Source organism: Zootoca vivipara, chromosome 7, assembly GCF_963506605.1.
Source record: "Zootoca vivipara chromosome 7, rZooViv1.1, whole genome shotgun sequence".
Classification (NCBI taxonomy): Eukaryota; Metazoa; Chordata; class Lepidosauria; order Squamata; family Lacertidae; genus Zootoca; species Zootoca vivipara.
Genome location: NC_083282.1, coordinates 34,817,787 through 35,042,720, shown reverse-complemented (window position 1 = coordinate 35,042,720; position 224,934 = coordinate 34,817,787). Strand labels below are relative to the sequence as shown.

General features: G+C 40.8%; 2 protein-coding genes and 1 pseudogene across 4 annotated transcripts; all 3 read left to right on the top strand.

Moving 5' to 3' along the window:
- The first annotated feature begins 12,911 nt into the window (after window positions 1-12,911).
- ROR1 (receptor tyrosine kinase like orphan receptor 1) lies at window positions 12,912-170,453 on the top strand. The gene is made up of 9 exons (XM_035121572.2): window positions 12,912-13,249; window positions 120,288-120,359; window positions 134,896-135,183; window positions 136,750-136,780; window positions 157,965-158,092; window positions 159,687-160,004; window positions 160,874-161,119; window positions 166,092-166,303; window positions 167,709-170,453. Exons 1-9 carry the CDS (start codon window positions 13,144-13,146, stop codon window positions 169,131-169,133), a joined length of 2,826 nt encoding a protein of 941 aa, XP_034977463.2. The 5' UTR covers window positions 12,912-13,143; the 3' UTR covers window positions 169,134-170,453.
- A 5,961-nt stretch (window positions 170,454-176,414) lies between these two features.
- On the top strand, window positions 176,415-217,100 carry UBE2U (ubiquitin conjugating enzyme E2 U). 3 transcript variants are annotated; one of them, XM_060276845.1, is made up of 11 exons: window positions 176,415-176,609; window positions 176,709-176,812; window positions 180,698-180,779; window positions 182,325-182,417; window positions 184,069-184,166; window positions 185,392-185,518; window positions 186,946-187,015; window positions 190,262-190,350; window positions 191,767-191,848; window positions 199,396-199,493; window positions 217,016-217,100. In XM_060276845.1, exons 2-11 carry the CDS (start codon window positions 176,729-176,731, stop codon window positions 217,084-217,086), a joined length of 894 nt encoding a protein of 297 aa, XP_060132828.1. In that variant the 5' UTR covers window positions 176,415-176,609; window positions 176,709-176,728; the 3' UTR covers window positions 217,087-217,100. The 3 variants fall into 3 exon arrangements, with proteins under 3 accessions (XP_060132828.1, XP_060132827.1, XP_060132826.1); XM_060276844.1 differs by lacking the exon at window positions 217,016-217,100 and adding an exon at window positions 200,710-203,855 and having other exon boundaries at window positions 176,714-176,812; XM_060276843.1 differs by lacking the exon at window positions 217,016-217,100 and adding an exon at window positions 200,710-203,855.
- A 1,542-nt stretch (window positions 217,101-218,642) lies between these two features.
- Window positions 218,643-218,872, top strand: LOC118088139 (general transcription factor IIH subunit 5-like; annotated as a pseudogene).
- Window positions 218,873-224,934: the final 6,062 nt, after the last annotated feature.

Genomic DNA, 224,934 nt, shown 5'->3' with positions numbered 1-224,934 from the left:
AAAGCCATTATCAGCACTGCTGCAATACTGGTTATGGTGCTAGATTTCAGCTTTTTCAAAGTACTTATTTAAAGTGCTGCAAAAGCTTCCAGAACCAGTTCTTCCTGTGACCATGGCAGGACATGCAATGTGAATGTAAGTACAGTTGTACTTTGGAAGTCGAACTGAGTCCATTCCGGAAGTCCGTTCAACTTCCAAAACGTTCGGAAACCAAAAAGCAGCTTCTGATTGGCTTGCAAGGCATTTGGGATCCAAGGTATAACTGTACAATGATCACTGACCTCTCTGAAATACAGCCATCAATCCTCTAAACCAGGGGCGGCCCACCCATGAGGCCAGGTGAGGCAACCACCTCAGGATGCACAAGGGCAGCAGATCTGTATGTAGATCTTTCTTACCCTTCTTGTTCCCAGTGTAGATCTTCTCTGACCCCTTCTTCCCTGGCAGGGGAGAGGGGGAACCATTTTGCAGTTTGTCTCAAGTGCCAAAATGTATTGGACCAACCCTGCTCTAAACTAATGTGAACAGACAGACTTTAAGAAGCTCAGTGCTGGGAGTAAAGAGGCCAAACTCTCCCTGTATGTGGTAAGCAACTTCTAAGTTCAAGAATCTCCTTACAGGTCTGATCAAGATGAGAGATGCATTGGGGAGAACAGGGAACTTAACCCTCCCCCACCCATTTCCTGTTTCAGATCATAACAAGCTTCCCCCTGCAGAATTCCAAATTGGGCACTAAAGCGGTTCTCCTGATCTTTATAGATTTCCAAATAACTACACATACTCGGTATTCTACAGAGAAATCCATGGGGGGGGGGGGAGTTGCAGATGGGGAAAGGTTATGTAACTCCTCTCCTACTTCTGTGATCTCTGTGGTTCCCTCTGGAAGACACATTTCAATATTTGAAATTGTTGTCCTGATAATGTTACACGCCTCTGCCTGTAGTATCTAGCGTAGACCTCAGTTTTCATGTGTTGAGATATTTAATTGAAAATGTCACTATGTTAAAAGCATGGCTGCTATCAAAACACGCCTCTAGAGAGGGCTAAAATAACCTTCCATCCAGTGGGATCTAAAGCAACCAGATACTTGTCAACTGAACCTACCTTAGGTACATCTGTCTGTCTAATTTTAGACAAAGGACAAAACCAAACCTGCCTGTGAATGTATGAGCTGCTAGTCCCAGCCAGCAAGATGGTAAGCTAACACGTATGAGACCCAGGTGCTCATGAGTTTCCTTGTGGTTACAGCTGTTCCCCAGTTGTTGTGGATATGCAGTTGGCATTGTTTTGCCATTATCCTCTGAGCAGCTGAACAGTAGAAGATTGTACGGAAGAACAGAAGGACAGCATGTACTCATTTCGCTGTTGAATTTGGTGCTTTGTTCTCTGTACTTATCCCCCGTCCCAAAGGGCTCATCTTGATATGAAGCAACGTGCAAACCGATTATAAATTATAATACTCTATAACTAAAAGTAAAATCCAGGTACCCTCCTTTTTTTTATGCATCAAAATCAATAGGACTTAAGTGGTGGCCAACTTTTCATGGTGATTTCACTTAGATCTTACTGCAACTAACCGACCCAAATAATCACACAATACACTTTCGGGTTTTTTGTGGGAAAATGTCCTAATATGGGCTGTTTAATTTGTTTTCTTCATTGTCAGTCTGCAAAAATATGCATTGCAATTAGTGCTGCTGGTTACTTTGTTGCTAATGGCACACACACACACACACACACACACACACACACACACCACTTTCCAGTTCCCCTTGTGGCATTGCAAGGCAAAAGTTAACATAGCCCACATGTTCACTTCTTTCCTGGCACAACAAAGGGGGAGGGAGAGCAGAGAAAAACAATTTGTCATTTGTGCTTCCACTGACTATTGCAATTCGGGTCAATCGGTCTGGATGCCTGAATGGGGCAAGAAAGATTGCTATAGGCAGAAATGGGTCAGTAATAGCTGAAGGCTTTTCAAGCTGCACATCGCCTTTGCATTGGACACACGTTGCATGCTTATTTTAAATTATTTCACAAAACATAGCAATTCCCATCATGCTGACGCAGTTCATAGGCAAACTTGTTGACTGTTTGCAAACACCCTTAGTTGACTGAGGAAGTTTCTTCTGTCTCTGTTGCAGTCACTATTACAATACCTTTGACATGCCTTGACAAAAGCAGCAGCTTAGTGCATGTTTGTTTCATAAAACTGCTATACAGATAAATTGTAAGGGGGGGGGAGAAACCTCAAAGTGGTTTACAAAGAAGATAAAATAATAAAATGATCACTAAAGATTTTTTACAACCATAATCTAAAACATACAGAAAGTTAAAACTGCAATAGAATAGACTAAAGCAGATCAAAACACATATAAACTTTCTAAACATCTTAGTAGGCTTGTTTAAATATGAATTTCTTCAGCAGGCAACAAAAAGAATACAGTGAATACTGTCTGATTTCAATAGGGAGTTCCAAAGTGTCAGTGGTGCTACACTAAATGATCAAGTTCTTGCAGAGGCAGTGTTTTGCTCAAGTGCCATTTAAATCAAATACATTTACATTTATGGCCCACCTTTTTTCCATCATGAAACGCAATGAGCTATGCATGTGGTTCCTAGGTCTCATCTCTAGTTATCCCATCCCAGACTTGCCTGAGTATGCCTTGGGTCTCACAGGGTATGCCTTGAGCCATATCCCGGGGACAGTGCTGCATCACCACTGCCCCCTAGCAGCGCATTGTGCTAGAACGGTCACATATGCAGCGTGTGACTATGTCACCAGTGGCCTCAGCCTACCCGATCTAGTGTACTGGCAGCACACAGCGTTAATACGTAAATCAAATGGAGTCGGGTGCCTACTCGGGACTGGGAAACATGCACCAGAGAGCCCTGCAGTACCAATTTCTGCTACAGAAATGGAAGCACATGGTAGGGGGGGGGAAGTATCTTGGCCATTTAAAATAATAGGGACAGAATGCATAGCTTCTCTATTGACTGTTTCCTGAATGGAAACAGTTGTGCAGCTACCAATCTGATTTTAGAAAGCTTGGACAGTCAGTCAGGAGAATGTTGTGGCAGAATCATATGGTGCAAGTGAGGGTGTGGAGGGAAAGGGCAGCTGCTGTGGGAAAGCTAATTCCAATGGCTGGTTGCATCTGCCCCAGCCTCTAGATCAGGCATCCCCAAACTTTGGCCCTCCAGATGTTTTGGACTACAATTCCCATCATCCCTGACCACTGGTACTGTTAGCTAGGGATCATGGGAGTTGTAGGCCAAAACATCTGGAGGGCCGCAGTTCGGGGATGCCTGCTCTAGATACATTGTGCTATAAATTAGTGTTTTTTTGTGATGGGTGAATGGCATAGAGTTCTGCATCTTTAGTTTTAGTCCCAGTTTGGATTTGAGATAGCATTAAATATTTTCACAAAGGCCTAATTTCCTTATGCAAAAGAGCAGTTGAGCAATCCCTCCCACACTTTCCTTTCCTTACAGGCACATCCTACTAGAATCCAATTAGATCCAGATGTTTAGGAGTTTGTGTTTGTCTTCCTCCCCACCCCCCTTTTGCAACTTCACCTAATATATCTGACTGGTGCGGCAAAAAAGCTGAACGACCACAAGGCTTAATTTGTGGAAATCCATTTGTGTAGACAACATATTTGCTCTCATCCTTAACAAAGCAGTTAATCAATATATGGTCCCAAAATAAATTTAAAAATTCTGCGATGTTAGTAGATTCCACCATCTGACGAGGCGATGCTTAACTAAACACTTTATTAATCTGATTTTTAGAGAGTGTTCAGATATAGCAGTCGTCTGATGGAGCAACATGCCTTGATGTTCCATTAGTGGTAGTTTAGAACATCTGTTAATCTTGCGGTGATAACTGAAGTCATTTTCCCCTGCCCATAAATCTAAATATAGGATCCCAGGATGCAATTTGTATGTTTTCTGGAACCCCACAAAAGAGATCAGAAGCACCTACAGAATTTTGACTTATCTGTCCTACCCTTCATCAATTTTGGGAGGAGAAGACTAGATAAACTAGACTACGGTTGAAACCCATGTGGCATGAATTTGAGCTAAAGCCATTTGTATCTGCAAGAGGATTCTGGCTCTACCCTGTTAACTGGATTAAGGCTGGTTTGCAAACTCTGACAATAGTTGAGTATTGGGCTTAGTCTGAATTCAATTGTTCAGATAACTGCATATTAGACAAAACAGGCTTCTTTGATTTTTTAAATTTTATTTTAGCAATTTAAATAATTTGTGCTGAAGTGCAAAAACTCACCATTGACATTAGCACTCCATACTGAGTAAGCCCAAATGATGAGCAGGTCTCTGGGAAATTAGAAGATTGTGTGTATGGCTGTTTATTAGAGGTAATTAATCAGCCCGGGAAGAAGCTGAGCTTCCCTTTTGCTCCGTGTATACTTGGGTACCTGGTAGCAGATGAAACAAGGAGATAGGCTTTGAAATAGGAAAGGCATCTTGGACAAACAACAACACTGTATGCTTACTAAGGCTTACTAGGGAGTAGTAAGCCACTTACTAGGGAGTAGGTCCTATTGAACTTAATGGGAGTTACTTCTGAGTAAATATGCAAAGGATCACACTGTTGAATAATGATGTCTGGAGGTTTTAATTATTTGGCTTTTCTGAAAACTGGCCTGTGTATTAGGTGGTGGGGAGAATGGCCACATTGGCTATCTAGTGTGTGAAGGTCCAACAAAGGAAGGTGAACTCCCCACCCCACCCCGCAACACCATAATGAAAAGTTTGTTGAAAATTCTTCATATCTAAAGTTTGCATATATTTAATACATACACTTTCTGCTCTGAAAGCAAACCAGAGACAGTGACTACAAATTTACGCCCCCCCCCACATGCTGTGAAGCTACAAGCATTAAGTTGCTCTGTAATTATAATGCCTCAAAGAAGAAAGTTTTATAATAGCAGTTTTCTGACTCTCAGCTATTAAAATCTATGGCACAAAATGAAAGAACATGATTCTAAACAACCCTGAGCTTTTAATTCTGCTCTGTAGTAGAAGGTAAAAGCATTTTTTCTGAATTGTGCTGATGTAGTTGAAATAGTTAAACATTTGGAAAAACTGTAAACATTTTTTGCTGCTCCCAAATGGTAAGAAACCTTTAAGATTTGTCCTTAAATTTTACTGACACATTTCAAAAGCGCCTAACAGCTGTTATTCTAAAGGCTGGAATCTTATAAAATAGTAACCTCACTTGTTTAATCTAACTGATTTCTGGAACTTAAATGCTGCTTTCCAATTCTGCAAGGAAGATTTCTTTGGACACATTTTAATTATCCCAATTGACTTTCTTTGCTCTGTTCTATTTTGAAATCTCCTGGATAAACAATCTAACCAAGTTGACTGTCACTGTTTGCCTAAACCAGCTAGTAGCTCGGGTGTAATTGTTATGCTGAATAACATTTGAAGTTAACATTAGGGTGGTGGTCTTCATGCATTTCCTTCCAAAATAAATATGTAAACAAAAAAGGGATTAAAATGCACTCTTTTCTATATGCTAGTTTTATTTCAAAATATATATTTATTGGAATGTTGTTACCACTTCCCCACCCTAATGAAGGTTGCAGTTTAGTAAATGTTAATCAAAATTCAGAAGATGATTTAGAGGAGAGTCTTTTCCAGCACAGGGGCCCATTCCCCCATAGATAATATACTGTATAGGGTGGATGCATGATAATGTCTGCAGGGCCAGAGGCAAAAGTAGACAGAGTAATGCATGAGACTCTGATCTTTGTACAGTAGGCTATGTTCCAGCCACACAAAAGTCAGAGGTTGCTACATTTGCACACAAAGCTCCCAATCCAGGCAAACAAGAGTATTATAATTCAGGGGCCCATTCCAGCAAAACAAAAGGTGCTTAAAATGAGCGCTGCAACCCCAGAGTCGTCCGCAACTGGACCTAATGGTTAGGGGTACCTTTACCTTTTAAAACTGAGCTAGTGAGGGGTGTGGTTTGGTGAGCCCCAAGAGATGGTGGAGGAAGAGCATGCAATGTCAGGGGTTGGGTTACGCCTTGTGCCCCTACTGTTCAATACTGGAGCAAAGAATGAACGTTTAAACCCCAAGAGTGCAGGCATGTGGTGTTTCGTTCATTCAGTCTCTCTCTCTCTCTCTCTCTCTCTCTCTCTCTCTCTCTCTCTCTCACACACACACACACACACACACACACACACCATAGCTGCCAAGTCTCCAGTTTTTTGCGGGAAACCACCCCCGGATTTTAATCCATTTCCCGCTGTTATCCCGAATAGAAAAAAATCCCGTAAATCCCCCGATTTCCTACCTGCCAGGGAGGCTCCTTCTGCACATGTCTGGACATGCACAGAACCGATTTCGGGTGCCACTCTGCCCATGTCTGGGCACTGGAAATCGGGCAGAGTGGCACCGGAAGTCGCTTCTATGCATGTAGAAGCGACTTCTGGTGCTGCGCCGCTGCTAATCCCGGATTTTTCAACGGGAGACTTGGCAGCTATGACACACACAAACACACACACAAACACACACACACACCATTCATTTTAACTCAGGTGTAAATTGACCCCAGTGCCCTTTTAATGCAACCATCAACTTGAAAACAACAAAATATGGGAGAGGACTGAATATCGCAGAACCATCAAGCCCAGAATAATGCATAAGAGTATACAGTAAAACAGATTAAGGGGGAAAGTTTTCCATTTTTTAGAATCCCCCTTTGAAGCAAACTGTGACCTCAAAAACAAAGGAAAGGTGTGTGTTTTTGGACAAAAACTGCAAATAAACAACAGATAAGTTGTATTTAAAGAACAGTCAAAAGTTTTGGAAAGCCACTTTGTCACATATAAAGTGAAGGGAACATGAAAAGAAACATAAAATCATGCAACTGTTTCTCAAATGGAAAGGTAAGCGATGCATGTGCTGGAGGTTGGGAGGGAACTTCTCAGTCTGTTCAAAGCAGCTTTATAAAATGCTCCCTCCCCCCATTTAATGACCCCCATTGCACCATTTAACCTTTACATGTTTCTAGCCTCACATTTGGCTTATTATCACCTGAGAAGAAACTACTAACGCTGAGTGGTTTGAGGGTCTCCAAATGAGAAGGGTGTCAGTGTACATCTGAACAGTTTTTTTTTAATGTTCCTCCTTTTATACTCTGGAGAACAATAACAGGAAAGGGATTAATATGAGAGGATGGAGGAGGATTAAAAAGAGCCTGCTTCCCCCCTCCACCCCTTATTTCTGTTCCTTGTTTATAAATCTTGAGTGCTGCTCACCAGATGACTGACTGTATCTCACCACAGCAAAGCCAACATTATTTCAAATGGTCACATCAGTTTCTAAGATCCCAAGCCCTCAAGATTATACACTTCTTCCATTGTTTCCGCTTGATGCAAGCCCACTCCCCCTCCACTCTTTAGAAGAGGCTTTTCCTTTTCATTCTTATAAACTTCAATTAAGAAGTTGATGGCTCTCACATTTCAGAGTGTATGACCCAGCGGACGTTGCACTTTTTGCCTTTATTCATTCGGAGAGCAAAATGAAATTCAGTCTACAGCGGCTGACTGAATATATTCTCTCTGACGTTTCTGCTGCAAAACAGAGCAGTACCTGAGGGCTTCAAACACAGCGGGGAGCAAAACTTCCAAGTCTTGTAGAAATCAAATAGCAAGACTTTGTGATAACTTAAACCCTTTTATTAAAAGAAAGTAAAAAGTTATCAGCTCAGATATCTCTGGATTGCAACTGTAACTGAAAACCTCATGTTTCCACATTGCTAATAAACAGAAATAACATTTCTCATTCAAGGGGCAATAATGAATATAGAAATAATTTCACCCCCAATCCACTTTTGAAAGAATGGTATCCCATGTCTCACCTAGCAATAGAACAATGATGTAATTATTATCCTAACTTAAATAATAAATATTTTGGACTGGACTCAAGGACCAGAATATATGTGTGTGAATGTTGTAGCTAGCCTTGCTTTTTAAGAAGGGGTAGCTCATTCAATGGCCTTGAGCCAGTCACTGTTTTGCAGGAATTATGGTGATCTGTTTTACAGTATTACTTTCAGAGTGCTTAACTTTCCAGAAATGGTAATGGAGTACTGTATGTGTGGAAAGGGTGCAATGCTCCCTTGTATCTCACTGGTGCTCGTACGATAGCCATGCTTGGCGAAATGGATCCTTCAAGCATTACAACATTGTTTTTATTTGTAGGAGTTAGGAGCAGCAGTACACCACTTGATAGTGTTTTATTCGGGTTTCATAGCACAGAGAGTAGTGAAAAGTTTTTCATTCTATTTTTTTGTTTTGCACATGGTGTGTGCACAGCCTTAAACATTTGGCAGCTGCATGGTTTCTTGCTGCACATTGCTTCCATGGTTATTCTCCCTTTCCTTCCAGTTCCAGAAGCATGTTTGACAAAGAATGAGGAATCTCTCTACTAAATCAGGCATGTCCAAAGCTCAACAACTTTGGGGTAAAATCCTAAAAAAGGTCAACAACTCCAATCCTAAAAAAAGGCCAACAACTTCTGCTGGCCCTTTAGTTGGCCCTCATGGCTCTTCACTTCATCAAATCTGGCCCTCTTTGAAAAATGTTTGGACACCACTGTACTAAATGTTTTGGGGGAAATGTCTATAAATTACACTATTTATTAGTATAGTTGGAAAGCATGAAGCGGGAGGCATATTTTGGAAGGAATATACAGACATTCTTGCAATGTGGTTGTAAGCCCATGTGACCAACAAATGTGCAATGTTGTCATCTATGGGAAGCCAGTTTCTCACATTGCAACATTTGCTTCCACATAGTTACATTCACTTTACAAATTATTACCAGATAGTATTCTTATTATTATCATCGTTTTTAAAAAAATCAAAAAGTAGTCTGTCATGCATATTTTTTCTTACTGGAATTAATTAAGGAGATCAACTACAAAACCGTTTGTTGTTTCAGAAAAGAATGTTGGAATACACAATTCTAAGGCTTTTCCTACATAGTTTTTCCTCTGATAGTTTTATAAGGTCTCAGTGAATTCCAGTAAATTACCAGTATGTATGAGAAATCTAACTGCTATGGTCTGCCTTTGTCTGAGATGCCATCTTTCCGATACATTTAAAGCAATATCATATGATTTTTTAAAAAAACATTCATGGGGTCCACCAAAGAGCCCCAGGAAGGAGGAACTGTAGTTTGTGAAGTGTGCAAAGAATTGTTAGGAGACTGCCTGACAGAGCTACAATTCTCAGAGTAGTTTAATCACCAATTCCTCTTTCTAGGGGACTCTGAGATCTGTAGCTCTATAAGATGAACAGGGGTCTCCTACAAACACTCAGCACCCTTAACTAACTACAGTTTTCAGGATCCCTTAGGGAAGTCATGACTAGCAGAGCCTTCCAAACGTTTCATGTTGGTGACACACTTTTTAGACACGAATCCTTTTGCGACACAGTATTTCAGTTTTACTAGCAAACTGGATGTTAAACAAACCCCTTTCCAGTACCAGGAGGAGCCCGGGGAGAATTCACACGACACACCTACACACCACACTGCAGCTAACACACACTAACGTGTCATGACACAAGCTCTGATCTAAAGTGTTAGGATACTGCTTTAAACATATAGTGCAGAGTTATATGGATATCTGATACTTTAATTATCATTATTTTTTAAACTGGCTCTCATTTTGTTACTTTCTCCTACTTCTCAGGTTTACACTGCTTCTCTGGGCTTGTCTTCCCATAAGACACACTGAATTCAATGGACCTTCCTCCAAGGTAAGTGTATATCGAATTGCAGTCTCATTCGGTTTTCAGCTCTTCCGCTGTAGCATGCCACAGGCTTTCTGATTGTTGAGAGTTAAGGGGAAAATAGCAAAAATATTTGTGTTGACTTCAGAATGCTGCAGATTAAGAGCAGATGTATTCCCCAAGCATGTGTTTCAGCTTTCATTGATGTGCTCTGAAGAACATTCTGTAGGCCAGGAAGTATATTGCATTTGCTAATTGTGGGCAGCTTGGCAGATGGGGAGCTAAAAATAATGTTTTTATGTTTTATTACTGTAAATTATTTTGTTCCGCCTCTCAAACGGAATATATCTGGTGCATTTAATCTATCGGTCAGTTTTGTATTACACTTTTGCAGTACTTTCCAACAGAGTTGTCATCAAGGCATCAGTCAACTCTCTGTGCTAAACCAATTAATAGCATATATTTCCACACACCCCAATCTTTCATGACTAAGAGACAGGGCCGGCCCACCCATGAGGCAAGGTGAGGCAACCACCTCAGGCAGCAGGATGCACAGGGGCAGCAGATCCCAATGCAGATCTTTATTCCCTTCTTGTACCTGATGTAGATATTCACTCACCTGTTCTTCCCTGGTGGAGAGGGGGGGCACCATTTTGTGGTTTGCCTCAGGGGCCAAAAGGTCTTGGGCAGGCCCTGCTAAGAGAGAAGAGAATTAAAAAGAAGCACTAAGAGCACAATCCTTAATAAGGAGGAGGAGTATCCCACTCTACCAAAGGACCCGTAGGTGGCAATCATAGCTGCCAAGTTTTCCCTTTTCTCGCGAGGAAGCCTATTCAGCATAAGGGGAAATCCCTGTAAAAAAGGGATAACTTGGCAGCTATGGTGGCAATTAGCAAAGAGTTAAAACAGTACCTTCAAAAAAAGGATGTATACTAGGGTTGCCATATTTCATAAAGTGAGAATCCGGAAACAAAAGTTGTTGTGATTTGTCTTGGGCAAAATCTCAAAAAGAAGAAGTTTTTGAACTATTATAAAGGAAATTTAACAAAATCTACACTTTTAGCATGGGTTGCCATACATCCAGATTTTCCCGTACATTTAAGCAATTTTGCCCAAACACTGTTACTGATGGCCAAATCCCGACTTTATCTAGGAAATTCCAGACATATATCCTTCATAAATCTGGTTCTTTTTCTTCCCCATGATGCAGCAGTGGAAAATTGTCTCTAAAGGTGACAGACTTGGCTCAGGGGTTCAGTCCCCTGCTTCTTCTTCTTAGGTAAGCGACTCATCCAGTACCGGAAATGTTTTCGGTCAGCTCAATTTTCAAACATGTTTTCCTGTACTAATAAGTTCCTCTACTCCAATTTGCATCCTGATATGGGTGAGTAAACCTGATCCTCTTGTATCTATTTAAAATGATGTGTCAATAAATAGACTGTATTCTAGCTCAGATTTAGCTACAACATCTTGAGAATGTGGAATATACTAGATACGGAGCCATAATGAAATGGAATGGGTTTTCTCCTGTGTTGCCACCCATGAGGTTCCTGTTAAAGGTTCTTTTTCCCCTGTGGAGCATAGGTTGCCTCCATTTGTAGCAAGACATGAGGCCTAAACCAGGGTTGGAGAACTTTTTCAGCTTGGCAGCGGCATTCCAATTTAGACAACCTTCTAGGGGCCATATTCTGGTTGTAGGCAGGGCCAAAGGGAAGTAGGCAGAGTAATTAATGTGAACTTTACTTTTGTAGACTAGTTTCTACACACACACACACACACACACACACCAGTGAGAGGTATGGCCTGAATGCTAGAAAGAGAGGCCTTTAGGTCTGCATTTGCTCCCCAGGCCTAAGGTTCCTCACCTTTCAGACTTCCAATAGGAAATGGCTTGTAGTTCTATTTCTTTTCCATCCATGTGTTTCATCCTGAGGCAGAATGTGAATGAGACTAAAAATGAATAGGGCCCCTGGGTCACATTGTAATTCGAGGAGGCCCCAAAATATGTCATACAGTACTCCTAAAATGAGAGGAGCGGAGCTGCAAGTCTTCGTGAAAACTATGCGCTCTGGCCTGGAAGCTCTTCCCAGATCTTTTTTTTCAAAAAAGCTGCATGTTAAACCAGTGCATTTCTAACAGAACAATGTTGGGAAAACCAGTCTGTCCCGGAAGCTGCTGCCATGGTCTGATCACTCTCCCTCCTTATACTAATTCAAAGCGTGCTCTCTCTCTAGCTTGGCAAGTATGACAGGTTTGCAGCTTAAATCAATTAACACAGTGGGGCACAGCCTAAAATGTTTGGTGGGCATATTGGCATGCTCAAAGTAGCTTACTGACAGGGAACACTTAGAAGATATATCAGCCAAGAACCTAAACAAGAACTTTATTGCTCCTCTCCAACAAGAGCAAAACGGAAACCTGAAAGTCCTGACTCCACCCAGAGCCAAATAAAGCCCAGTGCCATCAAGCGACCATGACGCTATCCATACACGTATTACACTGTACCTCATTCTGCCTTCCTAACAAAACTTAACACCATGCCCCTCAGCAGAAACGGACTACTTTTCTCTTGCTTTGGCCAGTAAAACCACAAACCCACTTTAGGTAAGTGCAGTCTTCTGTTAGCTTACTTTCTTTTCCTTGTTGGCTCAAGCCATTTTGCTGCCTGAGGGAAAAGGGCGATATGGCACAACACCCCCCCCCCAATTACTCATACAGAAGCCAAGCAGACTTCCCCCACAGCTCCCCAGAGCAGCTGGCTGGCTTAGGGGGTGCAGGGCAGGCTGTGAGCACCCAGCTCTGTTCTTATCCCCACACCTACTCCATCCATTGCCTCCCTCTGCCTAATAGCAGGACCTTCCCTTAGTTGCCTCAGCCTTTCCCATAGTTGTCCTTTTTATTATTTTTATTTCCTTCTGTGCGACCTTAAAACTAATTTTGAATTTAAACTCCCAAGTATTTCAGAGCCTGGCTGGGCCTTCTCTCACAGACAGGGGAGCGAGGGACTTGGCATTTCCCGCGCCGCTTTCCCGCGCTAACCCAGCAGGGGCCGCTGGTGAGCCGAGCACAAGGGCTGCCTCTCCGGCCGCCTCCAGCCAACGGGGCTGCCTTGGCCTGGGATGGGTCGGCCTGGAGCGCCGCTTTAGGGAAGTGACAAGCGGAGGAGGCTGAGAGGAGCGAGAGAGCGCGCTCGGAGCGGCAGAACTCCACAGCGCAGAACCCCGCGAAGGGGAAGGGAAGGGAAGCGGGGACGGGGCAGCCCAAGCGCCGTCCCAAAAGCAGCACAGCAGCAGCACCTCGGCTCAGGATCCCTTGGATGGTGGAGGGCGCGAGGGCAGGCGAGGAGAGCCGGCTCAGGGATGCAGCGGCACCTCCGGCCGCGCGGCTGGGAGAGGAGCCCTTTCCTGCTCCAGCTGCTCTTGTGGCTGCTGCACACGCGGAGCCTGGCGGAGCCCGCAGCACAAGGTAAGAAGAAACGGGGCCCCCGACCGCCCAGGCGTCGCCTCTTTCTCGGCGGGGAATTTGCGCTTGAGGATGCGCCGGTTGGGAATTTCCAATCCTCCCTCCCTTCCCTCCTTCTCCTTTCTGATCGCCTGCCTCCTTTCTCTCCGTCCCTCGAAGTTGTTGCTGAGTTAGGTGGCGGTTTGTCCAAGCTGCGGGTTGCAGGAGAAATTCCGGAGTCTGTAAGGCGCTGGATCCGCCAATCCCGCTGGGATCCAGTGCAGATGACCCCCTGGTACACGAAATTCACAGCGGCATTAGGGTGCGAACCCACCACGCGCACTCGCACGGGGAAGGGAGCGCACCTCCAAATAAGTCTGCTGTGTGAGGAGGGTGATGGATGGTCGGATTCTGAGAACTTGGGGTTTATGGGAGCAAGGATTCAGCCTCTCCCGGACGGAGTGTTAGAGCATAAGAGCCTGGCCTGGAGTGTTGCCTCTGGACATGTGCAGAAAACAGTTTCTCCTAATGTGGGGATAAGCGAAAACGTGACGTTTAGGGTTTGAGTCCTGGTATGTGTCACTGCAAAAAATGAACCTATAAGTCGTTTTATACGCACATACTCCCCTTTCCTACGATGCTCCTTCGTTCAAAGATCCTCCACGGTTGCTGACGTTGTGCTGCCTGCTAACTCCGAATGCCTGCAGTTGTTTTCCTCGGGAGCCGAACTGGGTGGGCGTTGCCCCATGCTTAACTTGCAAAACAAGAGGTTCCGTGGCCCCCAGTTCGCTGAGAGTCTCCTCTGCCCAATACCAGATACAGTATGTTTGGGATGGTTGTGTTTACTCAGTGACCGGGGGTGGGTGGGAGATACTCTGTACGTGCTCAGAGCAACTCACATTTTCCAGCAGCAGGCGTTTAAAACAAAATCTGAGGCTGAAGCGAGTCTGCCTGGAGGGGTCTCTCCACTTCGGAGTCGCTGCTGTTCAGAGTTCCTTCGACTTTTCCCTCCTCGTCCTATTCCGTTTGTTTGGCTCGCTCGCCCTCTCTAAGAGCTTTGCCAGGAACCATCCGAGTGTCTCCCCTCAGCCCCATCCTCTCTCTCTCTTTTGCAAGAGTTTGCATTTTGTTGAATGAAACTGGAGGTCGATGCGTGAATCTGAATAAACAAAAGCCTGGAACTCGGCAGTTGTTTACTTTATTGCTCACCCGTTTTCGCACTTTTGTAGCAGAGCTCAGTGAGATCTGTGCATGCAACTGTAAAGGCCAGCACAGCATCTGCAGAGTCTAATGGTAACTGTTTGGTTAGTCAGGCTGATCTGTGGATTCCTAAGCATTATCTGAATTGGCACTGTAAAGAGGAGAAAGCACAATGGCAACATTTAAAGCTAAATTAATAAGGCAAGCCCAGGCCTTACTAATGGCTCCGTGGGAAGCATTTCAGGGCTTCCTTTTATTTCTTTTTTTTGGTACATAATTGAAAGGGAGGATGGTTTACTCCTGTGGATTCAAATGAACTGTTCCTGAAGGATGGGAGGAGGAGAGGTGAAAAGCTGAGAGAGGTGACTGATGCTGCAGTCCTGACCCCATTTACCTGGGAGTAAGCCCCATTGGCTGAGCTGGGGAATTGGACCATGAGGAAATATATAGCTAGGTCCCCTGATAGGGAATGCCATGGTTCTTAAGGATTGTTTCTGAAAAGTCTTTAAATGCAACTGGAAAGGCAACAATTTGTCATTAAAATAGCTGCATCAGAGTGTCTGTAATTCTACACATTTTTTAAAAGAAAAAAAACTATACCTTTGGTTGAATACTGCATAAAAAGGTGCAGATGTAAGGTCACTTATAGTGCAATCCTATGCATGTCTACTTGGAGCCAGCGAGCATGGCAGCCTTAATGTGGATTATCTTAATCTATGTCTGCTCAAGAGAACCTGATGTTGTTGAAGCTAACTTGGTATAGATCTCACCAGTGCCGTGTATGGGAGACACTGCTGAGAGCAATTCTGAGCTTAGGCCGTGTCCCTAAATATGGAAACATTAGAAATAAGCCACCCATAAATATAAGCATGTGCCCTTGGTCACTATCCTTTGTTTTTTCTGTCTGATAATTGCAGGCAGGGACCTATTTTCTTCTCTCCCTCTGTCCCTGTTAGAAGACAATGTACTTGATAACACTGCATAAATAACAGAAATCAGTTAGTACTACCTAACTACTCAGCTATAGCCAACTATAGTACTCTTCTAATCACAGTCAATCCTTTCTGTGAATGCTTGATGGGTGAAGTAAGGCTTTCTACTATATGTCACTGAATGTGATTGACAACCTTGGGATTGTTATCTTTTCTGGGTTAATGATGAGCACAAGAGGGTGATTTTATGTATATGCTTCATATGAGACATTCTTACGGTAGACCCTATAGTTGTAATATGTGTTTCACACGTGAATTGATTGCTATATGCTTTATATAATTAATTAATTAATTGCTATATGCTTTTTTGAACCTAGCAGTTCGAAAGCATGTCAAAATGCAAGTAGATAAATAGGAACCGCTACAGCGGGAAGGTAAACGGTGTTTCCATGTGCTGCTCTGGTTTGCCAGAAGCGGCTTTGTCATGCTGGCCACATGACCTGGAAGCTATACGCCGGCTCCCTCGGCCAATAATGCGAGATGAGCGCGCAACCCCAGAGTCGGTCACGACTGGACCTAATGGTCAGGGGTCCCTTTACCTTTACCTATACTGTATGCTTTATGATTGCCAGCTGAATGTGTGAACTAGAAAACATTGCACATGAGTTTGTCTTCTTAAGTCATGTGAAAATCTTATATGTGCTGTTAAATTTGTAGTGTCAAACAAAAACGATGATCGCTGGAACTTTTCCCAGGCTTTGTTCTTTCTGCAAAACATGGAAAATCAGGATTCTGAAACTTGCAGGGAGTCGAGTACAGTAGGCTCCCCTCTGAAAAAGTTTGACCTCTAGCTGACATATCTTCAGAGGTAGGGTTTTCCATAAAGAGGACTCCACCACTGAGAAGGCTCTAATTTAGACCATCTTTACTTGGGTATTGTCTAGAGATCGTCTCAAGAGATGGCATGGCCTACCTCCAAGGATCACTGGCTGGACTGTGACACATCGGTTAAGGCACTCTGGAAAGTATTTGGGTCCCAAGCTATTTAGGACCCTAAATATAAACATCCAAACTAGAATCAGAAGCAAAAAGGCAGCCAGTGCTGATAATAGGTGTAATAGGTCTCAGGAACTGAGCATTCTGCAGCCTCTAAACTGCCCTCAAGGACAACCCCAAGTAGAGTGTGTTACAGTAATATAGATGTGAGGTTATCACGGCCCGGAAATAGTCCAGGATTAGCCATATATAAGCAAAGTAGACATAGCCAGAAATATTCTTAAGGGACTAGTTGCTTGCAACATGTTCTCTGATTCAGCTGAAGTGTGTCCTGGCAACTAACTTTAGTTGCTACAGATTTTTTACTTTAGGGAGTAAGAAAGAATTTCCTATTTGGGAGGCCATGTACAATACTGATCTAATATGATTATATATGCATCTTTTAATGTGGAAGGGTGAGTAAAATATCACTTTATTTTGGAAAATACTATGCAGAGAAAAATGTAAAAGCTAATAAGTGGGTGTTATCTTTTCCTTAGGAATATCTTCTGTGGAATTTTAAGTCTATAATTTATCTTTCTAAAGGCTTAAACATTTAATCCAGTATTTAGATAATGTTCTGCTGGGTTTTTACATTTCACATCACTATCACTCTTCTTGTAAAATACTATAACCAAGCTGTCTCTTAAGAGACAAATTTGGAGAGTTTCCCTGCGATTCCAAGCATTCCTTCATATTTCTTCTGTAAAACATCATTCCAAGTTAGACAGTGCATTGTTATTCTTTTGGAACCAGAGCAGGACTCAGAGTTAATAATGTCAATAATTATTTTTCTCTGATACAGCTTTGCTCTTATGTTACACATGTGACATTTCTAGCCAGGAAGAAATTGCAACAGGTACCGTAGTATCATAAAGTTTACCCAGTTTGATTTTAATATGTTTTTTTAAAAAGTTTTAAAAAACATTTTATTGTAGTTCTTTAAATTAAGTCTTTTAAATAATTATAGACCCACAGCGCTGAAAATACAGCACAATATATTACAAAATATTTTACTTCTCAATTAGTAGATGTAAAGGAAATAAACAACTACCTGACTTTTAGAAGACATCTGTGATATCTTAGCAGTTTGAAGTTGTTGCTCCTGAAGTTACTCCCATATCACTAAGCTTGTGAATCTTATCTCCACATAGTTCACGTGTCTTCCACACCTGCCAAGTTATGAACAAGCCTTTTCCTTGCACACAGGCAAACTATAACCAAACTAGGAGGCCTTTAATTAAAGTGTGAAGCTCTTGTTACCAGTTTTGGAACAAACCAGGATAGTAAACCATGGTTTGAATTTGGTTTAATACTCTGGTTTGCTCTGAAGGAGGTAACCAGGGTGAAACCAGCAAACTATGGTTAATTAAATATTTCTGGTTTGCTTGTGCTGTGAAGGGATAAACAAAGGGGTTCCATGTACAGGCAAAAAGCTCATTTATATGTAATGGTTTAATAAACTGAAGTAGGAACACAGGAGGAGCTTAGCTGAACATTAGGTCCAGTCATGGATGACTCTGGGGCTGTGCGCTCAACTCGCTCTATAGGCCGAGGGAGCCGGCGTTTGTCCACAGACAGCTTCCGGGTCACTTGACGTTTGAACTGCTAGGTGGGCAGGAGCTGAGACCTAAAACGGGAGCTCACCCCGTCACAGGGATTCAAACTGCCAACCTTCTGATCAGCAAGCCCTAGGCTCTGATTTAGACCACCTTATATAAGTATATATAATTGTTATACATAGTTGTACATATACGACTGCTTACTATTATATATGCAGAAAGGAAGTAGCCATAATATACTCCTTTTGTGATGAACATTTATTGGTTTCATGAGTTGACCCAGACCCATTTTCCCTCTGTGACTTTAGAGTTTCATCTGTTCCATAGATGCATACCTGTCAGTGTTTCAAAATCCCAAACAGGTGGATTTACATGCTTTCTGTTGACCTAAAAATCCATCTGTCAAACTCTTCTGTCCCTGACCCCTGAGCTCCTCAACCTTTGACCCAAGGTGAAGGGTAAAGCCAATAAACTGATATGGTATTTTAATAGTTCTGCTAATTCAGATCACATTTGTGTCTTGTTAGAGGTGAAAAAAGAAGACAACTTAAAGCACCAACAGTGAATGCTAGTTTAAGATTGTGCTTAGATACCGGTAGTTTACTGGGGGGGGGAATCATTTTGCAAACCTTGAGGTCCCATAATTGCTGGTGACATTGACAGGAATGTTTTTGGTGTCAAAGGTGGTGTGCCTATATAAGAAAATGAAATTAAAAAGGTGTTACAGGGCCTCCTTGACAGTCTCTTAGGCAGTACAGTTCTCATCTGAATCTACATTATTTTTTTTCAAATCAATTTATTCAGTTTTCCAATTAACAACAAATTAAAAACAAACAAAACAAAAACAATCTTTTATAGAAAACATCTTATATTTTCCTCTTGCACCTTGCTCTGCCGAGCTGTGACTCCCCCCCTCCCTTCATGCGGGTTTCTTGTTAACTCCATTTTTTGCAGTTCCTTATTGTCTTTTTTCAGTCAGTTCGTAGGATTTATTTCAATCCTGCAAGTGTTTTTAAACTTCTACAGTTTTTCTCCATGTAGTCCACATATTTACTCCAGCCCTTTTGAAACCTTGTCTCTCCTTGGTCTCGGATCTTGCAAGTCAATCTAGCTAGTTCAGCATAGTCCATCATTTTCATCTGCCACTCATCAATTGTTGGTAATTCCTGTAATTTCCACTTTTGGGCTAACAATGTCCTAGCCGCGGTTGTCGCATACATAAACAATACTTGATGTTCTTTTCTAATCTCTCCTCCCATTATCCCTAACAAAAATGCCTCCGGTTTTTTTGGAAAGGTATATTTAAACATCTTTTTCAATTCATTATATAACATCTCCCAAAATCTTTTAACTTTATCGCATGTCCACCACATTTGATAAAATTCACCATCTTTCTCTTTACACTTCCAGCATGCTTTACCACTCATTCTATACATTTTAGCCAGTTTTGCTGGTGTTAAATACCATCTATACATCATCTTGTATACATTTTCCTTCAAGGCAGTACATGCTGAGAATCTTAAAGTTTGATTCCATAATTTCAACCACGCGTCATATTCAATATTATGCCCAAAATCCTTTGCCCATTTTATCATCACCTCTTTTGTCAACTCATCTTTTATATACCATTCTAACAACAAATCATACGTTTTTGACAGAAGCTTAGTTTTACCATCTAACACTTCTATTTGAAATTTGGACCTTTTATCCTCAAATCCTATTTTCCTATCTTCTCTGAGTACATCATTTATTTGGTGATATTGTATCCATCCTGTTAACACCCCTTTAATTTCTTCATAAGGTTTCAACCTCCAACCTTTATCAGTTTTTATCAAAATTTCCTCGTATGTGGCCCGCCTCCCCTCCATATTTACTTTCTTAACCGTCAATACCTCTGCTGGAGATACCCACCATGGTGTTTTTGTCTCTAACAGCATTTTGTTTCTTTCCCACACCTCATACAAATATCTTCTTATCACATGATTTGTGAATCCTTTATGAGATTTTTTTTATCATACCATAAATATGCATGCCATCCAAATCTGTTGTTAAAACCTTCCAAGTCTAACAAGTCCGTATTCTTTAATGTTATCCATTCTTTTATCCAGCACATACAAGACGCTTCATAATATAACCTCAGATCTGGCAGGGAGAATCCGCCTCTTTCTTTTCTGTCCACCAAAATTTTATATTTTATTCTTGGCTTTTTCCCCTGCCAGACAAATCTCATCAAAATCTTCTGCCACTCTTTGAATTGTCTTGTTCCCTTTACAATAGGTATAGTTTGGAATAAGAATAACATCTTAGGTAGCACATTCATCTTAATTGCTGCTATTCTTCCCAAGAATGACATTTTCATGTTAGTCCATCTTTCTAAGTCTTTCTTTATTTCTCTCCATGCTGGCTCGTAATTATCATTATATAAATTGATATTCTTTGCTGTCATCCATATTCCTAGGTATTGTACTTTTTTGCCACATCAAATCCATATTTTTGCTGTAACTCTTGCTTTTCTTCCTTTGTCATATTCATCACCATAACCTTTGTTTTCTGTCTATTTAATTTGAAACCTGCAAGTTGGCCAAATTTCTCAATTTCTTCTATAGCTTCTGCAACACTATCATTGGGGTTTTCCAATATCAAAACTAGATCATCTGCGAAGGCTTTCACTTTGAATTGTTTTGCACCGACTTTAATTCCTCTGATTGTAGAAAGATCTCTTAATCTATTCAATAGTACTTCCAGGACCATGATGAATAATAATGGGGATAAAGGACATCCTTGTCTGGTTCCCTCATCTGAATCTACATTAATAGTTGCCAACCAAAGGGAAATATGTGAACAGACTCAGAGGTTATCTGAACATAAGGCGTGGTGGTGAAGTCCCTTTACACAACAAATTTTGGGCACTGTTAATGGTGGCAAAGTGGAAGACAGACAGGTCTGGCCACAGTCATAGCTGTAAAGTTCTTAACAGGAAGGCAGCTCCAGGAGATGGTGAAAAATTGCATTTGGATTTTCCATCCAGCATGTTTTTGTTCAAACCCTGATCCTGCATGACCTAGCTTTTATGTTTACCATCATGAAATCATAGAGTTGGAAGGGACCATGAGGGCCATGTTGTCCAAGCCCTATCAATGCAGGAAACTTGCCCAATGTGGGGCTCGATCTTGTGACCCTGAGATTAAGAGCCTCATGCTATGCCAACTGAGCTAACTTGTTTGTTCCATTTTTACCCTACCTATCTGGGTGGATTAGTAACTGTTCCTAAGGATGTATTATTTTCACATGTTACTTTAACAAATGTCTTCTGGGAGGTATGTGCTGATTTATATACTCACAAAAAAGTCTGGGTAACTTAAATTAAACTTTCCCAAGCAAAAGTTAGACATCTGAAGATCACTTGTGAGTACATAAACCTGGAGAAAAATGCCTTCCCCGAGGTGTGACACTGGATACTGTTCTTTAGAGACAGGCAGAGAAATGCAATGGCCATTTGAGACCCTAAAAATCTCACAGTTGAAAATGATTCAAAAACCCCTAACTAAAAGCAGGTGCTCGTTGCACAGATGTTATCTTGCATTCCAGGAATATCTATAAAGCTGCCTAATGCAAAATAAAAACAAATAACTGTGAAATCGTCGAATAAAAGCGTATCTCTTGTCAGAGTTAGCAAAGTCTTATGTTCTCATTGCTTAAGAAAACTAGTAAACAATGCATTTTTATCACTTTAAAATATTTGAATATGCTTATTCAGCTATTTTAAATATTCTGGTATTGTAAAGCAGTTAAAATAGAAAGTGTTTATGGTGTGGGTGTTTTTGAAAGTAGAGAGAAAGAGAACAATTATCAGGAAAGTTTTAGGCAGAGCTAGGACTCTCCAGAACCTTTGAAATACATTGGTACCTCAGGTTACAGATGCTTCAGGTTACAGACTCAGCTAACCCAGAAATAGTACCTCAGGTTAAGAAATTTGCTTCAGGATGAGAGCAGAAATGGTGCACCCTTGGCAAGGAGATGTGTGCCCCTCCCCAATATATCATCCACTCCATAGTGTGATAGGTGATTTTTGTGGGGGGCAGTTTTGCCAACCCATAGGTATGCCTCTCTTTGACTTAAAAAGTCTTGCATGGCTTGGGACCCCAAGTCCTTATGGACTGCCCCCGCTGCATGCAAGCTTGCTTAGACCAGGCATGGCCAAACTTGGCCCTCCAGCTGTTTGGGGACTACTGTTCCCATCATCCCTGACCACTGGCCCTGTTAGCTAGGGATGATGTGAGTTGGAGTCCCAAAACAGCCAGAGGGCCAAGTTTGGCCATGCCTGGCCTGGACCCTGAGACTGCCACCAGGTTGTTCTGTTCAGTCTCAGCCCTTCAGTCATAAGGTTCTCATTGTGGATTGGGCAATGATTTAGGGCAGACACCCCCAAACATAGGCCCTCCAGATGTTTTAGACTACAATTCCCATCTTCCCCGACTACTGGTCCTGTTAGCTAGGGATCATGGGAGTTGTGGGCCAAAACATCTGGAGGGCCGCAGTTTGGGGGTGCCTGATTTAGGTCAGAAGCAGTGGTACATATGCAACATGCCTATTTTTACGTGCTACCATATTGATGGCCAGTCCTGTGGGCATGTATTAATTATATCAGAATTAACAATGAGGGTTACTTAAATCGATGTTATGATACTCCCCATTTCCTACAAACTGTAATAAATATTAATTGAATTTTGGGAGCCTTAAACAGAATTCAGTTTATTGTAGGGCAGTTAGTAAGTAAAATGAGGATTTCCGTTTTATCAGTCTGGTAGTTTTAATGCACTCGCCTGGGACATGTTCCCCCTTTCAACACCCCCCCTTTGATTCAGTGCTGAATATGTGGTTAAAAAAAAACTCTTCCCACCAGCACACCCAAATAATATACTTACCCATCATGGAGCCTGCCCATACATTAGTAATTTGCATAGAATTATAGCACTCCAATGTTATGATGTTATATATATCTAGGCTTATCTAGGCTTATCATGTGATATACTATCCTTTCAAAAAACCCCAACCCTTTATAAACTTGAAATCAGACATCAAAGTAATTTGGAGAGCATTTAGAGCTGAGAAGTGATGATGTGAAAAGAGTATTTAACCCTTTATCTGCCATCCTTTCCCTCCCCCCTTTGGTATCTTCCCCCAGGTGCTTATAGTTTATGAGGATAAATATACATTTTATTTATCCATCCATACATTTTTTTTCTTATGGAGATTTATATCCTGCTCCTTATTCTCCATTCAGGACAACTAATAACAATGGAAACAAACTGTGAAATACAACAATGTTCTGAAAATATAATGTAACGAAAACAATATAGTAATAACAAAGTCACGTGCAGTAGGTAAAGCAAAGGCATCAGATAAAAAACAAAAATTGGAAAAGCCTGTCTTAACAAAAAATGTTTTTTTAAAAAAAATGGTGAAACATCATAAGAGAGTGGATTAGCTGAACCTCATGGGGCAAGAGTTCTGTTTAGGAGCAGCTGTGAAGGAGAAGGGCCTTACTCTCATGTCATTCACAATAATGAAAGTGGCTGACCATATCAGGCACCTGCTGCTTGCAAGCTATCTCCAACATCTCCTCTTCTGCTGTTGCCAAACTCTGGGTTTGTATTCCAGTCATGTGCCTCACGCCTTCATATGTCAGTGATGCCAGTTAAGTCAGACCCCTGACTGTTTGGCAAGGCCGTTGATTTGTCCTTTTTTTCATTTCTCATGTCTGCAGTTCAAATTCATTGCAGTGAACTTTCCCTCTGCCAATATTCCCTCAGAGCAGAATTAATGTTGGATAGCCCAGGGCTTTTGAATGACCTTGAAGACTGCAATCTAGACTTGTAAGCCTAGAAGTGCTAATTGTGTTTCTGTGTTCATATCTGATGTTAATATCCGTCTGCAATAAAACTGGTATCCCATTGAGAGAAGGACCTACTAAGGTATATTGCATTGGTGTTTTTTCTCTAAGTGATACATCAGGATGATCCTTACAGAAGAGGTGCTTAGTTTTTCTTGCTTAGGATTACCAGTACATGCTGGAACCCTTTGGCTGTATTGCATTAGAGCCACTATATGGTTAGGGATCAACCCTCATAATTCACTGCCTCTTTTCTTAGCCACTCCCCCCACCCTTTGGCTATTAAAACTTTGTGTGGGTATAGGGAGAAAGCAGCAATTTACCAGCAATGTCCTTTAGAATGGTATTTGTGTAGTGAAGCTTGGATTCCTTTGACTGGTGAAAAGAGCTGAGAAATGAAGCTCAGTTCTGTGGCCTAAGGGGTTGCAGCAGGAAGCAATTCTTGTGGTGTTAAAGCAGATTGTTTTTGTTCCCTCTTACTTTCATTCCTGAAGCTTTTGTTGTGAAATCTTATACATTGGATGATAATTGGCTAATAGAAGCCAGTCTGCATACTGCATTTTTATGCAAATATAAGCATGTTATAGAATTGCTAATCACTGGAATCTCTGATATTGCAGACATCTGGATAAACCCTGGATGAATTAAACTCTCACTGAGCAAATCCCCATGAGGTTAAGTATGTTGCATTCCAATCTTTCCTCCTGCTGGCTGCAACAACTTGGAGGTTTTTTTGTTTCTTTTTAGGTTAGGGGTTGCTTGTCTGTATAGAATTTAACAGTGCATTAAAATATTGTGCCTTTTGATAAAGAGATACAAATTTACAGCAGATTCTAAGGAGACTAAACTGGCAGTAGCTTGAACCTGCAGGCCCACTAAGATATATTACCACCTTATGGAGCTGCTACATGAGATCAGTGTGGCTCATACACTATCTATAATGACTGTGTGCTATAGCTTTGACTCCTGCTATCATTGGAAGCTATTGTTCATTGCTAGCTTTGCAAGTTGTCTTGTTTTTTCCAAGACTTTGATCCATTTTTCTAGATGCATTTCACTGAGAACTACATACCGGGTATGTGTTTTCTTCATCAGCTGTCCGAACAATGGATAGGCTCCCTCCCTGAAACTGCAGCCTTAATCCTTATTAATATTGACCCTTGGTGTCCTGCCTTCCCCTTCAGTCACTTTAGATTCTGCGGAGGACAGTGGTGATGCTTCTGGGATTTCTCTGGGCCTATCAACTGCTCATGCAATGGTCTCCTTGCTTGCATAGAATTACTTTTGTGCCTATAGTTAATACTTAGGTGAGCTATTTGTGTTCATTTTTGTTCTGATTATAATTTGTCAGAATGTGTAGCATACTATTTCCTGACAGTTTAATGTGGATAATAATGTAATGTACTTTGAGAATCCAGAAGAAAACAATTCCATAATTAAGGAGTACCCATGGAATATGTCCACCCTCTTTCTTCCTCCTCCTCCTGTGCTATCTTACCTTAGGCTTAGGCCTCTGTAGGCTAGTAATGAGGTACTACAATTTTTGCACAGGGGACCTTACCACCTCAGGTTTCACGTAGGGCTGTGCATTAAAATATATACAGTAAGTTAAGAACTGGCCACTTCAAAGTGAATACTTAAACTGTCTTTGCTGAACTGAAGAGATGAGCTTTGTTACATCCTTTGATCAACTGAATTTGTTCAGCTGTTTCTAAGCAACTATTATACCAAGCCAGTTGCAAGGTAAAGTGATTGAGATTGGTTCACGTGGTGCCAAAAGACCATTTCAACCATTTTTAGAGCCAAATCTAATAAAATGCTCAGAATAAGAACAGCAGTTTTCCAGTGACGGAGATTGCAAGCAGTGTGCCTACATGGCATCCAATCCCCACCCCACCCCCGCTTATTGCCAAGTCTGTGAAGAGCCTATTTTTCAAACCATGGCTTATTGTCAGTTCTGCTGCTCTTGGAATTACTTCAGATAATCCCATAAGATGATGAAAAGACCTAAGGTAACAATCCTGTCTTTCTAAGTAAGGGGATTACGAGTGTATCTATTAAATGTAATTATTTAAGAGGTTAAACTTACACATGTTACCTGTCAAAGCAAGTGTTAGAACTATTTGGATCTTTAAGAGAATGCATATGTTACACCTACAAAGCTCTTATTTTTGTTCTGCTTTTATATAAATGTAACTTTCTCTTTAAATCACTTAAATTTAAATCAATTAAATAAATTTGGTACCTGAAGAAGTGTGCATGCACACGAAAGCTGATACCAATGACAAACTTAGTTGGTCTCTAAGGTGCTACTGGAAGGATTTTTTTTTATTTTGTTTCTTTAAAGACATGGTTGAAGTGAAAAACTGCTCAGGATCTTAAGTATGTGATGCTAACTTATCTTGAATTCTTTCCTTTCAGTTGGCAATGGAAATATGTGATATTATCCCCTTGTCAAGTGAAATTTGTGAAATTTAAATTCCCTCTCCCCATTTTTTCATACTTTGAAAGGACTGCAGTGGAAACTCTTAATGAGCTGACCAGAACTAATTTCTTGTGTTTGTAATGTTTAGAGTGCTAGTTTAGTCGTGGGAAACCCAAAAATCTTTCTCATCTACAAAGCTCACAAGGTGATAGGCATGATTTAACAGCCACTTGACCCAAAAAGGGAATATTCAGCACTGGATGGTAGGTGTTCAGCTCCTGACAGTTCAGGGAGACCTTTAGCATACCAACATCCCTTTCAAGGTCATCATTACCACCTTCTGTAAGCCGAGCAGAGGTGGGGTGACCTCCTTCAAGTGCTTTGTCAACATAATCTGGCCACAAGAACTGAAACTGGTCCCATGTACAGTACTAAGACCTTGGACACTTTGCATATTGCAACTCCAGCACCATCAAGTTAATAGTAAATATGAGCAACTTTTGTCCTCAAAGTTCCTTGCAGCTTTTGTCACAATTGACCTCAGAAGGTTCTGTTGTCCCAGAAGATAGATTGGGACCAATCAGCTGCTTCACCATTCTGAAAAGTTCAGCTGGATGTCAACTTGAGGGTGCAGTGGTGGCAGGAAAGTAAGTGCTCTTTGCTGCTGCCGTGCAGTAGGCTTGATTATACACACTCATGACTATGCTCAAGTCAGGGGTGGACTTTGGTAATATGTCGCCCTGAGTGAGGACAAAATTTGGTGCACCCCTAATAACTATTATTTTCATGCTCTGGTCCCTCTTGCCTTCTGTTCTGTGTCCCCCTCAGGTTGGCGCCCTTTGCAGGGGAAGCCCCACACCACCCTAAATCCAGTGTTGGCTCAGTCATAATCACCATGAAAGCCATTCTGCCTGTGCTGCAGCCATGAATCCAGCCTTCAGCTCCTCAGAATACCAAGGAGCAATTCTAGAAGGCCAATGCCAGGCAAGCCGCTCTGGAGCAGGCATGCAACAATTGGGGTGGCCCCACCCAAAGGGCCCTCTTACAGCTCTCACCTCCTGAACCTAAATTCACCCACTGCACCTTTTTTCTGTTTGTTTGCTTTTATTCCATGATCAGAAAAAAGACATGTTGCATGCACAGTTATCACCTGACTTCAGACAATAATAATACTTGGAGTGAGCAACGTGGAAATGGTGGCTGGATATAGTCTAGTTACCCCAAAGTCACCTTAGCTCCTGTGTCATTCAACCTGTTTAATTCCCCCACCCCAATTGTTCTGCCCTTGCTAGAGGAGAGTTCACATTCTGTGGAAATATTGCCTTTTAAAAAATCACTTTGAGATTTCTTCTTTTCTGTTCTAAGAACAGCAGAGTCAACCAGGTGTCCATAATCAGTCTAGACATGCAGTCTAGTTTTAAATCTGGGTTTTCAACATTTTAAAGTACTGGTTGGTCCAGTAAGGGAGATACATTCTGTACAGTATATCCAAATAATATCTACTAAAACAACATACAGTTAATGCAAACTTGAAATAAGTATTTTTTAAAATGACCTGTATCTCTAAAAAAATATTTCATAAGTTACATATTTATGGTGGAACAAGTGGATAGTATTCTAAATGTCGCCGTGCTTTATTCTTTAAAGGAGGGGGGAAATGATAGGAAAACCAAACCCCAAGTTATTTTAATTCAGGGAATTTGCTCTCCTGAATGGGAAATGGTTGCTTTCTTCGCTTGTCTGTGTGGCCTTTTTGTTTATACTGGCTTGCTCACAATTCGTTCAGTGAAAAGATTCATTTTAGTCCACAAATGTGTTTGTTGACTATAGCCTTGAGGTTATTTCTGCATCCTTTTGAGTTTACATGGTTTTGTTCAAAGTAAAATGGTTTTATTGTGTTTCAAAGTGATGGTTATTCATACAGTATTGCACAATTTATGGGTAGTCCCTGTCTGAGAACCAAACTGTCCTGTGAAATTCAATGTTTAGGATCCTGCATTAAGCAGTACTTAGCTTATTAATGTTATTCAGTTTGCCAGGACTTTGAAGGAATACTGTAGTTATTAAAAATATGTGAAACCCAGTGGAAGGGGAAAAATTAGGACACCTGTGATGAGATATTCTGACAACTTTGTTAGGTCAGTGTCAGCCTACTGTATCCCTTACTAGCAACACCGAACAAATCACAAGATTCAGACATTACCTTACCACTAAGTTACCAATGCTTTGTTAATAGAATTCTCCATTGTGGCGCCTCTGTTGACCCACTGCAGAAGTTGCATGTTTGAGCCTATCTCATGTGATATCTTGAATGTTTGAATCCTTGGTCTGATTTAATTTACAGTATTTTGGAAGGAGTATACTGAAAACTAGGTAAATCCATTATCGTCTTTGTAGTCTAAGGCTTCCTAGTGCTGCTGAAATAACATTTACAAACACACTTACCTGGGACATGGGTGGCGCTGTGGTCTAAACCACTGAGCTTAGGGCTTGCCGATCAGAAGGTTGGCTGTTCGAATCCCCACGACGGGGTGAGCTCCTGTTGTTTGGTCCCTGCTCCTGCCAACCTAGCAGTTTCTCGGTAGTGGTGCCCGCCCTGTGGAACGCCCTCCCACCAGATATCAAAGAGAAAAACAACTACCAGACTTTTAGAGGACATCTGAAGGCAGCCCTGTTTAGGGAAGCTTTTAATGTTTAATAAATTATTGTATTTTAATATTTCTGTTGGAAGCTGCCCAGAGTGGCTGGGGAAACCCAGCCAGATGGGCGGGGTATAAATTTATTATTATTATTATTATTATTATTATTATTATTATTATTATTAATTTATTTATTTTTAGAAAGCATGTCCAAGTGCAAATAGATAAATAGGTACCACTCAGATGGGAAGGTAAACGGTGTTTCTGTGCGCTGCTCTGGTTCACCAGAAGTGGCTTAGTCATGCTGCCACATGACCCGGAAGCTGTCTGCGGAAAAACGCCGGCCCCCTCGGCCTATAGAGCGAGATGAGCGCCGCAACCCCAGAGTCATCCGCAACTGGACCTAACGGTCAGGGGTACCTTTACCTTTACCTTTTAACACACTTACCTGGAAATAAGCTTCTGTAACACATTGGGACCAACTTCCGAGTAAACACGGATTGGATCACATTGTAATGTCTCCTATTATGTTTCTGTCATAGGCAGATATGGCAATGCAAATGCTGAAGGCTGAGGTGTAATAAAGTAATAAGTTAACTTTGAGGCCTGTTAAATTTCTAGGTTGTTTTGTAACCAAATATCTCCCCCTTTGTGTCACTGCCCATCTTTTATGACACCGTCAACCATTTTGCAAAATCTATGCCCCAGGGAGAACCCTTCCATAGTGTGCATTTTGGGTTGGATTGCTATACAAATCACTGTGACTTTCTTTGCTGAGCATAAGTGACAACTTTCATGCCAATATTTTATGCTGTGGCGGATGAAGAACAGCAGCCGTTTTCTAAGCTTTCATCTTCTTGTGTAATGCATCTGAGCCAGAAACATGCGGTCACCAGATGAACATTGATCCTTGGCCAGGATTTTGTTTTGTTTTGTTTTTGCTTTTGAAGCTTTGTTTCCTCTGTGAGGGGTGAATAGTTACAAGGGGGTTAGTAAACAGAGTATATCTTTCTTTACACATACTACACTTACAGGTTTACAATTGGGATTTTACTTCCTTCTGAGTAGACATTAAGATTCGGCTGTAAACGTCTACTCTACCCCACCTTTCCTCCAAGGATCTCAAGGCAACATTTTATTCTCGCAACTACTGTGCAAAGATAGTTTGGTTAGGCCAAGAGATAATGACTGGCCACCAGTGAGCTCTGTGTCTGAGTGGGGATATGAAACCAGGCTGTAAGTGTGATGTGCTAACCAGTGTATCACACGGACTTTGGATATCTTGTATTTCTAAAAATGTCTGCATCTGAAATTAACTGCATCTGATATTTTGTGTTTCATTTTATTTGGCAGCTCAAGCTCTTTGAAATCGAAGCACGCACACCCTTGCAATTCCTAAACAAGGTTTCCCTGGTTTTTCTTTTTGAGTCCTGAAGAAAACTGAGGTCTAACAATACCAAGTTAGAGTGGATGCCTTATCGTCTTGCCTAGTCACCAAGTTGTCCATCCAGGGCACTGCTATGCATTTAGCAGTGGGCAGCCCACTCTTATAGGTAATCTTTAGCTGTGTGTGTACAGTTCATTACATGTGCAAAGATATAGGGGCTTTTGTTTTTAGTAGACTACAAGCTAAAACAAGGTCTGCTGTGTGACAAAGAGGATAAAAAGGCAAATGTGACAGGACTTATTTGGGCTGCTGTACTCATTTATTGTAACAATGCTGTAAATACCTGTATCTAGATAAATAAATAAAGGCAAATGCGATTATGGCTTGCATCAACAGAAGTATAGTATCCAGATCATGAAATGTAATGGTATCATACCATATTCTGCTTTGATCACATCTCACGTGGTGTACTGTGTACAGTACACTGCTGCTCAAGAAGGATATCAACAAACTGAAATGTGTCCAGAATAGGGTAACAAAGACGATGAGTTGCCAAAAGAACAAGAGGAAAGGTTGAAGGGCTTGAGTACAGTTAGCCCCAACAGGTGATTAAGAAGTAAGATGATAGACATCTTCAAATATTCAAAGGACTGCCAAATATGTGATGTAGATACTTTGTTTGCTGTTGCTTCAGAAGGTAGTTGATCACAAACGCAATTGTGAAGAAATTGAGAGTAAGGTTTATTGCTGAGCAATAAAGGTCCAGTGAGTAACCTCAGAAAGTCTGGACCCCGATCAATGGGTGTCCAGGGTTTTTATAGGTTTATCAGATATTTCATATTCATATATTGCATTAAGCATCAAGCCAATGAGCACCGGACAGCACCTCAGAATCCCTCCTTCTATCTGTGTCCTCGTGAGGTGATTCACTTCTGCTTTCTTGTACCGGCCTTTGGTGCATTCTTAACTTTCCCCCAGTTACCCCGGTAGGCCTTTGATTTAGCTTAGCCAGCGAATAAATCTCCTGGTGTCAGGGTACCTTCGTCCCAGATATATTTCAGGCACCCAGTCTCAACAGCAGACATCCTGTGCAAAGCTGTTGGTGGTGCTTTCTTAGTGCAATCCCAGTTTGGTTGTAACATAAAGCTAAGTTTCATGGCTTGTTGCTTCCACTTGTGCCAGGACAGGACCAAAGCATGTTGCTCGTTTGTGGTAAACCATTAACTCTGGTTTATTGTGAATGGGGTCTGCCTGAAGTGGTACGGGCCACACAGATTTAGCACCTCTTTAAAAACTAGACATAGTTCTTGCACTACAAAGCTGTGCAATGGCAGGGGCTGAGTGTCAGTGATTGCTAGGCATGATGGCAGTATACTGTGTCCAGTACAGGAAGTTGAATGCCTCAGCATACCAGTTGCTGGAGAGCACAAGTGGGGAGATTTTTGTTGTACTCATATCGTGCTTGTAGACTTCCTGATGTGAGGGCACTTGGTGCATTAACTCATAGCATCCAACACACAACCCTCTGATAAAACATTTATGCATCCATTTAATTCCTCATTATCTACAGTAGAGGACTGGAAATCCGGCAAACTGCGTTCTCCTTCCAGGCCTGTCATTGGCTTGCTATGTGACCACGGCTAAGTTTCTTGCTTCCTCATTTGTAAAATGGGCACTAATAATATTTATCCACCTGTGCAACACACTTTCACATCCTTGAATCTATGAAAGGTGCTTCTGTATAAGAAACACAAGGCAGCATTATTAATAATTTCACATGGAGAAAAAACTTAATGACTATTTGGGGCAGGTTAACGGTTTCTTTCGCAAATAGGCAAGATGTTGTAGCTTAGAACAACATGATCTTGCTTTTGTAAAGGAAGAGAAAAGGTTTAAACTGGGCAAAAATGAACGAAATAGATGGAAATCCTGTTTCTTGTTGTTTCAAGTTACTACTTTTGAATTTTTATTTTGCATGATTTAGTGGCCATGAAAAATTATGGACCAGCAATCAGTAGAAGTCTTTTACATTTTTCTCTAGAGGAGGAGGAGGAGGATCTGTAGCCTATTGCAGACTTATTAAAAGTTCAGCTGACTGAGCGGGGCAGGAGAGTGTTTTGAGAGAGAAAAGATGAATGCTTGGATCCTAAATTGCTTCTCCTTTTACATAAAGTACATGTGTGATTTCTACAAATTCCTCACACCATATCCTACACCTTTCTTGAGGATCCTCCAATTCCTAGGAGCAGATTTGTGTGGGGGCACAGGAAGGGGAAAGCTGTGTTTCATTAATGTGAATTTTGTTCTTTTCATAGGAAGTTAGGATCCAAGCCACTGTATTTTTGCATGTGCATATATTTCACTAGCCTCACATCTTTATTATTTAATCATCATTTATTATTACTATTAGTTCAATTTATATTCTCCCCTTCTTCCCAAAGGAGCTGATACATATATGTGCTCATGTATACATATAAATATCCTAAACATGTGACTAAAATTGTGTGGCATGTTGGCCTTTGCTAGGACCTTGAGGTTGTATTTTCACTCCTTATTGCTATAAAGTTTCGATTCTAGCAGAGGCATTATATCAGTGTTGGAAGAATTGACCGTCTTTCAAGCACCCAAATGAGAATGCACTTACTTGCATGCAGTTGGTAAGATTAACTACTCTTAAAATTATAATTTTATTTTGATGGAGGGATTGTGCATGTGGAAAGAGGACATTAAAATGAATTTTCTGACTGGTCCTACACCTGCTTACTTGGAAGTGGTTCTGTTGTATTAAGCAGAGGTCCACTTAAGCGAGATTAGGATGGAAGCCCAAGTTTGTAAAGATGGAAAAAAGAATTTGAGAAATAAAGTCTACTTATAATGGTTTGTAATGGTTCATGCAGGTATATGAAATTGGACTTTATAAGTGTCACAGATTGCATCATGGTGAATTTGAAACATTAATCTAAATGTTGGCAGAGAGAATGGCCAGTGCCTGGCTTGTTAATTCGTCAGCAAAGATCATGACTTTATATGTCTACCCTATGCATTTGTTCATAAAGATTCATGATGCATTAATTGCGTTAATCTAGGGGGTGGTGCAAAATGTGTATGAACGATTTAGGTTGATCATTAATTTAGTTTCCTTGTGATTTTCTTAGAGCTTTATGTTCCTTAAATGCTGTCAGTGTTTTGGAAAGCTCACATTTGACCACTGTAAATTGGTTTATATTTCCAGCACGGCAGTTATTTAATTTCCTGTTGGAAGTCTACATATGTTGAGGCTGTTTACAATTTGGCAAGATCCCAGAAGAGTCTCTGGTATCATTACCATGCTGTGTAGTTTGTTGGAGGCTTCGCTTATTAAGGGTCCTATCAGTACTGAGGACTGAATTTTATAAAGCTCCCCTACAATGTAAGGGAGTCAAAGTGAGGACAATGTGTGTATTTTTTTAAAACATACTTTTTCCAAGTTATGACATCATTTTTAATCTTTATTGGCTTTTCCTTCCATTTAAATGTGATATGAATACTACACGGCCAAGATTCTAGGTTTCATTTTGACACAGCATGACAGAGCTCACAGACCAAATGTCTGTGGCAACTTTCAAAACATGGTGCGTGTCGGTTCTCAATTCCAGCATTCTGTAATTCGCCACACTGTAGGTCTAAGACTCAGAGGGTCTCACATGCTTATCTTATCAAGTAAGTTCACCTCTTTAAGAACCACTAATGTGACACTGCTGTGGGTGTGACTCTGTACAAGACTTGGGAGCTATTTTTGAAGCTCGGGTTCTCCTCTGCATATTTCTTGAATGCATCTAGAGGATGGCATTGTATTTCCTTTCCCGCCCTCCACATCTCTAATGTGCCTATTTGTATATTTGTCTCCAGACAATTGGGGAACCTGAGTTTCTGCTCCTTGGAGAGATGTGTACATTCATGAACTCGTAGCAGACATACTTAAGAGTGCACATATAGTGAGGTACAGTGCCTGCCACTTGCCCTCAATTTCTTCCTGGGTGGGTGGAGATCCAAAATCTTGACTTGCATGATCTGACCAAGTGAGCATCAGAATGTTCTATCCTTGTGGTACAGATGAGAACTTGGATTTGCCAGTAGCTAAGACACAACTGAAAGACAGCTTTACACAAGGGAGTGTTGATATTAATGTCAACATTTCACTCCTCCATTGCTGTATGTGTGATTGTTACATCACATGTGTTTACTTTCTAGGCTTGGAAAGTGTGAGAATGGAAACCAGTCTTTATCTCTCTTCTGATGTACTGTACTTTTGTACTTTTCTTTCTCTCTCTCTCTCTCTCTCTTGGAGAAGAAGTGAGAGGATGCCATGATTGCTTTGTCCTGTATGTATTGCTTAATAAATACTTAGAATGCACACACTCATGCTCCATGATCGTTTCTACTATACTCTGCTGAGTGAGCGTGCACATGTCTTTTGATATGTGTCGCTGGTGTGCACCGGGACTGATTTGTGAACGCCCCAGGCTGCGCTTCATCAGGAAGACGCCCGGAGAGGTCCCTCCAGGGGTGTTCCGACAATTAATACTTAGAATTGCATGCAGTCACCAAAACCTTTTTTAAAGTTACATCTTGTTCTTATCATATTGATATATCGCCCAGCTCTAGCTATTAACTATAACAAGAATATTAATCTACCCTGCCTTTTTGCTTTGCTGTTGACATCACAGGTTGAAGTTGAGATCATTGTGGAACACTTGGGAAAATACATTTAAATGTATTTGGGCTGAGTAAATTGATAGTATGTCAGTAGCAAGATATTAACTTTGTTTTAACAAGATTGAACTGTAACACTGAACCTAAAATAAGGAGGCAACAATTCATAGTTTACTTTGTAATCATGAATATATTTTATTTATTATTAAATTTATATTCTGCCCTTTGTCCTATAAGAGCCCAATTGCAGACATTAAGTTATAAATAAGTAAAAACATATTTAAAACCTCTTAAAAACAATTACAGCACAGACTGTAGAATAAACTGGGAATTGGCACTATCTCCTCTGGAAGAAATTCTGAAAACAGCTTCCAAACAAAAATGTGCAAGACAAAAAGATGTTCTCAGCAACACTTCAAAACACAGCCTCAGGCTTGCTACATCATTTGTAGAATTTTATATGGTGATCATATGCATACTAAAACAAAATCAGTTACATTTAAAAATAAGTTGCACCTGCTTCAAAAAAATAAGATTTAGGATCCAAGTTGGAGGCTACACAACTGAAAGAATTTTTTTTAAAAAAAGAACTTTTGTTTCCTACATGTTTTGGTTCTTAGATACCGTAATAGCATCAGCTCTGTTTCTCAGCTTCGACTTCTTCCCCACAGGAGATGCAGACTTTAAGGTGTGAAGAAGAGTGTAATTAAAAAACAGGATTCTGCTTTTCTTTGTAATTTTTTTTAGCACAGAAACACCTCTACCTGTAATGCTTTATACTTATCTGAATGTACTTATCTGGCTGCTATCATCCAGTGTCCTTTTTAAGCTTGAGAAAGTATCTTTTTAATTTCTATTTTGGGTCAGAATAATTTTAAGACAACTGAATGTTTCTCTTAACAAGTGAAAAGCCAATGAGACAAACCTGCATTTCTTTTTCAACCCTTTCTGAGATTGTTAGAATATTTTGATATTTCACCATTTTCAATTGGCTAATTTGATTAATTGTTAGCAAACAAACAAAAAACCTTTCTGGAATAGAAAGATTTTAAAAAGAAGAAAAGGTTTGGTTGTTAGCAGAACATCATCAGCCTGGCAAAAAAGCAAACCTCTTAAGTCCTTAGGCAATTAAAAAAAAATACCCACAAGTACAGAAAGAAATGTTAATACTGACAGTCTATCAATTGCAACTCCAACAACTGTGCTTAGGGAACTGGGTTTTGTCCAACAGCCCACTCTTAACTATTATTTTTCAAAAGTAGAACTTGCTTCCAAACATGCACACAAAGGTTATAATTGCACACATGAGTACTCTTCATAACTGACATGCTATAATTGATTGCTGTGATACAGGATTTATTTTAAGTACAAAAATAGATGTAAAGCATCTCTGACAATTTATAAACAGGAACACATTACATGATAGTTTTACCCTTGGATTTCTCCCACAATGAAGTTTCCTCATTAATTCACAAATGTGTGGAATCACTGAGGTTGTGCTTGTAGTAAGTACACCATTTGCAATAACCAATAAAGATTCTTTAAAAAAAAAGTAAGTACACCATTAAATTATACATCCTGACTTGATCCTTTTCAATCTTCCTTGGAGATGGCATGGAGGCTGGCAGATTACCTTGATTTGGATATAGGCATGTATAGTGGACCACTGGATTTTAGCGGAGAACATGTTGCACTTTGCAAGATTCCAAGAACAGATTCAGAATTGATATGTTGTGGGGTTAATTAAATTTTTTAATGGTGTCAATGCTGATGTGTATGTATGTATCCTTCACTTAGGTGTTGTGTTATGTCCCACAGAGATTAGCAGTGTTGCATTGTTTAACACACCTGTTTGGAGACTAGTGCCATCAGTATACTGCCAGCGTACACACACACACTCTATCTCTCTTTCCCCCCCTTTCTTAACACTCAATCAGTAACAGTTTTTGTCGTGAAATAGTGTTTGTGACCTGTGGGTTTATGACCTGAATTGTACATCCAGTTACAAAGGGAAGAGATAGGAAGCCTGTTTTATTTTAGTGGATGGCAAATGAATCTAGAGCTTTTTGGTCCAAGGCTACGTTCTACATTCTGGACCACACCAGAGATTAATATACACTATGTTCATTATCAAAAATATCAAACGCATATATAATTGAGTTGTAACCAGAAGGTACAGCTGATTAGGTGGCTGCCTTGCTGTGATTGTTCAGTCTTTAATTACCAGAAAGTAGTAAAGCAGAACTACAGCTACAGATAAAAAAAAATCCTTCAGTAGCACCTTAAAGACCAACTAAGTTTATATTTTGGTATGAGCTTTCGTGTGCATGCACACTTCTTCAGATACATGGTCTTTAAGGTGCAACTGAAGGATTTTTTTTATTTTGCTTCGACTCAGACCAACACGGCTACCTACCTGTAACTACAGCTACAGATGTTTTTCTCATTTCTTTATCTTCTTTTGCATAAATATGAGTGCAGGTCATTCATAAGGTGAAATTTTCCAATGGGAACCACTTATAATATACAACAGATAATGGATAACTCAGGCTGCTAGCTATCAACAAAATATGCTCTCAGCAGTTCTTTTATTACCTTGGGGATGAAAATATAAATTATTGAGGTAGGACACTTCCAATTTCCCTTTTCTTAATTCCCCCCCCCCCATGTTTATTGTTTATGTGTTTTAAATACTTTTCAATTGCTATCTTTGCTTTAGCATGCTTTAAAGTAATTTGAACCATGTTGGTGGTCTTGGAAGAGATCCAGAAACAGGTTTGGCTGATATTGTGTAATGTGAATACAATTAGTAGGGTGTTTTTCTTTCTACTTTCAGCAGAGAAAGTTATAAAAAAATAATACTTGTAAAAGTTGTCAAAACAATCATTTATTATTATTATTAAAATTTCTATACCACCATTCATCCAAGGATCACAGGGTGATTTACAATATAAAAACAAACAAAAAAATACCAGAATAACAAACAAATAACAATAACAAGGTTGTAAAATTGTTGACCATCAAATTGTGGAGAAATGTTTATTCAGTTATTACTCAATTTTAGGTAAAATGGTATTAATAATTATGCTGCTTAACATATTTAAATTTCATATTTTTTTTAAAAAAATAACTTCTGTGACTATTTGCATATTGGGACATCTGCTAAGATCTGCCAGGGAGCCTCTCTTAGCTGTGCCATTTTTAGCAGGGGGAGAGCCTTTCTAGTTCTGCAACTGCATTCCCTCTGGGATACAGTTGGCATCTACTGTACTGTATATGGCAGGGTGGAACAGGCTCTTTGCAAGCTTTCTTAACAGTGTTTCAAATATACACGATTTTACTTAAATGCATGGTGCCTTGGAATGTAATCCCTGCATAAATTGGGAGTTGTCTGTACCTGCTTATGTTGAGATTTAGTTCCGGAATTTATTTGTTTGTAGTTTACCTGCCTTGTTTTCTAGTAATTGCACTATGTATGTTATATTTGTTTTAATTGCAACATGCCATTGAATTACATTTGCAATAAGCAACAGGTAAGAGGTGTGTCAAATATAGGGCAGTATTTTAATAACTAGTCCAATGAGTGTACAATGGGACTTCCCCTGCTCCCCCCCCCCAATATGCCTGCTCTAAATCTGCCCCAGAGGGTTGGAGAAACCCCTAGAACAGATTTGTGGTGGGTGGGTAGGGGAGAAGGGGAGAATGTGCTGTTGCACAAGGAGGAATTTTCAGGCTCAAAATACATGTCACACAGATGTGTGGCGAGCAGCTACATACCTCCTTTTTCTTAAATACAGACATAGCCTCCCCCCACCCATTGTTATCAAACTCTCAGTTCATGTTGAGGGGAAGATTCATTCCCCACTGAGAAACACTCCTCTACACAATACCCAGGGATGCCTCAGTAGGTCTAAAAGAGAGCTACTTGGCCGACAACTCCCTAGAGAGGGAAATTTGAAAAAAGGTTCTACAGTAGTCTTCCCCAACCTGTTGCCCTTCATATGTTTTAGACCAGTGGTTCCCAACTGGTGGTCCGCGGACCCCCAGGGGTCCGCGAGCTATGCCAGAGGGGTCCTCAAGATGCTACCGGTATTAGATGCCAAGCCTCTGGCCCGCCGGAACTGCCGCCGCCGGTGCGCGGGCGCCAAGCGAGCCCGGTGGATCAACCGGGGAGCTGCTGAAGGCCCCCCGGTGACCCCACCGGACCGAGGCTGAGTGCGCCCGGCCGGAGACTCGGCGGAACCCCTGGGCCTAGAGGCCCGAAACCGCCTTCCAGGCCGCGGACCCCGCGGCGACCGCGTGGGCGTCGGAAACGTCCGGTGGAGCAAGCGAGGAGCCGCTGAGGCCGCCTGCAGGCTTGCCGAGCCGAAGCCGAGGGTGCCCGGCCGACGGCCGAGCGGAGCTCCGTGGCCTGAGACCTCCCATCGCGCAACGATCCTGGGGGGCCTGCCTTGCGACTGTAGTCGCCATCACCCCTAGCTGCCCAAGAGGGGGAAGGGCCCCAATCCCGCAGCGAAGGGCCCCGATCCCGCAGCTCCTGCGTGCCACACGGGGAGCCTCGTGGGGACCCGAAGAACAAAGGCCGCACCGAACCTGCTGGCGCTGCTACCATCGCAAATACAGCCACTCCCAGAGGAGGAGAAAAGAAGAGGGAACGACAGGGAAGAGAGGGCCCCACCACCACCCTCAACCCAGGTGAAAGGGTAGAACCCCCCCCTCCAGAGAAAAACCCCCCGACCCCCGGATGGCCATCACACTGCCACCACCACACCAACGTCCCCCCCCCAAGAAGGATAAAGAAAAGAGGAAAACAACTGAAAAATAAATAAAACCACTTTTTAATTTTAGGATTAGGAATTAATGGGGGTCCTTGTCACAATAGCAGCTCGATGAGGGGTCCTCGAGAAAATTTTGTTGGGAACCCCTGTTTTAGACTACAGCTCCCAACAGGGATGAGGAGGGCACGAGGTTGGAGGAGGCTGTTCTGGAGTGCTGTGGAGTCTGAATTTTTGGATTTTGCAGTAAAAGAAGCCTTGCACTGGAACTTCGTGGTGGTGGTGATGGAGCTAAACAGATGATGGAATTACAGCCAAAAGACAGCTCTGTCATGCTGCCAGAGAGGAAAATTTCCCAAACCTGTGAAGAGGTGGTTACTGCCAACTGAAGAAGGAAAGATTAGTTTCTACCCATGAAATATAAACTGAAATCCTTGTTAAAATTAAACTGTTTACATTATGTAGGTTGACACTTACTGATTCAGGGTTCACCCTCCCACTGTTTCTGCAGAACGGGGTTGATTTAAAAATTGGTATACAAACACTGAGTGAAATAAGAACAGACAGCAGTTTAAAATTTTTCGCCAATCACCGCCCGGTGAATACTGGAATATGTATTTTTAAAAATGAGATTCGAATGATATAATGTTATCAGCCAAACAGTGTAAGCATTCTCATCTGTGGCCTGGTCAGCAGTTAACACAAAGGCATGATCTGTTCAACAAAGCACAATTTATCTGTGGGTTCTCCCACAGAAGATCATACAAGCCATAGCTTGTCTCTCCAGAGTTTGTTTTCCAGGTGGTTTTGCCCAATGCCTTTATAATTCAATAAGCATTTGGGATGGAGTAGCCAAAATAATAATAATAATCACAGTTTTGAAAAGGGTGCTGGGTTTGTACACAATACACCAAGGTTCATGAGCAGACCACAGACCATGGCTTCAGTTTGTGTTTTGTTGGCAGTAAACGTAGCACAGTTAAGCCACTTAGGAGGCTTCACTCATATTACCAAACTATGGTTTTTAAAAGAATCCTAGAATTGTAGAGCTGACATCTGGCCTAACCTCCTGCAATGCAGGAGTTTCAAATAAAGCATACATGACAGAGGGCCATCAAATTATGAATTAGTGTTATATGTGAAACAGGCCAATGACTTTACAAAAATTCAGCAATGTATCCTGTGACTGTGAATATATTCAGATCTTAAACAACACTTTAACCCACCCTTGTCATGCATTTTCCCACTTATACACATAGCTGTCAACTTTTCCCTTTTTTAAAGGGAAATTCCCTTATTCCGAATAGGATTCCTCACGAGAAAAAGGAAAAGTTGACAGCTATGCTCATACACCATGTTAATAAGGCCCTCACTTTCGTGTCTATGGTCACCTGCTAATGTCAGCACTGGTTAAGTTCTATATTTTTGCCTCATCACGTAAGTAAATGTTCATCCACATGCAAGCCCTGATCTGTTGATGAATGTTTCTGCCACGCTGTATGCACAAAGGGCACAAAGGGCTAGGCAGTGTACCTCTGACAGCCAGACCTCCATCTTCATCTCTATAGACAAGCACTAGGTGGGTCAAATAATAGATAATCTCTTGTACAGCATTGATTAATAGAGGATAACTTCTAACTTTTTTTCCTGGACACAGGACACTACATCTTGGTCTTCAGGGAATCGAAGCAGTACATGCCCTTAAGCAGTACATGATCAGAACAATGTAATTGCATAGATGTTTTCTCAAAAGTAAGCCCCACTGAATTCAGTAGTGAGTGTAGCAGAAATGTGCCAAAATTGTACATACCAATGCTCAAAATGGCTTATATAGTACAAGAACTACACAGCTTTTATGGGCATTTAAAATATAATTATGTTGTTATTAGCACAGTCATGTTTATTTGTCTTGAAATAAATGGTTAATTTCAAAGTGATTAAAACTCTGCACTTAGAGCACCCTTTCAGCTTGCAGCAAACTGAATGTTATGCATTACAAAGAGAGTTAACAATGATAAGTCTTCCCACAGGGCGATTGGCCTGGTTTGGCAGAAACAGCAGGGTGCTAATGGAGCTTTTCTGCTTCACTCTAAACAGGCTAGTCAAGCATCTTAACTTCCCACCAGGCTCTGTTACCTTTTGTACTTTTAATTCCAGCCTTCTATAATGCTGTCTTCTGTCAGAATAAGGGGGAAAGGGACTTGGAAAACATTCAGTTTTTATGCAACAGCATTTACACTGCTTCCCTTTGCTGTTTTTTCTTTCTTTCAAACTTGGTCTGGTGCATTTCAGAAGGCATTAACTAATGTATATAGTACAATGAAAATGAATTTTCAAACATTCATAGGCAGCTGAGATTTAAAATATTCTCGTTGCATGCTAAGAAAATATATCCAAGTCAAATTCTGGCACCTACAGTGGCAGAACAGCCATGAAGCTGTGTAATATATTGCCTTAACATTAGTGCTTGTGCCTCTGCCTGTGATGGCAGTGTAATGCCATTGTACTGATACAGTTAATTATTTATGTTTTCCTTCACTGGTCCCAATGTGCTGAGGCAGCTAATCTCCAGGGACTGTACACAGACTCTTAGATAAATGCAGTGGGTGGTTTGAAGATCACATGAAAATGTGTGCTGCTAAATAATGTGTGTGTTTGGTAGTGCAGATTACTTGTTTTTCAAATGAAAGCATTGTGCTGCATGTGTGTGTTTTTTTAAAAAAGAAAATGAATGCTGGACACAATAGGAAGTAAATACTTGAAACCATAAATATTTGAAGATTTGCTTCTTTCAAAGTTTTCTTCTTTGAAGGAGAGCTCAATTGGTGGCTTTGGTTTCTACTGTTTGGCTCTGCTATATCTTGGTAATCTTGGATGGGTGTTTTTTTATTAGTTGCTGACTTTTATTATTTTATCTATGACTATTTTGAAATGACTTTTTGTGTTTCATTGGAATACTTTAAAATATATTACTGTTATATGTTTGTTTAACTTTATATTATTGTTCACAATCTTGTGAAAAATTCTCTAAAATGCACACACATTCATGACTGAAACATCAGGTTTCCTTGAAGGCCCATGATAAAAGTGAGCCATAACATCAAACAGAGTGTTGTGCTTCGAACATTTGTGTAACTCTTGACCCATCACAGATACCCTTTTGTAGATTTAAAAAGGGTATCTGAACTGACAGAAACAAATCTGGCTTGTTCCAACTCTGCTGTGAACCCTCATTTGGAGTCTTTTGGAAAAAGCCTTCCAGATGGAAGCCCTGTACAGTATTAGAATTGAAAGTTGTTAGCTAAGACATTATTTAGTGGGGGAAGGGAAGAGAGAGTATTTGTTTCTGAAGAACTTAGAGTACCTGTTGATCTACAAACCCTGTTTGAAAGGACCAGCTGAAGCAGAAAGCCCCAGAGGGTTAAGTGGAGGCAGGTATTATGTAGACATGATAAGCTATCTGCTGATCAGGGAGTCTCCTCTTTCTGCTTTGGAATGAAATAGTGCAGAGGGAGGAGGGGGAGTTCTATTCCCCCCCCCAATCATTGTGTCCAAAATCTTCAAAAAATCTTATTGGGTTTCTCAGAGACCTCTGGTAGCACTTTGAGCAGCAGGAAAAGAATTAACACAAAACACAAAAATTGTGCATGTGGGTAAATACCTTAGGAGTTAAAAGTAAGTCGTGGGGAAGAGAAGCAGGGAGGGTGGTTGGAGTTGCTAAGGCCTCTTATGTAGTGGAAATAGATATAGATAGAGATAGAGATAGAGATAGATTAGATATAGATATAGATATAGATATAGATATAGATATAGATATAGATATAGATATAGAGATAGCGCAAATAATCCAAAAGGAGATACATAATGTCTCACAGAGGGCACTTGGGGCCATTCATTGTTGTTGTTTGCTCTGCTTTCATTCAGTTTGACTCACTACTTCTCAGTTGTATTAAGTATGACCCAAACTAAAGGGACAAAATGAAATTAAACTTTTATTACTTGAAGGAGAATCTTCTTTCTTTTTTCGTTTAGATGCCATTAAGCCAGCTTGCAATAGATGTTAAAACATTGTAAAGAAGAAAAGTATTTCCTCTGTCCTGGGGCAGCAGATTGATTCTGGCAACAAAGCACCAAGGCTTTTCTTATGCTTCTCTTACTGGTTGTGTATCAAATGCTACATGCCTCCTGCTGGCTCCATGTGTCACTTTTGTTCATGCATCTAAAAAGACCACAGCTACTATTGGGTTCTACATCTGTTGTAGTTCTGACTCCTTGAGGCAGCTCTGGTGTATGTGTCCCCCCTTCTTTTTAAACACTTTATGATAAAGAAAATTATTTTCCTTTAGGAATCACCAGTTAACTTGGCTGCCTGCTGCTAACTGTTAGTTCCCAAGACTTGGTGCAGGAAGATGTCAAGAGTTGGATGACACTAAAATGTCACAAATGTGGCATTGTGCAGTGTCAATTAAAATTGAAGTGTTGGAAGGTATGAAGTATTCTGTGTCATTTGATGATTAGCTGTTCATCCCCAGTGGGACAAACAGGGATTAAAATGCCAAGTTTTCAGGAGTGAGATTGATGGCTGAAACACACAAGGCTGCCTTGGTGACTGACTGCCCCCTTATTGTAGCATGTGCTTCCTAAGTGGATCTGATATGGGTTTTTTCTGCTGGCTTATATTTCCTGCTTGATCTGAGCTCCTTGAATGTTGCTGTGGGTTGATGTTAAGTTACTTGTGTGTTTTTTTTTTTGGTCATAGCTTGCCTTTCTATCCTAGTTTTCATTCCATAGGCCAGGAGTGGGCAGCCTATGACCTTCCAGGAGTTTCTGAACTACAACTCCTATCAGCCCCAGCAAGCATGGCTAATGGATAGGGATGATGGGAGTTGTAGTTCAGCAACATCTGGCAGGTCAAAGGTTCCCCACTGTGTCATAGGTAATTTATGTAGCCTACCTTGAGAACTCTCTGAAGTATATAAGGCAGGGCTGGGAAATCTAAAACAAATAAAGTTGATTAATGTTATAGAACTGTAGTGGTGCTACACAGTTCATCAGTCAGTTCACATAATCTTTACATTGTTATCTACATCTTGTTTAGCCTGGGAAAAAGTTTTGTTGCTGAAATGTTTTATCTACTCTTTTGCCGCCATAAACCAAAGTAACTCATCTCTCATGCTTTGGGATCCAGCTGGCAAACTAGTTCACCTGAAAGGAAGTTTGTGTTTGTGTTAGATACTGTTGTACATTTTTACTATACATAGTTGCCCTGGGGAATTGTGTAAGCCTTCACTGGTCACCCTTTGCAATCCTATTACAGTACTTGTACAGTACTTGCCTTCCAGATGGCTCTACCTGTCTAGATCACATAACTATGCTTGAATCTGCTGAATTTTGAAAACATTTCTATATTACAAATGAATCATTGTAGATGCTTTCTAGAATATGTAAATGAATGTTTGCGTATGGATATTTTAAACTTGATATTTCCAAAATTCTTTGACAGGATAGATCATGCCATTCGACTGTGGAAATCATTTGACCACTTCTTTGCTGTTGTTGTTGTTGTTGTTTAGTCGTTTAGTCGTGTCCGACTCTTCGTGACCCCATGGACCATAGCACGCCAGGCACTCCTGTCTTGCACTGCCTCCCGTAGTTTGGTCAAACTCATGTTCGTAGCTTCGAGAACACTGTCCAACCATCTTGTCCTCTGTCGTCCCCTTCTCCTAGTGCCCTCAATCTTTCCCAACATCAGGGTCTTTTCCAAGGATTCTTCTCTTCTCATGAGGTGGCCAAAGTATTGGAGCCTCAGCTTCACGATCTGTCCTTCCAGGGAGCACTCAGGGCTGATTTCCTTAAGAATGGATAGGTTTGATCTTCTAGCAGTCCATGGGACTCTCAAGAGTCTCCTCCAGCACCATAATTCAAAAGCATCAATTCTTCGGCGATCAGCCTTCTTTATGGTCCAGCTCTCACTTCCATACATCACTACTGGGAAAACCATAGCTTTAACTATACGGACCTTTGTCGGCAAGGTGATGTCTCTGCTTTTTAAGATGCTGTCTAGGTTTGTCATTGCTTTTCTCCCAAGAAGCAGGCGTCTTTTAATTTCGTGACTGCTGTCACCATCTGCAGTGATCAAGGAGCCCAAGAAAGTAAAATCTCTCACTGCCTCCATTTCTTCCCCTTCTATTTGCCAGGAGGTGATGGGACCAGTGGCCATGATCTTGGTTTTTTTGATGTTGAGCTTCAGACCATATTTTGCGCTCTCCTCTTTCACCCTCATTAAAAGGTTCTTTAATTCCTCCTCACTTTCTGCCATCAAGGTTGTGTCATCTGCATATCTGAGGTTGTTGATATTTCTTCCGGCAATCTTAATTCCTGCTTGGGATTCATCTAGTCCAGCCTTTCGCATGATGAATTCTGCATATAAGTTAAATAAGCAGGGAGACAATATACAACCTTGTCGTACTCCTTTCCCAATTTTGAACCAATCAGTTGTTCCATATCCAGTTCTAACTGTAGCTTCTTGTCCCACATAGAGATTTCTCAGGAGACAGATGAGGTGATCAGGCACTCCCATTTCTTTAAGAACTTGCCATAGTTTGCTGTGGTCGACACAGTCAAAGGCTTTTGCATAGTCAATGAAGCAGAAGTAGACGTTTTTCTGGAACTCTCTAGCTCTCTAGCTTTCTCCATAATCCAGCACTTCTTTGCTATGCAGTCCTTATTTATATGACACATACAAGTATGCCCATTCCTATGCAGAATGTAGGAGAGCTTAGTAAGCTAGTAATACCCATGCCTGCTGAAGTAAATATGTTTTTTTAAAAAAAAAAATAAGCAAACTGGTTTCATCTATTGCAGTGTTCCTTTAATAATCAGCAGAGTCTTGGACATTCAGCAGCCTTTGCGTCAATAGGTTAAAGAATGGTTTTGGAAGTACAAATAACATTTATGATAAGGGCAGGGCTTTAACCTAGATACCTGATCAATATGGATGCAGTAACTTTAGGCACACATTTTGAGGAAAGTAATATTTTCTATTTCTTTTTTCTCTCTCTTACTGGGTTTGGAGGGGGGAGGCGGCAGAGAGGAACTGGGTACTGTCTTAATGGCTTTATGACTGTGTCCCCAGACACAGTAGCTAAATTGATAGCTGGCTGAGCTGGCAAACTTCGTTAGTGTCATTAGCACTTCTTTAAACAGAGAAGTTAATTGTGCTGGGGATGAATCTGCTTCTGTTCTGTGTAGTAATAGTGAGGTTTCTACACAGGAGTGAACTGAAAAGGAATGAAAGAAATCTGTGAACGCTTCACTTATCCAGATAAATGTTGAAGGTTTTTTACCCCATGCTTTTGATAGCTTTCAGACATTGCATTTTTTTCTGATGGCAGACTGCCTCAGTGACATTCTCTTTTATCTGGAGACATCTTTTAATTATCACAGCAGTATTGGGTTGGATCCAAGGCATTCTTCGGCATGCAGAAAGTGTCTTCCACTCACCTCATGCCAACTTGTTGTGGGAGGAAAAATGAAACAAAATCCAAATATGACCTTCCACTGGGTCAAGAGCTTGTGCAACCTCTTGTAAAAGCATCATTATGAGAACTGCTATAGAGCCTATGCATTATGATGCTTGTCAAATGGTTATTTGCATCCATTTCCTTTCTGCACTTAGTTACATGGCTCCAGCACATTGTATTTTCATACATTCCAGATTAACAACAGAGTACTCTTGAGCATAGTATCCATATTCCAAATGACTTTTCCAACGCAAGCCTAACCAAGATCTCTGCCAAAAAATAGCCTTCTTAATTTCAGGTACAGGGACAAAATTTAAAAAACGGAATAGTGCTCCTGCACTTCTTGCTAGGTAGATCAAGGTATTTGGCAGATACAGCTTTTCTTATTCCAGCACCACAAACTGAACAGTAGACGTGAAATTTATGTGGAGTTATGTTCCAGGGGTTCATGTGCAAAGGCAAAAATCGCACAAAGCTAGGAAGACCCCAGAACTGCTCCCTCCCGACCTTAGCGGGCTCTGGGAAGCTTGCATGAGGCCTCTGGAAGCCGGTGGCTCCTGAGAGATCCACCCACAGCCTTCCCGAGGTCTACCTTGCTTACTAGGCTCTGGGAAGGTCACATGAGATCTCATGGGGTGTTCATGAGCTCTCGCAAGATCTCAGAAGGCCCCTTCTGGCTGTTTCTTGCTGTTCTCCATTTCTTTATTTTCCTGCCACCTGTGCAAAGCTGCAATCGCATAAGTAAATCATATGTTGTGGGTGTACTGTTCTTAACACATATGATACAAGAGCCCTGTCGTCTGAAACACCCCCTCCCCCAGATTTCAGAGGGCATCTCTATGTAAGCACTTTTAGTAGTAACTAGGGGACCATCATGGACGGATTGATGGATATTGTTCTGCTTCTGAACAATTCTGATATACCGGAGTGGGCAGAGTTGTAATTATTGTCTTCCCCCATATCTCACTTGACCACTTCAGTATGCAAAACCAGAACTTTTACAAGCAGCACATAATGTTTGTTCTGCACTTCTAAGGAGAAGTGGAATTCTCTGCCCATTGACATTAGGCCAGTGCCAGACAAACGCTGGCTCCCTCGGCCAGTAAAGCGAGATGAGCGCCGCAACCCCAGAGTTGTTTGCGACTGGACTTAACTGTCAGGGGTCCTTTACCTTTACCCAGATATGTAAATATGCTGTGAATGTAACTTTATTTTATAATGTATATTTTTAATTGCTGATTTTAATTCTATTTATTTATGTTTTAATGTTTAGGTCAATCATTTTTTACAATATCAATAATTTTAATGTATATTTTATGTAAACTGCTTAGGGGTTTTTATGATTAATACAAATTCTGTTAAATAAATATTTTGGCTTCGAATGGAAATAATTTCCTGCTATTGTACATTGTGAGATGAGATGGTATCTTGAGTTAGATACTTTTAAGCATTAGGTTTATGGGAAAATATTCTATAGAAGCACTTTTTTGCTTTGGTAATCTGTTTTTATTTGCATGTGTTTAGAATGAAAATCTTTTCATTAAAAAGCAATTTGTATATTCTGGAAAAGTTTTTTTGTTTTGTTTTAAATCATCATCATCACCATCATCATTATTAAAAATTGAAGATGCCGTCTATAGGACCCGAAGTTACATTCTCAGCAAATTCCATGGTGTTTGGCTGGCTGTGCCCTGAAATTATGAGAACTTGAATTCCTTTACATTCACAACCATGTTAAGTTCTCCTCTGGGAATTAATTATTCAGTATAACTGTCATACAAATTAAGAATATATTTCTTCCCACATCATAAATATGTTTTTGCAGTTTCAACTTTTCCCAGATGGGAAAATGCCATCTTGGTGTGTATGTGTATCCAACACATCAATGTTGTAACAAACACTGATGGTGCATGCCCATAACAAACACTGATTGCACATGCAAGTACTTTCAGCTTTGAAAGGAAACCTCTCTATTGTAAAAAAAAGTTGATTGTAGTAATGGATATACATGGTGAGATGGTAAGTAGTTATGTTTTGATTTTAAACGCTTTTTCAAAGAAGTCGCAATCTGTGTATATGTTGGCACATTCACTAGTGTGTTTCAGCCTAGTAAATTTGCCACACATGGATTGAACCAAGCACAAAATAGTTGTGAGAGACATTGCTTTTTTAAAATAAAAAAGTGCAATACCATCCTTTTCTTTCAGTCTTTTCTACTGCCTTGCATGAGAGCCATTTCTAAGTATTTCCATATGTCCGCGTTGGTCTTCAGAGCTACATAATAATTTCAGTGCTTTGATCCCTAACTCATGGTAGAAGAAGGCATGCCTGAGCAGTTCACTGAATGTTATGTATTGAGGTGGCTAACCTGTAACCTTCCAGCCACAGCCAACATGGACTTCTTAAGGGCTGCATTATACATACATTATACATGTGTCATACACATGTGCCCTCAGACTATTGCTGTGATGTTTCCCTTGTTATAAACCAGGGGTGGGGAAACCTAAGGCCCAGTGGCCAAATGCAACCCTCTAACTGGCCCAGCCTGCTTTGCAGCCTCCTGGGAAAAGGTAGTTGTCCTCATGTCCTTCTTGTGACTTCCCATAGGCTGTCTACTGTGGATAACATGATGCTTGATGTGTTAGGCCTCTGGCCTGGTCCAGCAGGGCTCTTCTTAAGACTATGCTACCTTAGTGTCATTTAGTGATAGTGCAGAATACCCCAGTGTTGCTCCTGGTGGATATCTGGGAGGGAGTACACTATGTACAGTGCTCCAGTGAGTGCATTGGCCTTCCTGTTATGTTCTAGGTACAATTCAAGATGCTTGTTTTGATTTGACAGACTTCTAAATGGCACATATCATTTACCTGGCTCCACAGTATTGGTTCTCAGTCACTGCTTGTCCCATGTATAATATCCATATGATAAGCTAGACAACAACAAGTGGTTGCTTCCTTGCTTTATGATAATGATGAAGCACAGGGCTATCAAATGGATATGCTCTGCCTCTACTATTGTAGGTTGTATGCTTCTGAATACCGGTTGCCGGGAAATGCAAGACTTCTCTTGAGCACAGTAGATGGGCCTTTGGTCTTATGTTTTTACTCTTTCTCTGAATGTTTTCCAATGTTTTCCAATTTTTGGAGACTTTGCTAGACTTTAATTGCCAGAGATAAGTAAGGATTATTATTTCAATAACCTGTAATTGTTTTATATTGGGATTCGGTTCATATATGGTTACTACCTACTTTGATGAATAGGTTGAGATGGAACAATTTATGAAATAAGAAATATGCACAACTTCAGTCGGTGACTCCCGAGGATTCTTTCCATGAAGAATGATGGTGTAACTGTCACATAATAAATTGAGGGATGAGTAACTTGTATGACCAGCTGTGATAACATGGTGGTATTATTTTGTATTTATTTTGACTGTGTCCACAGAGAAGAAGTGATCTTCATTAAGAACCTGATATCAGGTCTTTGCACACTACACATTACATTGAAGCCGTGTGTAATGAAGGCCTCGTGGCCCTTTCTCACTTGCAAAGTGCTTTCAGGTCCCAGAATGCTGTGTGTTGGGAAAGAGACAGTAAGGGAATAAATCACATGCTGCCTTGTCTGTTGCTTTTCCCATTAATTAAAAAAAAGATGAACAACTTATCATTTTTTAAACGTGTATTAATAGAGATGAGAGCAAGAGTTCCTTTCAGTAACACTTTCAAAATATGCGACCTTCCCTCCCTCCCAGTGCAAGATCATATAGAAGAAAAAGTAATTGGCTCAGTCTATGATCAAGTTTCAAGAAAAAAAGAAAAGAAAATATTGTTTCAAGCTGCTTTGAATGCTCTCATATTCAAATGTGAAATGGGTTGGAGGTACTGTACATGATATGACATGGCAATTTAAGGTCTTGCTTTAAAGGACATGTGCTTTTTATTCTCTAAGCGACCTCTTTCTTACTTTACTGTAGAAAAAAAGGAATGGGAAATTAACAACCTTGTCACAAGTCCCTAGTGGGCTATAGGGTTCTACTGATGGTCTCCTCAGTGCCAACACAGGAATGGGGAAGTTAGCAACCCTGTGTGCTGCAGGACTATACTGATGTCTGCTCAGTGCCCACATGTTACAAATAAAAACTGGGAAGTTACCAACCTAGTCTGCTTCAGAGCTCCACAGATGTTTTCTCAGTGCCCTCAAATGTTAAATTGCTGGCATTTACAAGATCTGACTTTGGCCACCTCATGAGAAGAGAAGAATCCTTGGAAAAGACCCTGATGTTGGGAAAGATTGAGGGCACTAGGAGAAGGGGACGACAGAGGACAAGATGGTTGGACAGTGTTCTCGAAGCTACGAACATGAGTTTGACCAAACTACGGGAGGCAGTGCAAGACAGGAGTGCCTGGCGTGCTATGGTCCATGGGGTCACGAAGAGTCGGACACGACTAAACGACTAAACAACAACAACAACAAGATCTGACAGAGAAATTCTTCACTTCTGGACTAAATTTCTAACTAAACTTGAGTGGGCGGGCAGAATGCTGAAATTCTTACTATATGAAACAAAAAGCACTATTCAGAGTCTCTTAGATTTCCTGCTTGGAGTGACTGAAGAACTAAAAATACGTAAAAATAATGGATTGCGAGATGAGACTGTGGCTTCCAAAAACCCAAACTTTTCAAAGTACCTAAAACATCTACACAATTTAGCTCAAATCGTTACTGCTTTCCTTTCAGATGAGTTTGTAAGGTGTCATGAAGGAAACTCCTGTCTATTTAATTAAATAAATACGGAACCTTTTATTAAAAGGAAGTGTAGCCTCAAGCTGGTAGACATTTTCTCTTGTCACTCTATCTTTGCACAGTAAAACATTTTTCTTTCTCATCAAATAGCTGTATGTGTTTTACCTGACCTGTTTTAACATGGCTGGTTTTACTTAGGGCTGAAAAGGAACAAATGCTTTTCATCAGCAGATGCCATTTGCAGACATGAAAATTGGGTTGCTGAGGCTGAACCAAGAAGTAAAAGGGTTTCTAAAACAGAGTTCGGGAATGATGTTTAAAACTTTGGAACAATGCTTTAATGAGTTATTTGAAGGAGTTTTGCATTGTTTCCTTTCTGAAAGTTAACTGATTTTCCTTCTTTTTAAAGTAAGCATATGAAACACTTGAAATAATTGCACAGAGATACTGTTTTAGTTTTATGTTCTCGCTAAACATTTAAACTGTCCTCATTACTTCAAGCACCGAAAAAAGAAGAAGCTATAAAAAATGTTCTCAGGTCCTAGCTGGTTATACTTCCATCTTAAATAGAAGGAAGCCAGGAGAAATGCTGGATACTGGATTTGGACCATATGCTATACAGTATGTTCCTTCTGCAAGTGTCACAAAATTGTGTCAAGTATTGATTTGCAGCTCTTGCTTATGGAATCTGTCAGAAATATTATGTCTTTATTTGTGGGTCTCTTTCAATCACTGACTTTTTTGAAGTGATTTTCTCTTAATGAGCCACGAAGCATTGTTTTAATACCTACTGTTAGTTTCCTGGTAATCCATGGTATGTCTGAAGCCCCCTCATTCTTCAAGATGGGAGCAGTATGGAGAATTGTGTCCCAGATCTCAGGGGTCATGCTCCTGCCAAAGGTACGTACTGAATATTTGGATTGACGTGCTTTTGGCAGCTATTTGCATGAGGAGGAAGGCTCCCTCTATCAAGAATGGGATTACTTTGGTAGGTGGGTCAGTGTTCCCCTATCCACCTACCAACAATCACAATCCATTCAAATACAGTACACAGCAACCCAAATTGCTTGGATTGTGTCATGTCTAGTTTGGCCTCAGACAACTTGTGTTGGTTTTGAAAGTCAATGAAGGCTTTATTTTCATGCTTCTTGCTGACCTTGGGAGCCCAGGGTCGCAATGTTGTGTAAGAGGAAGGTTTTCAGTGAAGGTATTTTTGTTAGGGCATGCCATAGAGTTTTCTCTTCAGGTGTCCTTATTCAGTGTGTGTATGCCAGACGTGGAGTAGCTCAGGTTTGACACAGTAGGAGTAGGGCCATCAGTCCAACCCTCACACCTTTAATTGTGTATCTTCTCATCAGACTAGGTGGTTCACAACTTAGTTTCCTTTATAGGAGTGTTTCATTTTGTTTTTAAGGTGGGGGTGTGATCTACTGTTAGGGCTGTGAACAAGCTGAAATTATTTATTAGTCACATGCCATGTAGAGTCTATTATACACTGTTACTGGCTGAAAGGTTTACTTTCGTGCTCTTCTTATAACCAAGCACATGCAAGTTCTAATTTCCTTTTGTATAATCATAGAGTACACTGTTCCAGGGCTATCTTTCCTAAAAATTCCTGCTGTCAAAATGTTTATGATGGAAATATTCTAAGTCAACTGTTTGCATACTTCAGACTTCAAGGGTCACAGCTTTCTATGTATAGTGCACACATAACAATACCTTGCTGCTCTTAAAAACTTTTCTTCCTTTTAGACAGTGTCCTGAAAAAACAAAAGGATGCTCGGATTATGTTGCAGTAAAAATAAACATAGTGCAGTTTTAATTGTTTAATTTATGCTGATGAATTTGTCTACAACAAAAAGAAAATGCAAAGGCAAAGCAGACTTGGCTGTTTATGGCATAGTCTCACAAGAAGCTGGACTGGCCCAGTAAAAGGCTTGTTATCCTTACCAGAATTTATGATAATAGCAGGAAGGCTGTTAGGATCAGTGCTAATTTAACACTGGGATGTCGTAAGAGATTAAGAGTAGACTATGGTATCATGTATTTATTCAATCTGCCTCCCTCTTCTGCCCAGCTTCATTTTTCTAGCTGTTCTTAAATCCTGTTATGCATTACACCAGTATCTATATTAACTGAACTGGAGTTTGCAGTCTGTTAGAAAATCCTGCTGGAGTTGTTGCTGTTGTTTTAAATCAGGGGTCCCCAAACTTATCCGGCTTTGGGCCGGATGCCTGCTGCGCCGATTGTGTGGTGGGGCGGAGGATGGGGGAGCGCGCGCGGGAGCACGTGGCTGTGCGCACCCATGCACATGCGCAAATGCTATTTCTGGCACACGCCCGACCTGGAAAACACTTGTGCGCATGTGCAGAAGCCTCCTTCGACCCAGAAGTACACCAGAAATGACGCTTGCGCGTGTGCACGAGCTATTTCCGTCGCTTTTCCGGGTCGGAAGTCGGCCGCCGCAGCACGTATGAGCCTTCTGCTTACACACGTAGCACTTCCCTCCCTCCTTTTTAATCATGCCTTAATTAAACCCAACATTTACCATACCGTAGTTTCCTGTTCCATCCAACCAACCAACCAGGAAACTGGCTTGTTCCAAACCTGGTTACCATAATCACTAGGTCAAAATGGCAAACTATGGTTGATTGACTGCTTCCTGGCTTATTGCAGCATGCTGAAATGGATGGAAAGAAGGGGCAGCATGAAAATGGGGTGTGTTCACATTGCTCAAACTAAGCCAATGTTTCTCGCAGGACAACAAAGCAATCACTTAGATTGGTTTGCTGTCTTTGTTTTAATTTCTTCCCGCCTCTCTCTGTTTTATTCAATAGGCATTTTAAAGTTGGAGCCAAATCAAATCAGTTAATTAACTTCTGTTGTGGCAAAATTATTTACATCAAATTTTACGTCTTACATCAAATGAACTATCAAAAAATTTAATGGTTAGGCTACTTAGGTTGCTACTTGGTTCATGCTGGTATTCCATATTAATTGTCATGGCCCATCCCTGATAAGGAAGAAGCACACATCTGATAGTTTACTCTTTATCAGCAAGAAAAACACTTCAGCAGGTTCCATGGTGCTCCAGATACACATGCACATTTTTAGCCTCTAGGCAGCAGTCCACAGGTCTTAGCTATAGGGAGCTGTTGCAGCAACAGAGGGCCCCTGCCCTCTTTTGGCTTATATACCCTCCTCTGCCGAGTTGCCTGCTTACAACCTGAGACTTCTCCTGTATGGAAGTTGTCACTGCTCTTCCCTTTTAAGCCGCTCCTGGTTCTAGGAGACAGTGGGGCAGGGGAAAGTGGGGAATCTACTGGCCTATTCAAGGCCATCTTAAGTGTATTTGGCGCCATGGCACGATGATCCCTCCGGCGCCCCTCACGCTCCGCCGGGCAGGGCCAGGCGCAGCGGGCAGCCGGAAGGTGCAGCGCAACAGGCAGGGACACTGCCAGCTGTGCTCCGCCTCAGCCTGCTTGGCCGATATTGTTATCATGTGAAAGTTTGTAAAACCATGAATCACTGTGTTGGCAATTCTGCAGTGACCAATGTAACCTTTATAAGCTTCTTTACATGATATTTTGTGCCTTGGCTAGTATTATTTGAATTCCAATTAACATTAAACCTGTTTGTTAACTGGCTTGACCTTCCCTAATCAAGAAGTATGCCCAGGTAGTTTAAATGCTTTCTTTTTATTGTGTTTTAAAAGATGTGACCAATGTAACTGTTTTGCAATCTCAGTAATTTATTTATAACCCAGCCCAACCAAGGGCATTGTCCAACCATGTTTCTTCATGGATGGAATGTGGGTCATGACCAGAAGGGCATTTCCCATGTCAGTTAAGAGGTGCATAAGAGCCAGCAGTCTGACTAGTCATAAATATTCCATGTTCACTGTTTGGTTCAGCCTAGACTGATCCCTTAAATATTTATTGCACAACAATACCTTTGTAATAACAAATCTCATTGAAGATGCTTTCTGAAACAGGGCATGCAGCAGTATTGTTGAACTTGCTTCATTACAACAATACTTTTGTTTTTAGTAACCTGGGCCATGAAAGTGCTTAGACCTCGGCACGTGATTTCTAATCAGACATTTATTCCATATTGTGGGTTTTGTTTGTTTTTGTTATGCAGTGCTCATTGAAACCAGTGCCTCAGATGCAGGAGAATTTGAATGAGACTTGGGGTTCTGCAAGCTATTGGTTTCCACCATTGTTCTTTAACATGGAACAACGGGGGAATTTTCTTCAATGACAAGAATAAATCAGAAGGATGAATGGAAGGTAGAAGAATGTCATCATTGTGTGTTTGATTCTGCTCTCAGCAGCTCAGGTGTAGGGTTCTTTTCTTTCTTTCTCTTGTAAGAGCAGATCCGCAATGTCTTGTCCTTGTAATTGATTTTACAAGATGCTCAATGATTTATGGCACATATGTACCTTGAGAGTAAGGTCAGCCTAGTGCGGAACACCTGTGTGTCTAAGCACAACCTGTCAGACCCAAATGATTTAAAACTGTCAAGTTCTTTTTTTTAATCATTTGCCAGCATTAAAGGCAAACTTTAACTTTTTTTTTGTTCAGTTGTTGCTTGCAAGGCCATAATATTTTATTAAAGGATTGCCATGCATGGCCAAGGCCCATGTTTCCCATCTGTCAAATAGCAAATCTAAAATTTGTTTCATATGATGCATTTTTAGCAAAAACACACGGAGAACACATGGAAACAACCCCCACCCCCCTGGATAAAAATACACACAAACTCTACACATACCCCAATAATACAAATAGCATGGGAAGTTTCTTGGGATTCTAATTAAGTTCCAAAGAACCTCCAGGTAACCCAGAAGCTGTAGATTGCTTGCCTAGTTGTAATGTACCCATTGTGCCTTATAGGCACAAAATATTGCATAAGAGAGAGAGAAGTTTACTAGAATAACAAGTTTTCCAGAACGTGGATTCTGACTGTGTTTGGGATGCATGAAATGATTTATCTTTCTTCAAGCCTCTTAATAAAAGAGCACCTGGAATATTTTCCCTTTATTCCGTATCAGGATTGAATTGATAGCTGTAGCCTTTGTAGGTGTAGTTTGCACATTGCTTTAATCAAGCAATGTGAAAACCCCCTTTCATATTGTATGGTGTGGGTGCACATTCAACTTTACACCTGTCTTTCAGTGCAATGGGAATGTGAAGCTTGTACCCATTGCTGAATGTTGATGGGTGAAGTGCTGAGAGGGGTCTAGTGAGAAGAAAGCCGGAAATTACAAAACATGGTAACAATCACACATAGCTATTTCAAGCACATGGCATATTTGTTAACCAACTCATTTTTTATAATTGGATGCAGGGAATGTCCAAATTGGATAGATATTTACAAAAATATGACCATAAAAATCAGAGATGCAACAATACACCTTAAAGTAGATATTAGTTTTATTTTTGTATTTATTAATTTCATAAAATTTATATACTGCTTGTTGGTAAAAAACCCCAACAACCCTCAAAGCAGTTTACAAAATATAAAACACTACATTCAAGAAGAAGTTACAACCCCCTACTTTAAAAGTACAAAAGTTAAAATACTAAAACAGATTAAAATGACCTTGGATGAAAAGATAGAAAGCACATTCCATAAACATAATGTAGATAAAAGTAGCCAAATAAGTGTTGTGCAAAATTATGTTAAATTATGTAAAGGTGCAAGCTTTGAATAATAAGCCAGTATCTTGTTATCACTTGTATAAGGAAATAGTTAAACAATAGGAAGGGAAAAGTTGACAACACTGCAGTCACAAGGTGTACATTTCAAATCCTTTTTTTGTATTTTGTTTTGCATCCACATGTCACTTAGGTCTAGACAGAATGTGTAACTTAGGCCAATTTGCTAATAAGAGGTCAGATTCCTCCTTGCAGGCAGAGGTAACAGGAGTAACAATTTGTATTAGCATTTGATCCCCTTGTAGTCAGATATTTGCATGAATATTCAGAAGTTTCAGCTTCTACACAGTTTCCTTGAAGATTGGGTCAGTCTTTCTCCTTGTTGATTGTCCTTCATTGACTTTGGTGAACTCAACACCACCAACCACCAGTTGCAGTAGTGCTGTTGCAAAACTACTAACCTCTTTGCCACAAGAATATTAGAGAAAAAGCAGACCAGATAGCTTTGTTTTCATTTAAGTCTCTTTAGCCACTCTGGTCCCTTCTACACTAGAAATTTCTTATTCCTCATTCCTCCTATTTCTGGAGTTTTATAACCCATCCCTCTGGAACACTCACTTCTGTGTTTGCAGCGTTTGGGAGCCAAAATGTCCCGAGTATCAAGGCGTTCGGGATCCAAGGTACAACTGTATAAATCTAGTGCAGATGGGGCCTCTGTGTTAACCTGGCATGGCTTTCAACATGCTGGCACTTATAATGGGCAACATGTATAAAAACCTATTCAGCAATATACATGCCTTTTGCAGGAATATGGGGAACTAAACTAAGATAAGTGGTAATTGTGCTCACACATAACCAGTGGCTCATCATAGTAGTAGTGAAGCCGAAATCTGTGGTCACCAGACCTCTGTCCTCTTGTTCCAGCACAATCCTATGTTTATTTACTTGGAGTGAAGTATTTTTACGGACACTCTCTTATACAGCAGCTGGAGCTACTGTTGCTACTCAATATCAGAAAAACATTATCTAGCCTCTAACCCAGCAAAAGCAACATGAAGTGTCTACCAGGGCAGAAACTTGCATATTCCAACAAGCCACCCCAAATTTTGCCTAGTGATAGCAAGATTACATGGTCTTGGCACTTAACCAAGGTTTGTGTTCCCTTGGAATGAGGCATGGTGGTGACATGCTTTGCGAAGGCTTACCATTATCAAACAAACCAGTCCATTATTGGACAGTGTTCTCAAAGCTATGAACATGAGTTTGACCAAACTGCGGGAGGCAGTGCAAGACAGGAGTGCCTGGTGTGCTCTGGTCCATGGGGTCACGAAGAGTCGGACACGACTAAACGACTAAACAACAACACCATCAACCTTCTGTTTCTTCAATGACCCACCCCCAGTAAGCTGTTGCCAAGCTGGCCTCATGAAAAAGCTAGCTGGTAATATTTTCAGGCCTTGCTAAATTCTTGAATTTATGAGTCTGCTCACATTCTAACCCTTCACTGAATGTAGAGGTTGGGGGGGGGGTCTGCCCCCCACAATTCATAAGAATATTTTAACATAGGGGGGATGAATGTGAAATGTTGGAGCAATGGTAATGATGAGGTATATTGTGAGAAATCATCCCATAAAAAACACATGGTACCGTATATAAAGTGCTTGTTAACATGAAGTGCTGACTTTCATGCCATAAAACCTGCAAGTGGAGCATTAATTGGGACAGGGCACAAATATTGCACACAGATCTGCACAGATCACTCACAGCTAAACCCTAAGCAGAGTGAAGTGCCTTAGCATGTTTTGCTCACCTGGAATGAGCCAGTGCACAGTGGCGTTATCATAAACACAAACTTCCAAGAGAATTTTATTGATCAGCATACTAGTGCCTTGTAATCTTTTATCATGTTTATTTATGCAACCACACCTTGATCATTTATTATTCTTGTTTTAGACTCAGAGCTTGTGATTTAATGCCTTAGCAAAGGCCACCCAGTGAGTTCAAGGCTGAGTTGGGACTTCAGCCCAGATTTCCCAGGTCCACAGTGTGTGAATGCTTCATGCCTAGAGAAAAACTGAGGTGGCTGCCTAAGGTGCTTTGCTGTTCCCTGTTTGGTACAAACAATTATGTTCACATGTCCATTATTTTTTTTTTCAGGAGCTCCATACTGTAAATCTGGGGTGCCCTTGTGGGGTTTACAGTTTCTGAAGAGGTTGAAACCAGTGATCTCCTGAGGGAGTTGTGGTGCAACTTTCACTGTGAACGCAAATATAGTGATTGCAAGTAGAGATTAGCTGTTGGTGCCTTTTAATTAGAAGGTCGGATGGGGAACTGAACACTCATCTTGCCGCCTTCCAGAGCTGTGCAGCTGAGAAATGAAAGCAAGATGTGCTGGCAGAGAATAGCAGGTGTCTGCCTACACAAACGCTGGCAGGTATATTTTCTACATCATAAAGCTTTAATTGCAAGTGTCTTACAATGATGTGGCATTTTGTCTGTCTTTAGATGTCATGGATTTATTTTTTGCCTGGTGGAACGGGGGTGGGGGGAAGCATTGTTTTTGTTTTGTCACTGCCCATACAAAATGACCTGTCAAGAAGCAGAATTTAACATATTCATAGGCTCAGTAACCTTTCTTGACCCTGTGTTTAGCATTGTTATGTATTTGCGGATTGAGATTCTAATAAACTCTTAGGGCCATGAAAGTGGGCTGACCTAAACTGCCCAGGTAAAATGCTGACAACTGGAAAGTCTAGGCAAGGGTGTTTGAACAATTCCTTTTTCAGATAGCTTTAAAGAATTGCAGGGGACTTTTTTGAAGTGAGATGCAGCACTTGCTTCAATATGTTTATGCAAGTAACAAATTGGTTTAAGGCTGGATAGGCTTCATGTAGTAGTTCTAAATTAAAGCCAGTAAAAGAAAGGCATTTGAATCCCATCAACAGTTGCAGGACACTTAAAATTACATAAATGCTTGGCTCCCAAAATGCTTTCTTATTTCAAATGGTTTTAATAAGATAGTGATTTATACTTCTTGAGAGATGGAACTGTTATCAAAGAATGTTAACTTGGCTCTCACATAAAGGAAACATTGATAGGCCTAGTGCACAGCTTGGTCTCTGACTTTTTTTGGGATGCAGTTTTCACTGAAGAATACTGTATTTGACATTGCTGTCTGTGTACCAGTGGGCAGGCATGTGGAAACGCTCTCTTTCATAGAGGACAAAGTATGGAAATATGCACTTGCACAAACTCTGGCTTGGTGAACTGCATTTGTTAACTTGCTTTACCCTTCATGTGGTTTATCAAAGGACAAAGAAACAGGTAATGGCATGTACTGTATTCCTTCAGTCCTGTTTTAAGATAGGCCTTTGACTTGCTCCTTTATAATTGCTACCGTATGGAAGTATCCAAGGTTGCTCACTGTTATAACGTAATTATTTTCACTATTTCTAAACATGGGTGGCATGCCAAACAGAAAAATAAAATCTGAGTTCTCCAATAGGAAGGGCAGGAAGTGACTGGAACACTGGAAAGATCAGTTCTGTTCTTGTATGGAGTACTTGTATGGAGTATCATGCAGATGGGCTTTGTAATTTCTGACTGTGAATAGATGGGGCTCATGAAAGACCAAGGTGGCATGTGTAGGTATTGAGGTTGGATGCGCATCTGACCCTTTTCAAAACCACCATACAGATGTGAGTGGATATTTACACTGTAAGCCCATTTACACTGCAAGCCCCACCTTGAGGGACAGAATGACAGTGCTCAATAAAATGAAGTTTAGGCTTTACGGTATTTGGGAAGGGTCCTGGGGCGAAAACCTTGATTCCAAACAAGAGTTTTTGACAGTACTTTAAAACAGCTGATGGAGGATAGTGTTGCTTAAACGTGGTTACTTGGGCATTTATTTTAAAATAAAAGAGAACTCAGGTGTTTAGGATGCTAAAAAGCAGTTGGGTTCTTTGGCAGTGTGGGCTAGTCAATTCAGATGTTTACAAGATGCAAGGATTCCAGTCTGATAAATAACATGATTCTGCTAAGTTTGTGTATTTGAGTGATAGCCATAAGCCTATTCATAATTCCCTCAATACATACACTGAATATGGGGGCTGGGGATCAAGGCGACATCTGCTAACTGTGTTGCCAGACTCTGAGCCAATAATCCACAATATGAAAGAGACTTCTATGCATATGTCACTGAGCATACATTGGCTGCTTACGCAGCGCCTTGCACAACCACTTCCTAATTCTTGGAGAGCCCATGCATGGGGGCCAAGTGTGAAGCCAACAGGTGCATCCCGCTGAAACAAGATTAGGGGTCCTCACTTGGTATGTTGTACTGTACTGGAAGCATGAGAAGCCACTTACACGTGTCCAGACTGGATCTTGTAGATCTTGCTCATGGATTCATTTTCTGAAGATGACATCTGGTGGACACATTTCACCACTATGAAATTTCAACATCCTCTTAAGATCTGTGAGAGCCACAGGGATTTAGTACGAATGACTTTGCACCTCTTCTGATTGATTGATCCTGACAAGGGATATCTGAAGTTCTGAAGGCACGAGCTCTGCAGCAATGATTCTCAAGTCAACAAACTTATTGAGAGCCTGATGATGAGCCATTGGCTGTAGGTAGCATTCACTGGGGACTCAAAGTGAGGCTCAGAGTACTAAGTCACAGTGATTTCTAGATCCAGGAGAGGAATTAATGAAGGCAAAATTCCATTAGTAGATCCTGGTAGTAAACGGCACAGATGATTCATAGTTAAAGGAGTTGGGGAGGAGAGTTGGAAAGTGTTTTTACGAGCCATGGGTGTGTTCACTGTTACATGCTCAAGGGTGTGTTTCAGCCTAGATGGAAAGAAATGAGGCAATGCCGAATACACATAAGTGTATGTGTGCAAAAAAACTGCTGCTCATCAAAATAGAAAAAAGCAACTGCATAAAAACTAGGGCTAAAATTCTGATTCCAGAGAAGCCAGTGGCAAAACTCTTAGGCTCTTACACCTTGTGTTCCTGGCTCTGCTTTTCATTTCATTTTAAATGGTATTAAGCAATAGAGTCCTGTGGAATAGAACAGATTTCCTCCTTGGCCTCTTTGGTATAATCTTTCTGGCTTCCACCTGGGGTTATCCAATTATGTGTTTGAACTCTGAGAATAAGCCTACATGTCACATATCTACTCATTTATTTAGATGATGAGAAAGTGGGGGAAGAAGCTCAAGTCTCCCTTGGTTAGTGTGTCCCAAATTTTAATCAGTATGGTATTTCCTCTTCCTTGAAGACCAGAGGGAACACCTGTGTTTTTTCTGAGAGTGCCACAAGAGACAGTTGGCAAAAGCTATTGTTTCTGAGAAAACGGATGACTCTCTAGTTCAGAGGGGAAACGAATTAGAAAGTTCATCTGCATACATTGTCTTCAAAGGCTGCACAGAACTCCTTCACAAACAGTTTCAACAAATTAAAGAGTGAGACCCCCTGACACAGCTAATAAGATGTCTGGTAAATTGCTTTGACAAAGCACCCAGCTCTTATTGGAGACCTGAGGGTTTATAGTAAAGGTCAGGGGAGATTGGCATGACGCAATTTTTAAAGCATTTCTTAATCATCCTGCCTAATTTAATGTGTCAGAGACATGCCTTTCACTTCAAAGGATATTCTAAACTTAAAATTTCACCATCATTCTGCATCCTTGAAATATACATCACATGCTTTACTTTCCTTTTCCTATCACAACTTGAGTTTAAAGATTTCACTTAGTTTCTTATTTGCCTTGATTTTAAGTATTTAGTTAATAAACCAATCTATAAATCAATGTGCAGGAAATATATATTGGAAGATTTAATGATGGCAAGTGTCTTTTGAATGGATAAGCTAAATGAATGAATGAATAATTTACTTGAAGAATTATCCTAAATGCATTATAAGAGGCAGTGAATTAAACTATTTAGTGTAATGTCATCAGCTCACAAGTCACGAATTTGTGATTAGTGAATTGAAAGGTTCATTTCACCAATTATTTTGCTAATGGTCCGATCCTATTTTGTATTCTTTAAGATGACAGATGCTGCTTCCTTTTCCTTTCATCCAATAACAAGCAAGTCTCCTGTTTGGATCTGAGCTTCTAACACAGCTCTTCTCTTTGATTGCTGTTTGGAGAATGTACATATACAATGTGGGCTACCTCCACCTTTGAGTGTATCTATATTAGGACAACTTCATTAATGACTGCAGTGGTACTTGGTGAGCTTAGAAAAGAATACCGAAAAGCATATGGTTTGCAAATTGGAAAATATAAGCTTTCTACCCAAGAGCATAAGAAAAACCCTGCTGGATCAAGCCAAACTCCCATTAAGTCTGTTGTTGTTTAGTCGTTTAGTCGTGTCCGACTCTTCGTGACCCCATGGACCAGAGCACACCAGGCACTCCTGTCTTGCACTGCCTCCCGCAGTTTGGTCAAACTCATGTTCGTAGCTTCGAGAACACTGTCCAACCATCTCATCCTCTGTCGTCCCCTTCTCCTAGTGCCCTCAATCTTTCCCAACATCAGGGTCTTTTCCAAGGATTCTTCTCTTCTCATGAGGTGGCCAAAGTATTGGAGCCTCAGCTTCACGATCTGTCCTTCCAGGGAGCACTCAGGGCTGATTTCCTTAAGAATGGATAGGTTTGATCTTCTAGCAGTCCATGGGACTCTCAAGAGTCTCCTCCAGCACCCATTAAGTCTATCATTCTCTTTTCATGGTGGCCAGCCAGATGCTATGAGAAACACAAGCAGGAGCTGAGTACAATAGTGCTCTCTTCACAAATAATCACTGGCTACAGTTTTTGGTTGAGGAGGAGAGAACTTAACCAAATACTTGGCTTCAGATAACATACACTAAGCCAAATCTTGGGTTAGCTCACATACGGTAGGAGAGTAAGATAGACTTCGGGGGGAGCAAACCAACTGTGAACTGTTCTCTAGGATCACTCACATCCCAGTAAACCATGGCTTGACCTACCATAGCAAAACATACAGCTGTATCATAGACTATACTTATAATATTGCAGGGGTTTGCCTAGTAGTCACTTTTCCTTTGGGCCTTTGACACTAAGCACTAATTGTCAGAGACAAAATACCAAGGCAGCTTACAAAAGGTGTGTTGAAAACAACTGTGTGATAAACTTAATCTTCAGTGCTTAAAACTAGGATGTGATTAGCCTCAGTACTGACAATGCATATAAAATTGTCTGCTGTCCAAAATAATGAGATCAGCTTTAAAGTCACGTGGCTTTTAAAAAGCTCTTTGTAATTTGCCATTTACTTCTCAGCCTTCAGGGCAGGCTTGTGTTGTATGTTCCAGCTTTGCTTTGTAAGTGTGCGGGTTTGAAATTAGCCTCTGTTTTAATTAAATCAGCACTTTTCATATAATCACGTGGCTCCAGAAAGTTGCATTTTTATTTGAGTTGAGCAGCATAAACATTAATTATGTTTAAAAATGAGACAGCTAAAATGGTAACATCATCATTTATTTTTTGTGTCTAAAACATTCTGGTGACAAAATATGTATATGAGAGTAGAGCTCTTTGATGGCAGGTTCGCAGTTCAAATAAATACATTAACATCCTTCAGTTTTTCTCCCAATTGGCCTGAATCAATCTTTGCTGTTTGGATATAACTTCAGTGTGAATTCACAAAATGAAGATAATAATGTATATTTTTGTTGCATGTTGCATTTATTGCAGAGTTTTGAATATTTAGACAAGCAACTGTGGAAGGCAGGTAAATTCTTCTCTCTTGGGTCGCAGAAGCACCACCTATGAAAAGATGCTGCTAAGTTTAGGCTCCTATTCTCCTAATCTTGCAGAAGAACACAGAGAAATACCAGGTCAGGTATATCATGACCCAGAGTGTTTGAGACCACATTCAACCAGCCCCCCCCCCTTGAAGGCTTGCAGACTAGAGATGGTTAAGATGTTTAACTTAGCTGGGTAGGTGAACTTTGAATTTCAGAAGAAAAAAAGACTGTGGAGTTTGTGTTTTGTCTTGCCTTCTCCCACAGTGGGATCTGCCTGTCACTTGCCACACCTCATCTCATGCTCATTTCCTTCTGACTTCAAACACTGATTGCTGGAACAAATAATAGGTACAGCAAGTTGAGAATAATCAGCAGTAGCCAAAATGGGAAAAGCTGCAGGGAAGAACAAGGCCCTAAACTAGCAGAGCATGTGAAGAACTCAGTGAGAGGTGTGGGGAGAAATCTGAGAAGGGCCTGTTCCTGTTATTATGAGACTAGCTGGAGATGTAGTCTAGTGGGGTATAAGGAAATGAGGATCATACACCGTTATGAAAAATAATCCTCTTTTCCAGGCATCTGAAGCAGACATAATCATAGACTCGTTGAGTTGGAAGGGGCTCCAAGAGTCATCTAGTCTAAAACCTTGTTGTGAACTTGTGAAGGTTCTACAAATAACCTTGAAGCTCTCTCTGTTAACAAATATGGGATTGTCATTTTTGAATTATTCACACGCCAACCTACTTTTGAAGCAAAAGGAAGTTTCAAAAGCAGTTATGTTAAAAGGGATCAGTTCTTAAGGGGGGGGGCTTTAAAATTCCACTAGGTTGGCACAAACAATATGCATGAGCCTAAGCAGCTTTTTTTGGATTTGGACTGGATTTCTCTCAGATGATGATGATGATAATGATGCTGCCCTTACTTTCAAAGGACCCCAGGGTGGTAAGCACACATAGGAAGGATGTCAGATGCAGGATACTATCTTAATTCAAGCATGGTGAGAAGCTGACAATACCCTAAATGGAATTTCAGGCCAGATTCTGTGTTCAGGTCCAAAAACAACGCCTTTATTCAGTTTTCTGGAGAATGCATTTATTTTCCCCCTCTGAAATCCTTGGGAGGAAGCTATAATACAAATCCTGACAATGTTAAATATATTGCTGCACTGGCAGTTTCCAGACTCTGGAACGCAGATTGCAAGCATGACTGAGAATCCCAACTGCAAACTCATGTCTAGGAGTTCTTTTCCTTATTTGCAGTTCTTGCTGTTAACAAATTATATATAAACACATATTTGGAATTTTACTATGCACAGATCAGATACTGAAATTCATATTCTAAGGTGATTGTATCCCATTTTCTCATTCGGCTTTTACTTTTTCATATCAGAGTGGCAGGCACAGAGGCATCCTCTTTTCAGTGGTAATAACTGTGTTATATATTATAAAGTTTATGTACTGCAAATGTAATAACTTGAGTACCAAAAATGCTATTCCTTTTTCAAATAACGGATTTGCCACATTTCATTTCCTCATAATTTTTTGCTTATTGGAGCAAAAATATGTCTAAGATCCATATTTGAATGATAAATGAATATGTGTCATTGCATGATCACCCATAAGAAGCTTCCATATAAGCATTATTAGTAATACCCATAACATGCAGATTTGCTGATTCCATATTTTTAAAAATTGCAAAAGATGCAATTTCCAGATGTATTTATGTTAAAGTGATAGTTTCATGTCATAATTTATCATCATCATTATCCCCTCATTTTCTTTTCTTCTGTAGTAATGGCTGCTCACAGGCTCTTGCAGAGAAGGTTGTTATAAAAACTCAATGGCTAAGTGAAGCCAAATCAATTCAAATTTGAAGGAAAAAAACAGATTGTGAAATTAACTAGTGTATCCAAATTTGCTAGGCACTCTCTTCTATATCTAGGATTCTTGCACTGTGGGACCCTCCTCAGTAAGAAGTTGGGGATGGAAGCTTACTGTACAATAAAACTTGAAAACCCTCACTTGACCTAACGATGAAGGGGAGGTGGTCTTCCAAATGTTTCCTAAAGTTTTCCAATACTAATTTTACTCTTACATATATGAATACAAGATAAGTTATAGCCCAAAAGGAATGTGATAACCTGTCTTCCACCTCCATGCCCACCCCAAGAGGCCTATTTTTAAACCACTGGAGCAGAATCAGTTCAATTTCTCAATCCCAGAGGAGACACATACCACATGTTCATCACCATGCAGGTGTGAAGGGAAAGGGAGTAGAGTTTTGGGCAGCCTTGAAATGTTACACTTTTTGACATTGCTTGACATTTCTAATGCTTTCAAAAGGAATGATGGAAGTGCAGTGAGTATTTTTCACTACGAGTCCCTTGTTAACGGTGCTGTACTGGTGAGATCAAGGAAACTTGCCTTGCCCTGTTCTCTCTGGATAACTTTTTTTGTGTAAGTGCCCCTTTAGCTGAAAGACTTTGCCAGACATGTGAAGGAGTAATGAATTCCCCACACAAATATCAGGACTCAGAGGCAGCCTGAATTAGCTTACAGATAAGTAATATAAAACTGGACAATTCCCAGATGATAGGTTGGGTTCCACTAAGAGTGTCTCCTAACTGGTTGAGCCAAGTGACATCTGTAGGTTTGGAGAGAAGAGTACTGTAGTTCAGTTCCTGGTAATGTGGTTGAAACCAGCAAGGCCCAATCTAGAAAAAAAGGGTCCCTTAGTAAAGTAAAATAAAATAGGGATCTGGTGCCATACATCATGGAAACTGATACCAGTTCCTCTGATGGAGAGATATAGAAAGTGGAATTACCCAAGGATCACTATGAAGATCTGTATTTTTATCATGTCCATTGATTATCTAAAGTTAGTGTTGAGCCATGAGCTAGCCAAGAAATCCTTCAAGATGGTTAAAACAAAAATTAGTTCCAGAGGGATCTCTCCAAACAGGGTGAATGGGCAGTAAAATGTCAAATGTGTTCGATTTAAACAAGTATAAAGTGATGCACATAAGGATTTTAAATCCTTATTTCACAGGTGGAAGGTGTTCATGGGGACTTGCAGAATTAGCCCTATGCTACAGCCAGCAGTAGAAGGACATGGGTGGCGCTGTGGTCATGCTGGCCATATGACCCAGAAAAAACTGTCTGCGGACAAACGCCGGCTCCCTTGGCCAGTAAAGCGAGATGAGCACCGCAACCCCAGAGTCGTTCGTGACTGGACTTAACTATCAGGGGTCCTTTACCTTTTTTATAGCCAGCAGTGCTACATCAAATGGTTAATATTTTTGTACGGAACTAAAATGGAAAGAAAGGAATGCAATGCTAAACCAGAATTGGCTTTTCTTTTCTTTTTAGCACTGCAACATGAGACCAGCTGCAATGGAAACTGCTGCTTGGACAAGCCCTGTGATAAATTCCTTAATCATTTCATAGGAGTTCAGCTTTTGTATAGGAGAGGCAATGGGAAAGTGACTAAGAGTCATTTGAGTTTGTAATGCTGCATCAGCTATTTGCTTGGCTTATACATTTTGACATCAGGACAAGATGCACCTTTTGCACAGACCTTGGCAGGTGGAGGATAACATCAGAACATGTGTCTTGTCATCGTTTTGTTGCTCCTTCTAACTCGTGTTGATTTGATATGTTTACATCTTGCGTGGTTTACTTGTTGCACTGAGCTGTATTTAAACTGTCCATAGTGAACCGTGGACTATAAATGCATTTAAATAAATAATGTGACCAACTTCTCAACAATGATAACTACCTAGAGTATTCCCAGTATAAAGTCCAAAATGGTCAAAAGGTCTGTTCAGTATAGCGAATATCAGATCTGAGTATTACATGCCTTTGTGTGTGTACTGTATTATAAAATAGTGAACGGCTAACATGTTGGCTACAGTGTAGGGTCCTGCTATATCATTGCTATGGCTTAGTGGTTAAAAGGATTAATGATGGATTTGGTAGTCCCAGTTGAGATTTCAATCTGATAAAGGACCGACTTCCTTCTTGTAGGCAAGTTGCTACCTTACAATCTTCCCATGTTGAATATGGAAAACTCTTAATTGCTGGCCTATTTCACAGGAGTGTTGCAACTGTACTGTGATGATTTATATGAAGTGATTTGAGCACTCAAGAAAAATATATTATGAACATGTTTTGCATGGCTCTTGGCACAGGGCATAGTGTGATTAACAGGCAAAGGTGTGGGACTCTGAGTGTAGATTAACAAAGAAATCCCACAATGGCTTAATCTAGCCCTGGGCAGGAAAGGCTTCTTAAGCATTCATCTTCTTTTTTTAAGGAAGAGTACAGAGCCAATTCAGAAAATTTTTGATCTAATTATTCACCCATTATAAATTTGAAAAGAATTAAAAGTGCTTACAGTAGCCACAAGCAATCTATGATTCTGTCATCACCCTCCATACTTGGTATACCTTCTCAGTGTTTGCAGAAGTCTTGCAACTTTAGCTGTCAGGTCTGTTTGGATAAGAATTATGAAAGGAGCAAGAACAAGCTAAATATACAAGACCATTTAAGATGTCTAACCCTTAATGCAAACCATTTATTTTAATGGACTTTCTCAAACAATGACCTAATTTATTGTCTGCACTGCAAATACATATCTTCAAGGGTCTTTGAAACTACCATGCTGACAGAATGTTCACCTTTTTGTTGAGAAAAGAGGTGACTGCTCAACTAAGAGTGGTTTTGGGTGTTAGACACACTAGAGAAAGAGGATGCACAAATCAGCCTGCACTTCTTGTTTTTACACTTCTGTGCTTTTTTTTAATTTAAAGCATTTTGCAGGAAGTTTTTTTTCGTACTTGTGTATTTTGACGTATTACACTGAAGGAAGGGGGGGGAAGCAAAATCACTTGTGCTTCCTATGACCCCAAATACATTCAAGGAGAGAGCAAGTGACTCAGTCAAGAGAAGACGCGGGGAAATGGAAGCTTTCCATTGCAGCTATGTTCTTGAGGGCATTTCTGCTTTTGCAGCATGAAACCTACATTAGCCTTAATGCTGAATCTCGAGACTGTAGCCGTATTTGGACATTGATTCTCTTTGTGTGTAAACAAACACATGAAGAGAAATGTGGGGTGGGGCTACCAATCGCTGCCCCCGTCTAGCATCTATGCATAGTTTAGAGCCCTCCATACATTTGAAGGCAAAGTTCTGCAGTGGGAATCCTTAGCTACTCATGGAGTCTACCCATCTGACTTAGAACCCTGCACAACCTTTCCCTCAAACTCATGGAGGACTTTAAACCATGTGCCGGTGATACACTGGTGGGAATTGGTACTATGTACCTGCTTCTCCCTGCATGTTTGGAGATTCATTGTCTGGTAGGGATCTAACCTTAGGAATTGATGAGGCAAGAGTTTCCTACTCTTTCGGTCAAATGCTTTCCTTATAAATAAAGACCATGAGTTCCTAAACTTAGCTGTTGAAGAATACTGGATTATTCCAAACTAAGGAAATTTTTACTTCCAAATGTATGTACAAGAAAATAATCTAACGGGGGAGGAGAGAGATATTTGAAAGAGAACTGTGTGTGTGTGTGTGTGTGTGTGTGTGTGTGTGTGTGTGTGTAAAAAGTCTGGCTTTTCTCATTTTCCTGCACAGACTGACTTGAAAGAGATCCCAAATAAACACTAGCTTTTTTAAAACAATACAAAATAAGTTTCCTATTTTATTGGAAGCAGGCCTCCCTCTTGTGACAAATCACCTGTAAACTTGCTGGCCATTGACACACAGATACTTTCAAGAGCTCTGAGCTGAGGAGGACAAGGGGGTGAAGGAAATGCCCAAAGCAGCTTTTTTATTTTCTTTTTTTATGAACAGTTTGGGTCTCACTTTTCCAAAAGGTCCTCAGAATTCATTTTAATGAATTGTGCTCTAATGCCTCAGTCCATGTTGTTGGAAAATGCTTCAATAGTTTTCAGTATCTGGAATTTGGATTTTCCATGAATGGTTATGGATAATTGCAAGCTTGGGCTCTTGCGCTTGTTCTGTGGTTTGTATTTTTTCATAGTATTATGGTAGCTTTTAGCTCTGTGTTTTCAGGTCTGCATTGCTTGCATTAGACTGAGTTACATACAAGTGTGTGTAGCAAAACCACAGTGTTACTTCTGCAAGGCAAAAGCAACTTCAGGAGGGAATCTCTCAGAGCAAAGATCTGTGCTTAACCACAGCTTTGTCGTCCTGTCCCGTCCCCCGTCCCCCGCTGTTGCCACTCCCCCCTAATTGCTATTCCCTCTCTAGGGTTTCAGGCAAAGGGGATTAGATTTGCCTTCTATACATTTTTCTTACTAGACTTCTGTTTCGATATATTTGCTGATTCTTTTCCTCAGTAGTAGTAGGCTGCATAAAACACACTTTATTCAAAAATAAAGTGTGCATAAAACTCACAGACACATATTGTCTTTCTTGTGTCCTATGCAGCTCTCTGTCTTACTGCTGTGTGGTTAGTCACATGTGGGCTGGTTCTTCCATCAGAACCCGGAGTAGTATATCCTGTTGGCTTTGCTCCATATCTCCTTGTACTAATAAATCAGCAAATTGTGGTCGAAATAGGTCTAGCGGCCAAAATATTACCCCCACAGCTTAAAACACAGTCGTATATTTTTATTTAGAGCAATGTTAAAATCCAGATATGAAACTCAGGCTGCCTTAAACCCAGACTTTTACTTCCAGGACAAAGCACATGCCTTCAGTTATTGAAAATTCACCCTTTACAGGGTTATAGCATATTTTACAGCTGGCTGTGTGGCAAAGAGGTGTTTGAATAAAGTGTGTTAAAACATAAGAGCCAACTTCTAGGGGCTGGAAAGGCTATGACCCCCACAATAAAATACTTGAGGGGCCCAGGGGCCCACATAGGTGATGGGCATTCAAATGATGTGTGTGCACTGTGTCATGTGATCGATTATACAGGGCAGGGCTTACCTGGGGCCCCACAATATTTTATTCAGGTTGGCACCCTTGGGAAAAGTTGCTTATTTCACAATGGGTTCAAACTCTGAAAAAATAGATGATTATTATGTTGCGTAGCCCATGAATAATGCACATTGACTTAGATTAGATGTAGGAGACTTTCGCTACCTCCCTTATCACGTCCTATCATTCTTTCCTTCTTTTGCCACACTTCCTTCCTTCCAAGTGGACTACCTAGACAAATGGCTTGTGCCAAACATTTGAACTGATGCTGTGAAAAGAGCTTTCCCCTTACCTTTCAGTTGGGCTTCCATCCTTGCTAGAAATTTGAATTGGTTTCTTGCAAAGTTTCCTATCCCTTTTCTATTGCTCTGTCAGTTTTGGCTACCCCTTCCCAATTTCCCCCCTCCTGCCCTCCCTCAAGGCTCCCTACACCTGCATGAAATTAAGCCAAGACCCACAAGTTCCCCACCTGTGGCTTAGAAATGAAAGAAATGTGCTACTCGTTCTTCCCATCCAAGGAATTACTCATAGTTTCATAGAGTTGTAGAGTTGGAAGGGGCCATGAGGGTTGTCTATTCCAATCCTCTGCAGTGCAGGAATCTTTTGCCCAATGTAGGGCTCAAACCCACAACCCTGAGATTAATTGTCCCATGCTGTACTGACTGAACTTTCAAAACGAAGATAGGTTCCAAAGCAATTTGCAGTATTACATGAGGATCTGTCATTTGCGGGTTTAAAAAAAAGAGAATCTATTGATGGCGCCTTTGAACCTAGGCATTGAATTTGTGTGACCATGACAGATTTGTAGGTTCTGTGGAAAGTCTCCAATTTTTGTAAAGGACCAGTAAAGAGTGCAGAAGATGACATATTGGTCTATTTCAATCCTGAATACCTTTTAAACTACTGTTATGCAGGAAATTAACAAATAATGCAATTACACTGCAGTATTGAGTGGAAGTTCAGAGCTAAATGCAGGGGCTTATATGTGGTTCTAATTAGATTACAGATTATTAGCACAGTGGTACCTTGGGTTACAGATGCTTCAGGTTACAGACTCCGCTAACCCAGAAATAATACCTCGGGTTAAGAACTTTGCTTCAGGATGAGAACAGAAATCGCGTGGCGGCGGCGTGGCAGCAGCAGGAGGCCCCATTAGCTAAAGTGGTACCTCAGGTTAAGAACAGTTTCAGGTTAAGAACGGACCTCCAGAATTAAGTTCTTAACCCAAGGTATCCTCATCATTATTTTTTCTCTTTTACCTTCAGTTTCAAAACAGATTTTAATATGGTGTAAGCACCTGCTATTTAAAGTGATAAACTAAATATTCCCACAGATAGTGGCTCATAAGAGGGTTTTCTTGATCAAAATGTCTTCACATACCAGATACTAAGGAAATAATGCAAGTTTTAAATACTCCTTGCATTATTCTATTGATGCTGTCGACTTTTTAAAAATAGCAGTTAGTCTTTTCAAAGTAGGTAGTGCATATGTTTATAAAGTGTGGAAGAATAATTGCCCCTGGTACTCACCTCTCTTAGTTTTTGGCTTCATAGATGGGGCCCTTTCTGGTTGTGCTGCAGTAAAAGATTCCTGAACCTTCTCTGACCCTTCACAGTGATACTTGAAACTGGCTACCTTTCCATCTCATACACGGATAAAAATGTCTTTCCTTCCCGTTCTCCCTTTTGGCCTGAAAGTTGTCAGAGGTCCAAGTACAATGTTACTTGATCATGATTTGGAGGATACTGTGAGTTGTTTGCCAAAAGCACAATTAGTGTTAATAATAGATTAGCATGAATTTCTGGTGTTACATGCAAAAGAATTTGGTGTTTCTATTAGCTATGCGGCTTTATGCATGTGATATCTTGTGTTCGTAACTTGCATGTGGAGAAGAGAGTGGTACAAGCCTCAGTGGAGCTCAGTTTCAAATACTGATGGATATTCTTATCCTGATCCAGTACAGCTAGACAGATAAAAATAAATCTTAAGCCTCTGTTACTAATTAAACTTGCTGTGTTAAATTGAGTAGTTGGTTAAATTAATCAAAAAAAGTGAACCCTAGTAAACCAAGCAAACATATTCTTAAATATATAAATTATTTTCTGTACAGGAACTTACACAAACTGTGGATATTAGGCATTTCTTCCTTCTCTGTCTCACAGCGGAGGATGCCTTTTCCAAGCACCTTAAACTCAAAGAAACCAACTCAGAAGTGCCATGTCATTTTGTAACAAGCAACATGATCAACTTGGCTCTAGCTGTCATCTCTAATCCCATTACTTGGGAGCCTGGCACCATATGATTGAAGTAACCTGGGAGGACTGATGTAACAGATTTGTCTGACACCAAGGGAAGGTTTCAGCTTGCATGTTCAGTGACCAATGTTTTTGTGTGTGTCAGTGTGTTTACTAGAGGGATAGCATCAGTAAAACACTTCACTTGTGAGGTTAGCAAGTGACTGTTGCTTGAATCAGCAACATATTTTTCAAAACTGCCTTCATAGCGGTCAATATTCCGGTAAATTGAGACTATATATTTACTGGCAAAATACACTCAACTTTTATGGCAGTTGGTGATAAATGACAACAAGATGAATAATTACTCTCTTGGTAAAAGAAAACACATTGAGGTGGTGGTGGTGGGAGAAACATACGGAAAACTACTAAATCTATCTAAGTAATATTATTTAGAACCAGAGAGCTGAAAGGAACTCTGTGGATCAATGATGGGCACGTAAAGACAGTCCATTGGATCCAATTCAGACTGCCAAGGCCTATCACAAAGTTCTGTGGAGGGTCGTTGGGGAGAAAAGCTTTCTTTCTGTGTGGTTTTTTAAAGACTGGTTGGCTGGTTATGATCCATTGGGCCAACCATAATCATTAATTGATTGATTGCAAGTCAGACCAAAAATAACCATGAGTGTACATAGTCTGGGCATTCTGTTGAACAGAGTAGTCAAGGGGCTACAGACAGAGATCTCCTCAGCTCATGCTACACTGCCTTAATGAATGGAGTTTTAACTCTACTGTGTGGAGAGGGATGGGGATGTAGCAGAGGTGCTGGGCCAGCAAACATGACCTCACTTTCTCCATGTGCTTGGCATTGGATACCTAAATAGGGCTATTATAAACCCTACTGAACACATAACAGCGTAGGAACTACGTTGGGTGAAAATGAACTCCCCAACTTCCACGGTACACTATTTTTCAAATGTTACCCTTAACGTTCTAACTTCCTTCTCATATTACGTTGTGGGTTGTTACAGCAGTGAATTCCTATTTCTGTGTGAAACTTTTCCTTATTGTTTGATGATAAATCTTCCCTGGCCTTTTTCAAGTTCTCTGAGGAAAATGGTTTATAAGCTAGTGTGCAGTGGAAGGTCACCTTGAGGACAGACGTATTACCTCAGCCTCCTACTAATACAATGGTATGTGACTTTGGTTTAATTTTATATGGTGAGCTGTTAATTGGATATTGGAGACTGCTAACTTTATAGTGCTGTAAAATTGCCACAGTCAAGGTGTGCATATGTTTTTCCACTGTGGCAAAAATATATATATATGCGTGCACACACACACAAAGAGCAGGTGTTTGTGTCATTTCTTTCACAGAAAAAAAATACTTTGAAATAATTAAGTGACAGTTGCATCCTCCCCAGTTCCTTTCTCTTTTTGAAGTAGATGGATAAACATGTTATCATGTTCTGCCAGGCCTTGGTCGGGATGCAGTCTGACTCTACCTCCCCTTTCATAGGAACTTGCATGAAAGCGGCCTCCCAATTTTTCTCACAGGCTCATATAAGTTCAGCACAAACAGTTGGGCCTGGTGAGCATTTAAGGTCCCCAACCCTAATCTGCAGGTTGCCATCTGATTGGATTTTATTCTGATCCTGATCTGATTTTAGGATGTATTTTAATTGATTGCCTGGTTTTATGTTAATGTGCTATACATTTGATGTTAGCCGCCAATAATAATAATAATAATAATAATAATAATAATAATAATAATAATAAGTTGTTTGTTTGTTTGTTTGTTTGTTTAGTCTAGTCCGACTCTTTGTGACCCCATGGATCAGAGCACGCCAGGCACTCCTGTCTTCCACTGCCTCCCGCAGTTTGGTCAAACTCATGTTTGTAGCTTCGAGAATACTGTCCAACCATCTCGTCTTCTGTCGTCCCCTTCTCCTTGTGCCCTCAATCTTTCCCAACATCAGGGTCTTTTCCAGGGAGTCTTCTCTTCTCATTAAGTGGCCAAAGTATTGTAGCCTCAGCTTCAGGATCCGTCCTTCCAGTGAGCACTCAGGGCTGATTTCCTTCAGAATGGATAGGTTTGATCTTCTTGCAGTCCATGGGACTCTCAAGAGCCTCCTCCAGAACCATAATTCACAAGCATCAATTCTTCGGCGATCAGCCTTCTTTATGGTCCAGCTCTCGCTTCCATACATCACTACTGGGGAAACCATAGCTTTAACTATACGTACCTTTGTCAGCAAGGTGATGTCTCTGCTTTTGAAGATGCTGTCTAAGTTTGTCGTTGCTTTTCTCCCAAGAAGCAGGCATCTTTTAATTTCGTGACTGCTGTCACCATCTGCAGTGATCATGGAACCCAAGAAAGTAAAATCTCCCATTGCCTCAATTTCTTCTTCTTCTATTTGCCAGGAGGTGATGGAACCAGTGGCCATGATCTTAGTTTTTTTGATATTGAGCTTCAGACCCTATTTTGCACTCTCCTCTTTCACCCTCATTAAAAGGTTCTTTTAATTCCTCCTCACTTTCTGCCATCAAGGTTGTGTCATCAGCATATCTGAGGTTGTTTATATTTCTTCCAGCAATCTTAATTCCGTCTTGGGATTCACCCAGTCCAGCCTTTGCATGATGAATTCTGCATATAAGTTAAATAAGCATGGAGACAATATACAGCCTTGTTGTACTCCTTTCCCAATTTTGAACCAATCAGTTGTTCCATATCCAGTTCTAACTGTAGCTTCTTGTCCCACATAGAGATTTATCAGGAGACTGATGAGGTGATCAGGCACTCCCATTTCTTTAATAACTTGCCATAGTTTGCTGTGGTTGACACAGCAAAATGCTTTTGCATAGTCAATGAAGCAGAAGTAGATGTTTTTCTGGAACTCTCTAGCTTTCTCCATAATCCAGTGCATGTTTGCAATTTGGTCTCTGGTTCCTCTGCCCCTTCGAAATCCAGCTTGCACTTCTGGGAGTTCTCGGTCCACATACTGCTTAAGCCTGCCTTGAAGAATTTCTTAAGCATAATAATTATTATTATTGCCCACTGCTTATTGTCTGAGCCTCCTTGTATGAGTTACAAACTCCAGTAATCAACTTCCTTTTTTCCATCATCAGCCCTATTGCTCATGAGGTATACCATACGAAATTTAGAGTAGTACCAAGTCTTTGTAATTTTAGTACTTAAAAATGGAGAATTTGTATCCTTATTTCATATTAATTAAAATTAATTATTAATTAAAATAAGATCATGGTCTACTTGCACTGTATGTGCAATAATTGTGTGTGGAGGATACAGATAGGGCTCAACTGAGTCCCAGTTCTCCTACCCCCACCCTCCCATATGACATGTGTAGGCAGTATAATGAATCAAGAGGAATGCACAGACTTTCCATTCTTCCTGGTTTCCTGTTGCACCTCCTGCATATTATTTACTTATACACCGATAGATTGAAAAAACAAAACAAAAGTGATTTACAAAAAGATAAAACAATAAAATCAAGAAACATTTGCAACAGTACTTTGTGCCATGCATGCACTAAGAAGAGGAAAAACGACTGCTGAGCACCCAAGAATTTGCCACTTAGAGTTGTCCTCCACATATCAATCTTTTATTTGTTTTGTGTGCCCACAAGTTAAATTACACACCCATTTTTAAGTTCCAGAAGGCCGATTAGTATTTATCGTCCAAAGGAAGAGGTGACGCTTACCATCCAAAGGAAGTACACTTGGAATTCTTGTACCCACTGTAGTATTTTATGTGAAAGTGCAGTTTATGAATATTTAAATAAACTAATTAAATAAATAATTTAAAAAAATGCACCTGTGGAGCCAATTCCCCCGCCCAATTGGTCTAAGAAATCAAACTGGTGCCATATAAATAAACAAACTTTTTTTATAATGTGGTCTTTTGATTGTTGTTGAATAAACAGACTTTTTGAATGCGGTCTTTGGTTGTTGTCGCTCCTATTAAATTGGTGGATGCCTCAGAGACAAAATACATCATTTCAAAAATGTTTAAGTAGTGTTAAGAGTATATAAATCAGGTGCAAGGCCTTGAGGGACTGCTGCTCTGAGCTCACACAGGTGCATACATTAGTTAAAGCAATAAACCACACCAAGAGATTGGTGGACTTTGTTTCATCTTAGGTTTTGTGTGTGGAAACCTCCATATTAAGAATGATCTACTACTTGAAGTGCAGAGGAAGAAACATTCCACATTCTGCTTCAAAAGCCTGTATAAGTGCACTACTGGTAGGAATCTGTGTTTTCTCACTGTCAGAGTAAGGACGGATGTCTAACTTGGATATTTATTATACAGATTTTAGGTGTTAATGGATTCAAACAGGAGGCATCTATTTGAAAGCCTGAAGTGATAGATAATTTGTAATATATAAACACAAACGAAGAAGAAAAAATGGCTTGCTACATTGTTGGCTGCTGAAATGTAATTTTTAAAATAACTTTGAAATAAGGTGGCGTCTCCTAAAATTTGTTTTCATGCTTACTGCCATGATATTTACATAAAATAATGTGCACTATTTTAAATTGTCAAACATCAAAAAAATGAAAAGCTTTACTTTATATTGCTGAATTCAAGACTGCATCTTCCACCTCTGTATGGCTAATGGAAGCTGCAGGGAGTGGAGGTGGTAATTTAGATCAGGAAAATGGCACACAAGGAAAAGATTCAACACTCCCTTGCACCAGTCTACTTCCATGATCAAATTGTCTGCTACAGACAGCTATTCTGAAGTGTATTATTATTATTATTAGTGTGAGGTCCCAATCATGGGTGCTGATTATAAGTATTTAAGCCCTCCAAGCAGGCTACCTTAGAAAATACTATTGTATGTGCTTTTTAATACCAATATGTCTTAGATTCTCTATGGAATTCAGAATTTGGTTACAAGATCAAACTAAAACAGAAAAAAAGAAATGTTTAGGCAGGACAACAAAAATCCTGTCTTTATATCAGTTAGCCTAAATAGTATTTTTATAAATGAAATTTAGCATTTGGGACATTCCTAATCCTTGTGCCCAATCACTCATTCTATCCCCGAGGTTCTTCTAAGTAATTGATATTATCTGCACTGCTTTGAGTTTTATGTTGTAAGTGTATTACACGTTTCAGAAAGTTTAAAAAGAAAAGTTGGCATAAATCCTACGACTAGCAATTAATCTGCATGTAGTGCCAGACTGTACATATCCAAACCTCAAAATTCCCATGTTGACAAGTTAGGGAAGAAGGAATTCTTCATCTATAAGCCAATCTGCTTTCTTTCTTGACAGAATGTTACCTTTCAAAAGGCTTAAAAGCATTATTCTGCTTATCATATTTATAGGCCTTCTCAATGGTCTCTGGAGCATACAGGAATAATCTGGGGCGCTGAAAGAAGAGAAGTATGCAGTTTACCAGCAAGATGTAGGCAAATACCACCATTTTGGATATCTCTCTGCATTTGCCAACCCTCTCCCCCAATACTTCCATTATTTTGTTTGAGGGATTATTTAGATCAGTCATAACAAGTTTGCCTTCAGCAGTTCAAACTTAAATGAGAAGGAAAATGGGTCTTGACTAGACTGAAATGTAAGAAATAAAGATTCAGTTTCTTGGTTTCCTAGAGCTTCCTTATGTGGTCTTAGTTTATCTTTGTATACTGCTTCTTCTGAATACAAAGATGCCCCTGCTTCATAAGGATTATATTCAGTAATGTGTTGTCACTTCCATTGTGGCTGAGGGGCTAGTGTGTTCCACCTGGACTGGGAATTCGGGTCTCACCTCTGTTACGAGTTTGTTACTTAGCCTTGCTCGGACCATTCACATTTTCTTAGACTTAGTTCTTCTGTAAAAAGGTAGTAATAGTCACGTCACCATATGGTTGTGAATGCAAACCAGATAAAGTCACAATTAATAATGCTCTATCAATTATTTCTAATAACAAACCTAACTGATTTGCTGCCTAGCAGTTTGGAAGTGAAGCAGTAAGGTAAGTAATTTAAACATACTTCAGTTAATCTGTAAGTATGCAGAACCGCATATCTGCCCTGACAAGGACCACTGAATTTCCAGAACTTATAGAATGTTACTTTACCCAGCATGACAGCTTGGCCCTATTGCTAGTCAAATGCATCACTACACCTATATCAGTCTTGATGCAGATGATAGGAGGTCTATAGTGATGGATCCTGCCAAAAGATATTTGTTCCACATTTGTCATAGTTTTTGCCCAGTAACAATAAACTAGGTCTACTTAGGGCAACACTACTGCTGGGCTCCAAAACTTCAAAGGCTGTGAAGGAGTTCATATTTTTAAAAAACCCCGAAACCAAGTCTAACATAAGCAGAAAGTATCAGAACTTTTATGAATTCCTCCTCCATGCACCAACAGAGAACTAGTGAGTTTTGGAAACGTTGAAATTAGCAGTTGCATAAATAGTGTGTGAACTGGTGAATATACAACAGATCCCCTTGGCCGCCTCAGAACCCTCTAAATAAACACCAGAACCATCCATGGGGAGGAGGTGACATGAAGAAATATTAGAACTGAGGCAAAGATTAAGGAAACTTAATGTTACCCTTTGAAAATGTGCAATATTGGAATTGAAAAGATTATTACTATTATTTTTAAGGTAGTAAAGAGAAGCAGAGGTGGGAGATCATGGGAATATCATAAAAGAAGAGTACAGTACTGGATAGGTGAATGGATGCTTACATGAATCCCCAGAATGAGAATTTGACACAAAATAAATAAATAAATCTGTACCCCTGCGTGAGAAGGATTTGAGCCTTTCTCTGCCAGCTCAGCAGCAATTGGGGGTATTCAGCTCTCTGCTGCAGAATGTGACCTTGTTAGATGTATTGCAGATGGCTTTTTTTGAAGGCGTAGGGAATAAAAGATCTTAAAACGCCATAAAATGTGCAGAATAATGTTTCTAATATGTGAAAGAAATGAGTAAGTGAAGTTCATGAGGTAACATATTGTCAGTGGTACACAGTTTAAATACTACAGATGATCACATAGGGAGAACCATTTCTTATATGCTATGATAACAGGAAGAAATCAAAACTATACTCGAACCTTGGTTGCAAATTGCTTTGGGACTTTTTTTCCAGTGGGGAACGATGTATAACATTTAATAAGCCTAATAATAATTCTAAACCTAATGTCCCAGCAGGGTCAGCAGCTTGTGGTATTAAAGCAGATCAGCAAAATGCTTCGATTGGTGTATCACTTTTCATGAAGTGGACTTTTCAGCATTTTGCAAAATGTAGTCTCTGTGCAATTATGTGCATCTTTAATCAGATGCAGGTACAGTAGGGCTTATTGCAAAATAAGTGTTCATGGGATAACAGCCTGGCTTCAAAGCCAGTTTTGGCTTTTAGAAAATATCCAGGGGAAACCCTCAACTAAGGATTTTCAACCCCAGTATTTCAGCAGTGTATTTCAGCAGTGATCAAGTTCAGGGAGGTCATTTGGGTGGGCATATCAGTGGCTTACACTGTTTTCTCAACATTCTCTGTAATGCATTTGACTACCGTGTTTCTCCGAAAATAAGACACCGTCTTATATTTATTTTTTCTCAAAAAAATCCCACTATGGCTTATTTTCAGGGGCTGTCTTTTTTATTTTATTAAGTATGGTTCAGTTTAACCTACAAGGTTAAACTGCCTATCGCTATGGCTTATTTTCGGGGTATGGCTTATATCCCTTGAATGCTTAAAAATCCTGCTATGGCTTATTTTATGGCTATGGCTTATTTTCGGAGAAACATTCTGCATAGGAAGCGGTTGCCCACTCTGTAGGGCAGTCAGAGGCATTCTGGCAAAGGTAAAAAGTACTATGGTAACATTTATTTCACACACTTCTTTTCACCTTCTTACTTAAGTTGTCTTTCTTTTATAACAAAAGCGGTGTTAAAGCACATTAAGGCCTTGCAAAACTGAAATAATTGCATACAGGATTTGTTCTGGCTGCTACAAGTCTGGTTTTGGAACAGTGATTCAACAGATGCATTACCTCCCAGCTTTATGTTAACATTGGCATTGCATCTATGCCCATTATTAAACTCCAAATGTAGAAAATGTTTTCCCTGTAGCACACACAGTCTTTGTGATGCTGCAGTAGCTTTTTCAGCAGCTCTTACAAGGCATGATGTGGTTCTGTTTATCCTGTTTATTTTCAGTTGTTTATTTTGTCTTTGTATCCTTGTTTGGTTTGTATCTCCCATCTCATCTGCTACTAAAGATGCTCAGCTGCTGGATTTGATTATCTGATAATATCAGCATTAGGGAGTGTTTCTCTTATGGATTTGTTCGTGCACAGAGGAAGTTTATTTGTATGGTTCTGCAGAAAGCTAGATGTGTGTGTTCCATGGATTTAGTCCTTTTGAGCAACAGTTGCACTGTGCTCTTAGTGGCTGACCTTGGTATGCTATGTGCAAATTTCTTTGGGACACAATATAATGAGGAAACCCTCAAAAGAAGATTTAGATAAAGTAGTAATGAATAAACAATAGAGAAAACACAACAGCTATGAAGTTATTTCTATGAACTTAACATTTCTGAGTTGGATCCAGTCTAGGGCTGCAATTTTATCCCTTAGAATACTCAGTGGGAGAACTTTGTGGGAGAACTGAAAGTTGGTTGAGCTTACCGTAGTTCCCATAACAAGGAATGGAACTTAAGTCATGACTTATTTGCCCTATTCATTAAAGATGGAACCTAAGTGCAGCTTAGAATCAACATGCTGTTCTGAGCAGCTCCAAATGTCTCTCTCTCTCTCTGTGTGTGTGTGGATCTTTCTGCACATTATTTGGTTAAAGAAATGCATCACAAAATTGGAAAGGTGGAAATTTCAAAGGATAGCTCTGTTCAGATTTGCATGTTGTTTCAGGACGTGCAAATTACCGGTAAGTGATATTGTATTAAAATGTGAACTGAGTTGTATTTCTCCCCTACCGTAGTCGTATCAAACATTATTTTGTAAATCCAATGACAGTGTAGCGAACTACGTAACTAGATCACTCCCTGCTTTTGTTTCCATTCTGGTTTCTTTCTTTTATCTTTTTTATCTTGGGTAACATAACAGTGTTACCTTTCAAATAAGGAATATGCCTGATGGGGACAGTGGTAGATGCACAATTTTCTCTCTCACGTGCCAGTAGACCATTGGGTGGTGTGTACTCTTAATTGCCTGCATAGGCCTGGTGAAACAAAAAGCTTTTCAGCAGGTGTTTAAAAGTTGGCACGGAAGGTGTCTGCCATTGACACTAACGGATCAATTTCTCAAACAAACCTCACCAACTCTGGGAATGACCAAAGACACTCCTGCAGATTATCTCAATGATCAAGCTGGTATATTCGGGTTCAGATGATCCCTGAGGTATCCTGGGTTGTTCAGGGCTTTGTAAATCAACACAAGAACCTTGAACCTGGCTTGACAACAGGTGGGTAGCTAGTGCAGCTGTTCTTGACCAGAAGCTCCCATCAGCAATCTGGCCACAGCATTCTGCACCAGCTGGAGCTTCTGAACCAGACCCAATAGTAGCCCCACAAGTTATTCTTTCCAGGCTATCCTTGTTCAGGAACAATCTTAATTGGTAAACTAGATGAAGCTGGTAAAAGGCACTCCTAGCCACAGAGGACACCTGGGCCTCTAGTGACAAAGATGTATATAGGTGTTCCCCCCAGTTACTCACTTGCTCCTTCAAAAGGAGTGCAACCCCATCCAGAACAGGTAACCAACAGGTTACCTGCTATATATGGATTTATATTGTTAGATATGGTTACAAATGGAAATGCTGTGGATGGTGGAGCTCTGTAAGTAAATGAGTCAAAATATCTAGAAATCTCATATGGAGCAGACGCCTTCACAGAATTGATGTGAGTGGCATTACCAGACCTCAAGAGTAATTTTGTAGTCAGGATATATTTTCAGTGCCTACAACCCAACCAAAATGTCTGAGCTGGAGGGTGAAATCCGGGGAGCATTCAAGGGGGAAGCTTTTGTAGTAACGAGTGACTGACTTCAGTTTATCCTCGCATAGACTGGGTAAATGCATGTTTCATTCATGACAAAGATGATCTTTTGTCAAAGTATCTACACTGTCGTCAGGCTGTCCTCAAAATTAATTTTCTTTCTGGGCTTGTAAACCTAAGACTGTTTATTTAATTGAAAAATCAAACCTGGTTTTTCTTTAAAAATGGACAATGAATTTATTTGCAAATCAGAACCATTTCTGAGATTCCATTGTTCGTGTCCAAGACAGTATGTTGTAGGTTGCTATCGCATTTCAATGTTATTAAACATTTGTCCGCCCTCCCTCCTTTCAATTCCTCTCAACAGGCTTGTGCCCCTCTATCATCTGCATTTATTAGACCCTGATGAGAAATGTGTGACTGAATGAATGTTCCTTTTGTATTCTGCTCTCCTGAGTGAGGGTGGCACTGGGGAAACTAAATATGTAGGATCTGTTTGCCTGAACAAGTTATTGCTCATTCTATTAATCTGTAGGTTATTACAATCCACATGATCAGCATTTTCTTTTGTGTTGCTTTCCCATAGAACTTTTATGATGACTTCGTTTATATATCCAGGTGAGAGGCTTGCTCTGTATGCTTGTTCTGAATTCTGAACCTATAATTAGTTTTTCTTATGTCTGTTCACAAGTTTATTTACAGAGGCACACTAATAATTTTCTGTACATTTTACTGAGACTTTTTTTTTTGAAGTGGGTTGGAATATTAGAGAGGGAAGTGACTTGAATTCTAGCACAATCTGAAGATTTTGTTTAGAAGGGAAGAGAAACTAATATGAAATTTGATGAAAATATTCCTCACAAAGGTAAAAAAAAATCTGTTAGTGTGTACATACATATGCACACACATGCACTGTGTATATGTCTAATGTTCTCCTAACTTGTCTAAATTATCAGTATTAGATACTTCAATTCTTTTTCTCCTCTTTTATTTATCTCACCATTTTATATGAGAATTAAAGCAATCATATAGACATAGCTGAACTGGGTTTTCTGGTGCAGCCTATTAGAATATTACTTTTTCAGTAGTTGTGTTATTGCCTTCGATACCCAGGGGTGTCATGTTAGATTAACTATCACTTGAGGCATTTTAGGTTCATTTGCACAAGTGTTTGAGCCAAGATCACGTTTTCACACAGAGTCAGCAGCTCTAGAGGCTTTGATGGGTTGAGCCATTTTTAAAGAAGCTGCCCACTACTACCCATTTTGTCTCAGCTAAGCATGGTTTAAATTGGGGTCCCCAAACTAAGGCCCGGGGGGCGGATGTGGCCCAATCGCCTTCTAAATCCAGCCCGCGGACGGTCCAGGAATCAGCATGTTTTTAGATGAGTAGAATGTGTCCTTTTATTTAAAATGCATCTCTGGGTTATTTGTGGGGCATAGGAATTCGTTCATATTTTTCCCCAAAATATAGTCTGGCCCCCCCACAAGGTCTGAGGGACAGTGGACTGGCCCCCTGCTGAAAAAGTTTGCTGACCCCTGGTTTAAATGTTTAGATGGCATTCTTAGAGTGTGGGGAAATAGTATCTGAATTTAGCAGTTCATGTTGTGACAAGCTACAGTGTCCTGGTTAAGATGTTGTGCAGGAAGAAGGATGCGAGATAAATCCACTCCCCAGGCCCATCTGCTATTCATGTCTGTGGAAAGTGCATTCCAAATACCTTTGTGCCAAATAAATAATGGCACCTTGGGAATACGGGTAGGTAGCCTTCTCCTGGTGCCTGGGAAAGCAGGAGCTGGGATCAGTTTCTATACTCACCTCTTGAGAATGGGTACAATTCCCTGCTGCTGCTTTGTTTGGCCACCAGAAGAAGGAAGCTTCTTGCCATTTTTCAGTAGCTTAGACATGCGAATACCGTATCCTGCTAGGGAGCATGATTGCTGGAACAGAACATTCCCCATAAAGACAGCATTACAAGCTGCCTTCTGCTGGTCAGGACAAGTACATGGGAGATCTGACTAGGTGATCTCCTTATCCCTGCCCCCTCACTCATCTTAATGTGGGAAGGAGGTATCTAATCAAGTAATTGGCAGCTGCTATCCTGCTAAAAAAAAAACATCCCACACAACCTGGATATAATTGCACAGTTCACAGTACAAAAGTATCTGCAATAAGAGAAGCAGAGTGGGATCCAGTTAGGCGATTGCCTTCCTTCCTGCTTTCTTTCCTTCCTCCACGGTGGGAGGCAAGTGTAGAGCCTGATCTGTTACTATCACTAACCTGATTTTCATGACAATACAGGATGAGTGGGTGGATTGGTCCTGCTCCTCTTTTTCATGAGAGACCATTGCAGTAACATATTTCATGTTACTGGGATGAAGCAGTTTCTTTTATCCTTTGACAGTACAAGGGCATGCAGAACAAGAGATGCTGTGATGGATGGATAAATAATTGCTGGCCTGGCTCAGGTCCCCTAGTCCTGCTGCTGCTGCTTTTCCTGGCTGGGTTTGGTGCTTTTCGCACGCAGTTCACTTGGAATGATTTGAACTAGTGTGGGACCTCCTTGCAGTAGTCTAAAGCCCATTGCGGGAAATGTAGAAAAGCACCCCAAATTATGGGCACTTCAGCTATAAAAACCCACAGTAAATTCCATAGTAGCTACTGTTTCAAAAAATAGCCTGAAAGGTGGTTTAAACATGACGACTTCCACATGGAGGTCAACCAAAACTACTTACCTTGTGGTGGCAAGGCATTCCACATGAGGGTTGTAGTAATTTAAAATACTTTTAACTGCTTGCACAGGCCCTTAGCATACAGATCCTGCATGGTGGTTTTGTATGGGTCTATTAGCGGCAACACATATAGTATTGTATTTTATTTTTGAATTGTCATAGCTGTCGCATGGATGTTGATGGGAGCCATCATGCTTAAATCGGGCCTTATTTGATAGCCATTTGTGTCTGAGTGTTTGTATATAATGACGTGAACATTGTTAATGGCTATAAATCTAGACTAATTGGAATAAAGGGGGGGGTTAGTACTTTGGGCTGGTCTAATAACTGTGGAATTTTTATCCTGGAAAAAGAATCCATGATTAAACAGGACACTGGCAGACATCTTCCACCCAGCCTTTGAAATGGAGATGTATGGATCTAAAAAGACCTGGGGGCATGGGGGATAGAGTCTGGCTTATTGACATTGCTGTATAGGAGGCACAGCTGCATGCCTCTCAAGCATTTTGACAATTTAAAGGGCAGTTAGCCCAGGCCCTATAGTTAGTTTTTTCATAAAATCAAAATCAAAGGGTAAGGAGGGAGCCAAGCAATAATTTATTGGTGTACACAGAGTACTCATTAATTTTAAAGGTTTCTTTTTAAAGGCAGGAGGAATAATTCATGATGAATTGAATTTTTAAAGGGGAATAACTACTTTTTACCTTCTCTTTTAAAATAAATTTACTCCTTAAGTAGTCTTAATTCTTGAGGGTGTTGTGTGATTGCTATTTTGGAGCGCCAATAAAAAAATGGAAAGGTTTTCATCACTCAGAGCTCGCCTTTGAGCAGCTGAAGGGGCTCATAGTGCAGGGGGAAACCCCTGTAGGTACTGGGGATGGCATGGGCCTCCCAACCTAAAGATCAAAGGGTGGATTGGTTGACAACCCTTTCCCATTTCACCCTGTAAAATGCAACCACCTTTGTGCGACTGATAACAGCATGTTACTGCAGCAGACAAAAAGACTTGGTGGTACAGTTTGTCTGGATCATAGAGAAAACAGTTTGGGGGCAGGGGAGACACAATTGCTAGGTGAGCATAAGGTTCCCTACTAGTGACCCCAGTCAATGCTTCACAGCCGCATATTTGTACTTACAAAGACCAGTGTTTTAATAAGTCTCTGAACATATGACCCATTGGTGAAGGTGGTGATGAAGACATACGAGGTAGGGCATTCTTGGTGATAGCATTCTGCTTAGGGTACTCCATCCCAGGTGGAATCCCAGGTTGTTTCCCACTCTAGGTATGTTCAGGCACATACCTCACGTATTTGTTCTTTTGGAAATATGTGGTGTTGCTATTTGTGTTGATGAGGATCTACTTGATGTGTTAATTTTTTTTATGATTAATGTCCCATTTTTGTTTTTGCTGCTCTGTGCTCCATTTGGGAAGAAGGGTGAGATATAAAGATAAATAATTGCTTGCTTCTGAGCCCATAACTGGATTGATTTCTAAATCCAAACTTCATTGCAACCTTTCATTGCACTACTAGAGAAACTGGCAGTGAATCTGGCAATTTGTTAACCTACAGGAATGGACAAAGGGAAAGTCAGAGTTGCACTGGTTCACTCTCAGCCCTGTGTTGTGTGGGACCTGGGACCTGGGAACAAGGAACTGGTGGGCGAAACAATTGGGATTGAAGGACAGACTGGGAGGCAGGACCCTGCCACTCGATTCAATTGTGAATTGGACAAACTTTTATTTTCTCTAAAATTGGAAAGTGGCTTGATTAATTTTGAGCCACTGGTTACACTAGAAGTCTAACAAGATCTGAACTCCTCCTTCATCCCTTTGTGTGAAGCTCCAAAAGTACATATCTAGCTGCATTGGCATTAGCTGGGTCCATGACAGGAGGAATGAGTTCTCTTTTCCCTTTCTCTGTTTTTCCCCGCTCTGACTTTCCTGGGTGCCTCAAATACTGCTGCTGCTGCAGCAGCTGCATGCAAAGTGCCAGGGAAGGTGACCAAGGAGGAGGAAGTATGAAAGTCTGCCTTCCTGTCTGCTGCCATTGGATGAGGGAGTGAGTGGGTGGGGCAGTTCTTCTCAAGGTTGGATTGCAATTCAAGTAGCACGCTCTTCAGATGTATCTCTTCACAAAATCTCAATAGTTCCTGCAAAAATGCTTGTTGTTGTTGTTGTTTAGTCGTTTAGTCGTGTCCGACTCTTCGTGACCCCATGAACCAGAGCACGCCAGGCACTCCTGTCTTGCACTGCCTCCCGCAGTTTGGTCAAACTCATGTTCGTAGCTTCGAGAACACTGTCCAACCATCTCGTCCATTTTTGCCAGACAACAGGCAAAAATGCTTAGTCTTATTTAAATTGTTCTAAAATTCAAATTATCCTAGCTTGCAACTTCCTTCTCTTCTGCTTCTTACTTCCCATGTAAGACATTCCTTCTCTTAAAGTGATGTACACACTTTCATAGCACATGGTAATCAATAGAAGTATTGGACGTGTATTGTGTGTTCATTACATGAGATCCAGTTGGCAGGATAGCTGATAATGTGTTGAGCTAATTTGTTTTTTTGTTTGCTTTTTTAATAAAAAACGTAGCAAATTACATGGGGGAAATCTCCATGTATAATTTTCTGTTGGACTTTATTTCATATGAAACAGTCTGTTCTTAACCCTCTGCTGTGATTCATTTAAAAAAATCACTAAACTCAGCACTTTAGAGGGAACAGTTGTGAAGTACCATTCATAGACATGGAGAGTTGTCCAAAACTCACTGATATTTATCATCCAGTGTTCATATAACTCTGTTCAAACATTCCTAATGCCAAATATACTGAATCTGTTTTACTCCTTTTCCTCTCATATAATATTGGTGTGTGTTCTTTCACTGGAATATTATATGGCCATATAAATTCTGCATTGGTTCTATCTACTAAGACAGGGGTAGGGTGGGGGAGTATCCATCCATCCATATTAACAAGATTGTGTTGTTATTGCAGATAGTTTTCACTTAACCATCAAAAATTAGACTGTGTTAGTTGTTCCACATACCAAGTGAATTTTAATAGCCCTACTGAATTCTGGGCTAGAATTGCTTCTTGTTCTCTGGTGAGTTTCAGCTGTGCTTAGGAAACGAACAGCAGCTTCCAGTGCAGGGAGCGGAGGTGCTGTAGGATAAGGGCCTAGCTTGAAACATCCCTGGACAATATTAGATGCCCACCCTCCTGTGGACTTCAGCATTTGCAGGCATTCTGTTGCCCCCACTCCTTAGACATAAAACCTGATAAATTTCAAACAGATTGGCCAAAGAGAGCCCATTTTAAACTTCCTATTACTTTTGATGGTGACCCACCCTGTGTTTTATTCCATTGCTCGTAACTCTGATATCTTCTATGTAAATGGTACAGATGTTTTCAGTCATGCTGCTACACCTCCAAAGAATCAAACCTGCCATGTTTCAGACAAACTTTCTGTACGTATCAACAGTGCTATTTTTCCAGATGGGTTGATTGTAAAGAGACTGATTGTGGATAGACTGTGGTTGTTTATTAAAACAGAAAATACTTGGTCTTTGTATGATTGTGGGATGGTTGTGGAGAGAACTTGTCCAAGACCCCATCAGATTGTTGGAGACTTCTTGAAGCTTTGAACTAATACTTCCTTCTTTTATGAGTGAAAAGCTGGCATGTCTTGTCAGTTTCACAGTTTGTTAGTTCTTTCCCTTCTTAGAACTTTGAATAGAGTATTCCGGGAAGGGATTCAATTGTAGTTCTGGGCCTCCTATCTGAAAAGAATGTTGAAAACTGAAATAAAAACAGTTTTTCACCAGTTTCAGTTTTTATGTTACATGTGTGAACGGGACACTGTGCTTGAGTGCTGGGAAGTGGAACCAGCACCATACCCTCCAACATTTATCCAATGAAAATAGGGACACCCCATTCCATAATGATAATTTCTCTATTTATACACCACACAACTTACTGGGTTGCCTCAGCACTCTGGGCAGCTTCCAGCATACATAAGAAACATAATAAAACATCAAACATTTTAAAAAACCTTCTCTGTACAAGATTGCCTTCAGACGGCTCGGGGGTTAGATAACTCCATACCCTCCAACATTCCCCCAATGAAAATAGGGGACATTCTGGGATTAAATCAGAAACCAGGACAGCTTCTCTAAATCAGGCATGTCCCTGGGAAATAGGGGCACTTGGAGGGTTTGCTTGACCCATCTTTGGTACTGGAAATGCTACCTGGCTCCACCTCTAGAGATCTATGGACCCAGCTAATGTAACCATCTTACCTATAATAATTATTTGCATGTACAAAGCATTCAATTGTGCTTATGTGCCTATCTGATCTGATTTGTGCCTCTTATGAATGTGTATATTCTAAATAATGGATGTTTGCTTAACAATAGGATCAAACATAAACAATGAGGTAACAATTACATGTCAAGGTAAGCCGGATTTTGCTCTCAGTGTTTTGCTTTTGCTTTTACAACGTATCATTAACTTTAAGCTGTAGGTTAGATGTATAAAGTCCTGCCTATGATTACTGATCTAGCTATCAGATAAATATATCTGTCTCGATTCTTTTTCTTTCTTAACATAAAATAAAACCTGTTATATGGGTATTGTGTTTCTTGGTCTTAAAACAAGACTTTTTATTTTTAATTCTCTGAGAACATTTGAGTTATGTGTTTTTGCTTTTTTAAGTTTGATTTTTTTTAAATAAAAAAACCTCCTGCCATACAGAGATATGGGGAATTAGTTTAATCCAGAGATTCTTCAACTTTTGTCTTGGCTGATCAACAGACATCTGATTTCTTCCAAAGGCTGTTATGATGCCAATTGACTTCAGTGGCCAGGAACCATGGTAGCTTTACAACTACCGGTACTTTGCCAGCTGTTTAATTGAATTAAAAGAAGCTGAAATACTTCATTAATTTTGTTGTTTGCATAGGAACAGTAGCTATACTTGCTTTGCACCCACAGTTTTGTGGGTGGCTTACAAGTCTTTTAAAAATCTGTCTTCTCAATATGGAAAGAAGTAGGGAGTCCCTTAGTGAATAATTTAGCAATTTAATAAAGCACTGTGGAGTGAAAAATGTGAAAGTGCTGACATTACTTTTAATCTCCAATAAACTACATGGAAATCTTTACTGTCCACATATTAACTTCCCTAAATGCTCTCTTGTTTATCAGTAAACTTATGAGTGTACCTGATCTTATTTTGATGAATGAAGCAGTGCCACAGTACTACTACTTGTTGTTAACAATTTTTTTTGTTACAGTTGTGTGCAGCAACATTTATTCTACTTTTGCTCATGGGTTTCCCTTTTTTGTGACTGTTGCCGTAATTTATGTCTAAAAGCAGAACAGTAGACAAAAAACTTGGCAAATGGACTTAATTTGTGATATGTAGGATGCCAGTTTGAAAAATCCTTAAAGAAACAAGGTCTTATGATATGATTACCATGGTTTCTTCTATGACAAGCTATGCAGTTGTAGTCTTTTAATCCCATTATATCCTGTTCCTTTGACAGAACAATCTTGCAACAGCTTACATAAACAATTTCTTTATGCATAAGACCTGAAGTGAATCGTACAAAATTGTTCAACATATTTCTCATTGTCTCTTGCAATAAGTTCAGTATGGATGCTGTTCCCCAACATTTCCTCCTGTACTTTTTATATTGGCCATTAGTGTCTGGATGGAATTTCATTTTAAATAGCACCTTGGGGGCTTTGTCTCATCTGAATAAAAGTTAAATGCAAATAAGGTATATGTACCTTGAGTTGTTTTCTGAGCATCAAACTGACATACATACATAATAATCATGTTTGACTTTTCAGAGACAAGGAAAGCATGGTTCTCCAACAGTTTTGTACCCAGATGCAACCTTGCATGAGTCAAGGTTAAGATTACAGAAATATAATGTATCAACCAGACCCTGCACATCTACAAAAACATCCAAACTCCTGAGGCTACTACTAAGTCATTTTTATATTCCCTTGTCAGTTTGCCAATCCTTCGCATCAATTGCCTGATAGGATTCAAGGCCTTATGTTAGCTTCCCCCAACCTAGTGCTCTCCAGATGTTTTAGACTACAGTTTCCACCAGCCCCTACCAGTGTCTACATGTTACATGCTAACAGTCAAAACATTCAGTGCCACAAAATACATTAGGGCACCATACTTTGAGCTCCCCACCCATGATGTCAGCTACTGAGCGGCAGGAAAAGTTGAAATGTGATGACATTGTGTCACCCATTTTGTAGCATTGCATGCCATTGGGTAGAAGATGAGAAGGGATGTGAGGCTGTTCTCACAGAGGAAGGGCTGTAGCTCAGTGGTAGAGCATCTGCCATCCACACAGAATGCCCAATCTCCAGCATCTCTAGGTGGGACCGGAAATGTCCCTTGCCTGAAAGCCTCAAGCATTGCTGCGACTCAGTGTAGATAATACTTAGCGACATGAATCCAAGGGTTTGACTTCCTGTGTTCCTAGTGGTAACCATGTGCTCTAAATAACATATAGATCTTGCCGAATTGTTTTCATTGAGTTTGTTATTCAGTAAGCATGGGCATTTAATTTTCCTGTGGCATTTGGCCAATAACAAATAATCCTGAAACCTTTCTTTCAGATAACAATGCTCATGATTTTCAGCAGAGATTATGCAGCACAACTAACAGATTCATGAGCTACAGTGTGCTCTCTCCCTCAGCTGTCACTTCACAGCAACCATTGACTTGAGCTACCTGGACTTTTTCAAGTTCAAGACCTAGTGCCTGTGCTTGTTTTAACCCTCCTCCTTTCCCATCCTATTCTTCTTGTTCTTCTAAAAAGTAAGTTCAAGGACAGGCACTGTCTTTCTAAGCTGCCCTGGGGGAGCCTTTTTAACTAGAGTAGGGTGAAAATACTTTAAACTAACTAAATAAATAAATTTCTATAGCTTTATGTATTGCTTCATAAAAACCACCTCTAGCTGCATCTTGGAGATTTATAAGACTAGGGGTTACTTCTTTATATTGTCATGTACCTGCTTTAGTTGTTGAGCTACCTGCTGAACCTTTATGATCTCTATTGGTGGTGAAGTATGGTTGTCACTCAGACACAGCCGCTATTGACATGTCAGAGTTTTACAACTGTATTCAGTATTCCATCATTAAGACTTCTGGTTTGTGCACTGTTGTCTAATCCAGAAACTTGTCAGAATCTTTTTCTCTTGCTCAAGAGGACAACTTGCAGTGTTTTTGTGAATTTGCAGGTACTTGAACAAGGCCTGTCACTATGTTACAAAGTGCAGTTATGTACCATAGTTTGAGCACAACTTACAGGACAATTGGGACGAAAGGTATTTGGCTCACTCAACTGAGAGTGAAACAAATGTAAAATAACTGCCCCTTATGGATTATTATAAGACAGGGTCAACTAACCTGTTCTGCAAGTGAAAGCTAGCACAAGGATTGCCCCCGCTAATGTAATGAGGTTTCCCCCCATCCTACCTGCATGCTACCACTAGGCCTCAACCAAATTCATGTTGGAGGGTCAGGAGAATCCTTAGAATAGCACACCGGAAGGTAGGGGGAGAGGAGAGGGCAGATAATTATGTCTTGCAAGAAGAACAATCTCCTTAACACTGTGTTGAATTCCATCTCATATGTTTTAGATTTTTTAAATAATCTCTCCATCCTTGTTTTCTTTCTTTCTTCTCAAATCTCAGTTATGGCCTCCTTTCAGATGTTTTGGAATGCAACTCTCATCAACCCTGGTCAGCACATCCTTGATGGAAGTCATAATCCCAAACAAAAACTGGGATGGTATCAGGTTGGCAAAGGTTGCAGTAGGCCAAAACTGAGATCTGAGTATCGCTCATTGCCATAGAATCATGACTACATGACTAGGTGTCATTTGCTACAGTTGGAAGCCAATACATAATATTCCAGCAATGGATCACACTGAATTGCTCGGAGGCAACAGCCACTAATATCATTTGCAACCCAGCAGTATCATAAAAAGCCAGGTGAGTAGAGCTGTGGGCTGACAAGAGCAGGTCTAGAAATGAAAAAGGCCTTTCCTATGGGCATTATGACATCTGAAAGCTATACCTGATACATTATAGTGGGCTTTTGTAATGAATTAGTGTTATATCACAGACACAGGAACACTTTGGTCTTTAACAACAAAGTAAGCTTTATTCATTGTGAATTCAGCACAGTAGGCTTTTCTGTTCTGTGCTCTACATGAACACATGATCGAGACATACATTAGTAACTGCCCTCTCTCTTCCATTTTCATGGGCCCATTTGTATCTCATGAAAGTAAGGAGGTATTTTCTGAGACTTTGGGGTGGGGTGAAAATTTAATATTTTTCAGGCTGGGTGGCTTACAGTGATAGAAGCAAGGTTGCAAAGGATTGTAGTATTTCATTTATTGTAGTATTTCATTTACTTGGGGGGGGGGGGAATCCACTTCCAGTGGAGTGGTATTGGAATTGCAATAAGCAGCAGTTTAATGCACCTCTTTTTGCGAACAAAATGGCCCCATTGTAGCAAGTACTCTTGAAGACTATGCAAGAGAAACAAACTGAAACTTACAAAAGCATAACTTGCCCCGGTGTCTGCAGTGTTTGCAGTTTCAGGCAGAATGAGTGGGATGAATTAACCTCCTTTGTGATTTTGTTAAGTGATTTATTTACATCTGTAATGTTAACCTTTCTCCAAGCTAATGGTTAGTGATGCAAAGGGGGAAATCCATGAGAAATTAGTTTTGATCGTGCATACTGATTTGAGGTGGGCAAAGGATAAGGGAAAGAGATGAGAGGCAGAAAAAATGTTTTTAAAATAACTACATTTCACACGCTTGATTCTATCTCTTTTTATATAAAAACTATTTCCTCAAATCTGTTTGTCATTTCCCCTCTTTCTCTGCCTTACACATTATTGAGCAGCTTTTTTTTGGTACGGAAATGAGACCCATGCGGAAAATGATGCAGTTAATAAAACATGAGCCTAGTTGGGTCATATTCTTTAAGTGTTGAATCCTTTTCTTTTCTTTGTGCCTGTTTTATCTGTTTAGCCTATAAACTTCCTTACAAGCAAGAGATCTGTTTTATCCTTTATCAGAGGGGTGCTTAGGTGCCCATTGGGTCTTTGATAAACTGTAGTGCTCATATTTTTCACATATACAGTTACTTTGCACAAAGCCAAGAATATCAATTTTCTAGCAAAAAATAGCTGCTATAAGAATTGGCAGAAGACCAGATTAAATCTAATGGTATAACTGAGCCCAAACCTAATGATTAAAATATCTCCTGGTTGCAATGTCATCTTGATCTTGACCTGGCTCTCGGCATTTGAAAAGATTTCTTTGAAAACTCTGACCAGTCCGAATAAAGAGTGTCACAGAGGATAAAAAGGCTACATCAACTGATCTCAAACCAAAGGTATCACAATCCAACTCGCCATGATTCATCTAGCATAGCCTGGGTCATAACATACATAGGTACAGAGACCATTCTGTATTACTCAGAACAAGTGGATCAGTTTCCATCTGCACTATACATTTGAAGCATTATTATACCATTTTAACAGTCATGTCTTGCCCCCTCAAAATCCTGGCAACTGTAGTTTGTTAACAGTGCTGATAGTTATTAAGAGACCCTTATTCCCCTCACAGAACTACAGTTCCTCATAAAGTTCCTCAGGAAGAGGCATTGGCTGATGAATTATGATAATTTCTGTGAGGGGAAAAGAGGTCTAACGAATCTCAAAACCCTTAACAAACAACAGTTGCCAGGATTCTTTGGGGGAAGCCATGACCATTTAAAGTGATATGATACTTCTTTAATTGTATAGTGCAAGACACTACAGATGCTCCTTGGAGTCCCTAAGCAAATGTTACCTAAGAGAAATACCCTAGATCCAAAATACGGTAATCCTGGGGCATAAAATATGGGAAGCGTAACTATGCTAGTCAGCATTTCTATCCTTTGTTTTGCTGGTGTTATTCCTCCAAAGAATATTAGTCCCAAATTCCTCCTGATAAAGCCTAGCTTAGACATTAGAATAGTACTGGAACTTGGAAAATGGGAAAATTTCAAAAGCAGGTTTTAGAGAAGCTTAGTTTTAATTTTGCTATGATTCATTTGTGTTTTATTATGGCGTAATCTTCTCACCTCACAAATTCGTTGTGAACTGATTCCTAATCATGAATGACATTCATTCATTGTTCTTACAGAATCATCTATTTAAGAAAGGGAAGGAGAAGCTTTGGGTTGTTTTTTTTTGTTGGTTTTTGTTTTGCATTTGGGCCCTTTTCTTGCCCAGGGATTCATTTCTTTCATGCAAAGCAGTGATGAATAAAATGTAGAAGAAAATAGATGTACAACAGGGAAAGCAACTGGGAAAAGCTGTTTCCTGTGGGATGCTGAACCACAAAAATGTCCCCCAAAACCCAGTTGGCTTGATGAAAAGGCCATGTGGGGAACATTTCCAGCCTCAGGCTGGTGACTGTTAGAAAGGATTCTTAATCATCACATCATCAGGTTAGTCAGAATGCTACTATTTAACTCAAGAGTTTTTGTGCTGCTGTGGATACTATCTGAGTATTCCTTGAACAGTAATTTCCTTTTTGACCTCTATGGATATTACTTATAGAAAGTGCAGTCATAAAACAATTCTTAAAATGTCAGGGAAAATAGCATCTAATGGGACATATGAGCCAAGGAAAGCATACTTGAGTTTGGGAGCATTCCCACCAAACCTCTGTAATCCTAAATCTACTAATAAGCCGTGCATCATTGCCTGCATAGTTCAGCATGACATTCAAAAAAGTATAACTCGTATTCTGGCTTTACTGAAATCACAATGTTCATCCATGCATTGGGTGGGTGTGCTGACGGGGACGGCAAACAACCAGAACTGAAGTGCAAGATATATTATTAATAATTTAGAATGCTTGCCTTCATGATAAAAGGATGAGAGTTTGATGTTGATACTTCGTGTTGCACCAATGTAAACTTTGCTGCATTTGCACAGGATTTATATGCAGGGCAATGATTAATTCAATATTGTGTTTTGTTCTTATCTCATCAATTCATGAAAGGGCTGGCCCAGAATATTTTGCTGACTGAGGCAGAACAAAAAAAAATGGCACCTCTCCAAAGCGCTGACAATTTGTGACAAGCACTCCTCTGTATCTCTTTCTGGGGGGCGGGTTAAATAACTAAATATTTGCCTGATGTTGTCCAATCCCTGTGCCTAAAGGAAGGGCTAGACAAGGGCTTAAGTTTTCTTAAGCTAATTTGAGTGTGCAGGGTTGTATCACAGAAGTTAAGGAAAGAATGGGCAGGTAGGGAGTGACTATCACTAGGAAACCAATAGGGTGCAGTGTTTACTTGATTTGATTTGTACATTAGAAACCTTTAATTGACTAAAAAAAAGTCCCACTGATTAATTGGGTGGTTTATTAAAAGATAAGAAAAACACCAGGAAACAATTGCTTATAAAGGCAAGAAGTCTCTTAGGAGGAGCATTTCTCTTTTTTATTGCACTGGAAGAAATGCCTCTTGTAAGATGATACCAACTGCAACACATGTGCATTACCTAAAAACAATGGGTTTTTTACCTGTAGGGCAAGCGGGCATGCCTTGGCTGAAGTGGCTTTAAGGGCCAAATGCGGAGGCCTGGTGGGTCTAACTAGGTTCCCCACACCTTCAACTAAGGGCTTTATAACAGCCCTTTATAGGTAAAACCGTGATGTTTAATGAGTTTATCCGAAGAGACAATGTAAAGATGGGGGTGGGTGGAACTAGAAAGGGATTAAAAGGACTTGAGCAGTGGAACACAACAACAAAAAGAGATGCATTGCTTGTTTTTTTCTGCTTGAATGGGGATGGTGTCAATGTTGCTGTTCCATCCTCTCTAACTCATTTAAAATATGGCCCATGCTGAAAAGTAGTTGCCAACCAGCAAAAGGCATCTTGAATGGCTTTTGAGTGTTTATAGATTTGTGAGCATAAACTCTGGCCCGTTACATTTTATCATCCAACATAAACTAAAGGTTTTAAGCTGTTGCTCTGTAAAGTGCTGTGCCCATTTGATGCAATTTCAGCAGTCAAAAGCTCCTGTACAAAGGAACAGCGTGATTCTTGCTCAGATGCTGACTTGCTTATTTACCGCTCCCTGTAGCTTAGACTGTGCCTCTCTCCCCCCCCCCCAAGTTTTGGAAAGGGCACAGTTATATGACAACCACCACCACCACCAAAAAACAAAAACAAAAAAGAGCATCAAAGGCAGTCTTGACAAATCCTTTCATAGAGAGGCGAACTAGTATTTTGTTTCAAGTGACTGAAATTTTTGTTTCCTTTTCTGAGCCAGCAGCTTGTCTTTCTCTTAAATACTGACGTTAATCTCCTTATTTGGAAGCAAACCAAGCTCCTGTATTTCTAATCCTCCCAAATAGTCTATACTTCGGATCGCCTTACATGACCAGACACTTACACACACACACACACTCCAACAATGCACCCTTAATACATGCTCTCATACTTAGTATTCAGGCATTTTCCACATCACCTACAGTAGACAGAGTTCTCTTTAAAGGAGATTAGGTGCTTTAGCTTTCGTGCATTACAAAATGATGACACGCTTGTTCTTTAAAACCATTCTGTTAACAATCAGAATTTTGCAAATACGTCTTCATTCAGTGCACATTCTTCTTTTGACCTTAGTAAAGAGAACCACATGTGGCCAATAACAGAATCCATAGCTATGGTCAAGAGCATTGTGTGTACACAAGATGTGTGTGTATCCAAGGTTTTTTGTTCATTTATTGAGTCACCCACCCTCATGACTGGTCCTTAGACAGCACTATAAAAGCTGTTTACAAACTAGCCTGTAGAGGTAAGGGTGGGAGGGCTGCTGATTCTGTAGAAAAACGAATAGCCCAGGTACATATAGCACATGCACACACTGAGAGACTGTGCTGGATAGTTAGCTGCAAGCATGTTATGATCGATTGATTGATTAGGTCTCAATTATCTAGAGCAGAAATGGGGAGCCGTCTCAAAGGATTGAAGGCATGACTGTACTTGCCACCTAGGAGCAGATTGCTTATGGACATAGACTTCACATGGAGAAGTTTAATGAAATTTAGAAATCATTGATACAAAATGCAGCAGATTACAAAATGTAATTGTTGTCTGTTAACAATTATTACAGTGGTATACTATATTCTTTTCTTTATTTTTCTTTTCTTCACTTTTTTATTAAAAAGATAGCCCCTTATGCGTAAAGATTTTTTAAAAAAATAACCTGAGGACCACACTCCTTTCTGCGCAAGCTTCCAGGAGCCACATGGCAATGGTAAGCAGGGACAGAAGCAAAGTTATGCATAGTCAGAAGCAAAATTTACGTTACCTTTGTACAGTAGGCTAGTTTCAAACTCACATCTTTATATTCCATCCAGGCAAACAAGAGGCACCATCAGAGATCCATTACACATTCTAACAAGGCAAAAATAGTGAAGCAGTGGCAAGTAGCAGTTTGGCAGCAATTCTTATATTTGGGGAAATGGGACAATATTCACAAAAATGACATTTTGTATGGCCCAGTCACATAGGCTGAGATATAGAGGGCCATCATCACTCTTATCTACTTTCCATCTTCCTGTCACTTTGTGGTGGTGGTGATAATAATAATAATTAATAATAATAATAATAGAAGATTATTTATATGCTCCCCATCTGACTGGCTTGCCCCAGCCACTCTGGGCAGCTTCCAACATTAAAAACTGCCTATCTACTCTGAAGGAAGCCCATTGTGTTCAGTTGGACTTCCTCACAGGGTATATGGGGCTGCAAACTAAATAATAAAAAAGAAAAAGTAGCCATTTTTTCCCTGCTGCATTTTGCCAGTCCAGGAACATGTCGCATTCTCTTGCTAGATTGCCAACAATCTTGAAAAATCCTTGGATGCTGAAATTGCTAAGTATACACAAACGGTGCCACTGTGTCCTTAGTCTGTGCCAAAGCAAATTTCTAAAAGTTATGTAATTCTCCTCTGTAGCAGTTGAATTAAGTCAAATGTTCTGCATGTTATGAGTTGCTAAAAGAGAAGCCTTCTCTACAGAGGACTGGAGTATATCAAAAATTTCACTGGCAGATGCCAGGGCATCAGGTTTCACAAACTTCTTAACATGGGTGTACTGGGTACTTTGACTTGTGCTCCCTGTCACATTAGTGTGATGCTCTTGCTTATCGCTGTGCACTAGTTTCTAAAAATATGAGCTAGGCTATCTGAAATGCACTGTGGGGTCACCTGGGTGTCTGTAAAGGAAGGTCCAAAGAAAATTAACCACCTCCCTCCCCGTCTGAACATCTGATTGCTTACAAAGCTTTTTTAGATTGTGTTTAATAGAGAACCTTCTGTATTGTTGCACTTTTAACTATCTACACCTTCTGGTTACTGGAATTCATGGAATATGTTGCTTCCTATGTAGGTCAGTAAAAACTAACAAATTTCCATTCACATGATCAGGAGTTGGTGTTTTGGCTGCAGCCACAATGCTAGAAAGTGTTCCTTCTTGGGTGCTAGTCATGTATTTGAGAGTCATCACCATTGGACACAGTGACCACAATCTAGCACAAAATTAATTATGCTTGAAATTGATTAGCTCTATGTTGGATTTTGACCAATGTTTTAAAGTTAACAAATATTTAATGAAACACACTTTAAAACTGTACATCTATGAATGTTTACTTGGAGCTATTCTGGTGTCCATTGAGGCTTACTCCCAAGTTAGGGTGTTTGTCCTCAAAAGTTTATTTGTTATCAAGCAAGGCTGCAAATTGATACTGGGTTAAATTAGAACAAGTGGCAGGTTGCTCATTCCAGCAATATCCCTGGATTCACTTCTTAATGTTGATCTTCTCTCCCTTTAAGGTTTTTAGTTCCTGTGGAACATAGATGGCAGATGAAACCTGGTTTTGTAGTGCTTGCACCTTTCTCAAAGATGATAGCTTTTTATCTCTATTTCCTCTGTGCATGTGCATGCACACAGACACCTGTTACCTACTGAGTGGCTTGTTTTGTTCTCTTCCCCCGGCCCCGCTTATGTTTAATAATTCCAAACTGAAGTGTCAATCATGTTCGGCAGTAACTCAGGTTTTTGCTATATAGACCAATAGGTTCATGAAGTCCTATTCCAAACATTTTTTGAAGGTTGTGTGCTGCCAACTGTTTGCAGTAAGTAGCCTTATAATAGCCCCAAATTGGTTCTGGGTCTTTGTGAATGTGTTTGGCATTTAAAGTCCTTAACAATGTTTTAGGGTACTACAGCCAGTCACTCTAGCATCCAGTAACGACTAGTTACATTTTGGGGATCACTTGAAATATTGCTCTATTGCAGCAAGATGTTTGTAACAAAGCTCCATAGTTTTTGAAGTCATATGCAAATATATGTACTTAGTATATCCTTTGAAAGCTTTCAGTTGATTTGCATAATTTTTTTCTTATGCAACTTTTTCAGTTGCAGAGATGAGAAAGATGTTAGCTATGTCTGCCTTCCAGAGAGTGTTGTTTACACTGATAGGATGTGTTTTCGAACTTAAAGTTGATCTTATATCTGACCTTAACTAAAAGACCAAGCTGCTAAAAATAGATAAGTAAATCATGAGGTGTGAATTCCAGTCATGAAAAGTTGTTTAAATGTGTATCAAGATTCACTTGCTCTCACAGCACCTCTGTTTGTGCAGCCATGTATGACAACTGTTTTTTCTGTTAAGTTAGACACTAAACATCTTGACTAATCAGTAATCCCTGGACCAAGGTAAATTCTCAGAGCAGATACTACTAGAGTTGTGTTGGCTCTGTTAGGATTCACTGTAATCATTACGTCCTAACTCTGAGACTAATTTTCATCTGGTCTAATAATGTTGCTGACTTTAATAGAGAACCCTATGAGAACTCAGGCGTTCTAAAGATTAAACCAGTGTACCCAGAATCTTCTGGTATCTTGCCATTCTACCCCCAAGTGCTGAGCCTAGATAGTCAGTCTGTGATGTCTCATCATCAACAAGTTCCACACCTCATCCATCACTCTGAGTAGCTTTAGGCATTACTACAACAAAGAGTGGCATGGAGTTACCGCTTAGTGTGTACATGAAAGTGAAAGCCCCAGTGGCAAAGATAAAATGATAGTTTAATCTGATGTGCCGTAAGTAGTGGTGGTTGTAATAGCACTGCTCCGTTTGTCTCTGTTCTGGAAATTAAGATAGGGAGTCTGCTGCTATTCAGATTCACAGGGAAGGAAGCTTATAATGCTAGCTAACGATGTGGGCTCTAAGTGGTGGTTTGATAGATTATACTTGTGTGCCGTAGTACAGTGGTACCTTGTTTTTTGAACATAATCCGTTCCGGAAGACCATTCGAGTTCTGAAATGTTCGAAAATCAAGGCACAAAGGGTGGCCTGCAAATTTAATAGAGAAAATTGAGAACAATAACATATACACTCAGTGGAAGCCATTCGACTTCTGAGGCATGTTTGAAAATGGAAGCATTTACTTCCAGGTTTATGGCAGCTGAGTTCCGAAATGTTCGTCAGTGGAAATGTTTGAAAACTGAGGTACCACTGTACCCTGCAGATAAACTCTATAAGATATGTATAAATTGTAAAATTAAATCCAGAAACCTGAGGGGAAATGGTACAATGGTACAATTGTTGTAAACCACTCTGATATTTAAATATTTTCATGAATAAAAATAAATAAATCATTGTCAGCGCAGTGCTAGACAGCAGGGATAACTGTAGTGGCACCCGCCCCGTAGTGGCACCCTCCCATCAGATGTCAAGGAAATAAACAACTATCTGACTTTTAGAAGACATCTGAAAGCAGACATCTGAATGTTTGATGTTTTATTGTGTTTTTAATATTCTGTTGGGAGCCTCCCAAGGTGGCTGTGGAGGCGTGGCTAGATGGGTGGGGTATAAGTAATATATTATTATTATTATTATTATTATTACTACTACTACTACTAGTACAGTTCCTGATTAATCAAAGGTAACAATATGAATCCATTCCATCATTACAGCGTTTATGGGTAGTGTATAAGCTTATGGATCATTTATTTCAGTGAATTCTTACTGAAAAGATCTATTAAAACCTCTGCTGTTTCAGCAGCCTGGACACTCTAACCTGTTTGAAATTCAAAGCGCAAAATGAGTGCAGTGGAAACCCTTTAGAGTTACAAAAATTAGCACACCCGTTGCAGATTGTTTTCCAAATTTCATTGTATGAGACAACTCACCATTATTCCCATCTCATTTATAGATGGAGGAGGAGAAGGGTTTACAGATGCAGCCACACAGTGAAACATGACAGAGCTGGTTTTGAACTCAGGTCTTGAAAGTCCATGTTCAGATTTCAATCTGAGACCACAGTGATATTCGAGTAGCACATATCATAGCGGATGCATTATGCTCGTTTCTTGGTCAAAGTGCTTCAGGTTGTTCTTCTAGGGCAGGGGTAATCAGCTAGTTTTGAATCTCTGCGACATTCTGCTACAAGCTATTCAGGGCCATGTTTCATGCGAGAGGCGTATCTGCCATGGAAACAGAGTATCTAGCTGGGCTTAGTCATTTGCCATGCCATATGACAAAGGCTGACAGCAGTACAGTACATTGTGAATTCATCTACGTTTGGCTCCGGTTGATGCCAGCTTTTGTAATGGGAGATGATTGGGATTCCCAAAGTGACCTATTCCCAAACTCACATGAGGGAGATTCCATTTGACGAACTTCAGCAGGCAGATGATGGGTTGAGCAGGTGGCTTTGCAGGTTGCACATTATGGACAGTTCAGTGCTTCATTATAGACAGTTCAACAAGTATACGTGTTCACCATTTGTTTCTATTTATAGGGCATAACACCACACTAAAAAGTGCATCCCTTTCTCAGATTCTGCATGCATAGAAAGTTGGCAGTATGATGCCTAATGAACCTGGGGAGATGCTACCCAAGACAATTGATAAACAGTTAATCTGACGGTTCTTCCTTTTATGCAGTTCTAATACCCTTCTAACATTTCTGTGTGTTGAGTGCATGTGATGTTCCCAGTGCATGTTACCAAGCACAGAATACAGAAGAACCTGTTCTCAATTCCATCACACATTAATATTTTTTGGGAGAATTAGATGCTAAAACACAATCCAGAGAACTAAACAACAGTTTTTAGTCACCCATCACACACTGAAAGGGGAGGCGGGTGGCGCTGTGGTGTAAACCACTGAGCCTAGGGCTTGCCGATCGGAAGGTCAGCGGTTCGAATCCCTGCGATGGGGTGAGCTCCCATTGCTCGGTCCCAGCTCCTGCCAACCTAGCAGTTCGAAAGCATGCAGTGCAAGTAGATAAATAGGTACCGCTCCAGCGGGAAGGTAAACAGTCTTTTCCGTGTGCTGCTCTGGTTTTGCCAGAACATGACCCAGAAAAACTGTCTGCGGACAAACATCAGCTCCCTTGACCAGTAAAGCGAGATGGGCGCCACAACCCCAGAGTCGTTTGCGACTGGACTTAACTTTCAGGGGTCCTTTACCTTTACCTTTACACACACTGAAAACACTCCACGCAGTGTTAGAAGCTTCTTTTTTGAAAGTCAGAGAGTTTTAAAAAAGTGGTTTGTGATGTAGCATGATGTGTATTGGAGCTGATGTTCAAAAATGAACATGCTTTTTAAAAGTTCTTGCTTGACCTGTGTGCGTACAGATTTGTTCAGATTGTGACCCATCTCTCTTGTTTTGACCTAGGACAATCAGTAATAAGACAGCCATACTGAAAGTAAATTTATAGGTACCGGGGGGGGGGGGGAGAGAAAAGACCAATACAGTTTTGATCAATAAAAGCAGGCTGCATTAACTTGCAAACAAATAGTTTGATTATGAAAGGCTGCATCAGATTTGATCGCACATGAAACTCCTATTTCACATATGCAATAAATCAATAAAGTTAGATATGAGCCAGCTTCTCTCTAGAAGGGAGGGGGGGACTAAGTTGGCTTACTACCAAGAAGTATTTAATTACAGTTGTGTCTCATTAGTCAAGAGTAATTTTTCACCATATATTTCATTAAATGTGTATAAAGTAGGTATTTTGGCTGATATTCAAAGGACCACGCAACTAGTTCTTTGCTACCAATGGATATTTGGATTTTCTGTTTCTTAAACAACAGTTGCCCGGGCCACAGAGCTGTTTTGCAAAGCTAATGAGTGTGGTGTTGAAAGGAAGAAAATAAAAGAAGTCAAAAAGTACACTGAGTTACTGTAAGCCTTTGTACTCACCTAAATTTGGGGGTCTTTTTTACCATTTATATTTTGCTTTTAATTTTATGTCCAACAAAAGGTATGGAGCAGTTCCTTATATCTTGCCCTTTGCCTGTGAAACTTTCATTTATTTATTTCTCACTGACTTGGAAACTCTGTTCTAAATCCTAGATGTTGAAGAGTTAACCATTCCACAGATTGCATTTCTCAGTTCCTTTTGTTTTCAAACCAGAATTATTAGCTGTCATTGTTTAAGCAATTATTATATATTAATCTCATATTTTCCTTTACAAGTATCTTAAATGCACAACCACCACATTCATGTGGATAGTTTCAGTGCTGTCGCTCAGATTGAAATACATGATATTGGAATAATTGGTTTTTCAGTTAATTGACTTGTTTCAGGCATATCTTCGATGGCATCCTACAAAGGGACTTCATGGCATAGGTATTTAAAAGTATTTCTGAATTCATTACGTGGACTGTGGAAACCAGAATGCAGATTGTTAGCATGCAGGGTTAAATATTGAGTATGGTACTTTTGCTGTTCTCATTTATAACTATGTTTAAATAGCTAGTGTGCCTACAGGCATAGCTACCTAACTGTGAATCAGTCAGGCAATAGAGGTGCTTTGGTCTGATACGAAGAACAGGTTCTCCCTGAAGTACTTTTGATCAAGTTCCCACTGGAAACTGGATTGGCTGGCACACAGGTTTCTGTTTTGACTTCACAATGTAAATTTCAGACGGAGCATCATTTTTCTCACCACAGCTTCCTTGAATTCTATACATTGGCATAGGTCTGTTTCATGGATACTATCACAGCTGTGTTTTTTTCTTTATGTGCCCCAAATTGACCCAATATTTTGAGGAAGATGTCTGTTTAAAAGGGACTCCTGTATTGTTGTTAGTCATTTCCATTTATTGCTCTTGGGTTTTATGCCACTTTTACACACACACACCCTTTCCCACAGGATGAATAACATTTTATTCAATTACAATTAAAAATAACAATTCCAAGCAATTTTTATTTTATTTTAAATTGTAATATAAGAAAACAGTGAGCCCACAGAATCAGGGAGCAACACAGCAACTAAAATACGAAATACAGAAAATGGTGGCCTTTATTAGTGACCATCAAAAAGAAGAGATACAAGGGGTGAAATGTATTTTCCAAGCCAAGGGATGAAATTCTAGAACTGTGGTGTCACTGTGGAGGAGACCCTAGCACAAATACAGTACTTGGCAACAGAAGTTCCCCTCTTTCAGCAGTTGTACCATTTGCTATCTTCTCTTGGCAGGGATCTAACACTCGGAGGGGCAGAAGTTAAAGTTTGCATAGAAGGCTCTGTTTTCTGACCCCATGAAGCTCAGGCTTAAAGACTTTTCTCTAAAATGAGAGATGCCATCTTGGTCAAGTCCTGTCTTCTAACCTCAGCGTTTTGCCTTTTTGTTGTTTATTCGTTTACAACAGAATGGGATACTTTTCTGTGTTATTGATTCCTATGTTCCAGAACTCAGATCTTTCACAGGATGCAGATCTCAGTATGTGAACCAATGTGTTCTCCACCTCCATACTGCTAAGATGCACCTTTTTTTTGTTGGCTCTTTAAAATCTATTAAATGGGTGGGGTATTTTTGAAACTTGCATGATACAACCATCAGTTGTTAATGGTGCTGAGAAACAGGGCAAAAAGCACCACATGCAGAGTCACTGGCAGTAGTGACAGTCTTGTTCCTAATGTATCAAAGGAGTCCCTATCTCCTACTTCGTAACCCAAGGGGATGCCAATGTAGTGCTTGTGGCTGCCTGTGTGCCCACCAATAACTCCTGTAGCAGCTGTGAAATGTCTTGGTTTCAGTAACTGTACCCTCAAAGATCCACAGTGCATGAGACTCCTGTTTGAACCGGCTCATCTTCTTCTACATGTCTCCATAACAGCCATTTTGTGTTACACCACACTCCGATTTTTGACTGGAGCCTTCAACAGTTTCTCAAAATTCCAAATGGCTCTAAAAGGTTGGTGACTCTTGCTTTAACCCACGGGTGTCAAACACAAGGCCCGGGGGCCTAATCCGGCCCGCCAGACCTCGTCATGTGGCCCGTGTAGCCACCGCTGACAGTAGCCGCTGACAGTAGTTCTGGAGCCTGCGATTGGCCGAGGGTCAAAACCGGGGGCGGGGCTGCAGGCAGAGGCCGGAGCGCTGGAGCCGCGCTGACGGCCTTGGCCAGGGAATTTCAATTTCGAATGAGGCTGAGGGAGGCGGTGGCACAGCGGCCAGACGGGGAAGTGAGATGCAGGAGGAGGAGGAGGAAGCCCGCCGAGGAGGTAGGAAAGCCCTACAGGCGTCGCCGGCAAAGTTGGTGCCGGGACGGAGCAGCGCTGGTGTTTTTTTTGGCGGGCTTTGCTGTTGTCTCCGAGAGCGAGTGAGGCGGCATTGGGGAGCTGCCGCCCGCCGCTTCCCTTCCTCTCCTCGGCTGCATCCGGGAGGTGGGCGAGCGAGCGGGCGAAAGGGACGCGGAGTGAGCCTGAGGGGGAAGTAGGCTAAGCGCAACAGCCGCTCTCTTGATGGAGCCAGGTTTCTCTTCCCCCGTTTTCTCCTCATAGACACTCGGGAGGGTGCCTGGCTTTTGCTCTGCCCCCCACCCCCAAGCCGCCCTTTGGCTTCTCAGTTCTGGCGGAGCTGCTCCCCGGGGGGCGGCCGGGAGGGAGGAGGCGGTGACGGCACGGGTTCCTGCTCTTCCCGCTCTGCCGCCTCCTCCTCTCAGCCCCTCGTGATGTAGGGCTCCAGATGGAGTCGTCTTGCGGTTTGAGTAGGTGGGAGGGGAGTTTTTTTTGGGGGGGGAGGTTTTCAAGCCTCCTCTGCCTGCAGTCCCGGTAGGGAGAGGCGGCGGCGAAGATGACAACAGCGTGGGTGGGGGGAAGAGCAGCTCTGAGGCGAAGATGCACGTCCGCTGGGGCTGCCGCCGCCTTCCTCCTCGGGAAATCCGCTGCCCTCCCTCAGCGCGAGGGGAAGGGACTCTGGCGCTGAGGAGGGAGGATGCAAAAGCAAAGCAGGGAGTTGGCGCTGCACACCATGTTCCTGCCCCTCTCCAAAGCATGGGGTGGGTTGCAGCGTGTGGCATCCTGCCTAGCGGGGTTTGGGTGTGCGCAGGGCGGGGGAGGGAAGCCCTCTTTCCATCTGCAGGTTTTTAATCCCAGCAGTGGCTTTCTCCTTCCTGCCGAAGGTTTAGTTGAGCCCCCCCTCCGGAAGCCATCGATCCCCACCTTTTGTTCAAATTTCCCTCGTTTACATCCCCTCCCACACACGCGCCACGACGCAGGAATGTGATCCGCGTGGGGGCGGGAATGAGCTTACATTATTACAAAAAACAGTAATAATTGAATGCAGTGACAATAATTTATGATAATAAAGAGTGGACACATAGTCCTACAGACACAACTGGCCCTTTGAGGGTGACCAAACTGCTGATGCGGCCCCCGATGAATTTGAGTTTGACACCCCTGCTTTAACCCATCCTGCTGGCTAGCAACAAAGAGGCATAGGTGAAATCACAGGACGATTCCCCTAGCAGTACAGTAATATACCGATGCTTCATAATGTAGTACAGGCCCAGGACAACATGAGTTATGTTTATTTTTCCTAAGCACTCCATCCTCCTCATCTGGAATTTGGGCCTGAAAGTAAAAGTATTGATGCCTGGAGAGTAAGTTGTAAGCAAGCACATTTTGTGATATTGTACAGCATCATTGCTGATCACAGTGCACATCTGGTAAGACCTCAGCCTTGGCCTCCAATTTGTGAGGTTTGTGGAGCTTGGTTTGAGGTGTTATCTGAAATTTGTTGTTTGTTACAATGGACTCTAAAACATTATCTGTGAAGGAAGGCATCAAAAGATATTTCTAGATATTTCTCTATTCCGTATTCTGTCTGTAATCCAGTTGGTATTTTGTGTAAAATTGCTGTGCCTGGGTGTCAATTAGAGAGGGAGAGGGGGATTTCCCTCCTTAGCGCTGCACACATGATTATTTCTCAGTGGTTCTGAGTTTATTGTTCTCACTGGTTCTAACTTCACAGAAAGCAACCATGTTAAAACAATTAAATGTGCTATGTACAATTTAAGGAATGCATGCCAAATGCTCAAATTATTGGCTTTTTAAAAAGGTGTGGCAGTCCTGTGTTGGCAATGTTTCTATAGCTACTATAATATTTATAAACATTGTCTTAACACACTGCTGCTTTGCAGTTTCACCTTGAATGTGTCCAAGAGCTCAGATTTGACCTTGCTGGAGCTCACTCCTCCTTGCTAAAAATATATTTCCTTCTCCCACTGAAATCTGAAGGTGCCCCTGGAAGGTAGTTTTTTATTTCACACTGGTGAATGGGCACACTTTAAACATAAAAGTTGTTTTTATGGGCTTTCTATCCTATTTCACAGTTCACTAAAAGCTCTTTAGGTTTTTAATTAGTGATGTTTAGTTAGCATTCATGCTTATTTGAAATTAAGTATCCCTTAAATTCCCCGAGCAAAGTGTGTTTGTTTAGAAGATTTACTTAACATCTCCAGTGGCACAAGACATTTTCATGTTCTTTGTTCTGAGGCAAAAAAGAAACCAAGTCTCAAATCCTCCTGCAAATCACTTTAAAACAACAATTCCAGCTTTGAAAGTCTCTCTCTCTCTCTCTCTCTCTCTCTCTCTCTCTCTCTCAGTTCCATAGAAAAATTGCTTTCCTTGAGCTGCGTAAGAAATAAGTGTTGATGTACTAAGTCAGGCATCCCCAAACTGCGGCCCTCCAGATGTTTTGGCCTACAACTCCCATGATCCCTAGCTAAAGGGACCAGTGGTCAGGGATGATGGGGATTGTAGTCCAAAACATCTGGAGGGCCGCAGTTTGGGGATGCCTGTACTAAGTATACAATCCTAAATGGCAACTTGTTATGAAGTAGCCCAAGCATATTTTTGCTATCCCTTCCACTAAAATTTTCCCTCAAAAGTAACTTTCCGCCCATATATTTTTATTGGGATTTGATGTTGAGTATTTGTTTAGCATTTGACATCCAATATCTAATGGGATTTAATATTTGGTGCCCGTTATTTGATATATTTGACAGCATTATATATTTAACAGCCAATGGCCATTTTATATTTAATGTTCAGCAGTTTATAGTCTATATTTTATAATCCGTAGCTTTTATATTCTGCATAGGCTGCCCAGACTCAGAAATAGGGTTCATCCCTATCGGATGCATTAGAGGTTGTTGTGAACAGGAAAGTCCACTTCTGTTATGGGGGAAGATTTTGCATCTATCATGCACACACCACTAAACAGACAAGTGGCCTGTCAGCAGTAATAGCATCAAACACCAGTCAGTGTGAAAGTAGAGGGACAAATTCCAGGCCCGCCCTCCCTTCTCTAAAAGTGATCAGCATTGTCAAATCTGACAATGTTAACTACCCTTGTTTTTCCTTGAATATTTTGGTTGTGTTGTTTTGAGAACAAAAACATTTACGAACTATCATCAGTATTCAACCCAATGTGATTTAGTAGACGTTCATTTAGTGGTGCATTAACGTCCTATAACAAGAACTTTATAATCTGAAGTGTTTATGTTGAGTGTGAGATGACTGGTTCCAAAACTTACATTAATTTAAAGCAGGGGTTCCCAACAAAATTTTCTCGAGGACCCCTCATCGAGCTGCTATTGTGACAAGGACCCCCATTAATTCCTAATCCTAAAATTAAAAAGTGAGAGCCAAATTAAGAGTCTTTTTATATTTTATATTTATACGTTTTTTACAGTTACAACAGAGTACTCCATCCAGGTTTCAAGCATTGCAGTGGGTTGGACTAGATGACCCTTGGGTACCGTCCAACTCTACAATTCTAAGATTTAATAAAAGGTCCTTACAACATAATGCTATTTAGTCCCATATTATGCAATTATAAATAAATGAGTCCCCCCACCCACCCTGAGAATAATGCACTCAGGTAAACTGGTTTGTGCAGATCTTTTTGGGAAAGATACTTTGGTCATAATAACAGGCTACATCCAACTAAATCCTACTTAGGGCAGATCCTTTTAAATTAATGTTTGGATTTTTAATTCATTTCAGTGAGTCTACTCTGAGTAGGACTAGCATCCAAGGCAACTGTGTTTGTGTGTTGTTGTTTTGTGTGTGAGGGAGGGAGAGATATGTAAAGTTACATAGTAGGAGGAGGGCAAATGAAGGCTGACAGCAAATGTAAAGAGGTGATCTTCAACAGGGTCCCATCCAACTCTACAATACTGGTATAATTATAGGGCAGTGATCTACCCAGTTGGAAGTGATTGCCCAGAGTTGTTGAGCCTTTTGGGGGGAGGATTGGCCAGTTTTTGAACATTTTTTTAAGGGTGGAGTGCCAGCAGCTGACCTATTTATTGCAGGAATCAGCAAGAGTTTTTAAGCTTCTCTTAGGGGGAAAGAGCACAAAGTTGTTGGGTGGTAGGAAATGGGACAAAGCACAGGGGCAGATCGAAATCAGGAGCAAACAGGGGGGTCACTTTTTTTAACCCTGTAGGTTCCAGGGTTTGGGTCCTGAGTTGAGGGAGCTGTTGCTTCTCTACTTCCCTCCCCCCTCCTGGAGGCGTATGTGTTTGTGTATCTGAGGATTCAGGAGGTGAAAGTGCCCGTGCTGCTGGCCGGATTAAAAGCAAGCAGGAATCATCCTGAGAGCGTCTAGGAAGGGACAGGAGGCAAGGGGGAGGGGGGAGAACAGCTCACATGCTTTGTAACATCTCGGATGGAGGAGAGAGAGAGAGGCAGGGAAAGGAAGCTTCACAACTACACCCCGGCGAAGCTTCTCTTGCTTGTGTCCTCTGTCCTCAATCTCGTTGAGATTAATTATAAATAAATGAGTCCCCCCACCCTGAGAGTTGCCATTTTGGGATCAAGAGGGAACAGAAGCATGTAAAAGTAAAAGAAAGTAGCTTTGGGAGGAGAAACCTTTGAAATCTTTTTTTAAAAAAGGTTTGTGTTTGTTTTCTTTAAAGAAAGCCGGACGGGGGGGGGGGCAACAGAAGCAGCTCTATTCAGAGAGAAAAGGCAGGAAAGAAGTTGGAGCTTGTTGCACTTGCACTGAAGGTTACCGAACAAAAGATCCTCTTCCCCGACTCCCTCACCTCTCGCTCGCTTTTGCATAGCTGAGTGCCTGGGAGGCATGTCTCATCCCCCCCCCTTTCCTCGTGGTGCTTTTTTGTCCCTCTTCTCTCCCACCCACTCCCCGCTAGACACTTTTTTCTTCTTGCAAAGTTGAAGAGTTTTTGCAAACACCGATCGGATCGGATAGTCTCCGTGCAAACGGACACACACACACACACCACCCGGTTCTCCACGAGGGGTCTTCAGACGCCCCATACGCTTTTGCAAAAGAAAAAGGAGAACTCCAAAGTTTTGCCGAGCAAAAAGAAAGGGGGGGAGGGCATATGCACCCCGAGCAACTTCCCAGAATTACTGTACTTTTCCTGGTCGGTTTCATTTTCTTCCTTGTTGCGTCTCCCACCCGTCCCTTTCAAGCTCCTGGCTCCGCTCCTGGAGGTGTTTCAATCCACGCCTTGGCGAGAAGGGAGCGTTTAGGCCCAAGCGGCTGAGGACTCCCCGCGCCCCCAGTGGCAGCTTCGGGCACTGCAGGGCTCTTTCCGAGCTCTGTTCAGCTCTCGGCTCTTCCCTGGAGTCCCGGACGGCTGCAGCTCAGCCCGGACTCCCAACCAGGCGCCCTCCCTAGAGCCGGCCCTGCATCTTGCGGACCCCTTTGGCATAGCTCGCGGACCCCTGGGGGTCCGCGGACCACCTGTTGGGAACCACTGATTTAAAGGAATGAGTTCCCCACCCTACTCCCCCGAGTGACGCAGCAGCCATAACCAGCCATAACGGTGGGAAACATGGGACAAGCATAAATAGAGCACAAAATATATTCTACTTGTGTCCTGTGACTTGCTTTCTGGTATCCCATCCAAGCATTTTTAATATCTTCACACCTGGTATGGATTAAGGAAATGGCAGTGAGGTTTAACCAGGACAGTTTTGCCAAGTTCCTTTCTCAATATACGGTATGTCAATAATAAATGACTGACAGAATTTATCCAGTCAGCACATCCCCAAGCTTACTCACATTTTGTGGAGGCTTGTGAGGTTTAAAAGGCCCAGTTCTCTGTGTGTGTTCCCACTCTTGGGTTAAAAATTCCAATCTGAAACAAAAGCCTAAGCAAAATATAACCTTAGCCTGCTTTTCATAATAGTTGGTGAAAACTCAAACCTGATTAGAGTTCTTTTCTTCTTCTAAAATACTGATTCTGATTTCTATTAAGATTCCTGAGAACTGCACTTTGGAAACACTGCAGCCCCAAGAGAACCGACCCTTTGGGTTTTAGAGGTGCAAATAGATCAAATTTGCATGCTATTGCCTATTCTCTGTGATACTACAGGGAAGTGCAAGCCTGGCCCTTAAATGAACAGAAGCCCAGCCCTGAAATGCAGGAGTGGGGACTGGACCTGGGAGGTGGGCCAGATCCTTATCTCCACACAGCCTTTCAGGCTCTGCCTACCTGTCAGTTACCTGCCATCACAAAGATGTTAGGTGAACCCTGTGAGCTGTTAGGTGACCACTGTGGAGCATTACAGAAGTGCTGAGCATAGGACTTCCCAAATGGAGCTGATACCATTTGGGAATTGCTGCACAAGTGGCTTTGCAGGCACTGCCAATCAGCTGATTGACGTTGCCTGCAAAAGCCTCTTTTCTCCAAGCCCATCTTTACCTGCCCCATATATGAACATCAGGTTTGGTACATGTGGGTGTGGCCAAATGGAAAGGCCTGGTGGGTCTAATTAGGCCTACGGGCTGCAGCTTCCCCAACCCTCCTGAATTGCTTCTCACCTTGAAGAAATGACACATTATGAATTGCAAACTGAAGCACTACTGCACCATGTAGAATTATGCTCAAGATGGCCCAATTAATTTGCTATCTTATCAGTGAAGTATGATGTTTACATCCAGCTAACTTATCACCCTGGTAATATTTGAAGGTTAGAATTCTATAGAACAGGCATATAATACTTCTACGGCTTATGACAGAGTTGCCAGTTTAGGTAAGATGGGATATCGGCATGGGTGGTGCTACCATTATGAGCTGTTTGGCCATAACTTTCTGGCCTTCAAACTCTATTAGAGCAACTTGGACCAAGGGGAAGCGGAAATATCCCATGCAGGTAATACATGAATGTGGCTGATGGGCCCAAGATACAGTGAGTGGTAATTTTAGACTAAGAAATTGTATATTTCAGGAAATGGGCATGCATACGAGGGTTTGAAACACCTCAAGACTAGAGTCAAATTCACATTCTGTACAACCATCAGTATCCCAGTGGACATGACATGGGAATGAAATAACATCTGGGCAGGTGCAAACTCGTTGACAGGAATTCCTTCCTGGCCTTGATTTACATCAGCATGAGGACTAGATTTAGAATTTTGACTTGCCATGCACATGCAAATTATTACCAAGAAGCTGTTCCTGTCAACATGCCATTCTGGGTCAGGCTTTTGTTCACCATGCCATTTTTTTACAGTGTTTGAACCTATGTATATGTAATCAGACATGCAGGGGAGTTTGCAAAAACATCAACTAAATATAGTTACAGGTAGGTAGCCGTGTTGGTCTGACATACGGCAGTCGAAACAAAATAAAAAAAATCCTTCCAGTAGCACCTTAGCGACCAACTAAGTTTGTTATTGGCATGAGCTTTCGTGTATCTGAAGAAGTGTGCATGCACATGAAAGCTCAAACCAATGGCAAACTTGGTTGGTCTCTAAGCTGCTACTGGGAGGAATTTTTTATTTTGTATCAACTAAATATGTGGGCTTTCAGTGCTTTCCTCACCTATTGAACACAGAAACCTGGTGATTACTGTGCCTATACTGAGGGGAAAGGTAATAAAGTTATGGTTTGCAGTGCAGGGAGAAAGATATTCGATAAATACTCTATGAAGAGCTAGTGGTGGAAGATCTTGCCTCCAATGTTTCTTCAGATTCTTATCTCATTCTAGGCCATTGATTCTTTCTGAGTAACATCTCTGTCTTGGCTTCTTCATAAAACAGAGATTTCAAGGTCTCACAACAGTGATCAATATAACTCTTTAGTGTGTCTCCACAAAAGTATAATCTTCTTTACAGTCTCAGATAGATGACTCACTTGAATGGCGTATCTAGTGCTCAGTGATGAAAGATGGCCACTTTTGGTTTTATCAATGCCAAGACTCCAATTGAGTTGTCATTGCAGTGATAATTATATCCATACTGAAAACCAGACTTCCACTGAAAGGCATATATAATATAATTATTTGTATAGCAAATACCATTTGAATAAATGCTTGTTACTTTCTATTATTAATGCCGTGAGGAAGCTTTGTATCTGACCAAGTCAACTTTGAATAGACCCATTAAGATCACTGAATTTAAGTGTGTAACTAGATTTGGTCCATTGATCCCAATGGGTTAAGTGTCTAAGTATCACATAGAACTCATCTACATTAGTAAAAAAAACAAACAGTGTTATAAACATGCAACACCAGATGGCACTGGACAGTAAAAATAATAATTCTGTGCAATTTTCTATAGCATTCTTTTTCTTTTGTATCGCAATTTAATTTCTGACTTATTTATAGTGGGTTTTTCCCCTCCCGTGTGTAAATCCACCCTTAGTCAGATACAACCCATAATTCTTAATCAAAAAAGGATCAGTGTGTATTTTACAATCATTTTCTTTAATTTAAAAAGTGATATATAAATATATATACGCAAGTGTTAAACGATACTGAGATATTTATGAAGCTAAAAGCAAATTAAATCAAAATGTTGTTTTAAAAGAATTAACTGGAAACTTTTTGTAAGGAATCTAGCACAGTACTAAAAAAAAAATTGTGGCCCTCTTAAAAATACTAATACTTTTTTTTCCCTTTAGCACCGGCATTGTCATCAAAACCACTATCCTATTATGAGAATTATGGGCCTTAAGCCTGGCTGCTGAGAAGGGCTCCTTTACCTGGTAAATTTTTAGGGGGGAATTAGCAGACGGCACAAGGGCTATGCTATGAAAATCATGTGCCCCAGGCCATGGACCCAATCAACAGAAAAATAAATGAAACAAGTACAGCATCAAGTATAGATATTCTTGGAGGTTCTGCAACCATTCTGCAGACTAGGAAATTCTAATTTGAAAAAGTAAATAAATAACAGAAGCAATGCAATGAGAAACATGGGAGTATGGCTTTGGCCAAAGCTGAAGCAAAAGTAAAAAATAGAATGAGCAATGTGGTTTGGATCAAGCATCCCTTGTAGAGAGATATGCTCAGGAGAGTGTGCGGTGCTGAGATGCCCCCCCCCCCATTTTCCTCTACCTCCTGCAGCTGCTTGTGGCATCTCAGAATCTGTTTAGGAAGTTTAAGGAACCCTCCAGAGCATATTTCTGTGTGTGAGTGCACATGTGCACACACACACATGCATAAGTGCAAGTTGGAAGATGCCCCCACTGGTTAAAATAACTTCATAAGAAGCTCTTTCATTCATGGAACTCAAAGCCTGCATCCAACACATTATTAATTGGCAGACTCTCAAAAGCAATATATAATCTTATTATTACTAGAAAGCAAACAATAGACAAGAAACAAAATATTTAATCATAAATGTGTATTGTTTTATAAGCAGAATCTACATTTATATTTATAAATATCCATACAACATTTTCAGTTATTTCAACAGCCAACTGGCCATCCAAAACACTTTTATATAATTTTAATCCCACAAAATATTCTGAGACAATTTCCCTAGTGCTAAACCCCATGGAAATTTTGGCATTCAGATTACCTGACTATATGGTACCTCTTTTAGACAATATATCATTTATATTGCCTTAAAATTCTTGGCTTCATGGTGCCATGTATGTTAAAAGCTGGTTCCATGAAAACATTTATAGATGAATTATAATGCTTTCAGCCTCTGTGTTTACATTGGGAATACTTGGCTGACTTTTAAATAAACTTTACTACCAGGTGGGCTTGAAAGAGAACTTTTTTCCCGTGTGTGTGTGTGTGTGTGTGTGTGTGTGTGTGTGTGTGTGTTCGTGGGTTTTTTACAATGAGAGTGTAGTGTCCTTACTATGCATGACTTTATTGGCTTTACACAAACACCTGATTCAGTTAAAACCTAACTTTTTAAATACAAGCAGAGTGGAATTCAGTGCCACAGTCAGCAGAAGCATTACTGCTTGGCTGGCAGGACAGTCTCTCCCCCACAACCCTGCCACTGCCAAGCTGTCCTAGGGCTTCTCTCAATCCCCCAAAGCAGATTTGGAAAGGTGGGTTCAGAAGCCCGATCACACTAGCAGGAGTTCCTAGTATTTTCAGAGTCAACTGTGCCAATAATTTGTTTGTGCTCATACACACACAAGTAAGCATGGATGCCTGTGTAGTTTGAACAGCTGCTTTTGTCTTCAGTGTAATTTTGGTCTTAAAACTGGTATTAACATTCAACACCTTTGAAAGCACATCACATTTTTCAAATTTTGGCAAGTCATGAGGATGCGCTGTAGGAAGTGGGAAGGGACTTGGAAGTCCTAGTAGATGATTCTTGCCATATGGCTACCTGAGCCAAACCTCTTATGCTATATTACTTTTATTTTGTTTGTATCCTATTTTACATTTCTGCATACAGTGTTAAGCTACTGAGTGTGATTGTGGCACTGCAATAATCTCCTCCTCAAAAGCTACAAAAACACATACACACACCCTGATTAGGCCCTGAAGATTTAGCTTGTGTGGAATCTTATAGTCAGGGCTGGTCCTATGATGAGGCAGAGTGAGGCAGCTGCCTCAGGTGGTACGTGCTGAGGGGCAGGGAAGGCAGATCTGTGAGTGCCATGTGGCCTGCCTTGTATGCCTTAGGCTAGCCTTCTGCCCTCAAGTGCAGTGGCAGATACAGTTGTACCTCGGAAGTCGAACACCTTGCAAGTCAAACGTTTTGGCTCCCGAACGCTGCAATGACGGAAGTGAGTGTTCCTGTTTGCGAACGTTCTTTGGAACCTGAATGTCCAACACGGGTTCCATGGCTTCCGATTGGTTACAGGAGCTTCCTGCAGCCAATCAGAAGCCGCGCCTTGGTTTCCAAACGTTTTGGAAGCCGAACGGACTTCCGAAACGGATTCCGTGAGACTTCCGAGATATGACTGTATTTCCCTTTCACCAGTATTGGAGTATGATTAAACTGCCGATCCAACAGGCTTCTGTATGTGCCTTGGGGAAGGGTGGCTTCTTGTCCTTCACCTCAGGCAGCAAAGTGTCTTGAGTCAGCCCTGCTCATCATCATCATGACTCCTGCTTTTTCATCTTGTGCTTCAGAACAATGCTTGTCTTTGCATTCAGAACAATGCTGGCACTGCTCAGGATATTTTAATACCAAATGCTTTTCAGAACCATCTATGGTATTACATAGGCTACAGCTTGTATTAACTCTTTCTCTCCCCACCCCCCTTTCTGATTTCTTTCAGCAATGAATGTGTCGGCTGCTGCTGATTTAATGCCTACATCATCTTGGAATGTGTCAAGTGAACTAGACAAAGGTAAGTGCAGAGGGGAAAGAGAAATTAAAAATAATTATAGATTTTAAGAAGCCATTCTTAAAGTTCCTTTGTTTTGTGCTTGATTATATCAAAATCTGCTGTTAAAGTCACAGGAAGGAGGAATTGAGACCTGTTTTGTATGCCAAGCAATCATTTGATATTCAATTACACCCCAGTTTGTGATTTCTGAAGAATGTTGGGATTCACTCCCTCCCCTTTCTTACTTCAAGTAACACATTCCACATGTTAAGAAAATATGTCAAGATGTGAATTATAGCAGTTTATGACCTACCTGACATTTCATCTGTGCCTCTTGGAATCTGGATTCAATATTACCTGCCTGGACTCTATGTTAACAAGCTTTCATCTAAGTAGCCTTGCATGCACATTTTGCTATGAAATTTGGAGGCAATCAGTTAGTTGCTGGACTGGGAGGAGGAATGAAAAAATCTTTTAATATTTGTATACAGCATGCAGAGAATTAGGGTGTTGAATACACACACAGTGGGCATGTGTTGGTCTGCAATTTCATTTGTGCTTGCATGAGAAATGAGTCTCCCATACATACACAATGTGAAGTTGTTGTTGCATACCTGTTTTCCATATCTTCAAGTGGCTGTTAGTTTCTGTGATCTGTGTATAATCTATACCAGTGGTAGTGAACCTATGGCACGCATGCCAGAGTGGCCACACAGAGCTGTCTCTGGTGGCACACGTGCCATCGGCCCATCCGTGCTGTTTCTTTTGGAGTGGAGGCGGTGGCTGAAGAAGAGCTGCTTGCCCCACCCCCTCCACCACTGTTTTCCGCTGGCGCGGCCGCTCCTCCGCCAGCCAAGTGCTCCTCGGGCGGCTCCCCGAACAGGCTGCACACGGCCGGCACCCGCTCACGGCAGCTGAGTCAGGAAGCACCACTGACCGCTGTGCGCCATCTTTATTGTGAGGTGATGAACCAGAGAGCTGGGCTGTGAGCTGTGCCCAGGAACCTGCCTGGCGCACAACCTGCCCTTAGGGGCACTGCAAACACGCGGCTCCCATCCAGGTTCTGGGGCCCTACCAGAGTGCCACCCGGCGCCTCACCTGAGTCATGGGTCGCCACAACAGCCGCAACATAACAGCGGAGCCTCTGCAGGGGCTGGGGCCTCCGTCCGGGAAGCAGGACACCTAAAAAGCTTAGTCGGTCTGCGCAGCATAACTTTGGGCAGCATGCTCAGAGCGGGGTCCCTGGCTGGGGCGGGCCTTCAGCTTCACTGCCAGGGATCACAGCAAATGGTGGCACGGCTGGAGGTGCTGCAAGGCGGCCACCTCAGATCAAGAGCAGGCGCAGGTGTGGCCTCGCTCACTTATCCTGGCGGCAAAACAGGAAGAAAAGGCACTTAGAGAAAAGAGCATGCTGGTGGCACACCCTGCTAGGCCTTTCTTCTTTTTAAGAGTGCAAGGCCAGCTCTGCCCTGCAACTGGAAGCCTCCACTTCGCCCCCTCTAATAAGGCTGCTCTCTTGTCCTCCCTTCTCTTTGCTAGACAATTCCCCACCTGTACTTAACAGGGCTGGTTAAGAATAATAAGGAACCAGCAGGCCATGTATGGTGAGTTATTTACAAGAAGTCTCCCCGAGTTTGGGCACTCGGTATCTAAAAGGTTCGCCACCTCTGATCTATAACAGTAGAATCTTGGAAGCCAAACACCTGTAAACTCGAACGTTTCGGCTCTCGAACGATCGAAAACTGGAAGTGATTGTTTCGGTTTTCTAATTATTTTCGGAAGCCAAACATCTGGCATCGCTTCCCCCCCTAACAAAAATCCTGGCTGCACCCATGTATAGGAGTTCATTCCAGTCCTACACAGAGATATTGCCCACATCCCCAAAGCTGCCATTTTCCTGCACAGGGAAAAATGTATTGACACTTGTTTTTCTTGCTTCTCATCTGGCTTCACCCATGCAAAGCATCTTTCTTTTTTCTTTTTCTGTCTGGTGATAGTGTGCTTCCACTGCTTAGAAATATGATCATGGAAGGTGGAATTTTTGGCCTCTTAAAATGCCCTTCTTTCTTTCACTTTCTGGTCAGGGGAAAGTTGCCTTACAGCCCCTCCAAAAGGGTGGGAAGAACATAGGAAGTTGCCTTATACCGGATTGGAATGTTTGTCCCTCTCCAGTCCACCCTTACTGGAATGCCTAGCCCTTTCTCTAAAATATTTTTAAAAAAACAAAGTTTAGCCAGGTTTAAAGCATGCAGAACATGTGCTTTCCAATCCCACCCTGATTGGATTGAGGGTTTAAAATGGTCAGTTCTGGGGTGGGATTTCCAATCTCTTATCTGGCGTTTAAAGTACTGCAAAGCATGGTTTTATTAAATATAATAGCAAGGTCAGTAGTTCACCCACAGTGAACTTCCAGTGTTTTTAAAGGTGCATTGAGAAATGACAGGTCATGCAAACATACAGCTTAAAGAAATCAACTTCCACCTGTTTTCCACAAGAGCTGGCATGTGGTCTCAGAAGCATCCATATAAACCGGATTTTAAAGCTTGTTAAACGCCTCATGTAAATTGGTTCCCAGCCAGCACTCCCAATTAAGCAGATGTCCCTATTCAGTGACCTTCACAGTTCCTGCCACTCTTCAGAAGCACTCCCTCCCCCAACAACCCCACAAATACATACACTTCAGTGTTTCTTTGGGTATGTTTTTCATGTTCTTATTAAAATATTGTAAAACTGAATGAGTATTTTTTCCAAAACAACAACAAACTTGTTATTCTGTCCCCCCCTGCCCTCAACCTGACTACTTCCCCAGTGACTGTCTACCAACTGAGACTCATTCAACTTTCAGTTTTGATTAAATAAGCTAAATTGGCAGCATTAAACAGTTGCCTGTTTATCCTTTTTATCAGGAAATGAAATTTAAAAGGGACGCAACCACCCATGAAGACCTGTTGAAAGCAGCAATTGATGCGGCAGGGAGGTGGTGGTTTCTCACCAAATCTTTAAAGAGAAATAAATGCTGCATTTTTTTTAAAAAAATCATTTTTAAAAGCATCTCCAGATCATCAAGTGCATTTCTAGTTCCTCCTACCACCCTGGTTTTCTCTTCCTCCTTTTCAGCAGACATTTGTTACAGAGAAGAGATGATGATGATGTTGTTGTTGTTGTTGCTGCTGCTGCTGCTGCTGCTGCTGCTGCTGCTGCTGCTGCTGCTGCTGCTGCTGAATTTAACGATTGTCAAAAAGGCATTGCACATTAGAAATCTGATTCTACAGACCTTTGGGGAAAATAGTCTTGTTATGAAGAAACAATAGAGTGTCTTAGGACTACTGAGAGGACAGACACAAGATCTCTTGATTGCAGAGCACCAGTTCAGATATACCCTACTATAAGTCAATCGTGGCTAGAGCAGGAGTGGACCTCAGGCACACATGCCTAATTAGGCATGGTACAGATCCTAATTTGGCCCACAATGTTGTTTCTTCCAAACCATACCCATACGCTACACAACCGACATAATAAGTGACTGCCAGTGCACAATCAGGAGCCTTACAGTACAAACACTGTTAAATATTGGCAAGGGAGACTTCCTGTCACTGCCAGTCAGCTGATTGGCAATGAAATTGAGCCAACTGGGATGAGCTTCACTATTTATTGAATTCCCCTTGGGGAGCTCTGTAGCCAGCTAATCCTTGAAGGGGCTTTGCAGGAAAGAACTTGTGCTGGCTGCCAATATGCTTCCAGACCAAGTTTATGTTTCTTCTGTCTTGTGCTAATATACAAAGTTCTGGGGAGCTGGAGCTCATCAACCTAAGAAGGTAGCCCAACTAGGAGAAGGAAAATGCTGGTCTTAAAGCTCCACTGCTTTATGGGATATCTTTGGGAGAAGGAAAGGCTAAGGTACAAACCCTACACAAATCTGGAGTGAAGTCCCTAAGATGGTTGGATTGCATCATATACACCTCTTTCTGGCAATTCCTGCAGCCAAGCTGGTGCCAAACATATTGCTCTGCTTTTCTTTGGACCACATCAGTTGTTTGAGCATCTCAGAACCTCCATACACACAGCCCGGGCTTGCCCCCTGGGAAGGTCACTTCAGTGTTGCTAATACAGCAGTCTGACTTCACCCCTAGAGGCACACTCCGTTGTCTCTTGAGACAGATGGATACCAACTGTAGGCAACTTGGTATTAGCATGGCTTGATGACTGGTTGCCTAACTGCTTATGATCCTGTCCAATAACTGCAATTGTTAGGAAGGGTTTGTTAGTAATCCCTCATGGCCCCTGTTTTCTGCTCCGCCATCACCTGGAGTAGGATGATAGTGCCTATTCTCTTAGACAAGCAGCAACATGATATGTTTCAGACCCTTTCTGAAAACCTTGCTATTCAGGCAAGCATTCTTCAAAAGTCTTCCAAAGATGACTGGAGCTGATAGATTGCTCCTTAATATATAAAAATTCTGTATAAGCAGGGATTCTGTAAAATCGTTGTCACTGCTCAAACTCACCCACCCACCCCTGCAATTTTTGCTCCCTTTCCTTTTTGGTTGAATGCTTGACTCCTATGCCCACTTACTTTGGTGTACTGCTGAAGATGGCTCTGTTAATGTTGGTTTTGAGAGGGTGAAAATCCTCAGTGTTCAGATTCTCTAAAATTCTACTGAATCTAAAGCTTTTCGTCACTCATTTCTGTGGTGGTTCATAGATTTTCCATGATTCTCCTCACAAAATCTTTAAATGTGAAATTGATTCATGTGGTGAAAAGAGGTAAAATTACAGCTTTCATATTCATGCACAATTTACCTTTTCATTTTCTCTTGCTATACAGGGATATTCAGTAAATCAAGTACCCCTTATGGGACGTGTGTGTGTATGTGTGTCTATTTGTGGGGTCCCATGAGTAGCTGAGGCAGTAAATTACTATGACTTTGTTTGAGAATTTTTTTAGTTACAGCACATTAGCTCTTTTGTTTGCTTTTCCACTGATAAAGTGTGTGTTTTTGTTTGAGAATTTGTGTTTCTTGAATGTCTCATTTATGGATAATATAGGACATAAAATGTGAAGGTCGTACAACAAAAGCTACCAAAGAAATTGACCTAAGTACCATTCACCAGTCTGCTAAACAGTTTCAGAAAATGTGTAACTTATTTCAGACTTTGGTTGGGTTTCCCCCCTTATAAACCCCAGTGTGTATAATGAATGTCGTGACGTTACACACAAGGTAGCTATATATAACAACCTTGCCCTGGCTCATCCAGCTATCTCGGTTTATTTGAAAGATTAATAGATCAGAGGGCCAAGGGACGTGTTTTATTGTACATTTCTGTTCCAGATTTCCTGACATTTGGGGTTTAAAAAATAGACCTTTAACAGGCAAAGGAAGGGCTAATAAGAAGCAGATTCTGATGTGATTGTATGTCAAAATGTCAAAAATAACTGCTTATCTTTGACTTCATAGCATTACTCTTCAGCTATTTTATTCACGTAGATGGGTAGGCACATATATTTATTTATTTATATATACACACAATCTGCTTCGTTGCATTATTCTCCATCCTGTGTGATATATCTACACATGCAAATATAGAGGAGACCTCTATATATATACCTATTTGTACACACTTTTAGCAAGTTGAGGTTTGGAATAAGACACAGTTTGGTTTCTAAAGCGACAACAAAATTCCTTGATGTTTTTCAGTAGTTTAGGTTACAAGATGATACGGATTTTTGTATGCTAGTTACAAATTACTTATTTGTTATAAACAATAAATTGTAGCACATAGCTTTTCTATGATTTCCTTTTCTTTTTTATACAGTTGAACCTGCTATTTTAATCATACATTTGTAAATGCTACCTCTCTGTGTGTGTGTGTGTGTGTGCGCGCGCACGCGCATGCGCGTGCGTGTACCTCTAAAAACACAATTGTTGTTATAGTTTGTTTATTTGCTTTGGGCCATTTTGGAACTGATACATTTTATAAATTAGTAACAAGTGTGTAGACCTCCTGCTTGTTTTACAAACCAGATTTCAAGAAAAGAAAAAGGTAATTCCTCCACATCAGTTTTCACTTATCAAAATTGTCACCAAAGCTCTTTGGAAATTTTAAAATGCATTCAGAAACAAAGCAGTATGAAAAATCTAAAACACAGAATTGAAAGCTGTCAAAAGGAGCATTTGTCAGATAGAAAATCCCTTTTGTATTGACAGCTAAAAGTTTGCTTCTTCTCCTTACCATATTCGAAAATATTGAAGGCCATTCTAGAATAAATCTGAGTTTAAAAGGTGTAGCATAAATTAATAAATAATATCATTAATGTTTGGTCATGTTCCATTTTTGAAATCTCATTTAACATTTCAGAATGGTAGTCACTCTAAGAGTAAGCGCTTTTGTTTATTTTTGTTTTTGTGAGGAGTGATTATTCATCCAATCATATATGGCATCATATATTGTTAACTTTCTTTATATGAAAATTAGGAATAAATAGAAATATATTTGTTCCAACTTTTAAATAAATTTCAGTGTCTGTTCATCTCATGCCTATTACTCTGCTGCTCTACAATTGACTGTGTGCTAAGGGGATATTATTGAATTGAATTAATACATTTAGGAATGTCCTCTGTTTGGAATGCACTATTAAAATACTTTTGCCCTTGTTTTACTGCTTTTTCCCTTCAGTGGGGGTCAGAGACTGGGATTTCATGGAATTTTATTCTACTTCCTTTTCCGTTTCAAATATTGACATTTATTTATTTAAAACATTTCTTTAAACTTGATTTTCATCATAAATCATCCAGGACAACAAAACTCAATGAAGCAATAGTGGTTGACAGGAAAAGGCAAAATTAATTTATCCATTTAAAGCTTTGAAGAAGGAAACTGTATTCACCTGGTACCTGAAGTTCAGAGAGCAGGTGCCAGATGAGTTCTTAGAAAGAGCACTTTATTATTGGGATGCCAGCACTGAGAAAATTCAGTTCTGAGTTGCCACCTATCTAACCTCTGAAGTTGTGGGCACTTAGAGCAGGGCTTCCAATGGAGATATTATACTTGGGCAATTTCATATGGATGTTTCTCTGCTCCCAAAACATACAGTGAGGTTAGAGTATATGGTTTGAGTGTCAGACCAGGACAAGGGAGACAGATTCAACTGTCCACATGGCCCTGAATCTCACTGGGTAACTGAGTCAGTCCCCATCTCTCTCTCTCTCTCTCTCTCTCTCTCTCTCTCTCTCTCTCTCTCTCTCTCTCTCTCTCTAATGTACATGAAAGGGTTGTGATAAAATGAAGGGAGGGAACCATGTACTGTATGCTACCTTAAGCTACTAAATTGAAGGGTGACAAAAATATAATAAATGAACCCCAGAAGCTAAGCTGATATGCTGGCTGCAAAGGGTCACTGTCTTTTCCTTTTTCATCCTGTGGCTTGAGTATTGGTAATCTAAATAAATCAGAAAGGCTGATAGAGATGTATGACACTGCGAAGCTGTCCAGCTTCTGGGGTATGTGTGTGTGTGTGTGAGAGAGAGAGAGAGAGAGAGGAAGGGAGAAAAACAGGAAGAAAGAAAAAGAAGCTAAGCTTTCAGAAAATATCCACCCTAATGCCTATTGCCTGCTTCTGTATATTATTAACTCGGAAAGGAATATATGCAGTGGAACAATAAAGAGAAAACACAATCCATTCAGCACTATTTGTTTGGATAAAGCTTTCTATGAATGCTTCATTGAGAACTTTGGTAAAATAAAAGCAAGCTGGCTGAGCAAAATGAGTTGCTGGCCTTTGCTTCCTGCTTAAAATGCTGATGACCAAATATTTCCATTTGTGTCTCTTTTAACTTTTTGATATGCTTCATGTGGGTTGCCAAATAATAAAAAAGCATTATTCTGTTGTCTGAAAAGTCAATTTGCATTTTCCTTTTTTTTTATTAATCGATATGATTAAATGATTCATTTAAAAGATGCTCCTGTATCCTCTTTTGCTGCCATCTTCATTACCCCAAGGAAAAGGAAAAGAGGAACTAAGCTTCTTTACTTGCATTCAATTCTTATTTTTGCAGCTGAATAGCTTGGAACAGATTCTAGCATGACATCCTGGTAGTACTAACAACAGCATTAGCAATGATAATGAGCTTTTTGCTTTTGCCTTAGCATGCCAAATGTTCATCAGAATAAGTTGCAACTTAAGTTTAAGTTAGAGTAATTCTACAAAGATTCAAATTCCTTTGCAAGAATTTGGCAGTTTTACTTTAAAACGCACCTGGACGCCACCACTTAAAGTAGTAAATAGTCTGAAAGCTTTCCTGTTTTAACAATGCACGTATTTCTTCTTACAATGCACATTTTGTGGTTTCAGAACTCCTTAAACTTATCTGTGTATTAAAGCACTATTCCATAAAAAAAAATGAGGGGGAAAGTTACAAAATAAAGACACCTAATATTTAGTTTTTGCATTCTTTGTCTCCAGTTTATACTCTTAGACTCATGAAGGTGACTTATGATGTGCAGTGTTTTCTTTGGCAATGCCTCAAAACCAGAAACATATTTAAGGCCAAGCTTTCTAGATATTATCTCAAGTAATTTAGAAGTTCATTATAGGGCACCCACTAGGCCTGCTACAGTAAGGGTCTGTCAGCATTTTTCAGTGGTTTATAACTCAAGCATAAAGAAGAAAAAAGTCTCTGTGGGTTGAAACTTGGCATTTAGGGTTTAAGACTGGGAGCAGATTGTTTTAACAAATTGAAAAGTAAAATTGACTTGTTATCAAATTATATGTGGTCTAAATTTTAGATTTCTGGTTTCATCTCAAAATTTCTGACATTAAAGTATTTTCTGAAAATGTCGTCATACATGCCTGGTATCAAACAAAGGTGAATATATGTTTTTTTTAAAGGAAGAAAATGCTAACTAATTTATGGTACCATCCTTAAATCCTCCTAAGTTCAGACATATAATTGGTGTATTCTGTAGCTATTAGCTTGAGTGCCATAGCCAAAAACAATTAAAGGGTTGTTGATATAATTTGGGTCAGGATTTAAATTATGCAACCTGTTTTCAATGACAGTGTTCATGTCAAGAACAGGTGAAGCAGTAATAAAACAATTGTGCTTCTGAGGATCCATCTTGACACTATGGTTCTCCCTTCCCCTCTGCACACAGTAACCTAGGCAGCAGAACTCAGGTTTGCCCAATGCTGCCCCATCCTTTCCTCCACACACCAATTGGGAAATCCTGTTTTTACTTGAAAATGCATCTCCCTGACACTGTAATCAGGTGGGTAATCCATGGCCTTTTGTGTGCAGCATCTGGTAGCACTCAGGGATCTCTCTTCCTTTCCTTAAACCCTGCAGTGGCATTGGAGCTTGGAGACTCAGCCTAACAGAGCAGCGTAACATCCTTTAGAAATATGTTCTAGCTGCTACACTTCATGCAGAGGAAAGATACTGCCCTCTGTGATGACTTCTCGTGGCCTTCCACACCACACCACAAGTGTGACATAGTGATACAGAAGCTCCTCTTGTGAAGATTTTATTTCCACTGGGAACTATGTGCGTTGCCATACTTTTTGGTGCAGTCCTGAAATGGGGGAAACTCCATAATGGTGTTGGGAAGATGCTTAAGAAATGCCTCCTTGAGACTTAATGTCCAAGTAAACCTATCTATGTCAGACTAAGGAACTATAAGAGGCAGACATAGGGTGGGAGGGAAACTTAAGAATGTGTGTGAGAAAGAGTAAGATAATGAATGAATGATGGATGGGTGGGTGGAGTGTATACTTGGTGTGTGAATGGATGACTTGCGGGTTGGGGGCTTGTGTGAAAGTATGAATGAATGAATGAATGAATGAATGAATGACGAAAGTGTGAGAGAGAGAAGGGGGTGGCAAAAATAGGTATCCCTGCTGATTGTTTGCTTTGTCCTCCTTCTTCTTTGGCGATCACTCGTAGCCGAGTAAGATTGTCTTCCATAAACACGATTTTAACAATGGGTCCGTAAGTGTTTGGAAGACGCTTGTGCGTGATTTTGTTTTATGTGTGTAGATCAATGCATGCTGACCAACGCACAGTCTTCGCAAGCTTTGTCCTTACCCATTGCTGATATACAACAAGCAACCATTTTCTCCCACAACAACAAAGGGCTAGGTAAGCCATTGGTCTGATTCTGTATGACAATTCCTTATACAGTATCTATATCTAGTCATCTGAATGCAGCTACATCTCTGTAAAATTTATATCTATGTTTTTGTGATGATGCAACCATATTGTAACAGTGTATATTAAATTATCCATTATTTGTTGACGTGTCAGAAACAAATCAGCACCCTGTTAATTGTTCCTCACCCGTGCTTCTTTAGAAATACTGTATGTTCTGTGTTAGTTTTCTATACCCTTGTCAGCATGACAATCATAGAAAAATTAATATTTCCCTCTTTGACTCTATTGCACTGTAAAGCAGCTAAATTACTCTCTTTGAAGTGTAATCAAGTTCAGCATCATAAAGAAATCTAATACTTAAAATTTGAATGCGGTTGCTCAGAAGCTGTGCACTATTAGTATGATTTTATTAAACACAGATTTTTGTGGGAATTCAAGAATGTAGGATCTGACTCAGGCTATACTTTAACAATGAGTTTTCTTTTAAGTGTTCAAAGCATGATGCGAGATTATATGGACCCCTAAGTGAGTGGTGAACCCACTTCCCCCTGCTTACTTGTAAAATGGTAGTCAACTGTCTTCATTGCTATAATACCTTCGTCAGTAAAATGGTGATCATATATACTGCTAGCCCCTTGTGGGTTCTTTGCCCACAGTATTCATGATATTGCAAAGTCTCTGATATGAAGTTAAACTTCTGAACCAAAGTAAAGGTAAAGGTAAAGGGGCCCCTGACCATCAGGTCCAGTCGTGTCCGACTCTGGGGTTGTGGCGCTCATCTTGCTCTATAGGCCGAGGGAGCCGGCGTTTGTCCGCAGACAGCTTCCAGGTCATGCGAACCAGAGCAGCGCACGGAAACACCGTTTACCTTCCCGCCGGAGCGGTCCCTATTTATCTACTTGCACTTTGATGTGCTTTCGAACTGCTAGGTGGGCAGGAGCTGGGACCGAGCAACGGGAGCTCACCCCGTTGCAGGGATTCGAACCGCCGACCTTCTGATCAGCAAGTCCTAGGCTCTGTGGTTTAACCCACAGCACCACCTGGGTCCCTTAAACCAAAGTATACATGGGCAAAATTGTGTTTGGGTGTTAAAAGCTTGTAAAATTAGGTCTCTTTAATCACCTCCTTTGCCTTCTAAAGTACAGTTCTGCAGTAGCTCTGTAACTGAAAGAAGCACATATATTTACAAATTTGTCCTTTGAGATTTGACTTTTAGCTGGGTTGGATTTTATGGACAATACTTAGTGGAGGTGTCCAGGAACAACATTTGCTATTGGCTACCGAATCTGAACATCTGGACAAGAAAGGTGGCCTTTTAAAGAGAGAAGCTAGTTAAATTTGGATTTAAAGAGTAAACGTGCCATACTTGAAGGAAATTAATAGAGATAGGCAGCAGTTAAATTGTGTTGTGTTGCATGGAAGAAAACATTGGCACAACTGGAAAATAACTGTTTGTACATAGTAATTTTGTTTGTACATAGTTTTGTTTAGTTGTATGAAGCTTATATATACCGTATTGGCCCAAATATAAGCCGCACCCAAATATAAGACACACCTTTAAAATGGGGGGGGGATACCCAAACATAAGCCGCTCCATCCCTGACTGCTCCTGGCTGCATACTGGGGGCAGTGGAGGGGGAGCTGTGCTGCGTTGCTGGCGGCCTTCCCCCTTCCTTGCTCTCTCCCTTCCCAGCCGTGGGGGAGAAGATTATTATTTATTATTTATACGCCGCCCATCTGGCTGGGTTTCCCCCGCCACTCTGGGCGGCTTCCAACAAATACCAAAATACATTAAAATATCACAGATTAAAAACTTCCCTAAACAGGGCTGCCTTTAGATGTTTTCTAAATGTCAGGTAGTTGTTTATCTCCTTGACCTCTGATGGGACGGCGTTCCACAGGGCAGGCGCCACTACCGAAAAGGCCCTCTGCCTGGTTCCCTGTAGCTTTGCTTCCCGCAGGGAGGGAACCGCCAGAAGGCCCTCGGCGCTGGATCTCAGTGTCTGGGCTGAACAATGGGGGTGGAGACGCTCCTTCAGGTATATAGGACTGAGGCCGTTTAGGGCTTTAAAGGTCAGCACCAACACTTTGAATTGTGCTCGGAAATGTACTCGGAGCCAATGTAGGTTTCTTAGGACCGGTATTATGTGGTCTCGGCGGCCGCTCCCAGTCACCAGTCTAGCTGCCGCATTCTGGATTGATTGCAGTTTCCGGGTCACCTTCAAAGGTAGCCCCACGTAGAGCGCATTGCAGTAGTCCAAGCGGGAGATAACTAGAGCATGGGGAGTATGCATGGGGCGGGTACCGCTTTGCCACGCTCCTGGTGCTGTTTGCCCCACACACCTGGCTGCATACTGTAAGGTCGCAAATATAAGCCATACTTTTCGCAGTCGGAATTTTTTTGGGGGGGAGTGAGGCTTTTATTCAGGCCAATACAGTAAATTATAATTTGTCCCCTTTTCTCCTTATTTAGGGAAATATTTTCATTGGTTGCTACATCTTTCCTTTTATCACTGGTCTGTAGACAGTATAAATATGAATTAATAAATAAGCATCTCTGATGTGGACTGATAGCCAAAAAAAGGAACATAAATCCAATAAGGGAAATTTTAATCCTAATGCAATGCAAAGAAGAAGAAGAAGAAGAAGAAGAAGAAGAAGAAGAAGAAGAAGAAGAAGAAGAAGAAGAAGAAGAAGAAGAAGAAGAAGAAGAAGAAGAAGAAGAAGAAGCAGCTAGAAAAAATGGAGGATGTAGGTCTTTTGGAAAATGAAACCAATACATGCATCAACATCAGAAGTGGGTAGATTTCTAGTTCGAGAGGGGGAAGGATTTTTTTTTCTTTAAGAAAATCATTCTTGAAAGGAACCAACAGATCTGTTTTCTGACCAGATCTCATCCAGAGATACGTGCCTATTCAGCTGAACATTGGGAATATTAAAGTGCTTGCTAAATGTTAAAGTGCCAGTGTTACTTCATGCTACTCATTTATGTGTGAAGCCCTACAGCTACCATAAAATTATATTAATGTATATACAGATGAGTGGTGAAGTTTGTAAGGAAAAAAAGTAAAGGACCCTTGGACGGTTAAGTCCAGTCACAGGTGACCATGGGGTATGGCACTCATCTCGCTTTTCAGGATGAGGGAGCCAGCGTTTGTCCACAGACAGCTTTCTGGGTCACGTGGCCAGCATGACTAAACCGCTACTGGCGCATGGAGGACCGTGACAAGTGCCAGAGCGCACGGAAACACCATTTACCTTCCCGCCACAGCGGCGCCCATTTATCTACTTGCACTTGTATGCTTTTGAACTTCTGGGTTGGGAGTTGCTGGGACAGAGCGTGGGAGCTCACCCCGTCATGCGGGTTTGAACGTCAACCTTCCAATCAGCAAGCCCAAGAGGCTCAGTGGTTAGACCACAGCACTACCCTAGGTCAAGCTTGTATAACTTGCTAGAGAGCTGGGTTTTATCTGGTCTAGAAAACTTAGTTGTGGCTTCCCATAGGCATCTGGTTGGCTGCTGTAAGAACAGGATGCTGGACTAGATGAACTTTGCAGGGCGTTTCTTATGTTGTTCTCTTGGGCAGCTTACCTTTTCAACAACATTGCTTGGATAAATAAAGCTACCATAACAAAGGTAAAACAGGAGACCATTTCCAAAAGTGGAAAAGAGATTTGCTTTAATAAAACATTTCCTGCCCACGTAGGGTGAGTATGTATAAAAAGCTACAAAAAAACAAAGGCAATTAATTTTTCAAATTAGGTATTCGCCTTCACCTGAAACGCATCTGCTGGGCTAAGAAGACAATTCACACTCAGAACACAATATTTTATATCCACCTGTAGCCTCTTAAAAATGCAGATAGATATAAATGCATACTCAATATGTTGGTTGTTAAACTTATTGAAGAAAAGCTTAGCTTTGGTAACAAATGTAAGTTTCAAATGATTTCAAATTGTTTCCACCTTCAGAAATCTGATAATAATCATATAGCAATAAAATGAAATAAGTGTGCTGGGTGAACAGTGACAGAAGTAGCTAAATATTATATAAGGCAAAGCAGAGCCGTTATCTATACTGTCTAAATAACATAACCATGAGCACATTTGGAATATGAAACAGACAGAACAGATCTTCCAACAGCCAGCTTTATGACAGCATCTTCAGTAGATTATTTGTGACACTTTCCCTTATACTACTATACATATTTGTATGTGTTGTATGTAGCAATAGATATACACCCACAAATCTTTCTTGATAGGAAAAGAGATTCATTCATAGTTGATATGCTAGAATACATTATTTATGTTTGAATAGGAATTTCTTGGGTGCAAGAAACTGATTTGTTTAAAACTGTGTCCAAGTGAGCAATTATTTTGTCTAATCCCTCTTCCTTGTGTATTTGACAGATTATTTCTTGAAGCTTGATGAGCCCATGAACAATATCACCACTACCTTAGGCCAGACGGCAGAACTGCACTGTAGGGTTTCTGGAAATCCTCCTCCATCTGTGCGTTGGTTGAAAAATGATGCTCCCGTTGTACAGGAACCCAGAAGGATATCTTTCCGTGCGACAAACTATGGATCTCGATTACGAATAAGAAACCTTGATACCACAGACACTGGCTACTTTCAGTGTGTGGCAACAAATGGCAGGAAAACCGTTTCTACCACTGGGGTACTGTTTGTGAAATTCGGTAAGAAGTCCCTCTTGCTGGAAAAGTTCCTCTTTCAAGAAAAGTTGGGTAAAAATGGAGGCAAATGCCATCTCTTAGTTGATAAATGTTTCCCCATCATGCCCAACCAAGTTAATACAGGACATAACTGAGCAAAACTGCATATTCAGAATGACAAAGCAAGCAGATTTATCACTTTATTCAATTATTTACTTTTCAGATTACATCTGATTGATGTTAATACATGCCATTGCAATCTGATTGATGTTAATACAAGCCATTGTAATTGAGAATCTTGTGATATTGTTACATTATAAACAGCTTGTTAAACAAACAGTGCTGGAGGCAGACACAGCTTAGAGCCAAACTACATGTTATATTAAATGTGTAAGCATTTTTTATTACTTAAATATCAGCCACACAGGCTAGGATAGCATTGAGATATTGGCCTTCTCCTGGGCGCCCGCAGCCCAACAGGGCTCCGCGGGGCGCCCGCTGTCGAAACGAGGTCCCATGGAGGCTGAATTAAGGTCCTTACCTGAGCTCCTACGATCCTGTGCTGCTACGATCCTGACTCCAACGAGGAAGATAGGACAAAGAGGCTTCTTCAACGTGGTCAGCCTCTTTTCTTTGGCCTTGCTCCCTCCCCCCCCCGGTCAGGCGTCCATTGTCCTGCCTAGCCAGGGGCGCGTCATAGGCCAAGTCGCCCAGGTGGGTGGCACCGGCCAGGTAAGCCCGTCCGGTGTCGCAAACCCCGCCCACCCGAGGGGAGGCGTGAGGGCGGATATTGGTGTGCAGAGATTTAATGTTTTCTCTTCTTGCTGTCCTGCTTGGGTGGGGAAGCCATTTCCCACAGGTGATGCTATCAGTGTCAATGGAAGCTTTTCTCCCATGGCTAAATGCAAAATGCAGCAAAAGAAATAAATCCCAGGATACGTCCATCCTGATGCTGCTTTGAGGACCTCAGCCTCTGCAGGCTAGATTTAAATAGTAATTTCAAAATGTGCCCTTTAACATTTTTGCGTGCATTTAACATCACATTTTGTTTTCTCCCTAGCACTGCTGGCCAGTGGGCTACTTCTGCCCTTAGGCACAAGAATATGTAATCTGTTATAGTAGTTGTTATATATCTTGCCTTTCTTCCACCATGGAATCCAAGCTGGCCTTACATATGGTTCTCAGATAATCACCCATTCAGGCATTGAGCAGACCCAAATTTGTTTAGCTTCAGCAAGGTAGTGGCCTCATGTGCCTTCATATCATATGCTGGGGTTACAATACTGAGCAGAGTGAAAGCCAAACTGTACTAAACACACACACACACACACACACACACACACACACACGTCTATCATTGTTTATAGAATGCACTCATTAAAATATTAAGTGATGTAAGAGCAAAATGTATACCTATTGATAGCAGAGAAATACATAGCAATAGCTTTGAATCTTATATTAAAAATTTGGGACAATAAAATAAATTAAAATTGACTTCAGCAAAAACAAAAAAAATCCTGCTGTAAACTTAGTAAAAACTAACGTACTACTCCTCTTCCTCTTTTTTTTTTTTAAATCTCATTTCTCTAGGTCCTCCACCAACAGCAAGTCCAGGAACATCGTGAGTTGTTAAATACTTACTATGTTAATTAATTATGTAGTGTTTTTTAAAAAGTAATTTTATAGTTTGTATGTATTCTGCTGTGAATTCAACATTAAGAATAGATTTGTGGTATCATTTTAAGTTTATTATATGTATATATTCACACAAGCATGCACACACTAGGAGTTGTGCAGTGGGTCATGCCCAAGCTAGAGACTGCTTCTTCCGTCAGTAAAATCAAATTTGTTTGCTTGCTTCCATGGTCCTTAATCCACCCTAACTCTCCTGAATGTTTGGAAAGAGTGCAGATGACAGACCTGAGATGTTACCCACTTTTGACAGACGCTTGCGGAGACTGTGCTTTTTCTTAGTCTTTGCTGTGGGCAAAGGGAAATGTAGGCTACAGCTCAAAGCATTTTAGAATCCAATCCTACAAACACAGGATTATATTCAGTTGAAGTCCCAACAGAACATTCTCTCCCTCTCCTCCCGCTACATACAACCTAAATCTGTTCTGAGGGTTCCCCCAGTCCTCCAGAGCAGATTTGGGAATGTTGCATGGTGCATGAAGGAAAACCCTTTTGCGCTAGTACTGATTGTTGTGTCTGCACAACTATTTAATTTAATAACACCCATAGTGTTTACTATCACACTGGCCTTGGTCAAATGCAAGAGGAGAGGAAGGCTTTGGCTGTGTACAACCTCCTGTTTCCTGCTGAGACTGAATCTAGTGTACTCCCACCACTGGTTTGAGAAGCGGTGTACACAACCCATATTATCTTGTTTCTCCTGTTGCTTCTTGTGAAATACTGTGTTCTGATGTGTTTCCCCCACCCGCCAAACTAACTTCGATCTGAATTGGGGGGGGGGGAATGACATAGCTTTCGTCTTGGAGGAGCCAGAACCAGGTAGCACTGCCACCCTTGTTAACCACACTATGTGTTGTTCAAAGCTTTGATCCTGACCTTTCACTTGTTGCTGTGTCTGAGGAAATCCATCTAGGTTTCCTGACAGGCCCTGAGCCGAAGGACCTAAGAATGAACTCAGCTACAGGGCTTTCTGATGATCAGTGAGGGACAACGGACCTAATATGGTCCAACAACTCCAAACAAGCTACAGGCCAGCTCGTTGAAAACCAGCAAGTTAAATGCAGAGAGTTAAAAGCTCTTTTCATGGTGGGTTTTCCTGGCATGAAAAGAGCTTTTAAGCTCTCTGCCTTGCTTGGGGAGCAAGGCTCGCTCAGTGCACCAGCTCTGGAAGGCTAGGGGTGCTCACACAGAGGTGGTTCCAAGGTGAGGGGTTGAGTATACACATTTTTTGCATATGCACAGACCTGAACCCCTTCATAAGATTCATTTGGACTGTACTGTTTATACTATGGCAGCTACTGTTGACCAGTAAAATTAAGCTACTCAATTAAGCTACTGTTGACCAGTAAAATTAAGGAATCTCAACTTGATTAAAAATCTAAAAAGATATGCAGAAAAAGGGAACTGTCAATGATTGAAAGCTTTTGTTACAATGGTTTTGCCATCATATTCACTTTAACTTTCTAAGAACTCCTGCTGATTTTTAACAGAGCCTAGTTTTGTGTATTTGCGCTTAAGCTTCCAGCTCAATCCTAAACACATTTACTTAGAAGTAAACCTCAATAGGGCTTACTCCAATTTACGTGTACACAGGATTACAGCCTTAATTGCTTGAGGGTTTTGCACATAATAATTCTATCTTAACTTACTCTGTAACACTAATAATGATATTACGATACTGCAATGTGGATAATCATTTTAGCATGGTTTTTTAAAAAAAAAGTATGTGATGCTGTTAAATCATTTAGCAACATGAAAATAAAATTGTTTTGCTTGAAGTAGGTGATGTAGATGGTTAATTAGCCCTGAACAGCATCTCCTGTGGGACAACTCTGATTTTAAATATTCCCATTCTTACTCTGTGATCAAACAATTCATGCTGTCAGGCCTGTTAAATACATTGTGCAGGATAAGGAATATTTTGATTGCAATTCTCAAAGAGACTTACCGTACCTTTGAGTAAAGGTGGTGTTGTGCAAAGTGGACCAAGGATCTATTGCAATACAATGGTGTCAGTCTGGGGAAGGCTGTCAACGAAGAAAGTGACATGTTGCTATCGTTTCTAATGAAAAATCACAAAAATGCATCTTTAGGTGTTAGGCAAGCAAATACAGTAAATAAAAAGTATTCCATTTACTTAAAGCATTTTCTTTTCACTTAGTAGCATACCTTCTTCTAGCTTTATGACCTTGAACAAAAATCCCATGGCCGGTATATGCTTGCTTTCCTTGACCATCCAGAAGAGACATGTAAGAAGAGGCACAACTTCTGTCATGTTATGCTTTGCCTTCATCTACTTTATGTTTTACTGTTAAATCAAGGTGCGGTAGATTGATAGAGGGAAGGAACATGAAAAATGAGTAAAACTAAACTAAAGGTTGGGAGTTGTGTGGGTTTTGTTTTTTTACTTTGCTTGAGTCAGTTTTCTTCTGGAATTTGCAGCATAACAGAGTTGATAAATGTTGGTTTCTCACTTTCTCTCTCTGTAACTGTGGGCCAAAGTACACATAGCACAGGGAGATCTGTCACTGGGAGCAGTGTGAGTGCTAATAACATGTAACCCTTTTGTTGCAAATAGTAGTGCTTGGGGGAAGAGTGCATGATGAAATGGTTAAATGCCCCCACCTCCTGTGCTGCTTCCTTGGTCTTATCTTATTGGGAGCCTCACTTCACCCCACCGCTTTATTTAAGGGAAATGCTGAGAATTCAGCCACATATCTTATTGGGCTAATGTGAAAAGTGTGGAAGAAAGGTGCTAAATATGGAGTTGAGTGTCCAGACTGGAACAAAGTTATACATTGTAATGCCCTCATTCAAAATCCTTGAACTCTCAAGGTCTCAAGCTAGAAAGAGAGAGGTTTGTTGTGTTAAGCCATAATGAATCGTGGATTTCAGTAGCAATGAACATGACGTATTATTTTCCATAAGTACCCATTCAAGTGGCTTTAACAGAAAGAAAGCCAAAGTGCAGTACTGTAGTTAGATATTGTTAAGTGACCCAGATCAGTCAGTACTTTTTCTGATTGCTCCCCATAAGTGTGATGAAGAGTTGAAGCTAGAGAGAACCTTAATACCTCCATCCCTGCCATATGCATGCTCTGCCTCCCACAGTAGCAGCTGTTCACGAGGGCATAATACGGTATATGAATGAGGTCTATCATACCTAGAACCTAGCATAGCCCAGGACATGTGGTTGATTTCCCAGGTAAAACTGATATCCAAGTGAAAGTAATTCAGTTGAACTAGATAGTGCCCATATCCTGATATGCATCTAGTTTGTGCTGGTAGGTTCTGATCCAACAAGTAAAATGTACATTGAATCTTGCTTGGTGTTAAATATTTGCAAGAGTGCTTGCACAAATGTATTAATGCACAGTTATATGGTTTCCCTTTGGTTGAGTGGAGAAATTGTGACGCCATTTACCAGTAATAGAAATATATGACAGAGGAACAGGACTAGAAATGTTAAGACAACATTGAGTTGTTAGCATTTGTATCATTGGGCTGGATTGAACTAACCAATTCCTGCTTATACAACAGGGCTTTCTCCCCTCCCCTACCCTCCCCTCCCCACAGACTCTGTGCCTCCCCCAAATTCACTATACAGTGGTACCTCTGGTTATGAACTTACCGGTAATTCGTTTGTAACCCGAGGTACCACTGTAGATGGTTGGGAGAACCCCCAAAGCAATTGGGTAGGATTGGAGATCCTTCTGTCAGACAAGCAGAAATGCCGACAGAAAGATCTACGGTACTTAGCACCGTTCCTCTCCCATTCTTTAGTGCTAAACAATCTTATAAAAGCAACTAACAAACCCAGTTGGAGAACATTTCAGCCTCCCAGGACACTCTGTTGGTGACCTAAAAGTGAGAATTCTTGAAAGAAGAATGAAATCACAACTTATGGACAAGTTCAATTCTATCAGCTGAAGAGAGATAACAAGTTTTTTTAATCCCACTGCAGGTGTTAATTAGCTAAGCAATGACAGGATGTTTGTGTTACCATCAACACTGCTTTGGGACTGGTCACTGTGCTTATTTTACATACATTTAATCTTTACTTATTGTCACAGTTTAGTTTTTTTGTACTATTTCCTTTTCCTCTGACACACACCTGCTACATTCCACACACACCCTAAAACCATGCATATGTATTATTGCTAATTAAAGATAACACTTCATGAATCTAATGAAGTTTTTGCCGTCTTGTTCTTCAGAGTGCCACAAGATGCTTCTGACTAAAAACAAAAAAAGAATAATATGGCTACCCCTCTCCCAACTGTGCCAAAAATAAGATTTAAATATCATACAATGTTAAAATACAAACATATTAAAATAACAGTAAAAATAACAAAAAATGCTCTTAAATATAATTGCTTGCCTGGATCAAGGCATTGCATCTGGCTGCCTCAATCATGTTGAGAAGGTGGCATCTTAGTGCTTAACATACAGAGGTTGGAGGGCCACGTTGAGAAAGTGAGCATGACTGGTATGAGGCAAGCAGTGTGGCTCATTTGTGCCCTTTGCTCATGTAGAAATCTTTGACTTCCCAAGTAGTATGTTATGTGTAGTTCATCTGCTTGTAAAGTCATATGGGAACATTTTACTTTTCCTATTCTGCTGCTAGCAACGTTTGTCATAGTATACCTTACTTGAAGGGACACAGGTCGCGCTGTGGGTTAAACCACCGAGCCTAGGGCTTGCTGATCAGAAGGTCAGCGGTTCGAATCCCCGCGACGGAGTGAGCTCCCATTGCTCGGTCCCAGCTCCTGCTAACCTAGCAGTTCAAAAGCACGTCAAAGTGCAAGTATATAAATAGGTACCGCTCCAGCGGGAAGGTAAATGGCGTTTCTGGGCGCTGCTCTGGTTCGCCAGAAGCGGCTTAGTCATGCTGGCCACATGACCGGGAAAAACTGTCTGCGGACAAACGCTGGCTCCCTTGGCCAGTAAAGCAAGATGAGCACCGCAACCCCAGAGTCGACCGTGACTGGTCAGGGGTACATTTACCTTTACCTTACTTGATCCTGCTTTCTTTCTCTGATGTACTAATATAGGGATGATACATTTATAACACAATATCCTGAATTCTAGGTTAAGGCTAGAGTCCAATAGCATCACTGAATTCCGTGGGATTGCTTCCTAGTGAACATGTATAGTATTGCACTGTAGAATAACCATTGGTCTTTTTCATTGTAAGGCAGCCCTTTAAAAATAATAAAAATGATGACGATGACAATGCTTCCTTCTAACTACCAAGAAATAGACTTGACCCCCAAAGTGTTAAAATCATATCCCAGTAGTAATCCATTATTTGCCACGCATTGAAATCTCAGATAATTTCCATGACCCAGAGAGCAGCCTACTCTTTTAATGGCCTTAGAACTGTATTACTTCCTTAATCTTCAAGCTGTTTGGCTGCTACCATGATGGATCAGCAGTCAGAAGAGAGATAGAACAGTCTGGTGCTACAACAGCAGCAGCAGCTGCAGACATGGCATAGCAGATTCCAAGAGATAAGAGGATTTCTTAAAAGGGGAGAAAATACTTTTAGCCTGGGAAAATGGGTTGAAACCTTTTCCATCTTCATGTCATTTCCTCTCCTTTTCCACTTCTTATATCATTATCCTAGACTTGATGGTGCACTTACACCAGTATAAATCAGAAGCAAGCTCACTGAAAGCTTTGAAGGATTTTACATTGCCGTAACTAAGAGGAACACACAGAGTTATCTGGCCATAGAATTTAACTAAGAGTTTAACTAAATTAAACCAAGAATGGCTCTCCAATACAAAATCTCAAGGTTAGGTTCCATTAAAAGGCACAAATCTAGTATGTCTCCACCATGTGCATTTTCAAATTTAGAAGCATTTCTAAAAAGTTGTGTGCATTAGAAAACCCACTCTAGTGCTGTGTAGAACTGTGAAGCGTGAGCTAGGATGTTACAGGTTAGTAATTTCTGTATGCTGAGCATCTCAGAACATTGAAGCCAGTTCTGTATGTGCTTGCCTTGAGCACAATTTCTGTGTTACTGAATCGCTGCAAGAGTTGCTTAATAACAACTGGCCAAAAACAATTAAATCTGGATATCCTAGGAACTCAACAGATTGGCAGAATTCATGTAGGGGTTAGCACTTGAGACTGTAGGGATGAATTTCATTAATAATGTGTGGGAGTGGAAGGAAGTAATAAGCTGAGCAATTTGGGGTGTTCCCTTCTGGAAAGTTGATAGGTTCATGATGCATAGTTTTTTAAACTCGGGGGTAGCCAAGAAAGCCACAGGGCTGAAGGGCGGAAACTCTGAATGCATCATTACATCTGAATTTCCATTACAGCAAAATCCTACCTTGCCCACAGTGGGCAGATAGACCTTCTAAGGCCAACTCATGTTGGCAAACTGTGGAATTTTATCGAGAGATAAAAATAGGATCTTTGTATTTTGTTTTCTACTCACAATTTTCAGAATGGGGTGGGCTATAAAACAAGCAAACAAGCTCCTCATAGGGGGGAGGGGAATCACAGCAACAAATACCTAAATCCCCCAAAACAGAACCACTCATTCCACTGTGGGTGTCTTAATGCAGATGGCCGTTTTGGTAAGGACTGCAAAAAATGACAAAAAAGATGTTTTCTATGCCAGAAGTCCAGCGTTAATCCTACTCTGTCATGCATATACCATGGACTTGAAAGATTTGGGAGACTTTATTGAATTTTTAAAATGATTGCTGATTCATCCCAGTTGAGGCAAAGTCTGAGGTTTGCTCCTTTTATCTGTGATTGAATATCAGGAACTGAGAGGCTGATCTGATAAAGCCACATGCTCTACACTCTTCTCACTCCACACCACAAGAATTCCAGTTTTATTTCCATGGGAGAAAGGCTTGCTGACTTCTCCTTCTGAGCCTTCTCCAAAAACTGAAAACAATCATTATACTGCAACCAATGTTTTGGGGGCTCAGGGCAGGGTGACTTCATGGTATTAATGAGAACATTTTATAACAGACAGCCTTGTGAAGAAGATGACATTGAAACTCAATATGAAGCCAGTAATGCCAGATTCATTTATTGCTTTCGATGGAACAGGGCACATTGTAAGCTATGTGGCCCAAACCAGTTCCACTTAAAGTTAACAAAGCTGCCCATTGTTGTGAAGAAGTGTCAATCTTGCAGACTTCAACTTAAACAAGTTTACCCTGTGCTTCACCGATCTTTGGAGTAGCCAGTGGTCTCAATCTTTGGGAATGTGTTTATTCAGTCTAGTAAAAACATTAAAAAGGGGAATAAATCCCTAGTGACCTGAACTGCCTTTCACTGCTGCTATAAACCATAGAACATTTCGAAAGGACTTTTAGAGGTAAAGATAATATAGTTTGCATAGCCAGTGTGTATATTATGGTCTTGAGTGGTAGTTACAGAGGTCACTTGCAACTTATATTACTTCATCACAAAATCATTAAGGGTGCAGAAGAAAGATTATAAGGTGTTACATCATTTATTCCGAAAATTAAAACCATATACAGTGCTACAGTGCTGGCCATTTTTAAGTAAGTAAAGTGACAGAAATGTAATGGTAGGAGTTCCTATCAGAAGTCAATTGCTGTAAAACGGGGTTAAACATTGACTTCACAATGTGGCAAGTTTATTGATCTTGTTAACAGCAAAAAAATGTGCATGGTTATTTCTGTGGGAAAGCAAAACATTTATCCACTCCCTTGTTATCTAGATGGTTTTTCAGTTCTGAGGCAACTAATGCCCATGCCACCAGTTTTCATTTATATCCCATGCAATTGCAGGGGCAAGTTACTTTCACCTTCCTTATTCAGGTTCATGTCCTGTTTTGAAATATTTTTGTTCAGATTGCATAGTGGTGGGAACTATTCTCTTAGTTCCAACAACAGGTCCTTGCACTGCATCAGCAATCGCTTTTCCAATTCCCCCAAGTTTCAAAAGAGGCTCATCCAGCTCCACTGTGTACATTATAGGCTGACAGCCTTGCCTAGTTTTGAACTTGAAATTTATTTTTGATTTTATTTATTGAATTTATATACCACCCTATACCCTGAGGTCAAAGATTAAACTACCCATGTCGTGGCAGAGCAACTATTATCATTTGGAATTGTTCCGCATTTGTATTAATTTAGATAACTCCTTTGTTGTGAGAACAGGCTGATACTACCTATGCCAAAATCAAGTGCAACTGTCCATTAACAGAACCAGTGATGTAGACATGGCATTGTATGTTATGATTCACATACAAAGCATATTGCTCACAAAATTAACATTGCTTCATTGTTTTGGTAGCATATAGGCATCTTTTTAAAGATAATACTTGGCTGAAGCTGGGGTTTTTTAATGCATTTGTAAAATGCATGTTTTGTATTACCAGGCCCATGATAAGAGTTTTGCTTGATATAAAACAGCTTTCTAGCCAGCCTTAGATTCCAGTTTTTGGACTTGATAAAGTAAAACAACACAAGTATGCCATAGCCAGGTTTATTAAAACAGGGTTGTCTTAGACGGCTTCTTTGAAACATCTTTGTAACCTCAGGTAATAATTTTTCAGCGATAAGTCAGATAAATGAAATGATTAATGCACACAGGCTTATCTGTCGCATTACTAAGAATATCATTAAAAATTGACCCTGTCATAAAACGGCTAACAGAAGAGCATTAGCCATACTGTTTACTATATGTTTTTTAGATGATGTCCTTGCTATTTTTTAAAAGAAACCTTTAAATATTGACATAACATGTAAAAAAGGGGGGAACATTACTGTGCCGTCCTCAAACCTTTTGCATCTATTATACTAGGGACAGACTCACATAGAATCATAGAATCACAGAGTTGGAAGAGACCACAGGGGCCATCCAGTCTGAGGGATAGAGGAAGCTAGACAGTGGTGTGGCCGCGGGCACACATGCTGCTCCATACAACTTTTTCATAACCAAAGACAAGGCAGAAACACATGGTTTCCTTAACCCAGAGGATCAGCAACCTAGGCCTAATTGTATGCAGCCTTTGGCCTAATTTCCAAATCTCTTTGCAAATGGAACAGGAACCGTTATTTTGCCCTCCCCTGGAAGCCCATTGGGTGCAGAAGAAACAGGCAGGGGGAGAGGAAAGGACTAGCAGAAATGACTGTTCAGGACTGAACAAAGCTGTACTAGTCACTTGATCACTGCTGTTATTCCTGTGCTGTATAGTACATTTTATCCCCATGTCTAAGATGATAACTGGATGCCAACAAAAACAGATTAATTAAGATTAAAAATCCTGGACACCTGTGAGCACCATGTTGAGTAATGGCTTTCAGAGTTATTTTCACAGTGATTGTATATTTGACTCTATGTAGCCCAAGACTCAAAAGGTTTGCTTAGGCCAATCAAATGATAGGATCTCTAACATTTTGAATAGCAGTGTTGTGTCCTGGGAAGCAGAGAAGAAATTAGGCAAGATTCTGGAAATAAGGGAACTACAGAGATGGGCGGCTAAGAGAAAAGGTTTTTTTCCCTCTTCAAAATGAAGTATTAAATATTCCAAGTTATTGGTACATTTTAAAATTGTTTTTGTGCTCTTGACATCTTTGTAAGTTCAATTTGACTAGCATATATATACTGTATTTCAAAACTCTCACTGCATGCTTATGACAAAAAATGTAATATATGAGGCTTGGGTTTAAGTTTACTTTGGTTAAGAGCCATTGCTCTTTTAAGGGCCCTGCATTGGGACTGCACAGTCATATTATGGGGGAAGGAAAGGTTGCACTTGATAACTTCCACTCCTTCCATTCCCCTGACTCATATCGTCTACCAAGTCATTCAGGCTGGCCCCACCTTTCCACCAGATTTCAATAAGGAATCAGTGTTGACTAGCAATATTGTGACTTCTGCTTATGGTCTTTAAAAATAACATTGTCCTGAAATATAAATATTCAAAAGTTTTAAAATAAAGCAGGGCCTGACATACGTAGGAAGAGTTTAAATGTCCATCTTCAGGCTTTGTGCTTGGAGGGGTGTGTGGCTGTTGGCTTGTTTTGAAGTTTCTGTCTATGGTGCTGACTTTCACCTTGCTTCAAAGTATAAGACTCACTTTTCCTTGCTGATGAAAGCAGCAAGATCCCAAAATCCAAAGTCAGGGGCTAGCATCATTTACAAAAAAAACACCCTCTAATTGAGACATAAAATGAAATACCTTTCAACTTGGGGGCTACCTTTCAACTTGGGGGCTGTTGTGGGTAGCTGCTATAGTGATGGTCTTCCCTGCCCCCAATAATAATGAGTTACTTTCTGCTTTCCCCACACTCACACACCTTCATAGACTCAGTAGAAGTGATAGAAGTATAATTTGGTAATTTTGAAGAAAACACCTACTCTTCGGTATCTGAAGAAGTTTGCATGCACACGAAAGCTCATACCAATGACAAAATTAGTTGGTCTCTAAGGTGCTACTGGAAGGATTTTTTTTATTTTGTTTCGTTTTCAGCATGAGTTAGTGGCAGGTCTTAATTTTCAATGAAGCACATGTCCATATGTTTGTTGCTTTAGGAATCAGTTTCTTATCTCAAGAGAAATCTCTTTTCCAACTTTTTCCGGCACCAGTTTAATATAGCTCCTGAGATTCTTAAAGCTGACCAGTTATTCCCCAATGAATAGCTTCTATTTATACGTGTCTATCAGGAGTGGAATTTATGAAAGGCACACAAGTTATGTGAACTTCACATAACAACTGAAGTTGTTAAACCACTTCATCTATTTTAACTAAGAGTAACTGCATATAAGACATTGGGACTTAACAGCTGCCCCAAATGATGTTAGAAAGCCAAGTCTCTAAACCAAACAAACCCCAGATAATTTAGCAGCAGCAATGTTGACATTTCTCCTTCACATACAGTCATGGGGAAAAGAAAGTGCACCCTATTTGAATTCTGTGATTTTACATATCGGGACATAATAGCAATCACTTGTTCCTTAGCAGGTCTTAAAATTAGATAAATACAACCCTAGATGAACAACAACACATGACATATTATACCGTGTCATGATTTATTTAACAGAAGTAAAGCCAAGATGGAGAAATATGTGTGAAAAACTAAGTACACTCTTCCTGCTTCCATAGGAATTAAGAGTCTAAGTAGCAGATAGGGGCTGCTAATAAAATGCTCTTGCTTAATTGATCATCAGCAAGTGTGCCCACCTCTATAAAACCGAAGTTTTGGCAGTTTGATGGTCTGGATCATTCAGGTGTGCTTTAACACAATGCCAAGGAGGAAAGATGACACAATACTCTTAGATAAGCAAGTGCATTGCTGCCCATGAAACTGGGAAGGGTTCTAAGGCCATCTCCAACCAATTTTAAGTCTATCATTCTACAGTGAGAAAGATTATTCAAAAGTGGAAAACATTCAAGACAGTTGCTAATCTTCTCAGGAGTGGATGTCCCAGCAAATTCACCCCAAGGTCAGACCCTGCAATGCTCAGAGAAACTGTAAAAAACAAAAAACAAAAGTTACATCTCAGGCTCTACAGGCCTCAGTTAGCATGTTAAATGTTAAGGTTCATGACAGTACAGTTAGAAAAAGACAGAACAAGTATGGTTTGTTTGGAAAGGTTTCCAGGAGAAAGCCTCATCTCTCTAAAAAGAACATGGCAGCATGGCTTAGGTTTGCATGTGCGTGTGTGTGCGCACACATACCCCTAATTGAGAAGATGTTTGAGCTGAATACAACCTTCATTCTTATGCATCTTTATCTCAAGATGGCAATCCTGGTGGCAGTTGCTTTGTTTTGAAGAGTGAGTGAAATTTCTGCTCCCTGTTATGGCAACATGCACAAAGAAGAAAAACAATCCTACATCCATAGTACAGTGGTACCTCGGGTTAAGAACTTAATTCATTCTGGAGGTCCATTCTTACCCTGTAACTGTTCTTAACCTGAGGTACCACTTTAGCTAATGAGGCCGCCACGCCGCCGGAGCACGATTTCTGTTCTCATCCTGAAGCAAAGTTCTTAACCCGAGGTACTATTTCTGCATTAGCAGAGTCTGTAACCTGGAGCGCCTGTAACCCGAGGTACCACAGTACATTCTTTATACTAAAGTGTTATTGGACTACTATGCCTCAGCCTTCATGAAAGCATAGTCCTATTTGCTTTCCCTTACCCTAATGCTGTGGTGAGTCTTTTAGACCTGCTTTCTTCTACTGCCCTTCGCATGTTGATGGTTAAACATCTGTACTGAAGAAGAAGTTTCCTCTACTTCAGTGATTTAGAACCCTGGGTAGAGCAGGCAGCCCACTACAGATATTCGGGGGGGGGCTACATCTGAGGGCCTGCAGGGACAGTAAGTTTCACCCCTGCTTTCCCCCTTATGTGATAATATTCATGCTGGGAAAGGAGAGAGGTAGAACAGCTGAATAGGGGCTGTTTGTGTGCCAGGTCTACTAGTCAAATCAGATGGCTGCATTGGGATGAAAAGTTCTGCAAAGTTTGTCACAATAACAGGAGCCTCCTCTATATAAGGCAGTGAACCATTTTGTACTAGGGGACTGCACAGAGACATGAGAGGAGCTGCTTACTGATGACATACAACCACCTGCACTAGAGATCACATTGGTTTTCTAAGCCCTCCTACCAACCAGGAGGGAACTGAGCAAAAAGGCACTGGTGGTGCGGGTAAGCATGCCCAAAAAGAAAGACTCTGCAACTGAGTACATGAAATGGAAGAGGCACACTTTATTCCATCTCAGGTCATTTGTTTCTGGGCACTTCATCAACAGGAATAAGGGAGGGGGAGAAGGTGGTGGGTGGCCAACCTCTAGAGAAGACCAAGTAAAATGAGATTTGCTGGTACACTACATCCATCTTTATGTATAAAAAGAGACTCTTGGCACAGGGAAAACACTTTAAGGGGGCATAGAATAAGAGTTAGTTTAAAGCTGTTTTTCCAGTAGACTTCAATTAGAATTGTTAGTGTATTTTTTTCTGGTTTTTTGCAATTAGTAATATGTATTAAGTTAGAAACCAGCCAACATATACATCTTAAGTTTTGTCAATTAACGTATTTTGCTTTTTACTTAATAGTTAGATCTGGTCAGTCTGTTTTTCGTCATGCTTAAATTTGTAATGTTGTCTCACCAAGAACAATATTTATTTAAACATATAGCCATAGCAATATATTATTATACTATGTGTTTACCCCCTTAAGGCAGGGCACTAGTAATGCTGATGGTGCCTGCTTAATCATGTCTACCGAAAAGTAAGTCCCGCTGAATTCAATGGGGCTTACTCATACGTAAGTAGTGTTAGGATTGCAGCCTGAGCTTTCTTTCTAAGAGATGAAACCACTGGTTTCATTCCATGTTCTGACCTGATATGAAGTCCTCAGGTGGCAATCTGCACACCCCACCCCACCCAAGGACAAGGACCTTGAGGAGCAGGACAGTCCTCTAAGTATAATGGTGAGGATCTCCTTGAGGGGCTCTCTGGATTGGTACCTGATGAGGAAGCCCTGGAACTCCCTAAGCAGAAGGTGCAGCAACCCTGCATTCCTCAAGAGGAATCACCAAGGTATGTGGATCCAGGCCAAAGAACAATGGTGCAGTATGTGTCTGCAGACCCAGAATAGTTATCCTCCTTGTAAGTAAGGAATCTATTTGTGAGTAAGCCACACCTGTTACTCCACAGCTAGCAGTATATAAGGCATCCCTCTTGAGTCGTCTAGTTGTTGGAAACAACATGGGTCTTTAGCTCTTTGTTCCTGATTCTAGGTTCTCTATTTTGCTGCACCTTGCTTGACCTCCCTGTTGTACTGACCTTGAACTATTTCCCCATCTTGTTTCTGGATGATGTTTGAACCTAGACTGATTTTCTGTGCTTGACCTTTGCTTCCCTTCAATGTGCTGAATCTGCAACCCTGTCCTTATTTGGAGTACTTGGGTGTACCAAGCTTATATATTTTGTAATGAGTACCCTAGCCCCTGAGAACATCCCCTGGAGAGTGACATAATCAGATATTCATATCCTTCATAAGTAAAGCAGTCTCTTTTTGGCAGGAACAGAAGAAAACTTAGAACAGAAAGGTATGTTTATTTTTAGAGGTTTGGTTTCCATGGATAAGCTGCCTTTGTTTATAAAACATGGGATAATTTGGCTTTTCTTCTAAAAAAAAATTAAATAAAAATTGGGGACACTACTAAAATAGTATGTCATCATTCTATTGAAATGTTAGTGAAAACCTTTATAAGTATAAATCTTCACCTTTAAGAAATAAGAAGTGAGACTATATATACTTTTCTTTATTTTGAGACTGTACATTTCCAGGTATGGTATCCACAGCCAGCTAAGCATGGAGACAAGCCTAGGACACTCACATTCCAGGAACCACCACTCCATGCATTCCGACCTTCCTGCTGTCCTCAATTGACATTTGCAGTGAACACCTAAAGAAGATGCACTTTCCCATTTTCTTCTGTTGAATTAAAGGTTGACTGTTACCATTTTGGTGCTCAACAGATTTTTGTATTGCTTGTTCATAGGTGAAAAGGGAATTCTACTAGTTAATGATGAAAATGAGGAGTCTCAGGATAGTATTTACAGTAATCCCTCATCTTACAAACATTTGACATGTGGAATTTCAAACATTCATCAATGAAGGTGGGCTGGTTGAAATTGTGCAAGTCAAGTCCCAGACAAAGGAGAGAGCTTAAAAACGCTTTTTGTGCCTGCTATGAAAAGAGCATTTAAGCTCTCCGACTTGCTTGTGGAGCAAGGCCTGATCAGCATACCAACTCTGGAAAGCTCTGGGATCTTCTTGTGAAACAATGTGACTTCCCATGAGATCTCATGTGAGCATCCCTGGCCTTCCAGAGTCTGCAAGAGAGCTTAAAAGCTGTTTTCACAGCAGGTAACCCAAGTGGTAAAAGGTAAAGGGACCCAAGACCGTTAGGTCCAGTCGCGGACGACTCTGGGGTTGCAGCGCTCATCTCGCTTTACTGGCCAAGGAAGCTGGCATACAGCTTCCGGGTCATGTGGCCAGCATGACAAAGCCGCTTCTGGCGAACCAGAGCAGCGCACGGAAATGCTGTTTACCTTCCTACCAGAGCGGTACCTGTTTATCTATTTGCACTTTGACATGCTTTCAAACTGCTAGGTTGGCAGGAGATGAGACCGAGCAACGCAAGCTCACCCCGTCACAGAGATTCGAACCGCTGATCATCTGATCAGCAAGCCCCAGGCTCTGTGGTTTAGACCACAGCGCCACCACCACTTGGTCCAAGTGGACCAAGCACAAAAAGAGTTTTGAAGCTCTCCAACTTGCTTGCTGAGCTTGGCACATCAGCTCTGGGAGTGCTAGGGATGTTTCCTCCCTCTCCCTCCCTCTCCCATTAGCCATGGGGTGGCTCCAAGGGTATGACTATGTGTGATTTTTGTGTATATTTGTGTAACCCTTGGAACTGAACCCCTATGTAAGATAAGGGATTTCTGTAATCAAGATAATGATCAGCACCATAGCGTGATAGCTGAATTACTGATCTTCCAAATGAACATGATGAAATCGTATCCTGATCAACCCTTGATGGTTATATGTGATTGTTACGCTTCTCAGCATACAATCAAAGAGCTATTTGCCTAACAGATCAAAACAAAAACCTGGACCAGTCCTGCATCGTTGTCTTTTAGATCACGTATGGGCCCTTCACTCTTTTTATATCTGGTGATGCAGAAAAGCAGAGATACACCAAATACCTGGGTAGGCTAGGATGTTGTTGCCATTTGGGACAGAAGTGGGGGAAAATCTTCCTCACCCTATATCAAATTGTCTTCAGGTTTTTGTCAAAATACCAGTGTTAAGTAATTTGGAGACTTTAATAGCACAGCAAAGCATATGAGCATTTTATAATGAAGTGTAGACTCCGGCATGTGATACAAAATATTTGACTAGCAAGTGTGCAAGTTACAAAGTATGCACTATCAGAAATGGATGGGAAAGTAATTGTCAGCAAGATTATGTTCTAAATGCAGCTACATGTATTTATTTTAGATAGGAAGTCAGGGCTGGCAGTAGAGATCAGCATGCGCAGTGGAACTTCCCCTCCCTCCCCCCTCTCTGCGTGACACTGTGCCCAACCCTGCCAAATCTGCTCTGGGAAGTTGGGGTGAAATCCAGAACAGATTTGGGTATGTGCCAGAGGGAGGAGAGGCAAGTGAAGTTCCACTGCGGAAGCAGAATTCCTTGTGCAAATGGGACGACTTTGCTGTATATAACTTAATATATTCTAGAAGCATAGTTTTGCATGTGGTTTACTGATATGCTTACAATACACTTATTGATTTACGTTTGATAACATGTATTGCATCAAGTTCTGTAAGAAGAACTTGTTAAAGAGACGTGGGACCTTTTAAGAAATCGAGGATGAGTTCGTTGCTGTCTCAGTTGTTGCTCACTTGACTTGCCTGTGTATAGAAAGGCAGTTCATATATGCCAAGTTTGCCTCATTAATGCCATCATTATCTTCAGTGGCGCTGTGGGTTAAACCACAGAGTCTAGGGCTTGCTGATCAGAAGGTCGGCGGTTCGAATCCCTGCAACGGTGTGAGCTCCCGTTGCTCAGTCCCAGCTCCTGCCCACCTAGCAGTTCGAAAGCACATCAAAGTGCAAGTAGATAAATAGGGACCGCTCCGGCGGGAAGGTAAACGGCGTTTCCGTGCACTGCTCTGGTTCACCAGAAGCAGCTTTGTCATGCTGGCCACATGACCCGGAAGCTGTCTGCAGACCAACGCCAGCTCCCTCGGCCTATAGAGCGAGATGAGCGCCGCAACCCCAGAGTCGGACACGACTGGACCTGATGTTCAGGGGCCCCTTTACTTTTATCTTCAGTATTTAGTGTTGTAACTAGTCCATTATGCACATGGTATTCAGCGAAAAGAATAGTAGACCAAATCTTACGTATAAAGGACTTCTGTCTTAAGGATTGTATAGAATCTAAGTAGGTACTTTGGGATTTGGCACAATGTTTATGGCCATGTATATCATTCCGGAGAAATACTAAGAGGTAAAAAAGTATCCTGTTCTCTACCTCATAAGCTTTAAAAAAAAAGTTAAAGGCTCATACTGTGTTAAAGTGTGCGTATAATAATTCCTACTTATGGCAAAGAATATATGTGTGCAGCATTCCTCTAGAGAATCTCAGCTTCCTGGTCCAATGTGTCAGATAAATAGGTTTTGTATGTGCAAAAACAGTGAAGTGTTTTACTAAGGAGGACCTCAGATACATTAGACCTATATTATTTATGCTAGAAAGCTACAACAAAGCCATGAAAGGGTGGCTGTCTGGGTGGCCAGCACAGATACAACTGCTTGACTGTGAAGTTGTTGCACTTCATCACTGTTAATAAAGCTCATGTTAAAAAGGTATCAAGTATCAGCTAAAAAGGAATTTGGTAGAACAAGAGTTTTAAAAATAACCTAAGGGCTAAAGCTTTGCTGGGTCCACAAGGGAAGTTCTTTCCTCTCACATTTCAATTTAATTGGGATTTAACTTCGACTTCCTGGGCTAACAACTGAGCGTGATTATCCGGTGATAAGTAACACTAAATCCAGCTGCATTTTTACTATCTGTAGCTGTAAAATCAATGAACACTGAGTATAAGACTGGTATTGGTTCTTATTGTAAGCCACAGAGCAAATTATGAGAGTTCAACATACTTAGGTGAAGACAGCAATAGAGCAGTAAAACATTTGTCTGAGCAAGAGTTTTTCTTGCTATAAATACTGTAGCAAGTGGAGCCTAAGTTCTGCACTTGGAATATATTGTGCGAACAAATCAAACTGATTGTTTTTGCATAATGCTGGTTCTGTCAGCCAAGGAGCTCTACAGAGCACTGAAGCTCCACTCTAACCGGAAGTCCAGTTTAGTCTGTTCAGGTTTTCTAAGATGTTGCCAGATATACTGCCCACAGGGTTGGCCCACCCATGAGGCAAGGTGAGGCAATTGCCTCAAGCAGCAGGATCTACAGGGGCAGCAGTTCCTGATGTAGATCTTTATTCCCCCTGCTCTTGTTCCTGATGTAAACCTTCACTCACTCTTTCTTCCCTGGCAGGGTGTGGGTGAGTGTGCCCACACCTCAGGTGCCAAAATTACTTGGGCCGGCCCTGACTGCCCAACCTGTTTTCAAGGTTATCTGGACCATCATAAGAACAAGAAATTTTCAGGTTTTGTATCTAGCTTTTATTGTAGTTTTGGTTTTCTGGATTTTGGTTTGTTTTTAAATCTTAACTGAGATTCTCAGAATATCAATTTCTGCACCAGATGCCAAATGAGATTAAGAGCCTCATGCTGTACCAACTGAGCTATCTCAGCAGCTAATGTTCATGTGCTGATGCAGCAACAGGGCAGTCTTGAGCAGGTCGGCAGCCCTGGCGCTGAGGGGCGGAGATCGCTCCGGCGCCCCCACCCTTGCAGGGCACAGCATGGTTTCCGCGTGGCTTTGCCGCGCGCCGCCCTGGCTCACCGCGCCACCAGGGGTCTACCTAGAGCCAGCCCTGTGCAGCAAGCACATAAAATACAGAGGCTTTCGTACAAAATACAAAATCCAGTAGCATGCACGGTGCTCAGAATTGATAGCCATATCCTATTTGTCTAATCCTCATGTTGAATTGTAGCGAACTAAATTATACTCGTTAGAATTCTGCCCATTAAAATGAACCTGAGTTATGTCCATTAACCTCAATAGATCTATGCTGAGTAGTGATAGCATTGAATACCACCCGTTGTACAGATTTCTTTATCCTAAGTTTGGGAGGCTAGCCACTCTCCAAGGGAAACCCAGCATAGCTCCATCAAACAAAAAACAAATTCTAGGTGTTTCTTTCCATTTTCATAATGTGTGCTTACGAGCTATAGTTCACGTTGAAAAATGATGTAAGAAAGCTGCCAGGAAAGATCCAAGCAGTATTATCAATGCTGTTCCATAACTAGTAACAGCTGCTGTTGATCTGACAGCAGCTACCATAGTTTTGTGCTTCCATGCAGAGCTGGAAAGGAAACCACTTCTGGAAAGGATGTGATTACTGCAAATTTTGTCATAGAATCATAGTTGGAAGGAGCCCCCAAGGGTCTTCTAGTCCAACCCTCTGCAATGCATGGATCTCAAATAAACGTATTTAGGTGTTGGCCATCTGCCATGGATTCTTTAACAGTGAAATTACCTTGCTTTGTTCACTGATGAAATTGGATTTTTCATTAGCTGTTCTTCTAAGGTATCATATGAGCCATTAAATTATGTCAACTTTTTGCTACAGATAACTCACGTGAAACTGTCTGCACCTTAACCTATACCAGAACATATAGAAACTACTTCAGTCAATAACAATGGGATCCTTGTGGAATTGTGTCATTATCTAAAAGATTCCAGTGGACAGTAGATTTGATAGTGACCACACATTAAGAAGGATACATTTTTGCAGTTTACAAAAGTGTAGTCTAATGTACCTGGTACAATATGCATTCAGACAATGTAGTTCCATGCAGGCTTTAGAAATTTCACTTTATAAGTGGACAAAGCAAAAACCTAAGTTTCAGAACTGCATCTTGTATTACTTGTTTGTTTGTTTGTTTGTTTGATTTATATCCCACCATTCCTCTCAAAGAATCCCTGGCCACATATTAGCATACTTCAAAAAATACAAAAACAGCACCTGAGATCATTTTCTCTCTCCCCTTCCAAAGTAAAATATAAGCTCTGAATTTCCAAATTTTTGTCATGAAACAGAGTGAGCATGTATTCAGTTTTAAGTTGGACACAAGTAACTATTTTGTACTCTTTTGGAAAGTATGACAGAATATTATTTATCCATTTGCATTAATGTTTTCTTGCCAAGCAAAAGCTTTTACATTTTGCTCCACATAGAGTTGGAACAACATTACAGAATATGGCAGAGTTCAAGAATATGAAAATAAATCTTATGGTTTTAATACATGTGTGTTGGTATGTTCTGCTATATATAACATTAAAATTATCTATCTAAAAGCCCATAAAATCTTACCCAATTGAACAGACTCTTTGCCACTTATTTCATCTCCAGTTTTGTAAATCAAATGAATGCATTTCTTCTCAAAGTTCCTTCTATTTATTTCTTTTAAATTTAAAGTGCACTCGCTTTCTCTGGCATGGCGCAGCATTTGCGTCCTAGCGCATCTCGCAGCCATTGCCAGGTCACTTCTTCCATCTCCCAAATGTCCAATGGGCCATATCCTCTCCCAGCAACCACAGATTTTTTGAATTTGGGTCCACCCTTAAATTGGACCAATAGCGGGCAACCCTGCAGCAGAAAGTGGGAGTCAGACATGGCTGACTGGAGTCTTCACTCAGGTCCTCTTCCAAGCCATAAATTCCAGCAGCCATGGGACCCAGCTCCTCAGTTAGAGCTGGATCTCCCTCCCTCCCTCCCTTCCTGTACAGCAGGACTGTGACTCCAAGGGGCGAGTCAGGGGTATGACTTTGCTATGGAAGCATCTGGTTGCCATATTTGGGGCCCAGGCGGAATTTTCTCCCCCAGACAAAATTGGGTGAGTCTGGGCTTTTTTATGCCTAATTCATAGCAATCGTCACAACTTTTGGCAGATTAGGCATTGGGTTGGATCCTTAGTCAGGGTCGGGGTGTGTGTGAGCTGGAAGTCTTCACCTGCCCCCCTTCCAGGAAAATTGAAATCCCTCTAAAGGGATCCTAGGGGAGATACTTCTTTCCAAATGCCCAGGGTTTTACTTGCTCCATATCTGATGTCAGGTGTAGGACAGGTGAATGTGGCTTGGCCAAAACTGTCCTGCAAGCCAAATGGGGAGGTCTGGTGGGCCTAATTAGTCACAAAGGCTGGAGCTTCCATAGAGCGGAAATAAACCTTGGTGTGAGATGCTGTTTCCTAGACTTTCCATGGCACTCGTAGCTTGAGGCAACTGTGGATCTATCCAGCTTTGAATATTATTGTTTACTCACACTGTTTATTTCTATACGCTGCTTAGTTTCTCCTGGTCCTTAAGGTTCCATGACACCCTACTTCTTTACTGAGAACAGCCTCCACAATGCTCATCAGAGTGTAATTAAGTTGTGCCTATTTGATTCTAGTGATGAATATGAAGAAGATGGATTTTGTCAGCCATACAGAGGAATAGCATGTGCAAGGTTTATTGGAAACCGAACCATTTATATGGAGTCCTTGCATATGCAGGGTGAAATAGAAAATCAGATTACTGGTATGTAAAGTTTGCTTCCTTCTATTTTCAGCTAGATTGCCATCATTCTTGACCTTACCATAATCTACAGAATAGCAAACTTGCTTGGGATTTAGTATGTTTAAGGCAGCAGAATATATGGTTAGCTCTGTGTAAATATATTCTTAAGGAAAGAAACATTACAACTTTTGGAAACGCTACCATGAAATGAAACTGATGCTTAAAAAGATGTAAAATGAAAATATATTTGTATATAATTTTAGCTTTATCAACTGTGTGTATATTTTTACAACCATTTAACTTTATAATAAATACAAATGCTACAGACAAAGTTAGTGGTGCTTAAGTTCTATTGAAAATAGAATGGTAAATTTATAATGACTTAACTCCAGCTGCATTAATGACATAGCTGTCAAATTCTCCCTTTTTAAAGGGAAATTCCCTTATGCTGCATAGGCTTCACCGCGAGAAAAGGGAAAACTTGACAGCTATGTCAATGTCACTAGGGGTGAAGTCCAGTGGTGCCCCTGCACTTATAAAAGGGGCTTTTGCTCCTGTGAACACCTCTGCTAATGGAAAAGGATGGGAAATTATCATTGCTTACTCCTCCTCCCTGCAGCCCCCAAGTAACTCCCCCCACCCCATCAGCTCCAGAGAGTTGGGGAAACCTTCAGAACAGTGTAGAAAACCTTCTACGCAGCAGCTGTAGGGTTCTTTTGTTAGTGAAGGTGTCCACAACCCCTTCCTTGAGTTGTGAAGGCCATCAGTTGGATTCCACCCAATGTCTACTTTATAGACCAGTGTCCCTTAAAGCAGAGCTTCACAATTTGTCAGTCAGCCCATCAAACTCAGGCCTTGTATTGTAACCTGCTAGTTGCTTAACAACTACCCTGTTTCAGTTCCACACAGGCAGCAAAAAGAGAAGGGAGTCTATAGTAGGCGACCTTCAGCATGTCAGGTCACAATTCATGCAGTGTTGTCAATATTCAATGTGAAATAATTTTTGAAAATTTCAAACGGAACGGACTTTCATCTCCACAGAGATAGACTTCCCATTACGTATGTTATTTTGGAAATGGTTAGGCCATGGGTAGGCAAACTAAGGCCCGCAGGCTGGATCAGGCCCTATTGCCTTCTGGATCCGGCCCGTGGACAGTCTGGGAATCACCGCGTAGATCACCAAGCGCACATTCTTCCCCTCTCACTCACACGGCGGTGGCAGCGCCTCCTCCCTCCCTCTCTCCTCCTGGCTTCTCCCCGCCTTGCCTAGAGAAGTAAGGGGACTGGGCTTTGTTGTTGCCAGCAGCAGCAGCGCTCCAGCGGCTGCCATTTTAAGCAGCCTCTCTCCAGGGCCCTTTTGCACGCTACTCATCGCCCCCCTGCCGCCAGCTCCTGCCGCTCGCAGGACACAGGCAAGCAGCCACCGGGGCTCAGGGGGCTCTTGCATCATTTCCCCCCCTTCAAAATATAGTCTGGCCCCCCACAAGGTAGTGGACCAGTCCCCTGCTGAAAATGTTTTGCTGACCCCTGGTTAGGCTATGAACAAGCACTATGGTGCTGAATATGTTGCTTCACATTGTATTGCCTAAACTTTTTTGGTATGTGTATATTACAGCTGCCTTCACTATGATTGGAACCTCCAGTCATTTATCTGATAAATGTTCCCAGTTTGCCATTCCTTCACTCTGCCATTACGCTTTCCCATACTGCGATGAGACTTCTTCAGCTGCAAAGCCACGGGATCTGTGCCGTGATGAGTGTGAAATTCTGGAAAATGTCCTTTGCCAAACTGAGTACATCTTTGCAAGATCCAACCCGATGATTCTGATGCGTTTAAAGCTGCCTAATTGCGAAGATCTTCCACAGCCTGATAGCCCAGAAGCTGTAAATTGTATCCGCATTGGCATCCCTATGGCAGATCCGATCAACAAGAGTGAGTGATAGCTGTAAACTTGATGTATTGCATACAAAATGTTGTATCCATCTTTGCATAGGACTAAATGTCAAGAAGAATTAGTAATATGCTTTGTGGTCACAGAAGTTCATATTTTCAATTAACAGCCCGGTAGGAAGCCCCATTCATTATTCCATAATCTATCTTCCAATGCACCCACCCATTTATTTGGATTAAGTTTATAAACTGTTTATTTAGAATAGTGCATTTCAAAATATAAATTAACCATTATTATTTATTGAACTGCTTTTTTTACTTACACCAGTTAGTGTCTGGTATCCCAAGCCTTGCTCATTAAAATCCACATTAGCCATTTCATTAAAGTAAATGGCACTACTAATGGTAAGTAAAGACTTCTTAAAGGGCCAAAGGTTGCTATGCAGTGCTTATTTGCTACATTAGTAGGCCTGACTCCAGACACTAAGTAGAGTTCATGTTAGATCACAGACTGATTAGAATTAACATAATATCAAATGGCTGTATTTCTAAGATAGCGCAACAACAATTGGATCTCACAGCTGCTCTTTACTTTCATGCCAAAGTAAGGGATTAATTTCAGGTTTCCAGGGCAGTTTTGATTTCTTATATGTCTTTTATTCTAAAATATTTGGGATAAGTGTTTTTTATTATTATTATTCCCGAAACCTAACCTTTATATGTTCTCAAGTACTGTATATGAATGAATAGCAAGCCTAGCATTATGGCCTCTGCAAATTGAGAACCTGAATTAAATTGAAGGACACGGGTCAGCAGAATGATACCTTCTCTCACTTTCATGTTATTACACCAATCAGTATGTGCACAGTACCCCCAATTCACCACAATTGAACCTCTGTTGTCATTTACAGATCACAAATGTTACAACAGCACAGGAGCAGACTACCGAGGGACAATGAGTGTCACAAAGTCTGGGCGACAGTGCCAGCCATGGAATTCTCAGTACCCCCACACGCACACGTTCACTGCTGTACGATACCCAGAGCTGAATGGGGGACACTCCTATTGTCGAAACCCAGGGAATCAGAAGGAGGCTCCATGGTGCTTCACCTTAGATGAAAATTTTAAATCTGAGCTTTGTGACATCCCTGCCTGTGGTAAGTGTAGTAGAACTCTCCCATTTTGAAAGAGAAGCCCAAGTCTAGGTGTAGCAAAAGGAATTCTCAAAAACCACAGTTGACACAATGATGGCGAGGGTTCAGCCCTACAGCAAAGATGAATAAGGTGCAGAGAGTTGAGGAGGACTCATTCTGCTGGTGAGCAGCCATCAGAAGAGGTGTGGATGAGGAACACAAAGGCCTGAAGGCAAGCGACAATCCAGGCTTCCTTATAATTACAAGAGTCTGATGGATCGTGTCTTATCTTCTCCATTGTTGGACTTCAAAAAGTTTGAGGCAGGGAAGCTTTCTTAATACTAAGCAGCATCCACATATTGGATCTCCATGGAAGCTGCTGGCAGGTTCTGGGAACTGTGAGACCACACCAGCCTGCTTATCAAAAGAGACCCATACACATACAAGGAAACATATTCACTTTCTACAGTTGCCCATGGGCTGCGTTGAAATTGTTTTTTGTGGCTGACATGCCAGTTTTACCACCCATATTGTTGTGAATTCTGCAGCTTGATACCATTTCCCCGTCAGGTCTATAGTGTATGTGTCTGACTTCAATTATTATTTTATCAGCTTGGATATTACTAAAAATAGCTCTGTAAGAAGTAAGATGCAAAGCAGCCTCTCTTTTCCAGAAAAGTATGTTATTAATTTGGACTGGAGAATTTTCACATTAATGGTTCCACTGTTCGGCATTTTGAAATGTGTACAATGTTACTGAAGTGTGGCATATCTTGGGACTGTAATGTCCCTAAACAGAATACTCAGAATTGATGGCAGGTTGAATAAGGAAACTCACTCAATTGAGATCTATTCAAAACTAACAAGGCTTGTGGTATTACCATAATTCTACATAATTGGTGAATAATTTGTGCATGAAGCTTCAGAAGAAAGGACACTAAAATAATCTCAACTTGACTGGAGACTCCTGATGTACAATAGCAGGAGTAAGATATTTTAGATTGCAAAGGTGCAATCATTATGGCTATGATACTATGGTGGTGAAGAAGTATTCCGAAAATTTCTGCTTCCTCCCTAAGGAAACGAGCCACCAAGGGGAGGAGAATACCCCCCCCCCATATTCTAGTTTTTTGATAGTTCCACTCTCCTTAGTAGGCCCAAGAAGATCTGAAATAGTTGTGAAGCTGCCAGCTTAGGTACAGTGTTACGATTGTATCTACCAGTACTAGCTAATTTTAACCATAAGCAGCTCCTGCCTGCCACCTTCTGATGTGAAGTTATATAAAAAGGGAAAGAAGAATATAAGGAGTGATTTTTCTCTAATCAACCCGTACCTAGAAATGTACATTTTACATACATTAGCTAAGCTTAGCAGGCATACATACTTTTGCCCACCATGTCATACTGATATATAGTACTACATCTAAATATATAAATCTAATGTGTATTTTAAAGAACTGGTCTGGTTCATGCATGAAGTTGCCAGACCAAGAAAAAACATTTATTAAAGCAGGAACAAGCGATGAACTTGAGCCCCTCTCCCATACTCACCTCTGACTTCTGGTTTATTAAATTACAGTTTCCCATGACTTCTGAACTGAGAAACTGCCTTATCACTGAAATGGATCTCTACAAACCAAGATCGAACTGTAGTTTGAAATTGTGGTTTGTTGTGAGCACTTAAACCAGTTTCTTGCTCCAGATGTTATTGCAAGCCATGGTTTAACCAACCAGGAAATCATACCAATGTAAGAGCCCTGCTGGATCAGGACAAAGGTTCATCCAGTCCAGCATCCTTTTCTCACAGTGGCCAACTAGATGCGCACAAGCAGGGCATGAGTACCACAGCATTGTCCTCACTTGTATACTTCCCAGCAATGGGTAGTTATGATACTGGAGGTAGTAGTATGCAGCCATCGTGACTAGGAGCCCTCAATAACCTCCCCTGAAGTCTCCTTTGAAGCCAGTGCATGAGATGAGAAGGGAAGATGGGAGCACCCAAGTTCAATTCTGCTCCATCAAAACTTAGATTGCTGAACTGAGAACGTTACATTCAAACAATAGGTTTCCAGAACATTTCTCTACAAGATAAACACCTGAGTGTGTTTAACAAACTTCCGATCCTACAATTATAATTTATCCACAGGATAAAATCACCACAGCCCTTAAAGCAACCCTGAAAGTATTTTAAAAGTTCTACTAGTGAGCACTGATCCATAGCATGAATCTTACTTACATATTCTTGTGAAAAATATTGGCTGATGAAGACTATCATGAAACAATAGTATCATTCCGGAAACACTGTCCTTGAGACTTTCGATATGTCTTCTGTTGAAACCTTCAAATATGACAGGGCAGAATTAAAAGGGAATGTCAAATACAGCTAGAGTTGAACTTAAAATGCTTTCGAAACATGTACTTCCTTGAGCTTCAGCATGTGCATCCTATCATGTACTTCCTTCTGTTATTAAACAAGGAGGGAAAGAGGTGAAATGTTACTACAGGTTTTGCTGCCAAAAATTCTGAGTCTCTGTTCTTTTCTTATCCTTGAAAGATTCATCAAGTGGCTGTGATGGTCTTGGTCTCTCTCATCTTTCATCACTTTGCTACATATGGCTTCTTTGACTTAGTAGTTCACATCTTCTCTTCCGACTTGTCTGACTTTACCTGTCAAGATGTGTCAGCCTAATGTTCAAGCTCCCACTCACCTCTCTGGCCAGGGCTTGAACTAGACCAGCATTTGGTTTTTCTGGATGGAACCCCCAATTCTTTTGGCACCATGCCTTAGTGTCCAGCATTTGTTATGGCTGCTTCAGGAGTGTGTGGGAGGTGGGTGTCAGCAGAGATCAGCTGTTTGCAATCCAGGAGTAATGTGTAGTCCCCATGAGGTTAAAGTTGGGGAAGACCATTATCTTTTAATATTGGAGAAATTAAAAAGATAAGCTCACAGCCTTAGGCATTTTTAAAAATGGAAAAAGATACATTTGTATTACACAAACAAGCATCTTACAAGAGAGGGAAGTTTCCATTAACTTCCTCCCCACCACACTCCAAAGTGTGCATGATCAAGAACAAATAAGAGCAACTCTCCTCCGTACGTATAATATCTACATGTACATCTCTTTCTTTCCCATGATTTGGGGGGGGGGGGCACGTAGTAGCTGAGAATACCAGAAACAAAAAGAAAATATGCCATATAAAAACACAAGGTTAATAATTAAGGAGGACTAAATAACATTCGCACACCACTACCATCCTTTCCAGAGGATCTTTCAGGGCGTTCCCTTCCTTCATCTGGCCCTTATACCTGGTATGCAAGACTTAGGTGTACATAAAATACCTACAACAGATGCAAGTGACTTTCTTTCTCTGTTGCATGGCTTGCTTACTCAATTGCAAAAGACAGAAGACCACCAGATTGACCTATTCTAAGTGGGCTTTATGGCATACTTGGACACTTGGAAAGTCCAAAATGCCACCTACAACAATAGGCTCTCTCAACTCTTTTGTCACCTGTCTCATTTTCTTTCTTTCTTTCTTTCTTTCTTTCTTTCTTTCTTTCTTTCTCTCTCTCTCTCTCTCTCTCTCTCTCTCTCTCTCTCTCTCTCTCTCTCTCTCTCTCCCTCCCTCCCTCCCTCCCTCCCTCCCTCCTGTCCTTTTAAACCAGCTCCATTTTATCACCATGAAGCATTAGGGTCTTCTGAACTGTACACAGAATGTTACTCAACACCTTTGGCATTTTTTCAAATATTTTAAAAAGAACAACACACACCCAAGAGTGGGAGATATAAACCCATCGATGTATACAATGGAAGCCTATATGCTATACTTTCTCAGCATTTGTCATAGGTCATACATTCAAACAGTGCCACTAATTACCCAATGGATGGCACACAAAAAATCATAATGAATCAGAGAGCCAGAGATTAAGAGTTGTGCTTTTGCCCATACCTAGAAAAGCACAATTAGAACTACTTAAAAGAAATTTGAGAACTAGCCTGCACTTGAATTTTAGGAATGAAGTTCATGTCACAGTTAAGATAATGCAGTGCCTCATTCCTTCAGGGTTCTAAACTCTAGTATCTGTTGGCTCTCTGAAATAGTATACATTATCTATGTGGCTTTTTCTGAAAAGATATGGAAAACATTCCACCCCATTTGGTTTGGCCAAGGCATTGTATACCTGTCTGGCTTCCCAAATATGTTGGCAACTTTTCAGTATAATCAAAAAGTCTCAGCCAATTTTTGTGTGTGTGGAAGGCATTGAGAGGCACCTAGCCCATTTATGGGTTATAGCATTGGCACCACAGATGGACATTTTTGTGATGTTACTTACATAAACCCACTCTCTGCAGAGAAAACAATTGGTTTTACTTCCCCTCACCCCATTAAGGCAGTTTTGAGCTGCAAAACTGCTGCTCTGCCAAAAGACAGCATTACTAAAACAATTAACTATGCACTAAGCTCTTGTTTTTCTTAAATGTTTAATCTATCCGATTACAGGGCAACCATAGCCAGTTTGGGTGGGTATCTATCTTTTTGGTCCAGGTTATCTCAATTCTTTGTCATCTGCTGTCAAGTTTTTCCTAAAGAATACCTTTGCCATGTGTCAGGCCTTTCAGAGAAGCATGAAATACAACACTAATATGAATATAATTATTTGTTGGGGATTTAAAAAATGTTCCTCCAAGTTCACTTCATACCCCATGGTTTCTGAATAAATTCTTATGATAATGGTTTGGATTTAGCTGGCTTTTTTCCAAATAGGATATGTGGCTATCCACTGGAAGCTCGAAGTGCCTTCAAATAAACTGCACTCAAACTTAATAGCACACAACTATCTTGTATTATTGCTGCTCAGTCAAGAAATAGAACAGTCATCAGAAACAGTTCATGTGGCACACAAAACTTGTATTTTATTTCATGTACAAAACTGCACTCTTTAGCATGAGATTTTATGCTGTTCTTACCGTTGTTTCCCACCCCTCTTTTTTAGACACAAAAGACTCCAAGGAAAAGAATAAAATGGAAATCCTCTATATACTGGTGCCAAGTGTTACAATTCCCCTGGCTATTGCCTTACTATTTTTCTTCATCTGTATTTGCCGCAACAACCAGAAGTCTTCTTCCCCTCCAGTGCAAAGGCAGCCTAAGCATGTCAGAGGACAGAACGTAGAGATGTCTATGCTGAATGCATACAAACCAAAGGTATTGTTGGTGAAATCTACTTTATATGCCTATGTCATAAAAGAGAAATGTTTCCACTTAGTATTCTAGTTCAAAGAACCTTTGCTATTTTGGTCTCTTCCAGCTCTTTTGGGTGCAATAGTTTTCCTAATGATGTGTCAATACCAGCTGACTGCATTTCACAAATACTAGTAGGACAATATTACAATTGTCTCCACTCCATAGAATTTTCTTTCTTCTGTGAATATAAAATTGTATTGAGTTTGGACATATACTGATTCAATAAAAACAAGAAATAAACCAAATCCCCAGTTTTGTACATGAGACTAAATCCTGTACTCATTTACTTTGAGCTTAGTCCTATTGGACTTGGTGAGGCTTATATGTGAGTGGCTATGTATAAGATTGCACTGTTAGCCAGCTGCCATCCTAAGCACATTTACTACAGAGTAATCCCTAACTCAAGGCACTTGCTACATGCTTAGTATAATATCATAAATTGTGTCCACTCTTGTCATTCATTTAATAGAAGCAACTGATAGAGTTAAAGTGTCCCTGATAAATTACCTTTGTACTTGGTTTACGTTGGCATGGTGCCTCATATGTTTTACACTTCTTTGCATTTTGTACACCACCATATGACAAATACCCGTCAAACAAAAACTAAGCAGATTTATAACTGCTTAACTTAAAATGAACCCTTTTCCTGCCAAAACTTTATGACTTCATTTTCTTTCATACTTTTCCACTAGGTTGGTTAAAACAGACAATCCTGCATGAGGTCAGACAGAGGTCATTTCACTTTCATTACTAAAATATAATTTACAATATGCCAGACCTAAACAAGTTTTAGCCTAAAGGATTTGTATAATATAAACCATCTGTGTCTCAACAATACAGCTAATTTCCTGCCATCACTGCACAGTCAACTGGCTGCTTGTTTAAATGCCTCTGCGATATATTAATTCACACAGTATTTATCTAAAATTTGTAAATGGTTAGAAAAATTAGAATTCAGTCCTGAGTGTCACTTTCAAATAACAATAAAAGTGCATTGGGGCTTTCTGCTCCTCCCCTTTTCTTCTTTGTATTCTTTTGATTGCAATACCGCTTTGGCAAAATTGGAGTGAGAGTAGCAAGGATCTCAAGTACAGGAAACTTAATTTCCTAAAGGTCCTGAACATTGAGTTCCCTGCTCAATTACTGTCACCTACTTCATGAATGGAAACATTGAAGTTCAAATGCTTTATGATAGAATTATTTTTAACCCTGTATCTATAAAGTAAAAAAAAATGGGAAGGGGTGTATTGAAAACCACTGCAACACAACTCTTAGTATAGTATCCTCCTACAGTATCAGACGTATGGCACTGAGATTTTAGCCATCATCCAGATTTATTATTGACATGTTGTCTTCTTTCTAACAGAGCAAAGCCAAAGAGCTGCCTCTATCTGCTGTCCGTTTTATGGAAGAGTTGGGTGAATGTGCCTTTGGCAAAATCTACAAGGGACATCTTTATCTACCAGGCATGGATCATGCTCAGCTGGTTGCCATTAAGACCCTAAAGGACTGCAACAATCCGCAACTGTGGGCAGAGTTCCAACAGGAAGCCTGTCTGATGGCAGAACTGCATCATCCCAACATCGTTTGCCTTCTTGGCGTTGTGACTCAGGAGCAGCCAGTCTGCATGCTTTTTGAGTACATGAATCAAGGGGACCTGCATGAATTTCTTATAATGCGATCACCACATTCAGATGTTGGGTGCAGCAGTGATGAGGATGGTACTGTAAAATCTAGCTTAGATCATGGAGATTTTCTGCACGTAGCAGTCCAGATTGCAGCAGGGATGGAATACTTATCAAGTCATTTTTTTGTTCACAAGGATCTGGCTGCTCGAAATATTTTAATTGGAGAACAGCTGCACGTGAAGATTTCTGATTTGGGACTGTCAAGGGAAATCTACTCTGCAGATTATTTCAGAGTTCAAAACAAGTCCCTCTTACCCATTCGTTGGATGCCCCCAGAGGCAATTCTGTATGGCAAATTCTCTTCCGATTCAGACATCTGGTCCTTTGGTGTTGTCCTGTGGGAGATTTTCAGCTTTGGTCTCCAGCCCTATTATGGATTTAGTAACCAAGAGGTCATAGAAATGGTTAGGAAGCGACAACTTTTGCCATGCTCTGAAGACTGCCCTCCCAGAATGTACAGCTTAATGACTGAATGTTGGCATGAGCTGCCATCTCGGAGACCAAGGTTTAAAGATATCCATGCCAGGCTGCGTTCTTGGGAGGGGCTGTCAAGTCACACTAGTTCTACTACTCCTTCTGGTGGAAATGCTACCACTCAGACAACTTCTCTCAGTGCAAGCCCAGTTAGCAACCTGAGTAACCCTAGGTACCCTAACTACATGTTTCCAGCACAGGGTATACCACAAGGCCAAATTGCTGGATTTATTGGCCCACCAATACCTCAAAGCCAGCGATTTATTCCTATAAATGGATATCCAATTCCTCCTGGATATGCTGCTTTCCCAGCTGCTCACTACCAGCCTGCAGGCCCACCCAGAGTAATTCAGCACTGTCCTCCACCAAAGAGTCGTTCGCCAAGTAGTGCGAGTGGATCAACCAGCACCGGGCATGTGACTAGCTTACCCTCTTCAGGATCTAATCAGGATGCAAATATTCCTTTGCTGTCTCATATGTCTATGCAGAGTCATCCAAGTGGGATTAGTATAACCGTTTTTGGAAACAAAACTCAAAAACCCTACAAAATTGACTCCAAACAGACATCTCTATTAGGAGATTCCAGTATTCATGGACATAATGAGACCGTGATTTCAGCAGAGATGTAAATAAACAAGACTTTTGTAAATAAACCTATTTACAATACGGAATGTCTACAATATAGAACGTTTTTAGAGGAGATTTATATTCAAATATTTTATTGGAGATTTTTCTGGCTGTATAAAGAGATATTTGCAATAAGTATCTTCTGTGAAGTTTATTTGTGCTTAACAGGATAAAGAGGTGCCAACCGTATTTTTTAAAAATAAGTTAACACTCAATATCTTGGATGAACCCTTATTTTACAGCTACCAAGGAGAAAGAAATTTTTGTGTGTGTGAGTGAAAAAGAAACTTAACTGTGATACGTTTTATTTAATCACAATTACTTAAACCAAGTAATTTCTGTCTCAGCAATCTTATTAAAAACCCATTTTAATATTGGTCACTTTTATGAATGAATGAGGTTAAGACAAATGTTGAGGACGATTAAGTATGCTCCTGTAGAATGGAAGTTGTAGTCTTTTTTGGTCTAATGTGGTTTGAGGGTACCACAAGCACCTGATCCAGAGATAGGGTGAAACCAATCACAGTGATAAAGTTGCTTGTATTTCATTCTAATGGCACACATTGGGCATTGACTTTTATTATTTCCCCCCTTTAAACAGCATCCGCAAATCAGAAGTGTAGTGGATCAGCAATATATTATCAAAACGACAATTCCTTTTTAGAATTTTGTTCAGACATATTCAGTTTTGAGTATGTAAACAGTTTCTGTCTAGTGATACGTCTAAACTCATGCACAAACTAGGACAAGCAATAGAACCCTCTTGGAACTGCATACAATAAGTGAGTGAAAATTATACTTCTTGACATTATATCTGTAGTTGCAATAGAATTTTTGTATCCCTTTGTTGCTATGCAACCCTTTAATTAAAGAAAATTCTAAATTCTTATTTTATAACAGACAATCAGTTTTCCCGAAAATATTTATTATTTCAAGTACAATAAATAGCTTTTGTAGTGATAACCCTGAAATGGGAAGCCTACATTCCATCAGTTGTACACAACAATTTTTTAGAAATTTTCTATGATAACTTTTGTATGTCATTTCAAATAATGTGAATTAGAATTAACTTTTTACTAGAAAATTGCTTTTTTATTACTGAATTTTATTCAGGTGTAATCAATCTGGATTATTTTGAAACCACTGTAATGTTTGAAAAAATACTGTGTAAATTACAACCTCTTAGACTTTCTTATTAAAATAATTTTGTATGGATTATATACACAAATCTTTCAGACACTCGACAGTACTTTTTTTTCAAAATCTTTTGCACAAAAATGTTGTCTTTGTATAGCAGAAGTGAAAAATACATCCTGCTTTTTATTTCTTGTCTGTTTCTCATTTTTTAACTATATGGTTATGTCTTTAAAATATACAAGGTAACATTTAGACGCTGTTTTAATACATATTTTGTTTTCATTGCATGCATTTGATTACTGTATTACTTTAGTAATCTACTCATTGAGGATGTTGCACTAAGGTAAGCATGTAAACGTAGTAACACAGACTACTTTATGCAGAAGCTAAGTGCATTTTTGTATTTCAGACACCACCAGAGTGATATTAAACTCTGATTATTATATGCTGCTGGTTATTAAAACATAGTTTTAAAGAAGAACATGCATATTTTCGGAATGATAATCAATGTTCTGAAAAACTCAAGGGGAATTAAGCGCCACATCCTGCTAGCCTTCCTTACACAATAAGTCAATTGAGACTATTGTTGTTAGTTATTTGAGACTATTGTTAAGCGTCATCCATCCCCAAACTGTCCCCAGATCAATCTCACAAAGTGAGCTATTTTATGTTTTTCTGTGTACTGCTTACTTTCATGACTCTACAAACTGTTTTGAAATTTCCCCCTTCATTTTCCAGAGTTATTTGCCATGCAATGAGGTAATGAGTCTCCTGTCTGAGGAAAAACAATTCAATCCCCTCTTGGGCTCTTCAATTATTTATTGATTTATTGATTTATTTCTACTACTGCTACTACTACTATTCTAGTCACTGTTGCTAAACAGATCAAAAGTTCTCATGAGATGTATTTTGAATATCAAGCCAAATTGCTTATATTTTAATTTGTGGATGCTTTAAGCATCTTCAAAATACAAGCCAATTGTGTGTATGTTAAATATAGAATACTGGCAGTGAAAACCATGCTCTGAGGAAAAACTGAGCCCGTTGTCTTGCGCAAAAGAAAAAATGGTTAATGCCAAGTATCAAATTTCTTCTTGCTTGAGGTAAAAGTTGTGTGCTTTTTTAAAAAACAACAACACTTAAATAGGAACAGGCATTCACAAGGGAGCTAATGAAGACAAGAAAGCAGTTCAACACTATCAATTGGATAATATGGGGGGGGGGAGGACTCTGCCAAAGAATCAACATTTTGCAAACTGTGGTGAAAATATGGTTTCTGCAACATGGACATACAGAGGAAGAAATGTCACAAACCATCACACTTTAAATAATCATTTCGTCTTTCTTCAAATAAATGAAATATAAAACAGTATTTTAAACTATACCTTATGAAGCTTGAGAGATGCAAATGTAAGTTCAGAAAAACAGCTAAATTAAAGGACAAAATCCTGTCTAATCCTGCTAACAGAAAAAAGCAGCTAATTTAAAGCTTACCTCATACAGTTTAATAGTTTCCTTACCTTTCACAAAGATTCAATAGAGGGGCACTTTTACAAATCAAGCATCACAGCTGGAACTGGGAATTGCCCTGCAGTGAGTTAAGGACTGGGGGGGAGGGGAATATGACAATGGACGTGGCAGATCTGTGAATACTGCACGAGTCTTGGATCTGACAAACCAGCAAAATAGGATTTTATTTTTGAAATACATGCAAGAAGACTTGGTACACTTACTGACCAAATCTCTTGCCGGACCTGGAGCCTTACTTGTGCCCAGTTCTGCATTTATGCATTCAATGGGGTAAACAAGGATGGGGCATCTGTGGGCCTTCAGATGTAGCTTGACATCAATTCCCATCACTGTTCACCGTGGTCATGCTGGCTTGTGGGAGCTGGACTCCGGCAACATGAGGGCTCCAAGTTAGTTACCCCTTGAATAGACAATTATGAGTTCTCACATATGTTCTTAGTTGCTCAAGAAAAGAATTCATGCAGTGAGTAGAATTAAGTTTGGATGGTCAACCATGAAGCTCTCTGGGTGACCTTTCACAAGTCACTATATTATCAGCCCAGTCACTATACAATGCAGTTGTGTCCCAAGGAACAATGAGGCTGCTAGCAATAAAACTGAGTTTTAACTGACCATTGACCATACTGGCGAAGACTGGCTGAGGTGAATTCGACAATTTCTGGAGTGTACTATGTGGGTTGTACAAATACTAATTATTAGCTGCTTGGCTCAGTGGTATTCCACTTTTATCAACCATTTCAGCTTTGCAAGCTGGTTAAGGAAACTCTTCAAGAAAGTGTCAGAACCAATTAACAAATTGAATACTTAAAGAGCCTATTTAGAACATACGGGTGATGCCCAGAGCAAGAAAAAATAAATAAAACACTGTATGCACATTTACCTACCCACCTTTCCAAATATTTTCCTCCATCAACAGGAAATAAAGCAGCCACATTCTCTTACATTGCACATGCAAAGCACTGCTACAGCATAAAGATTTAATGATATTGGAGACCGGTTATGCAGCTCTTACTCATAAAACCACATCCATCGATTCTCAGAAAAGGTCTGTCTTCTGGCTGGATCTTCAATCGCTAAGGATCATCACTCACCAAAACCCCAGTCTCTCTGTGGGCCTACAAACCCTTTGACTTCACAATGGGGCAGCTGCAACTTTCTGCAATAATTTTTATAACTTCATATTTTTATGAGGGTAGATGATTCATTCAGCCGATATACCCAATCATATTCTTGTTTGAGCTTGAAAAAGTAAGAACATTTATATTGCTGAGGTAGTATAAAATGCTGGGGGGGGACGACAAGACATTATACATTGAGACTATGTATTGAATTGGTGTCTGAGAAGAACAACCTTGAATCATCAAAATAATCTTTATGTCCGCAGTGGGACAACTGATTTCAAACCAATTTCATTTCTGAGTGGAATTGTCCATTTTATCCCAGTAGTGCTAAATATGCATGTGTTTAGTAACAGGATTTCAACTGTTCTGACAGATTACAGTTGAAGTACATCTAGGGGTGTGCATATGTTTTGTGATGAATGGAAAACTAAACAACTAGTGGTCCAGTTCAAATTCATCCCAATGCTCAGAGGATGAAACATGGAAGAATGGAAGCACTGTTAAAGGTTTCCAGTGGGTGGGGATTACATGTTTTTGCTGGCAGCAGAGCAGAAAGCAGTAGCTGCTCTTGGCAGCCACCCATCTCCCCAGAAGCTTCCAACATGGTAATTCTGGGATACCTGGGAAGATAAAATGGCATCAGCTGCAGCAATTATCACATTTTCCATTGGTGGCTACTAATTTTTGCTGAAAATGCAACAGAATGATGTTGCATGATGACATCTGAGGGGTTAGATGGTGGCTTCCAATATCTGCTCTGTTGTAGCAATGGATAAATAAATAAATAAAGGGGGAAAGGGGAAATTTCAATGGAGATTTGAAACTATACTGAATAACAAAATGAGCGCATGAAGGAAACGCAAAATGAATGCAATTTCAATGAAGGAAATGTGAGATGAAGAAAGCTTTTACATAACATACAAAAACAAATTCAATCCCCCCAAACAAACACAAGAGTTGTTGCACACACAGCTCACAGTTGGTGAGACAAAATATAATCTTTACATAAATCTGGATGTGAATTAACAAGGGACTTTTAAAGTAGAGGAATCCAGCAGAACAATTTATGTTCCTGTTTGAATCCTGAGAGATTCCTCTGAACAGCAACTGCAGAATATTTGAAATATTAGGTGTTCAGAAAAAAGTTTGAATTCATTTTCATTTCTCCATCTTTGCTTTTTAAAAAAGCTTCTCTGCCACAGAACAGTATGCAGGATCTTGCCACGGATGTGGGAGTATAACCACCATGAGATATAGAGGATATAGATATATACTAGGTCTATAAAAGCAAGCTCATGCAGGTGGGGGATGTCTGCAAAAGAAGTCTGTTGCAAAGTTAATCCCAGGAGCTCTATATTTGCTTAGGCCCAGTGACAACATCTTGTTTTTTGAATTGTTGAATTGCTGGCCTCTTCCCCACCCCCACCCTGTCCATACCTCTCCCCAAAGTATTTTATATCCAGAATCTAGCTGTTATATGATTTAGCTTCAGAATTTGTATCCTTTTCCATATCTGGAAATTGCATCCAGATTTCATCACAGTCCCATGGAAATAAAGCACCCACGTTCTGGTGCTGCATTTGCAAAAAATGCTTTTAAAGCAGAAAGGCCGTGGTGTTGAGAACATAGTTTTGCAAATGTTACTGGCACACACTGACTTTAATTACTTTAATTAATGGCCAGTAGAATGATTAAAAGAAGCAAGTCTTACAGGAGTAGTTTTATCTTGTTTTATGACTAATACTACATCCCCTTTAGGGTAAAGATGACACACTTGTATCCAAACATTTCATTCAACATTAGCTTACAACAAAAACTACAATAAATTACTAAGCGGGGGAAATCATAGCAAGGATGAAATGTGGAAAGCTTTTGAAAACTGAGGGAAGGCCACAACTTATAAACTTTAAATTTGCCAGTGGCCCATACCAAAAATGCAGTTGTGCGTGCTTTGACACACTGTCACAACACAGGTATAAATATTTTACCTTATACCAATGCATGTGCTTATATTCTCCCAGGTGTGTTTTTAAGCAGCTCAAGGCTCAAACGCACAACACAAAGTACTCTCATGCACACAACATGCACACACTCTTCCATGTTCAATAAGGCGCAACAGAATGGAGATGAAAGTTTCTATTCCTCGACTACAGATGTGCAAAAATACCTCAGAAAGCATGCAGGCATCCCCAAACTGCGGCCCTCCAGATGTTTTGGCCTACAACTCCCATGATCCCTAGCTAACAGGACCAGTGGTCAGGTATGATGGGAATTGTAGTCCAAAACATCTGGAGGGCCGAAGTTTGGGGATGCCTGGATAGAGCATCTTGCCCATCTCTTCCTCGGGTCATATTCTATGGTATGTGTGGGAAAGCCATGGTGTGTCAGTTGCACACCTCTGCCATTTTGCCCTCGTGTGTTGCTTTCCACCATGAAGCTCTGCTTAACATACACTTCCATCAGGGCCGGATTTAGGTTTGATGAGGCCCTAAGCTACTGAAGGTAATGGGGCCCTTTATATGTCCAGCTGTCCTTTGTCAACAACAAATTGTCACTGTTTTTTTGTGTTGAATATATGCTATATGGTAATTTATGGACCTAATAAAGCCATTTGTACATGTTGCCATGCAACCAGTCCATGCAGAATGTAGGCACCCAATATATAGAAATGAGCAAACCAGTGATATTTTATGGAGCAGGCTAGCAGGAGGGGCCCATGACTTACATCATAGGAGCCTATACAACACAAAACACTATTGTTGTTGTATGTAGGTTTTATTTTATTTGTGTTTTTTTTTACATTTTATATTTTGGAAATGTACATCCAGGTTTTTTCTTCCTTTACATTTTTGGAGGGCCCAAGAGAGTGGGACCCTAACTATAGCTTGTTTAGCTTATATAAATCCGGCACTGACTTCCATACAGACCCACACCTGGGATCTGTGCCAGGACTTGCTCTGAGGCACCAAACCTGCTCTTGATGAGCTGGAGCCCTTAACCAATCCCCTTGGCTCCTCCTCCTGGAATCTCTGCTTCTGCCCCACAACAGGCATCTGAGGGATGTGGCCAAGGGGGTTCATAGCTGCCAAGTTTTCCCTTTTCTCGCGAGGAAGCCTATTCAGCATAATGGAATTTCCCTTTAAAAAAGGGAGAACTTGGCAGCTATGAGGGGGTTGGTAAGGGAATGACATGGGCTGCTTAGCCCCTTCGTGTTGCCTCCACGCCCCATAGCATTTAAAAGCACTTGCTTCCCCGCTCCCTCCTTGCTTTGTTGAATGCTTGCTACGTTTGGGGAGCCTTCCCGCTTCTGTACTGTAATCTGATCCCAGCAGAAGTTGAAGAACTGTAGTTTCAAGGTCTGGATGAAAGCCTGCTTATGATTGGAGGTAGGACAAAAGAGCAAACAAAGGCTTGTCCTGATTGGTTGGGCGAGGGGAAACTAATGAAGCAAGCCGAGGGAAGGCACGCTGCTGTTGCTAGGTTACATTCCATACACAGAGTATGTCCTAGTTCTTGCTCTGCTTTTGTAGTTTCCTCTTCCTATGGGTGCTATCTATGCCTGTAGCTGACCTTCTATCTAAGAATAAGAAATGAATCAAGGTTGACTTCTTTGCTCTGCCATCTGCCTTTCTTAAACAAAAAAAAAATTGCCGCTTAAAAGCTCTTCTATCTCAGGATTGCTTTGCCAGGGTAACTTAGTGTTTACCATTATTTGCAGACCGCAGCTGCATTCAATTCAACAGTTTGAAAAGGCAAAATGTTCTAACCTTTTATTTTTGTGGTGTTTAGGACAGATTCTGTGGGAGACCATGAGTAGTACTATTAGTATGCACTCGAGAGCTTACTTGTTGCTGGAAAGAGAGTATATAGAACATGAAGAAGCCAGGATCTTTGTGAGTATAACTGGATTTCCAACCTCCCAACCACTACAACTTTGTTTACAGTGGTCAAGATCAAGACTGAAGTATAACTCTGTATCCATCATCATTATAACCCTCCTCATCGTTAATTAATAAGGAATGTAACGTCTCCTCTCTACTGTTCCATAAATCAAGAGAATTATTATTATTATTTTAATTCCTTCCTGTAGCACCTTAGAGACCAACAAAGTTTGTCATTGGTATGAGCTTTCGTGTGCATGCACACTTCCAGATATCTGAAGAAGTGTGCATGCACACAAAAGCTCATACCAATGACAAACTTTGTTGGTCTCTAAGGTGCTACTGGAAGGAATTTTCTATTTTATTTTTTGTTTCGACCACATCAGACCAACACGGCTACCTACCTGTATCTATTATTTTAATGTTACACATGGGAAGTGATATGCTGCTGTTTAAAAGCCTAACTGGATGAAGCGGGCTAGAAATATTCTAAATAAAAAACACAGAGGGAGGGCAGTTTATTATTATCTTTTTAAAAAAAAAATATGGAAGGCAATATATGAGTTTTGCATTGATTTGAAACCAAATGATGAAAAATGTTTCTGACTTGGATCCTAACTGATCCTCTGCATATAGAGATGATTCTTCCATTTGTAGAGGTGAGAAGGATCTAACAGATGCTCCCACTGGTGACATTTTTTTTGCCAATATGTGTATGTGTGGCTGTAATTGTGTTTTGTTTTTGTTTTATGGGACGGCATTCAATTTCATTGTACTATGTACAATGACAATCAAGTATCTATCTATCTATCTATCCTTCCTATACTGCCACATATGGTGGTTCAGAGAGTCCCCCAATTCTCTGGAACAGTTTTTTGAGGGGCAAAGGGGCTCCAGGGAGAAGAAATGAGGTCAATGAAAGTCACCTCCCCATTTCTGCTGGCTCACAGGATGCTCCAACTGCAGAACTTGAGCTTCTGACCCTTCTCCCTCTTTTCTCTGAAAAAGACCTACTGTAACTTTCTCCCTCATACTTCTTGAAATGCTGGGAATTAGTTTACCAGCGTCTCAAAGCTTCTCTGCTAAAATGCTTAGGATGGTGCATAATAGACCAGCCCTTCTCTCCATTTCCTAAGAATAAGGTTGCCATCTTAAAAAAAACTTCATGACAGGCAGAAACCTTAGCGGTGCAGCCTTTTGCAGCACAGCAATGGGGTGACGAGGAACGTTTTGCCTGTTGATCACTCAGCAGTTAAAAACATAGGAGAGCTAACCTGTGCCAACCCCAAGTGAAAAAGCCATAGAGTGACCCTGCTGCCATGTAGGGGTTTTCCAGCAATGCCAGAGCAGTAGCAGCCACCTAGCCTTCATTTATGTGGGTACAACTTCTAATACAGGGACAACTAACCTTTCTCAGCTCAAGGGCTGCATTTCCAGGGGGTCCATGTCAGTGATGAGAGGAGACAGAGGCAAAAGTGTACAGAATACACCTCTCCCTCCCTCCACCTCTCTCCTCCAGGCAAGCAAGAGGCATTATTACAGTATAGTGTGGTGGTTAGTGTGGTGGGCTTGACTGGGGAGCCCCGTGTTCAAATCCCCACTCAGGCATAAGGTTCCTTGAGCTAGTCTCTCTCATCCTAACCTACTTCACAAGGGTGTTATAAAGAGAAAAAGTGGGGAAGGGGGCAACTGTGTGTGTACCACTTTGAGCTCCTTCTAGGAGGCAAAATGGAATATAAATGCAATAAAATTTTTAAAAATCCAACCAGAGAAAAACACTTAAAGGTCACAGTGTTGGACCATTGTGGGGTGATGTCAAGGAAGGGGGCATGACCAGCTGAAAGTCCCAAGAGCCAAATTGAGAGTCCTCAAGGGCCACATTCAGCCCCCAGGCCTGAGGTTCTGCAATCTTTTCTAGATGACATCTGTCTCAAGAGACAATGGAGTGCACCTCCGGGGGTGAAGTCGAACCATTGCATTAGCAGCTCCGAAGTGACTTCCCCGAGGTGCAAACCTGGACTGCTTGTATAGAGGTCCTCAGCTGCCCAGATGACAAGATAGCCTCACTCACTGATGTGGTCCAAAGGAAAGCAGATCAATACATTTGGCACCAGCTTGGCTGCAGGAGTCTCCAGAAGGAGACATACAAGGTGTCGTCCAACCATTTTAGGGACTCAACTCTGGATTTGTGTAGGGTTTATTATTTAGCCTTTTCTTTTCTCAAAGATATCCCATAAGGCAGCAGAGGCTTAGGATCAGAGTTTTCCTTCTCCTAGATGGGCTACCTTTCCAGGTTGATGAACCCCATCTTCCCCCAGTAGTAGCCAAGCAATTATTATTTCCTTAGTACAAGGTTACATCCTATACTATTTCTCAGTGCAGGGATGGGTTTTTATTATCTATCCCTTTTAGGTTTTTTCTGGGGGGAGGGGGAGTAAGAATGTTGTATTGAGAAGATGATTTACATGCTGTCAGGGTTTGTTGTGACTACTCTTGAGTAACGACCGTCAACATGCTTGTCTTTCAGACGTTTTTATTGGTGCACATTATTTACAGTATAACGGATTGCTCATTTCATGTCTACCTGCTCGAGTCAGATTCCTGCACTAAACTCTTCCGCGTTTTTGACCAGCATAAAAGTCTTGGAACTGAGAAGCGCCTCCCTTTCCTTCTCTTTCTCAGTTCCGGCGTCGGAGGTACTGGTCTTCTGTCTGCCCTACTCCTGTCCACTCTTTCCGCCTCTCTCTCAGAGCCTTGGCACGCCTTCTCCGTTTTCTGACTCACCCCTTCAGACCCCTCGCTCTCATGACTGCTTGGAGACGGGCTGCTTCTGATTAAGGGGGGGGGGTTCTCTGTAATCCCTCCCCCTTACACATACCTATCCTTAAAGTAATATATTTAGAATAAGGAATGGACTGTGGAACAGTCTGGAGTTAAGATGAACACAGAGGAATGAACCAAATACAGTATGTGAGTTGTGTTGATGAGTTGTTTTGCTTGGGTAGGAATGAAGGGAAATGGTGGGAGAATGCATAGTGTGAAATATTATTTTATCTAAAACATCTGTCCATGGAAAGAATAGATCTTGCAAAGAATGTGAATTCCATCCTTTCCCTAGTAGGAGGCAAATAAAGATGCATATGATAGGAGACTTTTAAATATTGTAAACACCCCTTGCCTGCAGGGGAGCATGCCCTATCAACTCAAATGGATCTATATATAATAACTAATTTCACGAGTGATTTAGGCGAATTTATGTGTGCATAAAACAGTATGGTGATATATTTAAACTGCAATAAAACAACTTACAGACATACTTTGAATGAAAATGTACACATTAACTCTCTCTCTCTCTATAAAAATTAATAGCAATACAAAACCATTATTAAAGTGACCATTACATAGGCTATCAGCATTCTGTCTGTGTGAATGGAGCCTGTCCAAATGCTGGATTTACACACCCCCACCCCAATCTTCTCTTCCTCTTTCATGTGATAGGGAAGGAGATGGGAAGCTTCTGCTTCTAATTTTAAACTAACTGCATCTGAACCCAAGGAACTGGGGTTAGTTTAAGTTAAGGTTAGTGAGAATAAGCCAGAATTAAACTGTGGTTTCAGATCCTAGTTTGTTGTCACTAGTCATAATCTGATCAAACCACAATTCACCAGGTTCAAACATCACAGGGAACTCTGGTAAGTTTAAAATCAGAAGCTTACATAGCTGCCAAGTTTTCCCTTTTCTCGCAAGGAAGCCTATTCAGCATAAGGTAATTTCCCTTAAAAAAAGGGAGAACTCGGCAGCTATGGAAGCTTATGATCTCCTCTAGCACATGAAAGGAGAAGTAAAGTGATAGTCCCATCAAGTCTGAACTGGGCTGCTTTCATTTTCTTTTCTCAGGGCATTACTGTTGCTCCTGTGGGAGACAGCTTGATGGAATGGGTAGCTGATATTGAAGGCCTGAAGGATACCTTATGGGAAGGTAGCCATACTGTTTCCTATGAATGTTGTGTTGCACTGCGATATTGCACTGCCAAAATGATTACGAATGCAATGTTTTTAATGTGCCGTTACTACTGCTTGCCAAATATTTAACCCTTTACATATACAGTGAGGCAGGGAGTATTTGATCCCCTGCTAATTTTGCCCGTTTGCCCTCTGACAAAGAAATGACCAGTCCATAATTTTAATGGTAGGTTTATTGTAGCTATGAGAGACAGAATAACAACAGGAAAACCCCCAGAAACCCAGAAGACAAAAGTCAGATATTGATGTGCATTATTATGAGTGAAATAAGTATTTGATCCCCTATCAACCAGCCAGATGTCAGGCTACATGGCATCTTCACTATATGTAATGAGCTGAGATTAGAAGCACCTGCTGCAAGGTAATCCCAGCTCATTACAGTACCTGTTCAAAGGACACTTGTCGAGAGTCCAGCAGATTCCAAAGTATCCACCATGACCAAGACAAGACCAAAGGGCATTAATATGTCTATATCTTTATGTAACGAGTGGAATAGCATATAAACTTTAAACATAATGAATTTTAGCTCATTGCTCTATTACCGGTATTTGCTAATTCAGAGGTGGCCATCCATACAGCTACCATCCCCAACCTGATGCAGTCTAGTTGTTTGGGTCTGCAGCTCCCATTGTCTTTCACCATTGGCCATGCTGGTTGGGGCAGAACAGAGTGGTACATCTGATAGGCACCAGGTTAGAGAAGGGTATCTTAGAGGTATAAATGTGACACTATATGCATCTCTCTAAATCCCCTGATGCACCTTAGGCTCCTCCTGCCCATTCTCTTTCTGTTCCTGTCATCTGCTTTCCTCTCACACATTTGAAGTCCTGATCACCACAGCAGGAGAGGGAAGGAGTGGGCAACAAGACCAGGAAGAGAGTAGGGCGGGAGGAGCTGCAGCTGCCTTATCTCCCACTGCTGCATTAGATTAAAAGGTTTGCATCCGGTGCCTGCATTGCAAAGTAGCAACCTTAGCTATAAATCTTTCAAAACATATGTCAATATAAGACTACAGTCTGCATGCTTACATGCAAGTTACGCATATTGATGACAGCAGGACTTATTTCCAAGTAAGGTAAAGGTAAAGGGACTTCTGACCATTAGGTCTAGTCGTGACCGATTCTGGGGTTGCGGCACTCATCTTGCGTTATTGGCCGAGGGAGCCGGTGTACAGCTTCCGGGTCATGTGGCCAGCATGACAAAGCCGCTTCTGGCGAACCAGAGCAGCACACGGAAACACCGTTTACCTTCCCGCTGTAGCGGTACCTATTTATCTACTTGCACTTTGACGTGCTTTCGAACTGCTAGGTTGGCAGGAGCTGGGACCGAGCAACGGGAGCTCACCCCGTCGCAGGGATTTGAACTGCCGACCTTCTGATCAGCAAGCCCTAGGCTCTGTGGTTTAACCCACAGTGCCACCTGCGTCCCCCTTATTTCCAAGTAAATGCATGCAATTTGGGGCTACGCTTAGATGTTCTGATTTATTTATTTATTGTACTAGGAGCTGAACTCCAACTATCGTTAAGGTACACTGAAGACTACAACAGAATCCCTCCAAGCGTCACTTTCAACACTATTCCGTTCCATCCCAATGGTAAGGATGGCATTGATGGTAGTGTCCTTCCATGGTGATTGCTTAGCAGCAGAGGCTAGGTGTCCTTGACCCAGTTTTGATCCTAGATTTCAGAGTGGTTCTACTTCAAAGTGCTTTTTATCAGCTACATATAATTCAAATGCTAAAGCCTTTTCTTAAGGATAGGAATCTATTGACTTGCTGCATTTCTCTCAGGTACTTAGAGCTGCATTTTAGCGTAAAAACAACCCTATAAAGTGGGCTTGCCAAAACCAGGCAAAGCTAGCTGTAGTCATTACACCAGTTGTAGCTTTCTAATAATTATCTACTTGATAGTTAAACTTCTAGTGTAGAAAAGTGTTGTGAACATGTACACTAACCAGATGAGGCAGAAACATTGTTGGTTTGTGGACAGTCTGATCTGGGTTGATTCAGATGCAGTTACAGTCCTGCTGAAGACACAGTTTCAAACCTTGGGAGTCGCCATTGATCCTGCACAGTTCTTACAGTCCAAACTGGCAGTGATGACTAGGATTGTCCTTTATGAGCTTCAGCTGGTACTACAATTCTGCCCTTTCCTCCAAATCAGACCTGACCACTATAATTCATGACTTGACTTGACTACTGCTACTGTAGTGCTGTGCACTCTTTAAAGGCATCTAGAAATTTCAACTACAGTGGTACCTCGGTTTACAAACAGTCCCGTTTACAAATGCCTCTGTTTACAAACGCTGCGGACCTGGAAGTGTTTACATCCGGGTTCCACAGTGTCGGATACGCATGCGCAGACGCTATCTGCGCAGCTCACACATGCGCAGAAGCGATCTGCGTGCGCAGAAGCGCTCTATCGGCGCTTCGCGCAGCGCGGAAGCGTGCCTTCGGGGAGTGAACGCCTCCGTTTATGAACGCCTCCGTGGAACGGATCACGTTCGGAAACCAAGGTTCCATTGTAGTACAAAAAGACTGCTAGGTCTGTGGTTGTTGCCTGTGGTCAACCTCAACTGGAGGTAATGGGTCACATTTTTAAAGCACTAAATGGCTTTGGTACCTTGATGCATTATGTATAGCTTTCTTCCATATGGACTCTTTCATGTACTTTTTAAGTATCTGAGGTCTTGCTCCATTCCCACCCCAACAAGCTGAAGTTTGCTTACTATATAGGAGAAGTTCCTTTTTTAGTAGTAGAGCAGTTTCCATAGAACTGGATCCCCAGGCCAGTATCACTGCCTCCCTTTAGACCCACAGTTCAGCGTATGTCTTTTTAAAGAGGCCATTGGTGCAGTAAATCTGTTGTCTTTCTGATTTTTGTATAGATTACTTCTGCTGATACATTTGCAAACACTTTCAATTTTTATTTAACGGTATTTTATTTCTGGTGTTGTGTACTTTTTTGCCTTGTTTGTTCATTGCTATGTTGTTTGTTCATTGCTATGACAATTTTGTTAGTCACTTTGAATTATTTAATAGAAAGCTAGATACAAATTTTAAATGAAAAATAACTCAGATCTTTAGATATCTGCCTACCTTTCTTTTGTTGTCTAGCTGTAGGGAATAAAACTTATCATAGCCTGTCTAGCATAATTCTGATACAATACAAAGTTACAGCTGTCTTATTGGCATATAAGTGTATGAATCTCCATTTTGAGCATTAATGATTTGTCTTCCATGCAAGTGGACCCAAAGACTGGAAGACCTTGTGTGGATTTTCTAGATGATCCTACCAAGTGGGACACCAAATTTACAATGACTAGTATCCTACTTAGTATCCAGGTAAAGAAAGAACTGTGCAAAAAATAATCTATCTTACTTTTCTTTTGTTATCAGGATAATTGGGGTCTGATGCCAAGATCCAAATAGCTTACTTAGGTTCATGTACTGTAATAGGTTTGCATGAGTCCAGTGAAGTCCCTGCCACTGCTCACCATTTGAAAATGTGTTCACTCTCCCTCCCATAGCACAAACTGTTTATGAAGCTTCCCTCCGTTTTAAAAGTTTCAGAATCAGTCTGCTGGTTAGTAGGAGAGAGAGCCCATAGGGGGGAAAGTATAGCACACATGCAGCAGCTTCAAAGAATTGTTTTCTCAGTAGTTTTTGGATTCCACTCACAGTATTGATTTCAAACCTAAATTGTATTTGTATGAAGCAGGAACCGTTATTCATATATTTGTTTCATTGAACGCCATAGCAGTTTGCTATTGATTTTCATAGTCAAAACATGGAACCCAAAAAGAAAGGAAATCTGTTTAAATCGAGAAGTAGTTGTTGCTTTGGATGTAATATATCAGCAGTTTTGTACAATCTCATTTCTTTGGCCCCATTTTTCAACTAAGGTATGAAATGTGAAACTCAATTCACATTTTCATTTTGTTCATCTTTTGTTAATTCACCTCATTTTGCTCATTTGTATTTCAATTATGTTTCAGACAGAACTTCAGACAGTTCTAATGGTGAACATGAATAGCCCAATTGCAGCTTTTACTAGTTCTATCTTTCAGATGTTAAGGCTCTTTCTGTCACTCTTTCACAAGCAAACCAGTGTGGGCAAAGTAATCAACATGGCTAACTTTCCATCATGAAGTTTTGAGTGTTCTGGGACAAAATGTGCCTACATTTCTTTGATACCGTGCAAAGACACCCAGCTGAATCTTGTTGGGGACCCCTTACTGCTGTAAGGAAGTTGAGGCTGCAAAGTCGCTTCCCTATTAACTGGTTTAGCCATAGAGAGATCTGGCTCACTCCACTGCCCCCCACCCCCAATTACTCCTCAGCCATGGCAGTCAGAACAGGAGTGGCATAGTTGAGGCAAACAGAGCAGAAAGGTGGGAGGTGTAGGCTGACCTTACTGTTTTCCTTCTGCATACACACATAGAGCAGGATTTGCCAAAGAAGCAAATGTTCGAATCCTTCTTTACAGTCATGAAATGCTTTTACTTTCTCTGAATTCTGGTGATTCATAAAGCTTTATAAACTGCTATACACATGTATCTTCCTGCAGGTTTTGCTGTCTAATCCAGTTTTGGAAAATCCAGTGAACTTGGAGGCAGCTGATTTGCTGAAGAACAATTTTCCCCAGTATAGGAAAAAAGTTATACGGTGTGTCAGAACTAGCCAGCACCTAGACGGTAATAAACCTCCATGCTTTATGCTTTTAGTCATAAATATATTCTTTGAGCACCATAGGGAGTTTTAGAAGAACCCGTTTAAATGGCTTTCTTAAAAAACCACTATTTTACACAAGGCAGTAAATTTTAATTAGTGTGATTGGCAATGTAACTTGAGTATGGGTTCTCTAGGCAGATCTGTGATCTCACAAAGCATATTTGCCAGGCAGTGTTCAGAGGTGATGCAGAGGTCATGAGCTGGGAAATTAAACAAGGGCGACACTGGAATAGGAGAAAGTTAGAGTTGTTAGCCAGTGATTTCTTTAGATGCCACATTTACCCCATGGCATCACCCACAATGAAAAGTAACCACATAGCAATGCCACTATTTTGCTACTACTTTACATTAAGGTTTGAGCCCAAGTAAATATTGACATTGGAACTGAGATGTATCCTGCACTTTCCGTGTATTCTGATTTCACCTGAGCAGATCAAAGATGTAATATAATTCAGACTCGTTAAAATATGTGCAACTATAGGCCACATGCACTGGACCTTCAAGAGCAGCCTTTCTCAATTTTGGGTTGTTGGACTACAACCAGGACTTTTTTTCAGCGGGAACTTACTAGAACTCAGTTCTGGCAACTCTCTCGTGGGTTCCAGCACCTCCAGTCATTCTAAGAGAACGAGGGAGGCCTTCACGGTGAGTTCTGGCACCTCTTTTTCTAGAAAAATAACACTGACTACAACTCCCATCATTTCCTGCCAGCATGGCCAGTGGTCAAGGATGATGGGAATTGCAGGTAAAGAACATAGGGGGACCCAAGATTGAAAAAGGCTGAGCACAAGGGTGCTTTGGTCTTCATATGGCAAGACCCTATATGAGCATTCTTTCCTTGAGGTTGTGTTTGACTGGAGGATGCAGTTCTCAGCTGGGGTAGTTGTAGCATTATCACTACCGGTATGCAACAAGCCTCCTGGGTCAAGACATCATTTTTATTCCGCACCTGTGATGTGAATGGGTTTGTTCAGACAAGTTAGAACCTGTTCAGATCTTCATTGACCCCATACAATTTCCTATGGGTTGGTACTAAGTGTGGGGCAGCCTCAAAAGCCAAACAGGATCAAATGAGGCACTTGTTGCACATGGTATGTAGACAATTTGCCACTGCACTTTGAATGGTCATGGCAGTACTTCTTCAAGCTGTGGTGATTGTGCAAACTGCAGCAGTTGCATGTCCACCTCACACTTGCAAACACCAATTCACAGAACCATTGCATCCATGTAGTTTTGGCCAGATTTTGAGACCACTGCATTCCTGTGCACTGGGTTCAACTGCATCTGAACTATGTATTAGTGTGCCCTTTGGGGAGCATGATAGGATTGTAAGTGTGCAGAACATTAAGGATAAGCAAATCACATATTTTTAAAATTGCTCTTTTTATAGCCATCAGTTTGGCAAGTTCTCTCAGCATATTCAGGCGTCCCCAGGAAGATGAAGAATATGGCCAAGAAAGGTAATCAATTATGATTAAGAAGCTGTAAATGGGCCACAAAAAGCTTCCAATTTTATAACCATCCAAATTAGGGTAACTGTATAAATTAACTCCTTTTGTATATTTCTGGTTGATTGGTTGGTTGGTTAATTGGTTAATTAGAAAACTAGTAAGCCACCCTTCAGAAAAAAATATATATCAGGATAACAATAAAATGATAGAAACAATAAAGATATAAAACCTCTGTAAGTTGAAACAGTGGAAAAAGCATTAGAACAAAACCATAAATTTTTAGCAGGATGGATAAAACCATAACAACAACAACAACTGTTTATTATGGCTGAGTTTGTGTGTAACAGCTAAACCATGATTTAGTGTTACATGGACAAGCCTCTGCAAGCCCAAGTGAAGTCATAGGCTGAAATGTTCCCCACTCCCTTCCATGTGAATGGGAGAAGGATTGAACCGTGATTCAGGATCACATTCCACAATTAATTGCTTGTCACTACATATTGTTACAAAAGTAACTGAAAACACAAGAGGGTCTGTAGAAAAGGTGAGCTTTCAGATATTTTGGACCTGTTATTTAGAGCTTTAAACACTAGTGTGAGCACCTTAAATTAAGCTTAGAAATGAACCGGCAGCCAATGCAGCTGTTTTAGAGGAAGGTTTATACGAAATCTAATGGCAACCCTATCCAGTAACCTGGTCACTGCATTTTGAACCAGTTGATGTTTCTGATTTGTCTTCAAGGGCAGCCCTACATAGAACACATTGCAATAATCCAGTCTGATAGTTACCAGAGCATGGAATACTGTGTCCAAATCATCTCTGTCCCAGGGGGGCCATTGCCAATAAACCAATGTAGCTAGAAACAGCTGAGCCACCGAGGCCAGCTGGGCCTTAGGTGACAATATTGGTTCCAGGAGTACCCCCAAGCTACAAACATGCCCCTTCCAGAACTCCATCCATTCCCACCAGAATTTCTGTGGTAGAAAAATATTGGGACAGTTTTATGGGGCAGGAGAGCAAAAAGCTTTAGAGTTGAGGGTAGTAGGAAAGTAAAGAGGTGTCAGCTTTGTTATTAGTGGCTGAAGAAGGTTTAGAGTTGAACAGTTTCTCACAACTTTAAACAAAGAAGGAAGTATAAAGTCTTTGAAGAGCAGCTGCTAACATCTTAGAGGACAGCAGAAGCAAAAGCGGAGGAAAGAGCAGGGCAGGAACATCAAATATACCAAGAATAATGATGTTCTTTGTGCTCAAGATTCTTGTCATTTTATAAGATAGTACGTTGCTGATCTCCTTCCTCTTGAATTCTTTGAAGCCTGCTGAAATATGGTAGTAACACGCCCAGAGGGTTTTTTGGAGCTCCTATACATGGCTCCCTCTGTTTGGCTTATTTATAAAATTATGCTGCTGCTTTTATTTTTAATTATTCAATTATTTGATTTGGTGATAGGCCTATTTTATTGAAGTATGTCCAACATGAACAAAACAGTGAATAAGACACTGAACGCCCTAGGCACTAAGCTATACAAAGGCTGCATACAACTCTGCCTGCTTTCTCATAGTGTCCCTCTGCCAGAGAGAGAGAGAGACCATCCTTTTTTCTTCATTTGCACCAGACAGAAAGTCAGGAAAGAGCCCGCTGCCTAGCTCTCACCTGTTTGATTGAAGGACACGATTATACTTTTCTTTAAACACAGCACAGCATAGCTTGCTTCTGAATTTCTGAGAAGCCATTACCTGCCCTGTGTTATAGCCAAGTGTGTTGGTGTGTTTCTGACGACTTTATCAGAGGAAGAGGGAAAAGCTTTCAGTTTGAATTTCAGTGCAGCTCTGGGGGGTCTTTAAATGCAACTGTTAGGGGTGAAAATGTAAAGTTTCAGTATCTTTATAAAGTCCCCCTCCCCACTAATTTTTGGCAGCATCATCACTACAACAACAACTCACAGAGCCAGCACAGGCAGTCTCACAGCCATTGCACCCAGAATGTTTCTTTCTGTGGAAGAACCTTCTTGGTCCTTAATTCAGCAAAGCAGGTGGGGCGGAGTCTAGGTAGGCCTGTGGGATGCTAACTTGCCTCTCCCATGCTCATTGTCTGAGGTGAGGATAGTGCCCTGATCTTGTGGCACTATCTACTTCATGTGGGCTGTCCCATCACTTTACAGAAACTGGACTGCCATCTCTCAGGGAAGCTTCAGTTGTATGCTGCATTACAGATTCTCCATTACGGATCCTGCATTGAGCAAGTGGCTGGACTAAATTGCCTCCAAGGTCCTTTCCAACACTGGTTCTATTCTATGACTCAAAATACATCCTTTCCGTTATTTCTGATATAAGATGAATTCAGTTCAGTTTTTTAAAAAAGAAGACCAGATCACAGTTGGGAGTTAATTGCTTTTCTTTTTTTATGTGATCACTTTCTACAAACAGGATCGTTTTGAGAAGCAAGAATATGAATCCCATTTCCCATAGATATTGGCATCCTGCAAAAATTTAAAAATGCTACCACATTTAAAAAAAGAAGAAGTCTGGATTGCTAGCAGCCTGATTCACACTGACTTTGTGAGTCGTGTACAGAGGAAAAAACAAATTGAGAAAAAAGTGGTTGGTTCACGTGAACTTACTTTGATAAACACATCCCTAATATGAATTTTTAAGGCTTATTTCTCTTGATGTTGTCCTAAGCAAGTTATAAGGTCATTTATCTTAGTTTTTGGGCAGGAGATTCATACAAAGGGATTTGAGAAAAAACCAACCCAGCTCACTCAAACGGGGTGCAAATATGTAGGCTTGTGTTTCCTAGCACAAGGCAGAGGGCCTTCTCGGTGGTGGCGCCCGCCCTGTGGAACGCCCTCCCATCAGATGTCAAAGAGAAAAACAGCTACCAGATTTTTAGAAGACATCTGAAGGCAGCCCTGTTTAGGGAGGCTTTTAATGTTTAATAGATTATTTTGTTTCATTTTTCTGTTGGAAGCCGCCCAGAGTGGCTGGGGAAACCCAGCCGGATGGGCAGGGTATAAATAATATATTATTATTATTATTATTATTATTATTATTATTATTATTATTATTAAACTCATACTGTTTGTCTTTGTGTGGAAAGTGAGTAGTAAGTAATGTACTTTCAAGCCTCGTTTTTCTTTTTCTTTTTCTTGCTGATTCTGTTGCTTTGTAGAACATTCTGCCAGAAAACCTGTGTCAGATAGCTAATTGCATAATCCTCTCTGAAAACTCATCTTTCTCCCAAATTTATATTTTCAGATATGTTGCATCCATATCATATGAAGAATATTACTGGACATGGTATAAATTGGCCACATCAAAAGCTGCAGACGAGTTTAAAAGCCCAGGTAAGCTGATGCTTTTGGTCTAGCAAAAACTAAAGATAGCAAGCCTGATTCTGATCTTGTGCTAGATTTGAGTAAGTGCAAGGGCTCATTCTCATGACCTCCCAGTACGGCAGCTGCAGTTTTAAGTCAGGCCACACAAACTTTCAGGAGCAATGCCATTCACTTAGGAAATTTTTGAATGAAAGCTGGCTCATGACTTTGTGAGATTTTGGGTAGTCCTATTAAAGGTACTGTATTATAATATTGTAGCTTCTGGAGCAGTTGCTTTTTTTTGTTATGGACAAACGTAGTTACCTTCTTTTTAAAGTTGTATGTATGTGCCAGTACCACATGAACAATTCATCATGGTTTGATATTTTTCACCCACCGTGCGCTCTTCAAATGCTCAAGTGATACGTAGCAGGAAGACTGGTGCAGTACATTGTGTCACATGAGGCAGACAATGGCCACCACCCTACCATTTCCCCTACCTCTGCTGTCAGTTCCCCCCCTCCTTTCCCTTCTGCTGCTACCACTGTTACCCCTTCCTTGCCTCAACTAGTTATATTAAACTTAACTTCAGGAGTGCCAGCTTAGCCCCCCAACCATGGGTGCCCAGGGCTGTGGGTGCCACGCAGTGTGCATGGCCCTGGCACTGGAATTTGTGGGTGCCCAGCCGCTTCATAGGGAATTTTGTTGGTGCTTGGGCACCCAAGGCCCCAGGGAGCTGGCACCTATGCTTAAGTTTAAACAGAATTTCTAGCTATTACTGCCAATCAATGGCAGCACAGATATTCTCCCAGTCACCTTTTTCAAAAGACTTCACTCTATGGAAGGACCATCGCCCTTTGTTCTTCCTCAGAGCATGGTAGGGGGAAGAGGGGGGCGCACTGAAGCTTCTTGCTGCTCTGATGCAGCAGCAGGGCTGGTGGATAGGAGACCAGTTTGCCATTTCCCCAAATAGAATTTTTGAAAACTAAAAACAGGTACACAGAACAATTCTAATAATAAGTTAGAATTTAAAATAGCAGCAGTAATACAGCGAGGCATAGAAGTCACCAAAAAGAGTCTGTGAAAATTGGTTGTACCCTGTCTCCTGAATAATAAAAGATTGGTGGCTCAGTTACTCGCCAAGGAAAGGCATTCTACAAGTGGGACACAAACACTGAGAAGGTTGTTTTCCTGGTTGCTACCTTCCTAATGTTGTCTGGCAGAAACACCCAGAGAAGAGATCATGAAACATGTCTTAAATTCACTTTTGAATATAGGATTCATGTTGCTCACTGAAGATTTCCTTTAGCATTCCTTCAGCTTTCATACTACCGGTGTGCTGAAAGGCATAGTATGTTTAAGGATCAGGCTTGTTGTTCAGACCCTTATTGTTTCCACTGAACATAACTGTTCTCCTGTTGAAACTGTTGGCAATTATCTTTCTAGTGTTTGAAGACCCAAACTTCATAGGAAACCGCTATGGATGGAGGGCAGCAAATGTGGACAAAGGACAATGGGATGCTCTTACGTAGGTATCTTAGGAAAATTCAAATTGTGCACACCTAGAAGCAGCAAAATATGGTGCCAAATTTGGGGTCTTGGTGTTGTAGTGATTATATATGCAAAATGTCTTTGTGAGGGTATCCGCAGTAAATCAAAATGTATGCTTTGCATTATGAAGCCACAGGGTCAAGTAATACAGAATCATGTAGCAATAATAATAATAATACGGTGTAAGCAATGAGTTCATCTTTCTCTTTTGTGAAAGTTTAACAGCTGAAAGAAAGAAAGAAAGGGTGTTTGAAGCAGGGGTTCCCAAAAGTTCATAATGCTGTTGTTCAGAATGCAAATTTGTCTCGCTTATAATGCTCAGATGTATTATGAATTCAGCATTGTTTTCCTGAGAGGCCTTCTCTGGGTCAAAATATAAAAGGAGATTATTATTATTATTATTTATTCCCCGCCCATCTGGCTGGGTTTCCCCAGCCACTCTGGGCAGCTTCCAACAGAAAAATAAAATAATCTATTAAGCATTAAAAGCCTCTCTAAACAGGGCTGCCTTCAGATGCTTTCTTAAAATCTGGTAGCTGTTTTTCTCTTTGACATCTGATGGGACGGCGTTCCACAGGGCGGGTGCCACTACTGAGAAGGCCCTCTGCCTGGTTCCCTGCAACTTGGCTTCTCGCAACAAGGGAACCGCCAGAAGGCCCTCAGTGCTGGACCTCAGTGTCCGGGCAGAACGATGGGGGTGAAGACGCTCCTTCAGGTATACTGGACCGATTATGGATATGCATGAGCTGTAAGTTTTTAACTGCTCTTCAAAATTTCATTTCTATTTTCATCCCAGTCCTAGGTGCTGATTAGAGCTCAGAAAGGGTTATATGAAAGCTGGTTTTTACTGTTCCAGGGAACTATGCAGTTCTTAAGTTACAGCACATCTCAAGGCAGCTCCTGAGCCTTGGGAGCAAGGGAGCTCAGCAATCATTGCCTGTCCAAATGAGCAAAACCTTGAGAGGGTCTCCTTATAATTTCTTTCTGTAAACACTTTCATTAGTCCATGTCACCCTAGTTAGACTCTTGGGGTAGGGTTCCTTCATGTCAAGTGGCTGCTGAAAACTCATTGAAAATATAGGCACCTTTTGACAATAGTAAAAGCAAAAAGAAAACTGAAATGACATGTTTGACTCAGAATTAGTTTTGGGGACAATTCTCTTTATTATTTTGTCCAGTGTGTGTGGTTGCTGCCTCCTAAGTAGATTTAAAATCTTTGTGTCTGTTTGGGATTGGGAGAAGAGGCTTGAATTTCAAGTATGCCTCTGATACCAGGTACTGGGGATCGTGAGTGAGAGAGTGCTATAATGCTCATGTTCTGTTTGTGGTCTTCATACATCTGGTTGGCCACCGTGAGAACAGAATGCTGAATTACATAGGGCTTTGGTCTGGTCGGGCCCTTCTTATGTTCTTAATTATTTGTGGAAGACTATCAAGTTGCATCTGGGACCCAGGTGGCTCTGTGGGTTAAACCACTGAGCCTAGGGCTTGCTGATCAGAAGGTCAGCGGTTCGAATCCCTGTGGCGGGGTGAGCTCCCGTTGCTCGGTCCCAGCTCCTGCCAACCTAGCAGTTCGAAAGCACATCAAAATGCAAGTAGATAAATAGGAACCGCTATAGCGGGAAGGTAAACGGCGTTTCCGTGTGCTGCTCTGGTTCGCCAGAAGTGGCTTTGTCATGCTGGCCACATGATCTGGAAACTATACGCCGGCTCCCTCGGCCAATAATGCGAGATGAGCGCGCAACCCCAGAGTCGGTCACGACTGGACCTAATGGTCAGGGGTCCCTTTACCTTTACTTTATCAAGTTGCAGGAGGCCCATACCTCTCCCTATGGATCTCCAAATAATCTTACCTTTATTTGTTTTTGTGACTCAGTTCAGTGTTCCTTTAGTTCACTGGCTCTATAGATAATGGCTTTTGGTGGCATAGAGGACTAAATGGGCAGTATTGTTTTGCTGCCTTCAAACAACTGAGTATCTGAGAAATAAATTGTCAATAAGTCTACCTGTCACCCAGCCTGGCCCTCCTTTGTTACACATAATAGTTACTGCTTCTTTTCTGTCTCTAATCACTGATCTTAGTGCCTCTGTATCACCACAAGGAGCATCATCAGGGTCAGGATGCAGCACTCAACCAAGTAAATTTGCATTATTTCACATTTTGTCTCACTAAGGAGAGGAGGAGTGGACAAGGAAGTTGACTGCTAGTGGATTCCTGTGATTTCCCCAATATTGCAACCAGCCCTCCTTTAGATGCTACTTATTTTTCCTTGTCATTTTCAATACTTGCATATGACAGGATATGTAGAATGGGCTGGTCCTGGGGCTGTGTGGGGAGTGCATCCTCATCCTTATAAAGGCCAATCGTCCAATATTTTTTTTGAACTTGGCTCTGGGGACAGAGAAGTGTGTGTATGTGCATCCCTGTCCCTCTGACCCCAGAGCAAATAATCAGTCAGTCTGATTATAATATCTAAAGGTTATAGGATAGGTTATACCCATATGGAAGAATCTATTTTACCTGACTTGCGCTATGTATTTAATGTACCGTATGTTTTGAAACATGCTGAAGAAGATTGCAACTAATTATTTCTTATATATGTTTATATATACAGGGCAGGGAAATGCACTTTACCATATAGTTTTGCCCACAAACTCACAGAAACTCTATGAAGATCTAATTTGAAGTTCAAATTGAAGGAAAGCAAACTATGCGACTAAATGAGTTTATTTTTCTTTCTGAAGAAACTCGAGGAATATAGGGTTAATTTTTCTTTGACACAACTTCCTTGTTTTATTTCCCTTAACAGAAGTTCTTTGTGTTATGCATTTGATAATTGCTTCATTATGTAGCACTACAGCATCCTACGTGATCCAAGAAAACATTCCAAAAAACTGAGAATGTCCTTTTTGACCCATCTGTCCATTTTTTTACTTTAAAAAAAATGCAGCATGAACAGGCTGGAGCTGTTTGAGAAAGCAGCATTTGCTGTGAATCAGAGCAGCTTTCTCATGTTAACTTCATAGGAACATGAAAGAAACTTTCTATGATCCCCACCACCCATTTGAATTTGCCTGAGTGAAATGGCCACCTCCCACTGCCATCTGGCGGTAGGAGGAGACAGACACTTTCTAATCCGGTCTCCTTTTTATCTGTTGCTTCATTTGGTTGGCAAAAAGCTGATTCCCCTACCTATTGTGTGTCAGGATGAGGACGGCAGCAATCCAGTTTTGCTTGTAGTGAAAAAGTTGTCTGCATGGCTGACCCGGTTATGCCGCAGCATAAAGCAATACTTGAAGGCAGAGATTGGCATCTGAATGGTGTAGCAAAGGCATCTTAGAATGTTGTCTTTTGCAGGGAGGTGCCAATTGGGTTCTGCTTCAGGCAGGAAATGCCTTAAGGTGGCATTGGCTGCAAGGGGAGCACTTCATCATGAGCAGAGATATGTCATAGGCATCTTGAGCTAAGTGCTTAAAAGCAGTAATCCAGTACAGGCTTCTAAGTAAGCTCTGCTCAAGGATGAAGCACTCAAGCATGTATTTTGAGTGTTTTGCTAGTATATTGACTATATTAATTTTATACTATGTATTGTGTATAATGTATATACTGTACTGGTAATAAGATATTAGATTTTTTTTTAGGAACATAAGGCACTCCCCTGACAAGTAAGATCACATCTTAACATGCAGAAATGGGAATGGGAATTTCCCCAAAGACATACTTGTGCACGTGGCCCTGGATTTGTGCTATTTCCTCTATGCAAAACAATACATAATAATAAAAAACTTGTATTTATATCCTGCCCTCCCCAGACAAAGTCGGGCTCAGCGCAGCTAACATCAGATATATAACATTGGTATAAAGTCAAACAATAATTAAATTACCTCCTAAAAACAGGTCAAAATCAAATTAAAGTCTAATTAGATTGCTTTCTGCAGGGTTAGAGTTGGGAACAGTAAGTTTGAACATTTGCACTTTCCCTTTTAACATGTAAATTTGGATAGGAAGAAAAGAGCACAGTGATAGTCATAATTTCAGCTCCGCTAAATATACCAGTAATTTTATCTCTGTGATTAAAGCTGAATTCATAAAACATTTTAAAACAACACACAAGGCTGTTTTTATGTAGCATTTGTTCCTACAAACTGTGGTGAGAATGGTCAGCCATCTATTTTGTGGGCACCACTGCAAATTTTGCCTGTAGCAGTTTCAATGGTGTAAATAAACTGTTGTCTAAAGGCCCTCATTTTCTGGAGGCCCTGTGCGCTTAGCCTTGCCATGGTGGACTTTCCATAGCTGTTGGGCAGGATGAGAATACCATTCAGCTCACCAAATAGTTGGAGCCTATAGATTACTGTCTCTCAGTGCAATTACAGTTGCCTTGCGGGGTGGGGTGGGTTTAAGTTGATAAACACATGTTAAGTGGTCATCCGATTTCACACACAGATACTTCATAAAGTACTTAGGGCAATGCTTATTACTGAACTAGTCTGTACTGCTGAATGCAAGCTTCTGCTATGTGCAGAGCTCTTCTGAATTCTGCAATTAAAAGGAGTTGTTTGAAAATAAAAAGCTTCACTTACAACAGAAACTTCTCTCTTTTTGACATCACATCTCTCATAAGCAACATTATGCACCAAAATGCTTTCTAACCATAGTTAGTGACTGATCCTAAACATTTCTTCTTTCTGGGATATCTCCTGCAATGACTGGGTAATATCCCCAGAACACTAGTGTGTTGTCATGTGTTCTGACATTCTGCAGGTGACATTCATGAGCAGCTTTTGCAAGTTTAGAAGGTCCTATGTTAGGCAACTGGTCTTTCCACAAGGAAGTATAGCACAAGGAAGTCAGTTTCTGCCCCATGGTCATAGCGGGAGCAAGAAATGCTGAATAAGGTTTTACAAGGAGCTGTGGGTTCATTTTTTAATAAGCTCCCATTGAGTACTGTGGGACAAAGTTGGCTCCAATTGGTGACATTTTGGGGAGTGAGTGGTGATTACTTGAGAGAGAGCACAGGGATTTTACCAGCTTAATGATCATTGAAACACTTTGAGCATGTTGTACATTTTTAAGAAACTCCCCTTGCCATTCTTTGTGGAAATCTAAACCATTTATGCCCCCATGTGGATGAAAGGAGAATTCATTTCACCAAATTAAGTTTACATTTAATTGAAAGTCACTCTCCCCCCCCCCCCTTTGTCAGTGGGAGCAGGAGAATGGATAAATCAAGAGTTTATACAGACTTTTCATTTTTCAGAAGATCAAGGGGCTCCTGAGTTGATTTCCTTCCAGGTTATGCATTGTCAGGAAGTAGAATTTGAGTTATGAGTTATGACACAAGCAAACCACAAATCACAGTGGACAAAACAGATTTTCTCCCACCAGAAACCACTGAAGCCAAATATATGAATTTAGTGTATGTGTGTTAACTTTTGTGATTGTCAAGGACATCTGTTTAACAGTGTCACAAGACTCAATCCCCTCTCTATGCCTGAACAATACTTTTACAAAAAAAATAAAAATAGGAACCTGTAAGGCTAATACTAAAGCATTTATGTGACCCATTTAAAAGAACGAGAGATTCAAGGTTAACCGCTCCCCATTGCAGCATTGCTCTGCAAATAATTAAGTTCTTGCTAACTTTTTTTAAAAGTGTATTTCCATTGAAAGATCTGTTTGCCCCCTCTGTAGCACTGGAGAGTATCTAGTAATGTTGTCTAATTTTAAGGAAGGGGTGAACGTGGTTCCAGAATTTGGGGGTGGTATTGATTTAAATTTGCTTTCATTGTGGCTGTATTGGTACTCTGAGCAATCCACCCACATGATTGTGTGGGTAGGCAAATAATAATAATGATAACTGAAAAATTAATCATATTTACTTTTTAGGGGACCAAACAACACATGTTGTGGGAGATCTGATTGGATTTCAAAGTGTCGTTTTCCATGTTTTGTCTAGTCTTTTTAATGTTACCACTCTTCTATATTGTTTTGATGTGTACGGATATAGCTTTTCTAATATTACAGAACTGTAATATTTCTTTCTAAGGTTAGGTCTGTTTTAGCTGCGACAGTCAGCAAGGATAGCCAAAATGCCCTACAGATGTTGTAGACTGCAACTCCCATTGGTCCTGACTATTGTTTATACTGGCTGCAGCTGATGTGAGTTGTAGTCAATCTGCAGAGCATCTGGAGGGCACCATGGTGACTACATCTGGTGCATATTTCCCTCTGCCACAGCCAAGGCAGATAACTAGAGTTATTCCACTGGAATATATACAGTGTTCAAGTATTCAGCTTTACATCGCATGCTGTCTGTTGCTCAGATTCTGATGTGAACAACTGCAATTAGTATAGCAGAAAGCATCTTGTTAATAATGTTTTTTGCTCTGAAAACAATGGTGCAAAATGCAAAGAAGCAATGTGAGCAGAGCGTTAAAAATAAATAATTTCTGGGAATTGTGTTTGCTGTTGTGAGTGAGAGCATGTAAGGTGATGAGGCACATGCATTCTTGTCCGCAGGAGTCCATAAGCGCATGCCTGGGGGTGTGGGTTATCCTGCCAATCCTACTTCAAAGGGTCTCTTTCATGCTTAGCAGATAAGAACCTGCTTTGTTATCTTGCTGAAAGTTGGGCAAAATGCTAAATACGTATCTTGAAGAGCAAAGCCCCAGTCAGGACCTGCCCACACTTTCATGAGGCAAGCTGAGACAATTGCCGCATTCAGCTGGGGGTGGCAAATGGGTGCCCCCAAGACCTCTGCTTGCTTGCTTGCCTTGTGGGTTTAAGTACAACATCTAGGCCAGGCACCCCCAAACTTCAGCCCTCCAGATGTTTTGAACTACAATTCCCATCTTCCCCGACCACTGGTCCTGTTAGCTAGGGATCATGGAAGTTGTAGGCTAAAACATCTGGAGGGCCGCAGTTTGGGGATGCCTGATGTAGGCGCAGTAGCAAAGCAGCAGTGGTGGTGCAGGGGCTCTCCCAGTCACCTTGCCCAGAATGCCTTGCTCTGAGAAAAGACCGCTTGGCCCTTCCTCAGATCAATGTAGGGAGGAGGTGGAGAGGGTGCCAGTGCTTCCACCATTAGCATGGGGGGGGGAGAGGGAGGGAAAGAGGATAAAGGGGGGAAGAAGGAAGTGGAGTAGGTGGCCATGTCAGGAGCTAAAGGAAGAAGATAAGGGAAAAGGTGGCACTAGTGGCAAGGAGGAGGAGGCGTTTGGGCAGAGGTGAGGAGGCTGTGGCCACTCACATCAAGCAGGGCAATATCTTGTGCCAGCATTGCCCCCAGCTGTTTTTGTTTTTGTGCATGCTGAAGTGTTTTTTTTCAGATAAGCATTAACTTTGAACTATTCTGGAGCCCTAACCTGAAAGCCATCTGCTACAGATAAGATTAACTGAAAATCAATTACGGTAGGTTTCTAAGAATTTACTTCTGGTACTGTAGCAAACAAGTCCATGTTTCTGTTCCTGGCCCAATGTTCAACAGTGCTCATTTTCTTTTTGGTTCTTTTTCATTTCAGGCATCGGTTATTAATCTCTGAGTTTATCAAAAATCAAAAGAGAGAAAGATTGGTAGAAAGCAAGAAAAGTCACCCTACTCTGCCAAGCCCAACTCCAGGTACTTCTGAAACTCCCAAGATTTTTGTTTTTTACTTTTTTTGAAGCGACATGTGTAGGCAGAAGAAATAGCCAACTTTCCCTGAAGTAATTGGGACTGTTGCTTGTGAACTTAGAACTAAATGATTATATAATATACTATATAATAATATAGCCATCTCTTTTCACTGTTGAAGATCATGTGATTTAGATGAATGAAAAGGTGTATGGGTGTTCCACACTTCCTTCTTTGTGAAGAGCATTGGGGGGGGGTGTCCTATAAGGGCTAGGGCAAAATCCTCCTATTTTGCACCAAACTACTGCTGCACAAACATGGAGAGTTGCATTTCCAATTCCTTTCTGGATTTCTGGATTGCACCAGGAACGTCAAATGAAGACCTTCCAGGTGTGGCTTAATGCTTGGAGGGCTCATATCCTGGCTTGGAACAGTACGCCATCACAGAAAAGATTGATCTGCCAGATTGAAGAGATTTCCCAAAACTTAATTATCCATCACTGACAAATGCTTATCAGTCTTCCCTGTAACACCTCCAGAGGATGATTGCACATTCTCCCTAGGCAATCAGATCTATGCCCCAGAAATGCAAGACAGGATTCTTCCCATAATATGTGGCTTAAATCATTGTTGCCACGCTGCCTCTTGTCCTTGCATGAGTGGCAAAGGTGAACCTCAATCTTCCCTGTGAGTGCATTTTCAACATATGGAAAATGTTATTGTACTCCCCTTTAATCATATCTTCTGTAGCATAAAGATATCTGGTTTCCTCTTGTGTACTATCTGCATGGTGGGCAGATTTCTATAAAATGTGTTAACTTTTTCTGTAAAACCCAGCATGTAAACATTTTGAGCTTACACTCTACCTGATGGACTTTTGCATAAACAAAACAAATTTTATACCTAAAACAATAAATATTAACCCAAATCAAAGGTCCTACCATCTTAAGCCATATTCCCAGACACAAATAATTATATACATATTATTTCTCAAATGATCATAAAAGTGACTTCAAAGTAACTACGGTACCATACTCCTAATATACTAAAACACCATTTGAGTTCTTTGAAATATAAGAAAATTTCTCTAGCACATGTGTTAATATACCACTTTTTTAAAAATTTAAAAACCACAAATGTTGTGCTCCAATTTACTTACAGTTTTACCCCAAAAAATTCATTTATTCTCTTGTTTCCTTTTGCATAATTCGTACTATGAAAGCATCTGTATCCCGGATTACTTCTGGTAGAGTGTCTAAGAACAGGAGCCAGGATGAGGAGCAATGGGAGAAGGAAGCAGAAGATCTAGTAATGTGGTCTGCGAGTCTTGAGCACATGAAATTGGATTAATTTCAACTAATTAAACTATGATCACTAATGTAATGTAAGGTTGAGAGCAATATTGTTGTTGCAATAGAATCAAATGTCCAGCCATTAACAAGAACCCCCTACCCTGTACAGTTTAATACGAAGGAGACCACCTGCATATTAACTGTGCATGTTCTCATAGTCAAGGGTCCTCTGCCTGAATCACAGCCCCCAAAGTTCTGTATTATGAGGCTGTGAATACTGACAAATTGATGAGCAGAGATTGATGGTGGGTCACATAAGACTTGGTTGGGTTTGTTTTTTTAAGTGTTTCATTATAGATAAAGACTGCAAATGAAGTGCGCACACTTTAGCACCAAGTGGTGGTGCTGTTGTTATTTATTTTAATACCTGAGCATATAGGTATCTATGTGCAGGGTGCTTGACGAAGTAAAGACAGAGAAAGGGAAAACAAATGAATGCAGAGATAGAAAGGGGAAGAGCATGGGATTGTTTCAGTTGCACGTACTTAAGCTTAGTTAGAATGGAGTATGCTGACTAGAGGAATGTTCCAAAGACTTCAGAGTTTAGAAGAACCTGGAACCTCTGGCTTTGAGTACATTAGTCAATTTTCATCTTCTACAATCTTTTGCTCCATAGATGATAAAACATGTAGCACCAGGTCACTTGCGGCAAACTTTCAACAATACCTTCCAGCCCCTGTGACTCCAGCAAAATCCCTATTTATCTACGTGTACTTTGACATGCTTTCAAACTGCTAGGTGGGACCGAGCAATGGGAGCTCACCCCATCATGGGGATTCGAACTGCCGACCTTCTGATCGGCAAGCCCTAGGCTCTGTGGTTTAGACCACAGCACCACCCGCGTCCCTTAATATATATATTAGTGAGCATAAATGAAGGAGTATTAGCTTGGGAAATTGAGAAACAATTTCATCGTTGCTACTATTTTTCTTCAGCAGGTTAAGAGCATAATTGAGGATATCCATGCTTCTTCCACTGTACCCTTGCCAACGTATTTCCTTATCTAATAATGACTTACTAGCTATTCCTGACCATACTATTGGTTAGAAAATATATTTTCTCTTATTACCATATTCCATGTCTCTGTTTCTTGTCCTCATATAACCCATGTGCTCTGAGGCACAGCCCTCTTTCTGCTTTCAGCTCAAAATCAGATGCCTGGATGTGTATAACACATTTGGGCACAGCATTTACCAGCCACACAAGCCCCAAACACAGAATATATATCAACCTTTGCATTTGCCACCCATCAGCCAACCATGATACCAGACTCTTGGTATCCTTTCCCACTTCTCCACCATATGACAGCCAAGGCAACTTTTTCTGTCCTTAAAGCCTGAGTCAGTGTGCTTTTGCCTGCTGAGCTCACTTGACTGCTCTTAGCCACTCCCATTCATTTTGATTGGGTATGTCCAGGTGCCTTGTGCCTTAAGGCTAGTGTCTGAGATCACAGTGTGATTTGATGAGCATTGGAAAGGAGACAGAAGGGCGAGAGGATGACATGCATCACAAGATGGGGAAGCTTTTAATGTTTGACGTTTTACTGTGTTTTTATATGTGCTGTAAGCTGCCCAAAGTGCCTGGGGAAACCCAACCAGATAGGCGGAGTATAAATAATGAAAATTATTATTATTATTATTATTATTATTATTATTATTATTATTATTATTATTAGATACAACATGTCTTTGGGAGTGACAGGCATCCCTCACTGATCACTAGGGGGCCCACTGAATTTCACTTCTCACCACTGGTTCCTAGGGATATGCATATGCCACTTTTTCCTCATCTCCTTCCTAGTGAGAGAGAAATGAGTCAGGTTATTCACAAGCAGTTCTGGCCACTCTTGTCTTTCCTGTACGCAGCAGGAATGGCTGTGATTGGACATTCATGGTCATAACGTCCCCACCCAGCGACTTGGGTGGTGGAAAGCTTTCCAGTGCTGCTCCCTTCCTATGGGCAGCTATCCTTTGGCAACACACAGTCTGTCTCTCACCATGTGCTTGTGCAGTGCCTAATTTGGGTGGGCTGTGATCTCAGCCAGGATTACCAGAAACTACAGCCCGATACATGTACATTATATTTTCAGAATAACAGCTTGCTAGGGCTTCTGGTCATCAAAGTGCTTTGTCCGATGCAAGGCCTGTTTGTTGAGTGCATCTTGTGCTGCGATAATTACTTTGAAGTGCAGGGCTGATAGTTCCAAAAGATAGTATTATCACAGATTTCTCAATTCAAAGTAACAGAGACATCGGGAGTTCTTAATCAAAAGTAGGCTTTAAGCGAATGATCATTAACTCTGTGAGCAGAACCAGGCTTTTCCGTTCTGTGCATTTTTATAGGCACTATTTTACTGCAGGCCTTTTTTATGAGTTCTGGGATCATGAGGCTTAAAGAGGGGACACAGCCAGGATTTGGATGTGGGAGGAATAAAGTGTCAAGCTGAGCAGGGCTCCACATGCACATCTGGGACCATTTAGAGCATATTATTTGTGCACGTGGTGGGGTTTTTTTATTTAAGTGCTCCAACCGATTATAGGCAAGTAGCAGCTCTGCCAAATGAAACCCAGCAATGTGAATGTGAGAAGAGTAAGTCAGTGGGGCTTACCTGACACTCCTGGATACTGTGGCTGGCCTCAGCATGGGGACGAACAAACATGGTGAGGCATGCTGGTATTTTGCCAATTTCAGCATTCTCATACTCTCCAGTCGATGAAGTTTCATGATGTAACTTGAACAGCCTGTTCCTAAAAAGAGGCATCTGCACAGAACCACACCATAAGCGATTCACACTGGATCAGTTATATTGACTGGTACGCTGTTGTGTTTTGACTGCAATGTTTTCTATGCGAAGAGGAGAGGTGCTATATTGGCAGGTACTATTTGGGGAAATGCCCGCAAATTCACTGCTTTGTAGCAGCTGGCTCTGACAGTGCTACTACTATATTAAAGCATAGCTGCCAAGTCTCCCGCTGAAAAATGCGGGAACAGCAGCGGTGCGGCACCGGAAGTCGCCTCTACACATGTCTGGACATGCATAGAAGCAACTTCCGGTGCCGCGCTACCCATGTCTGGGCACCGGAAATCGGGCGGCGCCAGAACCCAAAATGGAGCCTCCCTGGCAGGTAGGAAACCCGGGGGATTTACGGGATTTTTTCCAATCCGGGCTGCCAGCAGGAAATGGTTTAAAATACGGGGGTTTCCAGCAAAAAAACGGGAGACTTGGCAGCTATGCATTAAAGAAAATTGAGACCATGAGCTGAACCACCACATTACTGTGACCCATAGAGCAACCTCCCTCCCTCCTATGTGAACTTGTAGGAGCAGGCACCTTAGCCTGCCCTCCTAAACCCAGCATGCTTAAAAAGAAGTGGTTGTTTTAAGTTTCACCATTACTTGAGAATAGACACCCATACCTTAGAATAGAGCCCCATACCATAATCATGTAAAGAAAACCAAAATTGGTGTGTAGCTGGGTGCAATACTATTTATGGATATAGAATATGAAGAAATCCCTTCAATGAAAGAAACCAGTGTATATGCACTGATACCACTTATGTGTTTATATCTTTTGCAGTGAGAATTGGATTGCAGTGTAGTGTTCTTAAGCTCAATGTCCTCTAGAAGGCACTATATCACTGTGAAATTCACAGGTTTTTTTATTCCTCTTAGGAAATACACCATTTGTAATTGCTTGATTTGAAGCCAGTTATCAGCATTTTCCTGCTCTTTTAAAATCATTTTAAAACAATACAGTGCATCTTTTTGTGGGAAAGGATGTTTTGTTCAGTATGGTGGAATTTACAAGTAAAGGACCGTCTCAAAATGTGTATATATATATATATATACACATACATACATCTAAAGAATATTGTTAAGTTTTTAATCCTGTGAAGAATTATGGCATCTAGCCTTGGTATTAAACAAGTTCTTTAATGTCTTTATTAAATAAAATATTTCAAAAGCATATACATAATAGGAGAAACACTCTGGAAGTTGCAAGAGAAATAAACAGGGTACCCAGGAGTGAAACTAGGCTTTATTTCACCCAGGTGAAAGACCCAATCTGGCACCCACGTGTGCATTTGCGTACACACATAGGCCGGGAGGTTTTACCTGCGGCAAAAAATCCTGGCCAGCCCCCCGCCCCATAGCTACAAAGGTACCACAGTGATCAGGACTGTATGAAATCACTGAATGACGTACATATGAGTCAGGTCAATATCAAGTGATCCAATTTACACTCTGCTTTGGAACATGGTTGTTTTTTTTAAGAGCCTGGCTAGCTTTTCAGATACTTTTTAATTCAATAACTTTATAAAGAAATGGCTGAAGTAACTGATATTATAGTTTGAAATCTTGTTTATTTTGTTATATTTTACTCCAAGAAGACCCATTTATCCTAAATAGCACCCAGTAAAGCAGGCATGTATGTATAAAATATTTTTTAAAAAATGTAATCCCATTGAGATCCCAAGATGAAATATTGCAGGTAGCTCTTAGAAATATTAAATAATCAATAAAAAGTTTTTGAATTTTTAAACTCATACTAATTTTTTAATCACTTGTACTTAAAAATTTGTAACTTAAAGTAAGTCCATCATGTGACATAGCATATTAAAGCCCATGAAGTTCTGAAGAGATTGGTGTTTTTAGTTTTGACGTCTCTCAACGCTGGACTGAGCTTTTAAGGTTTTTGTGTAGCTCGACAAGGCCAAAATTGTCAATTTTTTGAAATTTCAAACACTCATAACTAAAAAATGGGATCAGATAAAACTAAAAATTTTGATTTAAATTTAGTTTTGATAATTCAACAAGTGTGCAAAATATTAAGAAAATTGGATGACATAAGGTAAAAAAAAGTTGGATCACTTGATATGAAATGACCCAGTCCTGCTGTAACAGGGAACTGCAATAACATTGAAATACACATGCCTTGTTAACATTATTCACAGAAAAAGGCATTTAGTGTTAAATCTTAGTGGCTCCATTCCCCACCTTTTTAAATGCAGTCCTGACCCCCACTATAGCCAGTGCTAAAACGTCCCTCTATTTCAGCTCAGGATTGCACCCTGCACAGCATATGTCAAAAACAAATTCACATACTAGGGACTTCTCAACAAACCAATCCATGTATATACTGCTTACTTGCCAAAATGGCTTCTAAAAGGCTTACAAGTATAAAAACCAGTTATGAAAGTATTGGCCCCACATAATTAAAATACACAATTAAACAGTTTAATCAAAACATTAAAATAAGCACCCATAAATATAACGTACAATAAAATGTCATTAAAACAGCACTGCTTAAAACCATAAGGAAAGTTCAAATTCGCATATCAACAAGTATTCTAAAGTGCCCTGAGAAGGAGGCAGATAAATGGAAAGCTCTTTTACAAAGGAAGAAAACTTCCAAGAAACGGGGGGGGGGGGGGGGACAGATTTTGACGCAGCGCTCATTGAAACAATATGAGTAACCCTCTTTTAAGATTACCGCAAAGTCCTTCCGAGATCTGACAGACGCAGAGCCTCCTACTCTGCCCTTCCCTCCCCCACTCGACATTTATGAGAGTGTTTCTGTTTTGACATGGTAATAATGACCTGATGAGAAGAGGCATACTGTGAGGATTAATAACAACTTGACAAGATGTGACTAATGATGATGGCAGGTTTGTTGAAGAAAACCCAAGTACCTTGGCCAGATAGTGCTGAGGAATGCAGAGGGTGTTTGAAAGTGCACACATGCAGGGCAATGTAGCAGGCACTAAGGGGGCTCTGACCTTTAGCTGGCTCACTAGTCATCAAAACTAGATTCAGGGCAAAATAAACAGAATAGAAGCAGACTGGGAAGGCACTAGGGAAAAAGAGGGGAAATGCTTTGAAAACATATGAAGGAGGAGCAAACCTGATAAGTTGTGCGTCCTTGTTTCTCAATTTGATCCTTTTGCATGGTTTTGTACATTTTGTTGTATTTTGTGCATTGTGATTTGCTGTTATTTTGTTGATTATAGATTAGTGATTCTTTATTGCAATTGATAAGTGTAAACTGTTCAATTATTATTTGCTATTTAGTCTTGCCATTTACTGTTGGATTCTAGTGGAATATTGGATATTGCTTTGTTTGATGTAAATTGTTTATTTTAAAGTTATTGTGACTTTTTATATAGGATCTGATTGTTACTATAAATGTTTGATGTATTATTATTATTATTATTATTATTATTATTATTATTATTTTATTATTTGTGTTGGAAGCTGCCCAGAGTGGCTGAGGCAATGCAGCCGGATGGGTGGGGTATAAAGAATAAATTATTATTACTATTACTATTGCCTAGTACTATTGCCTGGAACGTAGGTGCCAGTCAAGGAGGTAAAGACAAAAGGTGAGGCCTCACACACTGGCATATGGATAACTTACACTCTTTCACCTAGTGATTAGCCTGACTCTTCCCAGCCAATCAGAAGATGCCTAGGCTGCAACTTTCCAGAACTGAGAGTGACTCCAGGTGTAGTGTAACTTCACAGCTGTGGAATGCTTCCCAATTAGCATCCTGGCCCTCTTTAGCCTTGAAGCCCTGGTGCCAACTAAGTATCACAGGTGTAATTAACGAGAGCAAGAGCCACTTGCTGAGAGAAAAACTGCTCTCTCCTGCGCTCACCTCTTTACCCAGAGGTCTGTGCTCCTGAGAAAACCAGTGTTTGTGAACAAGGCCTAATACAAGACCCCTCAATATCTCGACAACAGAGTTTCCTTCCAGAGGTAAGTCCAACTTTGAGCTGCGTTCCCTGTGAAGGGGACAGGTAGACATGCCACAGGTTTCTTTCCTCAGGGTTCACCTGCTGGTTTGAAAGTGCTTCTCTCAGTTGACTGTACCTCCGTCCCCCTCTAAAAAGCAACCACAAAATGCTTGAGGGAAGAAATGGGCTGGAGGTGTTGCCATCAGTTCTCACCGGTCAATGCTATGCACAGCCAGTTTCTACCAAGAGGAAACAAGTTCCCCACATCCTGAAGGTGATAGGCACAAGGTGATAGGTCTGGAGGGAAAGCAGTGAGTGGGCTTCCCCATTCAAAATATGCATGAAACTAAAGTGAAAACTAGGCTTGACTGTTTTTGTTTGCTTACCACACCTTTCCCTCCTCCTGCATGATGTAGTAAACTTTCCCTGTCTCGTGACAAAGTTTCCAGACAAATCTTTTTGTTTAGAAAAGTTTAGGTGATAAGTTTCCGTAGGTACTAATGGTAAGACAGTGACTTTTTGATACAGAAGTGTTGCAGAATATTCAGAATAATAAGCAGTGGCTTAGATAATCTGTGTTTGGGAATCTTCTCACCTCCCAGCATTTGCAATCTTGGACAGCACGCAGGTCACCAGATCTGTGGAATTTATTTATTTCAATTTATTGTAATTATTTATTTCTGAATTTGCAGCACTGTGTATGAATCAGCATGTGCAAATTTGATACAAATGTTTTCCTCTTCTGCCTTTTTTAAAAAATGATTCATGGGGATACATAAGTGGCCACCCTAACTGCATGGTAGATGTGATGAAAAAGGGCACACATTGACCAAGGTACATGTCATAAGTCAATAACTGACTTCTAATGGACATCATACTCTTCTTGCTGCTGTTGAAAGCTTCAGCTAAATTCCACAGCTATCATCTTAGCATCTGTCTGTCTTGTGTAACAGGCACATTGCTATAAGAACTATGTGTCTCTGGGCTCCTGGTTTCAGACTGACTTGGAAGTGATACTCCTTCCTTCCTGGGCTGATGTGCTCCTGTGAAAAAGGACCAGGGTTTTTTTGAGGGGTGGTGGTTGAGGTTTGCATTCATTATTCTTTCCATTCAGATTCATTTTCACTTAATAGCACCTTTCATCACAATGATATAAAGTGACTTTTTATATAAGGACTACTATTAAAGGAAAATAGGGCGAGGAAGGAGAGAGAAGAGAGAGAGAGAGAGAGAGAGAGAGAGAGAGAGAGAGAGAGAGAGAGAGAGAGAGAGAGAGAGAGAAAGAAGCCAGCACAGCAAATGAGACATTTCTGTGCCACTTCTTACAGACATTTGATTCAACAAGTAATAAAGGCCAGCTGCTTTGTCTGAAGTGTCACAGCAGGGTGGAAACGAGTGTGGAAGAGGAGAGAGCTGCTGGCAAAGGAAGAGCTCTGCCGAACTCTGCCAGGGTTATTATTAAATGATTAAGTTTTCACAAGAAGAAGAAAGGCTGTCTGCAGCAGTCTCAATGGCTGCAGGATAAACAGCTCAAGCCTTCAGCTAGCAGCAGCAGCAGGAACTGGAAAGGGGGCACTACCAGCCATCCTTAGGAAATGTGAGGTTGAACTCAACTTTTTTTTTTTTTAGGAAAGCTTATCTGAGCTCACCTCTCAGTCCAGACAGAGCCACTTGGCTCCAAATGTGGACACTTTAGTTGTCATGAAGTGGGTCCAAGTACTGACTGATGTCCACCTCCCTTTCAGACATTGCAGCAGTAAAGCATGTAAACCTGTTTAGCCAGAGGTGCAGTAAATTTTGAAGTGCAGGACTCGGAGCATCTTCAGGATGAACACCTCCAGGGAGAGTTCATAGCCTTTCAAAAAATCCAAGCAGCAGCATTGATCATGTGCTTGTGTGTGTATGTGAGGGGGTGGGAGATGAATATATAAATTGCACATTTGTGTGCAGTATATAGCATGGTCATCCCCAATCTCATGTTCTGGGCTACAATTCCAACATCCCTGCTGGTTTGCCGAAGGAATTTGAGGTCCAACATTCCACAATCTGGTGCCCTTCAGATGTTTTGATTTAGCATAATAGCCAATTTATTCAGGTCATCTGACAGTCATAAAATGGTCAACTGGCAAAAAAAATTGACTTTGCATGTTGGACTTTGGCTAGGAAGACCTGGCCAGCCATGAAGTTCACTGGCTGAACTTGGTCCAGTCTTTGAGACTAGCCTACCTCACAGAGCTATTATTATGAGGATAATGTGGGGGTGCCCCACAGCCATGCATGCCATGCTCAGCTCAAGTGCTCTGGCAAATGATCGCATCACTTCCGCTCTGAAAAAGTGTCCTGCAGTTGCATCTCCTCGGATTTCTCTTCCATGACTACATTCCCGTGGCTTTCCACAGGCTATCATATATTAACAACAAATATCAGTACTGTGATAAGGTAAGGGAATAATCCAACTGTGTGGTGCACACTGTTCGATTTCTCTGCATAAATCATACAAGGTTATTTGCCACAGCTTTTGTCCATTTCTAGAAAATGCGCATCACTTAAAAAATTATTATTATAAATTGGGGGAGTGAGGCTAGGCCCAAGGGGTAATCCTAAATAGTGCTGAATAATATTGTCAGACATCCCTCGTTCCGTATGTTTTCATATTCCAGGACAAAGTAGCTCCATAAAGCATCATGGATATTAAATCTGGTTCCACAGAGCAGATCAAAATGTTATTTAAAGGGTAATGTTTTGTTTAGCTGCCAATGCAAGATTTGAATTCAGGGCCACAGAGCCCCACCCCAGACATAAACAAATACAACTGAGCTTATTCTTTCTGCTTTTCGTGTGACCATAACTGAGACCATCTGTGTTAAGAAACAATGTTTTGCCAGGGCTGAGGAATTTATTACCATTGTTTTTAAGAATAAGTTGTGAAATCCATTGCATATTTTAACCATAACAATATACAGGATGTTGCAAATCTATATATATATTTGTTGTTGTTGTTGTTGTTGTTGTTGTTGTTGTTGTTGTTGTTGTTTTAGGTTCTTTCTCCACCCTATCCTAAGGGCTTCAAGAGGATTTACAATAATTTAAAAACCAAAATAATAGAATTGCATGAGGTATTTTTTTTAAAAAAATAAAATATCCTCATAATGGTCAAAAAGATTTTTTTGAAGTAATAGCTAAACCCGATCTTACACCCTAGCCCCAGTGATAGAAATTGTGATTTTCTAGTAGTTGAAATGAAAGGTGGTGGCTGGTGTTTTGATAATGGTGACATCTGATGAACAGAATGAAAAACTTGGGTGAATGTGCAGCACCAGTTCCGCAATGAACATCCATGTGGAACTCATTTCCACTTTTGCAATGATAGAAAATAATGGAGACCAGCAAATGATTGATGCTAAATAGAAACAAATCCTCCTAAAAGCACAAAGTGCCTAAAGCGCCCTTGAAGCACTGGAAATTGTCTCAAATGAGATTTAATGTTGGATAATTATTCAAGACTGTGCACAAAATGTAATCCCATCCTTCCACAGGTTGAAGTACAGTGATACAGAATCACAAAACCTCTTACTTGCACATGCTCAGCAAAATAGATTTCAGAATCATGCTCCCCGCTTCAGAATGGTTTTCACTATTATCTCTAGTTCTTGTGGTCCCTCTTTTGTATTGTGAAATCAGCAGTGCTGTTGGATCATGGGATCATAGCCTACCTTCAGCCGGTGTGCTGGTTCCTTTATTGCTTCTACCCGTGCTTCAAAACGCAAGAGGTGCCTGAAAGAGAAGAGTTAGTAGCTGGCTAAAATCCTACTACTATTTGTCCCTCACCAAGAGGTCAGATTAACAGATGAGGTAAATGAGTAGGGAGGCAGGGTTATGGGAGGGAGGAAATGTGCCCCAGGAAACCATGGCCCTCACTGACATGCAGGTCAGGGAGGTCCCCCTATAACCCTTTTCTCCTTTCTCACAGTTGCAGGAAGATTCATGAAGACTATTCAGAGGCTAGGAATATCTGGCACTGAGGAGCAGTGGGGCTGTGAGGGCAGGGCTTTGGGGCAGACATACAGGTCCCCCGTTCAGCAGAAGGGCACTCAGATGCAGCATGCACCAGTTTATCACATTTTGAAGGGAAGGAATATACTTTATTATCCAGAGAGGACCCTTATTCCCACATAGGACCATTAATTCCGAAATTTATTTACTACGACTGAGAATTTGTATAGCACATAGTCCATTGCAGGGGGTTGGACTAATGTCCCTTCCGTTTTGGTCCCTTCCCACTCTACAAGTGGTGAGGTAGACTAGAAAGAGGAGGCTGTATCAGGTCTGAGAATGAGGTAATGGCACATTTAGAGCTGCCATCTGATTTAATGCAAAAGTAACTACCGGTATAAGCTTCTTGGCATCCCTCATTGCATCCCACATATATAGTCATGGTTGACATGTGTGGCACTTCTATTGATGAAGATATACTTTGAAAAACAGCTAATTAATTCCATCTTAATCTGTCATAGCTGATGAATTTCTCTCTCTCTCTTGTTATATCCTGCCTGGTTAAACTGGAAGTGTTTAATGCCTTGGTCAGAAAACAGCATAAGGATGTGGCTGAGAATATTGTCCATGGTTTCTTAACAAGCAGATGTGCCCAATGTAGCCTAACGTGTCCTCAGTTGCCATCCTCTTCATGAAACTTGTGAGTCATGTCTTAATTGTGTAAGCATACTGTAACCAATCTCCGAGTGGTGTGAGATTCCAGGGGTTCCAGGCACTTACCCAGGGTTCAATTATCACAGCAGAGACAGTGGTGTCTTTATGATATATGGTTTATTCACACAGATATACAACCTGGGCCTACAGTGGAGGGGTCCACAGCCTTAACACCCCAAGAGGGCCTTGCTTCTCCCATAGCCACAGCTTTGTATTTGAGGAGAAATCAGCCCTCTGCCTTCCTAGCTTCTTGCCTTACTTTTAGCTTCTACCTCACATACTCTTTGTCATGGAAGGGAAGGTTCCTGAGAGAAGAATAAAAAATTGGGACTCCAGACAACCTGTTTATTAAGCATTCATCCTGATTCACTTGCACAAACCTTATGATAGACTACCGTTGTTGTTGTTGTTGTTGTTTACCCATCCTTCACCTTAAGGTCCCGGGGCAGGTTACAACAATCTAAAAAACAATCTTTATAAAATGTAAAAAAACTCAAAATAAGAAAGAACACAGTCATAAAAAAACAGGGTGGGTCCTAAAAAGATACATCTCAAGTATCTGGTCTTTATTGAGCATTTGTTCTTAATATTCATTCTGAATGCATCCTTTTTTGCTTACATAGTTCTAGACCTTCCCATTGATCGATCATCCATTCCATACTTTTCAGTCCATTTCTCTGACACTATCCCAATTTCAAAAAGTCACTTGGTGTTGTTTTTAAGTGGATTTGTTACATCAGGGCAAGAGAGAGCTTTAATCCACTTTAATTGGGCAAGCCAAAATTTCTGGCATGTGCTTGAATCCATCCCACAGAATACTGAGAGTCTGGAGGTGACCTAGATTGCACCAAGGTTAAAAAAAGAAAGGAGGGTTTTTCCTTCTTCTTCCCATAATTCCAAACACAGTCTGGTCCTGATTTCCCTTCCTACTTGGCAAGTAGGATGGCCAATGCTTGTATTTTGCTTTAATTAAAACAACAACAACATTGGTACCTGGGCAGATCCTGGAACAAATCAAGAGCTGGCCCAAGAAAGGATCCTGGAATGTAGCCTGAGCAGGTTTTGGCAGCTTCAAGTTGCACCCAAGGAGTTGATTAAAAGCATTTGAATGCCACCTTGTATCCAAAGATTCATCCCTGACCATTGGCTATGCTGGCTGTGACTGGCAGGAGCTGGGAGTCCTACATCTGCAGGGCTGCAGATTCCCCATTGCTATTCTACAATAAAATAATGAGTGGTTTCTAGTGTATTCAAAGGCAGTGGCCAGCACAAAATCTTACAGTGTAAACCTGTGCATATCTAACCCGAAATAAATCCAATAGAGTTCACTATACTTTACTCTCCCAGGTGAGTGTGTGTATTGCAGCTTTATTCTACTAGGTATAGAGCTTTAAGAATAAGGATGAAAGGATAAGGAAGAGTGGGGCAAAACAGGGGAGGGGAGGAAACAACCACCCTTTGCTTTTCTGCCAGCTGACTGGAAAGCAAAAGAATCCAGCCAGTCCAATTGTTGTTGTTGTTTTTTTCTGGTTGGTTGGCAGCGCTATTGGCAGGACATACCAGAAGCAACAGCCCAGGCTGCACTAATTAAAGAAGGATTTCTTTTTTGTGTTAGTGGGACCTCCTCTCTCTTTCTGGAGTCCTGGGTGGCCGAGTCTCTGGAGCCAATGGAGCAGCCCCAACAGATTATCTAACAGGGCCAATTCTGTGAAGGGGAAATTCAGAAACGGGGAACCTGGCAACTAGGAGTTGGGGGCATGTGGCTAATCTCATTGGAGATGAGGCCCAGCATGAATGTAATCACTCACCCACCGTCTGCTGGATAGAACATAAGAAGCTGCCTTATATCAAATCAGATCAGTGGTCGTTTTAGATCAGTATTTCTACACTGGCTGACTGTAACTATCCAAGATGTGTGTGTGTGTGTGTGTGTGTTTTAGTTACGAGAGTCTCTCCTAGGCCCATCTGGAGATGCCAAGGATTGAAGTAGGAACCATTTGCATGCAAGGCACATGCTCTACTACTGAACTGTTTCACCTTGGTCACAACTTCATTCAGGGCCGGTGATATGATTGGCCCTCCACACTCTCTCTGCTGCAGTTAAACCATATGGGTATAAATATATAACCACTCCACCCAATATGATTTTCCCTGGGCTCCTCACAGCCTCAGTAGCACACTATATTATTTACCCCTGCACATAGCTGAGTAGAACTATACCTCTTTTTTCACTAAACATGGGGAGTGTGTGCCTTGTGATCCTTGGAGGAAAGATGGGATACAAATGTAATAAACAATCTCAGGAGAGCAGCTACACCAGTGCTTTGTCCTTCCTTTCTGCAGGATGCTCTTTTTATCCAGTCATGAATGATCCTCTAGTGCAGGCATCCCCAAACTTCGGCCATCCAGATGTTTTGGACTACAATTCCCATCTTCCCCAACCACTGATCCTGTTAGCTAGGGGTCATGGGAGTTGTAGGCCAAAACATCTGGAGGGCCGCAGTTTGGGGATGCCTGCTCTAGTGGATGGTTAACATCTTCCTGTTTCAAAGGAGGGTTGGGATATGGATAATTTTCATAACCGTCAACTAGGACATCCCGTTTCCCCCCCACAAGAGCATGGCAGCCATTTTGGGCGCCTTGCTCTTGTGTGATTTCAGGCCAAGATCTCGCCCTAAAAAAAAGTGGGGTTTTGGGGTCCTCAGTCTCACTTGACTCACTTAAGTTCACTGATTTCCAATGGGTCCACTCTGAGTATGACATAGCTGGATAGAACCTTGTGAATTTACTTTTAACATGAATTTGCCTGCCTAAAGAAGACTGCTTGTAGAAAACACATTCACTTGGGACAGTATTTCGAGCGGCCTGATATTTCATAGTCTGAGACATATCCACACTTCCTCTCTGCTGATCTCTGGCTAGTTTTTGGAGCAGATCCTTTTTCGCTTTGGAGCATTGACATATTCTCGAATAATCCCATATTGTCTTGGCAGTAAACTCTGCTGGCTTGTGCAATCGTCTCCTGCAATGCATCCTCACACAATGGCCCTAAACAGATGGTTGTGACTTACCTTCCCCACCCCCATTAAAACATAAATGGAGTGGAGATGCTCAATGACTTGATCGTAGGTAGACTGTTGTGGGTCACAGATGAATGGCTCTTTCATTTTGTACTCGTACTTACACCACCCACCTTTTGTCTTTGAGAAAAACCACATTTATATGCCAGTATTGTACTCTTTTATTTTCAAAAGACAAAGTTCCATCTGAGTTTAATAGGATGTCTCATTACCACATCCTGATTCGTTGCTCATCATGCCCTCTGAAAAAGAGCCTTTGTTCTCCTTTGCATCTTTGTGCATCATTTGGTGGTTTTTTTTTTTATAAAAAGTTGCTAATGTGCATATCAAGAGGAGGCCAGCAGAGGGGGTGCACATCTTCATGTCGTCCTCTGCATTCATGTTGCAATTGGTTTAATAATACCAAGAGCCTTTTTTAAAAAAATAAATCTTAACTGCCTCTATTTCTTTTCCTTCTTTTCAGACGAATTAGGTTGCTATTCATAAGGCTAGGGTAAGATCAGTGCCCTATTAAAGTACATGCCAAACCTTATGCTGAAGGCCAGCACTGCTGTCACTCATGCCGTTTTGTACATTCTCTTCTTTGCCTGTGGCAACTCAGACTAGGTTGGCCAATTGCACATTGCCAGAAAGAGAGGGAGAGGAAATGCAGTACCCCAAAAGAGGACACATACTCGCAGAAGATTTACATATGCTAATGTAATTGTACACAGTGGTACCTTGGTTCTCAAACTTAATCTGTACCGGAAGTCCATTCCAAAACCAAAGCGTTCCAAAACCAAGGTGCGCTTTCCCATAGAAAGTAATGCAAAATGGATTAATCCATTCCAGACTTTTAAAAACAACCCCTAAAACAGCAATTTAACGTAAATTTTACTATCTAAACAAGACCACTGATACATAAAATGAAAGCAATAAAAATGTACTACAGTCACACAATCAATCAATCAATCAATCAGTAGCTGAACTGGGTTTCACACAGTCACAAAAACAAAACAAAATAGCCGCAAAAACAAAAACGCAAAATAAATAGCAAAAACAGACAGACCTCAGCGTAACACTCAAAACAGAAGTGTGGCACTCAAATCAGAAGTGTAACACTCAAAACCGAGCATGTTTGGCTTCCAAAAAAAGTTCGCAAACTGGAACACTTACTTCCAAGTTTGCAAGTTCCAAGTTGTTTGAGTACCAAGGCGTTTGAGAACCAAGGTACCACTGTAGACACAAATATGGAAATAATTACTGTAATTCATTATATAACCAACCGACTTGTGTGCCTCCTCAGTCTGCTGTCCAGGTGCAAATTCAAAGCTTCTTATGGTTCTTTATCTATAAACTAGACATGGACTGGCAGCCCTTTAAATACCAGTAGAGGGCTGCCCTCTGCAAAGTTGGACACATGGCCGTCCTAGATCAAACACACACAGGGACAACCTCCATTCAAACTCTCATGCCAGCTCTGTTCTAGCTCTAATCTGCCACAAGTTTCATACAGTAGTGCCTATTTTCCATTTCTAGTTTGATGGGAACAACATGGGTTTTCATGTTTAATTAATTCTTGCTTAGTCCTGTTTGCTTTTCAAAGAAGAAAAATGGAAGATAATAATGCCAATATTGCCATTTTTATGTATTTATAATTTTATATTTACAGTGCCTCTTCTTGTGGTTGGGATTCTGCAGTTTTGGGACCCAGTGCTAAGAAAACATTTACTGCCTGTTTGAAAGGAAGGAGAACCCAATTCAGAGGTGAGCTACCCCCACCCTATGAATATGCCAGTGCAGGAAATCTTAGTCTTAGATATATATATATATTGTAGCCCTCAGATTATACTCTAATGTGTAGAACACTCATGCTCAGTTCTTTGAGTACAAGGCAGCCAAAAAAACCCGAGAGTAGCTTAATTTATCATTAGGGACCAAATCATTCCAAGTCTAAAGATATTTGAATAATAATATCATACATAATCTAGAACAGGGGTCCCCAGACTACGGCCCCCGGGCCGGATGCGGCCCAATTGGCCTCCCAATCCGGCCCGTGACGACCCCCGCCGCCCGCTGCCACCGCCCGCTCTTGCGGCGCACTGCGCGGCGGCGCACTTCCAGATCGAAAAAAATTGCCAAAAATCGTTTCTGCGCATGCGTATGGGCCTCTCCCAACCCAGAAGAGGTCATTTCCGGTGCACTTCAGGGTTGGGGGAGGTGCACTTCCGGGTCGGGGGAGGCCATACGCATGCGCACAAACAATTTTCAGCGATTTTTCCGGCCTGGAAGCACGCCACCACGCCAGTAAATGGGTGTGCGCATGCGCACTGGCGCGCGCTCCCCCACCCTCCGGCCCACTGCGCGCGCACTCTCCCGCCCTCCGGCCCGAAGGCGGGTAAGTCTGGGGACCCCTGATCTAGAACCTAGAAAACTTATGTTCTCCTGTACTGCATGTGCTCAATATTTCTAGAAACTGTATGTGGAACAAGTAAAGTTGTGTGTGTGTTTAAGTCAGGCATCCCCAAACTCCGGCCCTCCAGATGTTTTGGCCTACAACTCCCATGATCCCTAGCTAACAGGACCAGTGGTCAGGGATGATGGGAAATGTAGCCCAAAACATCTGGAGGGCCGAAGTTTGGGGATGCCTGGTTTAAGTGTCTGAGCCAGTAAAAAAGCATAGACATTATAAAGACAAATAAGACTACCTCAGTTTTTTCTATTTCTAGAAGTTTATAAATAGTATTTATTTATTTATTTATTTATTTATTTATTTATTTATTTATTTATTTATTTATTTATTCATGTTGAATCTGCCGTGCGATCAGCAAACATTATTATTATTTTGGTTAAAAGATGTGTGCTTCTTTAGCATCTTCCATAGGAATGCAATTTTTAAAAGAATGTCAACTAATTGAAGCGTACAGTATACCCCACCTTCCAAAAGCTTCTTATAATATAAAATATCTACCAGTACAGTAATATCACCTAATTTGGGTTGGAACACAGCTTCTGCTTGGCACTCCCATGTCAGTCAACAGCAGTTAATGGCACCATGTGAAGGAAGAACTCATATGCTGAATGGATCTTTCAGCAGACATTTCAAGAAGCATTAAGCAAGGAGAATTGCAGTGGTAAATTTTGGTTGGTTAATCAGTGTGGGGAGAACCCATCCTGCTGTTACAGAAGTGCCCCAAGACCTTTAACAGCCTGTGTTATCCTGCATCAGTGTTCATCTCATAGAAATATCAAAAGGCAATGTTGCTGGTCATATAAAACAAATCAGAAAATCTGTTGGGAAGATGGTGAGTGTTTTGAAAGGAATACCAGTACTTATAGAATGTGACCCAGCCATGAAGCAGTTTCTGCTGTACTTAGATGAGTCAAATACCCTAAGGGAGAAGTTCAGCATACAGTACAAGACTTGGCTAAAACACATCTCTTTGTGTTAGCTGAGATGGTTTACTTCCTGCAGCAGAGAGTGGAAGAGTTAATGGACCAGAACTCTTTCCCTATTACACAAAAATAGAAAATGAGGCTGAAATTGTCTGTGTCAAACTGCAATCAATAATGTCTTTAAAAAAAAGGAAATCAAGTATTTTGAATCTGCCTTTCATAAACTTCTGATCCCTCAAGACAAACAAAATACAGCAGCTATCTATGGTGGCTCACTAGGATGAAGTTAACCCCTCTTTTTCAGTTCCAGGAAAAACAGGAACTATCAAGAGGTACAGTATTTTTATTATTTGTTTAGTGATTTCTCTCCCACTCATGTAGTGCCAATGGGCAGCTTACGAAAAATTTAAACCATGATGTCATAAAATTCAATAGCCCATCTTGTCCAACATCCTACTGTCATAGAAGCGGCACCTGAATTTGACAGTGCTCTGCCTTCTTGTGATTCCAAGCAGCTGGTATTTAGAGGCCTTCTGCCTCCAGCAGTAGAGGTAGAACGTAGCATTGTGGCTAGAAGTCATTGATAGCCTTATCCTCTATAAATTTGTTTAATCCTTTTTTATTTTATACCATAAAATTACAAAAGAAAATATGTATATATATATATATAAAATTAGTGCTGCTGTATTTCAAAAAGTGAAATTCTGGGTTGCCATACTTCCGTATTTTCACGGACATTTAAGAGATTTTCACCCAGACTCTGTTTCCGAGGGCCGAATCCTGGCTATGTCTGCCAAATTCAAGACGCATGGCAGCCCTATGTTAAATACATCTAGGGAGAAATTCCACATCACGCTATTCTGACTGCATAAATATACCACTCTCTACAATCATAGTTCTGATCTGTTCTTCATAGTTATTTATTGCTGCAGCATATCTGTTCAAATGTTCCACTTCCGTTGTTCCTTTCTGAATAAGCAAAGTAAACTGGAAACCATCCCATGCATGATCTCAGTTTACTTTATTTCTTATCTTCTATAATGTAACATGCATGTTAATTTCACACTGCTAATCAGTGTTATATTTTCCATTGTTATATTTTCCATTGACTTTCTTGACTGTCTGGCTTTCTTCTCCCCTCCACCCTCAGAAAGTTGTGCAACCAAAATAACAACAGCTGCCAATAAATTACAATAGATATTAGTTCAGCTTTCTGTTCAAATCCCAGCTCTCTAACGTTAACTAATTCTACTTTTATTGCTATATAAGTCATCTCGCATCTTTTAAAAAATATGTTACCGGTACAAATGAATACAGTGGTACCTCTGGTTAAAAACCTAATTTGTTCTAGAGGTCCGTTCTTAACCTGAAACTGTTCTTAACCTGAAGCACCGCTTTAGCTAATGGGGCCTCCTGCTGCCACCGCACCACCGGAGCATGATTTCTGTTCTCATCCTGAAGCAAAGTTCTTAACCTGAGGTACTATTTCTGGGTTAGCGGAGTTTGTAACCTGAAGTGTTTGTAACCTGAAGCGTTTGTAACCCGAGGTACCACCATGCTGCAGCATTGCAACACTAGGATTTTCCTCAATGCTCGCAGTGTCACTAAGCAAGCACCTTTAAAGTAGTTCTCACTCAGATTAATAATGCACTGGTGACATCTGTGTTCCAAATGTATTTCCACATACTTCTTGAAAGATTTTTCTTGAGAGTCCGCATTACATTCAACAGTAATAATCTTACTGAAAATATAATACCGTGATTAATTTTATATACTGTATTTTTCTATAACCTATCCCTACTGGCTCTGCTGCTCTCTATTTTAAAGACTGTTCCTCTTCTCAGTCTTTGCTTGTTTGATTTCTGTAGTGTTCTTTCAGTTCAATACTTAAAATGGATAATCTCTCTCCATTTTTTATTTCTATTAATTTTCCAAAAGTAAATTAATGCTGTAGTCTTCTCAAGTTATACAACTCCCCATCTCCTCCAATTTATAAGATTCCCATGGATATATTTTAGCTTCTCTTCCAATTTATTCCAATTAGGGCTGTGCCTCAGAGGTTCATAAACTGCTATCCGTTCCTTTATGCTACACTATCCTGCTGCCAGGCAGGAGATTTGATTTATTCCAAACATGCAGATTTGCTTTTCCTATAACATTACTGTACAATTATACTTTCAGCTCTTTTTCTCTTGCCCAGGGTAAATATTTCAGGGGAATTTTAATAGTCTGCTGTTCAAAAGATAATAGTGGTGTTAATTATCTTGTCTGGTGCACTCTACGTAGTAAGTCTAATAATAGTTATATTACTGTGCAGTTCAATTAAGTTGCAGAAAAACTAATTGACTCTGCTTATTTTTAAATTGTTTTTCTCCCCTTGAATCATTTTCCATTTTCCAAAAATCCATAACCTTTTGCCATTTTCTCACCTTACATTCCTGGATTATCATTCACAAATGTGGAATAAAAGCAGAGGTCTGGAGATTATATGCATTTTCACTGAATAAATCTTTGCAAACCAATATATCTTCCTCCCTTCTGTGTTTCTAGACCTTCCTAATCATGGGATTATAATACATCCCTCCCAATTTATCTCATTCAGGAGAGAGTAAGACACCCAGATGTCTAACCAGTTGTGTTTTCCACTTGTCAATAAACATTGTTTGTATCTCTTCTCAGTGATACGGTGTGACAATTCCCCAAGGAAACACTCGATGTGTGAAGTTCCACTGGTGCAACAGATTTTATGTTTCCTTTCCTTCCACTGAGTGCCCCCCAAACTTTGCTCTGGAGGGGCCCCCACAACTGTCTGAAGGTGATTTTTTTAGGATGCATGAGCATGTGGGTGTAGCTGGGACAAGAGCAACAGCAGCAGATCTGTTATACACATGGAAGCCCTGATGCACAAACAGAGCTTCAGTGTTGAATACAGTCCAATGTTGGATACAGAGACATAAGCAAGTAGAAGATATATGTGAAGAATGGAAACATAAAAATTAGCAAGATAGTATCTATTAAAGGTAAAGGGACCCCTGACCATTAGGTCCAGTTGTGACCGACTCTGGGGTTGCGGCGCTCATCTCACGTTATTGGCCGAGGGAGCCTGCGTACAGCTTCCAGGCCAGCATGACAAAGCCGCTTCTGGCAAACCAGAGCAGCACACGGAAACACCATTTACCTTCCCACTGTAGCGGTACCTATTTATCTACTTGCACTTTGACGTGCTTTCGAACTGCTAGGTTGGCAGGAGCTTGGACCGAGCAACAGAAGCTCACCCCATCGCAGGGATTTGAACCGCCCTTCTGATCGTCAAGCCCTAGGCTTCTGTGGTTTAACCCACAGCGCCACCTGCGTCCCCTATAACAGTGTTTTTCAACCTTTTTTGGGCAAGGGCACACTTCTTTCATGAAACAAATCACGAGGCACACCATCATTAGAAAATGTTAAAAAAATTAACTCTGTGCCTATATTGACTATATATAAAGTAATTCTCCCACGGCACACCAGGCAACATCTCGCGGCACACCAGTGTGCCGCGGAACAGTGGTTGAAAAACACTGCCCTATAATACGTATCTATTACACAACCATATTTAACTTATAGTGCTGGGAAAATATTGCACAGGGTCTAGGTCTTAAAACTGTAGCTTTATTTACTGTGGCAAATGCAAGCATATATTATTTTTTGAAAACCTTATGATTGTCTTACCTACTTCAGTGCTTTTTTCCACCTATTTCATTCTGCTTTGTGAAGAACTGAGAAAGTATGGCAATATGAGCCCTGGTTACATAAGCCTACTTCATCAAGTAATATTATGCAACTTCTGAACTGGTTTTTTGTCCTTATCAGTACACAAATGTGTGGCTTGTCATAACAGCTCAGATGCTTGAAGATCTTGGCAGCCTGCTCATTCTCTGCTTAATCACATCTTCCTGCAAATAGTACTATTATTTCTCGGGGGGGGGGCGTATGTTCTTGTAATACACGTTGTGATAAGTCAGCTATTCCCCTACTCCCATATTATTTAGCTTGGTTTTAAAGGCACCCTTCAAACCGTTCTTCAGATTGTCACAAAGACAACATTAAGAACTTTTATGGTAAATGGTATCACAAGATGTGATCAAATGATGATCAGCTGGTTTTTGTGGGAGTAAGACTACTTATTTACTAGCTTTTTTTTCTAGATTGGATATAATTTATGCTTTCAGTTATCACAAAGATTTCAGGCACTGTGTCACTGCCAAACTACTATGTTCTAGGGTTTTCTATGTTACTGCTTAAGTACTGTGATAGTTTTTCTTGAGTATAATGAACTTGTAGCACTAGCCTGTCCTGTGTGGGCCGGCAAAGATCTCTTGATGCACCTGAGATGATGAGTGGTCTGTGATACAGTTTATGATGTGGTTGCTGATCATAGCTGTCAAGTTTTCCCTTTTCTCGTGAGGAAGCCTATTCAGCATAAGGGAATTTCCCTTTAAAAAAAGGGAGAACTTGACAGCTATGTTGCTGATACATTGCTTTGCCTAGGCTTCCCATTTTGTTTTTCCTAGTACTGCAGAAGCAAATCAATACATTCAGGGCTATCACTGGCTACTAGACATGATTGCTATGTTCTGTCTTCACTGTTGGAGGCAGTATGCCTGGTTTGTCACTGTAAGAACAAGATATTGGACTCTATCGGCCTTTGGGTTAATTAGGTCCAGCCCTACTATTAGACAGACTGGTCACCTCAGTCAGCTGATTTTGATTGTAATGGAAAGGCAGCAAAATGTAATGTATTTGTTTATTGTATTTTAAAACAAAATTCCATAGAAGGAAAGGTGTGCTTTCTATCTCAGGTGCCAAAATAATTTGAATAGCCTTGTGTACTGTGCACAATTTTAAATTAAAAGCCTATACCAGTTATTCCCCCTCAACCCAGGATGGAAAATTAGTTAAACATGGACTATAATAAAAAATATTTCCAATGTTCTTTTGCTAACTGGTATAGGCTTTTAATTTAAAATTATATTTTGCATTTTTATGGTTTTGGTCTTTGGTTAATTAATGTGTTGTACTGAGAAATATTAACCGCCGATCTTTTAGAACTTTGAAATTGTATTTTTTTAAATAGTAGTGTTGTTGTGTTTTGATGGTATATAGTAAGCTGCTTTACAAGTACAATGTGCCCTAAAAATGCAGACTGTAAATGCATTTAATAAATCTGTTTCCAGTTGACTGTGGTGAATTAGCACTAAAGGAAGGACCCAAGACAGAACCAAGGATATATGGCTCTAACATTCAAATTGGAGTTGTGCAGGAGAACCTTGTTTTGGAATGGACTAATCCCATAGCTAGGGATGCGGTGGTGCTGTGGTCTAAACCACAGAGCCTAGGGCTTGCCGATCCGAAGGTAGGCGGTTCAAATCCTTGTGATGGGGTGAGCTCCCATTGTTCGGTCCCAGCTCCTGCCAACCTAGCACTTCGAAAAGACATCAAAGTGCAAGTAGATAAATAGGTACCGCTCTGGCAGGAAGGTAAACGGCGTTTCCGTGCGCTGCTCTGGTTCGCCAGAAGCGGCTTAGTTATGCTGGTCACATGACCTGGAAGCTGTCTGCGGACAAATGCCGGCTCCCTTGGCCTATAGAGTGCCGCAACCCGAGTCGTTCGCAACAGGACTTAACTGTCAGGGGTACATTTACCTAATCCCATAGCTGGCAGGGGTGGGAGGGTTGGAATTGTTAGGTATCTATAGAGATCTTTCTGAAGCAAGCCAACAGAACAAGAGATTATCAGCGCACATTCTTGTGTTTCTTCCTAGAACATAGAAAATGGAGCATTTCATTTGTGATGGGCCAGCCTATCTTTACAACCTTAAAATACTGCCAAGGTTGTATAACTTGCATTGTAGAAAAGCTGGAAAATATTACAGAGGCAACACTGCTGAGGAATAAAAGAAAACATTATAGGTTATTGCCGTCCCGGTCCAGATCTAGAAATCGTCTGTTGCCTGTCTTGAACTCTTCGTAGTCTCCCTTATCTGTAGAAATACTTTGGACGTCTTTTTATCTGAGCCAGATGGTCTCATAATAGTTTCCTATCATCATTCCTTTGCTCTTTTTTATTTCAATCCAAACAATTTCTTCTCTGCTTGCCAAACTATATATTGTATGACATTCTTTCCTCAGACACACTGTGTCTCAGTCTTGGCATGCT

Coding starts and splice junctions, on each gene's coding strand:
- ROR1 (XM_035121572.2), top strand. CDS start 13,144: ATGCAGCGGCACCTCCGGCCGCGCGGCTGGGAGAGGAGCCCTTTCCTG. Junction 13,250..120,287: donor GGCGGAGCCCGCAGCACAAG/GTAAGAAGAAAC, acceptor GATTTCTTTCAG/CAATGAATGTGTCGGCTGCT. Junction 160,005..160,873: donor GGCAGATCCGATCAACAAGA/GTGAGTGATAGC, acceptor TGTCATTTACAG/ATCACAAATGTTACAACAGC.
- UBE2U (XM_060276844.1), top strand. CDS start 176,729: ATGAGTAGTACTATTAGTATGCACTCGAGAGCTTACTTGTTGCTGGAA. Junction 176,813..180,697: donor ATGAAGAAGCCAGGATCTTT/GTGAGTATAACT, acceptor TTCTTTTCTCAG/GGCATTACTGTTGCTCCTGT. Junction 191,849..199,395: donor GGACAATGGGATGCTCTTAC/GTAGGTATCTTA, acceptor TTTTCATTTCAG/GCATCGGTTATTAATCTCTG.